The sequence below is a fragment of the Mauremys reevesii genome, linkage group 13 (assembly GCF_016161935.1).
Source record: "Mauremys reevesii isolate NIE-2019 linkage group 13, ASM1616193v1, whole genome shotgun sequence".
Lineage (NCBI taxonomy): Eukaryota > Metazoa > Chordata > Testudines > Geoemydidae > Mauremys > Mauremys reevesii.
In genome coordinates, this window is record NC_052635.1 from 19823945 (window position 1) to 20068348 (window position 244404).

Consider the following 244404-nt stretch of genomic DNA (forward strand, 5'->3'; position numbering starts at 1 on the left):
TCCAGAGCTTTGTCCAGTCTAGTTTGAAACATCCTCAGCCATGGGGCACTCCCTTCCCTCCCACAGATCAGAAATCCTGCTCTGTAAAGAAGGTTCCCCAGATGTTTGCAGGCTACATGTTGCACCCAGAGCTCAGTATGGGACAGTAGGAAAGCGGAGAAATGAATCACTGAGCAGAGGGGCAGTCACTAGCAGGGGACATGAAGGGATAGGGAGAAAAGGAAGAAGGGGCACCATCAAGGGAAGGGACATGCTCCCTGAGGTCCATTACTTTTCCTCTCACTGAATCTATGTGTTGCCTGATGGGACACTCAGACTGGGCACTTGACAATCATTTACTCCTGGGGGAATTCTGCACCACTGTGTAATGCAGAATTTGTGCAGAATTAATGTTCTATGCAGAATTTCTTTTTCCCCTGCAGAATTGGTGCTGCAGAGCTTCTGGCTGCCACTAGGGGCTACTGGACCTGGCAGAGCCCAGCTCCCCAGCTCACAAAAGAAGACACTGGAGGGGACAAGGATGGAGCTGGAGGGTTTCCAGCAACTGCAGTTCCTGGCATGCCCTGAAGGAAGGAGGCAGCATGCAGGAAACTCCATAGAAGCCTGGGACCCAGCATCAGGATGTTTCTCCCTCTGGATTCCTGTGCTCTGGAGGGAGGGAATGCAAGTGTTGGGGCTGGAGGGCATGGCTGGGCTCTGGGGGTAGGGGATGTGGATGTCTGGGCTGGGGGGCACCCCACAGCTGGGATCTGTGGTGTGGGTGTCGGTGTCTGGGCCTGAAGCTGGGCTCTGTGGGGGAGGGGCAGAGAAACAGGAACTGGGTTGTTGTAGGGGTTTCTTTAACTCTCTACTCCTGGGGTTTTTGTTGTCTGTATTATTATAGAAATAGTTGCTGACAGGTATTATTAAATACATTACCAAAACTGGTGTTATTTTGAGTTTTTTATATATATAGTGTTATTTTGGCAAATAAAATATGCAGAATTCTGCATAATGTTAAAAGATTGTGTGCAGAATTTTTAATTTTTTGGCAGATAATTTTTAATTTTTCAGTGCAGAATTCCCCGAGGAGTAACAGTCACCATCAGTGACAGTTTTCGATGGTTTTACTGTGAGTTGCATTTGGATGACTACATTTTCTGACTCTTGGCAACCCAGCAACTCTCTTCAGCGTGAGGCTGAAAAATTCTGAGTGTCTCTCTGGATGTGCTGGGTGCCCACAGCTCTTACAGAGGTCAATGGGATGGGATGGAGGGCTCTCAGCTCTTTGCAGCTCTTATATCAGCTCTAGAGCTTGATATAGTATCACCAGTCTGCCCTGGAGCACACAGGCTAACTGGGCCACACGTGTCTTCAGGTAAGATCATTTCTGGATCTCAGAGTATGTGGGAATAGTGCAGTTCGGATCCTATTTGAAGCCAACAGAGTCTTTGATATTGACTTTAATGGGAGCAGATGTAGGTAAGAACTTTGGGGCAAACCAAATTTATAGATTCTTAGAGGCCACCAGTGCTGCCTGTGTGCAATGATCAGGCAGAAATCATCTGTGTTTTCTGCAGATGGGACGCACACTGTGCTAGCCCCGTTCTGTTATGCTATCAATAACACAGTGAAATATCATCACACAAAACCTGCCTTTCCAAATCTACTTTGTGTTGGGCATGATGATCACTTTTATTGTGAGAAGTCTAACCTAGTAGCACAGTCCTGTTTAAGACTGAACTGGCAGATGACTTTCCACTACAAAGCCATCTTTTCAGGATTTATAACACAAAGATTGTTAACCAGTTTCAGGTGCATTTTTTTTAGCTCAGAGAACTAAAAAGTGATTAGTCTTTACCTGAATTGCTGTTGGTATTTTGATAATAAAAATACAAGTTACTTTTCAGAGCATTCTTCATGCAAAGAATTAGGAGTTAATGCTGAGACAGAGTACAGAAAAGGGTGAGGGAAGGCAGGACATAGGGAAATGCAGAGAGATCAGGAACACTTGGCAGAGGGAGGGAGAGGGGTTGCAGAGATAGAGGAGGAAAGGAGTTTGGGGAGAAGCACTTTGCACATTTGGATCTAGCAGATCTCATCTAGTCAGAGCGGGGAAAGTGATGCCTAGAATAGGGATGGGGTAAAGATTCCAGTGGATGTAGTAGAGACAGATCAGCTCTATGTAGAGTGGAATAGCAGGAGCCAACAAAGGGGGAAGGAGGCAAGGAGAGTTTTAGGGTTGTTTTATAGATTCAAATGCACCAGAAGTTTTCAAAGTGAGATTTGAGGAGAGAAATCATCTGTCTGGCTTGCAGGAAGGGTGGGGGATCCCAACTGCTCAGCAAGAGGTCTAGGGGGGAGTGAGTGTGCAGGGGGAGTGGATAGCCAGAGGAGCGGGATGCTAGAATACATAAAGCTCTCAGGAGGTCCAGCAGAGTGCAGCCTGGCAATGGGGGTTTTGAGAACCAATAGGTCACATTGGAATTGATTTGGAGATGGGCAAGGAAGTGAGAAGGGATGGGAGTGATCCCAGATTGGAGCCCTATTCCCCTCCCTCTGGATACAACTAGCTCCTATTGATGCCCAAGGAATTACTCGCATCCTGTGGGAGGAGATTAGGTCCCCTGCTTTCTATGGGATAGGCTCATGTTTAATAAGACTTTAATAGATTCCTAGCTTGTAAGGTCAGCAAGGACCATTATGACCATCAAGTATGACCCACATTGCACAGGCCAGAGAATAACACCTAGTGATCCCTGAATGAGTTTATAATTTGTGTTTGAACTACAGCAGATCTCTTAGAAAGACATCCAGTCTTGCTGTAAAGACTCCACCACATCCCTTGGCAATCTGTTCCAATGGTTTAACATTTCCAGTGACTGGTTCTTATGTCTTTGTCGGCTAGATTGATGAGCTCTGTTTCCAGAAATATTTTTCTTTCCGTAGGTACTAAAAGACTATAATCAAGTCACCTCTAATCCTTCTCTTTGATAAACGGAAGAGATTGAGCTCCTTAAATCACTCATTGTATGGCAGGTTTTCCAGATCTTAAGTAATTCTGGTGACTCTTCTTTAAAGCATCTTCAAATTTTCAGCATCCTCTCTAAAGTGGGGATACCAGAACTGGACACAGTAATAATCTAGCAGTGGTCTCATCAATGGTATATACAGAGATAATACTACCTCCCTAGTTCTAGTCGACATTCCTACATCAAAGGATCCAGTGGGAATTTGTGAAGATTAAGGCGCTACTCAGCATGAGTATCTGAATCTTGCTCTAAAGCAAGAGACTGCCTCGGGTATATAATTAAGAAAGGTGACTACAACTTCTCACTATGCTGTTCTAAGGACAGAGTAACTCGAAGCCAGGTGCCTCCAATGGAGCTATTCCAAAGATCAGCTCTTCAAAGGTTATCTATCTTAGCTCCCAGACAATGCGGGATCATTCCCTAAATTCTATTTTCTGGTGCTTTCCCAGCCTCATTTTGAATATCTGAGCCACTATTTTAATAATCTGTGGTAAGATTTTTAAAATATACATATTTACAAGATATCTATTGAGCAAATAAATAGTTAATATGAACGTCAGTAATAAGTGAAACAAGTGACTGGATTCCCAATGTTTGGCAATCCCAGAGCATGGGAATAGCTGGGGAAAATCAAGGCTGATAAGAGAAACTGGAACAGCACTTGTCTAATCATGCTGAAAAGAAGCAGCAAGTTGTATAGTATGATTTACCAAGGAGAGAATATCAGATTCTGCAGCACATAGAGGGAGTCAGTGAGATTTAGACATTAGGGCCAGTTGTGACACACTGGTATGAAGAGTGGCTTGTGGCAGCGCTGGACAAGGTACAGTCACATCTGTAATGTAATGATATGGGAGCTTCTCTGACACAAAGGAAAGCCAAGTGGGTGCTAGAACAGGGTGTTAAACACATCTATTGGCCTGGCTCTCAGTGGTGCTGAGCTTTCTTTGACTGAATCTGAAAATCAGGATGGTTTTTCCCTAGGGGGAAAAAAAAGATTGAAATTGATGAGTTCTGGGCACTTCACTGGGAGACATTAATCCCACTTGGAAAAGATGTCCCAGAGAGAGAGAAACCAGCAGAAGGTGGACAGTGTTGGGGGTGAGCTGGAGAACAGAGATTGTAGTGGCTCCCAGGAATTGCAGCGGCTCCCAGGAGGTGAGGGGCCAGAGGGACTAATGTGGTATTTAAGATCACAGAGTGGCTGAGTGAAAAACTGCTGCATCTCATGAGAACAAGGAGGTGAAAAGAAGGTGAAAAGACAGGAGGCCTGAAGACCCGTCTGCCGTCTCCAACCTGTTCTGTTGGGCCAGGTTATTGAAGACTCTGTCACACCCTGTTCCAAAGACCCCTGCAGTACATCTTTCGGATCACTGTAGGGGGTCAAGGGCAGAACCTAACCCTTATGTTTGTTGTAGTCACTTCTCTGTGGAAGGCAGGATATCACAGCACTCTGAATGGTGCTTGGGAAGATTTCACCACTCTGCAGCTGAGTACTTTGGACCATCCCTGCAACAAGTCTAACAAAGAGCAGTGCCCTAGTTGGAGTATGTTTGCAGAAAGAGATGGAGGCTCTGAGAGCCTTTGGCCCTCTATATCATGATTCTTATTTCTACCTTTTTTACAGCATTAATTAAGGTTCCAAGGAACCTAAGTGCTCTTTTAGTTATGTGCATTTGCCCCATAAATGACTGCCCCCCTATTAAATACCAGGGGTAAATAAATCAATTAGAAAGTAAAGGGCTCCGTTTACTTTTTATTAACTCTCATTGCAGCCACCAGGCGATAGATATTTTGTGGGGAGGCAGAACAGGTTAGAGGTGGTACCTAGCAGTTTAACATCCAAGAGCTGCAGCCCCAGGCAACTGGCATCCCTGCCTGTGCCCTGCTTTCTCCTCCTCTCCCGCGGCGAGCGAGGATGCACTGCAAAGCCTTGCACATTCCAGCTTTACACACTGTGTTTTTGTGCAGGAAATTTCACATCCGGGAAATGAAAGGCGAGCAAAGACGTGGAATGCAAAGGGAAGAGTTTTTTTTTTATTTTTCTGGTTGGAGCAAGTAAAACCCCCCTTGATTGGAGGATGCAATGGAAATTCGGGGTTGCCCCCTGCCTCAAGCCCCGGGAACTTGCAGCCGCCGTTGCCCTGCGCGGCAGAGCTGGAAGCCGAGAGGGGGCGAGAAGCAGCGCCGAGGGGGGCAGGGGCTGCAGAGCCGGGTGGCTCTAGGGGGAAGGGGGCTGCACGGCCTCGGCCCAGCCAATCCCAGCAGCGATCACATCAATGCAAATAGGAGCACAATGGAGCTAGCAATAAGCGCGCTGCAGCCAAGCTTGAGAGGGGCTGCGCGTGGCTGACGGGCAGGCCGGCCAATGGCAGGCGGCCGGGCCGGCCAGGGGCCAGTGGCGGCGGCGCGGGGGCGGGCCGGGCCAGGCTAGGCTGCGCGCGCGGGGCGGCTGGCTAAACTTCACCAAATAATAGCTGGCTGGGCTTTGGCTGCCGCAGGAGCCATTTTAGGTAAGTTCTGCGCCCAACTTCGGCTGCGGCGGCGGCCCGGGCTGGCCTGGGCGCGGGGCGCCGCCCGATGAATGAACTCGGCGGCCGGGGCCCGCGCGGCGACGGCGACGACGACGACGGCGGCGGGGGAGCCAGGCCGGCTCGGCCATGGCTGGGGGCTCCGTCCTTGGGCTGCGGCCCGGCCCGACGGGTCACACCTGTGGGGGCGGTGCGGGCCGGCGCGTTGTGTTGCGGGCGCTCCCCGGGGCCGGATTCCCCGCGGCCAGGGGCTGTTCCCCTCCCCCCGGCAGCGTTGCTGTGAGGGGGGCGGGACCGTCTGCCCCGGAGAAGTTGTGGCTCGCGGCCAGCGCTCCGCCCTCCCGCGGCCCCGGCCCGCTGCCCGGGACGATCCCTGGCCGGAGCTGGGTCGAGCCTGGTTGGTAGGTGCGGGGGGCAGCCCGCCCTCCTGCCGCGGAGCTTTGCGCGCTCACCTGCGCGCTGCCCGCGGGCCGCCAGGTGCGGGCATCCCTTGCTGGCCGTTGGGGGCGGGGAGGCTGCAATTCTCCGGCAGTATACGGGCCCGAAGTGTGCCCCTGCCACGGGGGCTTTGTGGCTGGCATAGTGCGATGTGAAACCAGCCTGATACCATGGCACTGGGCAGTCCCTCCAAAGTGAGCCCGTTTGTAGTGACACGGGGCACTGCGGGCCCGGATGGCATCATACAGAAAATCGGAGCCAGTGACGAACCATTGCCACTGTGAGCCAGTAACCCTCAAAGGAAGTATGCTACAGTTGGAGGTGAAGCCAGGTGGTGTCCAGAGTCAGTGCAGTCTTATGTAAAGTATCCGCTGTGGTTGTATGTATGGGTCTAGGGCAACTGATGTGATTTAGGATCTTTGTTTACCAACGAGTAGTTAAAAATCAGATATGCCAGCAGATGCTGGGTACCATGCTGCCTGAGTACGATGGTGAAGAGGGCTGCTTTGAACATATATATGGATTCAACACACTCCTATGGCAAAGCTATTTAATAGCTGTGTCCGAAGAGGATCTGCAGTGCAACATTTCTGGCTGTCTATTCTGTATTTTGGTTAGAATTATAGCAAAGTAAATTAATAATTAAGTCTTTAAACTGTAAGGCTAGCAGAGAAACCCCTTCAAAGGCCAGGATACCATCTTTAAGGGTTTCCTGCCAACTGACCTATGGCAAGCAAGGTCATCTTCCACCTTGTATTGATTAGGAGAAATAAATGAATGCTATTAAGGAGCAACCCTTCCTACAGAAGCATCTAATCTGTTCTGCCTCTCTTGCTGTATGCAAAGCAGACACAGATCTATTGTGACATTGCAGCCATATCACAATAGAATGGCATCACTGGCCCATTAGAGTCATATCTCATTCATGCTGCAGTCATCTCAGGGTTAGCTAGCTGTTATGTTACAAAGCTTTAATCCTGATCATTTTGATGATTACTTTGTGGAATTATCTGTATCCTTACCAGTGACTTTACTGATAATCAGAATAGATTTCTTAGTGTTGATCAGTAGGATTCTTAGGGTAAATGTTCCGAGAAGTCAGAGAGAGACCTACAAACAATATAGATATATTACTGGCTAGTGGCACACTTAACGGCTGAGGTTTTGTCTATTTATCAATTTACTTTCCTGACTATTGTGCTAAACTCACAGTAAAGTTAGTAGCTGAGGAGGATGAGTACACAGACTCTGTAGGGGCACAGGGAGCTGGTCTTGCTGGGACGGCTGCTGACCTTTGATGTAGGAAATCCTTTTACTAACTTTGGTATGAAAAGTGCTCAGTTTATGTTTTTGCAATAAGTGTCTCAACTCACTCAAGAAATAGTCTTCTCCTTCCCCTTACCCCCTCTTTAGGAAACATGGCAGATGCTTTCTGGGGCTAAAGAATGTTGGGTTCCTATTATTAGGTCAATAGAGTAGCAGAACAGATTGAATGGTGATCCATAAGGGTTAGATTATCCCATGCACCTATATAGAAGGCTCTGATTCCTTTCTCTGTAATTGCTGGCATCATTGAAGTGGTGTCTTTGGGAATGGCCTGACTGTTAAGAGTAGTACTCCCAGACTGCCTCTCATTTCAAAGCCTTTCATTTACAGGTTTACAGATGCTTGGCAGGTGGTACTGCTCATATTGCTGAATTGTCACAGTGTCAGGTTGGTTAGAATATAGCCAAATGAGAGGGTAAGTTGAGCAGTGCTCATGTGATCCCACTTCAGCATGTTAACATTGTTCCCACAATCATATCCATGTTATAGATAAGAAAGTAGCTGCTCCAGTGCTGTCTTTTGTCTCTTGTTTACTTCATTCAGGTGGCATCTCTGTCATGTTCTTCTCCAGAAAGGAATTAATTTTGGGCCACCCAGCACCATAAATGCTTCAAACTTTACGCTTTTGCACAAGAAATAAATCCCTCTTGGAGAAAATTGTCTGGTTCACTTGTAGGTGCTGCCCCCTCTGCTCTAGTTCTGTTTGGAGCTGCCGTACCCAGGTGTCCTCCTCACTGACTTGGTAGAGAAATTATTGTTCTTCCAGTACTGACTCTTAATACTGTCTTCTCTTTAGTTTTGAGATGTTGAAGGTTAAATAAATTTGAGTAAATGAGCAACCTTTTAAAATCACCTGCTAAGGAAAGGTCAGCAACTCCCTCTGGGGCCTTGGATGTGTCACTTGCATAATCTGTGCCTTAGTTTCCCCTTCTATAAGGAGTGTGTGCACATAGCAGAGATGTGTTGAAAGTTAATGAATGATGTCTCTATAACACTTTGAAGGTCTAAAGTATGATATAGTATGCAATATTATTAGGATTACATCTCAGCAAAACCTCTGTGGACACTTTATGTCAGGGGTTGGCAACCTTCGGCATGCGGCCCATCAGAGTAATCCACTGGCAGGCCGCAAGACATTTTGTGTACATTGACCGGCCGCAGGCATGGCCCCCTGCAGCTCCCATTGGCTGGGAACAGTGAACCGATGGGAGCTGCGGGGGGCCATGCCAGCGGATGGTCAACATAAACAAAATGTCTTGCAGCCTGCCAGTGGATTACTCTGATGGGCTGCATGCGAAGGTTGCCAACTCCTGCTTTATGTAGTAGCATTTAAAATGTTGCAAAATAAAAAGTAATATTTTAAACTGACTGATAATGCAAGCTTGGTTCTTCACTCATTGGGATCTGCAGACAATGTCTTGAAACTGTTGCTGTCTTTTCTTTCTTAACGTCCAAAGCATCTAAACACAGCCATGGATTGCAATATTTCTCAGAAAGTAGCTGTTTCTTTTCAGGGGTCACTGCACCTGTGTTAACAATTAACTAGCTTGACCCTCTGAAATTAGCAAACTTTTTGCACCATTTTTCTGTGGTGTGTGACTAAAGTATGTCCTTTTTGGAGGGTGTCATTAAGCTTTGTCACTATCTATTTCGGTGTGTTATATAGCAGTTTGCTTGGTGAAGAGAACTGTGCCTTATTTAACTAGTTACATTAACCCTTCTTTCCATTCTCTTATATATCAGAATTAGGAAATAGGCCCTTTCTGTGCTACACCAGTCTTTATTAGTAGTTGATTTCAGTAGTTTTCTGGGCCCTTTGTCAATGTTGCTAGATCCAGTAATGCATATCTTTTTGCGATCCGCTGATTTCTAGTGACTCAGTGAATTGTTGGTGTTCAGAAATGGCGATGTTCCTTATGTTGCACTGTTGCATCTCTGAATGAGAAACAAATGCCTAAATTTCTTTCCCTAGAATTGTGGTTTCATAATTTTTAAGATTAATATCCGTCGAGGGAGTCTTAATATTTTCTCCATAATAACTTCTCCAGGGACATAAAGTTTTACAGGTAGATGATGCAAAGTATTTTATTTAATGGTGTCTTATTTCTAAAGTCATTTGCTCATGCAAACTAACTCATTTTAAAGAGGGTAGCAGCTAAACTTCTGGCCTTGCAGAGCAGCGAGACTGTTGGCTATGGGGCTTTTGTGCTTTTGTATGAACTTGTGGTGTTCTGGCCTGAGTTCTTGGAGATAAGAGCTAGTATCTTGCACATCGATTTGCAGGAGGGATTTGCTCTTGAAAAGGAGAGAGAGAAGGATTGATCAGGCTCCTGTTCCTGGTGATCCATTAATAAAGGAATGTGGATTTGGTGTGTTGAGTACAGGGGAAGCAGGCAGGTTCCTAGGACATTCTCTGAAGTTGTCTTAAAGGAACACTGCTGAGTCCTGTGAGCCCTAAACTTAGATTCTGTCCAGAGGTCAACAGAACCTTACATGAGTAGAAGAGATTTTTAATTATTACTTTAATTAAGAGTGAAAGCTCTTTTTGCTTTCAGGGAGGTAGATTTTAACCCTCCACTGAAATGTTTGAAAGGCAGATACTGCAGCCTTGTGCTACCACGTGGAAGCTGCTGCCAGGAAGTGGAAGTGCCCAGTGTCCAAGCTGGATGAAGTGCAGAAAGCAAACTCCACAAAGGGAGTAACCTGTGGGCGTTTAGTAACAACCACACATGGATACAATGGTGGCCTATTTTGATTTAAGATACCTCAAAAAATATTCCTCTAGACACCTTGACAAATAATAGAAAATCAGAGTTACCTTTGCCCCCAAAGCGATGGTACTGTACACTAGATATTATTGCAGTCTGTTAGTATATTGGTGGTTGCCCCAAGGTCCTGATTGGCATGGGGGTCCCAGTGTGCCAAGTCTCTAAAGGCACCTGGGGATAGACAATGCCTGCCCTAAAGAGCTTGCAGTGGAATTTCTAGATGGCTAACTGAGTGAGAGAGTTGGGGACAATCTTGCTGACGTTGTTACAAAAAAATGAGTCTTCAGAGAAATACAAAAAACTTGTGTGTGTGTGTAAACTCATGATATTAAAAAAACCTCCAAAATCAAAAAATCTCAGATTCCCCTAATATTTCAGGCTGGTAGAAAGAAATATTTTCTTTCTATGTGTTAGGACAATGCATCCGACCATCACAATCTTCCCTTATATGGGATTATCTAGCATGCAGTCTAGCAATCGGACAGTATGCGGCTATTATTATTTATTTAATATTGATGTTGTGGTTGTGCCCGGAGGAACTGCTTTCAACTCTGCTCTTGGGTTTTAATGCTCAAGACAGGCACTTGATGGTCAGGTAGGAGAATGTTTCCCGAGGGCTATTCTGTGGCCTGCGATGTGCAGGAGGTCAGACTAGATGATCATAATGGTCCCTTCTGACCTTAAAGTCTATGATTCTATACAGCAGGTTTGTGAGCTCCCTGGGAAGTGAGTGAGAATTGGGGGTACTGTGCCTTTGGTAGGAGGCATACCTCACCTGTTGGGATTGAGCCCCAAAAGCTTCAAGGAGAGGTAGGCACTTGAATGACATTATTAGTTAATAGCATATAGGGATGTTCACCCCTTCACCACTGTAAGGCCCCTTTCCATGGAGGAAGTGAGGCAGTGCTTCAGCCAGAAACTGTTTCCTTACTGCTTGGGGAGTTGTATTCTCTAGGGGCAATAATACCTGGTTTGCAATGGGTGTAAACCCCACTGTGAAACCAGGAACAATGGGAGGAGCAAATCTGCCAACCGTTCTAAGCATGGAGGCAAGTGAGGGGTGAATTCAATAGCGTGTGTGGAGAAGGCTGCACGCCAATGGAGTTTGTTTTTAATCACAATGTGCTGTTTCTAAAAGTTGTGCAGAGAGGCCACTAGTTCCAGTTTATGTTCCTAGTGTGAGTACGTGCAACGTTCAGGTTGCACAGTGACAGTAAATAAAAGTCAAGACATGCCAACCGTAAGCATCTCACAGCGGCCTTATCCAGTCCCTGCTGCATGCAAATTGTATTTGCCAAAATTAGGGATCCTATAGCAACTGTAATATACTAAATATCAACAAAAATAAATTGAAGTACATAAAGAATGAGAGAGAAGAATGGCAGTCTGCCTTTCTCCCTAGCTTTGACTGCACAGTCTCATTGTTGCATTAACAGTTTTTAGCTTTTAATTTTCTTTTTTTTAATTCTGTGATGTTAAGATGTAACCCTCTCCAGCCAGTAGCTCACTGGGAGGGATGGACTCGGATGGGTCCAGAGGCTGGAACTCTCTCGGATGTCTGCCTTGAGACAGCTCTCAGCCAGGTTGGGATTACAGAACAGCAGCTTCTTGAGTCACTTTTGGGTGGCTGCATCCTTGCCATGGAAACGTCTTTTTCCAGATGGAAATGAGGAATGTGTGAGGGTATAGCAAATTTCCGAGACTCCCAAAGTCCTGAGAGTTTTGGAGCCCAGTTTGCTCAAGTTAAAAAACAACCAACCAACCCAGCCAATGATTCTTAGGACTGAGCCCTGACTGGGAAAGCTTCACCCCAAAGGAGAGTTGTTCTGAGTGTCCAAAATGGACATGTAATGGAATCTTCCATACTAGGAGCACTACCCAGCACAATGCAGACATCCCTGCTTATTCCAAAGGGTGCTAGACTCTCTTCCAGCAAAAGAGAAGAAAGTAGAGAGGGATAGTAGATTCTCAATCTGGAATGGACCATTAGATCATCTGTTCTGACCTCCTAGTTAAAAATGTGTGTCTTATTTCCAATCTGATAGATAAGTGAATGTGAGACAGCTGCCCTCGGATATGCTGTGAGGGGACATGGGGCAGGTGTGCTGGGACACCACTCTAGCTCAGGAGGAAACACTGTGACACAAACAGGGAGAGGGTGTGGGGGTGATTTGTTAAAGGGAAAAAAAACCCTAACTTTCTTGGAAATTTTGGGTGCCTTATTTTTGATGAGACACCTTGGATCACACTCTGAAGTGATGAGTGCTCCCAGCTATGGCTGAAGTTGATGGGAACCTCCCTGAATTTTAGACTCAAGGTGTCTCTAGTTGGGCACCCAAAACCAGTGGCTACTTTCAAGAATTTTGACCCATGTGTATTTATTAAAAACCTACATTTGTCGTGAGGATTTAGGAAGCAAATTGTCCTTTGTTGTATTAAACCTCTCTCTTTGCAAGCCATGGAGGAAACTGAAAAATTGGGGTTTGTCACTTACTGTCATTTACACAGGACATTCTGTGGTCTCTCCTCCACTTGCGTGTGCCCATTTGAGTGAATATACACAATGAGCTCACTTTTAATAACTATTTCTGGCATCATTATAACAATGTAACTGGTTCCAGGTGTGTTCCCCTTATTACATATTGACAGTTTTGCTCAAACAGGTAGTCTCTCTGAAATCAGAGTGAATTTCTTAAGTACAGCCACTAGGCACACACAAACCCACACAATGTACATTCCATCCCAAAATGAGGCCAGCACTAGGTTCTGGGTGAAGTTTTACCTGCCCAGAAGTCAGGAAATTCCAAGTGATGGTTCTTAGAAGAACTCTTAACTCTGCTCTTTGCACATATATAATAAGTCATTAAGGTTAACCCTATCTACAGAAATAAACATCAGTGCTTTGCTACTTATGAGGAGTTAGCACTTCTATTCCTATGGAAACCATAGCCTTGAGTTTCCTGGCTTTTGTGCATATAAACACCTGAAACATAACGCTGAATTAACATGGGTTTTAAATTTAATGTTCTTGTTTTTTTACAAAATAAAATAGTGATTAAATGCATTGTGTGTATTTGTTAAAGATCTGAGAAGAGAGAAGAATGGAGTTCTGAGATTCCCAGGTTACTGTCTGGATCCGATACTCAGTTCTTGCTTAAGCCAGGAAGGAAAATACGTTATCTGTGTGTACAGTGTGCTGCTCTTTTTTAGTTTATCTTTTAAAGGTTTGGAAAACCTACTTTTCTTATTGATCTGTCTTGGTTCCTGTGTGGTGCCCTTCATGGGGGGGGGGGGTGTTTGAGCACTTCCCAGAATACATGTATGAGCACATGAAGCCATATATGTTTCACTCTCCTTGCTCCAGCCAGTCAGGCCTGGTACTGTTTGTTCTTGGTGTGGTGTTATTGTGGGCAGGCTGACGGGAGCAGCGCTTGCAGTTAGCTGTGAAGACGCTGAGGTTTGTGGTCACCCTGATCTTTCGATAGACAGTTACTCTCTTGATGACTGGCCCACGAATCTGTATTTCCTACACACATACAAGCCTAGTTCTTGAGGGCAATGGTTACCTTGCTTCACTGGAATGTAGCTGGCTTGGCCACTCTTGGAGTTAGCTTGGGCCAGTCCCATAAAGTGTTTGGGAGATGAGGACTGAGCTCTTGAATTTGCCCTGGTATCCCACAGGAAGCCAGCATATAAAGTGGCTTTCTGCTGCCTGTGGTGCTGTGCGGATGGCTGCATGTTTAATTAAATGTAGCTTTTTCAAGGATGGTGGTTTCATACCCAGGTGTAACAGATTACAGTAATGAGTCCTGCAGGCTCTGAGTGCTATGCCTAAGTCTGACAGGAGGGAGGGTGCAGTGCTCTGGGCAGCTATCTCTGGAATGGGAGTTCTGTGGCTGTGCGTCCAGTTGCTTTATGAAATGCAGGCAGACACTGGGGCCACAAGCTCCCCTGCTGAGCTGAGGGTGATGTTAGAGAGGTGCTAAGCTCTTAGTGCTTCACTCTCCCCACCAGCCTCTCCTTGATTTTCCTGGTTTCAGCTGCCGCTCTTCATCCAGTCACTGCTCATGGAAACAGTGCTACTTGTGCCTGATATGAAGGAGGGTGGACATCCATGCTGTCCTGATGTCCCCAGTGACTTCAAGTAAATGAGAGCCACGTGGGGGAGAGGGTGGATCCCAGTGAGATGAGGGCTGGGGTAACGGAGCAACAGGTGACCATCTTGACTGGGTGAGGCCTGAGGGGAGCCGTGGAAGCCATCTTGGTGCGATCCTGCTAAGCCTGTCCCATCTCTGAGTGGGATGTGCCGAAGACTTGTGGTTGAGATGCTGGGCAAAGAGATCTGGGCAAGTCACTGTACCTCTCTAGGTGTCATTCCCCATTTGTAAAATGGGGATGACTTGTCTGCTCCATCCCCCCAGGGCTGTGGGGAGGGGGGATGCCATGGTGATGGGAACCACAGAGCATCTAAATAGAGGTTGTCAGTGACTAGTGCTGCTTGCCTGCTCCTCTTGCACTGATTAGCAGGAGCTGGTCAGATGGTTGTCTATTCACTTCTGTGAGCCTGTGGACTGGCTGCAGGTGTCTCTAATGATCAGCATTCTAGGTGGTAACTGGCATTACCTGTTTCTGCCACGTACGCTTTGGATTGGGGAGGTGAGATGTTGGGGTGAGTTGTGGGGTTCCCCATGGATCCAAAGCATGGCCAATGTGCTGTGCACCTCTTAGCTGCCAGGAGGGGCACAACAATGCTCCAGCAGAGAGGAATGTGAGGGCATAATGCTTCCTGTTGAGGGTTTCAGGGCTTGCAATGGGCTAGGTTCTGTTGGAAAGGGGATTCTGTAAAAATGGCCTCCTGGGGCTCCATGTTTATCATCCCTTCATCACTAGCTGCAGATCATATGTGCTCGGTTTTATGATTGAAAAGATGTACACACCACTGGTTCTGCATACTTCCCCAATCTGGGCTCGCTCTTTCTCCAGCAATGAAAGTACTGCAGTCTGCCTTTGTGACACCTGTGCATTCCCATTAGCCTTCCCTGGGTTTATACAGGTCTTACCAATTGGAACTTAGGCATCTTCAAGAAAATTGGTTGCCAGGGAATCTAGCTGCCTCTTCTGGAGCAGCGTTGTTGGCTCTGCAGGTCTGACAGGAGTTAAAAGCAGTACAAGTTTGCTTTAATAAAGTCATTTGACTTTGATGCACATTGGGGCAGGTCTAGAGTAAGAAGGGGCTGCTTCTCAGTAACCGCTCTTCAGAACATTTTATTTTATCTCTTCAAAGGTTTGAAGTGCTATGATAGGTGCATATCCAGAGCTCTTGGTGTGTAGCCTGTGCATTACACATTACAACCTAAACATACGCACAGGCCTGCCCATGAATGTGCGCCTCTCACCCACACCTTCCTCAACAGCCTGAACAAGCTTTACAGAGTGCTTGGAAGGATGAGAAAATGAGGGGAGTGAGGGGAGGTTCCAAAATGAAGGATTCCTGCCATCCAGACAGCAACCTGCTAGCAGTACCCTCTGTTTGGTAATGAGGGACACCAGCTCAAGTGACTCTTAAAACATGCTAGAATACATGACACACATAGGCATGAGGACAGTTGCCACAGAGCATTTCCTCGCAGCGTTTCCGGCTGGAGGGATTCTCTCCCAGTGGTTCCAGGATGTTCCAATGCTTTTAGGATGAGAATAATGAGAACTGTCTTCCCAAAGAGTAACTTCAAAAATCAGTTCAGAGCCCCTGGAAATGTGGGCTTGGCCAGGAAGTGCCTTGCCAGCGATATGGTGGGGTCCCTAGCAGGTCCACAGGGTGAAGGATTATATGGTAGGATAACATTAATGCCCGAGGGGTGGAAACATCACTTCTAAGGGGCTGCAATGGCTGCAGCTGGAGATGGGAACCATTGCTCCGTGAAGGGCACTTGTTAAACCCAGGGGACAATAGATTTTGCTTCAATGTTCTCAACTGCCCATGTTTCTATAGAGCCTCAGGGGCAGGCTGAGGTGCTAGGCACAGAGCAGCTGCTGCCATCTTGGATTAATCCTTCTGTGCTAGCTTTTCTTCGTCTCATGGTTTTGTTTTTTTTCTCTAGTACAAGGGAGGCTAAAAAGCATCGGAGAGTCAGGGAGCCCCTCAAATGTGGCACAGACTGTGGTACATCTATGTAAGATTGACTATTTCAAATCCTGGGTCTCTGCAGTGGTTGCCTGCCCGTTTTCTGCCTGCTCCTCTGCTGTCACATGGACAGTATGCCTGGTAATGAATGTCATCAGGCTGTGTGGTGTCTGTAAGCCACACCCCCAGTAGGGGGAAGCATGAAGAGCACCGCCAGAGCAGGCTCCTGGGGAAAAGCTACCCGAGTTGGACAAAGCACCTCCCTGAGTGCAGGAGACTTCTCACTTCCAGAGAGAACGAAGTGGGCTCCCTGTCCTGGGAGCCAGGTGTGCAGGCAGATGCAGAGGGGGTGGGGCCATAGTGCTGCTGCCACCTGTCTCCTTATTTGGCTAGTGCCATGGCAGGTGTCCTTGTGTTCCTGGCATCGTCATAACTTGTTCTGCCTCCTCTACCCCCCAGATCCCTGCATGTGAGTTCTGCATGTAATTCTGCTCACGGCTGAAATTTAATGTCCAGGCTATAATCTAGGCCCCTGGGAACAGGAGCTTACAGTGGCAGCATTGACCCAGCCTTGCATAAAGTGCCCTCACTTCTGAAGGCTGCTTTAACATGGCTTATAAATAACAATTCAAAATGCACAGTACACATTCTGCAGACAACATACTGTGTGTGCAAAGTACATTGCCCCGTCCTAAGAGCATGCAGCATAGAGCCCAGAGAGGTACAGGGATGGAGAATGGAGCGAGTGGTCTTAGAAAGAATTCCTCCTGCAGTTCCACTGTGCGAGTCTCTGGTGTGAGTGCCCTGGCATGTAGTGCACTCCACAAAAACAGAGCAAGGCTTGTACTTACTATGCTGTCTGTACTGCAGTGACACATCAGAGAGCAGGGTTCCTATTTTGCTAGGCGCTGTGTAAGATGGTCTCTGCCCTGCAGAGCTTACAGTCTGAAAACCAGCTAAATGGCCTTAATGTAGACCAATTTAAAGGCTGTCTGCCATGATGAGCTTGTGCAACCTGGTAAATATTTACTAGAGGAAAATCTGGTCAGTAAAATATGAAATATCTGTTTCTGTGGTTCACTTGTTAGGGGTAAGGTCATCCCTATCAAGATCTCCCAGCAGGGGTTGCACTCTGCTGCAGTGTCAGAGACAGGCAGGATACTGATGTCTATAGCCAAGAATCTCAATGCATGCTAGAAACATTAGTTCAATTCCTCAGCCTCCCATGAGGTAAGGTATTTTTGTTATCCCCATTTTACAGATGAGGGAATTGAGGCACAGAGGGTACTTTGTTGAGTCAGTTATTGTGGAAACTGGGTGCTGAGTGCAGCCACATGAGAATTTTCTCCTTTCTGGTATCTGACAGTCGCTGTACTGAGTGGATGACAGGACCTGGGAGGAGAGGGCCAACATTTTTCAAAAGTGGCCTGTGATTTTTAGGTGTCCTAGTCTGTGGGTGCTCAACTTGGGACATTAATGCTTGTTTTTTTTGTTTTTTTTTTTTCAGAGGTGCTGAGCCCTTGACTAATAACCTTCAGGGGAGCTGCAGGTGCTCAGCACCTCTGGAAAGCCTGTGTCTCAAGTGGAAAACTTTGGTCTAAGTAACTTACTTAAGACCACACACTGAATTCGTGGTGGAGATGGAAATAGAAGTCAAGACACCTAAGTCAGCTCCCTGCTTCAGCAGGAGTGTGGCATTGTTGTCCAAGCTCTCAGGTTAAGGCTCAGGGCTGTGCATCAGGCCAGCAGAAATGCAATCTTTTTCCTTTCAGACAACAACAAAATGTTGTTGTCACTTTCTTTTGTGATAAAGCTGCATCAAAAGTAGCTGAAGTTTGAAGGTTGAATCGTGGCTATAATTGTCCCTCCATAGGGTGTGGAGCCTTTGTGGAGTGTGAGGAAAATGGATTTAAGTAATAGTAATTTGAAGTAATATTCAATTGAAACTAGTAATACCGCACATGCTCAGTAAACCATCTTGAGTATGTCTGCATTGCAACAAAAAAACCTGTGGCACCGGGTGTCAGATCCTGGGTCAAATGACTCAGGTTTTGGTTTATGGGACTAAAATTTGCAGTATAGATGTTCCGGCTTTGACTGGACCCTGGGCTCCAGCCTGAATCCGAATGCCTACACTGCAATTTTTAGACCCGTGGCCTAAGCCCTGCAAGGCAGAGTCAGCTGACCTGGCCAGACAAGGCTGTGCTGTGGGTCTTATTGCAGTGTAGACGTTACCTTGTGGTTCTGTTCTGAAAAGTGACAACATGGCACTGTCGGGCTCCACATTCTTTATGACTGGTCTGCGATCCAAGCTGAGTACTGTCCTGCTTGTGCACCATTGCCAGTAATAAAGGTTCTCTGAGCGGAATGACACTGTTGGTGACACCTGGGCAAGGCCTTCAGTGGGGTTGTGCTGGTGGCCTAGAGGTTGGAGTTCATTTAACATTTCCCACGATGCATGAGCTGGAAAGTCTCTAGAGCTGTTGATGCTGCAGGGATGACAGCAGTGAAAAGCAACATAAAATTATTTATTGGGTAGCCAGCATTGTAGCTCTGCCCCAGTATATCCAGGCAGCAGATCTGTGCAGTAAGGTGTTTGTTTTTACAGACTCCTCAGAATGGAAAGGCAATTCAAACCTGGGAAGTTGTGCTTTGTGGGAGACTGCATGTGTGTGCATGCATGGGTATCCTGGCAAGAGTGCTGTCACCCTACACAGCTTGCCTTGAGTCTGCTTCCGAACCTAGCCCCTCCCAACCCTTTGTGCTTTATGAGAGCATTAGTGCCCATGCTGAATCTGGCTTCTGGCTCAGAAGCCCCTGAGCCTGGGAGCAGTGTTCCCTGTTAACAAAATTTATTCCGCGCATGTATGTAAAAAATTATGTGCATCAATATGGAGGTGATGTGTGGTGGGGGTGGGGCCGAGGGGTTCGGAGTGTGGGAGCGAGCTCAGGGCTTGGGCAGAGGGTTGGGGTTTGGGCTTTGGGGTGGGGCTGGGGATGAGGGGTGTGGGGTGTAGGCTGCACTAGAGCTGTAGTGGAGAGAGAGGACTCCCCACCCACCCCTCAGCCCCCTCTTACCACAGCAGCTCACGGTGCCTCTCCCCGGCCATGGCAAATCTGGCAGGGTCGGGGCAGGGGCTCCCCTCTCCTGCGGCTGCGCAACTTACAGGGAACTTAGCTTGGAAGGGCTCTTCCTTCTCCATGTCTGCAGCACCTGCCCCCTGCTGGCATTGGGAGGCCTCTGGGCTCTCTGGGACACAAGCCCCAGGTGTTCAAAGCAGCTGGTTGGGTTGTGGATTCCCAGGACAATGAGGAGAAGGTGGAAAATAGGGTCCAGGCTTGTCTTTGGCTGTCTTATCCTGGCAGGTGAGCTGGTCGTTCTCTGGCTCCCTATCTGAGGAGCTCCAATTTCACTTCCACCATCTCCTAGCACATTCCACAGCCCTGCTTCCTTCATGGAGGTCCTGCGTGGTCCTATAAATGCTGTGCCAGGGCATGTGTTAATGGCATGGTCACAGAAGTGGGTGTTCCCAAGATGTTCTGCCCTCCCACTGCATGCAGGAAGTTTCTATCTTTGCAAGAGTCAGCTGCAATTAAAAAAAAAAAAATTAAAGGTAGGAAATGAGATGCTAAAATCACCCATATCCAGGAATGTGGACTTACTGTCTGCAGAGGGTACATGCGCTTCTCTTCTGCTCCCCCAAGGAAAGCTCTGCAAGGTTCATCCTGAGTGCAGCTGTGGCCTTCCCTCCCACTTAGAGGCAGTGTGGATTGGGGGGCAGCAGCCTGTAACCAGGGCCGGCTCCAGGAACCAACGGAGGTGGCACATGCCTGGGGTGGCACATGCCTGGGGTGGCACATGCCTGGGGTGGCACATGCCTGGGGTGGCACATGCCTGGGGTGGCACATGCCTGGGGTGGCATTCCATTCATTCTTGGGGCAGCACAGTCTGAGCAGCTTTTTCGCTTGGGGCAGCAAAAATAGTAGAGCCGGCCCTGCCTGTAACCCTGCAGATCCAGGACGTCTCTGTCAATGGCCTGTCTCTGAGCACTGCCCTCTGTCTGGGAGCAACGTGCACTATCAAGTGTTGGATCTAGCTCAGTGATTCTGAAACTTTCTGTATTGGCCCCTTTCATGCAGCAAGCATCTCCCCCCCTTTAAAATTAAAAATAGGGGGAGGAGTAATTTAATTTAATTTTAACAGGGGCTTGGGCCCGTCAGCCCCATGCATGGCCAGGCTCCAGCCTGTCGGCCCCATGGGGCTTATAGCTTGTGACCCCCTGAGGGGTCATGACCCCCAGTTTGAGAACCCCTGGCTCCTAGAGGACTTGCTCAGTGGAAACCTCAGGGTTTCAAGGAGAGTAAGATGTGGGATTGATGGCTCCTCCCACCTTGCTGCAGAGGGCTGGGTGGGCTCCCAGAGAGGGAGGAGCAGATTTAACAGCCACTTTCCCCCACCCCTGTCACCAGTTACACATGCTTAGACTCCTCCCTGCCTGTTGTGCTGGAGGAGAGGCACGCCTCCCCTGTGTGTTTTCTGCCAACTTTTCATGGACTACGTTCAATGTAACGTTGTTCAGAAACAGAGCATATCAGAATTTGGTTGCTGAGAACATGAAGGGTTCACTCAGCCTGTCTATGTGGTGACATAGATGAACTCCCACAATGGAATGCATTCATACTTAGGGAGGAGAGCAGTCGGAGAAAATGCTACATCTGTGAACATGGCTGTGCTAATGCTGCAACAGAAAATGAATTTGTGGTGCCTCCTGACATTTGGGTGCTAGATTGCTCCTCTGGGACTTCATTTCATTGGTACCATCATGGAGAGATGTGGGTGCAGGCACACCTGCTGTAACTCTGCATTGGGAGAAGGTGGGCATTTTTATGAGCATGCACCGAATGGTGATTTCAGACAATCGTAATTTCATGATCCTGTAGCTGCTGATTGCTTCCCCTCTGACTTCTCACAAAGAAACTGCCATATGCTAGGCAGTTCTCACGTAGAAGGACTGAGATGGTGGCCTGTGGACCTCTGGGTCAAGCCTCCTCAGAGGTTCAGGGATATCTGCCATCACTTGCTGCTGGAGCCTGCCTGCTGGTGTTCTTGCCACCGTGCCATCCAGGCCTGCTTGGAATAGGTGGCTCAAAGCTGCAGTGCCCCAGCTGCAGGGCAGGGGCTGCGGTTGGCTGTCTCTCACCTGCCAGCTCCCTTTTACTGTCAGCACAGCTGCTGGGCTGCATAGAGCTGCTTTTTCAGTTTTCTCTTGCTGCTGCTGAGGATTAAAATCCACACCGGATTAAACTGTCTGGGACCCACAAGCCATTGTCTGGAGCCTGATTCTTGGCCAGCTGATTTAAAGACACTAGAGTTAGGTTCGGTTGAAGGAGAAACCTATGACATACATGGCTGCTCCCCACCACAAGGGCAGTTGAGTAGGAGATGCTGAGAATGGGCGAGGGGAGAGAGATGTAGCTGGTACTAAGCTAGGATACAGGTGGTGTGTGTGTTGCGGGGGGCAATGTTTGTGTTGGTGCAGTGTTACCATGGCCGAGGGCTCACTGTAACACAGGAGAAGAGCAGCGATTCCTTCCAAAACCCTGCTGTCATTCCCACCTCTCAGTTTGGTGACTAGCAGTGGTGTCCATCCCTGCCCTGGGAGATGCCGTGAGGTCCCCTCAGCCTGGGAAGTGCAGCAACGCAGGGCCCAAGAAGTGAACAATGGGGGATGAAGACTTTCAGGGCTGTTGCAGGACAATGTTTGCTTTCATTTGAGTAGCTTCTTAACCAAATAATAGAACTTAATTTACAGCAAGTCTACAGATCAGCTTTCTTGTCTGTTCTCAGGGTGAGGTACACTGTCTATGTCCCTTCTCCAGCTGTCAGATTATCCAGTAGGCTTGGTACTCATTGCTGCGTGCCTTATTGTGTGAAGACATAGGTCTAGCTCTCCTCCTTGTTTGGTGGTTTTCCTTTCCCTTGAGCTGAGATGTCCTGCTCAGACTCCTGGCTCCAAATTGCAGTGTTCACTGTGAGGTGAGGAGGGTTCCCAGGAAGGTTTATGTTTTGTAAGGTGTCGAATGTCCTGTGTTCTACAGGGTTTGCAGTCACCAAATTGAGAGGGGAATGTGTGGTTATTTCTTGCCTGTCCGTTGTGAGTACTGTTTCTCATCTGCATTATGCCATGCTGCTGCTTCCTTTCCCAGCAGATGCTGGTTGAGAGCTGGGTCCCAGGGATGATGTCAGTGTTGCTGCATGGATTGGCCAGCAGGGGACAGTGCATGGTGTAGCCAGGATCCTGTTTTTCTCAAACGACCTGGAATGCCAAGTCTGAATGCTCAGCCGCAGGCAGTGCTGTTAAGTATCTCCAGATTTAAGATCAGAATATTTTAGGAGACGACAACAACCCTGAAGCATTAAATGTCATTTCCCCATTTCTGTGCGCTTGCACAGCACTCTGAGGGAGCCCGGCCCAGGCTGTGCTCATGGAGCTCCGCGGGGCATTTGCTCCCCAGCAAAGGGATCCCTCTGCTTCTGAACTCAGACTCCTCCTTTGCCAGTCAATTGGGTTGCTCAAAACACATGCTGCAGTTCCCCACCCCCATCCCTGGTATAATATTGGCTGGTCCAGTGGACTTATTCCTACCAGGTTTCTGCTGGTGGCATTGATCCAGGAAGCAGAGAATATGCACTGTTAGAGCAGCTGCTGGGATGAAGAGGCCAGCAATGAAAAGAGGAGCGCTCGGCTCACTGAGAAGCTAAAGTACAGGCCTACAACTCCCAGGAATTGGGGATGTGGAGGGGGGTGTGTGTGTGTGTGTGCGTGCATCTGCCCCCAAGAGGTTCTATCTCCACATCCTGCTCATTGGAGAGGGAGATTCTTCTGCCTTGACCTTGTAGTGAGGTTACAGGCTCTCAGCCCTCTGCCTAGCAATGCTGCCCCTTCCTTTCACTGAACTGCTGGATTAATTTTCACTTGGAAAAATTGCACCCAAATAATCCCATCCGCTTCTCCACCCAAATTTAGGAATGAAGCAGGGTCTGGAGGAGGGGACTGCAGAGCCCTGGGATGGGAATTCAAGTCTTTGCTCCAGATTGACCCTTTCCAGGGAGTATGGGCCCCCTTTGATTCCTCAGGCAGTGAAATGGGAATGCAGTGGGGCTACTTCTCTGCTGCACAAGGCTGGAGTTTTAGTGTGGATTTCCACAGTGAATGCACTGAGCAGCTGCAGATACATAAACAAATTCTGCTGCAGAAAGAAACTGTGGGGAGAGGCGGGTTCTGCTGCTGCCAGGGATGCATAAATGGACAGCCTGCAAACGGAGTAACTCCTAATGGTGAACAGATGCCTCTGCCAGGTGCCTGGGAGGAGGGAGCCCCCATAATACAGCAGCCTGTAGAATGACGAGTATGCAGTAGCGCAGTGGTTCTCAAACTGGGGGTTGGGACCCCAAAATGGGTTGTGATCCTGTTTTAATGGGGTCACTGGGGCTGGCTTAGACTTGTTGGGACCTGGGGCCCAAGCCCCACTGTCCAGCGCTGAAGCTAAAGCCCGAGCCAACTGCGTGGGGCCAAAGCCCAATGGCTTCAGTCCTGGGCAGTGGGGCTCAGGTTACAGACCCCCTGCCTGGGGCTTCAGCCCTTGGGTTTTGGCTTTGCCCCTTCTTTTCCCCCTGTTCCTCCTGGGGCAGCAGGGCTCAGGCTTTGGCCCCTCCCACTCGGACAGCAGGGCTTGAGCAAGCTCAGTCCCCCCTCCTGGGGTCATGGAGTAGTTTTTGTTGTCAGAAGGTGATTGTGGTGCAGTGAAGTTTGAGAAACCCTGCAGTAGTGTAACGGCTGTGGGGGGCATTGCCTCCCCTTAAGGAGAGGCGTTGCTGGGCCCTGCTGCCCTCCTGGAGCAGCATGCTGATGTGCTGCATTGGTTAGATGGGGAGGAGTGAGGGAGGGAAATAGCCATCCATCTTAGCTGTGCCCCATTGCTATTTACAGACACTGAGCTATCTCCTCTAATGCATCTTCCTTAGCAGAGTCCCTCTCACCACTCAAACCACAGGAATGTGGTTTTTTTTTTTGAGTTCCTCCCACTGGATTGCGCCAGAGGTACCCTGGCTTCAAGCTGCAGTGGCTTTGCTGGCTGAGACGTGTCCAGCTGAGCAGCCCTGCCTGGGAACAAGAGCTGATAAGGTAGCAGGAACAAAACAGCCCAGGAGGCTGTGTGGGCCTTTCCTTTTGTTGTTCAGTGAATCAAAGAGGGTCTTGGAGAAGCCAAGCAGACTGACGAGGCAGGTACCCAGGGCCCATTGCATGTCCGCTAACACCTGGTCTATGCCAGCAGCTCTTGCTGACAGCCTTGCCAGACATGTGTGTTAGGTACAGATGGCAGTTCTTTATTATCTATGTTGTATTTGTGCCTAGGGCCCAGCCCCATTGTGTTTGGTTGCAGTTAGCCTTTCTAACTGACATCTCTGACAGAACAGCTGCCATGGCATGGAGCAGTCGATGGCAGTGGGAGCATCCCCCCCGATGGGTAGGTATTAGCGGTCTAGGAATCTCTCTGTGTTTCCCTACATGTACACTATTCTGTCACATGGGATCCAGCACAAAGCTCTGCTGATCTCTTCCCCCCCCCCCCTGCGCAAACTGTGACCTGTAGCTCCTGATGTCCCAGAGCTGGGCCCCACTGACATTACTGATTCTTAGCTGCACTCCCTGCAATTCCTGCCCTGGACCCATCCTTGAAGCAGACCACAACTGAGATGCTTCGTCCCTCACCTCACTTCCAATTACACTTATCTCCTGTATTCACTTGCTTTGTATGGGTCCAATCCCCTGCTGTCTCCTTAGATTGGGGTGAGGATCCTGGCACGCTTTGGGGTGCTATACAATGGGCACTGAAGAGTCTGGTTGAATCAGGTTTCCCAGCCCATATAATGGGGCGTCCTGAGGGCGCCAGTCCTGTGTTCCTGGTCAGTGTGGAGATAAGAGGTGCTGTTTCTCTGCCATGGCTTAGTGTAACAGCTCTGGCAGTTTCTAGGATGCTGCTGGGATGGAGAGGGGCCCAACAAAGACACTGATGTGAACATCTCCCTTGTGTAGAAGTCCTGAAACATTCATCCTGTGACCATCCACAACCAAGGTGGTGACAGCATAGGTCAGCCTGCACTCCATGTTTGTTTGTTCTCAGGGTTGGTGTTCTGGTTATGCACGACTGACAGCCCAGGTCCCATGCTGTCTCACAGTGGGCATGGTACTGAGCTTTGCTGTGACTGGGGGAGATAGCACCCACTGCCCCTGGGGTGGGGATGGCCGGAGCTATATGGGGTTTGGTTTAAGATCTGCTATCTCTTCGACTGCCAGGGTTAGAAATGATGCCTGTTCACTTGGGGGGACCCACATACCTCACTAGGGGGGACGAAGGGAAGGGATTAATGTCTTACAGGGAGGGCCAGGCTAGGAGCTGGCCAGGTTGAAGAGCAGCAAGGTGAGTGATTAAACAGGAAGGGAGTGGTTTGGAGCTCTGGGGGAAGGGACTCTTTCTCTGCTCCACCAGCCCAGGGAGCCTGCCGCAGCCAACCTGGCAGTGGCCTGAGGAGTATGCGCTGCTTGAAGAGGCTCCTATTTGAGGTTGATTTTCTCTCCTGTGTATATGTGGACTGATCAGAGCCTGTGGGTACTCAATGCAGACTCAGCTCCTCAGTCCCTTGGGCTCCTGCTGTCTAGAAACAGGCCAAAGGCTTAAATTGTCCTTCGCAGCTCCTGGCCTGCATTCACAGGGGCCATAAGCACAATTACAGACTGTACACCGGGCAGAGCAGGATGCTTTCAGCATCCCAAGCGTCTTAGGCTAGTTGCAGCACACCACTCTGCCAGCCCACCTCCGTTCTGACCTGCAGCTCCCTCGGCTATTTCAGTGCTGGGTCTCTCCTGCGTGGACACTGCTCACAGTACTCTGTTGTGTGGAGGGTCTGTTGCTACAAAATAAACTCTTCATTTCACACAAGCAATTCAGGTATGAAATGAGACTTCACTCTTTAACTCCAGCTCTTTCTGGAGTGCGAGCCAAGAGACAGCTCTTTCAAAATCAGTACCCCCATGACCTTTTTTTGTACAGTCCTTGTCCCTTCTTTATCTGCCCCTCTTGTCTGTGGAGTCTAACCCCCCTCTTTGGGGCTTGAACTAGGTCTGCTGAGTGCCTCTGAAATGCTGTGCACATCTATGTTGCTATGCCTTTACAAAATCACTTCTCTGGGGTGGAAGCTGCAGGAGGCACTTTGGAGGGGGAGGGGGTGCACAGTGTCATGACTCAGTGGGACTTTGGTTAGCACTCTTTGTCAGGAAGAAATGCCATATGATCTTTAGTGGCACTCTGAAGCTACTGTGGTGTTGCCAGCATTAGTGTATCAACTCTTCTCCTGTGTCTGGACAGGGGAGGACCTCCTACCCATCTAGCTGTGATGTCTTGGGAACATAGCAGTAGACAGACTGGCACAGACCCAGGTCCGTCTACCCCAGGGGTTCTCAAACTGGGGGTCAGGACCCCTTGGGGTCACGAGGTTATTACATGGGGGGTCATGAGCTGTCAGCCTCCATCCCAAACCCTGCTTTGCTTCCAGCATTAATAATGGTGTTAAATATGTAAAAAAGTGTTTTTAATCAATAAGGAGGGGTCGCACTCAGAGGCTTGCCATGTTAAAGGGGTCATCAGTACAAAAGTTTGAGATACACTGGTCTAGCCAGTGTCCTGTGTCTGACAGTGGCTCAGTGCCAGATGCTGCAGAGGAAAGTGTAGGAATCCCACAATGAGAAATCTGTCCCCATGTTAGGGCTCACCCTGATCTCTCAGAGACAGAGATTAGCATAAGCTTTGAAGTAAGGGCCCTCAGCCATGTCTGTAGAGCTACAGTTGGGGCTCTTCATTTTTCTTAGTCACTTGCATTGACCCATGGGGTTTGCTAGCTGTAGTTTCCATTTCGCCAGACATTTTTTTTTTTTCCCCTTGAAAAGACAAGCCAGCTGTCTCTCCCAAAGAACACAAAATGACAGTGTGGGATCCTACACTAACTAATGAGGGTGCTCATCTTAAGGCTTGAACCCATTCTGCCCCCCCGCATGCTGAATAAGGAGCATTCTTGGTCACATGCTATCAACTACTGCAGGCAGTAAGCTGTTCTAAAAAGCTTGTAGCCCTCATGGTGTGAATAAAACCTTTCCAGTTCTGAATGGAACGTAGCTGAGGCAGGCTCTATCTGAGTCTACACGCAGCTCACCCCAGTACCTATGCTGCTGCTGCTCAGAGCTTGGCCAAGCAGCTGCAGAATAAAGACTCACTGGAGTCTTGTCAGTTATTACTGCCTGGTCTGTTTCACTCTGTGGTTGCCTGGGAAAGTTCTGAGCAGTGACTGAGACAGGCCATGGAGCTCTTCGCTGGGGCCCAGGACTCCAGCACTTCCAAAGCAGCCAGAAGGTTGAAGGTGGGGTAGAGCAGTGAGAATGCACGCCCTTAGCACAATAGTTAGGGAAATGGAAGAGCGAAACAAATGCAAGAGATGATAGGTTACAGATTAAAAAGATGGATTAAATAGAAAGTTGGCTGACGATGTTGCAGTTTAATACAGCACATAATAAAGTGGATGCAATTGTTTTATTCCAGGGGTGCTTATGCTTTTCCATATGAGGTTCCCCTATAAAAAAGAATAAATGCAAAAAAGACTAATTTATTGCAGCAGGAATGGGATTGGCCAGTATTGTGCATGAACTGCTCTTGGTTTTGAGCTCCCTGCTTGGAATGTACCAAGTGAGGTTCTCCCCACATTGATTTCCAGACCCAAACATAGTATGTAGGAGCTGTGTGTACAATATGCTTGCATTTCTGCAAGACTGCATTCAGAGCAGAGTAGGGTGACCAGATGTCCCAATTTTGGGGTCTCTTCCTTATATAGGCTCCTATTACCCCCCCCACACACCCCATCCCAATTTTTCACATTAGCTGTCTGGTCACCCTAGAGCAGGGTGCCTTCTCTAAATCTCTGGCTTTCCTCCGGTGATGCTGTGTGATTTCCCTTCAGGAAATGAAACCTGCTGTTTGAGCAGAGACTGAGACTAAAACTTTCCTTCTAGACTCTATGCTGTGTTCAGTACTGTAGAGCCCACTGGTGCACCTGCTCCTGGTTATAGCATCTGGGTCAGAAAGCCTTTAAAGGGACAGCAGTGAAAATATGTAGTTGGGAGATGGTAGGCCAGGGGCCAGGCAAGTGAAATTCATAGATTCTAAGGCCAGAAGAAAGAGTAGTGTAGAAAGAATAGTAAATATGGCAGGCGACCAGCTTGGCTTAACAGTAAAATCCTTGCTGATCTTAAAACACAAAAAGAAGCTTACAAGAAGTGGAAGATTGGACAAATGACCAGGGAGGAGTATAAAAATATTTCTCAGCCATGCAGGAGTGAAATCAGAAAGGCCAAATCACACTTAGAGTTGCAGCTAGCAAGGGATGTTAAGAGTAACAAGAAGGGTTTCTTCAGGTATGTTAGCAACAAGAAGGTCAAGGCAAGTATGGGCCCCTTACTGAATGGGCCTAGTGACAGAGGATGTGGAAAAAGCTAATGTACTCAATGCTTTTTTTGCCTCTGTCTTCACGAACAAGGTCAGCTCCAGACTACTGCACTGGGCATCACAGTATGGGGAGGAGGTGACCAGCCCTCTGTGGAGAAAGAAGTGGTTCAGGACTATTTAGAAAAGCTGGATGGGCACAGGTCCATGGGGCTGGATGCACTGCATCCGAGGGTGCTAAAGGAGTTGGCGGATGTGATTGCAGAGCCATTGGCCATTATCTTTGAAAACTCATGGTGATCGGGGGAGGTCCCGGATGACTGGAAAAAGGCTAATGTAGTGTCCATCTTTAAAAAAGGGAAGGAGGAGGATCTGGGAACTACAGGCCAGTCGGCCTCACCTCAATCCCTGGAAAAATCATGGAACAGGTCCTCGAGGAATCAATTCTGAAGCACTTAAAGGAGGGGAAAGTGATCAGGAACAGTCAGCATGGATTCACCAAGGGCAAGTCATGCCTGACTAACCTAATTGCCTTCTATGACGAGATAACTGGCTCTGTGGGTGAGGGAAAAGCAGTGGATGTGTTATTCCTTGACTTTAGCAAAGCTTTTGATACGGTCTCCCACAGTATTCTTGCCAGCAAGTTAAAGATGTATGTGCTGGATGAATGGACTATAAGGTGGATAAAAAGCTGGCTAGATCATTGGGCTCAATGGCTCCATGTCTAGTTGGCAGCTGGTATCAAGCGGAGTGCCCCAAGGCTTGGTCCTGGGGCTGTTTTTGTTCAATATCTTCATTAATGATCTGGAGGATGGCATGGATTGCATCCTCAGCAAGTTTGCAGATGACACTAAACTGGGAGGCATGGTAGATACGCTGGAAGGCAGGGATAGGATATAGAGGGACCTTGACAAATTAGAGGATTGGGCCAAAAGAAATCTGATGAGGTTCAACAAGGACAAGTGCGAGTCCTGCACTTAAGATGGAAGAATCCCATGCACTGCTACAGACTAGGGACCGAGTGGCTAGGCAGCAGTTTCTGCAGAAAAGGACCTAGGGGTTACAGTGGACGAGAAGCTGGGTATGAGTCAACAGTGTGCCCTTGTCGCCAAAAAGGCTAACTGCATTTTGGGCTGTATAAGTAGGAGCATTGCCAGCAGATCGAGGGACATGATCTTTCCCCTGTATTCGGCATTGGTAAGGCCTCATCTGGAGTACTGTGTCCAGTTTTGGGCCCCACAGCACAAGAAGGATGAGGAAAAATTGGAAAGAGTTCAGAGGGCATCAAAAATGATCAGGGGACTGGAGCACATAACTTATGAGGAGAGGCTGAGGGAAGTGAGGTTATTTAGTCTGTAGAAGAGAAGAATGAGGGGGGATTTGATAGCTGCTTTCAACTACCTGAAAGGGGATTCCAAAGAGGATGGATCTAGACTGTTCTCAGTGGTAGCAGTTGACAGAACATGGAGTAATTGTCTCAGGTTGCAGTGGGGGCGGTTTAGGTTGGATATTAGGAAAAACTTTTTCCCTAGGAGAGTGGTGAAGCACTGGAATGGGTTACCTAGGGAGGTGGTGGAATTCTTAGAGGTTTTTAAGGTCAAGCTTGACAAAGCCCTGGCTGGGATGATTTAGTTGGGGATTGGCCCTGCTTTGAGCAGGGGGTTGGACTAGATGACCTCCTGAGGTCTCTTCCAACTCTCATATTCTAAGAACACAAGAATGGCCATACTGGGTCATACCAATGGTTCATCTAGCCAGTACCATTGGTTCATCCTGTCTTCTGGCAGTGGCCAGTGCCAGATGCTTCAGAGGGAATGAATAGAGCAGGGCAGTTTATCGAGTGATTTGTCCCATGTTGTCCAGTCCCAGTTTCTGGCTAACCACAAGTCATACAAGCAATTTCCTTAGACACTCCAGTCTCCCAGTATCACCACCATTGCCACTCGTCCTGGGGATGAATGGTTATGAAAACCAACACCCCAATAAAAGAAAAAGATTATCTCGATCCCAAAGAATCAAGCCCCAGACCCAGGTCAATATACACATCAGATCTTACCCACAAATCACGCTGTTGCCAATCCTTTAGAATCTAAAGCTTTATTCATAAAGGGAAAAAGGTAGAGATGAGAGCTAGAATTGGTTAAATGGAATCAATTACATACAGTAATGGCAAAGTTCTTAGTTCAGGCTTGTAGCAGTGATGGAATAAACTGCAGGTTCAAATCAAGTGTCTGGAGTACATCCCCAGCTGGGATGGGTTATCAGTCCCTTGTGTAGAGCTTCAGCTTGTAGCAGAGTTCCTCCAGAGGTAAGAAGCAGGATTGAAGACAAAATGGAGATGAGGCGTCAGCCTTATATAGGCTCTTCCAGGTGTAAGAACACTTCTTTGTTCTTACTGTGGAAAATTACAGCAAAACGAAGTCTGCAGTCACATGCATGGGCGCCAACTTATATGGGCTCGTGGAGCTAAAGTCCCAGGAATATTCAAAATCAGGGGCTCTGCTCCACCAATATTTGGAGCTAGGTTTTGCCCCTTTAAATCCCAGCCGCGGCCGGGAATCAGAGGGCTCTGGGCTGCCTGCAACCGCGGGCAGCCCAGAGCCCTTTAAATCCCAGCCGCGGCCGGGAATCAGAGGGCTCTGGGCTGCCCGCAGGGGCAGAGAGCCCAGAACCCTTTGAATCCCAGCCGCGGCGGCTGGGATTTAAAGGGCTCAGGGCTCCCCGCGGCTGCCAGCAGCTCAGAGCCCTTTGAATCCCAGCCCCTGGCTGCTGATTGCCCCCTCCCTGGACCCCCACCCCCTATCTAAGCACCACTGGTCCTTGTTCCCTGTTACCCACTCCCGAGACAACTGCCCCTTGGGACCCCAGCCCCTATCTAAGCCTCCCTTCTCCTTGTCCCCAACTGCCCCTCCTGAGACCCCACCCAACTTCCCGCCAGGACCCCACCCCCTACCTGTCCCTTGATAAACCCCCTGGACTCCCATGCCTATCCAATTGCTGCCTGTCCCCTGACTGCCCCTCCGAACCTCTGCCCCATCCAACCCCCCCTGCTCCTTGTCCCTTGACTGGCCCCTGGAACCCCCTACCCCTTCTCCAACCTTGTAATCTTGTGGCACTGACGCGTTGTAGCTTCATTTTATATCGGCTTACAGGGCAGGAGTGGGGGGGGCACCACCATTTTGGGCCCCACCAAAAATTATACAAACCTGCCGCCTATGGTCACATGGGCAAGTTCCTGCACACCCTGCTGAGTTACAGGGCGTATCTGCCTCCTCTCAATGGGTCAGTTGTGTAGCTGATGGTCCTTAATGGGCCATCAAGCAGGCTAGGCAGAGCTAACACCAACTTGTCTGGGATTTTTTCCAGAAACACAGCACAAATTTGAAATACAGACAGTATACAGCCAATACTCATAACTTCAACTACAAAATGATACAGACAGCATAATCATAACCAGCAACCCATAACCTGATCTTAGACACCTTATATGACCCCTTTTACATAACATTTGGTGCCACTACAGGACCTTGGTTGCAAACCATGTTCTATATGGTCCCAGTTTATATCAATAAAGTCACAGGGTCCCCTTGTAGGCTGCAAGCAGATTTCAGGGGATCCACCAAAATAAACCAGAGAGTAGGGTCGGCGTTAGACTTGCAGAAAGCTGAAGCCCAAGCCCTGCTGCCTGGGGCTGAAGCCAAAGGAACTTAGCTTCATGGGGCCCCTGTGGCGTGGGGCCCCAGGCAGTTGCCTGCTTGTTACCCTCTAATGCTGGCTCTGGCTTTTAATGTACTGGATATGCAGAAAAACAGTTGTTGTGGCACAGGTAGGCTGTGGAACTTGTATAGCATATTGGGGTGAGGGGGCCTCAGAAAGAGAGGTTGGGGAGGAAAAAACTGTTTTTAATCTCTCCTCATGTGGAAGCTGTTCCATATCCCTAATCATTTTCTTTGCTATTCTCTGTACACTTTGCAATTCTAATTGATATATCATCTTTGAGATGGGGTGACCAAAACTGCATGCAGTATTTAAGGTGGGCGTACCATGGCAGTATATTTACTGTCTTATCTATCCCTTTCCTAATGGTTCCTAACATTCCGTTAGCTTTTTTTGACAGCCGCTGCATATTGAGCAGATGTTTTCAGAGGACTGTCTGCCAAGATCAACTAATCTAGACCCCATCATTTTGTATGTATAGTTGGAATAACGTTTGCCAATGTGCATTACTTGGCACTTACCAACATTTGAATTTTATCTGCCATTTTATTGCTCAGTCACCCAGTTTTTTGAGATCCCTTTGTAATTCTTTGTAGTCAGCTTTTGACTTACTTATCTTCAGTCATTTAGTATTATCTGCAAATTTTCCCACCTTACTCTTCACCCCCTTTTCCTGGATCATTTATGAATAAGCACAGATCCCAGTACAAATCTTTGGGGGACCTTGCTATTTACCTTTTTCCATTTTGAAAACCGACCATTTAATCCTGTTCTTTGTTTCTTATCTTTTAATCAGTTATTGATCTATGAGATAATTTTTCCTCTTATTCTGTAACTGCTTACTTTGGTTGAGAGCTTTTGGTGAAGGACTTTGTCAAAGGCTTTCTGAAAATCCAAGTCCACTCACTCGTGTTCACATGCTTGTTGACACCCTCAAAGAAATCCAATAGATTGCTGAGGCATGAATTCCCTTTACAAAAGATGTGTTGACTTTTTTCCCTCAACAGATCCTGTTCTGTTCTGTTCTTATAGTTTCAATCAGTTTGCTTGGTACTAAAGTTAGGTTTACCAGCCTCTAATTGCCAGAGTCGCCTCAGGAGCTTTTTAAAAAAATTGGTGTCACATTAGTTATCCTCGAATCACAGGCTGATTTTAGCCATATGTTTAAATAATACAGTTAGCAGTTCTGCAATTTTGTATTTGAGTTTCTTAAAAACTCTTGGATGAATTCCATGTGGTCCTGGTGACTTACTACTGTTTAGTTTATCAATTTCTTCCAAAACCTCCTCTATTGACACCTCAATCTGGGACTAGGGTGACTGAGTGTCCAGTTTTGGACTGGAACACCCAGTTGAAAAGTGAACCTGGTGGCTCTGACCGGGCCGTTGACTGTCCAGTTTACGATGCCACACAGCGAGGCTGGCAGGCTCCCTGCTAGCCTCTGTGCTGCACGGCTCCCGGGAAGCAGCTGGCATGTCCCCTTCCAGCTTCTACGCAGAGGGGCCAGCAGGGGGCTCCGCACGTTGCCCCTGCCCCAAATGCCGCCCCGCAGCTCCCATTGGCCGGGAACCGCATAGGAGCCAGAGGGAGGACATGCAGCTGCTTCTGGGAACTGCTTGAGGTAAGTGCCACCCGGAGCCTGCACACCTGCCCCCCTCCCAGGCTCCAACCCGTTGCCCCAGCCTGATCCCCCTCCCACCCTCTGTACCCCTTGATCCCAACCCAGAGCATCTTCCTGCACCCCATACTTCTCATCCCTAGCCCCACCCCAGAGCCCACACTCCCAGCCGGAGCCCTCGCACCCTCAGTCCCAGCCCAGAGCCCCCTCCTGCACTCCGAACCCCTCAGCAACAGCCAGGAGCCCTCTCCCGCATCCTGAACCCCTCATTTCTGGCCCCACCTGGAACCTGCACCCCCAGCCCAGAGCCCATACCTCTTTCCACACCCCAACACTCTGCCTCGGCCTGCTTTTCTTTTTTGGCTTGCCTAATTATACTTTTACACTTGACTTGCCAGAGTTTATGCTGTTTTCTATTTTTCTCAGTAGGATTTGACTTCCAGTTTTTAAAGGGATGCCTTTTTGCCTCTAACTACCTCTTTTCTTTTTTCTTTTTGCCATGGTTGTGGCTTTCTTTTGGTCCTCTTAGTTTAAACACACCACAGTAGAGGTTCAAAAAGTTTCCATGCAGCTTGCAGGCATTTCACTCGTGTGACTGTTCCTTTTTAATTTTCATAGAATCATAGACTTTAAGGTCAGAAGGGACCATGATCATCTAGTCTGACCTCCTGCACAATGCAGGCCACAGAATCTCATCCACCGACTCCTGTATCAAATCTATGTCTGAGCCATTGAAGTCCTCAAATCATGGTTTAAAGACTTCAAGGTGCAGAGAACCTTCCAGCAAGTGACCCGTGCCCCACACTGCAGAGGAAGGCGAAACCCCCCCAGGGCTTCTGCTGATCTGCCCTGGAGGAAAATTCCTTCCCGACCCCAAATATGGCGATCAGCTAACCCTGAGCATATGGGCAAGACTCACCAGCCAGACACCCAGGAAAGAATTCTCTGTATTAACTCAGATCCCACCCCATCTAACATCCCATCAGGCATATTTACCGCTAGTAGTCAAAGACGAACTAATTGCCAAAATTAGGTTATCTCATTATACCATCCCCTCCATAAACTTATCAAGCTTAGTCTTGAAGCCAGATATGACTTTTGCCCCCACTACTCCCCTTGGAAGGCTGTTCCAGAACTTCACTCCTCTGATGGTTAGAAACTTTTGTCTAGAATCATAGAATCATAGAATTCAAGATCAGAAGGGACCATTATGATCATCTAGTCTGACCTCCTGCTAGATGCAGGCCACATAACCCGATCCACCCACTCCTTTAGCTAGCGACCCCTGCCCCATGCTTCGGAGGAAGGCGAAAAACCTCCAAGGCCACTGCCAATCTTCCCTGGAGGAAAATTCCTTCCCGACCCCAAATATGGCGGTCAGCTGAACCCCGAGCATGCGGGCAAGACTCTCCAGCCATACCCTCTGGAAAAAGGTTATATCATATCATTGACCCATTGTACTATTTACCAGTGTGGCACTTAATTGATCTATTGACTTAGCCCGTTATCCTATCATACCATCTCCTCCATAAACTTATCTAGCTTAATCTTAAAGTTGTGGAGGTCCTTCGCCCCCACTGTTTCCCTCGGTAGGCTGTTCCAGTATTGCACTCCCCTGATGGTTAGAAACCTTCGTCTAATTTCAAGCCTGAATTTCCTGACTGACAATTTATATCCGTTTGTCCTCGTGTCCACATTAGCACTGAGCTGAAATAATTCCTCTCCTTCCCTGGTATTTATCCCTCTGATATATTTAAAGAGTGCAATCATATCTCCTCTTATCCTTCTTTTGGTTAAGGAAAACAAACCGAGCTCCTCAAGTCTCCTTTCATACGACAGGCCTTCCATTCCTCGGATCATTCTAGTGGCCCTTCTTTGTACCCGTTCCAGTTTGAATTCATCCTTCTTAAACATGGGAGACCAAAACTGCACACAATACTCCAAATGAGGTCTCACCAACGCCTTATATAACGGGACTAGCACCTCCTTATCCCTACCAGAAATACCTCGCCTAATGCATCCCAAGACCGCATTAGCTTTTTTAACAGCCACATCACATTGCCTACTCATAGTCATCCTACGATCAACCAGGACTCCTAGGTCCTTCTCCTCTTCCGTTACTTCAAACTGGTGCGTCCCCAGCTTATAACTAAAATTCTTGTTAGTCATCCCTAAATGCATAACCTTACACTTCTCACTATTGAATTTCATCCTGTTACTAATACTCCAGTTTACAAGGTCATCCAAATCTCCCTGGAGGATATCCCGATCCTTTTCCGAATTGGCAATACCTCCCAACTTGGTGTCATCCGCAAACTTTATCAGCCCACTCCTACTCTTGGTTCCCAGGTCAGCAATAAATAGATTAAATAAAATCGGACCCAAAACCGAACCTTGAGGAACTCCACTGGTAACCCCCCTCCAACCTGACAGTTCCCCCTTCAATACTACCCTCTGAAGTCTCCCCTTTAACCAGCTCCTTATCCACCTCTGGATTTTCATTTCGATCCCCATCTTTTCCAATTTAACCAGTAATTCTTCATGCGGTACCGTATCAAACGCCTTACTGAAATCCAGATATATTAGATCCACCGCATTTCCCTTGTCTAAAAATCTGTTACTTTCTCAAAGAAGGAGATCAGGTTGGTTTGGCACGATCTACCTTCGTAAATCCATGCTGTAATCTATCCCAGTTGCCATCGCCTCATGCTCCGGAACCACTCTCTCTTTTAAGATTTTTCCATGACTTTGCATACTACAGATGTTAAACTAACAGGCCTGTAGTTACCCGGGTCACTTTTTTTCCCCTTCTTGAATATAGGAACTACATTAGCTAATCTCCAGTCAAACGGTACAACCCCCGAATTTAGAGACTTATTAAAAATTATCGCTAACGGGCTAGCAATATCACTCGCCAATTCCCTTAATATTCTAGGATGAAGATTATCCGGGCCCCCCGATTTACTTCCGTTAAGTTGTTCAAGTTTGGCTTCTACCTCAGATACCGTAATGTCTACCCCCATATCTTCATTCCCATCGGTCCCTCTATCACTATTCCTTAGCCCTTCATTAGCCTCATTAAAGACCGAGGCAAAATATTCGTTTAGATATTGTGCCATTCCAAGATTATCCCTAATCTCCACTCCGTTTAAAGTTTTAAGCGGTCCCACTTCTTCTTTCTTGGTTTTCTTCCTATTTATATGGCTAAAAAACCGTTTGCTATTGGTTTTAATCCCCTTCGCTAGGTCCATCTCCACCCGTCGCTTTGCCTTTCTCACTGCTTCCCTACACCCTCTGACCTCAATAAGGTAGGTTTCTTTGCTGATCCCTCCCATTTTCCACTCCTGGTACGCTTTCTGTTTTTTCTTAATAACCCCTCTAAGACGCTTGCTCATCCAGCTCGGTCTAAAACTGCTACCTACGAGCCGTTTTCCCCTTCTCGGGATACATGCCTCTGACAACTCTTGCAACTTCAACCTGAAGTAACCCCAGGCGTCATCTGCCTTTAGATCCCTAAATATGTTAGTCCAGTCCACTTCCCTAACTAGTCGCCTTAATTTAGTAAAGTTAGCCCTTTTGAAATCGTAAACCCTAGTCTCAGATGCACTATTGATTATCCTCCCATTTATTTTGAAACGAATTAGCTCATGATCACTCGAGCCAAGGTTGTCCCCTACAACAATTTCCTCAACAAGGTCCTCGTTACTCACCAAAATCAAATCTAAAATGGCATCCCCCCTCGTCGGTTCAGCAACCACTTGATGAAGGAATTCATTAGCTATCACGTCTAGGAAAAGCTGAGCCCTATTATTATTACTAGCATTTGTTACCCAATCTATATCCGGGAAGTTAAAGTCCCCCATGATCAAGCAGTTCCTATTAGTATTTACCTCCTTAAAAACATTAAAGAGCTCTCGATCTGTCTCCAAGCTAGATCCCGCCGGTCTATAGCACACCCCAATCACTATCCCGGGTGAGGCTCTGGTAGTTTTTCCCCAATGTGACCATTGCCCAGACAGACTCTGTATTATCCATTGCATTGCTAGTTATCTCATTACATTTCACCTCATTATTGATATACAATGCTACTCCCCCACCTTTACCTTTGCATCGGTCTTTCCTAAACAGCACATACCCTTCCATACCTGTACTCCAGTCATGGCTACCGTTCCACCATGTTTCGGTTATTCCTACGATATCCGGTTTCAATTCTCGGACCAGGAGCTCCAGTTCCTCCATTTTGTTACCTAAGCTGCTTGCATTGGTGAACAAACATCCTAATTTTTCCTGTTGGGCTCCTCTCACTCTTTTCACCCAACTCGGTAGGGACACAGTACTTCCAGTATGACTTGTAGATCTAGTATCCGTCCCCCCCCCCTCTTCCTTACACCTAACCGTCCCCCTCTGGCTATATCTGTTGTTATCTTGTTGTTCTCACTCCCAATGTATAAATTTGGCGTGGAGAGCACCAGGACCTCGCCCAACCGTCTCCCCCCTAATTTCAAGTCTAAACTTCCTGATAGCCAGTTTATATCCATTTGTTCTTGTGTCCACATTGGTACTGAGCTTAAATAATTCCTCTCCCTCCCTGGTATTTATTCCTCTGATATATTTATAGAGAGCAATCATATCTCCCCTCAGCCTTCTTTTGGTTAGGCTAAATAAGCCAAGATCTTTGAGTCTCCTTTCATATGACAGGTTTTCCATTCCTCGGATCATCCTAGTAGCCCTTCTCTGAACCTGTTCTAGTTTGAATTCATCTTTCTTAAACATGGGAGACCAGAACTGCACACAGTATTCCAGATGAGGTCTCACCAGTGCCTTGTAGAACGATACTAACTCTTCCTTATCTCCACTGGAAATATCTCGCCTGATGCATCCCAAGACCGCATTAGCTTTTCTCAAAGCCATATATCACATTGGCGGCTCATAGTCATCCTGTGATCAACCAATACTCCGAGGTCCTTCTCCTCCTCTGTTACTTCCAACTGATGCCTCCCCAGCTTATAACAATAGTTCTTGTTATTAATCCCTAAATGCATGACTTTGCACTTTTCACTATTAAATTTCATCCTATTACTATTACTCCAGTTTACAAGGTCATCCAGATCTTCCTGTATCATATCCCGGTCCTTCTCTGTATTGGCAATACCTCCCAGCTTTGTGTCATTCGCAAACTTTATTAGCATGTTCCCGCTTTTTGTGCCAAGGTCAGTAATAAAAAGATTAAATAAGATTGGTCCCAAAACTGATCCCTGGGGAACTCCACTAGCAACCTCCCTCCAGCCTGACAATTTACCTTTCAGTATGACCCGTTTGAAGTCTCCCCTTTAACCAGTTCCTTATCCACCTTTCAATTTTATACTGATCCCCATCTTTTCCAAATTAGCTAATAATTCCCCATGTGAAACTGTATCAAATGCTACTGAAATCGAGATAAATTAGATCCACTGCATTTCTTTTGTCTAAAAAATGTTAGCTTCTCAAAGAAGGAGATCAGGTTGGTTTGGCACGATCCACCTTTTGTAAAACCATGTTGTATTTTGTCCCAATTACCATTGACCTCAATGTCCTTGTCTACTTTTTCCTTCAAAATTTTTTCCAAGACCTTGCATACTACAGATGTCAAACTAACAGGCCTGTAGTTGCCCGGATCACGTTTTTTTTCCATTTCTTAAAGATTGGAACTATGTTAGCAATTCTCCAGTTATATGGTACAATCCCTGAGTTTACAGATTCATTAAAAATTCTTGCTAATGGGCTTGCAATTTCATGTGCCAGTTCCTTTAATGTTCTTGGATGATTTAACTAGCTTCCTCATTTTTTGTGTAGTTCTCCTTTTTGAAGTTAAATGCTACTCTGGTGAGCTTCTTTGATATTTTCCCACTTACAAGGATGTTACATTTAACTACATTAAGGTTGCTCTTACCAAGCAGTTCATCTGTAGTCACCTCTTGGACCAGAACCTGAGCTCCACTCAGGACTAAATCAAGAAGTAGTCATTAATGGTGTCTAGAAATTTTATGTCTGCATCCCATCCTGACATGAAATGTTCCTAGTCAACATTGGGGTATTTCAGTTATCCCCTTATTATTGAGTTTTCTGTTTTTTGTAGCCTCTCTAATCTCCCCCAGCATTTTATAGTCACTGTCCCCATCCTGGTCTAGTGGTTGGTTACCAACTCTTTGCTTATTCAAGCATAAGGGACCATTTCATTCAGAATGGACCACTGTGATCATCTAGTATCAGAGGGGTAGCCGTGTTAGTCTGGATCTGTAAAAGCAGCAAAGAGTCCTGGGGCACCTTCTAGACTAACAGACCTATTGGAGCATGAGCTTTCGTGGGTGAATACCCACTTCGTCGGATCCATGTAGTGGAAATTTCCAGAGGCAGGTATGCAAGCAAGAAGCAGGCTAGAGATAACGAGGTTAGTTCAGTCAGGGAGGATGAGGCCCTGTTCTAGCACTTGAGGTGTGAAAACCAAGGGAGGAGAAACTGCTTTTGTAGTTGGCAAGCCATTCACAGTCTTTGTTTAATCTTGAGCTGATGGTGTCAAATTTGCAGATGAACTGAAGCTCAGCAGTTTCTCTTTGAAGTCTGGTCCTGAAGTTTTTTTTTGCTGCAGGGTGGCTACCTTTAAATTTGCTATTGTGTGTCCAGGGAGATTGAAGTGTTCTCCTATAGGTTTTTGTATATTGCCATTCCTAATATCTGATTTGTGTCCATTTATCCTTTTCCGTAGGGACTGTCCAGTTTGGCCGATGTACATAGCAGAGGGGCATTGCTGACATATGATGGCGTATATTACATTGGTGAACGTGCAGGTGAATGAACTGGTGATGGTGTGGCTGATCTGGTTAGGTCCTGTGATGGTGTCGCTGGTGTAGATATGTGGGCAGAGTTGGCATCGAGGTTTGTTGCACGGATTGGTTCCTGAGCTAGAGTTACTATGGTGCGGTGTGCAGTTACTGGTGAGAATATGCTGCAGGTTGTCTGTGGGTGAGGACTGGCCTGCCACCCAAGGCCTGTGAAAGTGTGGGATCATTGTCCAGGATGGGTTGTAGATCCCTGATGATGCGCTGGAGGGGTTTTGTGATCATCTAGTCTGTTGTTGTGCGTTGTGATCATCTGGTCTGACCTCCTGTATACTACATGCCATAGAATTTCCCCACAATAATTCTAAGAGCAGATCTTTTAGAAAAACATGCAATCTTGATTTAAAAATCATCAGTGATGGAGAATCCACCACAACCCTTGCTAAATTGATCCAGGGATCGGTGAACTCTCACCATTACAAATTTATATCTTATTTCCAGTTTTAATTTGTCTAGCTTTAACTTCCAGCCATTGGGTCATGTTAGACTTTTCTCTGCTAGATTGAAGATCCCATTATTAAACATTTGTTTCCCATGTAGGTATTTGTAGGCTGTAGTTAAATCATCCCTTAACCTTCTCTTTATTTAGCTAAGTAAATTGAGCTCCTTGACTGTGTGACGATAAGATGTGTTTTCTAATCCTTTAATCATTGTCTTGGCTCTTCTCTGAACCCTCTCCAATTTATCAACATCAAGGGCTGGGCCCTATCTGCACAGACTAAAATGTCTTGAATCTGCCCTCATGACTAACTTGGAGATGTATACTATGGGGAGTTCCCAGTGGAGGCTGCTCAGAATCAAATTTGGGACTGGCTGTGTCTCCAGGTGAGCCGCATTGTGGACCTGTGGGCCCATGAGCTGCACTTTGGTCACCTTTTGTTTTAGGATGTTGTCGATGTATAAATACTTATGCAGGGCAGAGACTGGGTGAGAGATCCCAGGCTGTTATCCTCCAGGGACTCTAAAGCAGTGGGGCTTTCACTTATATGTAGGTGTGTTGTGCTGGTTTCCACTCCACTGTCATTACCTGGCAGAGGGTTCCTTCTACTGGGTATTTATTTTGGCAGCTATCCAGGCTACTCAGAGGCCTAAGGTGAGGTAGGAGTTAGCTGTGTGATGGCTATCTTGCTGAGACTGCCAGTTGTAATGGAGATTTCTGTGATACCCTCTAGGAATTAAATTTGAGAATCTACCAGATTATTTGTTCTAGACAGCCATCAGATGGGTATGACTTGGGTTGTGCTGGACTGGAGCTGGTGTGTCCCATCACCTCCTTAGCTGTCAAGCCTTCTTCAAGGACGTGTAACCCTGGGTGATTTTCCACTGCTTTTTAATGACTGATATATCTCAAGCTGGTCACCTGTAGCAGTTGGGACAGGCTAAGTCAGGGGTTCTCAAACTGGGGGTCACAAGGTTATTATATGGGGGTCGCAAGCTGTCAGCCTCCACCCTAAACCCCGCTTTGCTTCCAATGGTGTTAAATATATAAAAAGGTGTTTTAATTTATAAAGGGGGGGTCACACTCAGAGGCTTGCCATGTGAAAGGGGTCACCAGTGCAAAAGTTTGAGAACCACTGGTCTAAGTGCTGTCTCTCTTCCTACCTGTTTTTTAAATAATTTCATTATGAGTGGAGTTGGCAGCATGGCACAACCCTTCCCATTATAAACCCCTCTTTTCAGTTGTTATAGGGCTGCCAAGCAATTAAAAAAATTAATCGCGCGATTAATCATGCTGTTAAACAATAATAGAATACCATTTATTAAATATTTTGGATGTTTTCTACTTTTTTCATATATTGATTTTAATTACAACACAATACAAAATGTACAGTGCTCACTTTCGATTTTTGATTACAAATATTTGCACTGTAAAAAAACAAAATAGTATATTTCAATTCCCCCATTAAAAATACTGTAGTGAAATCTCTCTCATGAAAGTTGAACTTAATTGTACATTTGTATGTACAAAAAAGTTGCATTAAAAAATAAAACAATGCAAAAATGTAGAGCCTATAAGCCTACTCAGTCCTACTTCTTGTTCAGCCAATTGCTCAGACAAAAAAGTTTATTTACCTTTGCAGGAGATAATGCTGCCAGCTGCTTGTTTACGTCACCTGGAAGTGAGAACAGGCATTCACATGGCACTGTTGTAGCCGGCATCGCAAGATATTTACGTGCCAGATGTGCTAACAATTCATATGTCCCTTCATGCTTCAACCACCATTCCAGAGGACACGCTTCCATGCTGATGACAGGTTCTACTTGATAATGATTCAAAACAGTGCGGACTGATGCATGTTCATTTTCATCATCTGAGTCAGATGCCACAGCAAAAGGTTTATTTTCTTTTTTGGTGGTTTGGGTTCTGTAGTTTCCGCCTCAGAGTGTTGCTCTTTTAAGACATTTGAAAGCATGTGCCACACCTTGACCCTCTCAGATTTTGGAAGGCACTTCAGATTCTTAAACGTTGGGTTGAGTGGTGTATCTATCCTTGGAAATCTCACATTGGTACCTTCTTTGCGTTTTGTCAAATCTGCAGTGAAAGTGTTCTTAAAACGAACAACATGTGCTGGGTCATCATCTGAGACTGCTATAACATGAAATATATGTCAGAATGCACGTAAAAGAGCAGGAGGCATGCAATTCTCCCCTAAGGAGTTCAGTCACAAATTTAATTAACACTTTTTTTTTTTTTTTAAATTAGCGTCATCAGCATGAAAGCATGTCCTATGGAATGTTGGCTGAAGCATGAAGGGGCATATGAATGTTTAGCATATCTGGCACGTAAATACCTTGCAATGCCTGCTACAAAAGTGCCATGCGAATGCCTGTTCTCACTTTCAGGTGACATTGTAAATAAGAAGCGGGCAGCATTATCTTCCATAAATGTAAACAAACTTTTTTGTCTGAGCGATTGGCTGAACAAGAAGTAGGACTGAATGGACTTGTAGTCTCTAAATTTTTACATTGTTTTGTTTTTGAGTGCAGTTACATAACAAAAAAAATCTACATTTGTAAGTTGCACTCACAATAGAGATTGCACTACAGTACTTGTATGAGGTGAATTAAAAGATACTATTTCTTTTATCACTTTTACAATGCAAATATTTGTAATCAATAATCATATAAAGTGAGCACTGTACACTTTGTATTTTGTGTTGTAATTGAAGTCAATATATTTGAAAATGTAGAAAAATATCAAAAAATACTTAGAATCCCAGTTGAAATGTATTATTGTTTAACAGTGTGAGTAAAACTGCCATTAATTGCGATTAATTTTTTTTGAGTTAACAAGAGTTAACTGCGATTAATCGAGAGCCCTAATTATAAGCTTTAATTGTTTTTGGCTGAAAATGTCCATGTTTGCTCTTCTTCAGACTGTTGATTTTGTTTTGGTTTTTGTAAAGTTACAAGAAAAATGGTTGTCATTTCTGAGACCAAGATTAGGGAAAAACACAATATGTGGCAGAGGTGTTGTCCTGGGGTCAGGGAGGTGCCTTTTGCTGTCCTTATGAAAATTCATCCAGATTTGTCCATGCTATAAGTCTCTGAAAATCAACATTCACACATGCTCAATCAAGCTTTTAAAGAAGTTTGTTGTTTTAAAATTTGCATGTTCCCCTCAAGTAGCTGGTCCTCAAAAGGGTAACAGTCTACTACTGCTATCAGTTATTCTTTTAGCTTGATCAGTAGAGGGTTGTACTGTTGCTCTACGGGTCCTTGGTTCCCACTTCCTAATGAGCTATGTAGGAGGTCATTATGGTTCTACAGGACAATTTTTTTTCAGTTTGCTTTTTAAAAAACTTAGGAAATAACATATGTTAAAGCAATATTAATGTTGCAAAGTCAAGAACTCAAAGGTTAGGAAATGTTCTTGCAGTCCTAATCCAGCCCTCCTCTGCATGTGTAGAACAGTACAGTCTTTCCTCACATAAACACCCCTGCCTCATTCTATCCACAGGATGGACAGTGAAAAAAGCAGAGGATCGCAAGAAAAGAAGGGGTATTCTTGTGGGTAAGGCACTGGACTTAGAACCCAGATCTTGTGGGTTTATTTCTAGAACTGCTACAGGCTTTGTGTTATTGAAGGCAAGACTGTTTCATAAAACACAGGCACAGAGGGGGCAGAGTTAAGGGTGCACGGGCAACTTTAAATCTGACTTTGCCTGACTTCTGAGGGCTTGACTTTGCAACTTTCACATTCTTCTAAAATCTTGTAAAGTGAGGGGTAGCAGTAGAAATGATTGGAGCCAATCAGCACTGTAATACTTAGGTGTCCCTGAGTAGCTAAGGGAAGGGCAGGGTGCTCAGTGGTGTCTGAGAATAGATGCTCCTTGTCACTGGTTGGACACTGAAGAAATAAGGTTTCTAAATTGGCATTTAAATGTTGCCATAAAGCACATCAACAGCTTTATGGGCACAACTAATTTTGCAGCCTATAAAGTAGTTTTAAAGCTCTCATGAGGGTTTTAAAGGTGATCTGCAAAAATTTCATCAGAAATAAGCCAAGAACAAGGTTCTGTGTGGAAAGCCCAGGACAAGTAACAATGGCTACTCATGAGGGAATTCTGCACTTAAAAATGATGTGCACAATATTTTAAAATTTTGCAAAATTTGACACATTTTATTTGTCATAATAACATAATTGAAACTGGAATGATTATATTATTTTAATGTTTTTTTTTCAAAATTCTGGTCAGCAAGTATGTCTGTAACCATACAGACAACAAAAAAAAATTCAGGAAATGTCTTTGGACCAATAGATTCCTTACTAGGTATATTAATACAGATCTTTGAGTACTAATGCCTTTAAACTATAATACAGAAATGTATTTTTCGCACCCCTCAGAAGCAGTGCAAAGGCTTCAGGGAGTCATGGGTAACAGAGGAGCTGAGGGAGATGGAAATAATTGCTGGGAAGGAGTCTAGGGGTGAATCTGGGGGGTTGTTGGGTGTGGGTGGGAGAACTAGGAAACAGGTTTTTTTGGAGGTGGTGGTGGTGGTAGGGAGTTGGGGAGCTTCCCCTGTGCAGACTGTGGCTGACTCCTAGTCTCTCCCATTCAGCCAGGCCTAGCTGCCTCTGTCCCCTTGTGGCCTTGCACCTCCCCCCCCCAGCTGTGTGCCCCCCATCCCCATGTTTCCCTGCACCACCTCTCCCTCCTGTCCCATGTGGCCCTGCATCCTCGCTCCCATTCAGCCCTTGGCTCAGTGCTGTCACCTTACTAGCTCCTGTGCCCCCGCCCCAGTCTGTGCCCTCCTAGCCCTTCTGAACCCCAGCCTTGTGTGACCCACTCTGTCCATACTCCCATATATCCCATCCCTCCTCACCTGGCCCTGTGGGCAAGGTGCTGTGAGGAAGGCAGCCTTTTCCCCCTCCTTCTCTGTGGTGGCTGGCTGCTCTGGCCCATAAGCCCACTGCTCTTTCTCCTGTTACCACCTGGTGAGAGAAGGGTGTAATTGCAGACTCCCTTTGCTTCCCCCATTAGAATTGGGGGGGTGGGGGAAGTTGAGTGCCCTATAGTCTCTTTCCAGTTTGGGATGCCCAGCATGTAACTCTGTGCTTGACTGGAGCCTGAAAACCTCTGTGCTAGGGAGGGGTTGGACTTAAGAAAGCTGGGTTCAATTCAGGGCCGGGCCCACTGCCTCTTGCTTCTAGGGCTGGCAGGCTGGGGAGTTCGGGGGCAGTCAGTGTCCCTAGCTTGGTGTGAGCCTAACATTGCAACCCCTTTTGGGAAGTTAAGGAGTGTCCCAGAGGGGCTGTGAGGGTTGTCCCATCCAGGTTTTGGTGTTGAGGGCATGATTCTCAGGGCTTTGTAAGGGGTGAAAAGAATATCCTTTGGGGAGCAAGGAAGAGGTAGGTAGGGCTTGGTGTGCCTTTCTTGAAGTTGTAATAGCTTGCTGGAGACTGAGTCGGAGTGAGCGACACTCTATTTCGTACTGTTCAATCTGAAGCCAGTCTTTGTATCTGGACACACATCGTTCCAGGAGTTGATGGACAAGTTTCCGTTGGGGAGACTTTAGCCTGCACTGGTGTTTGGTGTGCTGGAAGGCTGGTTGCTCCCTGATTCTGTCATGCCTTCCCAAAGTCTCTTCCCTCTCCCTGGGCCTTCTCTTCCCTGGCTTGGTGGATGAGTTGTAGTATGTTTTCTCTCCTAAGGTTGGCAGTGTTCTGCTTCGCGCTCTCTCTCTGTCCTTCTGCTTTCTTGTTCATTGTACAGCCAGATCTGGGGAAAAGCAGCTCCTTATTGGCTGGCTGGCATGAACCTATTTGTGCCCATCAGCTGTGCCCGTTCCCCAGAGTTTGCACTGCTTGCTGTCTGGCAGCCATGCTGGCACCAAGTGAGCATCTGATATTCCTTGGAATCACAGGCTGTTTCTCATCCTAGTGCAGTTCTTGGCTGTGATTCTTGCTTGTTTTTCTCAGGATGGGGTGGATGCAAGGATAGTACTATGTTGTTTTCATACCCAGCCCTCTTTCTGGCTTCAGTCCTGCATTCATTAAACCCCAACCCCAGGCACCCCAGGAATGCTGAGTAGCTGCTGAAGCCATGCTGCACTGAGGCTGCTGAAATAGCTCTGGAATCCAACTCAGTGCAGCATTCCATCTGGTTTTGCAGAGCAGTGGGTGGTTGGCACTGGAAAGTTATTTGAGCCATGTCCAGGGCCTGTCCTCAGCCATTGTGTCACCTTCCTTTTTAAAGTGAAAAAAAAATCTGAAAAAACCTTGATATCTCTCTCTCTATATCTATATCTATATATAGAATTTTAAATATGAATGTTGGGCCTGGCCTGTGCACCAGGGTGGGGAGGATGGAGCCATAGGTGTGGAATTGCAAGAGCATGTTTTGTGACATATGGATGTCTCCAGCAGTATTTTTTATCTTGAATTCATCTATGGCCAAGTCATGGTGTCTTCCCTGTGTGTGGAGAGCAGGGTCTGTGATGGGGTAGGAGGGAGGGACCTCATGTCTGTGGGAGACAGCCCCAGTTCAATGTGTAACTTCAAAGAATTTCAAGGGCTTACAGTTTAAAAACATCTGCAGTGGGAAGTAAAGTCCTTTCTAAGTGTTAACTCTGTTGTTCTGAGATGATTTGATCCTGTTAGGATTTTGTACGCCCACATGCAGCTTTATGCCCTCTTGGGCAGCTCTCAATCAGTCCCGCTCCACTCTAGAAATTTTTCTGTTAGATTAAAAATAATTTGACCCCCCTGTAAGAACCTGTGAGCAGATGCCTTTTCCAGCCTAGTCCAAAACTGAGTCCACATGCTGGGAAGAGTTATAAATAGGGCCCTAACAAATTCATGGCCATGAAAAATGCATCACAGACTGTGAAATCTGGTCTTTGGTCCTTTGTGTGCTTTTACCCTATACCATACAGATTTCATGGGGGAGATGTGTTTCTCAAATTGGGGGTCCTGACCCAAATAGGAGTTGCAGGGGGTCATAAGGTTATTTTAGGGGGTTGTGGTGTTGCCACACATACTTTTGCACTGCCTTCAGAGCTGGGTGGCTGGAGAGTGGCGGCTGTTGGCCAGGCGCCCAGCTCTAAGGGCAGCGCAGAAGTAAGGATGGTATGGTACTGCCACCCTTACTACTTTGCTGCTGCCTTCAGAGCTGGACGGCCGGAGAGTGGTGGCTGCTGACTGAGGGCCCAGCTTTGCAGGCAGCAGTAAGGGTGGCAGTACCATACCATGCCATCCTTGCTTCTACACTGCTGCTGGGAGCAGCGCTGCTTTCAGAGCTGGGCTTTTGGCCAGCAGCCACCACTCTCCAGCTGCCCAGCTCTGAAGGCAGCACCGTCGCCAGCAGCAGCACAGAAATAAGAGTAGCAGTGCCGTAACACTCCTGCAGTAACTCTGTGACCCTCCCACAACTCCTTTTGGGGTCAAAACCGCTACAGTTACAACATGGTGAAATTTCAGATTTAAATAGCTGAAATCATGAAATTTACGTTTTTAAAAATCTTATGACCATGAAATTGACCAAAATGGACATGAATTTGGTAGGTCCCTAGTTATAAACTCACCTCCTTTCTGGAGTCTGGCTTTATTGGCCATAAGAGGACATCAGCTGAGGTGTTCTGCTGTTCTCCCACACTCAAGGCTGCGCTTCCCACACTCAAGGCTGCGCTGCCCACACCCCAGATTTTTTTCTCTCTGGAGAGCTGCTTGCACCTCCTTGGTAGCCAGCTGCTTTGCAAGCTGTGTGCACCAATGACTCAGCAGAACCCACTGCATTCTTTCCCAGAGCCTGCTGGCAAGGTGGGGTGTTGCTTTGTGTCAGGCAGACTCAGTTTGTCAGCATCAAGACTTCACCTGTGAGCATGAAGCAAGCTGCTGTACGTGTCCTCTCTAATCTTATGCCACAGCAAACTTCTTATTTGTGGGGACTTGCTTGATGAATAGCAATGGGGCTGGTTCTGGCTGGAGTCATTCCACTGGCCTATGAGAGGTCAGACTATTTTAGCCTTAACTGAATGCAATGCTAGTGAAAGGCATTGGGCTGGCAGGCCTGTCCTCTGCCCCATGCCTCTGACAGGTACAGAACGACTTCTGGGAGAGCTGAGCCAGGCCCTTGGTGTGCATGGGGGTTGGATATGACCCCTGACCCCAAATATGGCTTAGTCTCGAAGCCAGATATGTCTTTTGCCCCAACTGCTCCCCTTGGGAGGCTGTTCCAGAACTTCACTCCTCTGATGGTTAGAAACCTTTGTCTAATTTCAAGTCTAAACTTCCTGATAGCCAGTTTATATCCATTTGTTCTTGTGTCCACATTGGTACTGATCTTAAATAATTCCTCTCCCTCCCAGGTATTTATCCCTCTGATATATCCCTAAATGCGTGGTTTGCACTTTTCAGTATTAAATTTCATCCTATTAGTGTTACTCCAGTTTACAAGGTCATCCAGATTTTCCTGTATCATATCCCAGTCCTTCTCTGTATTGGCAATACCTCACAGCTTTGTGTCATCCACAAACTTTATTAGTACATTCCCACTTTTTGTGCCAAGGTCAGTAATAAGATTGGTCCCAAAACCGATCTCTAAGGAACTCCACTAGTAACCTCCCTCTAGCGTGACAGTTCACCTTTAAGTATGACCCGTTGTTGTCTCCCCCTATAACCATTTCCTTATCCACCTTTTAATTTTCATATTGATCCCCATCTTTTCCAATTTAACTAATAATTCCCCCTGTGGAACTGTACCAAATGCCTTACTGAAATCAAGGTAAATTAGGTCCACTATGTTTCCTTTGTCTAAAAAAATCTGTTACCTTCTCAAAGGAGAAGATCAGGTTGGTTTGGCATGATCCACCTTTTGTAAAATCATGTTGTATTTTGTCCCAATTACCATTGACCTCAATGTCCTTAACTACTTTCTCTTTCAAAATTTTTTCCAAGACCTTGCATACTACAGATGTCAAACTAACAGGCCTGTAGTTACCTGGATCACCTTCTCCCCCCCCCCCCCTTCTTAAAAATAGGAATTATGTTAGCCATTCTCCAGTCATACGGTAGAACCCCTGAGTTTACAGATTCATTAAAAATTATTGCTAATGGGCTTGCAATTTCATGTGCCAGTTCCTTTAATATTCTTGGATGAAGATTATCTGGGTCCCCCAATTTAGCCCCATTAAGATGTTCGAGTTTGGCTTCTACCTCGGGTGTGGTAATATCTACCTCCATATCCTCATTCCCATTTTTTCATCTGCCATTATCCCTAAGCTGCTAATTAGTCTCATTAAAGACTGAGGCAAGGTATTTGTTTAGATATTGGGCCATGCCTAGATTATCCTTAACCTCCACTCCATCCTCAGTGTTTAGCGGTCCCACTTCTTTTTTCTTTGTTTTCTTATTTATATGGCTATAGAACCTTTTACTATTAGTTTTAATTCCCTTTGCAAGGTCCAACTCTACATGGCTTTTGGCCTTCCTCACTTTATCCCTCCATGTTCTGGCCTCAATAAGGGCTAATCTACACTTACCAGTCGGGTCGACGCGGTGAGTTCGACTTCTCGGAGTTCGAACTATCGCGTCTAATGTGGACGCGATAGTTCGAACTCCGGAAGCGCCGCGGTCGACTCCGGTACTCCACCACTGCAAACGGTGGCGGAGTCAACCTTGGAGCCGCGGACTTCGATTCTGCGGCGTCTGGACGGGTGAGTAGTTCGAGCTAGGGTACTTCGAATTCAGCTACGCTATTCACATAGCTGAATTTGCGTACCCTAGTTCGACCCCGCTTCTTAGTGTGGACCAGCCCTAAGGTAGCTTTCCTTGCTGATCCCTCCCATCTTCCACTCCTTGTAAGCCTTCTGCTTTTTCTTAATCACCGGTCTGAGATGCTTGCTCTGCAACTTGTGCCTATGAATTTTTTCCCCTTTCTTGGGATGCAACTTTGACTTGAAGTAATTCCAGGCCTCCTCCGCCTTTAGATCCACAAGTTCTTCAGTCCAATCCACTTCCCTAACTAATTTCCTTAATTCTTTAAAGTTAGCCCTTTTGAAATAAAAAACCCTAGTCACAGATCTATTTTTGTTTATCCTTCCATTTAGTTTGAACTGAATTAGCTCATGATTGCTCGAACCAAGGTTGTCCCCTACAACTGTTTCTTCTGTGAGGTCTTCACTACTCACCAAAACCAAATCTAAAATGGCATCCCCTCTTGTTGATTCAGCAACTATTTGGTGAAGGAATCCATCAGCTAGCACATCTAGGAAAATCTGAGCCCTATTACTAGCACTTAATAGACAATGCCTGCCCTAAAGAGCTTGCAGTGGAATTTCTAGATGGCTAACTGAGTGAGAGAGTTGGGGACAATCTTGCTGACATCGTTACAAAAGAACGAGTCTTCAGAGAAATACAAAAAACTTGTGTGTGTGTAAACTCATGATATTAAAAAAACCTCCAAAATCAAAAAATCTCAGATTCCCCTAATATTTCAGGCTGGTAGAATATTTTCTTTCTATGTGTTAGGACAATGCATCCGACCATCACAATCTTCCCTTATATGGGATTATCTAGCATGCAGTCTAGTATGCGGCTATTATTATTTATTTAATATTGATGTTGTGGTTGTGCCCGGAGGAACTGCTTTCAACTCTGCTCTTGGGTTTTAATGCTCAAGACAGGCACTTGATGGTCAGGTAGGAGAATGTTTCCCGAGGGCTATTCTGTGGCCTGCGTTGTGCAGGAGGTCAGACTAGATGATCATAATGGTCCCTTCTGACCTTAAAGTCTATGATTCTATGATCCTCCAGTCTATATCTGGGAAGTTAGTCTCCCATGATCACACAATTCCCATTAGTATTTACTTTATTTAAAAGGTCTCTATCCATATCCAAATCAGATCCCAGTGGTCTATAGCACACCCCAAGCACTATCTCAGGGGAGGCTCTAGTAGCTTTCTTTCCCCAATGTGATTTTTTTTTTTTGCCCACACAGACTGTTTTATCCATTCCATCACTTCTTATTTCTTTACAGTCTACCTCATCATTGATATACAATGCTGCTCCACTACCTTTTGTGTAGATGTGCAGACTCACCCCTGCAGCGCCTCCTGCTGGTCTGTTCCGGGAATTGGCTCATTCCAGCTCCAGAGCGCCCTCTGCAGGCCAGTGAGCCGCCTGTCCTCTGGCCCCCATGTTCCTCCCTGGATCCGGTGCCCCTTTACTGGGGTGCTGCCCCTTGGCAGTAGCCCCTTTCTGTTAGGGTCTCCCCTCCCCAGGGGAACCCCCACCCACTATCCCCACCTTGACTCAGTATCAGGCTACTGCCAGTCATCATCTAGCCCCATGCCCTGGGGCAGACTGCAGTATCATCCTACTCATCACTGGCAAGGTTGGGTTTGGACCTGCTGCCTTGGCCTACCCCGGGCTTCCCAATGCTAGGCCGCAGCCTGGGGCTTTCCAGGCTGGAGCTCCCCAGCTCCTCTGCCTTTCCCCAGCCCATCTCCAGTCAGGTACCCTGTCTCTAGCTCCCTGCAGCCAGGCCCATCTCCCTCTACAGGCAGAGGGAGACTCTTCCTTCTGGCTTCCCTAGCCGCCTTTATAAGGCCCTGTTGCTCAGCTTGGGGCATGGCCCCCAGCTGCAGCCACTTCCCCCAATGAGCTAGAGTTTTACCTTGCCCAGTCCAGCCCTCTGCAGGGCTTTTCCAACCCCTTCCAGGCTGGAGCGGGTGGTCACCTACCCCGCTACACTTTGCCTTTATTTCTGTCTTTCCTAAACAGCACATACCCTTCAATACCTGTACTCCAGTCATGACTACTATTCCACCATGTTTCTTTTATCCTTATAATATCTGGTTTCACTTCCTGCACCAGTAACTCTAGTTCCTCCATTTTGTTACTTAGGCTCCTTGCGTTGGTGTACAAACATCTTAATTTTTGCTATTTGGCTTCGCTCACATTCTTTATCCGATTAGGCCCAGACATTCTACTGCCTGTATCACCTATTAGAATGGTATCTACACTATCCTTCCACCTTTATGTCCATTCTCCTACCCATGGCTGATTCCTTTCTTACTTCATTTTCTTCCCTCTCAATGTTAAAATCCAGTGTGGAGATTACCTGGACATCTCCCAACCCCAAATTTCTAGTTAAAAGCTCTCTTAATCAGTTGTGCCAGCCTCCATCCTAGAAGTCTATTTCCCTCCCTACTCAGGTGAAGTCCATCCCAAAAGAACAGTCCTCTGTCCATATATGCCTCCCAGTGGCCATACATCCCAGAGCTCTCCTTATAGCACAACTGCCTGAGCCATCTGTTGATCATCATAATCTTGTCACACCTTTGTTGCCCTTCTCATGGAACAGGCAGAATCCCACTGAAGGTCACCTGAGCCCTGATTTCCTTAGGTGTCTTCCCCAGCCTGGCATAGTCTCGCTTGATACGTTCCAGGGAGAATCTAGCTGTATCATTTGTTCTTCTTCGAGTGGTTGTTCATGTCCATTCCAAGCAGGTGAGTGCGCGCCGTGTGCACACCAGCCGGAAGATTTTCCCCTAGCAGTGTCTGTAAGGTCAGCCCGGGCGCCCCCTGGAGTGGCGCCATTACGGCGCCCTATAAAGGGGCCCGCTGACCCTCCACCCCCTCAGTTCCTTCTTACCGCCGGTGACGGCTAGCTGGAAGTTCTCTTCAGCGTCCTATCCTCGTGTATAGTCCGTGTATATAGTTAGTTTACTTAGGTCATTTGTATATAGTTCTTGGTAGTTGGGGGGGTTCCCCCCCACGTTTTGTTGCCTGTTGGGGCATGCCCGGGTCACCCGGGTTTAAACTCTGCAAGGACTACGGGAAACTCATGCCCAAGAGTGACCCACACTCTGCTTGTTTGAGGTGCCTCGGAGAGAGCCACCAAAAGGACCGGTGCTCTATCTGCAGGGGCTTCCGCTCGAGAACTCTTAAAGATAGAGCTCAAAGACTTATAGTCCTCCTGATGGAGGCTGCCCTGCAGCCACCCTCGGTGACTCCCGCACCGCAGAGAGGGCGGTCGAGTCTGGACCAGCCTAGATCCCCCAGACCTCAGCGGAGACTTGCGCCTCCCCTCGACACTGGAGGCATTCAAGGCGGCCTCAGATTTGATGGGACTCCTGGCGCCGGCCTACCTGCACCGTAGTAGGGAGTTACCTACCACGGGCCGTCCCCCAGTACAATCGAGGGGCAAGCCAGCCATGCTGTCGCCTCCCTCCCCGCCCCGCACCGCTAGGGTGGCACTGGACCAGATGGGAGGTTCCCCGCCGCCTCAGCATCGCTCTCCAACGGCACGGGGTGCTGCTCCCCCCAGGTCCTCTTACTCAGAAACTTCAGACTCAGAGGCAGACTCCTATCGCTCCAGCCGGTCGCGGAGCAGGAGATCGGTTTCGGGGGTGAGCCACCAGCGTTACCCACAGTGGCAGCAGCAATGGATCCACCCTCACAGTGGCTGTTTTGGACCCTCTGGGCCTACAACCAGTTGGTAGGCCAGGCGTTTGGTCCTCGATCAAGGTCGGCCTTGGTCTCCTCAGCGTCGGTGGCCCCGGCGCAGTTGCCTCCTCCATTGGCACCGTCGCCGGGCAGGGGTGTGCCATATTCAAGTTCAGCACCCCCTAGCTGGGCAGCGACTACAGTTCGGGCTCAACAGGCACCACCCAATACGCCAAGCCGCTCACTGGCGACCCTGGTACTGGTCGCGGTGCTGCATTTAGAATCGGAACTGGCCCTGCAACCACAGTACCGTGTGCCGCAGGACCCCAAAGGGCTACATGCACCTGAGGAAGGGCCGATCCAAGTTATTTCCTCGTCTTCCTCCCCTGACGACGCGGTCTCGGTAGTAGGAAACCATCAACCAGGGCCACCTACCTGGCCAAATGGAAGCGCTTCTCCATATGGTCGGGTCAGCGAGGTCACAATCCTCTGAGGGTCCCAATCCCTATTACACTGCTCTACAGCCAAAATGCTTCTGAAATAAATGTGGTCAAACTTTACTAATTCTGGGTCACTGAGAACGAAAATGATGCTTAAAATTGTTGATTGGCTCTAGTTTTCAAGTTATGCTATTGGGTCAGTATATACGACCCTTGACTTGGGAATAGCGGAGGATAAATGAGTTATAAAGGGAAGGGATCTCAATTTAAACCAGAAATGACTAAAATACATCTTTGACTGGATCTATGAATAAATCTATGACTGGGTTTGGACAGCACTTGCTTTTTAGGCAAAACAATGAATGATGCAATCTGAAGCTGGTATTGCGTCATACATGATATGAATTGCCTCATGTTATTCCTAGAAGTCATGGATGATGCAATCATAACGAAGCTTACATCACTCTGCTGAACAAATTGCCCTATATCAGCTCTAGAAATCATACAGTGTCGTGCTCTCTTATTTGTCAGTGTTTGATTTTGCAAAGGGACACATTTCTGTTTAGCCAAAGTGAGCAGAGATGCCTCGTACTTGTGTGAACAGTGCAGATAACTTCTGCTATGTTTGTGGTGAAGTGACTTTTGCATCACAAAAGCGCAGTATAACCACTATGGTTAAGAAAGCCTATCACCTTTATTTTGGCTGCAAAATTGGAGATCAGGACAAGAGGTGGGCCCCACACATATGCTGCAACACTTGTGCAACAAATCTTCGCCAGTGGTTGAACAGGAAAAGGAAATCTATGCCTTTTGCAGTGCCAATGATTTGGAGAGAGCCAACAGATCACACCAGCAATTGTTACTTCTGCATGGTGCCTCCAGTTTGGAAAGATGTGTCAAAGAAGAAAAAGTGGACTGTGCATTATCCAAACATTCCATCAGCTATACGCCCAGTACCCCACGGAGAAGGACTGCCGGTTCCTCATGCACCAGAATCATTCTCACTTGAGTCAGACGAGGAAGAGGATGAAACTTCTGGTCCTGAACCATCAGTGTCACAGGACCCACACTTTCTCCCATCCTTCTCCTCTGAACCACACCTCATAACACAAGGTGAACTGAATGACCTTGTCAGGGATTTGGAACTACCCAAGAGTAAGGCAGAGTTGTTGGGCTCCAGACTACAGCAGTGGAATCTCCTGGCAGGTGATGTTAGGGTTTCCATGTTCCGTGACCGTCAAAAGGATCTTGTCCCATTCTTCTTCATGGAAGGTGATCTTGTAGCCTGCAACAACATCGATGGTGTGATGGCAGCCCTCAACATCGTTCACGATCCAGATGAGTGGAGACTGTTCATTGATTCATCGAAGACGAGTCTTAAAGCTGTTTTACTGCATAATGGCAATGTTTTGCCATCAATTCCAGTTGGTCATGCAGTCCATATGAAGGAAACCTGTGACAACATGAAACAACTTTTGAGGTGCATAAACTATGACCAACATCAGTGGCAGCTTTGTGGTGATTTGAAGGTTGTTGCTCTCTTGCTTGGTCTGCAGACTGGATACACAAAGTACTGCTGTTTTCTCTGCGAATGGGATAGTCGTGCAAGAGATTCCCACTACATCAAGAAAGATTGGCCACTCTGACAGTCATTGGAGCCTGGGAGGAAAAGTGTTCAGCATCCACCACTTGTTGAATCAAGGAAGATTTTGTTACCACCCTTACACATCAAGCTGGGTCTGATGAAGAACTTTGTCAAGGCCATTGACAAAACACAAGCAGCTTTCAAGTACCTCCGTGGAAAATTTCCAAGGTTAAGTGAAGCTAAGATAAAGGAAGGTGTCTTTGTTGGTTCTCAGATTCGTGAACTTCTTCGAGATGATGCATTTGACCATGCACTGCGTGGCAAGGAAAAGACGGCATGGAAAGCCTTCCAGTTAGTGGCAATAAATTTTCTCGGAAACAACAAGGCAGACAACTACAGGTTGTTGGTGGAAAACCTCCTTAAGGCATACAAAAGCCTTGGTTGCAACATGTCACTAAAGATACATTTTTTGCACTCTCATCTAGATTTTTTTTTTTCCACCGAACTGCGGAGCAGTGAGCGACGAGCACGGCAAGCGATTTCACCAGGACATTGCAACAATGGAGAAACACTATCAGGGCAAATGGAGCTCCTCAATGCTTGCAGACTATTGCTGGACAGTGACAAGAGATGCTCCATTTAATGAATACAAGAGACAAGCCAAGAAGCGCCGAGTAGACACTGAATAGGACTAAACTATGTACATAATAATAGTTTTTTGCCTTCTGTTTCATAATAAATTTTATATATAGCCCTTTTGCTGATTTTTAAAGTGTTACATAAACAGGACAGGTGAAATATTATCATGTAAAGAAACCATAAACACATGAAAAGACCTAGGTTTACAATTTATGATTAAAACTCTATCTACACAATATACATAGACATAAAATGTAAAAACTTAAATATCTTAGAAACAGTAGCCAATCAGTTGTTTTAATTGTCATATTTGAATTCAGCACATCAAAATACATAATAAATAGAACATTTTATCTCTGAAGCAGACGACTTCTCAAAAATTGTAGACCAGTGTTATCCTAGACTATTTGCTCCTCCTCAGACAACTGGGCCTCTCCCTCTCCTCGATTCGCGTTCACTTGGCGGCCATCTCGGCTTTCCATCCGGGAGAGGGGGGTACCTCGGTGTTTGCGAGCCTGCTGGTAGGGCGTTTCCTCAACGGTATGGACAGGCTATTTCCGCATGTTCGTCAGCTAGCTCCTGCCTGGGACCTGAATCTGGTCCTCTCCGCCCTCTCGGGACCTCCCTTTGAGCCCCTGGCTTTGTGCTCCCTATTGTACTTGTCGTATAAGACCGCCTTCCTGGTGGCAATCACCTCGGCCAGGAGGGTGTCGGAGCTCAGGGCTTTAGCGTACGGGGGCTCGGATGTTGTCTTTTATAAGGACAAGGTCCAACTTAGACCTCACCCGGCCTTCCTGCCCAAGGTTGTCTCACAGTTCCACGTGGGACAAGATATCTTTCTCCCGGTGTTTTATCCAAAACCACACTCTTCCAGTGAGGAGTGGAGGTTACATTCCCTGGATGTCCGCAGGGCCGTAGCCTTTTACATCGAGCGTACCAAGCCGTTCAGATGCTTCATCGTGGTGGCGGATAGGATGAAAGGGCTCCCGGTCTCCTCTCAGCGAATCTCTTCATGGATTGTGACCTGCATCCGGGAATGCTACCGCATAGCTAAGACCCCTCCAGTCACGGCCCACTCCACTAGGGCGCAGGCCTCCTCTGCGGCATTCCTGGCTCAGATCCCAACTCAGGAGATTTGTAGAGCGGCCACGTGGTCCTCCATCCACACGTTCACGTCGCACTATGCCATCACGCACCAGGCTAGGGATGATGCAGCCTTTGGTCGTACAGTACTCCAGTCAGCAGTGAACTCTGACCCCACCACCTAGGTTCAGGCTTGTGAGTCACCTGCTTGGAATGGACATGAACAACCACTCGAAGAAGAAAAAACGGTTACCCACCCTCCTGCCCCTCTGTCGGAGTGCCGGCAAGAAGGAACTGAGGGGATGGAGGGTCGGCGGGCCCCTTTATAAGGTGTTGTAGTGGCGCCACTCCAGGGGGCGCCAGGGCCGACCCTACGGACGCTGCTAGGGGAAAATCTTCCGGTTGGTATGCACGCGGCGCTCACACACCTGCTTGGAATGGACATGAACAACACATCTCGAAGAACAACAGTTACTAAAAGGTGGGTAACCGTTTTTTCCCACATGAAGGACAAATCAGTGGATTCTTTCCCGCCCCCGTTAGGATCCTCTTCAGCCTCAGGTCCACATCCTGCATCTTAGCACCCATCAGACAGCACACCCTTCTGTTCTCTGGATCAGCTCTGGTTACAAGCCTGTCTGTCTGTTCTTCTCGGTAAGGAGTCCCCAATCATGTAGACTTGCCTTTTCCTGGTGATGGTGTGATTCTCCAGTCTATCCCCTGTTCCCTCTGGCTGCAAGTCCTCCCGATTCCTATTCTTCCTTGCATTCCTCTGCAAAACCCATGCCATATCCTCCTGGGGCTCATATTTGGTGTTATCTCTATTGACTCTTCTTCTCTTCCTAGAGGGCTAGCTGCTCTTCTCTTCTTCCTTGCCCTCTCACCTTCAGCGACCACCTGCTTTGCCCCTTCTTCATTTTCCAACTCCGCAAACCTGTTCCTGAGCTCTCTTTCTCCTTCACTAGCCGGTCTTTTCCTCTGCCTGGTTCTATTAGTCATATGCTTCCAACATCCACTTTCCTCACCCAGCTGTCTCCCCTCAGAGTTCTTTGGTCCCGCTTCCATCTGCAAGTCTGAGCTTTTCCAGACTCCTCATATCTTTGCTCTATCATCCACTCAAACCCTCTTCTAAACTCAACCAGAATTTCCACCTGCATCTCCAATCCTCGGATCTTTTCTTCCATCAGCTCTATCAGGCAGCACTTCATGCAGATGAAACTTTTATCAGGTACCCCCTCCAGGATCATGTACATGTCGCAGCTTCCACATCCAGTCATTTCCATTGTGTCTTCCACTGCTTGGGTCACTACCACTCCTGCCTCTGTATCTGTCATAGGCTTCCCACCCAATTTATCCTAGTTCTGTAAAAGGGGTGAGCATAGGGACAAGACAGTCACACTCAGGTTTGTGCTACAGGGCTAAAAATAACAATGCAGATGTTCAGGCTCTGAAACTTGGAGAGGAAGGTGGATCTCAAAGCCCAAACATCTATGCTGCTATTTTGAGCCTTGTAGCACAAGTCCTGTGAGACTGAGTCTGTTGACCTAAGGTCTGAGACTTGCTGCTGCGGGTCATTTTTGCAGAGCAGACATAGCTCAACAAGTCTCCAGCTTCTGCTTACTGTAGAAACTGATCTGCTTTGGTGTGAAAGGGCTGCTGCTATTCCAGTAGTTTGGATGCAGAAATGTGTGTGTATTTACATGCCCAATTCATTTGTATAGTCAACATCATTGTATGGGCGGTTGAGGTAACTGTATTTGCAAATGGACAGTTAGGCCATTTGTGCTCATAATTATGCAATTTGCACATGCAGTTATAGAAGCCACATATGAAAACTCCGAAGAAGTGGGTATTCACCCACGGAAGCTCATGCTGCAAAATGTCTGTTAGTCTATAAGGTGCCACAGGATTCTTTGTTGCTTTTATATGAAAACTGGGCACCCAACTATGCACCTTACTAGTTTGGAGAAACGAGCTAGATTTTCAAACGGTGTGTGCTGGGAGCTAGGAGCTGGATAATGGGAGGCTGCCATGCTGCATGATAGAAAGTTTTGAAAATGCATATTGCCCCTCTTGCCAGGACCCCGAGAGCAGATCTTGGAGAAAAACATCCAATCTTGTTTTAAAAATGGTTGGTGATGGAGAATCCCATCACGACTCTTGGTATGTTTTTCCAGTGGTTAATTACCCTCACAGTTTAAAAATTCATGTCTTATATCCAGTCTGAATTGTCTAGTTTCAACTTCCAATCATTGGATCATGTCAGACCTTTCTGTGCTAGATTAAAGGGTCCAATGTTAAATATTTGTTCCTCATGTAGATTCTTTAGACTGTGATCCATTCACCCCTTAACCTTCTCTTTAAACTAAGCAGATTGAGCTCTTTGAGTCTCACTGTAAGGCATGTTTTTCTAATCCTTCAGTCATTCTTGTGGCTTTTCTCTGAACCCTTTTCAATTTATCAACATCCTTCTTGAACTGTGGACACAGTATTCCAGCAGCAGTCGCATCAGTGCCAAATACAGAAGTAAAATTACCTCTCTGTTCCTACTCAAGATGCCCTTGTTTATGCATCTCATGTGTTAGCTCTTTTGGCCACAGCATCACACTGTGAGGTCATGTTCAGCTGCTTATTTGCCACGACTCCCAAATCTTTTTCCAACTCTATGCTTCCCAGGATAGTGTCCCCCATAATGTAAGTATTGCCTACATTCTTTGCCCTGGATGTATGCATTTACAGGGAATCATATTAAAACACATATATTGTTTGTTTGCTTGTGCCCAGTTTACCAAGTGATTCAGATAATTCTGAATTAGTGACTTGTCCTCTTCATTATTTACCATTCCCCCAATGTTTATATCATCTACAGACTTGATCCGTGATTTTATGTTTTCTTCCAGGTCATTGATGATCATTTTTAAATAGAAGGCAGTTTATCCTCTGCCTAATCATTCCTTTATCCGGAAGGCTCTTACAGCTGCAGTGGTGGGCTTTTATGTGTGTTAGTTTTGTTCATGGCAAACCCTAGGCGAGCAGCAGGGCCTTATCTCGCATATATGCTCTTCTCCAGTCTGTTCCATATAGCTATCAGGTGGATGTGCTTCATATAGCATTGGGAGCTATAGTCCAGTTTAGACACCACAATTCTCTTGCCGATATTTTTCCATCTCTTAAGGGTTCTCTGTGCTAGAGTTTGCCATCTCCTGAGTTGCTCCTCCGCTAGCAGAATCACTTTCTGCATTCCTTTTTCCTAGGGTTTCTGTGCTCCTATTGAGTATCTGCTGCAAAAAGGGGGTTTTTGGCCCCTAAAACTAGCTGCCTTTTTTCCATCAAATCCTATGTGCAAATCAGTCCATCTTTACCTTCTCTCATTCACAAGGGACATGAAGTGTGCATGTGCCTCTGGAATTACACATGCAAGATGGCTGTGCTTAATGGTTATTTACCAGGTATATCTCTGATTCTACGCACAAGGGTGTGTGTGTGTGTGTGTGTGTGTGTGTGTGTGTGTTTTGCATGAATAATTGTGGCAATCTGATTCACTACAGCTTCTCAATGTTAGCTCTTTGTGATGCTACAAAATTCCTAGAGCAGATGGTAGTCTGTGAGGAACATGGCAAAGGAATCCCTCAGCAGCAGAGCAGAGATGTCAGAAATGAACCTGGACATCTCCTAAGGCAGCTATGGTCTCTGGGTTTCTTAGTCACTCACTCTGGGAGCTTGGGTGACATTTTGTTCAGAAGTAGATTTAAATTGCATTTGTGTGTGTGCGTGCATGTGTATGTACATACATGTGTACAGCTCCACTCAAACTGCCATGAGGGCCTCAGTGAAAATGATGGGAAATGTGAGCTTCACCCTGGTGCAGGGATGTGCCATGTTTTCGGGACAGTAATAAACCAAAGTGGGGAGGATTCAGTGTATGCTGCACTGGCCTTGTGCATTGGTGACTGGTTGGCACTAGGGTCGTGCAGTCTGGCAGTACTAGCATGAAATACACAAATTACATTGGGTTAAAAAGACATAAAACTTGAGAATGGAGCATAAAACTCCTTATTTGCGCCAGTGGCAATAAAGCTAACTCAAACAACTCAGGTGCACTTACATGAATGCAGTAGTGAGAACATGTTGATCTCCATATGAAAACCATAAGCTCATTTAGAAAATTAGGCGGTCTCATTTGAGATTAGAGTCTCTGGTTAATCTCCACATATTTAACTAGCTATTTCCTGGCTAATTAAGTGAGGGTCTCCATATAGTTGCGTACCAGCATGGAGGTACTCTCAAGGAGGGTGCACATTCATGTTCCCTAATAAGAGATGCGTTGTTAGCAAAAGGGTACCAGCCAATGAGGCCAGCATGGGGCTGAGGCCCTGGGGCAATAGGAAACATGACATTCTCAGAACAAAGGGCAGATGTGGAGATGGTTCATGCTCCAGAGGTCCTTCTCCTCTCTTTCCCCCACCCCCACCCCCCAGGCATATTTGTAACATATCAAGTTAAACCACCGGTGACCGCAACATTGACAGAATGGGTCCCAGGGTGGATAAAAAACAGTGCTTTTTAAAAAGAATCAAATCAGATGTTTTAATTTAAATTGAACGTTTATTTTTTAAAATGTTTAAAATTACATTTGAAATTGACAACGTATGTTAAGACCTAAATTTATTATAATCTATTAAAATATCAATGAAATAATAATATTAAGCAGTACATGTTTGCTGCCAATTTTTAAACAAAGTCAACTTCCTGAACTGATGGAAGTCACTGACTAAGCATCTGGAACCAGAGTTGTTTGAAGCTTTTCACAGCGGTAGACTTTGCAGCTGCAGAGAGAATATTTTCTTCATTTCAGTTTATTCAGTTAGTTCCGTTCTCGCTGGCATTGCTCCCCTCATGATTAGATATGAAGGTAGGGCTCTGGCCCCATTACTGTGCCCAGACAGCTATCAAGAAAGTTTACTTCACAGTTCCATCTCAAAGCCACATCAAAAACGCCAGCTAAAGTCAAGATGCCCCTTTTCTGAAATAATTGAGTTCTAGGATACAGTGGCAAGAGGTGGTATGGGACTGATCAATGGCACATTTCTGGGAACATTGACAACTCAGATCTGTGTTCGCTAGTCTCCCTGGATGAGCTCTCACAGGAGCCTTAGAACAACCCTATGAACTGAAAAAGCCTTCCTTGTTACGACAGGGTATGTTGCGGTCACCGGTGGTTTAACTTACATCTTTACTGTTGGGACTTCTTGAACTCCCCGTCCTACCTCTGGAGCTCAAGAACAATCTGCATCTGGTTATGGACTGTTCTCTTTATCATCTTGATGGTGAATGGATGCACTCTGGATGAGGCTGCCGTGATAGAGTGGCTGCATCACTTACCTAACTGCTAATTTATGGTTTGGTGCTGTCACAAGTCATATGCCAGAAGAAGTTCAATGACCAGTTCATAAGTTAAGAAACCAGGTGGGAATTGAAAAAGAGGAATGCTTGTTTTTCTCTTCTAATCTATCTGAGTGTGAGAAGTTGAAATCTACTAGTTCTAACATCTCCAAGGATGTGGTGACCAGAAAGAATCTTTTAACAAAATACAAATAATACTACTGTTTAATAAATAAGTTTTAAATGTGTTAAGCTTTCTCTTGTGCACCCAACACATTTAAGGTAGTTTTATTTAATAAAAATAAAGGAAAATGCTGTTTTGTGTATTTTTAATTGAATTTGGATTTCCATTTAAATAAAGCTTGATACAAATCACAGGTAAAAAATTGATCTGTTAAACAAGAAATGCCTCATTCCCTATTTTCTACCATTATAGAAAAATTTAAAAATTAAGAATCTGGATAAATGTAAGTTGTACACATTTACTTAACCAATTATATAGTATATCTATAGTATATCCTCCTGGTTAGCACAAAGAAGCACCAAATTTAGCATAAATGCTATATTTAGTTGCAAATCACCATATTTTAATGGTTACCAACCAATGGAAATTCAACCTTTCTTGAAGAAAATAAAAAGTGCGAATATAAACATGATTTAAAATCAAGGTTTCTGCTTGTGATTCTAAGTCATGCTTCAGCTCTGATTTAAATACCTTTTGATTTTAAATCGTTCCAGCCTCGTGTGTCCCACTGATGTGTAATTAATGACATAACGTGTAATTATTACACAGTTCTGAAATGATCAGGTTAGCAAACTGATTAAGTGGCAGCACTGTAATTCTCCTTCTCCACTGGGTATTTAACATGGGCCGCCAAAACTGCATGATGGTGTGTTAATGCAAAGATCACGTAGCAACAGCTCTACCTGAGTAAGCATCTGGAGAGGCTCTTGTCTCCAGAGTACAGAATCCTGGGAGTGTGAGGGTGATTATGTCGGTGGGCGAGGCCTGGTTAGCTGTGGATTTATTCAGGAGGCCAGGAACACCCTACAGTACGATTGAGAGAGAGAGCCGTATTGTCATTGTGGTCACCTCAAGTGCAGGCTTCCCCTGAGTTGCCCTATTTAGCCCCCTGATGTTGCCCTGCCTCAGCTCTCCTTTGCTCTGGAAGGAAGAAGAGGGTCATTCAGACTACACTCACTCTTGGGCTGCTCTGCTGAGGCAGCTGGCCAGGATGGCAGTTAGTCCAGCTGTGGTGATGACTCATGTGATCCCATGTCCATTAGGGGGCTGGACTAAGCCCCATGCCTGCCCATCCCCCCACGCTGCTGTCTCATGGTGACTTTTATCTTGGTAATTAAGCCATATCTGAATGGGAATGAAGCCCCATGTCCCCCCCAAAACTCCAGCTGGTACAAAACAAGTAGGTCATATGCTTAGGAGCACAGGTGCCTGTATGTACATCATCCAGGCCCCTGCTTTGCACTGGGTCCCCCCGAACAGCGTCCACCTTAAGGCCTCTCTCAGGTTAGTCCTACATCACGGCACTCGACGTGCTCAGAGCTAAATGCAAGAACTCCTTTTTGCACTTAGATTTTCCCTTGGTAAAGACTACACATGCATTCTCAACATCTGTATAGGCATAAGAACGGCCGTACCGGGTCAGACCAAAGGTCCATCTAGCCCAGTATCCTGTTTACCGACAGTGGCCAATGCCAGGTGCCCCAGAGGACGTGAACATAAGAGGCAATGATCAAGTGATCGCTCTCCTGCCATCCATCTCTATCCTCTGACAAACAGAGGCTAGGGACACCATTCCTTAACCATCCTGTCTGTGCGCTGTGTGAAGAAGAACTTCCTTTTATTTGTTTTAAACCTGCTGTCTCTTAATTTCATTTGGTGACCCCTAGTTCTTGTATTATGGGAATAAGTAAATAACTTTTCCTTATCCACTTTCTCCACATCACTCATGATTTTATATACCTCTATCATATCCCCCTTTAGACTCCTCTTTTCCAAGCTGAAGAGTTCTAGCCTCTTTAATCTCTTTAATCCTCATTTGGGACCCTCTCCAAACCCCTAATCATTTTAGTTGCCCTTTTCTGACCCTTTTCTAGTGCTAGTGTATCTTTTTTGAGACAAGGAGACCACATCTGTACACGGTATTCGAGATGTGGGCGTAGCATGGATTTATATAAGGGCAATAATATATTCTCAGTCTTATTCTCTATCCCCTTTTTAATGATTCCTAACATCCTGTTTGCTTTTTTTTTGACTGCCTCTGCACACTGCGTGGACATCTTCAGAGAACTGTCCACAATGACTCCAAGATCTTTTTCCTGACTCGTTGTAGCTAAATTAGCCCCCATCATATTATATGTATAATTGGTGTCTGACGAAGTGGGTATTCACCCACAAAAGCTTATGCTCCAATATGTCTGTTAGTCTATAAGGTGTCACAGGACTCTTTTTGTTGCTTTTTAGAGTTGCTGCTTTCCTGCTTTCTGTCCTATAAAGTACTCCTGGGGGAATTCTGCACCACTGCGTATGTTATTAATGAGCTGTGCATATTTTAAATTATTTGCACAGAAAAAAGCTTCTGCTGGAAAGTTGCTGCAGTTCTGCCTTTTGCCCACCAGAGGGCCCTATGGTACTAGAACAGAGCAGCAGCTCCTGGCCAACTAGGGAAGAGAGAGAGCTTGCCTTCACAGCACCTGTTGAGCCAGGGCAGGGGATATGCGGACACAGCACGGGGCTGCTGGGGGGATCAGTCAGTGGCTCATAAGGGCTAGTGGGGGAGGACAGACTGGGCAGGTGCTGAATAGGAGTGGAAGTGCAGGGTTGGATGGGGGAGGGGATGGCTGAGAGGGGGCACAGACACATGGGAATGGGGTGGCTGAGTGGGGGTGGAGGGACACATGGGTACAGGGTCAGACTGTGCCTGACTGGGAGAGGCTAGGGGTCAGCCAGTGTGTGCCATGGGGAAACTCCCTAACAATCCCTCCCCCGCCCCTTAAAATCCTGTTCCATACTTTTCCCATCCATTCCCAACAATCCTCCAAGTTGACACCCAGGCTCCTTCCCAGCAATTACGTCCCTCTCCCTCAGCTCCTCTGTTACCTCTGACTCCGGCAAGCCTTTGCACTGATTCTGAGGGGTGTGGGAAACACGATTCTGTATTGTAGTTTAAATGAATTATTACTCAGAGTTCTTCGAGTGCTTGCTCATATCCATTCCACTTAGGAGTGCGCGCGCTGCGTGCATGTTCATTGGAAGATTTTTACCCTAGCAACCCCCGGTGGGTCGGCTGGGTCGCCCCCTGGAGTGGCGCCGCCATGGCGCAGGATATATACCCCTGCCGACCTGACTGCTCCTCAGTTCCTTCTTACCGCCCGTGTCGGTCGTTGGAACAGTGGAGCGCGGCTTATCTGTCCTCCACTTCCCTAGCTACTCCTTATCGCTATCTTGGTTGTATATAGTTATAATATAGTATAGTTTAGTACAGTTAACTTGATAGTTCTTTAATTGTTAGTGTATATAGTTCAGCGGGGTTTGGGCGTTAGCCCCTTCCCCGCGCCCGGTGCCGGGGCCCATGCCCGGTTCACCGGGGTTTAAACCGTGCTCGGCCTGTCACAAGCCGATGCCCACAAGCGATCCCCATGACTCTTGTCTAAAGTGCCTCGGGGAATCGTACATCACAGATAAGTGCCGGATTTGCAAAGCATTTAAACCGAGGACAAAGAAAGAAAGAGACTTTCGCCTAAAGACATCACGTTGGCATTGTCAAGGACCTTTTCCTACATTTAGGCCTAATGATCAATGTGGAAAAATCAACTCTGACTCCTACTCAGAGGATAGAATTCATTGGTGCCACCCTGGATTCCAACCTTGCCAGGGCCTGCTTACCGCTGCCCCGGTTCCATGCAATGGCGGCCATCATCCAGAATCTGCAAGTTGCTCAGTTGACTTCGGTTCGCACTTGCCTCGCTCTCCTGGGTCACATGGCGGCCTGCATGTTTGTGATGAAATACGCCAGACTATGCCTCCGTCCCCTCCAATCGTGGCCCAACTCAGTATACCGACCACGCAGGGATCCCATAGACATGATAGTCACCATTCCCCCGAGCGTCTTAGATTCCCTCAAATGGTGGCTGACCCCCTCCCGGGTGTGTGCAGGGCTGCCGTTCCATCCGCCCCAGCCCTCGGCATCCGTGACAACGGACGCATCATCTCTCGGTTGGGGTGCTCACCTTGGACATCTATGCACTCAAGGCCTTTGGTCACTTCAGGAACTGGCCTTGCACATCAATGTCCGGGAGCTGAGAGCAGTCCGCCTTGCTTGCCAGGCATTCCAACAGCATTTGCTGGGCCGTTGTATGTCATTATTCACCGACAACACAACAGCCATGTACTATATAAACAAGCAGGGTGGGACAAGGTCCTCGACCCTTTGTCAGGTGGCCTTGCAACTCTGGGACTTTTGTATAGCCCACTCTATAGACCTCATGGCGTCCTTTCTCCCGGGGGTTCGGAACACTCTGGCGGATCACCTCAGCAGATCTTTCCTTTCTCACGAGTGGTCACTTCGCCCGGACGTTACTCTTTTGATCTTCCGGAAGTGGGGATTTCCCCATGTAGACCTCTTCGCGTCCCGCGAGAACAGGAAATGCCAGATGTTCTGTTCCTTTCAAGGCCTCTCACAGGGGTCCATAGCGGACGCTTTCCTGATACTGTGGACGTCTCACCTGCTATACGCTTTTCCACCGTTCCCACTTGTCCACAAGGTCCTCCTGAAAATACGCAGGGACAGAGCCCGCTTGATCATGATCGCTCCAGCGTGGCCCAGGCAGCACTGGTACACCATGTTGCTAGACCTGTCAATAGCCGACCCTATCCCACTACCTCTTCACCTGGACCTGATAACTCAGGACCACGTGTGGTGGAGTAGGGGTGTCAGCCTGTAACATGAGCTAGGCCTGGGGGAGGGGAGGTGACACCTCTGCCCAGGGGCTAGACAAAGAAAAGGGGCGGAGGGGAAGGGTTGAGTCAGTCTTCGGTTTGGGAGCTGGGTGGTGGGTTTTCAGGGGATCCTAGGCACCCTGAACCCCCCCAGAAAGGCCAGATTGAGGGGTCCTGGCTCTGAACACAAGCTGGGCTGTATCCTGTGTTCCTGTTGTTCAATAAACCTTCTGTTTTACTGGCTGGCTGAGAGTCACTGTGAGTCCAGGAAGAGGGGTGCAGGCCTGACTCCCCCATACTCCGTGACACCACGGCAAACTGCGACACCCAGACCTACAGTCCCTCCACCTCACAGCATGGCTCCTGAGTGGTTGACCCAGTCTGAGTTGCGTTGCTCTGTCCCAGTGCAACACGTGCTCTTAGGTAGCAGAAAACCTTCCATTAGGGCGACATATCTGGCCAAGTGGAAGCGTTTCACATGCTGGTGCAGGGAGCACAACGTTCTTCCCACCAAGGCCTCCATCCCCACCATCTTGGACTACCTCTGGTCTCTTAAGCAACAGGGCCTAGCGGTATCATCTTTGAGGGTGCACTTAGCGGCCATCTCTACCTTCCACCCAGGGGAGAGTGGTCGCTCGGCGTTTTCGCATCCTATGGTATCTAGATTCCTCAAGGGCTTGGAGCGTCTATACCCCCAGGTACGCCGCCCCGCCCCAACCTGGGACCTCAACGTGGTTCTTACCAGACTTATGTTGGCCCCATTCGAGCCATTAGCAACTTGTTCCCTTCTCTACCTGTCCTGGAAAACTGCCTTCCTCGTGGCCATCACATCGGCACGACGAGTTTCCGAGCTTCGGGCTCTCATGGTGAACCCTCCATGTTTAACTTTGTTTAACTGTGGGTTAAACAAAGACTGGGAATGGTTGGGTCATTACACCAATTGAATCTATTTCCCTATGTTAAGTTCTCCTCACACCTTCTATGGGCCATCTTAATTATCACTTCAAAAAGTTTTTTTCCTCCTGCTAACGATAGCTCATCTCAATTGATTAGACTCTGCCTGTTGGTATGCATACTTCCACCTTTTCATGTTCTCTGTATGTATAAATATCCCCTGTCTGTGTGTTCCATTCTATGCATCCGAAGAAGTGAGCTGTAACTCACGAAAGCTCATGCTTAAATAAATTTGTTAGTCTTTAAGGTGCCACAAGTACTCCTGTTTTTTTTGCGGATATAGACTAACACGGCTGCTACTCTGAAACCTCCATATACGGTGTTCCACAAGGACAAGGTGCAGTTGCGACCGCACCCGGCCTTTCTCCCCAAAGTGGTATCAACCGTCCATGTTAACCAGGAGATCTTCCTTCCGGTCTTCTTCCCGAAGCCACATTCATCACGTAGAGAGCAACAACTGCACTCCCTAGAAGTCCGTAGGGCACTCGCTTTTTACATCGAGCGGCCAAAGCCCTTCCGCAGAACCCCCCCAACTCTTCGTAGCGGTGGCAGAGCGTATGAAGGGCCTACCCGTTTCCTCACAGAGGATTTCATCCTGGGTGACATCTTGCATCCGCACCTGTTACAACTTGGCTCATATTCCGTCGAGCCACCTCACTGCCCACTCTACCAGGGCTCAAGACTCTTCTGCTGCTTTCCTGGCTCACGTGCCCATCCACGAGATATGTCGCGCAGCTACCTGGTCCTCGGTCCATACCTTCGCCTCTCACTATGCCCTGGTTCAACAGTCCAGAGATGACGCAGCCTTTGGCTCCACAGTACTACACTCTGCGACATCTCACTCCGACCCCACTGCCTAGTTAAGGCTTGGGAATCACCTAAGTGGAATGGATATGAGCAAGCACTTGAAGAAGAAAAGACGGTTACTCACCTTTATAACTGTTGTTCTTCGAGATGTGTTGCTCATATCCATTCCAAACCCGCCCTCCTTCCCCGCTGTCGGAGTAACCGGCAAGAAGGAACTGAGGAGCGGTCGGGTCGGCAGGGGTATATATCCTGCGCCATGGCGGCGCCACTCCAGGGGGCGACCCAGCCGACCCACCGGGGGTTGCTAAGGTAAAAATCTTCCAACGAACTTGCATGCAGCGTGCGCACACCTAAGTGGAATGGATATGAGCAACACATCCCGAAGAACAACAGTTACAAAGGTGAGTAACCGTCTTTTCTGTGTTAATATGCCTAGTAAGGAGTCTATTTGTCAAAAAACATTTCCTGAATCTTTTTTGTTGTCTGTATTGTTACAGACATACTTGCTGACAGGTATTTTGAAATAAATGACCAAAAATAATTGAAACTGGTGTCATTATATTGTGTTATTTTGACAAATAAAATATGCAGAATTTTGCAGAATTTGAAAATATTGTGTGCAGAATTTTTAATTTTTTGGCACAGAATTCCCTCAGGAGTATGTAAAGGTGGCCTAACTGCTCTGTTCCTACAGAGCATTTGGCTGCATTAAAATGCATGCGTGTTTGCATGCAGGTTACGATCTGCAACCTGAAGACAAATGGGATATTCTCTAGTGCTGTTCATAAAGGGCTTTTCAGGGTGAATTCCGTTCTCCACATGCTCTGGGTATCCTAGTACTGATAGTCAGGAGTGACACTTTCTATTGCAGGGGTTCTCAAACTGGGGGTCGCAAAGTTATTACATGGAGAGTTGCGAGCTGTCAGCCTCCACCCCAAACCTTGCTTTCCCTCCAGCATTTATAATGGTGTTAAATATATAAAAAAGTGTTTTTAATTTATAAAGGGGGGGTCGCACTCAGAGGCTTGCTATGTGAAAGGGGTCACCAGTACAAAAGTTTGAGAACCACTGTTCTATTGGCTGACTGCAGGTGGAGAGGTGGGAAGAGCAAAGTTAGGAGAGAAGCTGCTCTTGACCCTAGTTCAGATACTCCCAGAGCCAGGGAGGCAGATCCCAGAGTGAGGTCATTTTGAAATGACTGAAGTGGGGATGCATAACTTGTGTGGCCTTCCATGGCTACAGCACTGCAAGAAGAGGGTGCATCTGTGATGGTTTAAAGAGGATAAGTTGTGGGTGGTTCTCTCTCACCTTCTCCGAGTGCCTCAGTGCCATGACCCTGAATGACACAGGTTTAAACAAGCTCTCAGCAGGCTTTGGTAAGTAGCCTCCACTCTTTCCTTTTGTAACTCAGCTTTCTGGCATAGAGCCAACATTGAAGAAAGTACCAAAATTGAAGAAATACTAGAATACAAACAGAATTATGGAAGCAGCTGACCTCGTGTACACCCCCCACCCCACTCCCCATCTTGTCATCCTCCAGCAGGCACCTTACATCTCTGGTCCCGCCTTTCTGTTTCAGTGCCAAGGCAAGCCCTGGCTGTAGTTAAAAGATGTTCATTCACTGCATAAGCAGCTTATGGTATGTTGGCAGAAACTTGTGACCTACATGTAATTTCCATCTGATCTGCCCATGCCATATAAATTGTGAGTAAATTGACATATCACCCCCTCGTCCTTGATGAGCAGAACCAGTTTTCCTTGTAGCTCATGGCAGTCAGATGTCTAGGCTGGGTCTTGCTTCAGTCAGTAGAAGTTTTGTCAGTGACTTCAGTGGACAAAGGAGCAGGCTTAGTATTTACACGCATGTGCCCAGCTTTGTTCCCTGGGGAAAGGAGGGATTTCTGCGTGGCATAGTGCACACATGCCCTGTGCTTGGAGAATCATTATCAGTGCAAGTGACACATGTATGTTACTACTAATTTACACCCATACTGTGTAAATGTCACTCTTCCTTGCATTAACCCTATCAAATGGGGTCTGCTCTATGAGTCCTCTCCCTCCAAAATGCACTGTTCAGTGCCGTACTGTCTATCACAACACATGCCAACATGTCTTCCTTTATGACATCCCATCACTTCTTCTTGGGTCAGTCTCTCTGTGTTTTTCTTTCAGAGTTGATCTGTTGGACTCTCACATAGTTGCCAGGACTGCTTTTACTGTATATGACCAAACCATTTGAACCTGCACTCCCCAAGTTTTTCATTTAGGGTGTTACTTTGAGCATGTCAGTAACATACATGTGCCTTGAACAAGTTCCAAGTACTCTGGGAGAATAAAAGGAGGGAGCCCAGATCAGTCTGGGTTGGCAGCCGCAGGGGAAGGACCTGACCGGGAAACTCCTGTGGAGGACCAGCTGCCGCCCATGGAGGCGCCAGGGACTGAAGCCTCTCCAGGCCGGCCCAAAGCCCTACTACAGGAGGAACCTGGGGAGGCGACTGACCCAGAGGCCCGCAGGGAACCTAGGGAGTTGTGGGAAATCTCCACGCTCAAGCCGGTAGGAAGCGACCCGGGGAGGGGGTGACGGACTGTACCTTGCCCCCAGCAAGTCTCAGCGTGTTTCAGTAGGAACCACCTGCTGAGCCAGCGGCAAGGTCCTATGCTGCGGTTAAAGGCCAGAGGCTGGGACCCGGTGGAGTGGGAGAGTCACTGGCCACTGGGCCGCATTGCCCCACAACCCGGAGTGACCCTAGAGACTCTGGCCACTAGGCCGTACTGCCCTGAAACCAGGGGCAGGTCTATGGACTCTGGCCACTAGGCTGCATTGCCCTGCAACCAGGGGCGCAAACCCTCACGTGGTCTTTTTTGCTTACCGCTACTCATCCTTCTCAACATCTGCATTTCTGTGAAACAGATCATTTGCTCATGTTTCTTCTTTGTTGCCCAACACTCAGTGCCATACATCAGAACTAGCAGCAAAGAATCCTGTGGCACCTTATAGACTAACAGATGTTTTGCAGCATGAGCTTTCGTGGGTGAATACCCACTTCTTCGGATGCAAGCTTTCGTATTCACCCACGAAAGCTCATGCTGCAAAACATCTGTTAGTCTATAAGGTGCCACAGGATTCTTTGCTGCTTCTACAGAACCAGACTAACACGGCTACCCCTCTGATACTTGACATCAGAACTAGATAGACCATCGTTTTATAGACTTTCCCTTTTACTATAACTGGAATCTTCCTGTCAAATATTACACTACTTATCTCTCTCCATTTGAGCCAAGCATTTATACCTCTACTTTTGATCTCTATTTCCCCATTTTCCTGGATTTGGGAATCCAGGTACTCTGCATTTTCAGTATTGTCTGTCCATCTAGTTTCATGGATAATTCTTCAGCATTCACATTTTTGAAATTATGATAATTATAATATTTTTCCTTGGCTTATTTTGAGCCTATGTCTCTCCAGCACATCTCTCTATTTATCAAGATTCTCTTCTGGACTATCGTTCTCACTGAATAGAATATAATTTGCAAACATATACAAAGGTGCCTCCTTCTGTATGTTCCTTGTGAAGGTATCCAAGATGAGGATAAACAAGAGTGCTGATCACTGACGTACTCCCACCTTTATTGATAGTTCATCTGTTTCACCACTAGAAGTTCTGACTACTAATGTTACTTCTACATATGTGCCTTGAACAAGTTCTGGTACCTGTTTTCTCCCTCATGTACCATTAGATGTTTTCCTTTGGAACTTGTGGAACCATATGAATTTTTTTTTCTTTTTCCACTAGCTGCTTCCGTGCAAAAAGAGCCTCTGTTGTTGATCTTCCTGGTGTAAAACCATACTGATCTGCACTAATACTTTGCTTCTTAGTCTCTTAGCGCTCGTAAGCTTCACAGTGCATGCAGTGTTTGTAGTTGGGAGGATATGGGCGAATCCCGCATCCATTTCTCCATATCTATGTGGGAGTTGGCTGCAAGAGAATTCTCTTCACTGGACTTGATGGTGATTTCCAGCCATTTGTGTGTAATCCATACATGTCTTTCCAGTAGTTTTGGCAGCAAGTGGAAGGCTGAGCAGCCAGATGATTCTCTTGATTCTTATAGAGATATTTCTCCCTGCAAAAGGATTTCTCATTTGAGTGTGGCTTTGGCTTACAGAATGGAGTGACGCTCATACAAAAACTCTTTAAGCAGCAAGAACCTGCATGGTGACCACATCTGAACTTGCTCCATCTTGAGTGAGCTCTGAGGAGGACTGTCAGAGGAAGAGGTGGGAATGAGAAGGGGAAATAGGAAAGATTAGACCTTGGAATTGAATTGAATACCCATTTGGGTAAATGTTTACTGTGGGGAGAGGGGCTTTTTTGTCTTCTCCTCCCTGCTGCCCCCAAACAGAGAGATGTTTTCCTTCAGGCTCATATCATTAGCTAACCTTCTCTTAGAGACATAACAGTGTAAACATCCCAGGGAGCTTATATGTTATGTGTACAGCAAATCTCAATGCAGTCGTTTTGTTAATTTAAAAAAATGGTGTTCAAAACAGCAGTAACCAGTTGTGCTTAAGAACTGCAAAACTGTAAGGGCATACCGGAGACAAGATATCTCTGTACAGAAACTGCAATCCCTCCACTCATTGCTGGACTGCTGCTACCTCTGTGGTGGAACATGGCAGCTGTTTAAAAGTGCACAGAGGTGGCACCCAGTATCTTAGAATGGGCTGTGAAGAAAAATACCATATCCAGTTGCGGCTGCAATTGTCATGATGGAATTTGGCCAGGAAACCTGGGTGAATATTGTGGCTCTTAAGTTTTAGATCTACCCTGATTGTTCAGTCTGCTCCATCTGAATGAGTTTGAGTGGGAGACACCCTGTAGTGACCGTTTTGCTGACAGATTGCAGGTAGTGCTTCCCTGAATGATTCCTTTGCAGCACTTCCCCTTAACCCAGAGGTGGGCAAACTACGGCCCGCGGGCCACATCCGGCCCACGGGACTGTCCTGCCTGGCACTTGAGCTCCCAGCTCGGCAGGCTAGCCCCCGGCCCCTCCTCTGCTGTCCCTCCTGGGCTGCGGAGCCGTGCGCTTCTGCCGAGCAGAGCAGAAGCGTGTCTAGCTCTGGCCGGGTGGCGCGCCTGCCAGACATGCTGCTCTGAGCGGCATGGTAAGGGGGCTGGGGCCGGGGGGTTGGATAAGGGGCAGGTGGTCCTGGGGAACACTGAGGGGACAGGGAGCAGGGGGTGGTTGGATGGGGCAGAGGTTGGGGGTGGTGGTCAGGGGACGGGAAACGGGGGGGGTTGGATAAGTGTGGGAGTTCCAGGGGGTGTGGCTAGGGGTCGGGGCAGTCAGGGGACTGGGAGCAGGGGGGTTGGATGGGTCGGGGTTCTGAGGGGGGCAGTCAGGGGGCAGGAAGTGGGAGGGGGGATGGGATGGGATGGGGTGGGGGCCAGGCTGTTTGGGGAGGAACAGCCTTCCGTACCCAGCCCTCCATACAATTTTGCAACCCCAATGTGACCCTCGGGCTAAAAAGTTTGCCCACCCCTGCCTTAGCCGCACAGGATCTTGATTTTGGTCCATTACCACAATTCCCAGCACCATTGGGGCCATCCTCCTCGGGTGTCCTTGTGGCTCACCAGGTAGCACTCTGAAGTCTCCTCCTGAGGCTTGGGCTCATACCTAGTGCTGGCCCAGCCCAGTAGCACTGGGGAACAGATGTGCTGTTAGGGCAGGGGTGGGCAAACTTTTTGGCCAGAGGGCCACCTCTGGATGGGGAAATTGCATGCAGGGCCATGAATGTAGGGCTGGGGCAGGGGGTTGGGGAGCGGGAGGGAGTGCGTGGTGTGGGAGGGGGTGTGGTGTGCAGGAAGGGGCTCAAGGCAAGGGGTTGGGGTGCAGGAGGGATGTGGGGTGCACAAGGGGGCTCAGGGCAGGGGATTGGGGTGCAGGGATGGGGTGCAGAGTGTGGGAGGGGGCTCAGGGCAGGGGGTTGGTGTGCAGGAGGGTGTGGGAGGGGGTTCTGGGCAGGAGGTTGGGTGCAGGAGGGTATGGGAGGGGGTTAGGGGGCTCAGAGTAGGGGGTTGGCGTGTAGGGGGCAGGAGGGGTTCTGGGTGCAGGCTCCGGCCTGGTGCCGGTTACCTTGTGTTGCTCTGGGGTGGCAGTGGTATGCAGCAGCTCAGGCAGGCTCCCTGCCTGCCCTGGCCCCGCACCGCTCCCGGAAGTGGTCAGCACCACATCCTTGTGGCCCCTGAGGGAGAGGAGGTAGAGTGCTCTGCGTGCTGCCCTTACCTGCAGGTACCTCCCCTGAAGCTCCCATTGGCTGCGGTTCCCCATTCCTGGCCAATGGGAGCTGCGGGGGGCGGTGCCTGCAGGCGAGGGCAGCATGCTGAGCCCCCGTGCACCCCCCCTTCCCCAGGGGCCACAGGAACATGGTGTTGGCCGCTTCCGGGAGTGGTGCGGGGTTTGTGGTGCCACGGCGGTGGCTATCCTGCAGGCTGGATCCAAAGCTCTGACGGGTCGGATCCGGCCTCCGGGCCGTAGTTTGCCCACCCCTGTGTTAGGGGATTTTCCTTTGCTGATGAGAGGAGCTGAAGTTCTTTCTGTTCCCTCTGGGTGTGCTGGTGTGTCTCGACGATCATGTGGTGCTTTTTCATGCAAACCCCTTCCCTAACAAGCATGCTTTTCAGAAATCTGAATGTGGTGAGGAGGGGACAGTGGAGCAGGAGGGGACATTGAGGGATTTCTGCATTGTAGTTTCAGCTCCAATCTGAAATGAGCTGGATGAAGTAGGTGAGACCCACAGAGGTAATGGCTCTGGCACCAGCAGCACCCAGCGCTTGTGGGTGACAGAGTGGAGACAGGTGCCAGATGAGTTGGTAGGGGAGCAGTGAGAAGCAAAGCCATGCCAGTATAACAGGGGTAGGCAATCTATGCCACAGGTGCCGAAGGTGGCACACAAGCTGATTTTCAGTGGCACTCACACTGCCCAGGTCCTGACCACCAGTCCAGGGGGCTATGCATTTTAATTTAATTTTAAATGAAGCTTCTTAAACATTTTAAAAACCTTATTTACTTTACATACAACAATAGTTTAGTTATATATTATAGACTTATAGAAAGAGACCTTCTAAACACGTTAAAATGTATCACTGGCATGCGGAATCTTAAATTAGAGTGAATAAATGAAAACTCGGCACACCACTTCTGAAAGGTTGCCAACCCCTGCGGTATAATGTCCCTGGCCTTGAGGGCATGTAAATGCTGCAGGGGTTGCCTTCACAGTCACTGCACTGCTGTTTGCTAGCTCCTTGCTGCACACAATACTTTGGAAACCTTTCTCCTTTAGCATCCTTGTCTTGTCTTCTAGCAACTGCTGAAGTTAAAAAGAGACTGAACAGAGGGGTAATAGAGGATGGGTGGGACCTCTGCACTGGTTGTTGAACAATGTCTGACTCAGACTGGCATCTAGCATAGTTCTAGGCCTTTTTGGTTTTGGTGCAAAACACTACCCCATTTAGTTTCTTGGTAGCCCACTGGATTTGCTGGGTACTGATATGCTCAGCCTTGACTAGTCTGGCAGCTGAGGGGCTTGTAGCAATGCATCTGTGTTTACTTGCAGGAAGCATTGCTGAAGTGCCACCTTGTAAGCAGATGCCTAGCAAAAGCCCATGGCTTCAGAGTCCTTCTGCTTCCCTGGAAGCTCCTGAGCCTGCAGCAGAACTCCCAGAGGAACCTGCTTTGTGTATTCTCGCTTCTAGGAGTCAAGCTGGGTCAGAACTTAGGGCTGGGTTACTGAAGCCCTTACAGATTTACAAGGGGGCTCTCGTACTTTGCTTTGGAGTGAGACAGTGAGAAGTTCTGCTAATGAAATGTGGAAGGTGATGCTAACCCTCTCCTCCATTCTGCACTGTGAGGGATGGGGGAGGGGAGGGAGGACCCACAGGGATTGCCAATGTCCTGTCTGTTCTTCTGTTCAAATTCATTCCATGGGTGTGAGATCTTGTAGTGAGCATCTCATCCTGTGCTCCCCCTGCAGGCTGTTCTGTGCAGACACATGCCACGTGCTGTTCCCAGAGCTGGAATTGGCTGGTGCAGCTGCACACAGATGTCTTGCTGCGATAAAGTCAGTGCACCGTTAGCTAAATGTGTCAAACTGGCAGCTGCATTCATCTCGTTTCAGCTCCATTCCAGGGATGGCAAAAACTCGTTGCCAGAGGGACGCAGGGAACTTAACAAAGGGTCAAAACACCATTCTTCAGCTTCAGAGTCAGGTGAAGGGGAGCAAATCCCAAAAATACAGTTCTGGGGCAATACAGTAAAGAGGACAGCTGTGGGTTTCGCCATGCAAAGAGTCAATGGAAGAGCTGGAGAGGGGCAATGGAAGAAGGGAGGGTCAAGGACACTGAGGAGGTGCGGGTTGTTTGGCCAGTGAGTCAGACAGAGAAGCCCAAGGGAAAAGCTGCTGGCTGTAGCTTTAGAGAAGGTGGAGTGGGACAGGACTGGATGCCCACTTCATGGTGTGGGGCCCCAGGGTGGAACCCTCTAATGAGGGTGGGCAGGAGCTGGGTTGGAGGGGCCCTGCAGGAGGAGAAGCATTGGTGGAGTGACACAGACTCTGGAAGGGGAGTATGTCTGACTGTAGGAAAAGCTCCATTTTCCAAAGATGGGAGGGGAATCATGCCACACCCACCTCACTGTGCCCTGGCCTCACGCTGCCATATGTTGGAAACAGTCATTCCTGCGAATGGAAGAAACTGGGTGCTTTGTTGCTGCTGGGTGCCTCGGCAAAGCAAGACACAGGAACACCTGCACAGTGTGTCCAGTGCTGAAAGGAGACCAGGGGATGCCATTCAATACAGTGTGTGTCATAGATAGAATGGTACTATCAGCCCTGAGCCTCTGGGTTTCACTGTCCACTGTGTGAGCTAATGGCTTGGAGAGCTAGTGATTGGTTACGTGCTGCTTTGTGGTATGGGGTGGATTGACGCTAGTGCATTTCCTACCACGCACATGGCTGTGGATCAAAGTTTTCACTTAAAAACAAACCAGAACCCAGACAGATTTCTAGCACTTCTGGTTACAAGGCTACACTCAAGATGGGATGTTCTTCTAAATGCTCTGCTCTAGGAATTATTTGGAGGGAGGTCTCTGACGTGTTAGATGGGAGGTCACACTCTGTGATCACAGTGGTCTCTTCTGGCCTTGGAATCCATGAATCTTCAAAAGCTCACCTGTGTGTGAACAGGTGCAGTGCTGTCTACAGGGAGCCTGAAAAAAACAGTTGATCAAATGACGGTTAACTCTGGAACATAACGATGGTGACATGAATGTCAATTTTGTTGCTGATTGTGTTAGCAGACACATCCAGCTGCAGTGATGTGCTCATCTTGCAGCCCAAGATCCCTCCCACTGGGGACTCACGTTCATGGGGAAGGGAGGCTTGCTTAAAAGGCAGGGAGCACAGGTTAGTAAGCTTCCTGTCCAAAAGTACACTTAAAATCCTCTTCCCCAGACGTTGCATAGGGTGCCTGGATCAGGTGTGGGCTCGCCTGGCATAGAGTTTGGCTCATGTTTGGGGTATATGCTGCCAGCTGGAAACCTGTGCTTGCTGCCCTCCATAGCCAGGGCTCGCTTTCCTGGGCTGTTTGAATAGTATGAATAGGGAATACCTGAGCCTCCAGAGCACGGTTTAGCCCCCTGGAGGGAACATGGGCCCTGGTCACTCTGAGGTTTTAGTCATGCATGGAAGTTCAGACTAGTGGAAGGGTTTGGTTGCCTGGCAGCCACATGCTGCATGGGGGCATTAGTGTTAATGCCGAGGTACGTAAGAGTTGAACTAGGCCAGTGCCCTGCAGCCAGCAGTGAAACAACTTGCAGGGCCCATTGGCTTCACATATCCTTTGTAGAGGGGGAGGAGGAGGTGAAGGCCGATGGGGTGGGGATGAGCTGCAGTGTGGGAGGAAGAGGAGGTGGTGGCCCCGTGTTCTCTTTCTGTAACTAAATCCCCGGCAGGGCAGGGGGATGGAGGAGACTGGGGATGGGCAAAAGAAAACCTAATGCAATGGAAGGAGGGTTTGCAGCAGGTGGACACAATGTGAACAGTCGGATCTGACAGCAAGATCCATGCAGGTGCTCTCTGCTACTGAGGCTAGTCTGGAGGCTGCTCTTCACAGGAGGATTCCTCCCCCGCTGGTTATCAGAGCAGGATCTGGCTTGCCAGTTTGTTTTTGATTTTCCTGTTGCCAGTTAGCACCCTACTTGTGGCCTGGCCATGGCTACTGGGGAAGTGTAGCTGTGTCTCCCCACAGAGTGTATGTGGGACATGTCTGCATTCTCCATTGTGGGAGAAGACACCTGGATGAGAAGATGCTCAGGCTTGCTCAGTGTCCCCAGCCTCAAGCACAGGAGCCTCTGCACATGGGAGAGGATGCAGGGGAAACCCGTGGAGCTAGGATGCTTCTTATATCTGGAAAGAACTATTGCCCAGCTGAGCCCCATTCCCCATCCCCCATCGAGAATGGGGGCTGGGGAGCAGGAAAACATGGGATGAGGAGATCTCCAGAATAACCAGAGGATGGGGAGAGACTGGGGAATGGAGATGGGGTGCAAAGCACCAATACAAGGGGAGGAAGAGAGCGCGAGGCAGGACAAGGACTGGCCTTTAAATAGGGGCCAAGACCACCTTCTCAACCACAGCCCAAGGAGAGTTAAGCCCTGCCACTCCCTCAAATGGCTTTATGGCACCTCCTCTGTGAGGGAGGGGGAGCCATTATCCTGGCAGCTCCCTCTCTCCAAAGCCAGCTGGCTTAGTGGTGGTGCTCTGAGGTGAGATTAACCCTGCTAGTGGTGGTGCACTGGAGTCTGGCTTCACCCACTGGATCTGGCAGACTGAATTCCCAGCTCTAACATTGGGAAGGTGGCGTTGCCCAATGAGATCTCTCAGCCTTGCAGGCAGTTATATGGAAATAGACCAGCTCAGGCCTGTCCTACCAGCACCCTTAACCCATCTCTTCACCAGCTGTGCCCAAGGCAGAGCTATTGCCACAGCTGTGTTTTCTCATTTGGATGCCAGGAAATGAGAAATAATGAGCCGCTTATCTCATATGCCTGGGGCAGGTAGCAGCAGAGAGCTCCCAGCATACTTTGCCACGTTAAGCTGCTTCTTGTCTCTGTGCTACCAGTCCATAATGCTTGCGCCTGCGCTGCTTGTCATGTGGGAAGTTCTTGATCCTGGGGCTTTGTCGGGGACAGGTACTCAGCTGAGGAATGCAGAACCAGTTTGGGCTGAGAAACCCGAGACCACGAAGGAGCTCTTAGTGACTCCTGTGAGTCTAGCAGCAAAACACCTGTGCCCAAAGCCTGTACCAAGCCCTATACATGAGTCTGGCAAAGGGCTCTTCAGAAGGTGGCGCTCCCACGTGGGCAATGGCTGGTGGATTCACATAGCACCTACTAATCCTGCTCTTTCCCAGCCTTTCCCCCTGTGTGCTAGGCTGCAGGGAGCTCCTGTCAAGGTGAGCTCTATGGTGCACAGGGCTGTAACCCTGTGTTCAGTGGGTTCCACGAATCCTGCCTCCTCCTGCAAAGTAGAACTGTGCTGGTCCCACCACATCCAGGAGGCTGGAGGGACCAGGACGTGTCCTGGAGCATGTTGCAGGAGGAGGAGTTGGCCCTGGCTAGCTCACACTGTCAAGCACTCTACATTGGTTACAGTTGCTCACTCAGAGCTTTCAGAGGCACTTTCTGAGCCTGGTTCTGGAGTGAGAACATCCTTCTGGACCCCTTCTTGCAGTCCATCAAGTTCCCTCAACTCCTCCTCCCCTGCCTAAGGAGTGACCCTGGAGGTGTATTGATCTCTGCAGGGGAGGGGGACAGAGCTGACTAGGCAGTGCCCAATAGGGAGATAACTGATTGCTTTGGGGTGGGGGTGGGGGCGGGGGCTTTGGGAACCTTGTGTGCAGCCGACAACCCCTTTTCTTCAGCCTTACGGATGTGGGGCTTCCAAGGCAACAAAATGTGTCCACCGGGGGAGGGGCCTGTCCGTATGTGTCCTTGTATCTGTGTGTCTGCCACTCGTCTTTTGTATTTTGTCTCTTGTTTTGCAGATGAATCTCTGAGACCAAAAATATTTTAGAAAGTTCTGTTTCAAGCTGTTAATAAGTTTTGTCAGTTTGTTCTATGCAGCTGTGGGAATGTCAAGGTAGGAGGGACAGGCACATTCAGGGGTGACCAGGGAGTACCTTGGCTTTTCCTGGGTGCGAATGGCCTGGGCAGGGGAGTGGCTGGTGGGATGATGGAGCCAGCATTCTGAGCTGTCACAGAAGGGGGAGCAGTAGTAACAGCTACATCAGCGCTTGCTGTCTGTGCTGGTGCTACCCTATGGTGGAGGGCATGGTGCTTAGCGGTGCTCAGAGCAAATGCAATCACTTAAAGGCATGGTGCAAACATTTGTGCACAGCTGTGGGCACTTTGTGGATGGAAGATGTGTTATTGGTGTGTTAGGAGGTTGCTTTGGGGCTGGCAATGCTAAAATGCTCTAGAATAGAGAAGGAGAGAGCTGGTAGCAACCCCTATATTCAGGTTGTCTAATATTTTCCATTACAAAGGATTCTTGCAACCTTTTCTTTGAGAAATGTTCGTCTCACTATTGTTTACAGCTGGCATTTGATGTTCAGCAGGGGAAAGGCCCTCAGGCCACAGAAGTGTCTGTTCTTTGGGCTTATCTACGTGGAGAAATTTGCCAGTATAATTAATTATACCACTCTAGTTATACTGGTATAACTCTTATTCTAGAACAAGAAGAACAATATAATTATACCAGCATAACTATACTGGTAACTTTCCCCATGTAGAACAGACCCAAATCCCATGAAATTCTGTTCAGCTTTTGCTGAGATGTGAACTGTTACAAACAGCTGTGTTGATGTTCCTTTCTGTGATGGTGTTCTTCAGGGGAGAGTTGCCAGAATCACTGAACACAGGAACCTTCTCTGGCAGGGCCCATGCTGTCACTACAGCAGCTGCAGCAAACACGGCACTGGAAATGTCTGAGAGCTGTCTGAGCAGCAGGGTGGAAGAGACCTGGGCTGGGCTGGGCTTACTCCCCTCGACCTGTCAATGGCCCTGATGGCCCAGCCCCCTCCTCTAGGGTCATCACATGGGGCTGGGCTTAATTCCCCCCTCTAGCATAATAGATTTCCGTTACCACCAGCTAGTGTGGGTCACAATTTGTGCTGCGATGCTGAAGGTTAGGGGTTTGAATATTTTTTTTCCAAAATAAATGCTTCACTGCTCCTAACTCAGCATCTGGAGTCCTGTGCCCATGATCATGGCAGCTCATTGCTAATGGGAAGCCCTTCAATGACAAACGTGTGTGTGCGCGCGCGCATGAGGGGAAGAACAGGCAAGCACTGTTCAATAAGGAAACAATTTCAAGCCCAGGTTTCCAAAGGGTGGTTACGAACACACACACCAGAAGGAAGGAGATGAAGGGCTGTCAAAACAATGAGGGGGAAGAGATTTCTCCTTGGTTTATAACTCATGCTTGCCCTCTCTGATTCTTTCCCTTTTGTTTTCCCCATTTGGCAGGGTTTTTAATTGTTCTTCCTTTCCAGTGAAGTTGGTGTGGATGACACCTCCTCTGGTTCACTCTCTGGGTAGTGCACTGGTCTCTACGGTAACTGAGAAGGTGTCTGTGTTAACTTGCCTTCTCTCTGCTGGCTTTGAGCATCTGAGCAGAAGGCCTGCTTGACACACAACACTGCCCTGCTTTCACTGGAGGTGTGATTTTAAGCTGATTTAGTTAAACGGTTGCCAGTGTGTATGTGGACATTCATGTCTTGCTTCGGTAAATTTACAGGCACAAACGGAAGTGCTGTAACCCGCATCAAACCCATAGAATTGTTTGCACCATTTAACTCACATAGGTTTTTGACTGTACGTGTGTGTGCGGACAAGGCCTAAAGCTCTGTGTTTTGTCAAGGTCTGGTAAACAGTGACTATTATGCCTGTGACAAGTTGGTGGATTCCTGTTTATCAGGAGATGTAGACCATAGATACTGTTCCCTATCCCTGCTAACAATATTCCAGCATGGCTGAGGTTTGTCCAGCCCATTTCACTAGGGTTCACACAGTCAGTCAGGGGGCATTACGCTGAAAGGCTTCCAGCACTGATGCTACACTGATCTTTACTTTGAGTGTTTGTGTTATGTTTTGCAGAAGTAACATTCATCCTCAAGTTGATAATGAAAATTCAGAAGAAAGAAAAGCAGGTTTGTGACCTCTCCTTCACCTTAATCAGTCTTTGAGGCTTCAATGCCTCGTCATGTGTGAGTGGTGGCTACAGCAAGCCGACCTACAGCATGTTTGTTGTGTAGCCAAGAGGTGTGTGTCCATTTCCAGCTTTCAGCCCCTCTTGTCAGGGCCACGGACCTGTGCTTTGAAATGTAACTGAGGGCTTGGGGCATATAAATCTCTGCTTGAGGCAAGGGCAGAGAGTGGGATTTATTTTCCATTTAATAAACAAGACACACTTAATTGTTTATGTTAGCCTGGGTAGCGAAGCTCCTACCATTCCAGTGTGTCTGGCTTCACAACCACTGTGATTTAGAAAAACCGGTAAAGTTGTTACAATAAGTGCTAATAAATAACCGTCCCAGATAAAGCTGGAAGTGGAGAGGGGGTGGGGCAAGGGGAGGGGAGGCCTGCCGTGCCAGCTCAGGAACCCTGCTCGGTTCAGAAATAATCCTGGCCACCAAGCCTCTGACCCTTGACTCTGACCTGCTACATCCGGTATTACGATACAAATTGAATGAATAAATCTGCTACTGGAGGAGATTTATGAGCTGCTGGTCATTGTCTCTGCTATTTGCACAGGGAGAAGCTGCCCCTGGGCTCTGTGATAAAGGGATAGAACCTGTTCAATGTATGGAGACTCTGCCTCTGGGGTGAAAGGTGTTTGTAGGGTGTAAAACAAGCCAGTCTGCCCTTCATGGATTTGTGTCCATGCTGCTTTTAATGGGAAACCATTAAAGTGAGCATCTAATAATGGGATAAATCTCTTAAAGGGAGTGGGAGCCTCTTTCAGCCTACTCAGAAGCAAAGCCCACAGAGCAGCAGCTAACCCCTTTCTGGGGTCTGTCCTTAATGACAAAGAAATGAATAATAACAAAGCTCAGCTCAAGCCACCTTCACTGCTTCTAGTGCTCTTCTCTCAGGACTGCTTAGCCCACATGTTAGATCCTCTCTCTCTCCAGGTAGCCACTGCCATCCCCCTTGTACTGTGCACTCCTTTTGTAAGAATCACATCTGCCCTGGATGATTTGAGTCTTACAAGTGGAGTATTTTAGTTAGTATAGGAACGATTTTGTCCCAGTGGCTTTGATCACGGTATGCGGTTGATTCTTATATTAGTGATTTTTATAAATGGAGTGCACTGTATCTGGTTTGGATAGTGAACTATCCACCCCATGGAGTCAGCAAAGCCCACTCAGCCCTTTCCCAGCAGAGTGCATGCTGCCAGCAAGATTTAATGTGTACCAAGGAAAGGGAGCCTGGTAAAAATGCTTCCTCATTGGCAGCCTTTCCCCAGGTGTGGTTATCGTGCAGATTGCTGGCAGGTGTTCCCTTGAAACAGTGGCATCAGATGGGATTCCTGTAGTGATGGGTCCTGAACCACCTGAGCAAAGGCAAAGAGACATTGGGCCAGGTTCTGACCATACTTTTCCTGGTGTAATTCCACAGCAACTTGCCTCAGAATCTTTTCATTCAGGAGCTGCCCATTGCCACTCCTGGACCTGTGCTCTCTCTACTTTGGAGTGGGCTGCTCTGCTATTGTACCAGAGAAGTGAGATGTTTCTACTGTCTGTCCTGGAAAATCACAGCAGCAGGGGGCCCTTCCCACAGCCCTACCTGCTTTCCTGCCTCCAGAAACTGCTCCCAAGTGTGCATGGAGGTAGAAGGGAGAGCAGCAGGCAGCTTCGCTTCTGTGTGGGGTAGGGGGTGTAGTGCAGACCAGGACAAACGAAAATGTTGCAGGAGCTGGTGCTGCCAGAGGGAGTGGGGGAGCCAGTGGGGCTTCCTCCAGAGTGACGTGAATCTCTTACAGCTCCCGTTCCTGTGGGTGAGGCTGGTGTAACACCCTAGTGTTGGAAAGCACCTCTTCCCCCCCCAGTGCGTCTGTGCCTTAGCCAGGAAGGAGCAGTCGAGAGAATGAGGATGGATGGCATAGTGTGGTCAGCAGCCAGAGTTTAATGCCAGAAGAGAGCACCAGATCATCTAGTCCAGCTGTTCTCAAACTGTGGGTCGGGACGCCAAAGTGGGTCGGGACCCTGTTTTAATGAGGTCGCTAGGGCTGTCGTTAGACTTGCTGGGGCCCGGGGCCAAAGCTGAAGCCCGAGCCCCACCGCTTGAGGCTAAAGCTGATACCCGAGGGCTTTAGCCTTGGGTTGCGGGGGGCACAGGTTACAGCCCCATGCCTGGGGCTGAAGCCCTTGAGCTTTGGTTTTAGTCCCCCTGCCCAGGGCAGTGGGCCTCTGGCTTTGGTCCCCCACCCAGGGCAGCGGGGCTTAGACGGGCTCATGCTTTGGTCCCTCCTCCTGGGGTCGTGTAGTAATTTTTGTTGTCTGAAATGGGTCAGGGTGCAATGAAGTTTGAGAATCCCTGATCTAGTCTGACCTTTGTATATCACGGGTCACCAACCCCAGCAGCACCCATACATGAACCGAACAACCGAAATCAGGCCAAAGTATTGCAGACTTCAGCACTTGGCTGTGTTAGAGACCCAGAGAGAACCAGAGAGCTTGTTAGTGTGAGGCAGCCTCAGTGATGGCAAGCAGGGGGGATGCGCTGCACTCTCTGGGCATACCTTGCCTGGCCTGGAGTGCTAGGCTGGTGGGCCTTCTCCTTCTGAGGTGCTTTCCCTGCTGCCCAGGCTGGCCCCAGCCCCTCCATCTTCATCTGCACAAATAATTCATTAACAGAAGCCATTTCTGCCAGTAAGTAAAGACCAAGGGTCTGCCAGGCCAGGGCCAGGTGTGGCTCTGGGTGAGCATGGCCTGGGTGGGAGACAGTCAGTTCTCTCTGCCATACAAGGGGCTGCCTGTATGTGGAACTGCCAGTCATAATGGACCTGGCCCTCTGTCTCATGGCACTGTCAGCTGGTCCAGCTGTTAGCTAGAAATGCCTTAGGGATTTCTACAGGGCTGGAAGAAACCCTGGGTAGGTAGTGAGGTGGCAGGGAAGGTCCCTGCATAGCATTTGGGGCTGGGAGTCCTGGATGAAAGGGCAGCGGCACTGGCTGTGGCGGCACTCCTCTCCTCCCCTCCCTGGGGCTGGATCCCTGAGCTGGAACACCTTCAAGCTGACTGAGCTTCCACTTTCAACGTGGACCAGACTCTTCCCAGTAGAGAGGCCTGTCAGTGTGGCATCCCAGTAGAGCTTCAGGGCCATTGTTCGTGGCAGCCTTCTGTATGTGGACTCTGGAGAGGATGTGGCACTCACAGAGTTTTAACAGGCCCTGTGTGTGGCTTGGGCTGCATTCAGTTCTGCACGGGTCCCTCATCCATATCTGTTTTCCCCTTTGTCATCTCAGGGTGTGTGTGCATGTGCACATGAAAGAGACATGTTAGGCAGAATGTCGAGGCTCAGATGTGTTGCAGGCTGTGAGGTGAGGAGATGCCGCTCTCTCCCTTTGGAGATGGATTCGCTAACTGCTTGCTTCCTTTGGAAATCCCATCCCAAATTACTTTGCTTGCCAGTGCATTTGAAAAGCCTGGTGTGCTGTTAACATTATCAGTTGTTGACTGCAAGGCCTGACATAGCATTCCAAAGTCTTCCTCGGTCATCTGGATCTCTTGGTATAGGATTCCTTTCTCCTTGGGGAGTCAGGTTTTGTCATCATGGTGTGTTTTGCCTGTTGTGGTTGGGGCTAGGAATGCCAGGTCTTGCACACAGACCTGTTCTCACTATTTATATTACTAAGTGGTCTGATATTCGTGGATTGTTTGTTAGTGCTTCTAAGTGCTGTGTTTGCATTTCCTTCCTTCCCTGTTAATGCAGGAGAAATGAGGATTTGTCAGCTGCTGTGAGTAACCTTTGAAATCTGTCACCTTTCCATGTGATTTGTGGGGCGCCCAACCTGGAGGCCCATGTCCTGGTGGGGTGGGGGTTTAGAATCTGATTTAAGCATGTTCTTCTTCGAGTGATTGCTCATATGCATTCCAGTTAGGTGTGTGCGCGCCGCGTGCACGCTCGTCGGAAGATTTTTACGCTAGCAACACTCGGTGGGTCAGCTGGGCGCCCCCTGGAGTGGCGCCGCTATAGCGCCAGATATATACCCCTGCTGACCCATCCGCCCCTCAGTTCCTTCTTACTGCCCGTGACGGTCGTTGGAACAGTGGAGTGCGGCATCGCTGTCCTCCACAGCCCTAGCTTCTCTTATTTCTAGCTTATTGTGTATATAGTTCAACTTTAGTGTAGTTATAGTTAGTTTTACTAGTTTAGTTGTAGTTAGTGTTTGTAGTCCAACGGGGGATTGGGGGACTAGCCCCTTTTTCCCCTGACCCGGTGCGGGCTCATGCCCAAGGCACCAGGGTTTAAGCCGTGCTCGGCCTGTCAGAAGCCGATGCCAGTGGGAGACCCTCATGAGTCTTGCCTGAAGTGCTTAGGAGAGTCTCACCTTCCTGATAAGTGTCGAATTTGTAAATCGTTCAAGCCAAGAACAAAGGAGGAGTGGGACTTTCGCTTAAAGCAGCTCCTAATGGAATCGGCACTTAGCCCTGCGGCGCTGGCACCGACTGCCCAGCAGTCTGCATCGGTGAGGAGTGCACCTTTGGCACCAGCTCACTCTGGTACCGAGTCCCGGCACCGACATCAGCCGGCACCGGCTCCCCGGCACTGATCCCTTTCCCCCTCGGGGAAACGTAAGGCTGCGCCGACCACATCCTCTAAAAAGGATCATACACCCAGGCCCGCAGGCCGGACCCCGGTACCTACGCCGGCACCATCAACTCTGGCACTGCAGCTCTAAGCTCCTCCTAGCGCGGCACCGTCGATTCTGGCACCGCAAGGGCCGTTGAGTCCAGTGCCACACAGCTCCCCGGTTCACGCTGCGGTTGAGCTAGCTCTCCCTTCAACTCCCGAGACTTTCTCGATGGCACGAGAGCTAATTGCGCTGACGGAGTCGACACAGCCTCAACCCCCGGCACCGCCGGTGCGGGTCGTCAAGTCAGTTGTCAAGCCGGCCATAACGAGGCCCCCTTCCCCTGACCACCAAGAGAGGCGTCACTCCAGATCCCGATCTCGGAGACATTCCCACTCACGCTGGTCCTGATCCCGGCACCGCTCGCAGTCCCGGTACCGCTCTCCATCGCGGTACCGGTCGTACTCGTGGAGACGCTCACGATCCCGGTCCCCGGACAGACACTATCGGGACCGGTCTGGCTCTCGGTACCGTTCTCAGTACCGTACGTCCCGCAGCCATTCTCGCCACAGAGACTCGAGATCCCGGTCGACCTCCCAGCACCGGCGTGGTAGATGGTCCCAATCTCAGTCCCGGCACCGACAGGACCGGTACCGTTCTTCGGTACCGCCCCGGGACCGAACGGCTGAATCGGCGGCACCGTCCCAGGGCCTCTCGGCACCTCCATGGCCTTCGAGACACCCGTCCATCTCGTCCCACACCAGCAGTGCTTCCTACCAGCAGTCCGAGCCACAAGGCCAAGAGCAAGGCCCTTCTCAATGGGCTTTCTGGACTCCGTGGGCGTACCACGAAGCGCAAGGTGCCCCATTCGCGGCTCAGCGCTCAGGTCCCTCTGACCATAGAGCCCCCGAAGCCACGGTTAGCAGGCCTCCTCCCACGGGCACTGACGAGGCGCCACTTGTTTCTGCGGAACCTGAAGTTCCTCCCGACGCAGAAGCAGCTCCGCCGCTCACTGACCCACCACAGGATCCCTTGGTACCGGGCCTCTCCTTCTCCTCCTCGCCTGATGAGGCGGTAGCGGGAACATCCTCCTCGGGTCCTCCTCCTATTGACCTTCGGGCTCATCAGGACTTGTTACGGAGGTTAGCTCAAAACATGAACCTGCTGGTCGAGGAGGTGGCAGAAGTAGAGGACCCAATGGTGGACATATTGACGGTGGATGCCCCCCTTCGAGTGGCCCTCCCCTTCATCCGTACTATTCAAAACAATGCTGATACCACATGGCAGTCCCCAGCCTCCATTCCACCGATGGCTAGGGGGAGTGGAAAGAAAATACATGGTCCCGTCAAAGGGCTATGAATATTTATATACCCACCCTCCTCCCTGCTCACTGGTAGTACAATCCGTCAATGAACGGGAACGGCATGGCCAGTAAGCGCCGGCTCCTAAGGCTAAGGAGGCGAGGCGCATGGACTTTCTAGGCCGTAAGATCTACTCGGCTGGCGGCCTTCAGCTTAGGGTGGCCAACCAGCAGGCCCTCCTGAGCCGTTATAACTTTAATACATGGGTGTCTGTAGGCAAGTTCACTGAACTCCTGCCACAAGACTCCCGTGCAGAATTTACGGCCCTTTTGGAAGAGAGTAAAAAAGTAGCCAGAACCACCCTCCAGACATCCCTGGATTCAGCGGACTCGGCGGCCAGGACTCTTGCCTCTGGGATAACGATGAGGTGCATATCCTGGCTCCAAGCTTTGATGCTCCCACCTGAATTGCAGCAGACGATTCAGGATCTACCCTTTGATGGTCAGGGTCTCTTTTCAGAGAAAACCGACCCGAGACTGCAAAGCCTCAAGGACAACCGCATTACAATGCGCTCGTTGGGCATGCGCACTCCGGTAACCCAACGTAGGTCCTTCAGGCCCCAGCCGTACCGCCCCTATAATCAACCCAGGCCGCGACAAGACACCAGACGTCGTGGCAGGGTGAACCAGCGGAGACAATCTGGCAACCAGGGAAACCAGACTCAACCGCCCCCAAAACCATCTTCGGGGTCGAAGCAAAACTTTTGATGGGACGCCCGAGGACGGCCCACCAGTTTCCCTACCGGATCCTTCACCCTCTTTTTCCAACCGTCTCTCCCATTTCCTCCCTGCGTGGTCCCAGATAACCTCCGACAGCTGGGTCCTCTGCACGGTGGAAGCGGGATACCACCTCCAATTTGTTTCTCCCCCTCCCTCCCACCCTCCCTACCCATCCCTCTTCAGGGACCCCTCTCACGAGCAATTCCTCTTGCAAGAGGTCGAGACACTCTTGAGTCTAGGTGCCATAGAGGAGGTGCCAGAGGGCATGGGGGCAGAGGTTTTTATTCCCGCTACTTTTTAATCCCCAAGGCAAAGGGAGGTCTACGACCGATCCTAGACCTGCGAGAACTCAACAGGTTTATGGTAAAGCTCAAGTTCCGCATGGTAACCCTGGGGACCATTATCCCATCCCTGGATCCGGGAGACTGGTATGCCGCCTTCGATATGAAGGACGCATACTTCCACATTGCTATTTACCCGCACACCAACGCTATCTTCGCTTTGTCATCAACAACCAGCACTACCAGTTCACGGTGCTCCCCTTCGGCCTATCTACGGCCCCGAGAGTCTTCACCAAGTGCATGGCCGTGGTCGCTGCCGCCCTCCGCCGTCGTCGAATACACGTCTACCTGTACCTCGACGATTGGCTCATTCGAGGGACTTCCCAACTGCAGGTGTCCCAACACATGCGTGTAGTCACAGACCTATTCGGGAGGCTAGGCCTTATGGTCAACGCCGAAAAGTCTACTCTGACTCCAACGCAGCGGATAGAATTTATTGGAGCAGTTCTGGACTCCAATCTGGCCAGGGCCTGCCACGGTTTCAGGCAATGTCTTCGATCATTCGAAGTTTCCAATCCTTCCCGACAACGTCAGTGCGTACCTGCCTCAGCCCCCTAGATCACATGGCGTCATGCACCTTTGTGACCCTGTATGCAAAACTCCGGCTTCGGCGTTTTCAAACATGGCTCGCGTCACTATACCGCCCACACAGGGACAATATAGACTCGGTGGTCACGATTCCCGGGACAGTCCTCGACTCCCTCAATTGGTGGCTAGACCCCGTGGTAGTTTGCGCAGGGGTACCATTCCACCCTCCCCAACCCACGGATGCATCATCTCTGGGTTGGGGTGCCTACACACTCAAGGCCTCTGGTCACCCCAGGAGCTGGCCTTACATATCAACGTGAGGGTGCTGAGGGCGGTCCGCCTAGCGTGCCAGGCGTTTCGAGTCCATCTACAAGGCCGCTGTGTATCCGTGTTCACAGACAACACAACGACAATGTTCTACATAAACAAGCAGGGCGGGGCGCGTTCCTCCCTATTTTGCCAAGAAGCCATCCACCTGTGGGACTTCTGCATAGCCCACTCTATTTATTTAGTAGCGTCCTTTCTCCCAGGAGTACAGAACACCCTGGCAGACCGCCTCAGCAGGTCATTCCTGTCTCATGAATGGTCGATCCGTCCTGATGTCATCCATACAGTTTTCCGGAGGTGGGGCTTTCCCCAAGTAGACCTCTTTGCCTCCAGAGAGAACAGGAAATGCCACGTGTTCTGCTCCTACCAGGGACGCTCCCCGGGCTCCCTCTCAGACGCGTTTCTCCTCCCGTGGACGAGACACCTGTTTTATGCCTTTCTGCCGTTTCCCCTCATTCACAGAGTGCTGCTCAAGCTCCAGAGGGACAGAGCCAACCTCATTTTCATCGCTCCACCATGGCCGAGGCAGCACTGGTACACCCTGCTGTTCGACCTATCAGTGGCGGAACCAATTCCCCTGCCAATATGGCTGGACCTCATAACGCAGGTGTCATAAATAAACAGATCAGGGTTAAAGTCTCTTTTACCTGTAAAGGGTTAACAAGCTCAGTAACCTGATGAACACCTGATCAGAGGACCAATCAAGGGACAAGATAATTTCAAATCTCTGTGGAGGGAAGTCTTTGTCTGTGTTTCTTTGTTTGGAGTTAGTCTCTTTTTGGATTTAAGAGAGGCCAGTCATATCCTTCAAGTTCTCCAAGTTTCCTGAAATAGTCTCTTCTATTCAATATAGTGAGTATTAGTTAAAAAGGCGGATTAGTCTTTTGAGTTGCTTTCTGTATTTGCAATTGTGTGTTTGCTGGAAAAATTCTTTATTTCTGTTTGCTGTTACTGATTATTCTGAGGAGGAGGGAGGGGGAAGTCTCTTCAGGTTTATAAGTCAGACCCTGTGATATTTTTCCATCCTGGTATTACAGAGATAGTGTACTTTCTTTCTTTCTTTTTAATAAAATCTTTTCTTTTTAGAACTTGATTGATTTCTTCCCTTGTTTGGATTTTCAGGGGAAGGGGAGGGGGGAAAAGTGAATCCCTCTTTGTTTTGTTTCAAGGAATTTGAATCCAGGTATCTCTCCTAAGTATTAGGAGAGGGGAGGGGGGAAATGGTTGTTTCCCTTTGTGTTGAGATTCAAGTTTGAATCTGTGTTCCCCAGGGAGAGTTTTGGGGGAACAGGGAGTTTGTCAGACACTTAAAACTTGACTGGTGGCAGCAAGAACCAGATCTAAACTAGGATTTTAGTTTAGAGGAGTCCATGCAGGTCCCCATCTTGTGAACGCTAAAGTTCAAAGTGGGGAATAAACCTATGACAGCAGGACTTCGGCAGGCTTCACCACCCGGACCTGCAGTCCCTTAACTTTACGGCATGGCTCCTGCCTGGTTGACCCAAGCGGAGCGGAGTTGTTCTGCTGCGGTACAGCAGGTGCTTTTGGGGAGCAGGAAACCTTCCACTAGGTCGACTTACCTCGCCAAGTGGAAGCGTTTCTCCCACTGGTGCAATCAGAATAACTTCGATCCTCATCTGGTGTCTATTCCAACGATATTGGATTACTTTTGGTCCCTCAAGGAGCAGGGCCTCGCGGTCTCCTCCTTAAAGGTGCACCTGGCAGCTATCTCAGCCTTCCAACCAAGCGAGGGTGGTCGTTCTATTTTTTCTAACCCGATGGTTTCCCGGTTCCTTAAGGGACTGGAACGATTGTACCCACAGGTCCGGCGCCCGGCCCCTACCTGGGACTTAAACCTGGTCTTAGCCAAACTTATGGGGCCCCCTTTTGAGCCTATGGCCACGTGTTCCCTTTTATACCTTTCCTGGAAGACGGCCTTCCTCCTTGCTATCACTTCGGCGAGGCGAGTCTCAGAACTTTGCGCCCTCACGGCTGACCCGCCTTATACGATCTTCCACAAAGACAAGGTGCTCCTCCGACCACACCCCTCCTTCCTCCCTAAGGTGGTGTCTGCTTTTCATGTAAACCAGGACATCTTTCTCCCTGTTTTCTTCCCGAAACCGCACTCTTCGCGCCGGGAACAACAGCTTCATACTTTGGACGTCCGTAGGGCTCTCGCATTTTATATAGAGCGGACGAAACCCTTTCGGCGTTCGCCCCAGCTTTTCGTAGCTGTAGCAGACCACATGAGGGGCATGCCATTCTCTTCCCAGCGGATCTCGTCTTGGGTAACATCCTGTATCAAGACATGCTACGAGCTTTCTCATATTCAGGCTAGCCATCTTACTGCTCACTCACTCACAAGAGCGCAGGCCTCTTCTGCCGCCTTCCTGGCCTATGTCCCCATCCAGGAAATCTGTCGGGCGGCTACCTGGTCATCGGTTCACACCTTTGCTTCACACTACGCATTGGTACAACAATCCAGAGACGATGCAGCCTTTGGCTCAGCAGTCCTACACTCTGCCACGTCTCACTCCGACCCCACCGCCTAGGTAAAGCTTGGGAATCACCTAACTGGAATGCATATGAGCAATCACTCGAAGAAGAAAAGACGGTTACTCACCATTGTAACTGTTGTTCTTCGAGATGTGTTGCTCATATCCATTCCAGACCCGCCCCCCTTCCCCACTGTCGGAGTAGCTGGCAAGAAGGAACTGAGGGGCGGATGGGTCGGCAGGGGTATATATCTGGCGCTATAGCAGCGCCACTCCAGGGGGCGCCCAGCCGACCCACCGAGTGTTGCTAGGGTAAAAATCTTCCGACGAGCGTGCACGCAGCGCGCACATACCTAACTGGAATGGATATGAGCAACACATCTCGAAGAACAACAGTTACAACGGTGAGTAACCGTCTTTTACTGCTCTGGGGATGGGGAACAGATTTATTTGCTGGGTTTAAGGCTCCAGCAGCTTGTTTTCCCTCCCTCTCCTCATGGTTTCTTCATGGGAAGGGCACATGGTAGTCTGTGCTCTGCTCTCTCTAGGGCATCGAGTGGCTCCCTCTACTGCTGGCTTTCTTTTTGCCCAGCCTTGACTTATTGAATAACGTGAGAACTGTAGAGATAAAGCAAATTGAGTTATTCCACAGAGCCTGCAAATTTCCTTGTCCTATAGTTATGGAAATAACTAGACTCGTCCCTTATATTAGGAGCCTGCGCTCAAGCACATCTGAATTTTCAGAGCTCTAAGCAGCATTACTTTCCCATCAGAAGGAGAGGCGATGGGAAGGGGAGAGGTTTCTTAGCTTCTGCTTTAATCTGAGGGTTTCACTCCATGTCTCAGAAATGGAGATGCTGAAGCTGTGAATTGCCTACCCCCCTGGGTGGTGCCAGCTGATGGATCTGGTGGGTGCTCTACAGTGGGTAACTTGTCCAGGACAAGCAGATATAAGGGTGCTATGATGGATGCCTTTATGCAGTGAGAACCATGAAGGGGACACAACAGGTGTCTCAGGGTGGTTCTTCAAGTGATGGTCCTGATGTGTATCCCACATGTGCATACGCATATGTACATGATGCATCTAAGTCTGGAGATTTTTAGCAAGCAGTGGTCACTGGTCTGCACCCGCACAATGGAAGGGAGCACAAAAGTCTCTTTTTAAGGGCCCCAAAAAGGTGACAGGTGGAATAATTCATCTTCTCATTATTTTTTTCCTACCAATTAGGTCTAATTTCCAAATTTTGTAATTTCCTAATTTTTGGTCCATTGATTTCCAGTCCTCTGCTACTCTTGTTTACCAGTCATAATCTTAACACAGTCCTTGAATGGTGTCAGTTTAAATTAATTCAGTCTGTCTGTCTCCTCACATCTTTTCTTAAACAGTTTTATATAACGGATTATTGTGACAATTCATGACAATATTTTTCACAGTTGAGCTCACAGTTAGGGTAAATTTGTAGGCCCAATTATTACAATAGACCTGTGTTCCCTGTAAGCTGCGCATTTGGGCGGCCTTGCAGGAGAGATTCATGTGCCACCCAGCTGATTAGGAGAGCAGGCACAGCCGGCAGCATGTGTTCAGGTGCCCCTCCTCCCACCACGTTGCTCGGTCCTGCAGTTGCCCTCTGGAGCCGGAACCCTCCTGTTGGTTGTGCAGAGTGGAAGAGGGGGGAACGGTGCTGATGTCAGGCTGTCCCCCTTCCCCGCACCCCTGTATCCCATCTCTGCAGAGCAGGGCAGAGGGGACAGCCTGGCTCAGGAGGACTCACTTGGAGCTTCTGAGGTGTGAATGGTGAGTGGCTGAGTGCCTTTCTTAGATTTCCCCAGCAGCCAGTTCACACAGTCTGTCTCTCTATCTCCCCCTCACCCTGTCCATGTGCCCCATCTGTGCAGAGCGTGGGAGGGGAGACAACAGGGCTCAGGACAGAGCAAGAGAGCGTTCAGGGAGTGTCTTAAAGAGACAGCACATGGCTTTCCCCAGCAGCCAGTCCTGGCTGGAATAATTATTCCTATGGTAACTTTTTAAAAATATATATTATACCTAGGTTTTTTGTTTCTATTGGTGGCGCACATAGGCACATACAATTTATTCCACACGTGGATGGAAAAAATTAGAGGGAACATTGCAACAGACCCCAGGGACATGGGCTAGACCCTATTGTTGAAGTTTCCCTCTGCTGAGTGCTGGTTGATTGTAACAAATCCCATAACCCAGCCTCATGGTCCATCCCAGCCTTGATACCTTGCATGGCCTGGTCCTGTTAGGGTTGTTAACTAACACATGATACCATAGGTAACCCCTAAACATTGCTAGAGTCTCTGCATTCAAAGAGGCCCTATACTTGTCTGTGGTCTTAGCTAAATACCAAGGTGATGGGCACCATTGAAATACCATTGGCAGATGGATGAGGTCTCCATTCACAGATCCTCTAGATTTGAGGGCACTGGGTCTGCCCCAGAACATGGGCATCAGCTTTTCTCTCCTCGGTTGCTCACTGATCTCTTCAGGCCCCCATCTCTGTCCTGCCAAACACATTGTAGTGGTAAAGACACAAGCACTTCATGTTCCCCTGTGCGTAGAGCTGGGTAAAGGATGCACAGCTGTGTCCTCCTAGTAGCTCCTATATGGTGAGACCAGCCCTTCTGTCTGTGAGAGCTGCCTTGTCCAGACTCCCAGTGATGAGGCCTTGATCTTGGCTGGAACCTTTAGGGGTCACTCATAAGAACCTAAGAACAGCCATACTGGGTCAGACTAATGGTCCATCTAACCTAGTGTCCTGTCTTCCAACAGTGGCCAGTGCCGGATGCTTCAGAGGGAATGAACAGAACCAGGCAATTATCTAGTGATCTGTCCCCCGTCGTCCACTCCCAGGGTCTGGCAATCAGAGGCTAGGGGACACCCAGAGCATGGGGTTGCATCCCTGACCATCTTGGCCAATAGCCATTGATGGACCTATCCTCCATGAACTCATCTCATTCTTTTTTCAACTCCCCAGGGTGCCCTTTGCTAATGACTGGTGGTGCCTGCCTGTCTCCAGACTCCCAGTCACTGGAGTTCTCCATCTCCTCATGCTGAGTTTGCAGGATATGCTGGTCCATTTTTGTGGCCGCAAGTCCCATCTGCCATTCCCTTCTGGTGTCACTTCCATGCTGCTGTCTGAACACAGGGCTTCCTTGAGTATCCAACTGTGCTCAGCCTGAGGTTAAGGAAGGAGCCTTTGTGTGAGCACTCACTGCTGAAGGAGTCCAGAGGCACAGGTCCCAGTGGCACAGTGCCGGGGCTGGGACCTGCAGGCCTCACAATGCAAGGAGCTGAGAGGAGTGAGACAAGCTGGGATTCAGTGTAATGCTTTTACATTAGTAAAGATGCTTTTGTTTCTGGAGTTAAAACCTAATGAGTCAAATTCATCCCTGGTGTAACTCTACTGGAGCAATTGCTTCATAGCTTCTTATATTGTGAAGGAACGCAGAGACCTGTACAGTGACAGAGAATATACAGGAGACTCCTCTCTGGTAACAGCAGTGTATCCATCTCTGGATGGGAAATGGTATCTGTTTCACATGGCTCAGCAATGTAAGGCTGCAGGGGTCTGGGACAGGAAGTGAAGAGGAGAGTCCAATTGTAACTGAAGAGGGAATGAAGGGAGCTGCGATGTGGTTAGTCAGGTATGACTCCTTCCAGAACGGAGCTCCTTTGGGAGATGGCTGCCTTATGATTACAGCTGGTCAGAAAACTTGTCAAAATGGGTTTCTGTCAGCAAATGCTGTTTTAACTAAGCTGAAATTTGTTTTAGAAAAAAATTTGAAATTTCATTTCAAACTGAAATTTTCACTTTTAAATTTATTTTATATTGTTTTTTAGTTTAACATTACTGTTGTTTTTATGTTATTCCATGACATGCCAGTAGTAGTAGCATATACTATGATGTCATTGTGACAGAACTTGACATGGTATGACATCATATTATCTACCGCTACTGGTATGTCATGGAATAATACAAAGATGATAGTCATTTTTAAAATGCCAGAAAAATACATGTTGAAATGATTGGGGGTGGCAGCTCTCTTTATTTTTGCAGGAAATTTTGAAAATACTTGAAATGTTGTTTTCCCTGAAATGAAAATTCTGCATTTCAACCAGCTGTAATTATAATAGTTGATAACTACATGATCACATGCTATTTTTTCACAGGAACCCTGTCTCATTCAGTGCACAGGATTGACAATACTCACTGAATGATCAGCTGTTATATATTTTGGTTTCTTCTCATTCTTCAGTGGGTAGCCCCAGGCCTCATGTACTGCACTCTATTCAAACCTTGTTCTGAAGGTAGAATTATGTATTTTCACATGGCCTTTTTTTGTGGCACTCTTCATTGTAGTACCTGAGTGTTTCAGAGTAACCCTGTGAGGTTCAGAGGTATTATCCCTGTTTTACAGATGGGAAACTGAGGCACAGCAAGATTTAAAAGTTTCCATTGATTTTGGGTGCCTAATTTGTCATGCCTTCATAACAGTCCATAGCAGGGATCAGCAACCTATGGCATGCGGCCCGTTAGGGAAAGCCACTGGCGGCTGGGATGGTTTGTTTACCTGCTGTGTCCACAGGTTCGGCTGATCGCAGCTCCCACTGGCCGCAGTTCACTGTCTCAGGCCAATGGGGGCTGCGGGAAGGGCGGTCAGCACATCCCTCGGCCTGCGCTGCTTTCCGCAGCCCCCATTGGCCTGGAACAGTGAACCGCGGCCAGTGGGAGCTGCAATCAGCAGAACCTGGGGACGCAGCAGGTAAACAAGCCGGCCTGGCCCGCCAGGGGCTTTCCCTGGCGGCCCGCGTGCTAAAGGTTGCCAATCCCTGGTCTATAGCAGTTTATACATTCAGAGCACAGCTCCCACTGACTTCTGTTGCAGCTGTGAGTGCTCAGCGCTAGACCTACTGGGAGGACAGTTACGTTTCATGGGAACTTTCAAGGTTTTAACATTTGTTTTTGTTCCTCAGTGGAACGAAAACAAAACCTTTTGAACATTTTTGCAAGAAATGTCTTCATGCTTGTCAGGACCATGGGAAAGCCATGTTCAAGTGCCTGTGCTGTCTGACTCAGCAGTAGGCCATCTCAGGCCACTCCAAATCAGACACAGCTGGGACTTTAATATGGGTCTCCCACATCCCAGACCAATACCATCCTCACCCAGCTATAGAATTTCTTTCGTACCTCACCACGGGCCCAGGAACCTTCCCAATGAATATTTTTTTGGGAACTGATATGTCTCTGCCAAATGTTTCAACTTTGACCAAATAGCGCATTTCACTGAGATGGTTGTTCTGACTATCTTTACCTCAGCACTTATAGCTCCAAGTCAGGCACCCAGAAAATGAAAATCACACAATTAATGACCCCCTATATAGAGTTGGGGTTAAGTGAATTGACTAACATCCCACAGGAACTCTGTGGCAGAGGCAGGGATAGAATCCAGTTCTCCAGGGCAGCATTTAACTCTCTTAACCATGAGACCATCCGTTCCCTTCCTGCAATCACCTGCCCATGCCGTACAGACCTTCCAACTTCTGCAACAATTGAGGCAGGGGTGCCACAGATAATAGCCTTCTTCTCTACCCAGCCCTGATTAATCCCCAGACAAGGTCCAGCTTGTGCACTGAATGAGATCGGGATACTGTGTGAAAAAAATAGTATGTGATCATGTAATTGAAGACAGTATCATAATACATATGTCCAAGGGGGCTGAATGAAAGTTGCACAGGCCACCTTAATACTGGCATTTCCTGACATTTGTGTGATTGACTTTGCAGTCTTAATAATGTTCTTTTAATGTAGTTTTCTGTATGTAATTTCCTGGGTTTTTAAAAAAGCAAACTGAAAAAACAGAAATTCCCTCACATGCTATCATATTGGCACCCCATGGGTCATCAGCAGGGTTGGGACCTTTAGATCCATCACACAGATCTGTCACTCGAGCTAAGGGAATAACAGAGCATGGCAGCCTGCTACTTCTGTGTGGACCAACACTGGAGTGGGATAAAACACACACTTTGCCAGAGGGTTTCACAGACATTTGCTGACAGTGGAATGTTGAGACTCCAGAGTCTTGGGTTCCATTCCAGCCTTTGGATGGGAGTATTCTCTAGGAGGTACAGACTTTTCTGCCCTGTCCCTGACTTGTTTCTTCCACACACCTGAGTTCTCATCCCTTTCTCCTTGCCTACAAAGTCCCAGACTTGCTTGGTCTTCTCATCCCCGTCCTTGTCTTCTTGCCTGGCAAGTCCTAATCTTACCCGTCTAGCCTCCCAGTCTCCCCCACTCTCTTTGTTTTCCCTTTGAAAGTTTTACTGCAGAATTAAAAGTTAGCCAGTGTTGGAGTTGCACCAAGTTTGTGTGTGGTTAGGGGTGCCAGGTTGTGGTGTTGCCTAGCTGTGACTTGCACAAGTTGCGTTATTCCACTGCTCAATAGACTGTGCCTCTGAGGCAGGTGGGTTATAATGGCCTGTTGTTGCCTGGGAGCATGGGCTGGAGCCTGTCTGCACCAAGCTGTCCAGTAGGTTGATGCATATTTTCTCCTTGTCACAATCACTATTCAGCTGCTCGACGGTGAAGTTGGCATGGCAGAGGGTGATCCTGCCAAGCAGCCACTCTGGGCCATCAAGGATACAGGCAAGGCCTGTCCTCTTTTTGGGTGCATGGGGCTGAGTGGAGGCTGTCTTGTGCTTTAACAGTATTTGCAAGGGGCTAGGAGTTTAAATGCAGCTTTTGGTGTTTTAGCCAATGCAGCATTGACTTGCTGTGCCATGCTGCAGGAGCTGCTGCTGACAGGTGGCCTCACACAGCATCATTAATATGGGCTTGTTCCTGTGGCTGGGGCTGATATGAAATTGTCAAACTAATTTAGTAATTGTTGGAACACACCATGTGCAACGTGAATTCAGCCGTAGTTGGCACAGTTCCCAATCTGGGCCTGGAGCAAACGACATAGCGAAGCCAGCACACTCAGCTGCAGGCCCCACCATTGCTTGTGAAACAAAGGAGCTCAAGGCTCAGTATGGTGATACCGTGGAAGCCAGAATGTCACAGCCCGAGTCAGGGGCTGGTACCGGAAGAGTCTGATTATTTTATCGTTTAAGGTTTTATGGTTTATGGTCTTGGTGTGCACCAACAGTAGCACATGCGGGTCCAGGAGTGTGTGGCAGCTTGTGTAACTCCTCTGCCATGCACCAGGATAATTTAAAGATGAGGTGTGTAGTGAGTCTGCTGGTTGGGTTATCTGCAGGGAATGAACCTGTGACATCTGGATCTAAACGTGTAAGTATCTGCTAACTGAGCAAAAGGAGGTTTATAAACCATTCCATGTAATCTGATCACTAGAGGGAGATGGAGAGCTGCTATGCCTCAGCCTCCAAGGCAGAAATGGAGGGTTCCCCTTTGGCTGCTTTGAGGTGAACAGGCCAGACATTTGTTTAAAGAAGTGTTTGTTATGTACCTTAGAAATCTCAGGAACAGCACATCTTGTTTTTTGCTGGAGGTCTCAGTGGAGGAGCCAGAGAGCTGGAGGAAGTGCTTTCTCACTCTAGTGGAGAGGAGTTGAGTCCTTAGAGACCTTTTCTTCCAACTCTTTTTGTCAGGAATTTGAGGTTTGAACCAAAGCAAAAATCTCAGTGTTTTGAACAATAGAAATCCCTTCCTTTCACAATCATACCTTGTCCTCATTGCCTGTGGGGTCATGAACCTACTAGCTCTCCAGTTGTCCAGAAGGTTTTCCAGGAAAAAACAGGGTAGACAGGATCTGATTTCTCACAGGGAGAAAGCAAGCAGGATAAGAATTTTCTGAAGAACCCATTCTGGCCTTGCTTGGAGAGGAGGAGGAAAGGGCATGACCTGATTTGTACTCCTTGGTGGTCACCTTTTAAGGAGCAGTGTTGAGCTCTGGTATGGAGGAAGGGGGAAGAGAGTCCCATGCTGTCGTCTTTGACTGAAGAGTTAGTGTCTGTGAGGCAGGATGACTTTGACATCATACCACATCCTTGCACTGTACCCCACCTCACCTCACCTCACCTCACCCAGCAGGGGAGAGGAAAAGCCCTGATTTTGAGGCAGTGGCTATAAGCTCTGGAAGAATGAAGCCTCTAGTTTGGTCTGCTTGGTTACTAGCTGCAGCTGCTGTGCAGAGGACTGGCTTTACCATGGCGCTCACAGCACAGGCAGGGGGAGGGGCACTGCTATCGTGAGGGGTCCTAAGCTTGTTGTGTTTAGGGCCTGTGGTCCAAATTTATCCTGGCTGTAACCCAATTGGCTTCCATAAGGTTTGGTCACTCTGATGTGGGAGGCCAAGGCAGCCGCTTGGATGATATCTGATGAGGCTGTTGTTTGGAAGGACTATCCTGTCTAGGGGAAGAAAGAGCAGTGGAATCTCACTGTGAGCTGCTTTTGTAATGCTACAAGTAAGTGTTGTCCATGAGGAGCTTCCCATCAGCTGTGCATCCTGTCTGCTTTGCATCCAGCTGGCATAGCTCTGCACCCTGGACCTGAGAACACTTGCCAGATATCAAGTTCTGTGGAGATGGGCTTTCACCTAGTTGCTGGCAGATCTTACTTTTATCTGTCTAGCTCTTGCTGAGGACATTGTTTCTTCCTGGTACAGAGGGATTGCAGAGAGAACACATGAATGGGAAAGCCCCATGTGCAGCAAGAAGTGGTCATCATGGTTAAGCAGGCGCTCAGGGCTGAACAAGTGGTCAGTGTGCAGTTCGGGGGTGCTGTGCTGCCAGGAAAATGAACCAGGAACCAGGAAAATGCTTCCTCTCCCTCATGGCTAATTTCTAATTTGCAAGCACTGGGGTGTTTCCACGAAGTCCTACTCAGATTCCAGGTTGCCTAGCTCCAGGCTCTGTCTTTATCCTCCTCCCCCTAGAACTGGGATTCTTCCTCGATCCTTGCTACATAACATAGCTTTGTGCTGAGAGATTGATTCTTCTTCATAGTTTGTGAAATGCTTTGGGATGAAGGTGCAAAGTAAATGTAAATTATTAATCAAATCCCACACACAACCCAGGGACCTCACTGCCACAAGAGATGCCTGAGGCTGAGAGACTGGGGGATTCAAAAAAGGAATCACCATTTGTATGGAGAATGGAAACATCTCCAGTTACATCAGTGATCCCAAATCAAAGCTATATTGAGGTGGAGATAAGGTGGAAAGCCCATGTTGGCAGTTTAGGGTAAAAATGTTACATGGATTTTGTAATTATCCCAAACCAAGTGTTATAAACTCAGAAAATTCAGAGTCAAGGTTAAACTTCAAAAACAATCCAAATAAGCTAAGGAAACGCACATTTAGGGCAACTCAGTCAGCCTCACCTCTGCCCTCTAGTGATGCCATCCAGTTACCTACAATTGATCCCTAGGAGTGTTTGTAATCCCAGATTAGAGTAATTGGATCTTTAAAGACATAATAGATTATTTTTATGCCTTGTTTCTCCCGGTGGTGCTACAGTGAAGGAGATTTTCTGCCTCAGCCTCTACTGAAGGATAATTTTTCAGTTATGAAAAATAATTACAAGAAATTACTATTAATCCTCAATTATTTCTTCACACATAACCAGTGCTCAGGATTTAAGTGAGTTTTAACTTGGTGGAATAATACAGACTCTTCAAACTTTCCATTATTAAGATAATTCTGAGAGAGGGGGGTGGAGAAGGGCTGACACCAGGGGATAAATGGGTCTTTTAAGAAATTTTCAAATCAATTTGAGCTAACAAACCAATTGATTCACTTGTAAATTCTCAGAGGATGAATTCTGTACCAAAGTGTAAGTGCTGGAATTTGGGAGGGCATGTGCATTCTTCATGCATAGTGAAGCAGTGGAAGGCTTGGTTCAAGTGTAAAACTCAGCTCAGTCTTAACCATGACATCATGGCTGGTGCCTCCATGATAAAATGAGACAGAATACCAACTCCATTGCTCAGGACACATACTAGGAAGAAGCTTCCCCCTAACTGTCCACACAAAGTATCTTTCACCTTCTCCTGCAGTAGCTGGCACTGGCTGCTCTGAGAGACATGGGCTAGAAGGACCCACTGGGCTCAATTCTTCTGTTCATGTCTGCCTTCCAGCTGAAATCCTGTGCCTCGCTTATGCTCCTAAAGCTCTCATCAGCACAGTGACAGAACAGTGTGAGCTGGGAAAGATTGACTTGGTGATCCTCTCCTGGGGGTATTGCTATGAGGGCAGGTGATGCAACTGGTGAGCTTAGACATGGGGAGGAGGCTCCAGGCAGTCATGTGCTTGGGTTTCCTTGCCAGCGTGGTAAGTGCTCAATGCAGCTGTGCCAGCAAAGCTGGGAATGTGACACCAGTCTATGCAAGATGTTCCCTGTCAGTCTCATTTCATGGGTCACTCGCTTCATTGTTACTGTGGAAGGGAGGCAGGAGTTTCCTCTAGCTGAGATGGCAGCTAATGAATCTGAGCTGTGCGCTGGGAGAGCTGCTGCAGGGTGGCCTCTGGCTCATGCACGGCTGGGGAGGGCTCTGTGGCTCATGCAGGCTGGCATGTGGAGTGACAGTAGTTAAATTGCAGATGTAATTTTTAAACTCATTTACACCAGGACAGAGGTGCCATGGATGCTCTGCTTCTGGCTAATTTCCACTGAGCTTAGGTCAGTTAGGGACTGCTTTAAATGGAAATCAGCGCTTCCATGCGGGTTTGTACTGGTTGAAATATAGGTTGGAAATCAGACTTTTAGTTAACCTGGTGTGATTCTGCATACAAAGGCCCCAGTTCCTGGGAGCTGCTTTATCACCACAAAGGCCTTTTCCATTGGAGCAAATCCAGACAGAAGATTTGGCCTTCAGGAATGTCCTGGAGCAGTGGGGAGGTAGCTCTCTGGCTTCTCGTGGTTATTGCCTAGAGGAATGCTGTTCTCCCTGGCCATCCCTTTGTGAACAGTGGGGTGATGTCTCTGGCCAGCCCAGCCCCTGGTCTCCGGTGCCTTTTCCTGTGGCTGGGCCAGGACTGGAAACAGCTCTCTGGAAATGTTCTTGCAGATGCTTCTGATGGGCACTAGTGCTGTCACAAAGCCTGTCCTGGCTGGTCAGGCCCTGCCATTTGCCCAGCTGGTAAATGTTCTAAACTCAATCTGATCCTGTTTTGCACCACAAAACCAATGCTATACCTGAGCTACATTGATATTTCCATCCTCTGGATAGATGACCTAAACTCCCTCATAGATTTCCACCACAACTTCAACAGCCACCACCCATCCATCAAACTCTCTAGAACACTCCCACACCAGCATCAACTTCCTGGACACCTGGAGTAGCTTCAACAATAGATGCCTCCAAACAGCTATATCCAAGAAAACCAGTGATCACCACATCTACCTCCACAGATCCAGCAACCACCCCATACACACCAAAAAAATCAGTTATCTATAGCCAGGCACTCAAATTTATTAGAATTTTCTCTGAAGAGAAAGTTAGGGAGACACAATTAAACACACTTAAAACTGCCTTCAGTAAACACAGACACAACAGAGAAGTACATCACATCGTGGAATGGGCCTCCCAAATACCCTAGGAGAACCTGTTTCAGTACAGAAAAAAAAACAAAAAACCACCCCACGGACTACACACCCCTAGCTGTCATCTGTCAACCCACACTGGAACCCATATGGGGGATTGTAGCGAGTGCAGGACTCACCCCTGTGGCGCCTCCTGCTGGTTTCTCAGGGAATTAGCTCAATTTCCAGCCCAGAGCACCCTCTGCAGGCCAGTGATCTGCCACAGCTTGGCCCCAGGTGTCCCTTCCAGGACCCCAGTGCCCATTTAACTGGGTGCTGCCCCCCTGGCAGTACCCCCACAGTTCCAGGTCTCCCCCTTCCAGGGGAACCCCCACCCACTATCCCCACCTCACCTCAGTTTAAGGCCACTGCCAGTCATAGTCTAGCCCCCACGACCTGGGGCAGACTGCAGTATCAGCCTACTCATCACTGGCAAGGTTGGGTTTGGACCTGCTGCCTTTGCCTACCCCTGGGCTGCCCTCTGCAACCCCCAGTACCTATTTGCCTTCTGCTAGGCCACAGCCTGGGCCTTTCCAGGCTGGAGCTCCCCAGCTCCTCTGCTTTTCCCCGGCCCTGCTTTACTCAGGTACCCTGTCTCTAGCTCCCTCAAGCCAGGCCTATCTCCCTTTACAAACAGAGAGAGGGACTGCTGAGCTCCTGGCTCCCAGCTTCTTTATACAGGCCTGATAGGGGCGTGGCCCAACTGCAGCTGTTTCCCCAGTCAGACCAGGGTTTTCTCTCTCTCAACCCCAGCCCTCTCCAAGGGCTGTCTTTAAACCCCTCAGAGCAGGAGCGGGTGACCACTCCTCTACAGGGATCATCAAACAATAATAACCCTTATTTGATTAACACCACGTCAGAAAGAAATCTTTCTCCAAACCTTTCTTCTGGCTTCAAAAAACCTCCAACTCAAAGCAGCACTAGACCCTGCCAGAGCAATAGATACAAAAGCTGGAGCCATATCTCCTCTGTTACGATAACCAGTACTCCCTACAACACAGCTTTCAAGAGTCATGGGTCCTACAGAGTCTTTATCACCACACATGTGCCTCATTCAGTGCATCACGTGCCCCAATAACTAATATGTGTATGAAATCAGACAATCACAATGTTTTTGAATGAACGAACAGTGTTTTTGTCTTATTGTTTATCTGTGTTTATGTGTGTACTCCTGTGAGTGAACACTTTTCACAAAGCCATCTCACTCCATAGCTGATCTTTCAGTACTTGTCCTCAAAGGAAACCTGCACAACACCTTCAAAAAATGTGCCTGGGAACTTAAATTCATAACTCTGCTAGATACCAAAAACCATGGACATAACAGGAATACTGGTTTTATGGCTCATTACAGTTTGTAGCACCTCACACTACCTGCTATCCTTAATTGCCCTCTTGAAACGTTCTGTGTGTAACAATCTAGATTCCAATTGCCCACTTCTTTTTAAGGGACTTCCCCCCCACATGCATTACCCCTTCTGCTTAATCCCAACTTGTATGTAGCTCAGACACTGTTTCCTTCTCCAGATCTGAGGAGGAGCTCTGTGTAGCTCGAAAGCTTGCACCTTCCACCAAAAGAAGTTGGTCCAATAAAAGATATTACCTCACCTACCTTGTCTCTCTGCTGTTTTACTAGCAGTTGTGTGAGTTAGCCCATCACAGTGGGGAAGGGACTGATTGGCTGGTTTAAACTAGTGTCTCCAGTGCCTTTTCATGCTGGGCCAGGGATTTAAACGGCTCTCTGGCAACATTCTTGCAGATGACTAGAAAGCCAGTGCTCTGCAAAGATCAGCTTGGGTAATGTGCTCCCTACAGTTAATAGGGCCAGGCAGCTGCATGCAGACTTGTGCAGTGTTTCAAGACCTGGTCTGGCTGGGTGAGGTCTGGATCTGAAGATGCAGTACAGACCCCTGCCACTTCCACAGGTGGAAAAAGGCACTTCTGGTAGAGCTCCCATCCCAGCAGCAGTTGGAGCTCCAGGAGCATCCTCACCTTATGAACCTCTTGGCTAGGTGCTGGGTCAGGTCCATCACTAGTAAGGCAGGAGCTCTTCCCCATGTAAGCGCAGGATCCTTCCACTGCCTCCTTGGCATCATTTCAGACTAGTCGAGTCACAGCCCAGCTCTGTGACTGGTTGGGCTGATGGGGAGGAAAGAAAGGCCTTGTCTGCACTTCAAAGTTTTGGCTCACTCAAAAAGGTATTTTGGGGCATAACTCCCATGGAAATGAAAGGGAGCTAGACACCTAAATACCTTTGTGCATTTGGGCTTTGCCAGCAAAGGGGCAACCCCTCCTCACTAGTGTAGCTGCAGTTACTAGTACAGGGGTCTCAAACTCAAATGACCACGAGGGCCACATGAGGACTAGTACATTGGCCCGAGGGCCGCATCACTGACACCTGCTGCTCTCAGCCCCACTGCCACTCCACCCCTTCCCTGCCCCCATTCCAACCCCTTCCTCGAAATCCCCACCCCAACTCCGCCCCCTTCCTGCCTCCAGGGGGTGCAGGAAGGATGTGGGGTGTGGCAGGGGCTCAGGGCAGGGAGTTGGAGTGTGGAGGGGTGAGGGGTGTGGCAGGGGGCTCAGGGCAGTGGGTTGGGGTGCAGGAGGAGTGCGGTGAGGGCTCAGGGCAGTGGGTTGGGGTGCAAGAGGGGTGTGGGGTGTGGCAGGGGGCTCAGGGCAGGGTGCAGGGTACGGCAGGGGGTCGGGTGCAGCAGGGGGCTCAGGGCAGTGGGTTGGGGTGCAGGAGGGGTGTGGCAGGAGCTCAGGGTGCAGCAAGGGGCTCACGGCAGGGTGTTTGACTGCAGGAGGGGTTCAGGGGGTGGGCTCTGGCCCAGCGCACACTGGGGGCAGGGCAGGATCCCTGCCTGTCTGCCCTGCCCCCGCGCCGCTCCCTGAAGCGGCTGGAACGTGGGCGAGGAGAGGCGCAGGGGTGTGTGTTGCTGTTGCTTCAGGCACCGCCCCCAGCATCTCCCATTGGCTGAGAACGGGGAACCGCGGCCAATGGGAGCTGCTGGGGGCGGTGCCTGAAGCAACATCAAAACACACCCTGCACCTTTCCTCCCCCATGTTCTTTCCGCTTCCTGGAGCAGCATGGGGGCAGGGCGGGCAGGCAGGCAGGGAGGGTCCCTTTTTATTGGAGGGTCCCTTGTGGTCATTGGGCTGCATGTGCTGGCTTGTGTTTGCAAGTGGTCACTGGAGCACCCTTTCAAACTGATCTAAGGAACGCCATGGACTCTGCAAACGCACAAAGCAAACTGCAGGAAGTAGGTCCTTTGTGAGGCCTTGAAATGTGACTCTCCTGTGTGTACGGAGGCCCTTGGTGGGTAGCGGATGTGCTGACTGGCTGCGCATGGTTAACGCCCAGCATGGGAACCCCACTCTGGAGTTCACAGGCCTCCAGAGCACAATCAGAGCCCTGCCCAGTGGCTTGTGTTGTGGTACTTTGGACCAGTAATCACAGGTCACTGAACCATTCTGACAGGCATGGGGGTGGCAGAGCTGGGGACTGAGCCACTTGTCCAATGTGTGGCCATTGTTGGAAGTACCAATTTAAATGTGGAAGTAGGAGCCAACTCTGAGTGCCCTCTTCTGACCAGTTTGGCTCACATGTACCCAGATGTGTGCAGAACTGCAATAACGATGGAAAGGCCAGAGTGTTGCCCTTGAAGGAGTTGCACATTCCTGCATGGTCCTGCAGGGTTTCTGTCTGGGGATGATTTGATGATCAGAGAGCATCTGCTTTGGGCCTTCAGTGTTGGGACTCAAGCTGCCACCAAGACACACGTGTTCTGCTCAGCTGCAGACTTCCCAGCATGTGGCTCTTGCAGAGCATCTGAGGAGTGGTGCTGTGTGGAAGCGCTGTATGATGCTGCTTGCATGAAAGGAGCCATGGGGAAGTGCATGATGTTGAAAATCTCTTCCCGTTAAGGCAGATATTGGGGGAGGTGGCTGGAAAAGCAGCAAAGGTGCCTTTAGGAAGGAGCCAACATCTTCCACGTAGCTAGAGAAATGGGCCCAGCATTTCTACACCCACCATTGTCTCAGCCTCCTGACCTGTTGGCTGAGAGACTGACCCAGTCCAGGTGGCCAGGGATGATGGTGCTGATCTTGGCCAGGCTCTGATGTAGTGTCCCATCCGCTCCCACACATACTGAGAGGGGGCTGGCATGTCCCATTATGGGAACAGCACCTGAGGTGTTGCCTGCAGGCCCCCTGGGTAGGGAGATCCCTGCAGTTGGGGAGATCAGACTGTGGTAGCATGTGGCATATCCTGAGGCCCAGAGCCATTGCCCTGCTGCTGTAGGATACTGGAGTTCTGCTTTCCATCTGGTAATTGCGCTCAGCTGCTCCTTAGCAAGGATGCGAAGGGAGATTTGGCCTCTTGAGAGGGCTGTTGGCTTTGTAGCTACTCCAGTAAATCATTCCAGTCGATCCCTGACTCAGGCATCTTGGAAGATCTAAGAAGTTCTCAGGAAGGTGGGGCAGGGGCAGATTTTAGTACTTGACAGCTGGGGTCAGAGTCGACTTCTTCAGAGCTGCTCTCTCTCTTGGTGAAGAAAGCTCCCCTTGGTCATTAATGTGGGGCTGCAGTGCCCAGGTTTCCTGTGGAGGCCAAGTTGCAGTAAGATTTTCCCTGAAGTCAGTGTGGGTAGGAACAGGGTAGCACCCTGGTTTAGTACATTATATTTAACCTAGACACAAGTGAATATTAGTTGGTTGGTCACATTCTGGTTCATCTTCATGCATATCATAAATCTCCTGCATAGGTCAGCACGGTAGCCATGGAACAGTCTGCGATGCCGTGCGCTGGGTGTGCTGCACAGCTGGGTGGAGGTCCAGGACTAGAACAGCAGGGTGTGCAGCAGTGATTGCAGGGATGCCAAAACAAGCAACATGCTCTGGCCCACGCCTGAATATCCCTGGAAATACAGAGAATCCATCTGTCCGAGTCTTTCAGGAATGTTAGGAATCGTTCCTCTTTCTGACAACATTTCACTCCCTACTTGTGTGTAAATACAAATTAGAAATCAGAATTCACAGAGCAACCTGCACTTGGACCAGAGCAAATAGGAATTCAGCCTTTCAGTACATAGGAGTATAAATGGTTACATGCTTGTCCCATGGCTATAGAATTTCCGAAGAATTCTACCTGCTTGATGATTCCTAAAACCAAAGCTTTGTTCGCAGGCAGGTCAGGTTTCCTTCAGGGCTTGCCCCAGCCCCTGCAAATCAAAGAAGTGCCAAGTGAAGGGAAAAGCCTCCAATGTCCCCTTGCACATGGACATCCCGTTGCACAGTGTCAGGGACACGCTGCACTCCTAGGGAGAGCACTTCTACTCACCCAGTGTGCGTCTGCAAGGCAAACCCTGAACTCCAGCCTCAGCAGCAGGCATTACAGAGATGCTGGCTGTGGCTCTAGAGTTGAGTTTTCCCACTAAAGCAAGGATTCAGCTTCTTTGCCAGCTTTTCAGGGGAAATTAGTGATACTTAATCACTATTGTATCATTAATACCAAGTATTCATTTAGCTATTTTGCATATTGCAAATAATTTACATATATATTCCAATGATCAAAAAGTGGAATGTGGCATTAGTGCTGGTGAAGGCATTGGCCTGAGAACCCAAGTGAAAGGAGGTCCCTTATTTATCTACAGGGCACTTCTCCAACATACCACTCTGCCTGCCTTAACCCTGGGTCATCAGAGGGCCGCCAGTTAGTGCCAAGCATGGAGAGGAGTGTGTAATGTGGGACCTGGAACTGACATCTACCAAACTCTTCACTCCCAACTGAGTGGGGCTAGATTCAATCTGGTGCCATACGGGGAAAGGCTGTGTAACCCATCAGCTATGTCCTGAGGCACTGGATCCTGCAGCAAGTGCTGACATCAGAGGGGTCTCAGAGAGAGATTATGGAGGGGCTGGTCCCTGCTCCAGAGCTATGTCTTGAGTTGGGATTTGTACTACAAAGAGGGGATTCAGCTGCTTTGGTATATATGAAAAACACACTGTATTCTCCCCAAACTACAGCCCTGTGGTTTGGGAACAGAAGGAAGCTTCTGAGAATTTCCAATTCATTAATAGATTTGAATTCCGGTTTTGTTATTAAGAATTATTTTAATAATGGAACAGTGCAGGCTCTTCAGCCCTCCGTAGAGTTGTCACTCACTGAAAACTTGTGCACAGACCTTTTTGGATTATTGATCACTTTTATTCCCCTTCCAAAAGCTTGAGCACTTGGAAAGTCCTATATGCCTGTGGATGTTCAGCAACCACGGTATCCATGTGTTGCAGGCCGTTCTGGGTGCTACAGAGCAGTGGTCTGAGCCTCCAGATCCGCCACTGAGCCCTGCTCTCAGCCAGGCCAGTCACTGGGCCAGCATTTCACTCCACAACTGGGGCCAGCACACCCCCTCTGCGACCCAGAAGCAATGAGCCCATGGTCCCTGGATTCTGAAGAGTGGGAGTCTCATGTGGCCTGTCTCCCCCAGTTGCTCACCATTCATTTCTGTGGCCTCCCAAGTCTCTGATCCTCTGATCCCATGGCGCTTGCTCTGCCTGTCTCGACATGTGCCAATGAGAGGGGCTGCAGGAGGCAGCCTGTACGCAAGTGTGGCAGGGTCAGGCAGGAGATCTGTCTAGGAAAGGAAGCATGTTCCTCATTACTTCTTGCACCACCCTCCATCTTTTGGTCTCTCTCCTGGTGAGTGTCAGCAGGCAGTGGGGGCTGTCCAGTCCCTAGCAGTGCAGGGACAGCCAGTGATCCGTATGTGCTGTGCTAGCCCTGAGATTTTTGGTCTCTTCCTTCCCTTTCACACTGGGATGGCCAGGCTGAAAGCATCCAGATCAAAAGGCAACACTGCTCCCACTTTCTCACAGGCTTGCGATACTGGGAAGCTGAAAAGGAGCCTGACCCCCCCCTTTCCCCATGCTCATTGTAATTTCATCCTGTTCATTATTTGCAAAGAAAGAGTCATGTTTCTGGCTGACTTGTGAGCAGCCCTCGGTCACTGTCTATCTCTGGTAGCTTTTCTGAGAAACATTTCCTATGATACATCCTGTCCCGGGTTGAAACACCACATGGAGCTCAGGGTCTCCCATGAGTGCTCGGCACAGCCCCAATCCCAGCGAGAGTCCAACAAAACAGTCCTCTCTTCAGGGGAAAGTAAACTCCATTACACCAGGGTGCCCTAGTCTAGCCCCGGAGCTCTCTGGTCACTTTATTGCTCCCCTTATGGCCTGTTTTGCCAGCTTTGGAGGTTGCTGTGCTGGTTTTACCCTGTCTGCCTGAGGCTGGGAGCAGTGGGAGGAGGGGATTGAATTCTTTCAGGGGTTAGTGTTGAAGAAATTGCAAAAATAAACAAACACCAGAAGCAGGGCGAAGCAGAGAGTACGCCAAACTGCTTCGGGTTTGCACAGCCCGTGGTGTCAGGAGTGGCCTGGGTGTGTCTGATCCTTTAGAAGGAAGCACCAGTGACCCTGTGATCACACTGCCCAGCACTGTATCTGGCTGGGTGGCTGCCTCCTGTCTGCATGCTGAATGAAACACACAGCACACTCCCCAGGGGTAACCAGCACCCCATTGGGGGTTTCCCTGTGCCCCCTCTAGGCCAGCGAGGCAGCTGTAAAGAGGTTGCAAGGCAGGCATAATTCCAGGGAACACCCCTGGCTTGGGAACGTCTGCCTGGCCATGGAGCCAGCTCTGCGTCACCTCCACAGCAGGTCTGAGAGCACTGGGTGTGTAGAGGTCAGGCGGGAGGTGGCAACTCCAAAACCCTGCAAAGCCCTATGAGGCCATTGAGGCAGGGGTGCTAGGCCCCCACGGTCCCTGAATAGGGGAGGTGCAAACTTCCCCCTCTCTGCCCCGGCACCACCAGGAAGTGGGTTCTGCTCCTCGGGGGCACTGAGTTGGGACCCAGAAGGCCTGCATTCAGCTCCCAGCTCTGCTGCTGACCTTGCTGGGCTCAGCTTCCCCTCTGTCAAAGGGAGGAGTGAGACTTACACCTTTGTACAGTGCTCTCCGATGGATGGTTGCAAAACTACAGAAGTGGTGATTGTTATTGTTTATTGATAGTTTTACGCCAAACATCCGTCTGCTTAGCAGCGTGCAGCGACACTGCGCTGAACGCTGTCCTGCTGGAACAGTCTGGTACCCAGTGCAGTCCTGTGCATGACACTGCACTGGGCAACCTCTGCAGAAGTCAGTCTGTGTTGTAAGCATAATGGCCTATGTGTAACACCACCCCTAGGCGTGTAAAGATCCATAGGGTCTGGAGACTGACAGGGCCCTCGCAGCCCCCACCTGCCATGTCTGTTGGGGCTGTTTGCTAATGCTCCTCCTTTCTGCTCTCTTTGCAGCTGTCTCATTCCCTGATGTCTGGCGCCTCACTCCCTTGCGAGTACAAACCCCAGGCCCCCTTTGCCAGCAGCGCCGATCGGGAGGACCTGTGTCCCCACGTGAACATTGCAGACTTGGCCAGTCACTACCAGCACCCGGAGGAGGAGCCTGGCGAGGCTGTACAGAAGAGGATGCCATCTCAGAATGGCATGCAGGACAGTGGGGGTGGGGGCACCGGGGTGAAGAAGAAACGGAAGAAAAAGGCCCCGGGGGAGTTGGAAGTGGGAGAGAAAGGAGCCTTGGAGAGAGAGATGAAACCAAAGAGGAAGAGAGAGCCCAAAGAGCCAAAGGAGCCCAAGAAACCCAGGGAGCCCAAGAAACCCAGGGAACCCAAGCAGAAGGAGGCAGCCAAGAAACCCAGGAAACCCCGGGAGGCCAAAGCTCCCAAGGAGCCTAAAGAAAAGAAGAGCAGCACTGAGCCGGCCCCCAAGGCAAAGCCTAGGAAGGCCAGGTGGGTCTTGTTGTGTGTTCAGTGCTGTGGGGTCCTGCCCCAACGACACTGCAACCAGGCCAGGGCAGGGTGGTAGCTTCTAGGAGCAGACCAGGGCCACCTTTCCCTTTAGCCCAGAAGGGCATTGTGTGGTGGGACTAGGGGGCTCCCTGTATTGGAGGCAGGATGGCCGCTGGCATACTGGAGTGAGCTGTGTGGGCAGCACCCTTTGGGCACTCCTGTCTGCAGGGCTCTCACTGAGATTGATGTACAAAGTGTGTGTACACCACTGCGATATCTAGTGGTTGGGCAACACTACACGCCAGCTCTGTTAGCACCAGGCTGTGCCAAATCCTGTGTCCTCCCCTCTCTGGCCCCTGCGCTGGGTGTATTGTCACCACATAGGGGCATCAGGTGGGAGTCGTTCCAGAATGGGGCAGATTTTTAATGAGGCACTTACTGAAATGGTAGTGACACAAGACGGGCCTTTCAGTCTGCTTGACAAGGCCCCTGCTGTTCCCATTCCAAGGCAGTTGTAGTAGTAGTCGGGGGTATAGGAGAGTAAATCTGTCCAGAGCAACAAATGGAGGAAGCAGGCCACATGCACTCCAGCCAGACTCTGGGGTTTGATAGTGCCTGGAACCCTTTGCATGAGTGTGGGGATAGCGAGGATGTTAATAACTCACACGAGTGAGCCTCTTCCTCTGGCAGGCCTGTCACACAAGGATCTCAAAGCTCTTTGTAAACCCTCCCAGCTCGATTGAGGAAGGTAAGTTTTAGCCCAGCTTTACAGACGAGAACACTGACTGAGAAAGGAGTGAGTGTTAGACGCAGAATCCACGAGTCCCGTCTGTGACTTCGCTGCTCTAACCACTAGATGCCACTATCTCCCTAGAACTGAATTTTAGGTTGCCCTAAGCTCCCAATGGAAAGCATGATACACTGCAACAGGGGGAGAGGGGAAGAGTCAGCTAAAGGCGGTGTAGCTCTAAGAGGGCCTGTGAGTTCTTTTGTGTTGCATAATGTAACACTGCTGCCTTTGCTTGTCTCTTCTCCCTTTAATTAACAAGGTGATGGGCCAGTAGAGGAGCTCCCATTCCTGGGGAAAGCCGGTTAATTGGTAATATGCACAGATAATGGATTGGGTCTCTGCAGCTCCAGCTGCATTTGATTTACTATCTGTCCGGCTGGCTAAAATAAATGTTTTTTGTGGGTTCTGTAACAACCACACTTATTGATTGGCATCTGGGTGCCATGGCATGCTATGCATAATCCATGCGCTGAGAGCATTTCCATGATGTAAGGTTCGTACCTGTGGGAGTGCAGTACTGGTAAGAGACAAACATCCCGGGCACTCCCAAACTTTGCCTATGCGAGGGCTGTGTTTGCAACTCAACAGTAACTGGAGCCACCAACTTTGCATGAAATGGGGCAGCCGGCAGCTGCCCCGGTCTGTGCAGTGGAGCCCCCTGCAGGCAAGGCTGCACCCTGCCCTCAGTGTGTGGTGTTCCTCAAGCTCAGTGCATCACAAGCACCTAGGAAAAGCTGCTCTGGCTGCATAGGTCTTCAAGCCAGGGCAGCTCTGGACAAATGAAGAGGCACAAGCAGTGCCTCTGAGCGCAGGGGCAGGGCCAAGCGAGGCTTGAGGAGGAGTTGAGTGGACAATGCGGAGAGCAGGAGGAGGGAGGGCCAGTGAAGGCGTGGGGAGGGCAGACAGAGATGGCATTGTGATGTAGGCAAGGGGGCTGGGCAGAGGCCAGTGCTGGCTAGAGAAGCGGGGAGTGGCTTAAAGGTGGGAAGTGACCTGGGCGGAACAGCCAGGAAGGCAGGGGAGTTTAGCACCAGTGTTTTGGCTGGGCCAGGGGCCACGGGTGAGGGGTGGGGGCTGCAGACAAGCGTAAGAGGAAGGGGTGGGGCAAAGAGGCAGCAGAGAGGTGGGCTGGACAGAGGTGAAGAGAGGAGTTTTTCCCTCCTGTGTCAGAGTGAACCAGCAGCCCTCTTCTCCCAGTGCTGGGCAGGGTGGGAAGCTAGCATGCCAGGCCCAGTCCAAGGGGAGGCAGGCCCCTGCCCTCAACACCTGCCTGGCCCTTCCCACTCTCAGTGTGCTGGTTCCCTCCCCTCATCTGCCCCCACCCTGCAGGCAGGCGAGAGCCTTGCTACACTGCCTGAGGCCCCAGGTGTAGCACCACGTGAGCTCCACTAGGCCGTGCTTCTTTTCGTGAACAGCTCCTGCATTCCATTTGCTGCTGGCGCTTGTCCTGGCCCCTTTCCCTGCAGGGTGAGCATCTGAGTTTGGGGCTCATGCTCTCCAGGCTGGCAGCACTGCAGAGGCAGCTTCTACCAGCCCTGCCGGGGAGGCTGAAGTGCAGGTTGTGGTCATTTCTGGTGGCCCCTCCATCATGCGCACAGCTCTGGCTAATGTGGGAATGATATGAATAATCTGCTTGGGGAAGGCAGGGTCAGCTTGGGCCTGGGATGGAATAGGTGGTTCCTTACTAGGAAAGGGAGGGTCTGGTCAGGCCAGGCAGCACTGGATGCAGATGGTAAGATTGTCACACTCTTTCTAAAGACCTGAGCATAGTGGCACAGTCTCCTGTAAACGATTTCTAACACCTGGGTTCATGAATGGAAGGTTGTTAATTGTGACACACCAGCCAATCTCTTGGGCGGAAGTTACACGGGCAGTGCATTTTCAGCCTTTAATTGTATTACGGGTGCGAGGCTAGGCCACTTTTGGCCTAAATGTCACGTTTATCTCAATCACTTTTTACAAACCCTGGCCGACCCATGAACCTGAGGGGCACAATCCAATGGATGCATCTTGTGTTCAACAACCCTTCCTCTGCAGCCTGGCACACATTGTGGCGTGAGCTAGTGCTTGAGAACCTGTGTGGAACTGACCATAGCCAAAGGGAAGCTGACTCATGTTTCATTGGCCCAGCTCAGAGCTACGCACAGCCACAGCCACAGCTGGCAGCGTGCACAGTGACACGTTCATTCACTTCCGAAAACCTTTTGACTTATCTGTGAGATTCTGTTACCTGTAAGGGGGAAGGATGCTGATGTGTGAGAAGTACATGGTCTTTGAACTGATGCTTTCCAGGTGCATGCCTGGAACCAGTGTGTGCTGTTGCCTGGTTCACTCCAGATGGGGGCGACTCACCTGTAAAGCATATGCAGCCAGTGTTTGTGCCCCATTGGTGCTGGGCAGAGGCTTGACAGGTTTGATCAAACACTGCTGCAGCCGTTGAGTATCTTTCTATTGAACTTGCTGGGGGTGGGCTGAGTCCTGCTGGACTTTGGGTTGGGGTGAAGCTCTCATAGAGCATAGGGCCGTCATCCTGTCGCACTCCTGTGTGTGAGCCTGCTGCCAGGGGAAAGCAAGGGACTGGAGAGCTGCCCAGCAGACAGGAGAGGAGCTTTGCAGACTGCCAGGAACTCCACCTCTCTTTTTGGGAGCCCAGTCCAGGAACCCTTGAAGTGTCTCCCATTCGGCACCCACAAGTAGCGGCCACTTTTCACATTGTTGCCCTGGGAGTTTGGGCTGTCTGTGTCTCTCACCCACTGTACAAAGTGTGTGTGTGTTGTAAGTTGAATTGGATCCATTCTTGGGTTGAACAAGCTGGTGCCTCCCTTCTCCGGGTCATTAACCTGTTTGTTACTCTTTGTTGTTTGTGTGCCAGTACTGCCGAGTGGCTTTAGCTGAGCTCAGGGCCCCTGTGGGCTGGGGAGAAAGAGTCTTTGCCCCAGAGAGTTTACAGTCTGAACAGCTGAGGTGGGGAGAGGCTGGCCCAGTGGTTAGGGTACTGCCCTGGGACTGTGAGCACTGGGTTCAAGTCCCTGCTCTGCCACAGACTGTCTGCAAAGCCTTGGGCCAGTCGCTGCGTGTCTCTGGGGCTCAGTTCCCTTCTGTTCAGTGGGGGAATATCTAGGAGCGGGCTAGGGGACAGAGGCCCAGAGAGAGTCAGTGACTTGCCCACGGTCACATGGAGCTTTGAGCCAGAAACTGCCCAGTCCCAGTGCAGAGCACTGAGCACAAGCCCAGAGTTGCTGTCCTGTGCCACTTTTGCCCCGCTAGCCACTGAAAAGATTGAAACAATTAGACATCAAAGTGAAATAAAATCTGACTGAGTCAGGTGTTGCCAGGACTTCTCCAAAGGCTGGTGTAGCTCAGTGAGCTCTTAGATGTGCTAGGACAGCTTACGCCTGCACCTTGGATCTGAGGACTCTTTAGCGTGGGGTGTCACCTGCGTGTGAGGCTGCTGGAGGCGCTAGTGAGACAGTTTGATGCAGGGCCATCAGTATGTAGGTGACATGCAGCCCTAGGCCTCTTCTTCATTGGACCAAGATGGGGCAGGGGTTCTGGGGCTTGAAGGAGAGGGAGCTGGCTAAAGCTCAGAGCAGATCAGCCAGGGGTGATGCAGGCGCATCGGGGGGGGGGGGGGGTCTGCTCTAGGTATGGAGGAGGGTGGCCTGTGGTTTTTCCAGCAGGTTTGCAGCTTGGTGCTCCTGGCCCCCTGTGACAGGATTCCTGAGTGGCTTCATTGACCTGAAGCCCTTTGATCCTCCAGGCCTTTCATCTCTGCTCCAGGCTTTGTAACTTGCTCTGACCTCTCCCTGTTGGGGCCACCTCTGTGCATGGCGTGGTGACAGCAGGAGAGTCCAGAACCTGCACTCCCCTCCCATTGCTTTCAGCTGCAGTTCAAGGTGTTGACGTTGGTCTGGAGAGCCCTATTGGAGTGTTGAACATGGCATTCCCAATGAGGAGTCTCTGTTGCTCACGGCTTGCCACCCTCAGACTTCGTGCTGGGGCCTTTATACATTTAAGAGAGAGAGAGATGAGACAGCCCCGGTCCCAAGGAGAAGGTGGCCAGGTCATCTCCCTACGACTGTGTGAATCCATCCAGCTCCCCTGCGTTCCCAAATCCCCCCATGTCCTGCTTACGTTGTGGCAGCACTGGAGCAGCTCAGAGCTCCCTGCTTCTGCGGTGGCAGCACTGCAGTGGCTCAGGGCTCCCTGCTCCCGTGTTGGCGGCACTGTGGTCGTGCAGGATTCCCTGCTCCCGTGTTGGTTGCGCTGTGGTGGCACAGGATTCCCCCCTGCTCCTGCATTGGTGGCACAGGGCTCCCTGCTCCCACGTTGGCAGTGCTGCAGTGGCACAGGGCTCCCTGCTCCCGCGGTGGTTGCGCTGTGGTGGTGCAGGACTCCCTGCTCCTGTGTTGGTGGCGCAGGGCTCCCTGCTCCTGCGTTGGCGGTGCTGTGGTGGTGCAGTACTCCCTGCTCTCGCGTTGCTGGCACAGGGCTTCCCACTCCTGTGGTGGTGGCGCTGTGGTGGCACAGGGCTACCAGCTCCCATGTTGGCAATGCTGCACCGGTTCCCAGCTTCTGTGTTGAGGGCGCTGCAGTGGCGCAGGACTCCCTGCTCCTGCTTGTTGCTCATGGCCTGGTTCACAATGAGGGGCAGCGCGTCTTCCCACTGCCTGTTTCAGATGCAGTATGTTCTGGCGCAGGGGTGCTGGGGAGGCTGTGCCAGCTGCATCCCTCTGTTGAAGAGAGAGCCCGACACTGACTTCCAGGGAGAGCTAGAGTTCTGGGGAGAACGCAGATGAACAGAGAGAATATCTTCTGCAGGCTTTAGGCTGTCATCCCTCACCCATTGTGTGCCCCCCGAGCCTGCCTCCCTCTCTGAAGTGGTGCCTTACTGATGGGGACCGTGGTAGCACTGCAGATAGGATTCTGCAGTTTGCCCCACAATAATGTGCTTGGAGCAATCGTTCCTGGCGAAGGATGATGTTTTGGGTAAAGCATGGGACAGGGAATCCAGAAATGTGGGTTCTACTGCTGACTCTGCCACTGATATGCTGTGCGAGACCTGGGCAGTCAGTTCAGCTCTCCTTCCCTCTGTAAGCTAGGGATACTAATGGGTGTTGTTAGGAAACGGGCAGGTCCCACACCTAGAATGGGAAGATGTGGCAAACACTGCACTGAGTGTTACCCTGCAGGCAGCGAGTGTCCCAGTGTAATGGTGTCCCTGGCATCAAGCAGGCATTTTATGAGGATCAGTTCATTAATGTGTGAAAGGAGCTTTGAGCTCTCCAGGTGGGAGGTGGGAGAGGAGGTCATGGTCCTCTCCCCTTAAACCTGGTGTCTCCTCTTGCCAGCTGACTGCAGGTCCTGGTTATATCATCATCTCTTTAGCAGGCACCAGGATAATAGACGTCTTTCCCCAATCTGTTTGCCAAGCACTTGGGTTTGATACCATTAGAAACGAGAGGGCTCTGTCTCAGACAGCCCAGTGCAAGCTAGCAGTTGTACTGGCTATGGGGAGACTCATAACTCCTTCCACTTTGCCCACACGGAGCTGACAGACTGAGGTATCAGAACCAAAGTGGAGCAAGACATGAGGTAACTGATCAGATTTCTCATGTTCATTTCCTTCTGCAGAGGACTGAACTGTTTCAAATAGAACTTCCAGGGGAGCAGTCCATAGGGCATGTGGGCCAGGAAGCCAGGGTTGCAATTTGCACTCTGAAGTCTGCAATAATAACTGTACTTCGTGGCATCTTCAGCCTGTGGATCTCAGAGGTGGGAAAGTGTCACCTCTACACTTATGGGGAAACAGGAGTGCAGAGGGTACAGCCAATGTATCATGGAGCAAGGTCTTCGTCTTCAAGTGATGCTCCCTCTTGCATTCAACTGAGGGTTCTGTGCATGTGCCTGTAGCTGGAGCTTTTAATAGTAGTGTCTGTTGGTCCATGCATGCCCCCTTGGTCCACCTCATGGTTATGACTGAGGCGATAAAGGGCAGGACAGACCGACTGCGCACTCACTTCCTTCTCACCGCTGCCTGGTCAGAATTGGAGCCTCTTTGTTTCTTGTGACGCATTTCTGCAACCTGAGAAAAAAGACTCTTATTCTTGTACATAGTTAATAGTTTTGTTATTTTTATAGTTGTTTCAGTGGTAGTTCTTAGGATTTTAAGGACTGGGGGACGCCATTTTCACCGGTCGTCCCGTACTCTCCCCTTTTCGCCCCCCCCCCCCATCTTCCCAGCACCCAGGCCTGGTACTGGATTATGCTGAAGACGCCTGGGTTCAAGATCTGCACTTCCTGCCATCGCTCATTCTCAGTCAGTGACAAGTACCAATGCTGCCCTTATTGCTTGGGGGAGGCACAAGTTGCATCCAGGTGTAGTATCTGTTTCTCCTTCCCTGCACGTACACGGAAAGACTGGGCTCTTCACTTCAAGAAGCACCTCATGGAGGTCACCTTGAGACTACAGTCGGATCCAGGCCAGGGAACCTCCCTGTACATTGGCCTGAGCAAACTAAGAACATGTCTCCTACCACAGACCTCCAGTCTAGTTCCGCCAGTACCAGTGCTGTGGACCCACATTGGGGCCTAGCCGTGAGGCAAGGAAGCCTGCACATAAGCATGGCAGTAAGTCTTACTCCACGTCCAAGAAGAACACTGCCCCATCCATGAGTTCCGGCCACAGAGAAGCATTGTGTTCCAAGGCGCACAAGCATGACAAGAAGCTACACAGACCATTGTGTCTTTTGGCCCCATCCATTGAAACTCATACTCCTTCCAGATCGGCACCGCCAAGGTCCAGGGAACCTTTGGATCCTTAGCAGTCCTCCTCTCCATTCCTGTTCCAGCTGAAGAGCGCATGCCACTGATGCTGGGGAGACTTGGGTCAACCTCCGGAGCCACACGAGCTGTTTGCTTTAACTGAGGAGAGGTCTTCTTGCCCTCTGGTGCTGTCGCCTCTTCAGAGAGTGCGCTTCCCAAGGTTGGATTTGCCTTCTTTGGGCCATGTTTCCGCCCACTCCCCAGAGCCTTCTACAGTTTCTTTAGTTCTGATGGCACCACCATTTGAACTGGCTTCTGATTTCTTGGATTTGGAAGGTTTGTTCAGGGACCGAGGCCTTCCCCTCCTGTACCGCTGGTGTGAGCACTCCAAGGCCCCATCAGGTTCATGGTAGTAGCCGCCATTTACCCAGCATTGGTGTCTTTGGTACCTTGCTCTATGGGGCCCTCCTCAACATCTGCAGTCTGCTCTGCCCGTGAGGAATGCCCTCTCCCTTCTCCGACCATCGTCCAGCAGGCATTCAGACTCGCTGTTAGGTAATGCTGAGTCCAACTCTGATGGTACTACTAGATTCGGAGCAGTTCTCCTCTACATCCCCGGATGCTGCAGTGTCTTTTACTCCTCCCTCATCCCCGGATGACTTGCACCAATTTCAGGAGCTGCTTCGTAGGGTGGCTGGTGCCCTCAGCATCCCACTGTAGGAAGTGCAAGAGAAGCAGCACAAACTGCTCAACATCTTACATCCTCAGTACCAGCAAAGGTGGCCTACCAGTCAATGAGGCCATCTGAGTTTCTCTTCTCCCATCCTCCACCCAATTCTCTTGGGATTCAGACAGCTACCAAACAGACCCACCAACAGCACCCGCGATCCATCCTGGCAGATAAGGAGGGCAAGCACCTGGACCTTTTGGGCCACAGGGTCTTTTCCTCTATCAACCTACAATTTTGCATTTTGAACTACTTGACTCTGTTTGTGAAATACAACTTCCTTACCTATGGCAAACCTATGGATTTCACTGATAAACTGCCCCTGCAGGATCAGGCCCAATTCCAAGCTATCCTAGAGAAAGGGAAACTGGTGGTGAGGACGACGCTGCCAGCCGCAGTTGATGCAGCAGACACTTCTCACATACGATGGCTATGGGGATTGTCATGCACAGAGAGTCCTGGTTACATTCTTCCGACTTCCCGAAGGAGATCCAGACCACCATAGAAGATCTTCCGTTGACAAGTCTCACCTCTTCCATCAGAAGACTGATGACTCTCTTCACTCCCTCAAGGACTCTAGAGCCACCCTCTGGTCTCTGGGCATCTACACACCAGCGCCCAAGCTCAAATTCTACTGTCCACCTCCAACCCAGCGGTTCAAAGCTCCACAACTTTTCCAACAGTCCTATGAGCCTTCTCGCAATCGGCAGAGGAACCAGCAATCCTATCCTTCCAGTTAATCATCATCACAACCTCCTGTCCTCAAACATCTCAGAAGTGCTATTTCTGAGAACACTCAGAGAGCCTCCAACCACTGTGCCTCATGGCATGCTCCCAGTCCACCCCCTTCGGCGGGTGCCTAGCTCTCTTCTTGCCAGTTTGAAGTGCAATAACAGTGGACACCTGAATCCTGGATGTCATTCGACATGGCTATAAAATTAAGTTTCAAACACTACCTCGTCCACATCCCCGACGCCTGCTTCAGGAATTGTTCTCACAACAGTATCCTCACCCTAGAAGTGGACTTCCTTCTTCAGATGGGCGCGATAGAACCTGTTCCCACAGCCCATCAGGGGGCAGGGTTCTATTCCACTTATTTCCTAGTCCCCAAGAAGACAGGCGGGTGGCGACCGATCCTAGACCTATGTCATCTCAACCATTTAGTATGAAAGCCAAAGTTTTGTATGGTCGCTCTGGCAGCCATCATTCCTTCCCTAGAAAGAAATATGTGGTTTACGGCTCTTACTTTTATGTGGCCATCCATCCTGCCCACAGACGATTCCTGAGATTCATGGCAGATCATCATCAATTTCAGTACAGGGTTCTCCTGTTCAGACTCTCCACTGCTCCTCATGTATTCAGCAAAGTTTTCTCAGTTGTGGTGGCCCACCTCTGCTGTTGAAGGATCCTTCTATTCCCTTATCTAGATGATAGGCTACTGGCAACATGATCAAGAAGGGAAGCTTGAGCTTCGATTTCCATGCTGCTCACACTCCTCTCCTCCCTGGGGGTGAGCATAAACATTGAAAAATCAACTTTGGATCTCAGGTAATTGCTAGAGTTCATTGGGGCACGCATTGACATGGTTTTGGCTTGTGCAGAACTGCTGGAGGACAGGTTCCACACCCTTCAGGACCTAATTTTCAGGGTGTTGTCCAATCCTTTTTTCCCAGCCAGAACCTGCCTTTCTCTTCTTTGCAACTTGCACTTGTGTGACTGCATTCGCTCATCTGCGGTTTCGCTGCCTACACCTATGGCTCCAGAGGGTCTATTCCCCTACGCACCTGTCATGGACTCACAGGACTCGTGCTCTCTCTTGGCTCTGTACGGTCCCTGGGAGGAACCCCCTTCAGTGTGACAGCCCTTCTTGGCGGTCCACTCTCTCTCAGCGGTTAAGCCGTAGGCCCCTCTGGCTCCTGGAACTCCACATCTCTGAGCCCTCAGCATGCCTGTCTCTCGCTGCAGGCCCACTCAGGGAATCCACTTGCTCTGGACCCCTGAGACCTCCACTCCCAGGGGAAATAATGCAACCCTGATCTCTAGACTGGAGTGACTCTCAGCCAGCATAAAACAGAAAGGTTTACTGAGCATCTGAACCTAGCACAGGAAACTCTCCAGGCCCTCAGGCCTAGCATCTCTCAGCACCATACATCTAGGTCTCTCCTGCATCCAGGTAGGCTCTGGCTGCTCCCTCTCTCCAGTCCAGCAGCCCCATCCTTCCAGCCGATTATCCGATATCATCTCCCCCAACAGCTCCTCCCTTGTCCTTTGTTTTCCATTCTAGGTAAACAAGTCACTGGGGTCCTCCCACTGGCCAGAACCGGCTGACTGCTAAGTTGGGGTGGACCTCTGTCACCAGGTCACCAGTTGTTAGGGTACCCCATCTCCAGGCCGCTGTCCAGGGGTCCCCGCTGCTAGGCGAGGTCACACCTAGTCCTCTGCACCAACAAACCCTCTCTCACCACCTTGTTAAACATGCAGCACACAGGGAAACTGAGGCGTGCACACACTGGTCATGTAAAACACTACAAAAATCCCCAACTTCATCACAGCACCTTTCTATGGACCATGTCCCCATGGGGTCCTCTTCCTTCTCCAGTGGTGACGGATCTGGCTCGTATGTGCACTGGATACTGTTCCTCCCATCCTCCCCTTCCATAACAGTTATCATGGGTGCATTGCTCGTTAGATGGGGGGCCCACATGAGCAAGTGCATGACTCAAGGCACTTGGACTGCTCGGGAGTCCTGGATGCACATCAACATCCTGGAACTTAGAGCAGTGAGGAGAGCATGTTGGGCGTTTCTCCCATCCATCCATTCCTGTCATGTCCTCCTCATGTCAGAAAATACCACTGTCTACTACATCAACAAGCAAGGGGCCACGAGCTCTCCCATACTCTGGGCGGAAGCCTTTGGGATTGGTGCATCATCCGCAAGATCCTGTTCTCGGTGGCGTACCTTCCCAGAATTCAAAACATAATCATGGATTCTCTCAGCAGAAGGTTCATGAATGGGAGCTTCACAACACTGTAGTCACCAGCATTTTCAGCTGCTGAGGAACTCCAATCAGGGACCTCTTTGCCTCCCAGGCCAACAGCAAGTTCGCCTAATACTGCTCCAGAGGCCGTCTTGGTGTCCTGTCCCGGGGCGATGCTCTAGTTTCTTTGCTGGTCTGATCAGTTCAATTACGCCTTTCCTTCCCTACTGCTCCTACCGTGAGTCCTGCACAAGGTCAGGTGGGAGAGAGTGACAGTCATTCTGATTGTCCTCTTCTGGCCTCGACAGTTCTGGTTTCTCCTGCTTCTCTGCATGTCAGTGCGCTCCCCACTACAACCTCTCCCGGAATTAGTCATGCAACAGGGCAGATGGATCCAGCACCCCAATCTCTAGACTCTTCACCTCAGAACTTTTGGATGGGCATCTTTATTAAAGTGGGAATGCTTATTGGCAGTGCAGGGCATTCTCTTGAGCAGCTGGAAGGAGTCCATGAGATGCTCCTGTGGGGCCAAGTGGAAGCATTTCACTTCTTGGTCCCAAAGCAGGAGCCTTGTCCCTGAAAATGTCTACATCTCTCTTATTCTGGACTATTTCCTCTCTCTGAAGGCATCCAGCCTCGCTCTCAGCTCCATCAAGAGCTGCTATCAATGCCTTCCACCCTCCATTTGAGGGTCTACTCATCCATTGACTTCCAGGTTTTGGAAAGGTCTCCTGTGAACCTATCCTCCTGTTCAGTCCATCGCTCCCCAGTGAGACCTCATCCTTGTCCTAATGACATTGACAAAGTCACCCTTTGAACCTATGGCCTCATGCTCTCTCTCTTCACTCCTTGAAGGTTGCCTTCCTGGTGGCTATCACTTCTGCAAGATGGGTGGGCAAACTGGGGGTCATGATGGCTGATCGCCCCTTTACCACTTTTCACAAAGACAAGGTTTCCCTACACTTGCACCCCAAGTTCCTGCCTAAGGTTGTCCCTTGTTTCCATATCAGCCAACCTATACACTTACCCACCTTCTTTCCAAAGCCTTACGCTTCAGTGGAGGAACAACACCTTCACTCCCTCGACATCCCCAGGGTCCTGGCCTTCTACCTGCAGAGGACAAAACCCTTCAGGAAGTCCCCTAGGCTGTTTATTACTGTAACTGAAGGCATTAAGGGACAAATGATTTCTGCTAAGAGGATCTCTAAGTGGGTTTTGCAGTGCATTATGCTCTGCCACCAGTTATCAGGCCTGTCTCCATTGCATGGGATACGGGCCCATTCCACGTGAGCTCAAGCATCAACTGCAGCTGTGCTTCACGATGTGCTCCTTATGGACATCTGTAGGGCAGCCACGTGGAGTTCAGTACATACCTTCTCTTCCCATTACACCTTGGTGCGGGACTCTTCTATGGATGCCTCCTTTGGTGCAGCCGTCCTCCTCTCCCTGGTTCCATCGTTGTCATCCTCACACCCTCCTCCTGCCTAAGGTACTGCTTGTTAATCACCCTCAGTGGAATACCATAGGGACTGTCACGCAAAGAAGAAGAGGAGGTGACTTACCTGTAAGTGGTGATTCTTTGAGATGTGTGGCCCCTATCAGTATTACAGTCCTGCCCTCCTTCCCTTCTGCTGCGGATTTGATTGATTTGTGGTGGAGAAGGAGCTATGGGCACGGTCAGTCTGCCCCACTCTTTATCACCTCGGAGGAAACCAAGGGCACATATGTGGAAATGGACACTCCTACTTTTAAAAGCTCCAGCTCCGGGCACATGCGCAGAACCCTCAGTGGAAAGCAGGTAGGGTATTCCATGCATCTCAAAGAGCCTTCAGTTACAAGTAGGCAACCTCCTCTTATCACTCCCAGATTCCTGCTCTGTGCAGTGGACCACACTCCCTGACAGGGCTAACCACGAGGCCAGGCACCCTGACCATGTCCGTGCAGCGCTCTGACCACGGGGCCAGGCGCCCTGACCATGTCCGTGCAGCACTCTGACCACGGGGCCAGGCGTCCTGGCCATGTCCGTGTGGCGCTTTGACCACGGGGCCAGTCCCATGGTCAGAATGCTGTGACTGTGGGGCCAGGTGCCTTGCGCACAGTCTAGAGTCACTCCCAAGGGGAGCTTTCCCCACTGGCCTCTGCATCCTGGTGACCTGATGCAGAAGCTCCCCAAAGTGGGATTAAAGAACTGAAGGCAAATGGTTTTGCTGGCCTCTCCCTGGATGCTGAGCTCTGACATCTCTGGAGAAGGGATTAACTGTCAGTCTCTCCTGGCAGCAAGGAGCAAGGACCAACCCCCGTGGAGAAGAAGAAGAAAGGGAAAAGGAAAAACGAGATCCCAGTGGAGAGTTTGGAATTGGATCAAGGCCTCCTGAGCCCATCTCTGCAGAGCCCTGAGGAGTCTGCTGAGTCAGCCGACAGCCAGGTATGTGCAGGGCCCTGGCCTCAGTGGGTTCAGCTGGCTATAGTCTGTTGTGTGTCCTGGGGTTCTAACACAGCTCTGACTTCCTACAGCTGATTTCTTACATCTGGGTGCCTGTGCGTTGAGCTCGGAGCTCAGTGCATCCAGGTAGCAGTTGGTCAGTGGATAGCCGCCTCGGCCAGGTTTGCGGCTGGTAATGTAAGGGTTAATGCCAGCACGCAGCCCTTGCACATCACTTGGCCGTGTTCCCCTCTGACCCCTTGCTCCCCAGCTCAGTGGGACTGGGAGAGCCTTGCCCCTCAGACCAGCAGGAGGGTGTGCTGAGCACAGCATGGGCAGCACCCCCCACGCTGTGGAGCCCTGCTGGTCTCTGGCGGCAGTGCTAGAGGCAGCCTCCTACATTCATGGCGGTGGGAGTGTCATATTGAGAACCTCCCTCCACAGTCCAGCAGTGGCACAGCTCTCCATTGGGGTCCCCTACGAGATGGCCCATGTGATTTGGACAGGGGATTCCCCATCCCCCAGCATCCTTTAGCCCTGGCCTGCGTTCGGTGCTCCCCCCATCCTGAGCCCTGGCCTGCGTTTGGTGCTCCCCCCATCCTGAGCCCTGGCCTGCGTTTGGTGCTCCCCCCATCCTGAGCCCTAGCCTGCGTTTGGTGCTCCCCCCAGCCTGAGCCCTGGCCTGCGTTCGGTGCTCCCCCCATCCTGAGCCCTGGCCTGTGTTCGGTGCTCCCCCCATCCTGAGCCCTGGCCTGCGTTCGGTGCTCCCCCCAGCCTGAGCCCTGGCCTGTGTTCGGTGCTCCCCCACCACCTCTGAGCCTGGCTAGAAAAGCATGTGGCATAAACCAATCCTGAGAGGTGCCAGGCTCCCTCAGTGCCCCTGGGCTTCCGAGGATTGAGGTCCCTGGGCACCTACCAGGATGGTCCCAAAATGGATGCACCTGACCCCCAGGGCTGGAATGCTGGGTGCAAACACCATGCTCCATGTTGGGGGTTCACAGGGAGTGTGTGAGCAGCTGTATGTTTTGGCCTGGGGAGGAGGGATCTGATATCTGGTAGTTCCCTGTGTGAGAGCCAAGAGACATGGAGACGGAAATCCCTGTGAGAATAGCTGTGCACCCTGGCAGTGTCTGCTGCATAAGGCACCGTTGTCCCACAGGCCTGGGTGGGGATGGGATTCTCCCAGGTGCGGCTGGGCTGTCTCCCCTCCTGCACCTTCCGCTCCCCTGTGAGTCCCCGTGGCCATGGGGAGGGAGAGGTGGTGTTGTCCACCAGCCCTCTGACTGTCTGTGTTGTCTACCGCACAGAAGCGCCGCTCAGGCCGCCAGGTGAAGCGGAGGAAGTACAACGAGGACCTGGATTTCAAAGTGGTGGATGACGATGGCGAGACGATAGCAGTGCTGGGAGCTGGGCGAGCCTCCGCGCTCTCTGCGTCCACGCTGGCATGGCAGGCAGAGGTACGGGAGGGCCCGCTAGCCTGTCTTGCACCAGCCCTCCCTGTAGAGAGGGGGTGGGGCTCTGCTGGATTGGGGGAGTGGCATGCATGAGATGCTGGCTGTGTACTGAAAGCAAGCCAGGAGCATGTGGGTCCGAGGGGGAGCCGGCTGCGTGGGGCAGTGCATGTGCCTAGGAGGGATGGGTGAGAGCTTCCCAGGGCATCGTCCAGCTGCGCTCAGCATGGCTCCTTGCAGAGCGTGCGTGGGGCTCTCAGGAAGTGAAGCGTTCAACCCCAGCACCAACTAGCGCAGAGAAATGGGAAGGACCATCCAGAGCCCCAGCATGTCGGCCTGCTAGGTCAGCGAGGGCCTGTTCTCAGCCCATGGTCTGGGGCCTGAGCTCCTCTTGTTTCTGCAGGCCCTGCCCTTCCCCTTCTCTGGGAGACTGTTCCCAGGGGAAGCTGTCTTCCTGACCCTCCCAGCTCTGCCCCTGGCACCACACTCAGTGATTCCCTCCCTCCTTGGCATTAATGCCCTTGGGGTGTCTGTGGGCTGCTGCCATGTCCCTCCTTCCGCATCCCCAGCCACACTAAGCTGTCAGGACTGAGGGCTCGGAGATTAGTGTCTCCAGCCTGCTGGTATCTTTGACCCCTCTCCAGTTTCTTGGCATCTCTGGCAATGAAGTGCCTTGCGTGGGGGATGTGATCACAGCCCTTTCATGCGGCACGGGGCAGCTGCTACCCTGCTCCAGGGTATGGGGTCTGTCTGCGGCCCAGCGCTGTGCTCACCATCTTTGTAGCCTCATCACCTTGTGTCTGGCACGCTGCCCACTCACTGTGAGTCCTGAGGCATTTCGGATGTGCCTGTCTCCACGCTGTCTCGGTGCCCATGTCTCTGCTCTCACCAGGCCCCTCTGTGTCAATGTTCTGTCCTGGCTGACGCTGACAGCTTCTCCTGGCCGGGTCTCTGCTGTGAGTGTCAAGCGCTGGCTGCTCGTTCCCTGCTCCAGCCCTTACCGAAGCTGTTCAATATTGATTACAGCCTCTCTTTGTGTACCGTTGTCAGGTGCCCCTTAGTCAGCTCTCAACCAAGCTTCCATGTGAATATTAGTCATCTCCTTTACTGAGCTATTCAAGGCGACCCTGCTCCTCTTCCCAGGGGAGATATGCGGCCCTTTCTCTCTGTTGCTGATTCGCCTTTGGCCACTGTCACAGGTCTGTGATCCTAGCCTGGCCCATGGAAATGATCTTGCAAGTGAGATTTCCTGAGAGACCCTGGCAAATCCAAATGGGAAAGGGAAGTGGCTTTGGCAGGCCCGAGCTCCCGCTGCCCATTGGTCCCACCTGGCATCTGCTTCCCTCTGAGCAGGGTAAATGTGGCCTGACCCCAGCACACCCCGGAGAAAACCCCACTCCGGGTGGGTTGCTGTGTGCAAAGGCTCAAAGCCTCCAGCTCCCCTGCGGCATTATGCCAGCAGGTCCAGCGAGCTGCGGCCACTGGGGCTGGCTGCATTCGTTGCCTCCATCTGACATCCAGCATTTTAGAGGTGACCATGGCAACTGTGGCTAGGGAAACCCACTGGCACCTTGGCCCTTCCCAGGCTAGGAACAAAACCCACGCACAAGGTTCTTATAACACCCGTGTGCAGGCAATGGGCATGGCTGCACCCTATGGTGCCCCCAGGAATGGAGATGGGGAGTTTGTGAGTGGCACAGATAGTGATGAAGCCAGCCCTGAGGTGTGGGGCTCTCCCTGGTGTGGGGCTCACCCCCATGTAGCTGGGCACGCCTGTGTGGGGCTCACCCCGGTGTAGCTGGGCATCGCTGTGTGGGGCTCACCCCGGTGTAGTTGGGTGCCCCACCTGCCCTGCTCTCAGGAGCCTGTGGCCTGTATTTCCACACCCTCCCTCAAGCCCCTCCCTTGGCTGTCTGCTTCTGTACTTGCTCCAGCCTTGCCACAGAGCACAAGCCCCTTCCCGTGGAGAGGGGGAGTCATGCCCTGCCCTTGGACACTCTGCCCCAGTGATACTGCAGGGTGGGAGAGGACACATCATGCCTGTGCAGCCTTGGTGTCCCCTGGGTGCCTCCCATTGTGCGTGTGCTGTGCGCTGCTGGCTCCCTCGTGTCCCCGGGAGAGGCTGGAGCTGGTGCACCAACAGGCAGACGATGGCCCTGAGGCTCTGTCCAGCCCTCAGTGCAGAGCACCTTCCCGTCCCCTGGCCTGCTGGCGCCATTGCCTGCGTGTGTGTGGCCGGGAGTGGATAGCGCCTTGGCGCTGGGCATTGCTGGGGCTCAGGCAGGGCCTGGGCAGCCTCAGCTGAGTGCCACCAGGAGGAGCCAGGGTGCCAGGATGATGCATCCCCTCTCCTGGTCCCAAACGCAGCCCTGGAAATAGCAGCCCCATCCAGGGGCCCCTGAAGCTGCTCCTGGCCTGGCTGAAGAGCAGTTGGTGGTACTGCTCTCGTCCCCCCTGACCTGCGACCGTGAAGAACATTTCGGGGGGTGCCCCTCCCCATTGTTTGCCAGCTCCTGGCTCCCACACTGCTGTGAGCCCAGAGAGAGGAAGGGGAGGGGGGCGGCCAGTGAGCTCTGTGTGATAGGGATGCGGGTGCTACCAGGCCAGGGTATTGACTCTGCTTTCCCTTCGGTGCCCTCAGGAGCCCCCTGAGGATGATGCCAACATCATTGAGAAGATCCTCTCCTCCAGACTGGTGCAGAAGGAGGTGAGTGTCCCTCCCGTCCTGTGTCTAGACAGGGGAGGCACCTGGGCACAGCTTTGGCATACTGACATGGCCCTATGGCTGCCTATGGCCACCTCGCCGGGGGCTGAAGCAGTGTGATGTCACACTTTTTGGGGTTGGATATCCCCAAGGAAGAGGCATAGCCCATTGACCAGGAGTCCCCCTTCCCCAGGAGTCAGCCCCTGCTGCCTCCCATGAGCATTTGCTCTGGGCTCTCTCAGGATACAGTGGGCATGATGAGAGGAGGGCTCTGACTGGCTGACTATGGCCATTGCTGGGCCTGGGTGAGGCCAGCAGAGGAGCCTCACAACAGAGCATGTCCATGAAGGACAGAGATGGGAACACTGCCCTTTCTGGAGAAGGGGGTTGGACTGTGGGGGTGGGACACGGTGCATGCAGAGGGGTCTAGCAGAGCATGCACGTCCCAAAGGGTCCCCAGTGCCAGCTGTGTGCAACTTCTACTGGATCCCACACTTCTGAGGGACGTGTGGGTGGGGCTAACGTGCCCACCCGGCCTCGGGCAGGGGAGGGCCATCATCCATCAGTCAGGCAGTGAGCCAAGCCGGGTGGGAGCCTGGGTCCGGTGAGCTATTCGCACGTGGCTGCCCTTTGCAGAAGCATATTCTGGGGCAGCGCATGGAGGAAGTTCTGTCCCTGTGTTACCTTCCTGGCCCTCTAGGGCCACTGAAACCTCGAGTTAGAGCTGGGGCAGCGCTCGTCACCTTCCTGAGCCTCATGCTGCTCAGCTCCCCTCTTTGCTGTCTCCTGTGCTCCAGTTCTGCCTACAGCTAACACACAGGCCAGAGGAGCGAAGTCGGAGCCCTGACCAGGGGAGAGGTCCCTGGCCCTGCACCCCTTCCCTGCGCTGGCTGGTGCTAACCCGCTCACTCTTGGTTTCAGGTTCACCCAGGCGGCCTGGCCTATGAGATGGAGGAATTCTACGTCAAGTACAGGAACTTGTACGTGCCACGTTTATGTTCTGTATTGGCACATGTGCTGTGTGCAGAGGTGTGTGCGTGCTTGTGTGTATGCAAGTGCTGTGTGGAGCAGTGTATGCGTGTGCATGCACATGGTGTGCACAGAGATGTGTGTGTGCACACGCTGTGTGCAGATGTGCACATGCTCTTGGTGTGTGGAGAGAGATGTGCGCATGCGCTGTGTGCAGAGGTGTGTGGACACATGTTTAGAGAGGTGAGTGTGGGTGTACCCTGGGTGCAGACTGTGTATGAGCACGTGCTGTGTGCAGAGGTGTGCACGCCCAGGCACTGTGTGTAGAGGTGTGTGTGCATGTGCGTGCCCCATGCTGCTCCCCTCGCACTAGCATCCACCTTGCTGGGATGGCTGCCAGCTTGCTGCAAACCCAGCCTGTGCTAGCTCTGGCTAGGTGCTTGGAACCTCTCCCCCTGGGCTTCCCTCTGAGCCCATGCCCCTGGCAGGGTGTTAGGAACAGGCAATCACTGCCACTGCAGCCCTGATCCTTGGCTATGGAGCTCAGTCTCAGCTGTACCAGAACTGTTTGTTTCCCCAGCCTCTGGCCTTGTGTTACAAACCAGGGGTCAGTGCAGTGGGGGGGGGTCACTGAGGGCTCCTTCCACGCTGGGAGCGGGGGCGGGATCGTGACCCACCAGGCTTTCATGTTTGGCTACCTGTTGTTCCGCAGCTCCTACCTGCACTGCAAGTGGGCTACGCTGGAAGAGCTGGAGAAGGACCCCAGGATCTCTCAGAAGATAAAGCGCTTTCGGAACAAGCAGGCCCAGATGAAGCACATCTTCACGGAGGTGAGGCCATGGCCGGGTGGCTGGCACTTCTATCTCCTCCCTGGACAGCTGGGCCAGTTGAACTGGCTGGGTGCTGCCCGTGAGCCCCGACTGGATGCTGCCGCCTGCCGTGCTCTTTGCCTAGCTGTCCCCAATTACAGTGCAGGAGCTGCAGCTTGACGGCTGGCTCAGCCCAACCTGCCCCAGCTCTGTTCTGAGTGATGCATCACCTGGAGCAGGCACAGTGGCCAGGCAGAGGCGGCCAGGCAGCATTTAGCCTAGTCCTGGGACTGGCTGCCGGCTCCAGCCCAGTGCCAGCGGGGTGAAGGGGAGACTGGATGGGCTCTGCTCCTCAGCTCAGCCTCAAAGCAGCCCAGGCACACGGGGAGCAGGCCTGGGAGAGAGGTATTCAGCAGTGCCTGTGGGGCCAGTGACAGACATGACGCAAGCTGTCAGCCCTGCTGTCCGCAACCCACCATGGCTCTGGGGGATCACACTGACAGTCCACGTTTGTCTAAGGAAAGATGTAGGGCTCAGGCCAGGGTTCGTCCACATTTGAGCTAACCCAACCCGCTGTGGCTTCTCCTTGGCATGGGCACCTCGTGCCTCAATTAGCAGGTCATGGTCACTTTGATCGGGGGTGTATGGCGCCATCTTGACAGGGCAGTGTGCAGTGGGGCAGTGTGAGCAGGGGTGTGTGGCATCATTGTGCCGGGGCAGTGTGTAGAGGGGCAGTGTGAGCAGGGGCATGCGGCACGTGCCAGGGCAGTGGTGCAGTATGAGCAGGGGTGTGTGGCACCATCGTGCCAGGGCAGTGTGCAGTGGGGCAGTGTGAGCAGGGGTGTGTAGCATCATTGTGCCAGGGCAGTGTGTAGAGGGGCAGTGTGAGCAGGGGCATACGGCACGTGCCAGGGCAGTGGGGCAGTATGAGCAGGGGTGTGTGGCACCATCGTGCCAGGGCAGTGTGCAGTGGGGCAGTACGAGCAGGGGTGTGTGGCACCATCGTGCCAGGGCAGTGTGCAGTGGGGCAGTACGAGCAGGGGTGTGTGGCACCATCGTGCCAGGGCAGTGTGCAGTGGGGCAGTATGAGCAGGGGTGTGTGGCACCATCGTGCCAGGGCAGTGTGCAGTGGGGCAGTACGAGCAGGGGTGTGTGGCACCATCGTGCCAGGGCAGTGTGCAGTGGGGCAGCATGAGCAGGGGTGTGTGGTACCATCGTGCCAGGGCAGTGTGCAGTGGGGCAGTATGAGCAGGGGTGTGTGGCACCATCGTGCCAGGGCAGTGTGCAGTGAGGCAGTATGAGCAGGGGTGTGTGGCACCATCGTGACAGGACAGTGTGTAGTGGGGCAGTGTGAGCAGGGCGTATGGCATCGTTGTGCCAGGGCAGTATGTAGTGGGGCAGGGGATGTATAACATGGGGCGGCATCTGCATCTGGACTCCTCTTGCAGCCCGTGATGTATCTCTGCTGCAGGAGTGGGGACAGTGTGGCTCCGTTGAGAGCCCTCTGGCATTACGCACTCATCTGTGCAATGTGCCTGTTCATGGCGCGGGTGAGCGAGATCTCCTGGGGCAGGGATGTTGCAGGGAGAGAGGAGCCATAAACACCCAGGCCCTGCTGGGCTGCTCCCTCCCCGTCCACGTTGTGAGCAGATTGGAAGCCGTTTTCTAGCATTCACCATTCACTCCAGAGATATTTGCCTGGCAAGTGTAAATCAGCCTCGAGGAAATGGCCATGTCTTTGTAAGCGTGGCTGTAAACCCTCAGGGGCTCCGACTCCCAGACCTTGCCCAGTGTGCAGACGCAGCACCCCTACTGGAGAGCATCGGGTACCTAACCCCAGACAGGGTGCAAGCCATGTTCTGCCTCGGCCTCTCAGCTGCGCAGCAAGGAAACTGATCTCCTTCCCCTCCCTCCCCCCAGCCTGCCAGAGTGGCGGTGACACCTCTGCAGCTTGCTCCTGCCAGGAAGGGTGGAGGGACCCAGGGGAGGTGAGGGCCCCTACAACCTGGTGTCAGGCCCAGGGCTGTTGGCTGTGTTGAGCTGGCAGAGGAGAGTCAGGAGGGGCTGTGTCTGGCAGGTGACCCAGGTTGCTGAGGTTTGCCAGGACAGGTTGGGGTGTGAAGGCCTGCTTGGGGCTGTGCCAGGCTGCTCGTCGGCGGGAGCCCTTGGATGCACTAGCACAAAGGGCCAGGCCCTGAGCTAGCTTGTGCCCTGGGTGTGAGCTCCTCACTAGCTGAGCTCAGGCAGACATTCCTTCCCATCAGCGCAGCACAGACCCAGCATCCTCATGCGTTCTAGGGCAGCAAGGGGCCTGCCCTCCCGACACCTCCCTGGGCTCCCTGGAGGCAGATGCTAGGGCCAGCTCCAATATGTGCTCCCTGCACTGCGGAGCCCTGGGACCATGTCCCTGGCACCCTCGCCTGCTCAGCCCAGGAGGCAAACTGAATGTGTCGCTCTCTCTCCTCCTGCTGCACCAGCCTGATGAGGATTTGTTCAACCCAGACTACGTGGAGGTGGATCGGATCCTGGAGGTGGCTCACACGAAGGACTCTGACACCGGGGAGGTGAGTGCCACCCCTAGCATGCAGCTGCTCCTCATCTGGATGCGGGGGGAGCAAGGCGCAGTGAGGAGGGCAGAGGCTGTGCCCAGGGGGAGCTCAATGGAAGTGCCTTGGGGAGGCAAGTTTATTTGCCTGTTTATGGGACCTGCCGGGAGCTCTGGGTTATGGGAGCTCTGGGTTACAGGAGCGCTGGTTCCAGTGTATTTATCCCCAAGTACTACTCAGCACGCCAGGCTGACTCAGCAAACCCAGAGGGGAGAAGTGTTGGGAGCAGGGGGCTAGAAATGCAGAGACTCCCTGAGGCTGGCGCTGAGTCCCTGCCTGATCCTTCAGCAACCTAGCCTGCAGAGAATGGTGTGTTGTGTTCCTTTTGGCTGGCATCTGGGGCCTGGGGAGACCTTGAACCCTGAGGGCCCCGCCCATGCAGAGGGATATTTGGGCCGGGTTTTGATTGAGCAGAGGTCTGGATCTGCACATCCCTGCATGGCCTGCGTGTGCATGTCTTCACATGTGTGTGCGCAAGCAGGCAAGCACATATGCGTGTGCATGTCTTCGTTTCTGTGCATGAATGTCTTTGTGTGTGTGCATGCAGGCAGGTGCATGTGCGTGTGTGTGCATGCATGTCTTTGTGTGTGCAGTATGTGCAGGCAGATGGGCTGGCGCGCATGCAGGTGCATGCTAATGGAATATGTGTGCTGGGGGCTTACACCCCATGGGGCAAGAGAGTGTGTGGCCCCTGGGCCTCACCTTCGAGAACCAGTCCCCCTCCCTGATCCCGAAGCACCTCTCCTTGCGCTGCAGGAGGTGACCCACTACCTGGTCAAGTGGTGCTCGCTGCCGTACGAGGAGAGCACCTGGGAGCTGGAGGAAGACGTTGACCCTGGAAAAATCAAAGAGTTCGAGTCCTTGCAGATTCCATCAGAGATCAAACATGTGGTAAAGCACCCCTCGGCTTCTCTGTGATGCAGGGAGAGGGTGGCCTGTTAGCACCAGTGCTGGTTCAGTGCTTCTGATGCCCCTTGATCCTGGCCTGCCACCCCTGCTGTTCTGATCCTGAGCCCCCTCCACAGTGCTACCGATGCCCCTCAGTCCTGACCTGCAGCCCCCTGCAATTCTGATCCTGAGCCCCCTCCACAGTGCTACCGATGCCCCTCAGTCCTGACCTGCAGCTCCCTGCAGTTCCGATCCTGAGATCCCTCCACAGTGCTACCGATGCCCCTCAGTCCTGACCTGCAGCTCCCTGCAGTTCCGATCCTGAGATCCCTCCACAGTGCTACCGATGCCCCTCAGTCCTGACCTGCAGCCCCCTGCAGTTCTGATCCTAAGACCCAGATCCCCCGCATCCCCCACATTAGGGGTGGGGAAAATCAGTTGCTGGGATCTAGGGGCTGAGGCCTTGCTGCTGATCAGCCAATAATTTTGAAACCTCTTTCCCAAGTTTTCCCTTTTCAGCCTGAGCCCAGCATTGTCCCTTGTCCCAAGTTTGTGGCTACACCTCGCTGAGCACTAGCCTGTTCCTCTCCGTGGGTCATGCTCTCTGCTCTCCCTCCTAGGAGCGCCCCGCTTCCGAGTTCTGGCAGAAACTGGAGAAGTCACGGGACTATAAGAATAGCAACCAGCTGCGGGAGTACCAGCTGGAGGGGATGAACTGGCTGCTCTTTAACTGGTACAACAGGTGAGCAGGGGCTGGAGCAGACCCCACCACATGGAGGACTGCTAGCGTTTCACACGTCCAGTGGCCGTGGGGAGTGTTGTGCCGTTGGAGGGGAAGGGTGCTTCCTGAAGCAGATGCATGAGCTATGCTTGGGGAATTCTGCGCAAAAACATTAGCAATTCTGTGCACAATATTCTAAAATTCTGCATATTTTATTTGTCAAAATAATACTATATAAGCATGCCAGTTTCAATTATTTTGATAATTTATTTTAGAATACCTGTCAGCAAGTATGTCTGTAACCATATGGACAACAAAAAAATATTCAGGAAAAGTGTTTTGATAAATAAATTCCTTACTAGGCATATTAATACAGAACTCTGAGTAATAATTCCTTTACACTACAATACAGAAACATATTTCCCGCACCCTTCAGAAACAGTGCAAAGGTTTGGGGGAGCTGGGGTAACAGAGGAGCTGAGGGAGAGGGAAGTAATTGCTGGGCAGGCACCTGGGAGTGAGCCTGGAGGATTGTTGGGTGTGGGTGGTAGGGTATGGGGACAGGAGGAGGGATTGTTAGGGAGCCTCCCCCATGCAGACCCTGGCTGACTCTTAGCCTTTCTCATTCAGTCAGGGACATCTGTCCCTCCTCCCATCCACCCCTGCACCCCCACTCAGCTACCCCTTCCCCTATCCCTGCATCTCCCTCTCCATGTGTTCTTGTACCCCCATCCAGCCACCCCACTCAGCCACCCTTCTCCTCCTGTTCCCAAGTGCCCCTGCACCCTCACTCAGCCACGCCTCCTCCGTCCCCATGTGTCTCTATATCCCAACTCAGTCACCGTTCCTCCCCCACCTCCCCATGTGGCCCTGCATCCCCACTCCCATCAGCCCCTGGCTCAATGCTATCACCCCACTAGCTCTTGTGCCCCACCCCAGTCTATGCCCCTCACTAGCCGTTCTGAACCCCAGTCTGTATGACGCCCCCAGCAGCCCCATGTGTCCTGCTGTGGCTGCCCCCCATATCCCATTCCTCCTCACCTGGCCCCGCAGGCAGGACGCTGTGAGGAAGGCAGTCCTCCCCCTCCCTCCATGGCAGCTGGCTGCTCCTGCCTTGAGTTAGCTGCCCTCTTTTCTGGTGCCACAGCAGCCCCTGGTGGGTGAAAGGTGTAATTGCAGTGCCTCCCTGATAGAATCTGTTTTCTGTGAGGAAAAAAAAATCTGCAGGGAACATAAATTCTGCATGGGCACAGTGGTACAGAATTCCCACAGGAGTAATGGGCTCACCACTCCCATGGGCTGATGAGTCACTGCTCCCCCTGCTGTCAGGGTACATGTCAGCAGCAACCAATATAGCTTTGTTCTTTGTAATTTTACCTTTATGATTGTTTAATACCAATGAAGTCGGCTCCTCCCAGATGGCATGAAGCGTGTGCTGGGTGCTGGTACGTTCCTGGGGCTGGTGAGGCCTCAGGAGAATGAAGACTCCGCTGGGTGTCCCTTGGGTAGTTGGTTGGTTGGTGCTGGCCGTGCTGGTGTGCCCCTCCCACTGGCAGGGACACAGATGCCCTTAAGAGACAGAAATGTGCACAGTGCTGTGCACTGACCCATGCACAAAGAGCTGGAGCAGATGGACATGGAGACGGTGAGGCCTTTGCATGCACAGTAGTCTGATTTGTGTGTGCACCCACAGCAATTGTGTGAGCATTTTCCCACTGACGTGGGAACTTGGGCCTATAATTTGCAGATATTTTGGTGGCCGGCCCTGGAACACCTTTAATGTGAGCATCACGTAGTGCTTTAGAGGCCCTGAGTTCCCCCTCTGAACCCCCCCGGTAAGCAAGTCTGTCTGCAGTGCTCCCAGGCTCAGAGAGGTGGCATGACCTGCCCAAGGTGACAAGGCAGGCAGTGTCAGTACCGTGGGTTTCCCAACATGCTGTGTACATGAGAACGGCTGTACTGGGTTAGACCAAAAGTCCATCTAGCCCAGTATCCTGTCTTCCGACAGTGGCCAATGCCAGGTGCTCAGAGGGAATGAACACAACAGGTAATCATCGAGTGATCCATTCTCTGTTCCCATTCCCAGCTTCTGGCCAACAGAGACTAGGGACACCATCCCTGCCCATCCTGCTAATAGCCATTGATGGATCTCTCCTCTATGAATTTATTTAGTTCTTTTTTTAACCCTGTTATAGTCTTGGTCTTCACAACATCTTCTGGCAAAGAGTTCCACAGGTTGACTGTGCCTTGTGTGAAGAAAGACTTCCTTTTGTTTGTTTTAAACCTGCTGCCCATTAAATGTGTCCCCAGGCGTAATGTGTCCCCATGTGTGTTGTGCTGCATCCACAGGAAGAACTGCATCCTAGCGGATGAGATGGGCTTGGGGAAGACGATCCAGTCAATCACCTTCCTTTCTGAGATCTTCCTGATGGACATTCATGGTCCCTTCCTCATCATTGCACCGCTCTCCACCATCACCAACTGGGAGCGGGAGTTCCGCACCTGGACGGAGATGAATGCCATCGTGTACCACGGCAGCCAGATCAGCAGGCAGATGATCCAGCAGTACGAGATGGTGTACAGGGATGCGCAGGTGCCTGCCGCTCTCAGCTCCCCATGGCCCACTGACCCTCGGGTCTCTCCATCTTGGCCACTGCTATTGTGGCTCCCGGGATGGATACTGTGATGGGTTCTCCCTGGGGTACTACCTGGAACTGGGGTACCACTGAGCCCTTTGACTCACCAGCCTGGGCTCCCTCTCACACTGTGCTGCTATGACAAGCTGTAGACTGCTCCCAGTCCTACACTCCCACCAGCATTTGCACAGGCAGGGACACACCCAGCTGCAGTTACATACAGACTGACCAGCCACTGCATGAAACAACAATAGAGAGGCTACAGCCAACCTCCAGCCCCCCAGCCTAGGGCCCCAGAGCTGTACCGTACTACCCTGATTGAAACCCCGACCAAATTGAATTTATTACTCAGTTCCCCTCTCCCTCAATGTGGAGAGGAATATGCACAATACGCTTGTGTTAAACCAAGATGAGATTTCCCCAGACACTTCAAAGACACTGGTTTAGATTAAAACATAAAAGAAAGTTTATTAGCTACAAAAACATAGATTTTAAGTGATTATAAGATCAAAGCAGATTACCTAGCAAATAAACAAAACCGCAAACTAAGCCTAAATACTAGATAGATTGGATACGAATTAGCAATCTCTCACTCTGGCTGCTGATACAAGCAGTTCACCAGGTTTCCATACACAGGCTAGAAATCCTTTTAGCCTGGGACCAACGCTTCCCCCAGTCCAGTCTTTGTTCCTTGGGTGCTTCCAGGAGTGTCCTTGTGTGGGTAGTGAGGCTCCTAGGTGATCTCACACCCCACCTTATATAGCTTTAACTTATGGCGGGAACCCTTTGTTTCAAAATCCCACTTATGGAAAAATATAGGTACCCAAAATGGAGATCAGTGTCATGTGGTCTGGTCACATGCCCTTGCTGAGCCATAGCTGCCATTACTTACAGGCTGTCTGGAGCGTTCTCAGGAAGGCTTCTCAGGTGAGGGATAAGCTTCTCCTAAGGCCTAGTGTTTCCCCTGATGGTCCATTACCTTGAATAGGCCCTTCCCAGCCAGCTGTCTAGACTGGAAGCATCTTGCCTATAGATGAGGTCCCTCAGGTGTAACTACATTTGAAATACAGATACATAGTGAACATTCATAACTTTAGATACAAAAATGAAATATGCACACAAATAAGATGATCATATTCAGCAAATCCTAACTTTTCCTTAGACACCTCACATGACTCATCTTGTACAGGATGACTATGGGGTGTAGTGTCACAGATCCCCTGGGGTCACCCTTGCAGCCTGGCTCCCTGCCTAGCTCTGCATCACGAGGAATGTTGTTCATGAAGCGACTGGCCTGGGTGTGGCCAGTGCGCAGGGCTGCCCTAGCTGCGGGGAAGGTGCTCTTGAACCAAGACATGCCCTGCTCATGCAGGAGGGTGGGAATGCCGCGGGTCCCTTCCCCTGCTGAGAATGGGCTCGCCCCCTCCATGGCAGGAGCCTGCTTTTCTGATTCCGGAAAGCGGCAGGTCAGAGGGCCCCCGTCTGTGTGGGATGTGGTGTGTTGGGAAGGCACCTGGTCTGTGGGGCGTGGAGGGCTGGGGGAAACCCAGTCTGAGGGATGTGGGGGGCACCCAGCCTGTGGGGTGCAGAGTGTTGGGAGCACCCAATTTCTATGGGGCACAGAGGCACCCAGCCCAAGGGACACGGTGGGCCAGGGGGCCCCAGCCTCAGGGATGCGGTGAGCCAGGAGGCACCCAATCGGTGAGGCGCAGAGGGCCTGGGGGGCACCCAGCCTGAGGGACGCGGTGGGCTGGGGAGCACCCAGCCTGAGGGACGCAGTGGGCCAGGGGGCACCCAGCCTGAGGGATGCGGTGGGCCAGGGAGCACCCAGCCTGAGGGATGCGGTGGACTGGGGGGCACCCAGTCTGTGAGGTGCAGAGGGCCAGGGGGGCACCCAGCCTGAGGGATGCGGTGAGCTCGGAGGGGGGGACCTACCGCTGAAGAATGAAGCGGCGGTGGTAGAGCTGCCACCGAAGTGCCGCCGATCACGGCATTTATATATTTTTTCGCCGCTTGGGGCGGCAAAAACGCTGGAGCTGGCCCTGGTGGTGAGCTGGGGGGATGCAGTGGGCTGGGGGGGGACCCAATCTTGAGGCACAGAGGGCCGGGGGGCGCCCAGCCTGCAAGTTTGGAGTGTCAAGAGCACCCAGTCTGAGGGGTAGGGAGGCACCGAGTCTGTGGGATACAGGCCATTTAGGAGCTTCCTGCACTTGCAGGGAGGGGCCCTGAGAGGCCTGGCTGGATGCGTACTGCAGCCTGCTGCGTGAGGGGAGATGGTCTCGGGGGGTCTGCAGTCAGCAAGTTTCTAAAGTGCATGTGAGGTACGGCCTGTCAGGACCCCTGTGCAGCCCTGCCCCAGTGTCCCCAAGGGCGTTTTCCCAAGGCCAGCACTTCCAGCTGCATCACCCTCTGGCTGCTGGAGCCCCTCAGCTTGCCAGTCCCCCCGCTGGCCCTGCGCAAGGCCTATGGCTGGCATTGCGAGGTCACTGTGGCCTGGGATGGCAGTGCCTTCCCCTTGCACAGATACATTAGAGCACACTCTTTGAAATGCCTCTCTGATGAAGCCCTTGGCTCTCCAGAGAGCTGCTGCAGATCAGGGCTGGGCTGCCCAATAGCTGTGTCCAGCTGGCCTGCCTGTCTGGGGTGTCCCACTGTCTGGCATGAGTAAAGCACTGCCTGGCTTGTGTCTCCTCAGGGTAACCCTCTTCCAGGGATCTTCAAATTCCATGTGGTGATCACCACCTTTGAGATGATCCTGGCCGACTGCCCCGAGCTGAAGAAGATACAGTGGCGCTGCGTGGTCATCGACGAGGCCCATCGGCTGAAGAACAGGAACTGCAAGCTGTTGGAGGGGCTGAAGCTCATGGCTCTGGTGAGAACTGGCTGCTCACGAGAGCGCAGAGCGGGCTGGACTCAGCCACATCTTAGTGCTGTTCCTGCACAGCCAGGGCTGGGCTGTGAAGGAGAACGAGCCCTCCCCGTCAACTGGCATGGCTGTCCTTGGGAAGATGCTCTCAGCCTTTGCACCCTGAGCTGTAATTTCCCCAGTTCAGGCTGTGGGGCCTGGTTGGTGCTCGGCTGGGGCCCTCCAGGGCAGTGTCAGATGCTGCTGACCCAGCGTGAGGTGTTGCCGGAAGAGCATTAGCAGAGGGGCTCTGACCACTTGTGCTCATTACAAAGCTTGTGGCTCAGTTCACTAGAGCAAGGACATCAACCTCTGTTCCTGGCCAGACCACCGTGGCTAATTACGTCCCCTGCACTCTCAGAGGGAGCTGCTGTTCTCCAGCACTCCCTGCCCCATCTGTCCTGCAGTGGTACTGTGTTCTGCACACAGGGGCGGCTCTAGGCATTTTGCCGCCCCAAGCACGACAGGCAGGCTGCGTTCGGCGGCTTGCCTGCGGGAGGTCCAGAAGCCGCAGGACCAGCGGACCTCCCGCAGGCAAGCCGCCGAAGGCACCCTGCCTGCTGCCCCCGTGGCGCTGGCAGAGCGCCCCCCGCGGCTTGCCGCCTCAAGCACGCGCTTGGCATGCTGGGGCCTGGAGCCGCCCCTGTCTGCACAGCCGCTGTGTTCCACCCTAGAGGCAGCTGCTTTCCAGCGATGGATGGCACAAAGACCGGGTATTAGCAATGGTAAGTAAAGGGCTCTGGGATAAAAGGTGCTCTAGAAACAAGCTCTTTTCTTGGTATTCAGTGACTCTGACTCTCTCGTGCCCCATGATGGGGGGCGGGAGGGGGAGTTGCCCACACAGCCGCCCTGCGGGTGTGGGCAGTACAAGGCTAATGGGACTCTGCCTGTCAAACTGGCCCCACTCCTGCACTGCTCACTGGCTCCTCGCGCTCAGCTTTTTGCATGATGCCCTTGGAAAGCTGCAGCCTCCCAGCACCCCCGGCTTTCGTCCATTGTCTCAACCGGCAGCTCTTGGAGCTGCTCCCCACGTGAGGAGCGACCCGGGGATAAATGTGAGCATTTAATGCAGTGCCCGGAGAGCAGCACGAGCTCGCCTCAAGCTCACGCTGGGTGTAATCGACTGTCCATTGCCCACCCAAAGTCAGGGGTGCCATTTCCCTCCAGAGAGGCTGGCCCCATTGGGCTCACTTAGCTCCAGGCCCCTGCTGGGCCAGTGTCTCCTATTACAGGAACAAGTACAGGCAGTGACTGCTAACAGCCCTGCTCTGCTCTGCCCCAGCCCGCCAGCAGATCGCTACTGTCAGCCCCCTTTTTGGGGGGGGGGGGCAATGCAGGCCCAGAGCAGTGCTGAGACTTGCCAGCAGTGGAGCCGGGAATAGAACCCCGGAGTTCTGCCTCCTAGGCTACTGATCTTACTGCTGGGCCATGGCCCTTCTTGTGGGGGCCCAGGGCCTGGCCCAGCAGCACTCAGGAGAGCTCCTCCCCAGAGAGAACGGGCAGCACAGCCAGGGGCAGTGTGAGCTTCCCGTGTGCTGCTGGTGCTGAGCTACCGCAGTTCTGCCCTGGCACCACTCAGGCCTTGGCATCCCTGCTGATCCTGTGACTCGGAGGCTAGTCAGAGCTGGACTGAGACCTTCCAGTGCATGGACATTGTGTCTTGACCAGGGACGGTGTGGGGGCCTGCTGACCTGGAGCAGATCGGTACCAGTGCCCTGGGCCAGCGTTGGCCCTTCAGACCCTTGGGGTTTGCAGTCAGCTGCATCGCTACCCTGGCCTCCTGCCCCAGGAGTGAAGTCATAGCAAGGGCAAGTTAGTGTCCCTGGGGTGATCCTGCCAGCCCCTTTGAACCCGTTGCTCTGGCTCTGGCTGCATGAGCACTGCCCCCCGGCACTGAAGCCCTGACCCTGCTCTACTCAGGAACACAAGGTGCTGCTGACCGGGACGCCCCTACAGAACTCAGTGGAGGAGCTTTTCAGCCTGCTGAACTTCCTGGAGCCCCAGCAGTTCCCCTCGGAGACGGCGTTCCTGGAGGAGTTCGGGGACCTGAAGACAGAGGAGCAGGTACCAGCAGGGCCCAGGGGTGAGGCTCAGGGGCTGGCAGGGCCCAGGGCTGTGGGGGTGGGGCCCAGGAGCTGCGGAGGCGGGGCCCAGCACACCTGGGCACCAATCCAGAAACACAGTTAAGCATGCACTTAACTTGAATCCCAGCAAAGGCAATAAGGCTCCTCCTCGCTGCAAGCTAAGACCCTGCCTGAGAGTGCCCTGGGCCCAGCCCTGGAGACAGGGCCGGCTCTGCCGGGGGCGAGCAAAGCTCTAGAGAAGGAAGCTGCTTGGGAGACAGAAAATGGAGATGGGCTTGAGCCATGGCCCTGGCCGGAGCGGGCTAACTTCCTCCACTGCTACTTAGGTCCCCACCTTGGGCCTGTCTACACACATTCCCAGCCCCCCCACAGCCTCCCCACGCGCCTGGCACACACACCCCCACGTGCCCGGCACTTCCACGGACCCCCCACGCACCCAGCACACCCACAGCCCCCCCACGCACCCGGCACCCCCCCCACGCGCCCGGCACCTCCACAGCCCCCCCACGCGCCCGGCACCTCTACAGTCCCTCCACGTGCCCAGCGTCCCCAGCCCCATGCGCCCAGTCAGCCCCCAGCCCCTGCGCACCCAGCACATCCACAGCCCCCATGCACCCAGCACCTCCCGCCATTCCCTGTGTGCCCCAGCATCCCCAGCCCCCACATGGCCAGCAATCCCCAGTCCCCGCGCGCCCAGCCCCTCCAGTCCCCGCGCATCCAGCACCCCTGCAGCCAGCACCCTGCATGCACCCACAGCCCCCGCATACTCAGCACCCCCACCCCCCAGATGCTCAGCAGATCTACAGTCCCCCGCACACCTGGCACCCCTACCCTGCTTGCCCAGCACCCCAGGCTCTGCATGCCCAGCCCCCCTCTGGCCCCACATGCTCAGCATATCTCCAGCCCCTGCATGTCCAGCACCCCCCCCCCCCGCATGATCTACATGCCCCCTGCACTTGCTGCATGTCCTGCCCGCACAGCTCCCCAGTCACCCACATGCACCCCACAGTCCCTATTCATGCATAGCATGCCCCTGCACGCTCACCACGACTCTTGCATGCTCAGCACATGCACAGCACACACTCTAATGCACACACCGCATCCCCCCACCTCCCTGCACTCCCCTGTACTCTCTGCACATCTCCTATATTCTCTGTGCACACTCACCACCCCCCTGCATGTTCAGCACACTCACACCCCATGCATGCTCAGCACACCCCTCTGCATCCAGTACGCACCCTGCATATTCACTTGCATGGACCCTACGCATACAGCGCACAACCTCTACATGCATGCAGATCACCCTTGTGCACACGTCCTTCCTCCTGGTCCCCATTCCCAAATGTAAAGATGCAAAGGGGGCAGTTAAATCAGTGTGTCAGTGGCTCTGCTCTGTAAAAGCTGTGCCCTTTGGGGCAGGTTCTTGTCACGCACAGTCAGCTGGTTCTGCACACCCCCTCTGGAATTCCTGGTGTTGGGTCCGTCTGGAGGACTCTGCTGCTGCTCTTTGAGAGCCTGGGTGGAGCTTGCAGATTCTGCCCCTCCTCACTGTGCAGCCCATGGAGCCATAGAACAAGCAGCATCCCTGTGGGACTGGAGCCCTGGACCTCCCTTCTGCTCACAACAGGCCCAGTTCAGAGCAGCTGCCTGCATTGTGCTAGCAACACTTTTTGTGCCCACAAGGGGAGGAATCGCACTGGGGCATACAGGGCAGGCTCACTTCAGGCAGGAGCTGGATATAAACTGGGTGCTCAGAGGGAGGCAATGAACTGTGCAGTGAGGGTTCACACGGGCCTCTGCTCAGCAGGCGTCTCTCAGACCACCTGCTCCCTGGACTGCCTGCTCCTGGGAATGAGCTCTGCTCTGGGGAGGAAGCCAGGCTCACTGGCAGAAGTGTTTATGAACTCTGGGCGCAAGGCCAGGTAGTCACACATCTGCCCAGGTGAAAGCAGTGGGGCTGCACAGGTGTAACCAAGGCTAGCCCTACCCAGCCCGGCTCTCAGACCCCAGCACAGTTTGCAGGGCTGGCAGCTGGAGAAGTCCTCTTTCGGTGTTAGCAGAACAGGCTTGCCCTGGTGTCCCTGGGAGGCGATTAGCACAGAGCCCTCACACGCATGGTGGCTGCCCCAGGAGGGCTCTGCACTTGTCTTCACTGCCTGCCATGCATGAGGCAGGGAGGGACAGTGCGTCTGCGCTTGTCCTGGGCAGGTGAAGAAGCTGCAGTCAATCCTGAAGCCCATGATGCTGCGGCGGCTGAAGGATGATGTGGAGAAGAACCTGGCGCCGAAGCAGGAGACCATCATCGAGGTGGAGCTAACCAACATCCAGAAGAAATACTACCGGGCCATCCTAGAGAAGAACTTCTCCTTCCTATCCAAGGGCGCCAACCAGCACAACATGCCCAACCTCATCAACACCATGATGGAGCTGCGCAAGTGCTGCAACCACCCCTATCTCATCAATGGTGAGCCGTGGGGCATGGGGCACCAGGGCAGGACAAACCAACATGCCCAACTCATCAGCACCATGAGCTGCGCCAGTGCTGCAGCCGCCCTGCCTCATGGTGATGAGGAGCTCCACCCAGGGCGGGTGCTTTTCAGCAGCTCCCATCCAGGGGCATTGAGTGAGGTGTAGTCATTACTCTCCGTAGTTCTGGCAACTTACCAGCTTCCTAGACCATCTGGTTCGGGTGTTGGGCCTGGCTCTGGCAGCAGCTGGGGCCTGCTACCCCATAGTATGTGACAGTGGAGAGCAGGGCTAGGGCAGCTGTGCCCAGGCAGCAAGGATGGCTGTGCCCGGGCAGCGCAGGCAGGCCACAGCTCTAGCCAGGGCTGATTTCCCCTCCTGCTTTGCAGGGGCGGAGGAGAAAATCCTGGAAGATTTCCGTAAGTCGCACAGCCCAGAGGCGCTGGACTTCCAGCTGCAGGCCATGATCCAGGCGGCTGGCAAACTGGTGCTGATTGACAAGCTGCTGCCCAAGCTGATCGCCGGTGGGCACAAGGTGCTGATCTTCTCCCAGATGGTGCGCTGCCTGGACATCCTGGAGGACTATCTCATCCAGAGGCGGTCAGTACAGCCTGCGCTGCCTGGCACTCCCCACTCCCCCCGCCCTGCTGTGTGTACCAGTCATCAGGCACGTGCCCTCTCGGCCCTCCCTGCCCACACAGAACGGGCTGGGTGACAAACTCAGGCTGTGCCCTGGTGTGCAGTGCAGGTGAGCGTGGCCAGGCCCTGCTCTCAATACAGCACTGCCATCTGGGCTTGAGGGGCCCCAGCTAGCTGCAGCCAGGTCACAGCAGCTTTCCTCCTTCAACACATGCTGCTCACTTGGCCCTCAGCAGCCTCCTCTTCCTCACTCCATTCTCTACTCACCCACCCTGGACTCTTGGCCCCTCCATGCAGCCCAATCAGTTGGGGTTCCCCCTCTGTGCTTAGCCTGGCCGGATGTGCAGGGCAGGGGTCACTGGGCAGACATGCGCTGGGCTCTGGTGTGCTCCCAGCACTGCTGAGTCAGCACTCAGTCTGGCCCAGGTCCCCCTTGGCTAGGGTGGAGAGCTCCAGGCAAGAGCTGCGTGCGAAACCGCAGAGGGTGGTGATAGATCGGGGTGATGCTCGAGTGTCAGGGCCATTCCCAGGTGCTCTGGGGGAGATTCTGGGTGTCCTGGTAGCTGCATAGACCCCTGCCTCTGGCCCCCATCTCTGCCCATCTCCAGCCCCCAACCTCCACCCCCCTCCTCCGCAGCTGCCACGGTCATATTCCTTTCAGTTACTTGCACGCTGGGCTGCGTCTGGGAGATGAGAAGTGGCCAGAGGAAGTGGCAGGAAAACGGCTTAGAGATGCTGCTCTGTTATTTACATGGATCAGCCCATCCAGCCCCTCTTGCCCTGCCCCTCACCCTCACCTGCCTTGCCCACACCCTTCACCCACCCTGCTCATACCCTGCCCTTCCCACTATAAGGGACCTAGCGGGCACAGCTGGGTTGTGATCCACACATCAGGGACGGCAGTCAGTGAGCTAGAGCTGGGTTCAATTAGCAAGAGTCAGGGTCAAAGTCAGGCCGGCGTGGGAGATCAGAGATCAAAGGTACCAGGCTGGAGGAAGGAATCAGGGTGCGACAGGCCAGGGTCAGAGGCCAAGACGAGGAGACGAGGTGAGTTCTGGAGTCGCAGCAGGACCAAAGTCCGTGTAGTGCACAGACAACTTCCTGGGGCACCCTCCAGGGTTCATAGGGCACATGGCCAGTCAGAGGGCTGTCGCTCTGGGGCCTCTGCAACGCCTGCTCCCTACACTGCCCTGTGGCTGGGGCTCTGCGTAGCCTCCCAATGCACTGTGGGAACGTCAGCCATCTCAGGCTCTGCAGACCTGGGCTCTAGTTCCTGGATCCTTACATTAGCGCTGCTTACCCACCCTGTGCCATGCTGTGTCACGCCCACTGCCAGTGAGCACTGAGGTCAGTTTGCAATGAGTGAGGGTCCCAAGCCGGGGGGGCAGCCGAGCTGTGTTCAGTGCAGGCTGTGGAGAAAGGCCCCTGCACACCCCTGTGTGCTTCCCCCAGCACATATTAGAGCAGCCTCAAGACCCTGCCTGTGCCTGCTGTGCCAGAAAGGGGGTGACTCTTTTGTTCTGTTCTTACCTTGCGGGAATATGTCTGCCTCTTGGGGCAGCTTCACATGGGCTTTGTGCCCTCAGCACGTGCGGAGTGGGGGTGGGGATGGGGGTGGATCTGGCCCCACCTATCCAATATTCCTCACTACCGTCTGCCCCAGTGGTGAGTGTGGAGGCCTGTTCTTACTGTGCAGTGTCTTGTCCGGAGAGCCCCCCTCAGTGCTGGCTCCCCCAGAGATCTTAGAGCAGGGTTTCTCAAATGGGACACCGCTTGGGTAGGGAAAGCCCTTGGCGGGCCGGTGTATTTACCTGCCCCGTCCGCAGGTCCGGCCGATCGCTGCTCCAGGCCAATGGGAGCTGCTGGAAGCGGTGGCCAGTAAGTCCCTCGGCCCACGCTGCTTCCCGCAGCTCCCATTGGCCCGGAGCAGCGATCCACGGCCAGTGGGGCTGACGCTTCCAGCAGCTCTCATTGGCCTGGAGCAGCGATCTATGGCCAGTGGGAGCCGCGATCGGCTGGACCTGTGGACGGGGCAGGTAAATACACCGGCCCGGCCCGCCAGGGGCTTTCCCTACGCAAGCGGCAACCTCTGTTTGAGAAACCCTGTCTTAGAGCATCGTTCCCTGGGCACACCCTGGCCTGTCTGTTGGCCCATCTTGGGAGTGTCGGGGTGGAGACAGGACCTTGTGAGCTAAGGCTCCCCTGTGCCTATCACTCCTTCCCCATGGCCCAAGGGAGCCTCGTGGCTGAGTGCTGAGCCCTCAGTGGCCCTGCCGCCATAGAGAGGAGAAGTCTGGTTCCTGGTGGGGAATCAACAGCTGGTGCTGGCTGGCCCCAGGGGAGCCCAGGCTGTGCGGGCTGCTTGACCCACAGGATGCCCGTCAGGCAGCACTGATACAAGAGGCCCTGTCCATCGTGACCAGCAGAGCAGAGTGTCCCCAGCCCGCAATCGCCCACTGTGTACTGGGGCTGGAGCTAGCAGGTGCAGGCTGCACTGCCTTCCTGTGGGGGAGCCTCAGGGAGGGGGAACCCTGCAGAACGCTGCCCCCAGGGTCAGGAAGGGGCAAGGCCATAGGGTCTGCTGGCCAGGACCATGGCCCACCTCTGTTGCAGTGTGGCTCCTGCTGACTTCCTGGAAATGCAGGCACAGAGCTTTGAGCGACGCAGGCTCCTACATGGGTTTCTGACAGGGAGCAGCCCCTGGCCCTGTCTCTGCTCCAGAATGGTAGAGCTTCCTGCCCTCAGGTGCTGCACAGCCCGTAGGCCCCTGTGCCATGTGGGGTTGGCTGCCCCCATCGCTCAGCCTTGCTGCCCTTGGCCCCAGGAGCAGGGGAGCCAGGGTCCTTGTGCCTGCATGGAATGGGTGTCCTGGAGCTGTCAGAGCAGTTGTGAGTCTGGCGACTGGCACCCTGCAGCCCCAGGAGCTAGGTCTGCAGAGACAAGATGCCCTATTCCACATGGTGCAGGCTGTGTGGTGACCTGGCCGTGTCCCCCGTTCCCTGTCTGAACAGATACACCTACGAGCGCATTGACGGGCGGGTGCGTGGGAACCTGCGCCAGGCTGCCATCGATCGCTTCTGCAAACCAGACTCAGACCGCTTCGTCTTCCTCTTGTGCACCAGGGCAGGAGGCCTGGGCATTAACCTCACAGCTGCCGACACCTGCATCATCTTCGATTCGGACTGGAACCCACAGAACGACCTCCAGGTATTGCAGAGCAGGGCCATGATGGTGTTGGTGGGGCACCAGGGGTTGCATGAATAATGGTGCTGATTAGAGCAGAGGAGTTGTGTGCCAGCCAATGAGACCATGGGATGGGGCCCCGCCCATTGCTGGGGGCAGCCAATGGGACCACGGGATGAGATACCACCCACCGCTGGGGCCAGTTAAAGAATGTCAGCCCAGGCAGTCAGAGCAGAGTGGTGCTGGAAGTGCTGCATAGTAAGGAGCAGCTGTGCTGGGGGGGTCGGGTGCAGGGCAGAACCTTGCCCCCTCGGGTGCCTGCTTCAGCATAGCTTGGGGCAGGAAGGGGGGGGATGCGGAGTTGATTGCGGAGAGCTCCCTGGCTTCAGCGTGGCCTGCACTGCAGTGAATGGAAGCCCCAGAGGGCAGCTCAGGTGCAGGGGGCGCTGAGTCCAGCACAGGCCTCTGCATCACATCCACATGGTGCTCACTGCCCCTTGCTGGCCAGCCAGCAGAGAGGCTCCTTAGGGTGGGTCCTTCAGGTCAGCTCTAGGACACCTTGTGGAGGCAGAGGCTGGGCTCTGCCTGTTGTGCTCTGGGCAGGGGTGGGTGCTGGGCTCTGCCCATTGGGCCCTAGAGCTCCTGTACTGGCTGAACGAGGTAGAGCCGTGCCTATGCTGCCTGCATCCTGTATTTGACACTGTGGCCTTTGCTATCCCAGGCGCAGGCGCGCTGCCACCGGATCGGGCAGAGCAAGGCCGTGAAGGTCTATCGCCTCATCACCAGGAACTCCTACGAGCGTGAGATGTTCGACAAGGCCAGCCTGAAGCTGGGCCTGGACAAGGCCGTGCTGCAGGACATCAACCGCAAGGGCAGCACCAATGGGGTAGGCTGCCTGTCTGCCCGCTTGGGGGCTGGGGCCATGGGATGGCTCTGTGCTCTGCTGCTCCTTGCAGTGTTCCCCCGAGTGGCTGTGTCTGTGTGTGCCCCCTGTGCCCATGGCTGTGCAGAGAGGTGCAGGGGTGAGCCGCCGGAGTAGGCCCGTGGTCCATAGTATAGGACAGATCCCACTTGCTTGCCCGCACAGCATGGGTGAGTGTGTGGAGCCAAGGATTCATGCAGACCATGAGGAGGATCTGTGTCCCTGACAGAGCAGATTGCAGGCACCTCTGCCATGGACATCAGTCCTGTCCTGTAACATCCAGCCCAGCCCCCCAGCACTGCCAATGCCCCTCAGGCCTGACCTGCAGCCCCCTGCTATCCCAGCTCTAGAGCCTCCACAGTTGTTCCCCATGCCATGCTTGCTTGTCTAGCCATTGGCTTGCCCTGAGCAGAGGTTTCCGACCCTGCTAGGTTTATTGTGGCTCTGGATAGATGAATGTCCGCTAAGGACTGAGTTTTGAGCCTACCCCAGGATCCCAGGGGCACTGAGATCCCACATTGATGCAGCTGAATATACCCAAAGGTGCCTTGTCCCCTGGCTGTCGAGACTAACTACCACGGATAGGAGCTGCCTCCGAGAGAGCAGAGGGCACGTGGTGGTGCTTGCTGTGCCCAGGTGGCGCTGCCAGCTGGACGAGGTGACAGCTTAGCAGGAAGCATGAAAGCACACGAACAGCTTCCAGTAACAGAGCTGGGGCCTGGGTCTTGAGGGCCGGTAGGGCTCTCCCATCTCGGACCCTGAACTTTCCTAGCACTCTGACCAGCAGGGGTGGCCAGTTCTTCTTCGAGTGATTGCTCATGTGTATTCCACAGTAGGTGTGCATGCTTGCCACATGCACCGGTGCCGGAAGTTTTTCCCTTAGCAGTACCCGTAGGGGGCAGCACCGCTGCGACCCCTGGAGTGACACCTCTATATCGCACTATAAGGGAAGCCACGCACTGCCCCCACCCTCAGTTCCTTCTTGCCGCCAGTGAAAGTAGTTGGAACGTTTGCACTCCAGCTTTGCTGTAGCTCTCCTATTAGCCTTAGTAGTACTCGTCTTCTCCATGCCCCAGGCTTCAAGTTGTGTGACTCTTGTCACAGTTCTATGCCAAGGAGGACCCGCACACTCAGTGTCTCTGCTGCTTGGGTGAGACCCACGTTACAGACCGCTGTAAAATCTGTAGATAGTTCAAGCCTCAAACTAAATGAGAGAGGAATATCTGGCTCCAGGCCTTGCTAATGGAATCTGCGTTGGCCCCAGCACCGGCACGCCGTCCGGACACAGCACCGAGCACTGCGTCCTCGGTGCGGAGTGAAAGCAACAAAGAATCCTGTGGCACCTTATAGACTAACAGACGTTCTGCAGCATGAGCTTTCGTGGGTGAATACCCCGGCACTGCTCACTTGCTAAGAAGCAGGGAAAGACTCAGCGGCAGTGACAAAAAGACAGGGGTGAGGCCGGACCCGAGGTGGGCAGCCCACGATCCCCCTCAGGACCCAGACCTCCGACTCGTGCTGTGTGGAGTAATCCAGTCCCGTCCACGCGTGCCTTTCCTGCGGTGAGAAAGCTGTCGACGCTGGAGGCTGCACAGGCTGCACATGATATCCTCTCCCTTCCGGTGCCGGGAGAAGCCGCCGTTGGGAGCACACCAGCCCTCTCAAGCAAGACACAGTCCCCGCTCTGAGGACCGTGCGCTGCCCCGTTTGATGAGGTCTTCACTTAGCTCGTGTCAGCCCTCCACTCCGCTCAGATTGGCTGACTCGCCCGCTCAGGAGTCTCGAGGGTCCTCTACACCCCACCGGGGGGGACAGGCACTGAGACAAGCGGTGTTGATGCTCCTCCTCGAATCGTGGCTACAGGAGCAGATCCCGATGCCATCGTTACAGACGCTCAGGTTCGAGTGCCTGCTCCACCAGACACCATGCCCGGAGCTCCCCTCGACAGGCACCTAGGTGTCATAGCTACGACTGCCGGGATGACTATGAGAGCAGCACCTCCGACGAGTACCGCTCCTTGTCGTCGAGGTCCTGATCTCGAGGTCGGCACCGACATGACCATAGACGCTCCCGCTGCTCTTACAACACCGTGCGGTCAACGGCGACCACGGCTTCGGCACCCAGCTGCCCATCACTGAGCCGCACCGCCCCTCAAGAGCAATTTGCACCACCTGGTACCCAAGCCGGTCAGTGGCAAGGGGCACCGTGGCAGGGGCAATGGTGTCAATGGGCACCGTGGCCACAATTGCCTGCCCAGGCAAGACCCCACCCGGTAGCCAGAGCATCCCTTGCCCATTCGGTGTCCCCCCAGCGATAGAGTCAAAAGTCGACGGGTACCGAGCAGGCAGTACTAGATCCGGATTCGGTCTTGGGGATCGAACCACCGGCACCTCCTGATGCCCTGGGAGCCGGCCCGGCCCCCTCACTGGCGCTGGGGGAGACCATAGTGGCCCCTCCGCCCATTCTACAGGAGAATTTTAAGGCTCATCAAGAGCTCCTCAAGTGGGTGGCCTCAAATCTCCAACTCCAGGCTGAGGAGCTGGAGGAGCCGTTGGACACCCTTTTCAATGTGCTGTCCTCCTCGGCACTGGGCCATGTGGCCCTGCCTCTCCACCAAGGGATAGCCAACATATCGACTGCTCTATGGCAAACCCCAGCTTCCTTGGCACCTATCTCCAAAAAAGTGGAGAGGAAGTACTTTGTCTCAGCTAAGGGACACGAGTACCTGTACTCCCACCCAGCACCCAACTCTTTGGTGGTGGAGTCAGTCAACCACCGGGAATGCCATGGTCAGCCTGTGCCCACCCCCAAGGACAAAGACACCAGGAGACTGGATTCTTTTGGCAGGAAGGTTTATTCTTCCGCGAGCTTCCAGCTCAAGGTGGCCAATGACCAAGCCCTCTTGAGCTGCTATGATTTTAACTTATGGGGGTCTCTACTGAAGTTCGAGCCTCTTCTCCCGGAGCGGGATAAAAAGGAGTTCAAGGCTCTGGTTGAGGAAAGGGCAGCAGCGGCAAAAGCAGCCCTCCAGGCCTTCTCGGACGCAGCCAACATGGCAGCCCATTCGATGGCCTCGGCTATATTTATGCATAGGGTGTCCTGGCTTCTCCTGTCCAGTCTGTCTGCAGAGTCCCAGTCCTTGATGCAGGACCTTCCCTTTGATGGGAAAGCGCTATTTGCGGACCAAACTGATGTCCGCCTGCATGGGATGAAAGACTCCCACACCACCCTGCAAACTCTGGGCCTATATGTCCCGCCAGCAAAGGACAAACCTAGGCCGCAGACCTCAGCACCTCCCGCTAGGGGCACATAGGAGCTCCCGCCCAAGAGATTGAGGGAGCAGAGACACAGGTCCCAGCGTCAGTCCTGCTCGGCCCCGCGACCAGGTCCCTTGAAGGGCAAGAAGCAGGGGAAGAGGCGTTTTTTACTCTTTGCGGGGAGCCACCGGGCCTATTGCCGCGGAAGCCCCCCAGTTAATAAAGTTCGTGTTCTGCAACCGTTTATCTGCATTCCAAGTGGAATGGTCCCATATAACATCGGACTAGTGGGTTCTCAGCACTATTTCACCCCCCCTCCACCATCCCCTGCCCCGGGAGGACCTCGGGGAACCGGAACATGTCCCCCTTCTAAGCCAGGAGGTGGTGCGCCTCCTCGACTTGGGCGCGGTAGAGAGGGTGCCAGTAGAATTCCAGGGCAAGGGGTTTTACTCCCAGTATTTCCTGATCCCAAAGGCGAAAGGTGGGCTCCGGCCCATCCTGGACCTGCAGAATCTCAACGGGTTTATGGTCCGTTACAAGTTCTTCATGGTATCCTTGACCTCCATCATTCTCTCCTTAGACCCAGGGGATTGGTTCGCATCCCTGGACCTCCAGGATGCGTATTTCCACCCTATTTTCAAGGGTCACAGGCCCTTCCTCTTTTTCCTGGTAGGGTAGGACCATTATCAGTTTGCGGTCCTCCCTTTTTGCCTTTCCATGGTCCCCAGGGTTTTTCCCAAATGCATGGTGGTGGTGGCACCCCACCTCCGGAGGAACAGGCTGCAAATTTTCTCTTACCTGGATGATTGGCTCCTCAAGGGCAACTCCTGGTCCCGAATACAGGCATAGATGCAATTCCTGCTGTCCATATGCGCAGGTCTGGGCCTAGTGGTGAATGAGGCCAAGTCCACATTGGTACCGGTCCAGCACATACACTTCATAGGGGCCCTGCTAGACTCCCTAGAGGCCACAGCCTCTCCCCCAGGACAGGTTTGAGACACTCAAAAGTCTCATTGCCTCCGTCACAACCTTCCCTGTGACCACGGCAAGAGTGTGCTTTCAAATCCTAGGTCACATGGCAGCATGCACGTCTGTAGTGCGGCATGCCAGGCTCAGAATGAGGCCCCTCCAGCTCTGGTTGGCCTCCTAGTATTCCCAGTCCAGAGACAGCCTAGACAAGGTTGTCACAATATTACCCAACGCAGCGGCCACTCTGCAGTGGTGGTCCCTCCTGAGCAACATGCTGAACGGGATTCCCTTCCGAGAAGCCCCTTCCTCACTAGACCTGGTGTCGGATGGTCGACCTTGGAATTGTCCCTCCACATAAACATCAGGGAGCTCAGGGCAGTACGCCTGGCGTGCATAGCGTTCAGTTTGCACCTTTGCGGGAAGGAGGTCAGAGTCCTCACGGCCGCGATGTATTATATCAACAGGCAGGGGGGCACGCATTCCTCGGCCCTGTGCCGGGAAGCCCTGGACCTATGGGAGTTTTGCATAGCCCACGATATCTCCCTACGGGCCTTCCACCTACCTGGCATGCGCAATGTGTGAGCCGATCACCTCAGCAGGCTGTTTTCCTGCCAATACGAGTGGTCACTCCACTGGGAGTTTGCCCGACAGCTCTTCCGAGAGTGGGGAGCTCCCCGGGTCGACCTCTTTGCTACTACTCAGAACCGACGCTGCCACCAGTTCTGCTCCAGGGCAGGGGTAGAAAGGGGGGCGATCTCAGACTCATTCCTCCTCCGGTGGTCAGGCCAACTGTTCTATGCCTTTCCATTGTTCCCACTGATAGGCAAGGTCCTGCAAAAAGTAAAGGCAGACAGGTCGAGGGTTATCCTCATAGCCCTGGATTGGGCCCGCCAACATTGGTACGGGACCCTCCTGCAACTTCTAGCGGCCCCTGCCGCGGAGGCTGCCGCTGCGCCCGGATCTCCTCTCCCAGGAGAGGGGATGCCTTCTCCACCCCAGCCTGGCCGCGCTTCACCTGACAGCGTGGTTGCTCCATGGTTAAACGAGGAGGGAAGGTGTTCAGAGGATGTCAGACGCATTCTGCTGGAGAGCAGAAAGCTGTCCACACGAAGGACGTACCTTGCCAAATGGTCTAGGTTCTCTAGGTGGGCTGGGGAGCGGGGCGCCTCCCCATCAGCCGCATCCCTCCAGCTCATTCTCGATTACCTCCTGTCCCTTAGGACCAAAGGACTAGCTCCTGCCTCCGTCAGGGTACATTTAGCGGCCATTTCAGCCTTCCACCCTCCGGTGCAAGGTCACTCAGTTTTTTCCCATCAGATGACCTCCCGCTTCTTCAAGGGCTTAATTTGTGCATTCCCATACGCCAGGGCCCCGGTCCCTCAATGGAATCTGAATCTAGTGCTATCCCGCCTAACGGGTCCTCCATTTGAACCCTTGGCCACATGTTTCTGGTCCCACCTGTCATGGAAAGTGGCATTCTTGGTGGCTTTCACCTCAGCCCATCGTGTCTCGGAGTTTTGGGCCTTGACCTCAGAACCCCCATATACGGTCTTCCACAGGGATAAAGTCCAGCTTCGCCCACACCCTGTGTTTCTTCTGAAGGTGGTCTCTGCCTTCCATATGGATCAGGACATTTTCCTACCAGTACTCTGTCTTAAGCCCCATTCCTCCAACGAGGAACGATGCCTACACACACTAGACATACGTAGAGCGCTGGCCTTTTACCTGGACCAAACCAGGCCGTTCAGGAAATCCTCGCAACTGTTCGTTGTGTCGGCAGAGCGCATGAGGGGGCAACCAGTTTCCACCCAGCGCCTTTCCCAATGGATCACCTCCTGCATACGCACGTGTTACGACTTGGCAGGGGTTCCCCTGCCGCCTATCGTAAAGGCACATTCTACGAGAGCGCAAGCCTCATCGACCGCCTATGTAGCCCATGTCCCTATCCAGGACATATGTAGGGCTGCCACGTGGTCCTCTGTCCACACCTTTTCCTCGCACTATGCGATCGTCTCAAAAGCAAGGGATGACGTCGGGTTTGGTAGGGCGGTGCTCCATCCCGGAAACCCTTAAACTCCTACCCACCTCCATCAGATATAGCTTGGAGTCACCTACTGTGGAATACACATGAGTAATCACTCGAAGAAGAAGGGACAGTTACCTGTTCATAGAATCATAGAATATCAGGGTTGGAAGGGATGGGTGTATTCCACATCCCGCCCTCCTTCCCCTCTGTCGGAGTTGTGTGGCAAGAAGGAACCGAGGGTGGGGGGAGCGCGCGGCTCCCCTTATAGTGCAATATAGAGGCGCCACTCCAGGGGTCGCAGCTGTGCTCCCCCCTACGGGTACTGCTAAGGGAAAAACTTCCGGCACCGGTGCATGTGGCGAGCACGCACACCTACTGTGGAATACACCTGAACAACACATCTCAAAGAACGCCAGTTACAGAACAGGTAACTGTCCTTTGCCATGGCATCATAAACAAGATAGCTTAAAGATCCAGCACACCCGTGTGACAGCCCTGACTCCTAGGGAGGGGTGGGGGTAGGAGAAGAGCCAGGTACCCGTGTGGAGAAGGTGAAGTCTTGCAGCTTGACTGGATTATTCCTAGGCCAGAGGGAGCTGCAGAGCCCTGCTGGGAGTGTGTGGGCAGGTCCCCTGCTGGGAAGGGCAGCTGCGTTAACAGGAGTTCTAGGGAGCAGCCCGGCAGAGGGGCTGTGGTTTTACCCAGCCCTTTGCCTCACTTTCCCTCTGAGTGTTTGTTTGATCTCACCCAGATCCCTCCTGTCCACTCTGGGGTCAGAAGCGGGCTGTGTCTGGGGGCATTCAGCTGCAGTCTAGCACAGTCATTGCAGGCACTCACAGCTCTACAGGCACCATCTGCAGGGATGGCACTGCGGTTCCAGTTAGCACCATGGCTCTGGGGCTGTTAGATGCCTCTGCCTTCAAGGGCTGGCTCGGGGAGGGAGCCTCCATCCCTCATGCCTGCGCTCCTAGGTCAGCCCCAGCTCTCGGGCGGCTGGCACAGTGCTGACATCCTGTATCTTCTGCAGGTGCAGCAGCTCTCAAAGATGGAGGTCGAGGACTTGCTACGGAAAGGAGCGTACGGGGCTTTAATGGACGAGGAAGATGAAGGCTCCAAGTTCTGTGAGGAAGATATCGATCAGATCCTGCAGCGCAGAACCCAAACGATCACTATCCAGTCGGAGGGGAAGGGCTCCACCTTTGCTAAGGTGCCGCGCGTGCTGCCTGGGGGGCTGCCTGCCTGCTTTGGGTGGGCGAGGCCGGGGTGCACTGGGCAGATGGGACACAGACTTCGTTTCCCTGCTCTTGGCTTGGCCTGTTGCTTTCTGAGCTCCTCTGTGTGTGTCAGTGCAGCCTGCGTCCCATCCCTGCTGAGCCATTGCCCTGCACGGACTCACAGGCGCTCCAAGGGCAGGCTGAGGTCATGAGCTGAGTCCAGGTGGTACAGAAAGCAGGGCAGCATGGGAGGGCGCCGGATGGGAACACCAACAGGAGTAGGAGGGAAAGCCGTGGCCAGCATGTGGCAGCGAGGGGTGGCCATGTGAGCAGCTCAGCTTGGCCTCTGTCCAGTTCACCCAGGATGGATGTCTCTTGTGAAGCCTTCCCCAGGCTCTTGTGTTCCTCACCGTGTCTGGACGATCCATGCTGGGCTGGGGAGTGTTCTCTAGCAGTTAGAGTGAGACGGGGGTTCTGTTCTCAGCTCTAGAAGAGATCCCTTCCCCCACCTCAGGAACCTCCAGGAGATGCTGCTCTGTTCTGAGGAGATCCCTTGTACTCGGCAGATTTGCTCGCTTGCACATCAGTTTATTTATTTAGCGTGTGCATAGTCGTCTAGCCACGCAATGGCATCTTCAGTGGCGTGATGCGATTCGTCTAGGCCACTGCTGAACCTAGTCAGCAGGCATTCCTCGACAGTGTGCGTCATCGTCTATGTTGCACCGCAGCTGCACAAAGGGCTGTCATGAAGGCCCCAGCGATACTGGTTGGCTGTATAGAGACCTTGCCTGGTCCAGAACCTGTTCAGCAGGGACCACTGGAGGCCCCATGGCCCTGGAGAGGGAGCTGGAGTCTGCTCCTTCTAGTGATTGCCAGCTGCATCCCAATGGCAGGGCTCCCTGTGTGTTCCTCCCGCCCCTCTGCTAGAGCCATTGTCCTGGATCCCTCAGGGCTGAGCCAGGCCTGCGCCCTCTGTTGTGGGGAGGAAGTGTGAGAAGGAAAGAGATGAGCTTCTCTTACAGATCCCAGGGGAACTTGCAGGGTTGGCCTTGTCCTGGGGGCCTGAGCACATTTATCCAAAGTCTTTCCAGCCCCTGCCCCATGGAACCCCTGCTGCCATCTGCACAACATGTGTGGGTCTGTCCACCCCATGGAACCCCTGCTGCCATGTGCGCAGCGTCTGTGGGTCTCTCCACCCCATGGAACCTGCTGCCATGTGTGCATCATCTGTGGGTCTGTCTGCCCCATGGAACCCCTGCTAGAGGAGCAGCAGCGCACTCATGCTTGATAGCAGGGGCTGCAAGCAGTCTGGGGATGCAGAGCCGTTATTCTTGCAGTACTGCTCTCCCTGTGCCTCTGGAGCAGAGACACCAGCTCAGTGTCCATTCTTGAAGCACAGGGGCAATGGCTGGCTCTGCTGTGCACTCCCATCGCTGGGCAGGGAGAGTGCAGTGCACCATACATCAGTGCTATCAGAGCTCAGCTGAGACGCCTGCTATAGAGGAGGGAGCCCATGAAAGCGGTATTGCATTGTGCTCCCAAGGCTGGCAATCTGGGCACTGCTGGATGGGGTGGGGCTGTCCCACCTCTTATCCATTGCCAGGACTGAATTTCCAGGGGGCTGGAAACAAACCTGGCTCCTGACCCCCCTTAGCAAATGAAGAGGTGGCTGGTAGTGATCCCTTCTTTGTACAGACGGGGCAGGTGGGAGCACACAGCCTCTCTTGCTGTTGCTGAGGATGGATTGCAGACTGTTAACTGACTCTTTCTTCACCCCCAGGCCAGCTTTGTCGCTTCAGGGAACAGAACTGACATTTCCTTGGATGACCCCAACTTCTGGCAGAAGTGGGCTAAGATAGCAGAGCTGGACACAGATGCGAAGAATGAAAAGGTAGAGTACGGCCTGAAAACGGGCAACCATGCTCCTCCATGGACACGCACGCTCCTCCACACGCACACATGCTCCTCTGTGCATCTGCACACTCCTCCATGCTCCTCTGGGCAGCCACACATGCACACGTCTCCATTGCTAACAAACCCAGCTGCAGGCTGTGTGGATCCCAAGCCCTCCCCCTCAGGCAGAACAGGTGTGCTGCAGTGCTGCGCTCCCAGGGCTGCGGTCGGTGCAAGTGCAGAGCCCAAGTGTCCAGTAGCTCATTGCCAGGGGACATTGTGAAGGCCAAAACTATAACAGTGTTAAAAAAAGAACGAGATAAGTTCATGGAGGACAGGTCCATCTATGGCTACTAGCCAAGATGGTCAAGGTTTCAACCCCATGCTCTGGGTGTCCCTAAGCCTCTGACTGCCCGAAGCTGGGAGTGGACAAAAGGGGGTCACTTGATAATTGCCCTGTTCTGTTCATTCCCTCTGAAGCACCTGGCATTGGCCACTATCAGAAGACAGGATACTGGGCTAGATGGACCCGTGGTCTGACCCAGTCTTATGGTCATGCCCATCCAAGAAAGCCTTGCCCTGGAGGGAGCACATGGGTCCTCAGCTGCATTTATTGCCTGGTGCTGTGTACTTGGGTTCTCCTGGCTCTGCTGCCATGTGGGTGATGGACTGCAACTGGCTGCAGCTCCCAGCACTCAGGAAGAAACGTGTTTTAGCACAGCCTGAGGCCCTGTCCATCTGCCCTGGGGCCCTTCTTGACCCAGCAACCCTGGAGGTGGATTCAGCCCCTCTAGTTCTGTGGGGAGGAGGGGTGGATGCTGTTTCATAATGGGGCTGGCCAGGTGGCTTTGCACCAGGGATCCTGGCTATTTTATTCACTTAAGCCTCAGAGTGCTAAGAGGTGCTCACTCCTCCTCAGCACCTGGCTGAGTGCTGGAACACAGGGCGACCCCCACAGGCAGCATCGCAGGCATGCCCCTCCCTCCCGCTGTCAGCTCCCATGCCAGCTCCTGCCATGGCCCCACCCCTTCACTGATTCCTGGCCCATGGGCCAGGTAGGGAGCAGTGGGTGGGCAGAGGTGGGGGTTTGCCATAACAAGGACAGGCTGCTCTGTGTACCAGCCAGTACCTAGCCAGGGTTCTCATGGGAGCAGCTGTCTCTGCCCCACTGACCTTGTTAGTAGAATCATAGAATATCAGGGTTGGAAGGGACCTGAGGAGGTCATCTAGTCCAACCCCCTGCTCAAAGCAGGACCTATCCCCAGACAGATTTTTGCCCCAGATCCCTAAATGATTGAACTCATAACCCTGGGTTTAGCAGGCCAATGCTCAAACCACTGAGCTATCCCTCGCCCAAGTACTCGGGCCGCTCACTGCCGCAACAGCAGGACTGAGCATTTACCAGGCGTCACCGACACCGCTGCCTGGCCCTGATCCCTCCGTGGCTGAGGCGCTAACCCCAGGCCTCCAGCAGTTTTTTTTCTATCATTTAGTGTATGCATTAAACCAGAAATCCAGCTGAATGGCAATTAGGTGGCTCTGTGGGGAGCGGCTCTCATCAGAGAGGGGTGCCAGGGGTCTATCGTGCCTCACGGAGCCCTGTTTAATTTCAACAGTGGACTTATCCCTTCATGCCCAGGCTGTTATTAGTGTGCTGTTTGCCCATCCCAGTGGCGACACGGAGGAATTTTAAAGAGCTGTTGCAGCATCGTGGTGATGGTAAAATGCTAACCAGGAGCTGCCACATGTGGCTTGCCGGCTGCGGGAGGCCCTGATAGCCTGGGCTGCACCCAGAGGCCATGTCCCAGGGAATCCTGTGGAAATATGGGTCGGTCTGTGAGATGCAGTATCCGTGCTCTGCTCAAGAGGCATCACTGCAAACCAGCACTGCTATTGCTGCAGGCTGAAAGTCCCCATGGCTCACCCTAGCACAGTGTCTCCAACTTTTTGCTCACAAGATCATTTTTTGAATTTAAGTACAACCCAGGATCTTCCCTGTCCCTTCCCCAAAGCCCTATCCCACTCATACCCCCCCCCCCCCCCCACAACCCTTTGTTGCTCACTCTCCCTGCCCCACACACACACTTTCACTGGGCTGGGGCAGGAGATTGAGGTTCAAGAGGGTGTGCAGGCTCTGGGCTGGGGCTCAGGGGTTCAGAGTATGGGAGGGGGCTCCGGGCTGAGTCTGGGGCAGAGGGTTGGGGTGCAGGAAGGGAGTGTGTGGTGCTGGCTCTGGGAGCAGGGTCAGGGCTGGAGCGGGGTGTTGGGGTGCAGGAGGGGGTTCAGGGTAGAGGAGGGGGTATGGGTTGCTGGCTCTGGGAAGGGGGCTTAGGGCTGGGGGTTGGGGTGTGGGCTCCCGCCGGGCAGCACTTACCTCAGGCAGCTCCCAGTCCGCCGTGCAGCAGGGCTAATTCAGGCTCCCGGCCTGCCTCAGCCCCATGCCACTCCCAGAAGGGGCCAGTGTGGGGGTGGGGGGAGCAAGTGGCTCCCCGCACTGCCCCTTCTCTGCAGGCACCGCCCACCGTAGCTCCCATTGGCCACAGTTCCCGGTTCCCGGCCCCCGGCCAATGGGAGCTGCAGGTATGGTGTTTGCAGGCAGGAACAGCAGTAGAGACCCTTCTCCCCCCACACTCTGCTTGGGGCTGTGGGGATGTGCTGGCCGCTTCCGGGAGTGGTGTGGGGCCGGGGCAGGCAGGGAGCCTGCCTTAGCGGCAGCCCTGCTGCACCACCAGACTTTTAGTGGCTAGAGATCATAATCGGCTGGGAAAGTGTCGAGGACAATCTACAGGTTACAGAGTAGCAGCCGTGTTAGTCTGTATCCGCAAAAAGAGCAGGAGTACAGGTTACTGACCACTGCCCTAGCATGTCCGTGGGGGAGGGACTGGTGATTTATACATCAGCTTTGTAAAAGGGAATGGAAGAATTGTACTTAAATTCCTTTGTTTGCATCTGTTTGGCCCAAATTCCTTCCCTTCCCTTCCCTTCCCTTCCCTTCCCTATATGTGCACATGTGTACACACGCACATGTGTTCACATGCACATGCTTACACGCACTTTGGTCTTGCAGAAGTTGGATCTGGTTAGGCTGCAGCCATTGCTGTCAGAGCGTGGTGCAGTGAGAGGAGCCCTGTGCCTTGGAGCCTATTGCATTGACAGGGCAGAATTTGGGGACACTTTCCTGCTGAAAGGAAGCTCCTGTGGGTGAGCTGGTGTCGTGCTAGGGGGTTTGCAAAGCGACAGCAGCAGCACAGCTTCTTCCTCTCCTGGTCTGTTTTTGTGAATGAAAGTGATTAATAATTCCCGTGAGGAGAGGGTTACTTAATTCACTTTAAAGTGCCTTGGGAGTGCAGTGGAGTCAGGGTGCATGACATATTGCTATGGGGGTGGGGTTTGGAATCCCCAGGCCATAGGAGTCATGCTGTTCTGATCATGCCTATGCCGCCCCGTAAAGCCTGTGTATATTAGTGCCCTCTGCCTGGCTTTGTATTGTCTGGGTTTGTTTCCAAGAGAGCATTGGTCAGGCCCAACCATTGGGCTTTGTCTGCTAAAAGAAAAACCCCTCTATTGAACCTAATATGAACAGAAACCTCATCAATAAAACAACGGGGGCATTGCTGTGAATTAAAAATGTTGGATGGAGATGTTTGCAATCCAACATCACAGCACTGGGCTAGTGCAGGGGAACAGGGAAGTGGAACTGACTAGCTTGTTGCTGTTGTCCAAGATAAGAGAAATGCAGACAGTAAATGCACAGCCAGGGAATCCTCTCAGCTGTCCTGCGCTTGGGTGGGTCACTGGGATAACTGAGTGTTTGCAGGTGGTTCTGCTGTGTCTGCTGCCATGCTGCACATATGTAAACTTCTCTTTACCCAGTAGTGATAGTGGGTAAATATGGCAGCTGAAGTATCCTGAGAGGCCAGGCTATTTCCAGACACTTGCTAGTCGGCCTTTTCTCCAGCAGCAGAGCCTCAGGAATGTTCACGGCATAGCCTCTGGGAACATCTCCTAGCCAGTACCAGCCACCCCAGCCCCAGCTCCCTGTGGCACCTGCCTGCCCCGTCCGTGGTAGAAGATGTTTCTAGAAGAGAACATTAAACGCAAAGAATGAGGGCTTTGCCTACTTGGAAGAAAGAGTGAACAGATGGAGTCTGTTTCTCTGATCCTGCTCTCGGAGCATGTTCTGCCGGGCCTGCATGCTCAGCCAAACAGCTGGGCCTCTCCCTTCCAGCTTTCTTTGGCAAGTGCAAACCTCCGTGCAGCCATCTTCAGTGCCTCCCAAGGGGTTCTGGCTTCTGAAATTCCAGCTAGGGCAGCAACAGCAGATGGGCTTAGATGGTAGCAAAGGGGAGGCTTAATGGGCAACATTTCACAGCAGCTCTTCAGATTTCACTGTTCTAACAGGAAAAGAGGTGTGTATATGTGTCTGTGTGCCTGACTGCATGCCTGTGCCTGACTGCGTGTGTCTGCGTGCCTGACTTTTTGTGTGCTTGACTATGTGTGTGTGTGTGTGTGTGTCTCTGTGTGCCTGATTCTGACATTGTGTTACTGGAGAGATGAGATTCAGCAGGACCAGCAACCAATACGGGTATGGTGTGACTCCAGTTGGTGCGGGGTGCTTTTGTGCTGTTATATCCTACACCTTTGTGCACCTTTCCATCGGCTGATTCTCTTGTCGCAGCCCTATCCCTTTACCCCCTCTACAAGTAAATTATTCCACCCTGAAGCACAGCATTTACCCCACCATTTGTGTTGCCTGGGAGTGGTGGGGCGTGAGTCAGAGATGAGTCAGCTACTAAGCGTAAGTAGTTTTGTAGCTGTTGGGCCTAATTTTCGCCTGTGGTATCTCAGGCACTATTTTGTGCTTGCAAATGATTGTCATTCCCACCCTTGCCACACATACACACACTCATTCTTCATGGAGTGCTGGTCCCAATGTGTATTCCACACATGGGTACGCATGCGTGCCATGCACCCGAGTCCAAAAATTCTTCCAAGCAGTGTCCATTGGCCTGCTCCATAGATCTCCTCGTGCTCCCAACTAAGGGTATAAGAGACACTGCAGGCCGACACCTCTCCAGTTCCTTCTTACTACCACCTGGCCTGAGTCGGAATCCTGTGTCTTCTCCTCCTCTAGCTCTTATAACACCTATAAAGGCATTTGTAAATTGCTATTTTTCTTAGCATACTAGTTAGTTAAAGTTCATAGTAAGTGTGTTTTTTTCCCCAGTTGGGGAATCCTTCCCCAGGTTTGGGACTATGCCCATGTTTCAAGAATTGCATGTCTTCCCAGTGCTCCTTCTCTATCAGCAACGAACATCAACGCTGTCCCCACTGTCCAGGTGAGGCACATATCCCTGCAAAGTGCTGTATCTGTTGCTCCTTCCCTCCCAGGAACCGAGGAGCTCGTGAGCTTCACCTGAGGAAGTACCTGATGGAGAAGGCTATGAGGCTCCTCTCCGATCCAGGCCAGGGAGACCCCCTGTACATCAGCCTCAACTTATGAGCAGTGCTCCTCCAAACACGTGCCTAGGAGCAGAGCCTCCAGTACCTAAACCCAAAGACTTCTCTACTCTCAAGGGCTTCCCTTGAGAGTAGAGGGCACTTCTGGGCATAAGGAGAGAGATGTGCTCCCTCCCTGAGCTTGTCCAGGTCAGGTGAGGCTTAACACAAACAGAACCTAAGGACCAGCTCAGCTAAAGCCCCCCCATTACCGATGGTCCAGCCACTACCAGTAGAGCAGTTTTTGGACTCGGAGGTGTTGGAGGTGGTAACTGCTCCATTTTCTCCCTGGAGACTGTCAAGCCCTGACAGACAGTCTAAGTGTCACGCTTACTGCTCCTCAGGGTATGACCTCCCCAGGCACCTCTGGTTCTGATTTCATTGAGGTCCCCCACAACCGATCGATGCCCTTATTCTGGCCTTGTTGGGGTCCGTGGAGCCGTATGCTAAGCATCTGGGCCCTTCTCAAGAATTGTACTGCTCCTCTCCCGCCTGCCAACTGCATCTGTCAGTGTACGAGGAGGAATAAGTTGACCCAGATCTGCAGGTAGTGGCAGTTCTGATGGGTGTCTCTTTATCATCCCTGGACAAAGTGATCACTTTTTCCTCTCTGTCTTTGCTGGATGACAATGGGCAGTACCAGGAGCTACTGCAAAGAGTTGCCAGCGACCTCCAGATCCCACTGGAGGAAGCCCAGGACCCTCAACACCAACTTCTGGATATTTTGAAACCTCAGGGACCAAGCAAGATGGCCCTCCTGGTTAATGAAGCCAGCCTAGAACCAGCCACAGTGTATGGCTCAATCCAGCATCCTGTGCCCCTACTCTGAAGACAGCCGAGCGGAGATATTCCCACTAAGGAATATTTTGTTCTCCCACCTTGCCCCCATCTCACTGGTGGTACAGGTAGCTACAGAAAGAGCTTGGTACACTATCAAAGGACCATCCCCACAGGCAAGTGCTCTAAAAGACTGGACCTCCTTGGAAAAAAAGGTCTTCTCCTCCGAGGCCTGCAATTTCGTGTTGCTAACTACCGAGCTCTGTTAGCGAAATATGACTTCAATAACTATTCTAGGCTTGCGAATTTCATAGATAAGCTTCCCACAGAGGATAGAGCCCAATTTCAGTCCTTTATAAATGAGGGAAAGCTAATGGCAAAAACAGCTCTCCAGGCCATAGTGGAAGTAGTGGATACAGCTGCCAGAAGTCTGGCCTCTGGCGTAGTCATCAGGAGGAATTTTTGGCTGCAATCATCAGGGTTTTCTAGGGAGATCCAAAACGCCATCTAGGACTTCCCCTTTAGTGAATCAAATATCTTCAGTGAGAAAACAGATGAGTCATAGAATCATAGAATCGTAGGACTGGAAGGGACCTCAAGAGGTCACGTAATCCAGTCCCCTGCACTTAGGGCAGGACGGAGTATTATATAGACCATCCCTGACAGGTGTTTGTCTAACTGCATTCATTAAAGGATTCAAGTCCCTGCATTCATCAAAGGACTCTCTATGTTCCCTGGAAATTTACACTCCAGCCCCCAGGAGGAAACTCTAGAGACAGCCTTTTAGGCCAAGGCCACTCCCTCCTCATGCAATTTATTATCATCACCTGGTGGAGGTCAGGTCGGCAACTGAGTTTCTCATAAAACTTCTGGTAGCTCTAGGTGTTTGCAAAAATAGAAAGAGGTCTGTTTTGTTAGCCATAAGGACGATAAACTTTATAGGAGCAACATTGGACTTGGTTTCAGTGAGAGCATTTCTCCACGCAGACAAGTTTCACATAATGAGCAAACTGGTTTCACGCATTACCTGCAAACCAAGAACTACAGTGCATGTCTCTTTCACTGTTAGGTCACATGCCCACACACATTTACATGACACTGTTCACCAGGTTTCACTTGCGATACCTACAAGCTTGGATCCTCTCGATCTATCCACCAAACAAGGACCACATCAGCTGGAGTTATTGCCCACCTCGCCTGGTGGTGGAACCCGAAAAAGGTCATGGTGGGCGTTGCCTTCAGCCTGCCCACCCTCAAAGCCACCATTGTGATTGACACCTCCCTTCTGGGGTGGGGCGTTCACCTGAATAACTACACTGCTCAGGAAACCTGGATCCCACAAGAGGCCAGGCTACGTATAAACGTAGGAGAAGTGAGGGTAGTCCACCTTGCAAGCAAGGCTTTCCTTCTGATAATTCGCTCCTTCCATATACAGGTGATGTCAGACAATATCACCACCATGATACAAACGGCAGATCCAGGTCTCGTCCCCTCTGCTTGGAAACTGGCTCTCTCTGTCTCTCTATTGCATGTATGGCATCTGCAAAGCAATATTCTATAGATGCAGTTGTAGATCTATAAGCCATTTCAAGGCCTTCTCTGTGACATGGATATCATCCAATTCACCTTTGAATCCAGATTTGGGACACTGCATTACGATGTGTTTGATGGTTTGGATGCTCTCACTGCAGTCACACAAAGGTGAGTCTTTGATTTTCCACTTGTACTTCAAGTAGCCACATCTTCTGTGGTTTATTCAAATGCAGTTCAGTGTGGTCCAAAGTATCTGGCAGGTCAAAACTGGGAGGGCATTTTGTTGTGTCAGTAATAATGTGCTTGTTTGGAATGGTAGATGAGGTCTAGACACTTCACCATTCCTTGCCCAGATCCAGAGACATGAGATGGTCACGTGTGGTCCAAAGTGGTTTTCACAATTTCAGGCATTGTGGGGTATGTTATCCATAACCTGCTAGATGGGAAGGTCTGTGTAGTCTGGTGTGTTTAAGTTCTCATGCCGTGGTTATAGCTCAACGGATAGCTGGGGATTCAGTGTTTGCTAATACAGAAAGCCACAGCAGAGGTGTTGATTTTAAAGTTCCCATGATGAATCGCATGGTCTAATTCATCTGCCTGTCCACAAGTTGGGTATGGCAGCTTTTTGTCCTCATCCGTGTACAGAACTCTGCAACTGAGTACACCAGGGCCAAGGCCGATGTTTGTAGCACTGAGGCAGTTGATCTCCAGCTTGTTCCTGCTAACTTTCTAATTATGTTGATGCAAGTCTTTGCTTTGGACGCTACTCTCTTGAGGTGGTCATGCAAGGTCAGTGTGTGGTCAAGAATGATGCCAAAATATGTTGGCTTTGGGTCTTAATGCACAGTTTCACCACAAAACTCAACAGAGTGTTTTGTGCTATTCTCTTGTCAAGGTGGAAAGTAGAGACTACCAATTTGCCCGAATTTGGTCTCAGACGCCACTTTTCGAAGTACTCCTCCGTGATCTTAAGGTCAGATGTAAGGGTCACTTCAAGTTCTTTAAAGCTATGAGCCTGAGTTGTGAGTGCCATATCATCAGCATACTCAAAATTCTGCGCTATCATTTCAGGTATATCGCTCACATGTGCATTGAAGAGGGTCAGAGCAAGTACAGAGCCTTGTGGTAGCCCATTATTTAAAGTGTGCAGCTTGCTGGTTTGCCTCTGAGGTATACGAACATCCTTTGACCACTAAGCATGGTGTTCGGTAGCCTGAGAATCCACACATGGGTTCACTTTGGCCAGTTTCAGTAGCAGACCATCCTTCTAGACTACATCACGTGCTGCTGACAGATCAATGAAAGCGTTATCAATCTTGAGTTTTCGTTGGAATTCAGCCTTAATGTTTGTAGTGAAAGCCAGGACCTGGTCACAGCAACTTCTGTGCGGTGGAAAACCAGCTTGATCTTGGGTAGGCTACTGTCCATTGGGGACCCGATTTGGTTCAGAATCATACGCTCCATCACCTTGTAGGTGGTGCTCAAGAGAGACTGGCCTAGAACTAGAAGGGTGATCCACAGGTTTCCCAGACTTTAGGACTGCAATGACCTTGGCTTCTTGCTACACACAGAGAATATCACTGGTCTCCAAAATGTGGGTGAAAAACTTCATCACCCATTTCCATGCCAGTGAATTCAGGTTATATAGGGACTCAGGACAGATACTATCTTTTCCCACTGCTTTTCCCAATTTTGTGCCTGCAATGACTGCATCAATCTCCTTACTTGTGAACAGTCCAGACCATTGAGATGATGGAATGCATGTGGACGTTACCTGCCGGAGTTAAAGCTGGAAGCCATCAAACTTTGGAACTGGTGCATCTGGAATCGCATCATGATGCAGGCCACTTACCTTCCGGGTATCCACAGCTCCAAACTGAGCAGTCACTTCTCGATGGACCATGCGTGGGAGATGCACAATTCAGTCCTAAGCGAGATATTCACGCAGTGGGCACACCACAGTGTGACTGTTGACACTCACCGATTCACCCTTCGAGACCATGGCAACATGTTCCGTGACCTACCTGCCTGTCCATGAAAGTGGTATTTTTAGTAGCTATCATTTCAGCCAGGAGGGTCAGCAAGCTGTGAGCCATCATTGCGGACCCTCCTTATTACAGTTTTTCACAAAGAAAAGGTTTCCCTTTGCCTACACCTAAGTTTCTCCCCAGGGTTGTTTCTGAATTCTACATCAACCAAAGTATTCGCTTATCTGTGCTTTTCCCAAAACCTCATGCTTCTGCTGAAGACAAGAGACTTCACTGCCTCTCTGTCTGATATGCCCTGGTGTTCTACCTGCAAAGAACGAAACCATTAAGAAATCACCAAGACTTTTTATTGCCATTTCAGGCAGATCGCGTGGGCAAACCAGAGGATTTCTAAGTGGGTTTCAGGATGCATCCTAGAGTGCTATTGGGTGTCACAGCTCATTCCACGAGAGCGCAGGCCACCTCCACAGCACCCCTACATGATGTCCCGCTACAAGACATTTGCAAAGCGGTCACCTGGAGTTCTGTCCACATGTTCACAATGCACTGTGTTTTAGTTCATGCTGCAGACGCAGCAGTGGGATCTGCAGTGCTGTAAGCATCTTTGCTACCAGCTTCCAAGCACCCACTTGCAGTCTGAGCACTGCTTGCCAATCATCCACGTGTAAAATACACACAGGGACTAGCACTCTAAGAAGAAATGGAGCTTACTTACTGTAACTGGAGGTTCTTCAAGATGTGTGGTCCCTATCTGTATTCCAGTACCCGTCCTCCCTCCCCTCTACTTCAGATCCTGTTGGATTTGCGATAAGAGGAGGAATGACGTCAGCCTGCACTGTCTCTTATATCCTCGGTTGGGAGCACAAGGAGATCTATGGCGTGTGTGCGGGCCAATGGACACTGCTTGGAAGAATTTTCAGACTCAGGGGCATGGGGTACTTGCCTACTCACATGTGGAGTCTGAAAGAGCCTCCAGTTACAGTAAGTAACCTCCATTTTTTGCACCCACAGTTAATTGTGGGTGGCAGTCCATAGTGGCTGGGCGTTGAACAGGCCATCTGGGCCTGGTACCAGATGCTGGGTGTGATGCTAGGCTTGGAGAGAGCTGGGTGGTGCTTGGAGTTGCTGAGGCCAGAAGGCGGCACAGAGGAGGGAAGCAGCCCCACACCTTGTGCTAGCGGCCAAGGGGGGCACCATGCAGAGGGAAGGGTCTGCCGGTTGGTTCTGGGCACACTAGCCTCTCACTGTCTCCCCCCTGCAGGAGAGCTTAGTGATCGACAGGCCCCGTGTCCGCAAGCAGACCAAGCACTACAACTCCTTCGAGGAGGATGAGCTGATGGAGTTCTCGGAGCTGGACAGTGACTCCGATGAGCGGCCCACTCGCTCACGGCGCCTCAATGAGAAGACGCGGCGCTACCTGCGGGCTGAGTGCTTCCGCGTTGAGAAGAACCTGCTCATATTTGGGTGAGTCTCATCTGGGCTCTGCATACCATGTGAGGCCGGGCTGACCCCTAGTGCAGCTGTGGCTCTCGGGTGGTTTGGTATCACATGTTTGCTATTGTCTGTCTGTGCCTGTCGCAGGCTGCTGCACGGGGGGGCACAAACCTGGCAGGGAGCTGCACAGCTAGTGCCCCGCCGGGGGGACCTGCTGGGTGCCCAAACCCCACGTCTATGGGAGGAAGTGTGGTTTGTGACTAGAGCATGGGCTGGGAGTCAGGACTACTGGGGTCTTTTCCTGCCTCTGCCACTGACCCAGTGTGTGATGCTGGGTGAATCCCACCGCCTTTCTGTGCCTCAGTTTCCCTACTTCCCCAGGGACTGGCCAGGCTTTGTCCATTAGTGCCCCATACAGCGTTGTGAGCTCCCCACTGGAGGGCACTAGAGAAGTGCAGTCACTTGCAGTGTTTATGGTGTGTGTTTCTGCTCCTCCAGCTGGGGGCGCTGGAAGGATATCCTGACCCACGGACGGTTCAAGTGGCACCTGAACGAGAAGGACATGGAGATGATTTGCCGGGCCCTCCTGGTCTATTGCGTCAAACACTACAAGGGAGATGAGAAGATTAAGAGTTTTATCTGGGATCTGATCACTCCGACAAAGGACGGCCAGAACCAGGCCCTGCAAAATCACTCAGGTACTCTCTCTCCCGACAGTTATTGCTCTGCTGCCAGCTGCCAGCATACCCAGCTTTCAGTGCCCAGGATTAGAGAGTTAAACTAGAGCAGATCCCAGAAGCCACGCAAACAGCCAGAGCTGGGCAACAAGGAACCACTGTGTGGGGGCCTGGGGGTCACAGGGCTGACTTGCATACAGACCCCTGCAGGCAATGGCAGAGGGGCTCTCTGATACAGGAGATGGCCAGCCCTGGCCCAGCTGAGAGGGAATCTTGGGCTAGAGAGCTCGGGCACCAGGCCAACCTGAGCTGCCTGTTCCTGAGGCCTAGATTGTTACTTAGACCAGTGAACAGGCTTGGGTCCATCAGGGATTGGGGGCAAATGTCGCCTGCAGAGTGCAGCCCATAGTGGTCTTTAGTCTCAGAACTATGGAGGTGTGGCCAGTGCTGGCTGCATGCTTGGACCTGTGGTCTCTGCAGGCAGCCACACTATGTTAAAGATGACTCCACTTCATTCTGTAGTCGCCATTCCCTGTGGGACGCTGCTTGTCTGTAGATCCCTCAGGGCTTCACAAAGGGTGGGGGGAATCCTCAGCTGGGGTACTGAGATCTAATACAAATGAGGCCCGGCGCCTGGCAAGTAGCTAGTGCAGCCCCTTGGCGGGGCACTGTGTGGGTACCCCGATCCATGGCACAATGTTCTTTAAGTTTGGCAGCCCTTTCCGGCTGGCTCGCTGTGCTGCCTTTCAGTAGTTTGTCATGGGTGAGCCATGCTGAAAGCTGAGGCAGCTGCTCCCATTTCCGCTCCACAGGGCACGCCAGAGGCTGTTTGTGAAGTGGCTGTTAGCAGTGTAAAGCTCAAGGCTCTCCCATGCGGTGCAGGAGAAAGCAGCCGGGCTCTGTGGTGGATTTGAAGTCCCAGGTCCAGTCGGGAATTCCCCCGTGCCTGGTGCTGTCGGGTTATGTTCACGGCCATCGCATCTCTCCCTGAGCGTGAATGATGCCATTGCCTACTGTTCTGAGTTAATATCGTCATTTTGTCCAGCACTTGAGCCATCTCAGTAGGATGGGCTGGGGGATCAGGCGTGTGCTGGTCAGGCCAAAGGAACCATGGCACACACCTGGGACGCCGGCAGGGCTGCATCACTGGGTGTACCCCGGTGCACTAGCATGGAATGGAGCACTAGTAAAACTGATAGGGGGGCACTTATGGGCTCACATTTTAGTAATGCAATGAGCAAGGGGCATGGTCCATTGAGGGTCATGAATGCTGCACTGCAGCTGCAGCACTGAATGTAACCCAGCTGGATCCCTAGCAAGAGGAAACCTCGGAACCTCTCAGTCAGCTCCTGGAGAGGCTTTTGCTTCCACGAGTCTGGGCGTGCAGTGGGCAATACAGGACTGAATTCCAGCCCATGCCCCGACTCTGTGCAATGGCAGCCACAGCAGGGAAAGGTCTGGAGAGCTGCTGAAGGGGAACTGGTCCTGTCCTGAGAGGAAGTGTGTGTGAGTTGGGCCTGTCCAGGGCTAGAGGGAGTCATGCAAGAAGTGAAACTGCAAGAACTGGTTGGAATAAAAACACAGGGAAACGTGGCCAGGGAACCAGTCCAGGGAATAGGCTCCAAGGACGACTCAGCCCCCACCTGCCTGGCATAAGGCTGGCTCTGCTTTGAGCAGGGGGTTGGACTAGGTGACCTCCTGAGGTCCCTTCCAACCCTGATATTCTATGATTCTATAAGAGGCGAGGACTCTGACTGGCATGTGCCGTGGGTACAGATCTGCTTGGCTGCCATCTCATCAGGAGTATCTGGCTCTGATGTCTGTGCTGGGTTCTGCTCTCACCTCCATCGGGAGAAAGCTGGAGTAGCTTTGGTGGGGCTACAGTGGAACTGAGTTTAGAGCCTGAGCTGGGTCTGCTTTGTGTGTTAGGGAAGCGCTGAGCATTGGCTGTGCGCAGCAGTGCGGAGAGATGTGGATGTGCAATGGCACTGCTGAGAGTGTGGGCCAGTGTGTATTGGGGAGAGCTGTGGCTGGTCTGGGCCTGCTGGTGTGCAGCGGGGAGGTGGGTTGTGTCAGGCAGAGTGCAGGTGTTGGAGCACCTGCTCCCTGTCCCAGCACACAACCTGACATCTTTCCATGGACCTGTATCTGACAATGTCGATGTTCAGGCTGCCAAGACCCCGGGCCAGCTTGCTTCCGTTCTGTGGGCGGGGTTGCCAGCAGCGGCATCCAGCAGCCTGTCCTGCCAAGCCACCTCCTGCGCTCAGAACTACCCCATTTATTTAGGCTGCTGGGAAGGTGTGGATGTGGCATGGCCTGACCTGGTCTAACTAGGGCACCATGTACATCTGGCTCTGCTATGGGATTGTGCCTGGACAGACACACTGGGTATGCTGGAGACCATGCCTGCCTTCTCTCTGGCTCCCCCACTCCCACCTGAGCTGTGGCATGAGGGTTTAAGAGCATTACAAGGACTGGCTTTCAGTCCTTCCAGCTGCACTGCTCCTGCCAGCCAGTGTCTGTGTCCTGTCTGATCCAGCGCATTTATCAGGTGCCTGTCAGGGTGGTGTGTGGCCTGAAGCAGTGCCGCTAATGCGCTCCCTCTTGCTGTTGCAGGGCTGTCAGCTCCAGTGCCCAGGGGCAGGAAGGGGAAGAAGACGAAGAACCAGATGCTGCTCCCTGAGATAAAGAACGCGGACTGGCTGGCCAGCTGCAACCCCGAGATAGTTCTGCATGATGACAGCTACAAAAAGCACCTGAAACAGCACTGCAACAAGTGAGTGTGAGCTCCTGCCCCGGGGGACTGCGGCGCACACTCCATGCTGTGCGTCCCGCTGTGGGCCCAGAGCGAGGCCACGTGCCCCCAGCTGGTGTTGTGCCACTGGGCTGCAGCTCAGTGTCTGGAGAGGAAGGGGCAGGACTCACCCGAGCAGTCAGTATGGAGAAGCCAGTGGGGATGTTGGGTCGGTGCACACTGGGTCGTCAGATCTTGGATAGTTTTTGCCATGCTGTAAAGTGCTGTAAAGCCGCAGCCCTATGGAATTCTCATCTCCCTGCCGGTAGGTGCAGTGCACTCACCCACAGCTCAGCTGGCATTCAGGATACTTCCTTATTGCCACAGCTGTCCGCGGTCAGGGGCTTGGGAAGCAGGGCTGGTCAGATACCTGAGCAGCCCATGGTGGCACCAGCATCGAACTGCAGACTTGTGCATTAGTGGTAGCTGGAGAGGGACAGCTCTTGGGACCCGGGAGCGGAGCCTGGAGTGGCACGGGTCTTGGGGGCCGGGGGTTGGACCCTGGAGGAGGACGACTCTTGGGACCCGGGGGTGCGGAGCCTGTAGGGGGTTGCTGTTGTGACCGGGGAGGGGGCAGAGCCTGGAGGGGGATGGCTCTTGGGACCCTGGGGGGCGGAGCCTGGAGGGGGGTGGCTCTGGGGAGCCGGGGGGCGGTGTCTGGAAGGGGACAACCCTTGGGACCCTGGGGGTGGAGCCTGGAGGGGGTGGCTCTTGGGACCCTGGGGGGCGGAGCCTGGAGGGGGGTGGCTCTTGGGACCCAGGGGGCGGAGTCTGGAAGGGGACAACCCTTGGGACCCTGGGGGTGGAGCCTGGAGGGGGATGGCCCTTCGGACCCGGTGGGGCAGAGCCTGGACGGGGGCAGCTCTTGAGACCAGAGAAGTGGAGTATGGAGGGGGATGGCTCTTGGGACAGGGGGTGGGGCTGAGCCAGGCGGGGGACAGCTCTTGTGGGCTGGGGAGGCGGAGCCTGGAGGGGGACGGCTCTTGGGGCCCTGTAGGGTGGTGGCCAGCTCTTGGGTCCTGGAGAGTGGGGCCCAGCAGATACAGCTCTTTGCAGGGAGAACTGAGAGACATTCTTTTAACAAATCAGTAACCCAGAGCTGTTTCCTCACCCACTCAGAGGATGCTGCATCCCAGCTCCCAGCAAGAGCTCTCCTAGCCATGAGCACTGTAAGTAGCGCAGCCCTCTCCCTCACTGGGTTAGGAGTGAGGTGTGTTGCTGCCATTGCTGGGGAGGCAGGTACCCAGCCTGGCACCTCCCCTCTCCAGGTGAGCTCCTTCATGCGTGTTTTAAGCCTGCTAGATTACAGGGTTAGTGAGGTGAGATCTCTGAGACCCAGGCGATGGGGATCAGGCCCACAGCCCACTGAGCTGATTAAGGAGCCTGTTCTCTGCCAGCCTGAGCCATTTTCCCATGTGGACAGGGCCTGCCCTCTAGTCCCCATGTTCCAGCTGCTTCAGGCCTCCCCTCTTGGGCCCCAGGGACTGGGTGTCCTGCCATGTCACAGTGCGAGGGGCAGCTAAGGACAGGCAAAGCTGCTGTCACACCTGCGCTCAGCCTTGGGTGGTGTTGTCTTGAGAAGGGGAGTGGCTTCCCACCATGTCTGTCCTGGTATATAGCCACACAGGCTGCAGGCCTGGGCAGCGATCCCCATGCTGCCATACAGACCAGCCAGCCCATAAACGCTGTGTCGCTGTGTGTAGGGGCTGTGCTATGCTGGATCTCAGCCCAGTGCTCTGTCTGTATTGACCTGCCCCTTTCCCTTGGCAGGGTGCTGCTGCGGGTGCGAATGCTCTACTACCTGAAAGCTGAAGTGCTGGGAGAGGTGGCTGACAAAGCCTTCGAAGGGACCCCGGCCAGGTATGATGCTCCCAGCAGCTCGGATCGGTTTGCATGCCCAGCTGCGGAGTTACAGCGACGGATATCTTTGGCTGCAGCGCCCCTGCTGCATGGGGAGCCCCCTCCCTGCTCTGGGCTGGCATGGGGGAGCTGCCCAGCAGCTGTCTATCTGAAGTCACCAGCAGCACTGTGCCAGTGTGAGAGGGGTCAGTCACCTCACAGTGTCTGAAGCCAAATCCTGCAGTTCTTGCTCAGGCAAAACTCCTGTCGCCATTGGTGATGGCTCTGCCTGAGTAGAGACTGCAGGATTGAGCCCTAGAGGCTGGCCCCTGCAGCTTAAAGAGCTCCTTCTGCAGCCGAGCTGAGCAGGGACAGCGGGCTCCTTTGGCCAGGGGACAGGACCACTGCTCCTGTGAAATAACACCATTCAGAACTGCACTGGGCTACATGCATACACACGTACACATGGATGTGCATGCCAAGGCACACGCAGTCCCCCTACGCTCATGCACTCCCTAGAGATGTGCACACGTGTGCAAGTGCATGTTAATTTGAAGCTTGATTGGCTGGAATGACTTCACCTAGTGCAGAGGCCTGCGGCTAATCCTGCCAGCCCCAGCATGCTGGGAATCAGGATTCCACACAGTGCAGCCCAACAAATTCACCTCTAATATGAAGCTGTAGCCCCAAGTCAGTCCTGAGCTAGCCTGGGCACCCAAGCCAGGTGGCTCAGACCGGAGTGGAGCATTGCCTGCTGGGGACCTGCATTCCCTCCCTCTGCTCTGCAGGGAGCATGGGAGACTGAAATGACTGCAGCCCTCTGGCTCCTGAAGTCCCCAAAGGGATGCTGGGTTGGGCAAAGCCTGGTAATTGCCCTAGTGTCACATAACGAGCATTGGCAGAGGGAGCCTGCTGCAAACGCCCAGCTCCCAGGATGGTAGAGGAGAGCAAGGTTTGCTGAACTCACTGAGCCTGATCCTTTATTGAAACCCTTTGCTTTCCTGTCTCAGCAGAGGCTGTTGCTTTCCCAGGGTGCTCCTGTGCGCAGCACAGATGCAGTCAGTCCGTGTCCCAGCAGCTCACTGAAGGGAGGCCAGGGAGGGTGCTGCCTGCCACTCTGAAGGCTCGGTGCAATCCAGCAGATTGCTGCTTTGCCTTGCTCTTGCTCTGTCGGTGACTGGTAGCTTTAGTGAAAACTTTCCCCAACCTTAAAGCAAATACCATTCAAATGAGCCCTGGGAGCTCATGGGCCAGCCAGGCTGAGTAAGATGGGTGGGGGTCGGGCCATGGCCACCATCCCTGTCATACAGGAGGGTCCTGTGGCACGTGTGTGTGCCGGGGAGGCCAACAGCAGGACTCAGCTAGTGCAGTGTCAGGCCAGATTGTGACCATGGCTGGTCCCCTTGGCGCCCAGGGAGCTTGCACACAGTGGAAGGCAGGACCTGACCCCAGTGTCTCTGGAAAAGCAATCACCAGAGCGCCATCAAGGTAGAAGGCCAGTCCCCAGCTCCCCCAGTATCGCCCAGTCTACAGAAGCAGGGGTTCCCGGGGAGTCCAGAGCAGGGTGCATTCATGGCCTGTCCCTCTCAGGGAGCTGGACGTGCTGCTGCCGGACATCGACTACGTGGAGATCCCAGTGGACTGGTGGAATGCAGAGGCCGATAAATCGCTGCTTATTGGAGTTTTCAAACACGGTATTGCCCCTGCCAAGTGCTGAGCCCCGCCCCAGTGTGCTGGGGTACTCCCGCTGCCCTAGCCAGGAGCCAGAAGTGGCTGCTTGTTCAGAGCACCATGCCAATGTTCCAGACCCCTCTCCAGGGCGGAGCTAGTGGAATGTCGCACATGGGGCCCCACCCCATTCTGGGTGCTCCAGCGAGGAGCCCCAGGAAGCCGCATATTTTTGCTGCCATGACCTGGCAGTGCTGAGCACTCATGTCCTGCACATCCCCTCCAGGCCAGCTTACCTGGGGGCTGGGCTGAGCCAAAGTGCCTGGGGCTGTAGCTCCATCAGCTCTCCCAAGTTGCGAGGAGTTGGGCCTCGCCCCATGTGACTCAGTAGAGACACTCCAACACCTGTGTTGGCCTTGACACAGGGGACAGCGTGGGGCTAGCAGGTGCTGGGCTGCTGCAGAGCGTGGCCATATCAAACCAAGCGCCTGACTCAGGGACTTGGGGGGAGCATCCACATTCCTGGCCAAATTCTATCTCAGCTCAATACATTCTGCCTCTTGAAACTCCTCTTGCAATTTCCATTGGAGACAGGAGTCTGTACTGCCTGTCCTAAACTGTTACCCTGGTGCTGTGTTCCATCCCAGAAGTGGCTACATCTCTGGGGTGGACAGGTTGATTCCTGTGTCTCTGTGTCCCAGACAGAAGGACTGCGGATTAATCAGCTGCCATATGTGAAGGGCTTTGGATGCTTTGGGTGAAATTTGCTATTGAGGGACCAGGTTATCTATGAGCCAGACAACAAGGTCCTAACTCTGGAGACAGGCGCACTCAGGCAGGCCCCACTGGCACAGCCAGAGTTTAGCCAAAACTGGTCCCGGGTGGCCTGGCCCTTGGCTAGGACAGTATCCCATTTAATGTCAGCTGTGGTGTTGGCAGGTTACGAGAGGTACAACGCCATGCGAGCAGACCCGGCACTGTGCTTCCTGGAGAAGGTGGGCATGCCAGACGAGAAGCTGCTGTCTGCGGAGCAGGGCGTCAGTGATGGGGCACAGGATGCTGCAGAAAGGTGGGTGGGGGCAGGAGGAGGGAGGGGTCTGGTTGGCTCCTCAGGGCAGAAGAAGCAGGACCAGCGTCATGCTGTTCTCTGGGGGTGGGCATCAGAACGGAGTGAGAGCAGAGAGGAGGGTAAGCTGGCAGCCCAGCAGGGTGCCTGTGCATGCAGGGTGGCAGGGGAATGCCAGTGTCTGCTGGGCATGACTGTGTATGATAGTGGGAGAGGGCAGGCAGGGTACCAAGTGTGTGGGAGCTGCTCCCCTGGGTGAATTCCCTCAGTGGGCCAGGGAGGTGCATGTGCCACTCACACTCACCTAGGTGCAGGTTCTCCCATCCAGCCAGGGCACTGACACATGCAAGCTCCTTAGATGCTGTGCTGTGTTTTGGGGAGCAGCTCATTGGCCTTCTGGGGGGGAGGGGAGAAGGGGGCTGATCAGAGAGTTCACAGCCCCCGATTGCAGGAAATGGGGAAAGGAAGTGGTGGCTGGCTGGCTGCAGCAGGCGGGTGAGGGGCGATGGGTGTCACCAGAGAATCCCAGAGCTGAGCCTGGATTCTCTGGTGACTGGGTTCTTTGCCAGCTTTGCAAACATAAAGGTTGAGAATGTCCTGAATGTCAGTTCCCTTCTGCAGGTGGAGATCAGGGAGCAGGTCCATGCTCGGGCATATGATGGGAGGGCAGCCAGCAAGGGTGCCCAGGCGGTGTAGGAGTGAGGGAGCCGGCTCTCACCCTGCAGGCGCTGGGGCATTGCTGAGGTGGGCAAAGGCTAATGCTCTGTCGGGTTGTTTTGTCTAGAGGAAATGTTGAGAAAGAAGAGAACAGCGGAGACAGAGTGGAGGGGCTGCCACAGCAGGAGGTGAGTGGGGCTCCCCACAGATGAGAACAGCTCCTCTACCCCAGCCAGGCCTGCTCCCTGCTGGCTCAGGAGACACCTGGTGTTCTGCCGTGGCTAGGGAAAGAGCAGTAGGCCAGACCCCCACCTTTCCCCCATGGCAGAGCCAGTTTGCTGGTAGTGAGGCTCAGCAGGGACAGCTGTTGGGAGGGTGCCTGGTGCCAGGCTGTCTGTGACCGCTCCCAGGAGCACCGTGGCTGCTGGGACGGAGCTTGCGAGTGAGTGACGTTGCTGCACGGGACGGGTCGCTATCCTTCGGAAATCCCCGCACTGAGGGATCCTGGGTGTTGGTCTCCAGTCAGCTGATTCATGGATGTGCCCAGGCTGGCCAGTCAGCAGAGATCTCACCATCTCACTGCCAAGCAGAGCCGTACCCTGTTTGGCTGAGGACTGTTACCATAAATGCCAAGACCGGCTCTTCCCAGGGGGCTGGGCTTGTACCAGCCCCAGGCAGGAGCCTAATGATCAGCAGGATCTCAGAGTGCTTGGGCACCTCCTCCACCACCCCCAGCCCTGCAGTACCTCCACTAGGGCCAACATGCTGGGTGCCAGGGCAGCCTGCCCATGCCCCCTTCCTCAGCCTGGCACCTAACTCGGCCCAGGGCAGCATAACCCCCCCGCCCCAGCCCGGCCCACCTCCCCGAGCCTAGCCCCGTGGCCTAGGGAACCCCAGCCTGATATCTAGCTCAGCCCCCTGCCCCCCGCCTGGTGCCTAGCCTGGCCGAGGACAGCCTAGCCCCCACACCTAGCACCAAGGGGAGGAGAGCAGAGGAGGGGAGGCACTGAGGGGAGGGTGCAGAGTGGGAGATGAGGCATGGCTCAGCAGGGAAGGATTTAGAAGGAGCGAGTCTGGAGTTGCAGGGTAGAGAGTGCAGTGATGGGGCTGGGGCCGGCCAGCAGTGAAGAGGGGCCGCACCATCAGCCCCACCCTGTGCTGTCCGGGTTCATCCTGACGGGGAGGGCAGCACAAACCCTCTGCTCAGCTGCTTATCCCCACAGCTGGGATCCCCACTCACCACCCTTAGGCTGGCAGAGGGAAGGGCCCCAGCAGAGCCCTACCCCTGCCATGTGCTGCCCCTGCAAATCACTCAGCCCTGAGCAGCAGCTGCTTCTCATCTGAGAGCCTGTGGGGCTGAGGAAAGGCCTCTGCTTCACTCTGTCTCCAGCAGCCTCTGTGCCTGGGGGGAACTGACAAGTTCTCTGTTCAAGCGCCTTCCTGGGGGCAGCAGGCTGAGCTGCGCAGGGAGAACAGGCGGCTTCTGAAGCCCAGCAGACGCTGCAGCAATGCACACGCCACTTGTTTGACTTGGCTCCACAGAGTCTGCAGCTTGTGGCACATTGAGACGCTTCCTCTTAAAAGGACCTGGGGCAGCAGCCCTCCACTCTCCCCAGTATCTGCATTAGCCGTGCTGTGCTCTCCCTCTGTAGCTTTAGATCCATGCTGCTGGGTCTGCCTTTCTCCAGGTAACTCCACCCCCTGCACCCCCAACTCCCTGGGAAATGGGACTCTTGCCGAGAGGGATTGTCCAGAATTTCCGCACAGGACCCTTCCCACAGCCCCTTTTCCCTGTCCAGTGCAGACTGGTCATAAAAGGCCCGAGTGATGTCACTGCCCGCTGCCCTGGTCGATAATCCCCCAGCCTGGTACAGTTTACACCCAGCCAGCTTTCCCTGAGACCTCTTCTCTTCCGAGCTACCCCCTTACTCCCAGCTGTGGCCCACTGCTGTCGTCTTCGGCATCACTGAGCCAGGCAGGAGTGAGCCGTCCATCTCTCCAGGAAACAGCCCTTGCAGGCTCTGAGCATCTTCATTGCTCACATCTGAGCCCCCAGTTTGCACCTGTTGTCCTGGCGTCACAGTGCCCAGAATGGAGCGTGGGATTGCCAGGGCCCCGAGAGATGGCTCTCCCCCTGCCCATGGGGTGGTGCTTGCTCTTTCTCTAGAAGGCCCTAGCCTGGCTAGGGCAGGTGCAGCTCCCGCAGGGGCAGCCTGCAGGCAGACAGTGTGACAGAGTTTGAGCTGTCCTGCCGGTCAGGGCCTGGCCAGACAACCCTGGATAACACGCCTGTCCCACTATCGCTTCCTCCACTGCTTCCTCCAGGAGAGCTCAGCCACAGGCTAGTGGCCCTTCTGCCTTGTTTGCCCCACTCCTGCCTCTGCCCCAGCAAGTCCGAAACCTCCTTCCCTGCACCATGGATCCGTCCATCTGCAGGATCCGCCTTCTTTCAGAGGGCTCTGAGACAGCATCTAAGTCACCCTGGCTCCATGCCTCTTCCCAGGGCCTGCAGGGACACCTGATCTTGCCAGATGTCAAGAGTTCTATGGGCTGTCCCCCACCTTAGTGCAGGGTAGCTAGGCCCCAGAGCAAGGTACAGGCCCAGCACAGTGTCCTGGGCCCGGCTCTGCCCTCTCTGTGCTGGCAGGGGCTAGGGCCACACCCTCTCTTTCCAGTGGCTCCCTGGGAGCACTGGGCCCTTCAGCAGCAGCTGAGCTCTGCACTCTTCTGGGCTGCTTTCCATCTAGGGCAGAGCACATGTTGCGGGGTCAGTGGTTCTCCCTGACCAGGGAGTCCACTGTAATGCCCCAGAGTGACACAAGAGCGTTAGTGTTTGTGTGGCCCTCCCAAGCTGGGGCCAGCATGGGGGAGTGTCTGGGCTGTGACGTGAGAGCGGCTCCCTCCAGCCAGAGAGTGAGGAGCTCCCATTGCTTGATGGGGGCTGCCTGCAAACCCTGCAGCTAGCGAGACAGGTGGGAGATGAGCACGGACAGTGCCAGGCCCACCGCACTCGGAGATCGGCTGGCAGGTGGGATCCAGGCATTGGGAGCGAATGGGCATGTGTGGCTGTGATGGCATGATCCTTTCAACACCTGCTCCTGGCCGGGTGGGCAGATGCTCTCCTCTCAAGGTGGATTTTGATGGCCTGGGTCTTACTTTTCCTGCAGGACTCTGGGAATTTGTGTGGAGAAGCTGCCGAGAAGCAGGATGACAATGTGGCAGGTGAGGCTGTGCCTTCTGGACGGCTTGCTCTGTGTGTGTGGCACCTCACGTGGGGGTCCCTGCCCATAGCTGGGGTTGCTAGGTGCTGCAGTAACAGAAGGCATCAGGAAGGCAGCACTATGCAAGGCATCAGTGCTATTAACGTGAAACTGTCCAACAATGACAGTGTGTTCTTAAGCAGCCAGCAGGTGCCTCTGTGTGGCGCAGAGGACAGCTGTGGAGCCCTGGGTAACAACAGTGGGGAGCTGAGCTGTGCCTTCTGGAAACACTGATCAAACCCAGCCCCAGGGAAGGAATTACCCCGTTACAGAAGGCAGCAAGCAGGGCCAGTGCTAGCAGCCCCCTTGCAGAATGGAGACAGGCCGAATGAGCCATTGGCCACGCCGCCCTCTCGCATGAGAGCTGGGCACGCTCCAGGGTGACGTGGAGCCGGCTCTCGTTCCAGCCCCTTTCCCCAAAACTAGGCTCAGTTTGAAAGGAGCACAAGCCAAGCTGAGCTGTGATGCAGGGGTCCAGAAGGAAGGGCTCGCGGATGGTCAGCCAGCCAGCTGGCACCCTCTCTTGCTGCCCTGGGGAATGGAGGCAGCCGTGGTCTGGCCCTGATCCTCTGGCCCCTCTGTGAGGGGTAGGGAGCTGTTTAATGAGCCCACCTGCCTCTGGCTGTGTGTGTTAAATATTAATGTCCTTGCTGATGTTTGAAGCCCAGGATGGCTCCGACTCAGATAGATCCTGCTGGCCTGTCTCGTCCGCCCTCACAGCGAGACTGCGGCGGCTCGTCACCGTCTACCAGCGCTGCAACCGCAAGGAGCTGCCCCCCCGAGCCGAGATGCTGGTGCCCAGTAACCATGGCTACTGGCTGCAGGAGGAGATGTTCAGGAGAGCTGCTGAGATGGACCCGGTGAACAAGGAAATGCAGAAAAGGTAACAGAGGGGACTGGCCGACAGAGCAGCTGTGCAGGCCCTTTCCGAGAGTCACTGGCCCCTGCGTTTACCCAGTGAAACCCCCAAGAACAGCCTCTGTCTTCCCAAGGCGGCTGAGACAAGCTGGCTCGACATCTCCTCTCAGGCACACACCCTGCCCCTATGTCCAGAAAGTGCCTGCACTCTCCCCAGCCGGGAATCAGGTGCCTGGGGTAACATCCACCAAGCAGGTCCCTGTGTCCGGAAAGTGCCTTCACTCTCCCAGCTGGAAATCAGGTGCCTGGGGTAACACCTGCAGGGCAGGTCCCAGACCCCCAGGCAGGCACCAGTATGGGCCAGAGCTGGACCTCATTCCATGTCGGCAGGACCAAGACTCAGCCTCCTTCAGGAGCTGTTCCAGCTAACAGCTGTTTGAAAGGAGGAATGAGGGGGATTTCTGGTGGCCTGGGTCACGTTGCTGGGCCAGACTGGGCCATCTAGTCTGGCTTCCTACCTCCTGCAGGGGCTACTGCCCCATGCTGCCAGGACACAATAGCTTGGGCCATGCCACATGTGAGGGGCTGGGGATCCTTCCTGCCTCTCCACCTGGACCCAGAAGCATGAGGTTGGATTACCATCCTCACAGCCTGAGCCTGTGTCACTAATGTGCCCAATGCCCAGGCTCACTGCTTTTGAAATCCAGCTACATTGTCTGCCCTCTGTGGCACTGGCTGGCACAGCAGGAGGCACAGGGTCACTGGGTAGAGGAGCATTTCCTTGCACTGGGTCTAAGTATGCTGCTGTTTAATTTCATCAGGCAAGCCTCTTGTTCCCCTATGACAGGAAAGCAGAGACTGGGGCACAGTGACAAACCATCATGCTGTAAAATTAAATGCCACAATCAAATGAGTTTGCTCAGACAGAAACCCAGGGTGAAATTGCAAATCATTGAATGAGGCACTCACCCAAACTCCAGCCCTTTGTCTGGCAGAGGGCTGCTGTCATTCTCAGCAAGGCAGTGCTGCCCTTGCAAACGTGCCCATACTTGAGACTCCCTCGTGGACAGGCTGATCAGGATTTCTACCTGCAGGGCCTTCTACCCTTCCTTCTTTATCTCCTGCCAGGGAAACTGAGCCTAAGTGGAGTTTAATGAGACCCACTTGGTCTAGCTCCAAGGGTGAGTCAGGAGAAGAGCTCTGCACCTGCAGGTGCTACAGCCTGATACCCAGTTGTACAGTATGTCTAAGAAGTTGCAGATTGGGGAAGTTCTTTGAGAAGCTTTGCAGATCAGGAGAGCTCTACCGAACTCTTCATCCAGCTGTCTGTACCTGACAACTACAGACTGTATGGCTGTCTGGGACTGGGGCTGGCTGCTCTACATCACTGGGGTGAGATTGTCCCAGACTTAAGCCACTACCTCTGGTGGTGGTTCTGCAGCCTGAGTCAGCCCAGTTCCTGTTGGCCAAGTGTCCACATCACAAAAGCCACTATTGCCACAATGGTACCAAGTGGGCCCCTTATTCATGTCTGAGCCAAGAGGGCAACAACTGGCTGGCCCCGAGGAAGTCCCTGAGGCCACTGTAGGGAAGTGTGTGCGGAGCCTGTTCTGGGGGTGGGGGGAGCACTCTGCTCCCCGGGGCTCTCCAACTAGTGCCTCTCACTGGCACCAGACACAGTGGGAAAGCACAAGACTATAAAGAAATGCGTCTCATGAATGTGCGCGTCTCTCCCTGCCGTGCAGATGGACGAGAAGGGAGCAGGCAGATTTCTACCGCACTGTCTCCTCCTTCGGGGTCATCTATGACCAGGAGAAGCAGGCCTTTGACTGGACCCAGTTCCGAGCCATTTCCCGCTTGGAGAAGAAGACAGATGAGAGCCTGGAGAAATACTTCTACAGCTTTGTGGCCATGTGCAGGAACGTCTGCCGTCTCCCCCTCTGGAAAGAGGATGGTGAGTGGAGGGGATGCTGCCAGCATGTGGGGCAGTGGTGGCCGGGCCCTCTTGGACCAGGAATGCCCTGGGAAGGGCTGGAACTGGTGCCATTGGGGGGGAAAGGAAAGTGGGGATGACTGGAATTCTAGCGACCTGCCCATCTCTTCGCTGATTGGCTGCCTGTCATGTGACCCTTTACACCTGCTCAAGCAGTAGGCTCTTTCCAGTGCCATAGGCTGGAGATCTTCCCTTCCTGATAGCCTTGGCGGACCTTGCACAGTGCTTACCTCACCATGGCCAGCATGACCCTGGCATTTCGCCAGCCCTCCCTGGACACTCTGGAAAAAGAAGTAAGAATAAAACGAGTCCTGACCTGAGATGGGAACCTCCAGCAGCAATGGAGGGAACCAGACAGCCCCAAACAGACGTCCTCCAAACTGAACATGGCCACTGTCTGATACAGGTGCCCCGTCCTGCTCATAGTGTAGCTGTGTAGCCCACCTTCCCTTCCTGTCACTCGTGCTGATACAGGCCAAGTGCAATCCAGAGCACAGCCATGTCCCAGTCACTGCAGGACTTTCTGTTAGGGATGAGTTATCACAGGCTGAGCCATCCTGGAAGTCTACAGCAGGCGTGGGGAGGACGTGGCCAGCTAACACACGTGGCACCAGCCCTCTAGACGCTCCCTGTGTTGCCAGACTACCCGCCACATAGCACTGAAAAATCAGAGATAGAAAAACCACCCACAGGGGATTATTGAACATACAATGATTTGCTTTCAAGAATAGCAGCAGCAGTCTCATCCCTGAGCAGTTCCTGGAGTGCCCACCTCCAGCACAATTCCTCGCAGTCATTGATCCTCAGGAAATGCCCTGCGTAAACCGATGTGTCAGCAGGAGTGTTGTAAGCAAGACACAAGAAGTAATTCTTCCTCTACTCCATGCTGGTAAGGCCTCACCTAGAGCACTGAGTCCAGTTCTGGGCACCACACTTTGGGAAAGATGTGGACAAATTGGAGAAGGTCCAGAGAAGAGCACCAAAAATGATTAAAGGTCTAGAAAACATGACCTCTGAGGAAAGATTGAAAAAGTTGGGTTTGTTCTGTCTGGAGAAGTGAAGACTGAGGGGGGAGATGAGAACAGTCTCCAAGTATGTAAAAGGTTTTTATAAAGAGGAAGGTGATAAATTTTTCTCCTTATCCACTGAGGACAGAACAAGTGGCAATGGGCTTAAATTGCAGCAAGGGAGATTTAGGTTAGAAAAACTTCCAAACTGTCAGGGTGGTTAAGCACTGGAACAAATTGCCCAGGGAGGTTGTGGAATCTCCGTCGCTGGAGGTTTTTAAGAACAGGCTAGACAAACACCTGTCTGTGATGGTCTAAGGAACTGGACTCTTGAGGTCCCTCCAGTCCTACATTTCTATGATTCTGTGTGTGGTGGGATCCCTGTTCAGAAGGAACCATACATGTTTGAGAAACTCCCATGGTGCATCAGTTACCATGGACCTCCCAAGGTGCCACAAGAGCCTGCTCTGGTACTGCTTGCCAAGTCAAGGCAGCACAGACTGGAGTTGATGGGAGGGCTCTGAAATACCCACTGGTGAATTGCTACCCTTGGGGCAGTTGGTGAAGGTGAGAAACTCTTCTTCAATCTGGCTGTTTAGAGAGAAAATTTAGATACCAAACCCTGGCCAGTTTAGTTACATGTGATTCCAGGGTCAATACCCAAGAATCAGGAACTTCTCATTGTTCCCGGCTCTTCTCCAAATGACTCTTGAATTATGGAGACACAAACTAGACAAGCAGCCCCACCAATTCATAACTTGTTGCTTCTCCATGGTGCAATTTGCAGCGGAGACCACACTGACTGGTAATCACTAGATGGCGGTGATAAATTTCCCAAGCTGCTGTTGCTGTCACCCGACAGTTCTTCTCCCACCTGTGAACCTCAGCCAAACAGTAACCCCCAATGTACAGCGTAGTAGTAAGGTTTGGCCATATACCCTTCTGTGCTCTGTCTAATTAGTAATGCGGTCTCTGCCTCTCTCTTCCTGCTGCAGGTCCACTTGATCCCAGTATCTACGTTGAGCCAATCACTGAGGAACGTGCTGCAAGAACGCTGTACCGGATTGAACTTCTAAGGAAGGTCCGGGAGCAAGTGCTCAAGTACCCGCAGCTCCATGAGCGGCTCACGCTGTGCAGGCCCAGCCTGTACCTTCCTGTCTGGTGGGAGTGTGGCAAACATGACCGGGACCTGCTGCTTGGCACAGCCAAGCACGGACTGAACCGCACTGACTACTACATCATGAATGATCCTGAACTGTCATTTTTGGATGCATATAGAAACTATGCTCAGCACAAAAGAGCAGGTGTCCCAGGTCCAGAGAACCTGTGCTGCCTCCATCAGATGAACTCCAAACTCTACAGCTCCCCTTCGTACTGCCAGATGGAAAGGACCTGTGAGTCCCTGGAGAACGACACTGAGAGCCAGATCAAGCTCGAAAACCTGGAGGATGCGCTCTCCCGGGTGGAGGGCAGCCCTCAGGACACGAGCTGCGACCCATTCCTGTCGACAGTGCGGGACATCATTTCCATGAACTGTGATGAGAGCTCCTTGCCGGACTCTCTGATGTGCATGATGTACGAGGAGAAGGCATGCCCCAGTGAGCACAGCTCTCTCGCCCGTGACAGCCCCAGCTGCACACATGTCAGCAACAGTGCTGCTAAATTTGCTGAGGGCAAACTAGATGGGGATGAGGACCCATCCAGCTGTGAGGCTGAGGCCATCAGAGAGACCTCTTTCCTGGAGAGCTTGCAGATAGGCTGTGACCAAATGGATAGTCCCAATGAAGGAAGGGAGCCTTGGCCCTCAGCCCCAGCCAGTCAGCCCTCCAGGAGTGTCCCCACCGAGATCGGTGATGCCTTGCACCGGGCCAGCCCAGGGCCTGGGTCTCCTGAGCTCACCAGTGCGGAGGGGGTGATCAGCCTAGGCCTGTATGGGTCCAGTCTCCATAACTTGGAGATAAAGATCCCGCCGGAGCAGAGGTTCATGAGCCTGTTACACGAGAAAGGCTTGGAGGATAAATCAGTGCCAAGTCAGAGCCACAGCGAGGAGGAGGAGGAGGAGGAGGAGGAGGAGGAGGAGGAGAATTCTGAGATGGCAGCAGATGCTGTAGAAGGATTGAGGGGCATCCCAGAGGCCAGGACTGATGGGGACCCCAAAGCTAATGTGCTAGCGGGGGAGGAACCTGGTTCTAGCCTTCCTGCTCCCAAGAACACTTGCCCAGAAGTGAATGGTGAGGCAGAGCTTTCAGGACAGGTGGCATCGCAGTGTAACAGTGGGGAAGGGGATGGGGAGGCCGACCACAAGAGCGCTGCAGAACACTTGTCAGACTGGCCCAAGAGCCTCCCCCCAGCACCCAGCCCAGCTGCAGCTGCTCAGCCGAAGTTCCCGAACGCTGGGCTCGCCAGCATGGGAGGGGAGCGCTGGGAAGCTGGCTGTGCTGCGCAGATTGGGGGCGGTGTGGCCTGGCACCTGGAAGGGCACAAGCCGAAGCAGGAAGACAATGAATGTGAGAACAAAGATGAGGAAGAGAAAGAGGGCACTGGCCAGAGCCGAGGTACGGCAGTGTCCGGCTGGCAGGCATGCCCATGCACCCTGGGCAGTGAGCCTGTGTGTGTGCCAGCCTGCAGTATCAAGTGGCGGCTGCACCTGCCTTGTGGGTGGGGTCATGTGGCTTTCTGAACAATAATATTCTCGCTGTGGTGAGAGGAGCAAACACAGACTGCACTGGGGCTTCCAGGAGGCCTTTGATGTGTGTGTGTCATTCTGTGCCCTCTCTGCCCCCGTCAGCATTGGACACTGCCCTGTGACGGAGGGCTCACTCGCCCTCCCTGCCCCCTCCCAGGACTGGGCACTGCCTTGTGGCTGCGGGGCTTGCCCTTCCCTCCTTGCCCCCACCCAGGACTGGGCACTGCCCTGTGGCATGGGCTGTGTCTGTTATTGCCAACATGGCTGGCCTTGGCCTTCGGCTGGTTCATTGTTCAGTGGTTTTGGGCCAAGCCCTGCTCCCTTGAGGTCAGTAACAGAATTCCCGCTGGCCTCACTGGCCCCAGGTCTTGGCCATCCAAAGCCCTCATGGGTCCAGGGCTCCCCCAGCCGCTGCTGACAGCCGCTCAGCCCACTCACAGCCAATGGGTTCACTTTTTGAAAAGAAAAATGGTCCCAAATGATGGCTGGGGGGTGGGGTGCTGGTGGCGCCAACTATGCGGTGGGGGCTCCAGGGTTACGATGGCCCCTTCTGTTTGTCACTTTACCTAGATTGTCCAGAGAAGTATTTGGAAGAGGAGAGCAAGAGCTCTCCCTGTGCCCAGCCTGGAGAGATGGACGAGCTGCAGGATGCCCGTGCGCCCACCATCGCCCAGCTGCTGCAGGAGAAGACGCTCTACTCCTTCTCGGAGTGGCCCAAGGTGGTTTCCGAATCAGTTCTGCACCTGTCTGAATCATTCACAAATTGGGGCTGCTCCGGCCCAGCTTCTCTGCCTTGCCACCCTTCACTAAGCTTATTCCTGGGCAAAACCCCCAGCCACCCACCTCTGTGGCCCTGGTCCATGTTAGTGAGCAGGCAAGGGACTGAATGCACAGAAATCCCACTGCTGCGAGCAGGATTTGGGGGTACCACAGGGAGGCCGAGCAGGGGGCCCAGTGGGATGGAAGTGAAGCACAGACTTAGCGCAGGCCCTCTGCCTGGGCTGAATTTCCCCTTCCATACTCAGTATCCCATGGCACATATGTCCATGTGCATGGGTGTGCACCCAGACACGAGTTCATATGTGCATCTGGGGCCTTCAGAAAGCATCAGTCCCTGTAACATTTGTGAAAAGAGAGGGGGTTCCATTTTCACTCCCACGGGCTCTCTGCATTTCCCTCAGGGCTCAAGGGCCTGTGCGTCCACACTGCCCTTTGCATGCCATGGGCCTGGGTTTGCCATGCTACTAAGCTGTCTGCTTCTGCTTGCAGGACCGAGTGATCATTAACCGCATAGATAATATCTGTCACGCCGTCTTAAAGGGCAAGTGGCCCTCTTCTAGCCAGCAGTTTGAAACACAAACCCTGATGCCCACATCAATGTTAGCCAGCAATGCAGGCACTAGGAACAGCTTTGCCGAGCCAGAAGCCCCGGACCGCAGCTTCAACAATGGAGTGTTAGTTGCACAGATACAAAAGGTGAGGGGTCAGGGAACGTGGCCAGACCACCTACCCCATAGGAACTCCATCTCCCTGGTGTTCAGGGCTTCCCAGCCCGGGGAACTCTGCAGCTTTCCCTCCTCTCTGGCTCTCGCTGTTCTGCAATTTGAAGTGTATTATACAGTGCCAGGGGCAGGTTGGAGACCCTTCCCCCGAACCCGGTGCTGGCATTCACCCAGGTGCCAACCGGGTGGTTAGAGTTAGGTCACTGTGGCAACATGTATAATCTCAACCCAGGGGTGCCCCTTTATTTACTGATATTATGAGAACGGCAGCTAGAGGTCCCAGCCGAACGACTTGATGCATTTCTCTGCTCGCCTTCCTTTGGAGGGAGAGGTGCTTCCAAAATCCCTCCTCCCACACTCATCTTAGCTGAGAACACAGTGCTCACCCTACACCCCAGCAGGGGTGTAACAGAGACACTGCCCTGGGGCCGGCACTCTGAGTAGAGTGCTCTGTCTCCCCAGCACAGAGACCCCTGCTTATGCGCTGTCCTGCTGAAGGAGAGGTGGCTGGGCTCTGGTTCTGAGGCCAACAGCTGCTGGCAGGGTGTGGGAACCAGGGGCATGCTTGCTGCTGGGAGGAGCCCCTCCTACAGCTCACTGAGCTGCAGCACACCTGCTGCAGTATGGGGCTCTGCAGGAAGCCCCACTCTATCCATCCCTTTAGCAGGGAAGTGGTGGCTGTCTGCTGGGCCAGGGGTAAAGGGTTGTGGAGGGCTCCAGCAGAGATACTGAGGAGCTCTATCCAGTCTTGTTAGCCACCCATCTCCATACACTCCCCTCCCCTCCCCTAGCTCCAGGAAACCTCTCTTGTGCCAGTTTTTTAGCCTTTGCGATCCCTTCTCATCCTATAGTTCTATGATTCTAGTGTGTGCTGGATTTAAAAGGTGCTTCTGAGTGTTGTAAGGGCTGTGCGATGTAGGCCATAGCTGTGACCATTTCTCTGGCTTTGCTGCACACAGGAAAGCTTCCTGGCTCCTGCCTTTACGAAGGATGAACAAAAGCACAGGCAGACCTATGAGTTTGAGCTGGAGAGAGACGCCAAACCTAGAAGTCTCGAACAGTTAGCTGCATCGCACTCCCGTCCGCCTGTAGTGCTGAACGGCTGGCGGGACTCGGCAGGGAACCTGGCCAGAGCATCCGATGGATCCGCAGGAAACACCTCTCCTTTCCCCTTGAACAGCAACCTGCCCAAGTTAGGGACGGTGCACTCCCTGCAGGGGTCCCTGGGCATGGACTTGTCCGGCATCCTCCAGGCAGGGCTAATCCATCCTGTCACAGGGCAGATAGTCAATGGAAGCCTCCGGAGAGATGATGCTGCCTTGAGGAGACGACGGGGCAGGAGAAAAAATGTGGAAGGGGTGGACCTTATCTTCTTGAAGGAGAGGAGCCTTCAAACTGGGCTGCAGGTGGGTAAATGATTCCCCCTCCCAAAGCAGGGGGAATCACTCAATGACTGCTGAGCTCTGCTGTCCATCCCAGGGCAGGGCAGGGCAGGGCTGGACGACTGCCCTCTCATTGACAGCCTGAGGCAAACCTGTAGCAGGAGAAGCAGACTCAACCCCAGAGAGGCAGGCCCTGCCTCTTGGTGAGGAGGGAGGTGGGGGCTTGCAGAGCTTCCCCCACCCCCTAATCAGGCTGAGTGCTTCCCCGAATGCTTGAGTACTGCTAAGCATTAACACCTGACCTCCCACGTGGGGGCTACTGTATTTATGTAGATGGAATGAAGGGGCTCAGAAAATAAAAGCTGTTAGTGTGACTCAGTCACTGTCCAAGAGGAGACAGCGGTAAACAAGGTTCAGGGTTTGGTATATAGAGACCTCAGCCTGCATAGTCCCACGGCAAACATGCAATTAAACATCCTTTTAACCTTCTAGTGAAGGTACAGAAAAGAAGGGAAATTTGAAAGTTGAAGCATTTGAAATGCAGAGTGTCATGTCAGACTTCCACTGTACCAGCTCCCTTTCCCTTGAGCTGGAGAGGCTTTAGAAGACAAACCCCTTGTTCAACAGTCTCTTACATGGCATGAAAGATGGTAAGAACTCCTGTGGGGAAAAGAGAAGTGAGTGGAGATGGGGGGGAGCTGTTGTCAGTGCTGCTGCTAAAGTCCAATCCCATTTCCTAGAGACCAGATAGGACAAAAGGGGGAGAGAAAAGACCAGCAAAAGTAGAAAATGCAGCTTCAGATTAATCCCTCCTTGCAGTCTCACTGCTGGCCCCACACATGGTCTGAGACCTGGCAAATTCATACCCACATCGGACTGCTGAGGGTCCTGCTTTTAGCTGCCTCTTGGATCACAAGCTCACAGCAGTGTTGCAAAATATACTATCTTGGCTGGCTAATCCAGACTCCTGTTCAACAGAAGGCAAAAGGAGAGAGGAAAAACAAGAAATATGGTGGGAAGGAACAGAGTATATTGGGGGCATGGGAGGGAGACCGGGTGTGGAGGGGCATATTCAGCACTTAGCTGGAGCCAGTGGAGGTGGTGATGACTGACCTGGTCTGGACAGGACATCTCTCATGATCCGGGTGAAGAAGGAGACGATAGGGGTGGCAGCCATGATGGTGAAGCACCCTCCTTCCCCTTCTCTCAGTGCTGCGGTAGCCAGCTCACGCCACCGTCAGTCAGTCAGAGTTCGCCTCTGTTCATCAGCAATTGTTCCCTTTCACTTTCTCTCAGCCAGTCTGTCTCTTGGTCCCTCCGAAGGGGGCGATGGGCACAATAGCCCATCCTCTCAATATTTTGTCCACCAACAGGCCTAATTTCCACCACACCAATTCTGGTTCATTGAGTTCCAGGCTCACACTGCTCTCGGTTACCACATGATCTTCACACAATCCTTGAGATCTGTCAGGAGGCCTTTGGGTTGGACTAAGTCAGCCTGTCTCTTTTTTCCCACTCACCATTTGCTATTATAGGTTATTGTGACAATTCATGAACTCTCATTCACTTCACAGCTGGACTCCCAGTGAGGGTAAATTCATAGGCCCGGTTATCACAACAGGGCTTCACAGGGATGGGTATTGGGCTGAATTCAGCCCAGGGAAGGTATTGGGCTGAATTCCCCCACCCCAGCACAAGGTGGGGCCCTGCCACCTCTTCATGCCCCAGGAGATTCACCCCGGAAAGGGCAGCAGGCTCTTGGAACAAAGAAGCTTTAGGTTCCTTCTGGGACTCCAGAGGAGGCTGGCTGGGTGAGGAATGTATCACACTCGCTCTGGATGGAGCCAGCCAGCTCCAGGCCACCGGGCAGAGCAGAGTTTGTGGGTGACTTGCACCACTGCAAACCCTGCTCAGGGTGGATTTCCCACAGCCTGGGTGCTGTCAGCAAACCAGGGGTGCAGAGAGCCTGTTGCCTGAGGTAGTGCCATGCCCTCTCTAGATGCAGCTGGTGGGGGCCTCTTCTCCCCAGAGAGGATGTGGGGCGAAGCCTCTCCACAAGAACCAGGATCTGGGCTGCGTTTGCTGGTAGCACATTGTGCCTTGTGGCAATTAGGGCATTTTCCAGGTCACACCCACAAAGCACAGACTGGTCCCACATCTCCCAGCTCTCTCACCCCTAGTGCAAACAGGGTGCCTGTGAGGCTAAATGTTTTTCCTGGTGGCTCTTGGTGATCCAAGTGAAGGACACCAGGAACTCCTGGGCTCCGGCTTGCCAAGCCCTGCCTGGGTGTCTGCAGGGGCGGGTTCTGCCTGGGTGACATTGAGGTGAGAAAACTAGCAGTATGACGGTGTTCCCCACATGAGCTCTCCCTTCTCCCTTCACTTCAGGATGTTCAGGAAGATCAGACCCAGCCTGCACAGAGCAGCCCGCACCCGGACGGGCCGGTCACCGCTACCTCAACTCCGCATACGGTCACAGCCACAAGCATCCGGACAGAGAAGGCTGTTCCAAACAAGAGTCTCCTGGACTGGTTAAGACAGCAGTCGGACTACACACTCGATGTCCCTGGCTTCAGCACAGTAAGAGTGACCCTCTGGGGGGTCTCAGGCTTCAGTACATCAGGTCTAGATGCTGCCTCCTTCCTGACTGCCTTAGATCCAGATGCAAGGGGTGGGGCTGGTCTCCAGAGCTGCAGGTATCTCTTTTTTTGTAGAGCTAATGTACTTCTTTGCACACCCAGGGCAAAGACACTTGAATAGCTGCACATTCCTGGTGGATGGCATTGACACCTGCGGTCTGTTTGCTGGCTCCTGCCACAAGGATTTGCTGCCCAGTGATGTTGAGGGACTAGGTTGGCACCTCAAAAAATGGGTGGGGAATGGGCAGAGCTGTGAATCTAGGTGCCCCCGAAATTGTGCCTGCATCTCCCATCTCATCTGGGTAACTGTGGATGACAAAGCACAGCTAAGTCAAAGGAGACTTTCTATAACAGAGCAGAAGGCAGCAGGCATGGCCCTACTCAGCCCTGTGAGCTGCTAATGAACCTCAAGGGCATTGGAGTAGGAGGAATTTGCAAGTTTCAAGCCACACAGCCCATGAGGGCAAATCACACTGCAGTATCCAAGGTTTGGGTGTGTAACTTTCCCAGGGAACTGTGCCTAGATTAGCAGACAGCACCAACACCAGGTACAGTTGCTCCTGGACCCGACCAGCACGAACCTCCACAGGCTTAATCTTTCAGATCCTAGGCTGAGCACAGCTTGAGTTCGTCCCAGTATCCGATCCTTACCCATTGTTCAGAAGCCAGGCCTGGTGTCCAGCTCTGATAGCTTCTCTCTGTTCTCTGCACTAGCACATGAGCTCATATAGATAATTATATGGAGAGAAAAGAGGTTATTTTACCTTCATATTTGGCATTGGTGTGACCCCTGCTGGAATACTGTGTCCAGTTCTGGTGCCCACAATTTAAGGATATTGATAAATTGAAGAGGGTTCAGAAAAGAGCCACCAGAATGATTAAAGGAGTAGAAAAGCAGCCTTATAGTGATAGACTCCAAGAGCTCTATCGATTTAGCTTAACAAAGAGGTTAAGGGGTGAGTTGATCACAGTCTGCAAGTACCTAAATGGGAACAAATATTTAATATTGGGCTCTTCTGTCTAGCAAAGAAAAGTCTAAACCTGAGCCAGTGGCTGGAAGTTGAAGCTAGACACATTCAGACTGGAAATAAGGTGTTAATTTTTTTAACAGTGAGAACAGTTTGCCAAGGGTTGTGGTGGATTCTCCATCAGTGACAGCTTTTAAATCAAAATGGGCTCTTTTCCTAACAGATCTGCTCCAGGAATTATTGTTTGGCAGGTCTCTGGCTTCTGTTGTGGAGGTCAAACTAGATGATCATGATGGTCCCTTCTGGCCTTGGAATCTATGAATTGGGCTAGCCACAAAACCACAAGCAAAAATCAAGAGGGGAGAGAACATAATTTCTTGCCTTTCGAAGTGAAATGAAGATGAAATTTGAAACTGTCGTGCTCTGAGTGTCTGAGGAAAGTTCCTCTGATCACCCATCCCCACTTGTGTGTCTATTTCTGTTATCCAGGATCTATGGGAGGACAGACAGGAGAGGAGCATGTGTTCAGAACACGCCAGACCTGTTCTCAGAAGCTCATAAACACCCACCTCTTCTTCCAACAGGCTGGTTATTCATATTTTGGCTCATTTAGCCTATAAAATAGCTCACTAATCTGAACGCAGACCATGAAACATTATGGAAAGGGAATCAAGAGAGATACTGATGATGTCTATAAAAAAGCCGTGTCTTAGTGCCGAGGGATTGTGCACCTGGAACTGCAGCCTGAGGTGTGTAAAGATTCCCTTAGAACTCAGAGCACAGGCAGTGAGTGGCTCCTGAGGCGTATGGGTACATTAGCATGACCAGCTGCTTAGAACTGAGAAACCCAGAATTTGCAGGCAGAGCAGTGAGGCTCTAGTCATAGCCCAAAGAAAACTCACCAGGGGCATGCACAAGGCCAGATTCTCAGGAGTTCTGAAGCAGTGGCACTCAATACACATGAGTGTGGGGGGCCTTCTGCTACCTTGCCACTCTCCCTGTCCTGTCTTGGAGGCAGCCAGAAGCTCTAAACTGCACCCTAAGGGGCTGTTCTGCCAGTGAGTACTACTGGAGCACTGTGCATCCCAGTCATCCCTGTGCCTGCGCTGGTGTAACGCCAGCTCTGTGGGATTCGCCATGTGGGGGCAATCCTCACTGGTCTGGAAAGGGCAGCTTTAATGTGCTTTGTGCTCCTTTGACAGTACAGACTGGCTTCACTGAAAGCCAGGACTGGGCCTAGAGCCTTTTCTTTGCAGAAAAACCCTGGTTTCTGACTCTGATTTAGGCAGCTGCATGTTTTTCCTCTTCCTTCCATACATGTGCATTGGCTTACTGCAGCTGTGCAGCTTGCACTCCTGAACAGCAGTGATCTAGAGTTCACATAGAGCAGGTAAAGCTGGAATATCAGCAAGCAAGAGAATGGGATGAAATTAAGCAGAGGAAAATGTAGGCTGATAACCGGAAAACCTTCCGGGCAGCAAATTCTGGAATCAACTTGCAAGGGAAGGGGTGGAGGCACCTCTCATGGGACATTTAAAACAAGGCTGGTGACTAGTCTGTGAAGAGTGGTCCTGGCTCTGGGGGGAGCTCCCTAAAAGGGACCAAGTAGGGCATTTCCCTCTCTGAGTGTCTGAGGTGGGATCAGCTGATGGGCAGATAGTAAACAAGAGTCCATGGACACTGACGCCTGTATTAATGTCCCTGATCCACTCCTCTATGATTAGGGGTCTGAGACTGGTGCCCTGTTAGCCCAAAAGCCATAATGCAGAGAAGAGATTGGTCACAATCAAACTGACTTGCGAAATGGGGAAACTGCAAAACTTACAAGTCTTATCCACCTGCTAGATGTGGAAACAGATGCACAAAGAGATTAAGGGACTTTACGACGGTCACTCAGGAAGTTGGGGCAGAGTCCGACTAGAATCCTGGAATCTTGACTCCCAGTCCTATGCACTAACCACGGGTCCACACTTGCTCCCTTAGACTTGCACTCTGAGAGTAGGAGATCAGGGTTAGGGTTTGTATCTGGTAGGACAAGCATGACTATTAATTACTTGTATTACCATAGTGGTGAGGTGTCCTAGTTTTTTGGACCAGGACACCATTGCACAAGGTGCTGTGCAAGCACAGAACCAAAAGAAGATCTGTGGCCCAAAGAGCTTCCAATCTAAGTATAAGTAAGACAAGAGACTCCAGCTGGTCACAGCCAGATGGGCAGGCATGTGAGATGCTGCCACACGGTGGCACATACTGCTGTGCTCTTCCTTTCTGAATTATGGCTGGGACTTTTTAAGGAGATCCAGCATAGTCTCTCTGCTGTGAATTTAGTGACAGGCAGCACTTTTAGGTGTGCAGAGACATCAGCCAGAGATGGAGTAGTTAGTCTAGGCTGAGGCACAGCAAAAGCATCTTCAGACTGATCAAAATAGATTTGCACTCATCCAAAAAGCAGAGCTGTGCAGTGGGGCCTGCACGGATGCCCCTCCCTCACACCATCAGCTTGGCTTGGCCATTCTCCCTCCAAGTTTCTAGCCACCCATTCTCATTAATGTTCTCTTATTTGCCTTCTAGAGTTTTTCAGACAAGCCCAAGCAGAGGAGGCAGCGCTGCAAGGACCCCAGCAAACTGGACATAAACTCACTCACGGGAGAGGAGCGGGTGCCTGTGGTCCATAAGGGTACAGGACGGAGGGTAAGCAAAGACATTTGCTGTGCTTGGTCCTTGGTCTGCATAGAAATAGTTAGCAGAGACCCAGCTGTCCCACCTGGATTTTAAATCCTGAGAAGTAGGTAGGATGGTAACTAAAGTCTGTAATACATACATGGATCTATACCACTCTCAGAGCCACAAGTGTGCCGGGGGGATACCAACCTACTGACAATAATTAACTGACTCAGCAGAGTAGATATAGAGTGCTTCCTCATGTCCATTCCAGTATAGGTGTGTGTATGTCACATGCACTGTCGCTGGAAGACTTTTTCCCCCCACAGTGATATCTGTCAGGTCGACTCTGGTGCCCCCTGGAGTGGTGCCTTCATGGCATGGTATATAGGCACCTACCGACCTCCCTCTTGCTCAGTTCCTTTTTTCTGTCCGTGGTGGTCGCTGGAATGCTCTTATCTCTTGCTCAGCAAGTGATCCCCGTAGTGGTCTTCTTTCTGTAACTAAATTGTAAAATAGTTAGTTAGAATAAGCATAGTAAGTAATTAATAGTTAGTTTACTTGTAAGCATTCACCCTGCAAGGCTATCCCGCCTGGGCCACGGGGCATGCCTAGATCCAAGGGCTTCAAACAGTGTGCGGCATGCTGCAAACACATGCCAATAAGTGACCCTCATGACAGCTGTTTGAAATACCTAGGAGGGTCACATCCAAGGAAAGTGCCGGATTTGTAGGAATTTCAAACCAAGAAAAAAAAAAGAAACAATCCATTGAAATTCCTCCTCTTGGAGGGGGCACTTCACCCCACTTCAGAGCTGCAGCCTGACCTGGCACCAAGCGCTTCCTTGACCAGGAGTGTCTTGGCATCCATTAGGGAAACCCAGCTGACCTCCTCCCGGCACACTGCTTTGGCACCCAAGAGGTCAGCACCAACAGCGCGACACTGTTCTCCATCACCAGTGCCAAAGAAGAGGACAGAAAAGTCGGAATGGTGGTGTTCCCCTGTGAGAAAGACCATAGAGTGAGATCTGTGGTGGGCCACTCTCAATCAGCTGCAATCCAACCGGCTCTGTTGACTCTGGCCCCAGGGGAGGAACCCGTCGAGTTGAGTACCAATGGACTCCTCACAAAGGATGAGCCAAGAAGGGGACACAACCCTGGCAGCACCATCGATGCCAGAGGCATATGAGGCAGCATGGAACCTTCTAACTCTCACAGCACTGCCATCCCCCCCAAGCTGAGGTCCGCAAGGGACAATGCAGGCACCGCAAGGCCCAGTTCCAAGAGAGCAAGCACCAGTCCTGGGCAAGCCTGCAATGATGGTGAGGCACCGTCGTCTCTCCCACTCATCATCAAGAGACTCGACACCACAGACACGCTTGCCACAGTGACACTGCACCTTGCCTCAACATCAGTCGTCTTGTTCCTGGCACCAGTCACAGTCTCAGTGGCGCTCCAAATCACAGCACCACTCTCCACTGCGGCACCGTTCTCTACCATGATGCCACTCTCAATCATGGTACAGTTATTCGGCGCTAAGGAGGAACGGGTCCTTGGGCTCCGAATTGCAGGCAGAATCGTATGTCTGACGAGGGAGCAGCCTCTGGGCGGACCATAGATGCCCAGCTGACATGGCCCAGGGACTCGCTCTGCCAGCATGGGCCCCTGGCAGATGCCACCTCAGTGGCTGATGTTGACCCCTTGGCCGCACATGGTTCAGGGCTCCCACAGGGGACACTCACTCTCGGCACCCTCTGAGATGAGGGTGCTCCTTGCATCCCTGTTGTAAAGGGGTTCCATTCCCAGGGCTGAAGTCCAGGACTCTCAGATCACAGCTGTGCGAGACCCATCAGCACCGGATGACATATAAGGGAGTCCAGGCCTCTTAGAATCATAGAATCTCAGGGTTGGAAGGGACCTCAGGAGGTCATCTAGTCCAACCCCCTGTTCAAAGCAGGACCAATCCCCAGACAGATTTTTGCTCCAAATCCCTAAATGGCCCCCTCAAGGATTGAACTCACAACCCTGGGTTTAGCAGGCCAATGCTCAAACTACTGAGCTATCCCTCCCCCCCAGCCAGCTTCTGTTTGCCAAAAGCTGGGAATGGGCGACAGGGGATGGATCACTTGGTGATTACCTGTTCTTCATCATCCTCCCCTGACAAGGCAGTGGCGGATATGGCCATAGCCCCAATGCAAGATGACTACAAAGTTCACAGGAGCTCCTGCGTCAGATGGCTCAGAATCTCAACCTCCAAGTGGAGGAGATTGGAGAATCAGCCCCAGCCTTGGTAGACATTCTGACTCCCTCGGGTCTGGCAAGAGTAGCCTTGCCCTTGAATGAAGCCATCCTACAGCCTATAAGGGCATTGTGGCAGACCCTGGCCTCTCTCCAGCCCATGGCTAAATGGGTGAAGAGGAAGTATTTCGTCCCCCATAAGGGCTATAAATATTTGCACACTCATTCCTCACTGGGCTCCCTGGTTGTTGTTGTGGCCAACGAGAGGGAAAGCCAAGGACAGCGCGGACTATTGCCCAAGGCAAAAGAGGCCAGGAAACTGGACCTCTTAGGGAGAAAAGTTTACTCCATGGGAGATCTTCAGTTAAGGATTGCAAATCACCAGGCCCTATTTAATCAGTATGACTTTAATTCCTGGTCAGCCATGCAGAAATTCTAAGAGCTCCTGCCGTCGGATTCTAGGTCAGAGTTTGTGGCCATGGCAGAAGAAGGCAAGGCCATAGCCAAGGCATCCCTCCAGGCAGCCTTGGATGCCGCGGACGCAGCAACCCGAGCGATGGTCACAGGAAGTGCTGAGGCGAAGCTCCTGGCTTCAGTTGTTGGCCTACCTTATGAGGGTAGGGATGGTGTCCCTAGCCTCTGTTTGCCAAAAGCTGGGAATGGGCGACAGGGGATGGATCACTTGGTGATTACCTGTTCTGTTCATTCCATCTAGGGCCCCTGGCATTGGCCACTGTCGGAAGACAGGATACTGGGCTAGATGGACCTTTGGTCTGACTCAGTATGGATGTTTTTATGTTATTATGACCTCCCGTTCAAGGGACATTCCCTCTTCTCAGAGCAAATGGACACCCAGCTTCATAGCCTTAAAGAGTCGAGGGCGACGCTGAAGTCATTGGGCCTCCACACTCTGCCCCATCCCAGAAGCATTGTAAGCCTCAGCCCATGGGCCATTTTTACCTGCCACATCTCCAGCAGAGGCAAGACTTCAGGTGAAAGAGGAATAAGGGGCTCTGGAAAAGAGTGGCCCTTCACTCCCCATCAGTCTCGACGTCTGCGCCCGCAAAACAACTGTCGGGCAATAAACAAAACTTTTGACGGTTCACCCGAGGACGGTGCACCAGATCAGAACCTGAATCTTACCCCTATGTTTGTGAATCATTTGTCCCACTTTTACTGGGCACAGGCCAACATCACATCCAACTGATGGGTGCTCTGCATGGCAGAAGTGGGATATACCATGCAGTTTATTTCTTCCCCTCCTTCCCACATTGCCTCCCCATCCCTCTTCAGGGACCCTTCTCAGGAAGATCTTCTGGCCGAGGATGTGCAGTCACTCTTAAGGGCGGGGGCAGTGGAGGAGGTTCCCATGGAGCTAAGAAGCAAGGGGTTTTACTCCCACTACTTCCTGATCCCAAAGTCCAACGGGGTTCTCAGGCGTGTCCTAGACCTCAGGAACCTAAAAAAGTTCTTGAAGAAGCTGAAGTTCCACATGGTCTCTCTGGCCTTGAGTATTCCTTCCCTAGATCCAGGGGACTGGTATGCCACCCTCGACTTGAAAGACACATACTTTCATATTGCTATCATCTGAGACCAGAGAAAATATCTTTGATTCATGGTAAACCAGAACCACTATCAGTTCACAGTGCTGCCTTTTGGCCTGTCGGCAACTCCAAGAGTATTTACGAAATGCCTGGTGGTGGTGGTGGCCTCCCTTGGGAGACGAGGGTTGCAGGTCTATCCATACTTGGAGGACTGGCTGGTCAGGGCCTGGTCCGGGGTACTTGTGGAACAACATGTGGGCCTCGTACTGTTCACTTTCAGGAACCTGGGATTCCTGGTCAGTTAACACAAGTCTAACTTCATGCCCGTCCAGAGGATAGAATATATAGGAGCAATTCTCGATGCGAATCAGGTGAGGGCCTTCCTGCCAGAGAACCATTTCAGGGCCATTGTAGCTCTTATACAAAGCCTGAAAGCATGCCCAACCACCATGGCAAGGAGCTGTTAGAAGCTCCTGGTGCACATGGCCTCTTGCACCGTGCAGCATACACATCTCAGACTGCACCCTCTCCAACTGTGGCTGGTATCAGTGTACATATCAGGTTGTCACCCACTAGACAGAGTGGTCTCACTTCCACCAGTGACACTCAAAGCCCTTCAGTAGTGGCTGAAGCGAGACACAGTGTGTGCCGGCGTTCCCTTCACAAGGCCCACACCTTTGATGAGCTAGTCACAGATGTCTTGGACATGGGGCCTCGTCCCACACCCCTCATCCACAAAGTTCTGCTCAAGGTCAGAAAGGACAAGGCTCACATAATTCTCATAGCGCCAGCATGGCGGCAACATTGGTTCAACACATTGTTGGACCTCTCGATAGACACGCCAGTCAGCCTTCCAATGTGGCCAGATCTGATCTCCCAGGAGCACGGCTGCATGCTCCACCCAAATCTAGAGTCCCTGCACCTGAGGGCTTGGAACCTTCGTGGCTGAGTGAGATGGAACAGTACTGCTCGGTGCCAGTACAAGTCATCCTTACAGGTAGTAGAAAGCAGTCAACCAGAATGGCCTACCTAGCAAAGTGGAAAAGGTTCTCACCGTGGTCACTTCAGAAAGGGGTCTCCCCCATGGAGACCACACTGCCCTTTATCCTGGATTACCTGCTTTACCTGAAGAAGGTCTTGCAGTATCTTCCATCAAAATCCACTTAGCTGCAATCTTGGCATTTCACCCATCAGTGAATGGCAGATCGGTTTTCTTCAACCCGATTTGTGCTCAGTTCCTGAAGGGTTTAGATCGCCTGTATCTGCAGGTGCTTCTGGCCCCCTGGGATCTCAACCTGGTGCTATCTTGGTTGATAGGGCCCCCATTCAAGCCATTGGCAAAGTGTCCCTTGATTTACTTATCCTGGAAGACTGCCTTCTTGGTGTCCATCACCTCAGCCAGGAGGGTTTCAGAGATCCGGGCACTCACCGCCTAACCACCGTACACGGTCTTCTTCAAGGACAAAGTTAGGCTTTGCCCACACTCGTCCTTCCTTCCGAAGGTGGTCTCCCATTCCCACAGTAGTCAGGACATTTTTCTCCCAGTCTTCTATCCCAAGCCCCATAAAAATAGACAGGAGCAGAAGCTGCACTCTGGATATTAGATGTGCCCTGGCTTTTTACATAGAAAGGACTAAACCCTTTTGGAAGTCCACCCAACTTTTCATTGCTGTCACAGAAAGGATGAAGGGGAACCTAGTCTCAGGAGGGATAGCTCAGTGGTTTGAGCATTGGCCTGCTAAACCCAGGGTTGTTAGTTCAGTCCTTGAGGGGGCCATTAAGAGATGGGGGGGGGAACTGTCAGGGACAGTACTTGGTCCTGCTAGTGAAGGCAGGAGACTGGACTCCATGACCTTTCAAGGTCCCTTCCAGTTCTGTGAGATAGGTATATCGCCATATAACATCCTGCATTTGCAAGTGCTATGACCTGACAAAGGTGGCTCCCTGTAACAGAGCCTCCTTGGTCCTTCTTCTGTCTCAGTTGACAAACTAAGCAGAGACTCTCGTGCTGGTCCAACACCTTGTGCAGTTTATTTATAAAGGAGGCCCACCACCTTCACAACATACATAGGGGGAGAGCAGTCTCTCTCTCCCCCTCTTACTGCCTGCTTCCCCCCTTTTTACTTCCTTCCTGTGCCTATTTGTGGGCTCTGGCTAATGGCTTAATAAGCTTTTGTGCCCTGCTCCACCCACAAATTAGGCACTGCTCCATTTAGTCAGCTCCAGTCTGCTATGCCTGATTGGAGCTGCTGTGAACAGAGTGCTGACTCAGGCTTTCATACCTAGCACTCTGTCACACACCTTTCCCCCTTATCTAACGCAAGGTTCTTCTTTCCCTGTGCTCTGACTCCCTTACCGGAGGGACCATCCTCTCTATCGGCAGGGCAATCATCTGGGTTTCCCTTGTGGGGTTTGTTCATCCCCCACCCACAGACTCTCACCATGTGAGGGGCGAATACTCCCCATAGCTCTGGAGCAGCCCATTGGTCTTCACACTAGGGGCATCCCAGGGGGTTACTCCTCTCATTCTCTCTCTCTTTGCATCTGGCAGGGGATCACGGTTACTCCCCTCATCTCCTGGATCACCCAGGGCACCAGGTTCCCTCAAGTCTCCAGACTGTGCCTGTGTTTCTTCTCCTGGGGGTTGTGTCGCAGGGACCTCTACTAAGGAGTTTGGGCTGTCTGTCCCCCTGTACCTCCTTCCTTACTTCCCTGGGGACATCTCTTGTCTCCAGATTCAGGCTTTGTTGTCTAGGGGTCGCTCCTGCTTCTTTTTGGGGGGTTCCTCCTCTTTCCCCCCCCCCGGTTCTCCTTTTCCTAACGTGGGATTCCTCCCACCAGCTCGCTTCCCAATGGGGAAGGGACTCTAATCCATGCCCAAGACAACCAGATAAGGCAGCCTCTCCATTACCCCAACTTGTGCCCTCTGGACAAGAACACAAGCTGAGGCCATATCCACAAGGCCCTTCTGGAATTTCCTCCCCACCATCACAGAAATGGTGAACAGTTTTTGCCCTTTTTTCTTTCCTCCCACCCTGGCCCAGCCACAACAGTTGGCAAAATCCATGTACAGGCAGGCCCCTTTCATCTGTCCAGATCGTCCACATTGCAAATAATGGGTTGAGTCCCAGCTGGAACTCTGGGGTTCTTCCTGTCCATGCCCCTTTCTGCTGTGGGTTCTTCAGTCTTCCTCCCCAGCTCTGGATCCTTATATGGCTGACCATCTTTCCTAGGAAAGTCTGTCTCTGCATACTTCTCTGTCAGTTTCATATCGCCTGACCCACACTCATATGTTCTTGGGGAGTCCCGGCAGGCAGCAGCGTGCCATTAAAAATCCTGCCCGGCCCGCTCTTCTACCCCCTCTGCCCCCCCTGCCGCGGGGGCAGGAGGCAAGGGGAAGGGGGCAGAAGCTTGGTCCTGCTGGCTCCCCTGCCTCTTCCCGCAGTGTGCTGGGTTCCTGCCCCTCCTCCTCTCCGTCCCTCCCTCCCTGCCGGCCAATCGGCTGATGGCCCTTGCGAGGGAGGGAGTCCAGGAGGAGTGGAGTCAGCGTGCTCGCTGCTCCCGGCGGAGGCAGAGAAGAAGCAGGGGCAGGCTCTTGGGGAAGGGGGAGTGGAATAGGGGCATATCCTCTCCAGCCCCCTGCCGTGAGCACCCCATGTCCACAGCCCCAGCCCTCTGCCCTGACCCCCCTCACACACACCTAGCCCTCTGTCCTGCAGCACTGCACCCCCCCAAGGCCCCTGCCCTCTGCCCTGACCTCCCCTCACACACACCAAGCCCTCTGCCCTGCACCCCGCACACACCCCAGGTTCCTGCCCTGAGCCCTGTACCCCCCTCACACACACCCAGCCCTCTGCTTGACTCCACCCCCCCACACCCCATGCTCTGACACCTGCACCTCCCTCACATGCCCCCAGCCCTCTGCCCTGACTCTTGCACACCCCACATACCCAGCCCCCACACTCCATGCACCCACCACATCCTGACTCTTGCACCCCCCACATCCACACCCCCACCCTGAGCACCAATCGAGAGCTCCTGCACCCCACCCCTCCCCAACATTCCCACCTGCACCCCTTGCACCAAATGGGAGCTGCCCAGGTAAGCGCTCCACACCCAAACCTTCTGCCCGAACCCTGAGCCCCCTCCCTCATTCTAGCTCCTGGCCGGACCCTACACCCCAATCCCCACCCTGCTCCTTCACCCCCAGCCCTGTGCTCAGTGCACTCCCACCCTCAGCTCAGTACAGAGATTGAGGAAGAGAATGGGCCAGAACCAGGGAGAAGGTAGGTACCCACTGTATGTGGGCAGGGCCGGGACCCCTTAGCGGCAGTGGGCTGAGCTGCTCAGCCCACTGCCGGTCTGGGGTCCTGGCCGCAGGCCCCGCTCAGCCCGCTGCCGGCCTAGGTGAACAGAACCCCAGACTGGCAGCGGGCTGAGCAGGCCGGTGGCGTAAGATCAACATTTTAATTTAATTTTAAATGAAGCTTATTAAGCATTTTGAAAACCTTGTTTATTTTACAATACAATAATAGTTTAGTTATATAATATATAAGACATAGAGCGAGACCTTCTAAAAAACATTAAAATATATTATCGGCACGTGAAACCTTAAAGTGAATAAATGAAGACTCAGCACACCACTTCTGAAAGGTTGCCGACCCCTGCACTACACCATCACTCAATAGGCAAGAAGCGATGCAGCCTTCAGTACAGTGGTCCTCCAGTCCATGCCTTGCAGAAACTGCAATCCCACCACCTGACTGATTACTTGGGAATCACCTATATTGTAACGGACATGAGCAAGCACTCGAAGAAGAAAAGACAGTTACTAACCTTCCCATAACTGTTCTTGCTCATGTCTATTCAACAGCCCATCCTCCTGTCCTTCTGTCAGAGTTACTGGCAAGAAGGAACTGAGGAGGAAGCAGGTTGGTAGGTACCTATATACCGTGCCATGATGGCGCTACTCCAGGGGGCACCAGAGTTGACCTGACAGATACCACTAGGGGGAAAAAAGTCTATATTGGAATGGACATGAGCAACACTTCTTGAAGAACAACGGTTACAGAAAGGTTAGTGACCATCTTTTCTAGATACACACTCACCAAGGCATGTGGGTCCCACAACAGGAAAGCAATTCAGCTTAAAGCTCCAGGATCACAGTAATGCCTGCTGTTGGCTGCAGGGGCTAATTTAATCCTTACCTGTCAATTTCCTGGGATTATTTCAAAAACTGTAATTTTTTGATGTGGTGCAAATGTCTTTGTTTTGTCCCTGATTGAGAAGTGCAGGAACAGCATGTAAATCCTCTTCCAAGCCCTGGGCAGAGCCATGCTGCGTGCAGGCAGTGGGCAAGTTCTCAAGTGCATTCTCTCACTTGTTGCAAAAATGTTGAGAAAGTAGCACAAAGTCTGAGTCAAGATCATGGTTTTTTCCCTGCAGTGCAAACCCCAGTGTGACAGGAGAAGGCGAGTCTCAGGCAGCTGAGTTCTTGTATCTTCTCCTTACAGTGAGGAAGGACCTTAACTTGCCCTCAAAATTCCATTTAAAACAAACCCATGTGATTGGGGCAGGTGACTTCAAAAATAATCATTTAATTAAAAATCAAACAAACTGGTGAGTTGGAAAGACATTGGCTGAGCTCCCCTTGTGCTTCCCTGTGCTGCAGCAGTGAGACCACCATCGGACAGAGCTGATGAGTTTCAGGCCAGCTCCTGAGCATCCCCCTCACAAAAGCCACCATCACCACAACTTGTCCTCTCGTTGGCAGGCTTAGCAGGGAGGCCAGAGATGGAACAGGCCCTTGAGACTGAACTTCCCTCTCTCCACAGGTCAGGGCTGAGCCACAGTGGCTGGGAGCAGCACAGGGGAAGTTTGCAGTAAGCACCAATACACACATTCACTGCACTGGGCACCACAAACACAGTCAGACAGGCCCTGCCCCAAAGAGCTGACAGTCCAGATAAATAGAAGAAGCAAATGCTCTTATCCCTGTTTGCCAGATGGGGGACAAAGACACAGAGAAAAAGTGACTTGTGCCAGGTCTCAGTGAGTCGCTGGCAGAGGAGCACTGGCTTCTGTTCCTGGCTGAGTGCTAGTACAGAGCCTTCGGCATGAGAGCCTTCCTCCCAGTGACAAAATTCTCAGTGACGTAGATGGGAGTAGGCCCAGGCTGTGCACCTCACTGGACACCACGCACTGTCTGCGGGTGAAACTTGGGTTGCTGATGCCACATAAGGAATCAAAACTCCAGGCTGTTTGGTTTTAATAAATGATCATAGCTGCTGAGTATTGGGGAGCAGTGGTAATGCCCCCAAACAAGGAGGCCAGCTGCACTTCACCTATGTGTACACCTAGAAGGTTAACCATATTTCTTATGTAACTTTGCATAACTCTTTCTGGAACAGAGGTCATCCTTTTACTGTGTTTTATAGTTAGGGGGAGCCATGGCACCAGGCTTGAAGGAATTGCCAAGGTGGCTTGATGCAAACTTGGAGTATGCTGTTGCAGCAGACTGGGCTGACATTGTTAAGCTTTCAGTAAGTTAGAGCTTTTGGAGAAATCTGTATCATGTCATCTTTTCTTTCTCCTCTCCATCCCCACCCCCTTTTTTCCAAGGAGGGTCCCTGAATTGGAAGGCAGGGCCTCAGATACACACATGGGAGGGAATATCTACAGGACCAACTCTGCCTGGTGTGGCCAAGTGACAACTCATGGAGGAGCTGAGCACCCTGCAGATTGGTGACAGGTGGATAGGAAAAGTGGAAGAGGAAATATTTAGCAGTGATGAGAATGGGAGGAGGCAAGTTTAGACTAAATATCAAGAAAATCTACTGGACAGAGAGATTTAAGACTTGGGATGTTTAGAAATGACCAGACAAGGCACTAGAAATGTTGTAGAGGGAACACTCGTGCACGGGGCTGGACTGGGATAGGAAACAGAAAAAATGTGACCAAATGGGTCAGATTTTCAAAGTGGCCTCAGCTCAGCTTCTGTATCAACTCCTGCAAATCCCACATTTGCTAAGGAACATGCAAGTCTCATGGCCTTACAGGCCTTATGTGCAGGGAGGCACTTTTCAAAATTTGCCCCACTATTTTTTCTGTTCCTAATCTCTGAGTCACTGCCTCAGTGAGCAACAAGCTGCCATGGGTGGGAGCTCTTACTTCCCTTGGACAGGGATCGCAAGGAGATTCAGCTGGTGTTTGGGTGGGGTTACTCCATTTTCATGTGGCCCTGTTCTCTCCCCTCCCCCTGCCCCTTCTTGGTTGTGGAGTTGTGTGTGGCACTCATGCTGGGTTGGGAGGTGGGAGGAGAGCATGGGAAGTTTGAAGGTTTATGCTGCTCTACAATTGGCACTAGAGAGTGACAGAATGACCATTCCCTGAAGAAACAAAGAGCTGCCAGGCAAGGATGGTGCCAGCTCCACCAGCGCAGAGAGCAAGCCTCCAGTGCAACTTCTGCCTCACACTGAGTCATTAGGCTTCCTTCATGGGCTGGGTTTGGCATTTATTGTATACATTTTCAAGAGGCAACCTCCACTTGTGCCCACACTTTGCTGATTTCAAGGCCTTCATGCCTGCTAACTGTTGTGTGCATCCTTTCAATTAGCTTAACACTTGCATGTCTGTTAGCATCTGCACTCCCACAAGCAAGCGTTAGCATGGGGCGATGTTTGCACCTCCCAAGTCCAGGCACACACTTGTGCACACACAGTTTGCCACAAGCACAGGTGGAGGCTGAGTAGAAAATTTACCCTTTTATGTGCAGTAGTTTTGCCATGTGAACCTCCAGTATATTTAGGACACACCCTTTTCAAGTCTAAATGCAAAATGTTTCCATTTAAATATGCATCATTTGCAACCCATTTGCTATCCTGAAACCCCAAGAATTAGGTGTAAGAGGAAAGATACTAAAATGTTTGTGCTAAGAATGCTGGATAACAGGTTTTAATTCTATTCTGTAGATGCTCCTAGGTTATTTTGTAATTTAAACAGACAGTCACACCAGGCTGTGTGTGGAGGTTAGCCCTATGTCTGGGGGTCCAGAAGACCCTTCCTTATTGTTTAATATCTATACAAAACGGTTTGAGCCGTACATTAAAACTCTAAGTAATGGGTGAGCTCCAGAAAATAAGCATGCCCTGTTTGCATGTGCATTTTTTGCAGCTCTGCGGTTGTGCAGGGCTTTGAAAATTTGGCCCTTAAAGTCTAAAAAGTAACATTTTTCACCTGGTAATGCAGCCAGAATTCAAGCTGGGATGGGAACTGATTTAGCGTCACTAATACTGGACTGCCCCTGTGCTTTTGATGTCATTAAAGATGTCAGTTCTCAGGAACAGAACTCACCCACCCAGGAAGCTCAGGAAAAGCAGAAATTGTACTGTCTAGACAGAGCAAAAAGTGCTTTCTCCTCTTCTCCCCATGAGCTTTTGGACTTGTCTGCAGCATCATGCCAGGGGCAGGGCGGGAAGTGTTTTGCACTGACAGCATCCCTTTGGTGAAAGTTCTCTATCCCTCTCAAATCCCATCTTCAGAACCATATACCAACAGGGGCTTGTGTGTTGCTACCTTTGGGAACACAGGTGTAAGCACATGACGACAAGCTGAGTTTTCTTTGGGGCTACAATAACCTTTGGGCTTTTTCTGTTTTGTTTGTCACTTTCAGGGATTCCTCCCAGAAAGCAAGTTCAATCGTATCCTAACTGAGCCCGTGCTCCGAGACAACGGGCCCCGTCGAAGAGGGAGGAGGCCAAGAAGCGAACTTATTAAAGCCCCTGGTGTTGTATCTGATTCTTCTTCTGGAATGGGACCGTTATTCATGAATGGACTTATTGCTGGAATGGATCTAGTGGGACTTCAGAACATGAGAAACATGCAAGGCATCCCTTTAACTGGGCTGGTTGGGTTTCCTGCTGGATTTGCAGCAGTGCCTGCTGGTGAGGATGTCAAAAGCACCCTAAGTATGTTGCCTATGATGCTGCCAGGCATGGCTACTGTACCGCAGATGTTTGGTGTTGGAGGTCTTCTCAACCCACCAATGACAACTACTTGTACTTCAACTGCTCCAGCTTCATTAACAAGCACAACTAAAAGTGGTACATCAAATATGGAAAAAGCTACTGAGGACAAACAAAGTAGCCAGGATGTGAAAAATGAACCTCTGTCTGAAGACAAACCTGGTCCTAGTTCATTTTCTGATCAGACAGAATCTGCAATAACTACCAGTAGTCCTGTAGCTTTTAATCCATTTCTTATCCCAGGAATGTCCCCTGGACTGCTCTATCCATCTATGTTTCTTTCCCCTGGTATTGGCATGACATTGCCAGGCATACAACAAACCAGACACTCTGAGGCAACAAATCTAGAAAGCCAGAAGCGGAAGAGAAAGAAAGCTAAAGGGGAACCAACAAATCCAGAACCAGAAACTGTCTCGCTGTCTGAAAAAGAAGCTGCAAACAGTCAAAACTGTACAGAGCAAACCCAATCTTTGTCATCAGAGAAAGAACATGACATACAAGCAGAAGAGAAGGAGTTAAAAGAAATTAACAATACCAATTAGAATTTTTGTTTCATTAAGAAAAAAAGATTGTGGCTTGTAAGTTTCTTATCCCATAAATATTTGTTACCCTCCTGCCCCCTCTTCACCTTCATAAAACCTGTGTTTCCATGAGTAATATTATCTACCTAATTCCCTGTAAGAAAACTATGGTGACATATTATATGTTAATAGTTGCAGGGTCTTGCCACTTTATTAGATTAACAGTGTTGTCTAGTTAGTATGGGAGGCACAGAATTCTTCTTCTGTTATCCAGTTGTTCATCCCAACCAACAATAGTAAATCCAGCACTTGGTCACCCCCAAAATTGCTCATTTATCTGGGGAAGAAGAAAAAAGCAGAACCAGAGCAAAAGAAAGTACTTTCATCTCTTGAGCTCAATGCAGACAAGGGTATTTCTTTTTACAGTGACACTGAATGAATAAAACTGTATTTTGGGGGTAAAAAGCACAGCTATAGTAAGTGCTAATGTGTATTTTTGATTTAAAGTATTTCCCTATTTTATCATGGTTACTAGAATAGTAGTATAGACAGAAGTATATAAGTAATGATTGAAAATGCATATATTAATTTTTTTAAAAAAAAGCATAACTGGTAGTGATATAATTTCCTCCCCTTTCACTCCTCGGAGTTTTGGAGACAAACTGCAGTAAGTGAAAAGATTACGTAGACTTTATTTTATATTTTTTTTAAACCAAAGTTTTGTTTTACGTTTAGTGGACTTTCAGTTGCCCTTTCCTTGTTAGTTACAAGAACTTTTCCAGCTTGTGCTGAAAAGGTTTTGCAAATCCTGCATGTCTTTCATTGAGGTTCTTGTACCTAAAGCTACCAGTTACTTCACCAGTCTGCTAGTATTCTGTTCTCATCTATGGCATCAGAAGTCCTGTAAAGTGTTGTTTTTCCAACAATGAACAGGCCACTCATATAATGCTCTAATATGAATACTGAGGCTTTTGAGTTTTTTAATTTTTTTTTTACAGTTCTCCTCCTCCTCCCCCCATAAGTGACATCTTTTCTGAAAACAAAAACAAAATAAACAAACAGAAAGCTATTGGGCTGGCTTTACAATTGTGAGTCCTTTGAGAAGGATTGTTGAGGTTTTCAAAGCTTGTGTTTATCTTCCTTTTCTAGGGTTAGACTGTGAAGAGATTATTTTTGCTTCTTCTTTCCATTCCTCTTTGTTCTATTTGCTGTTGAACAGTGTTTCCCAGCAGTCCCGTTGGCAAATAATTCTACAGTATGCGTTTTAAATTAACGGGTTTTTAATGTGATCAGTCCCCCAAACTCTGTATCTTGACACACCTCCACAGGTAAACTCCATGTAGTCCTCTCTCCTCACTGCTCCTGTTTAGTTTTTCTTTTACTTGGGCTTGTTCTTATTTGCAGCTCATGGTTTGAGACTTGAAATAAACACTTAGTGGTGCAGCAGTGAAATGGCAGACTGTTTGAGGGAGCTGAAGTGTGCTAGTAATCAGTTTTGCTGATTGTCACCATTTACTGTATTTTTTACTTATTTTCTGTTACAGTTTTCCTAATTTATCAGACGGTCCAAATGTTTTGACATAACTATTTCAGTTTGCATTATTTATTTATGATGCTTTGTGTCATTGTCTTTTATACATTTGGGATTATAAATTATGTACGTTACAATTAGCATCTCAAAGAAGTCTGTTACCCATGACCTAAAAATTTATATTTTCAAGGAATTTATTCCCACTTTATTGAATTGGATGCGATTTAAAAAAAAAATATGTAACTGATCATAATGCAAAAAAATCGGATCATTAAATGTGTTCTATTTAATAACACCCTTGTAGCATAGATACTGTATCATTATCGACAGATTTCTTAGAAATGCTGCTATCTCTATTTAACTAACAGTTTGTTCAGTTTTGCCTCCAGTGGAAGCAGAAAGGGTTTTTTCAGCTGTTAAATCCAAAATCAATATAATTTATTTATGTAAAAAAATCACTTGATTGATATATTTTTGAACCTTTTAAGTACTAACTTTCTTTTTACTCAGTAGAACATGTACTTGCCCTAAATCCTTAAAATACAAATGCTATAAAACTTCATATATCTTCAAAGCCTTACTGTGAATGGGTATAGAAATCTCTGCAGAGTCCATTTCTTATATGGGATGGTTGTTTTTCCAGGGTTGCACTCATAAGGAACAGGGTTCAAAGTGAAATGTATTTAACTAGCCAGCATGTTCTTACTTATCAAACATGTATGTTAAGTCTCTGGGTGTTTAGGCTTCTCTTTGGCTGCTATTGTGTGACCCTTTTTGAAATCTGATAGAGAAACTCTGTGGATTATTTACATTGTAAGGCATAAGTGGCTTCTTATTACTTTCCATCATCATATCCTAGAACAAATACCCAGTTTTCACCACTTTCATGGACACACACACAAACATACATTTTCCACCAAATGTGCTAACAAAATAAACTGTCTGTGCTCTTGAACATGGATAAAAAGAAAGATTTAAAAGTCAAATTTTTATTTTTTTAATTTAGTGACTAGATGATGCTTATCTTTCAAACTTGGCAGAGCCTTTCCACAGATGTATATAATTTTTTCAGCAAATATATGCGAATGTTTGATTCACTTGACTCAGTGCTAAACGTTACTTGCTTTTTTCTCAGCATGAACAATATCCACGGCTGTTATATACAGCACACCTTCTTTGTCAGATCGTCCCTCATGTGAACTGAGGAGCTTACTGTGGGGGGTTGACTAATTGCTGTTGAGTCACAGACTTTTCAAGAAAATGAGCTAGCTTACCAACTACGTCCTCAGCTGTGTCAGTGAGTGTTTGCTGCCTCCCCTTCAATTTTGCACACAACCTACCATGCTGCTTGAACAACTAGTGCAATGGAGCAGCCCAAGTTACATAGCAGGCTTAAATGCACCCAGCTGAATGGCAGACAGGCAGTTTATGGTACACAGAGTATCTACACTGAGGGCCTTCATTAAGATAATCAGTGGGAGCCAAGCGAACTCTTCATCAAATCCAAAGAATCAGTAATAAATCCTTTGCACTTGCACAAGACCACCTTTCCGCAGAAGAGGAGCAGAGTGTTTAGTTTCTCCTATTGAGATCTTAAGTGTCTCCATTTAAACCTTGTACCATGTTAGTAGGTGCCAAATAAATGCTTGTAATAATGAATCAAAAGATCTCATTATGCTTTAGAAAGATAGTGGAATTTCCATTTTACAGTTAGGTAAATAGATGCACCGAAAAACTAAGGTGATTTATCAACAGTCACAAACAAGTCCAGCAACAGCACTGGCAACAAGTAGAGGAGTCCTGGTTCCCAGGCTCTGCTCTAACCATTGGACACACTCCATTCTTTGGAATCTTGAAATTTTAAAGCTGTTTTCTGATCATGGTTCCCTGGAATATGAACATACCTTGGGGTGGCGTAATAGAACTGCTCTCCAGGACTCAGTTTCAGCCATTGTTTTGAGGTAGGTTTATTTTGGGAAGCACAGGGACAAAATATCAAAGTGGTAGAAGACAAAGAGCCTACCTCCAAAGACTGGCATGAAGTTTGAACATGGCCTTAAGAAAAAAAATCAAGATACATCACATTTTACAGCTGTTCTTGAAAGTCCCTTTAAGTTTGGGGTGGCTAAATACAGCAAATGGAAATCGACAGTACAGCCTGCAGCTGTATTAATTTTTCATACAGAATTTTTACCACAACAGCTACAGGTATCTAATGCCAGATTGTTACTAGACATAAGATGAAGCTCTGTGTGCTGGAACCTATACTCACTACGGCCTGAACCTTCATATTAAAGCTGAGGATGGGTGCAATCTGCCCTATTTTATGCAGATTAGGAGTAAGCTAACACTCAGGTTTGCCTGAGCTAACGCATACAGCTATTGAACAAAGTTTGGCCATTGGCATTAGTGTTGCTTTTTTAAATTTTATTTTACAGTGTGTAAGCACCAGGGCTTCCCAGGTTAAAGGGTGTATTCTCTCCACACAGCAGCTGGAAATTTTCACAAATGACTCTCACAGATGCTAACAGGATTTATACATATAAATTCCCCCATTGCATTGAAGTAGGGCATGACAGCTGTATAACAGCAGCACAAAAGAAGGAAAAGCAGTGAATAAGATTTTTGTGTCCGGCTGTGATGGGGCATCCACCTCACACTGGCTTGTAAGGGGTTAATGGAGCTCTAGGGAGGCGGCACAGAAAGCAGCCAATAGGAGAGGGGCTGTGAGGAGCAGCCAATGAGGGCTAGGCAGACCCATATAAGAAGGGCTGCATGGCTGAGGAACTTCAGTAGCAGCCTGGAGCTTGAGGAGGCAAAATCAGGCTCCTAGCAGGAGGTGGAAGTGCTAGCACCCTGGACAGAACAGTGCTGGTAGCAGGGATGGGGGAAGCTAAAGACCTCCTGGTTAGCTGCTAAGATGGGCAGGCTGAAGCCCTGAGGTAAGGGCAAAGAAGGTGCTGGGGGCCAAGGGGAAGTGACCTAGGGAAATTAACTGAGGAGTTGGAGGGGACATAGCAAGTGGTGGCTATCTACAGGGTCCCTGGGCTGGGATTGGAATAGAGGGCAGCCATGCCCCATCCCCTGGCTACTGAGGAAGTGGCCACTGAAGGAAGTTGCTGGACAGTGGACTGCAGTTTCTCCAGAAGGGGGAGAACAGAGTGTGGTACAGCCAGAGGGCTGTGTCATGGGGTGGATGCCATGGTCTTGGCATTGATGGGGTCCTGGAGCAGAAGTGATGGTAGCAAGACACCACTAGAAGAGGGCACATGGGCTAGTAGAGCTAATCCCTGGGACATCCAGCAGGAGGTGCTGCACTGGTGAGTTGCACTCCATCACACCAGTTCAAATTGCAGGGGGCAGAGTGTAATTTCCTGAAATGAAATTTGACCAGGTCATCTGGGCTAACACCCTCATTGACAAAAGTTCTGTGAAATCTTCACATGTGTCTTATGTCTCTTCAGAAAGAAGGCACCTCCTTGTTCCTCAATATTATCCTGGGGCATTTGATCCATACCAAGTCAGAGAGAAGAGCACTAGTTACAACATACCACCCCCACTTCCTGCAGAAAACTAGGTATTTTCTAGGCATCCTACACCCAAATACTGACTCAGCCTTACCTAGATCTATTGGGGTCACAGTGCTGGATGGTCTGATGGAAAAAAACTCCCACTGTGAGGAAAAGCAAAAGGTTACAAAGCACAAATCTTTGGAACTGGAGGAATAACTAAAACCCTTTGTGGGATTGTTGTTTTTTACTTGATTAGGTGTGTCCTATTTATGAACCAATAAACACATTTCTTACTTATCCCTGAGCTTCATGTCCCCCACCTCCACTTTTCCCTTCTCTAGACAAGTTCAAATCACTTTACAAACACCCCTAGCAGGGAGGTGATAGTTACAATTTGCAGGTGGGAAAACTGAGATGCAGAAAAGAGCCCCAAAATTAAATATAGAGGCCCAATGCCACCTAGAGCTGTCTCTAGGCAGTGTACATTCTTCAAAATCCCCAAGTCCAATTGACTTACAAAAATTGTCTTGGGGCAAGCTCCACAAAGGGATGTAGGCAGCACAACAACTTTTATGTGCCCTTCTGCCCAGTGGAATCCTCCAAGCCTTGAGTTAGGTACCCAGTTCCCTATACAAGACATAGGGAAGATTATTCAATATCTTCATTAACGATCTGGAGGATGGTGTGGACTGCACCCTTAACAAGTTTGCAGATGACACTGAACTGGGAGGAGTGGTTGATACGCTGGAGGGTAGGGATAGGATACAGAGGGACCTAGACAAATTAGAGGATTGGGCCAAAAGAAATATTATGAGGTTCAACAAGGACAAGTGCAGAGTCCTGCATTTAGGACGGAAGAATCCCATGCACTGCTATAGACTAGGGACCGAATGGCTGGGCAGCAGTTCTGCAGAAAGGGACCTAGGGGTTACAGTGGACGAAAAGCTGAATATGAGTCAACAGTGTGCCCTTGTTGCCAAGAAGGCTAATGGCATTTTGGGTTGTATAAGTAGGGGCATTTCCAGCAGATCGAGGGATGTGATCATTCCCCTCTATTCAGCACTGGTGAGGCCTCATTTGAAGTACTGTGTCCAGTTTTGGGCCCCACACTACAAGAAGGATGTGGATAAATTGGAGAGAGTCCAGCGGAGGGCAACAAAAATGATTAGGGGGCTGGAGCACATGACTTACGAGGAGAGGCTGAGGGAACTGAGATTGTTTAGCCTGCAGAAGAGAAGAATGAGGGGGGATTTGATAGCTGCTTTCAACTACCTGAAAGGGGGTTCCAAAGAGGATGGATCTAGACTGTTCTCAGTGGTGGTAGATGACAGAACAAGGAGGAATGGTCTCAAGTTGCAGAGGGGGAGGTTTAGGTTGGACATCAGGAAAAACTTTTTCACTAGTAGAGTGGTGAAGCACTGGAATGGGTTACCTAGGGAGGTGGTGGAATCTCCTTCCTTAGAGGTTTTTAAGGTCAGGCTTGACAAAGCCCTGGCTGGGATGATTTAGTTGGGTTTGATCCTGCTTTGAGCAGGGGGTTGGACTAGATGACCTCCTGAGGTCCCTTCCAACCCTGAGATTCTATGATTCTTCTTTGAGTGCTGTCCCTGTGGGTGCTCCACTCTAGGTGACGGTGCGTCCCGGCGCTGTCGATCGGAGATTTTCGGTAGCAGTGCCTGGTTGGGGTGCATGCACCCAGATGGTATCTCCCGTCTAGTTGGAATCTTCCTGAGTGCGTGCGCCCCACTCCCTCCTCAGTTCCTTCTCAACCGTCCTCGGCTGAAGACGGGACTCGGAGCAGTGCTGCCTTCTCTTCCCTGATCTCTGTAGGAAACATAGAAATAATTATTAATTACTTCCCAGTTGTTTCCCTTCCTTTAGTATAGTTACATAGTTAGTTACTTAGTTTAAAAAAAAAAAACCTCAGGCTTGTCTCCCATTGAGACACTTTCCTCGCCCATCTCTAATTCACAATGCCAGGAGCTTCGGGTTTCAAAAGATGCATCTCCTGTCAGGACTCCATGCCACGGTCAGATGGTCACTCCCAGTGTGTGAAGTGCCTCGGGGACACCCACATCCCCGCAAAGTGCCAACACTGTGCGAGCCTCAAATCAAGAGCTCATCGTGACAGGGATCTGCGCCTCAAGATCATCATGATGGAGAAATCCCTGCAGCCACTGTCGGAGATGGGAAAAGTGGAACCCGCTCCCACACGCTCCCCAGACAGATCAGAACCGGTGGGGAGTGTCGCTTCACCCTCCCTGGAGCGGAGGCACGAAGCGGAAAAGTCTCACAAATGAGACTTTAACAAGGGTTAAGGGGTCTCCGGTGAGATCCCTACCCCCTGTGCTGACAGCAGGAAAGACAGCTGCCTCAGCCTCTTCGAATGCCTCAGCTACTGCTCTGACAGAGCTGAAAGGCAGGGACCAGACTTCCCGCGCTGGGAAGGCACTTACCCGTTCGGTCCCCTCAGCGCCGCAAACGGCTGTGGCACGGACACCTCGCTCCTCTGCGGCACCCAGGCACGCTGCAACACCGGCACCACGTACCTCGGCACCAGCAACAGCAGCGGTGCCGACAGCGCATTCAGCACCGACACCAAGAACAGCCGCGCTGCTTTCAGCCTGGTCAATTTCAGCGCTGAAAGCAGCCGCGATCCCGCCAGCGCGCTCTGCCTCAGCAACAAAAATAGCTGCGGTGCCGACAGCGCGATCAGCCTCGGCACCGAGAACAGGGTCGGCACCCAGCCACTCTGCTACCCGTGCACTAGCAGCAGACCCCCTGCAGGGGGCGTCCAAGCACAATACAACAGGAAACTCTGTCACTCTCTCCTAGTAAACAGCTACTTAGCTCAGCCTAGAGAGCCTCACTCTCCACTCCTGGAAGCAGAGGACTCCTTCCTTGACCTGCCACTTTCTCCACCTGAAATGGCTTTCACCGACGGTGACCTTGAACTGCAACAGCAGGCAGAGTTCTCCCCTCCTGCTTCTCCTCCACGGGCACCTTTACCACCTCAGGTCACGGCTCAAGTTCAGCAGCCTCAGTTTCCCTATGCTGCCCCTCCGTGGGTGATGCCTGGGTTCTCCTACCCCAGGCCTTGGCCGCAGTGGTACCCGTGGCAGAATCCTCCTATCAATCACCTTCCTTCGGTACCTCAGTCTCCTGCTCCATCCACTTCCAGGGTGCCTGAACCCCCTCCTGAACCGCGGAGCTATGCACCATATCCTGATTCGCCTAATCCTAATTCTCCATCAACCTCAGATGAAGCCATCCTCCCTCCACCTCCACAGACCGTGGATGACTGCAAACAGTTCCAAGAACTTTTTCGGAGGGTTGCGATCAGCCAGGATATTCCCTTAGAAGAGGTTCAGGAGAAGCAACACAAACTCCTTAAAATCCTTCAACCGTCTGCGCCCTCAAAAATCGCGCTCCCTATAAATGAAGCACTCATGGAGCCAGCTGACACTCTCTGGCAAACCCCAGCTTCTCTGGTACCAACTTGCAAGAAGGCTGAGCGTAAATATTACGTTCCTGCAAAGGACGCAGACTTCCTATTCTCTCATCCACCACCGAACTCCCTTGTCATCGATGCAGTGACACAGAGGACCAAACAGTCACAATATCGACCCACCCCTCAAGACAAAGACCTTAGACGCCTTGATGTCCTGGGACGCAAGGTTTATACATCCTCTACACTACAGTTCAGGATTGCTAACTACTCTGCCCTCCTCGCCAGTTATGATTTCGATAATTACAATAAGCTTTTCGAATTTGCCTCCTACATACCAGAGGACAGAAGAGCAGACTTCAAATCAATCCTGTCTGAGGGACAATTAATCTCCAGAACAGCCCTACAGGCGTCTTTAGACACGGCGGACACAGCAGCCCGTACTACCGCAACTGCTGTGGTTATGCGCAGAACCTCATGGCTCTCTGCGTCCGGCATTCCTAAAGACCTCCAGACTAAAGTGGAGGATCTCCCATTTGACAAGGACAAACTCTTCTCCCAAAAAACTGATGAACTCCTCCATACCATGAAGGATTCCAGAGCGATACTGCGCACCCTGGGCATTCAACCATCTCTCCCCAGGAGACAGCGATACCAACCCTACCAAAGACCACGCACACGTCAGTACTATCGCCCTCAATCCAGACCGTACGACACAACTCGGAATCGTAATAGACCTCCCAAACGCAGACAAAATCAAAACCAAGCCACCAGCTTCCGTCCACAGGGCAATAAACAACAGTTTTGAAGCTTTGGTCGAGGGTCTGCACGACCACCCCTTGATTCCACCACTTACTTTCCCATTTGGCCACCGCCTCCAGTATTTCCAACATGCCTGGCAGCGGATCACACAGGACCGCTGGGTCCTCAAAATAGTTCAGACCGGTTACTCCATCCCTTTTATTTCCTACCCTCCTACCCATCCCCCTTCCCTCTTCAGGGACCCTGCTCAGGAGCAATTACTTCGCACAGAAGTGGCTCACCTTCAGCAACTAGGCGCAGCCTCTGCAACACCAGGGGACAGGTTTCTACTCCCATTACTTTCTAACGCAGAAAAAGACCGGGGGATGGAGGCCTATATTAGACCTACGCCGACTGAACAAATTCGTGAGGACACAAAGATTCAAGATGGTCACACTGGGCACAATAATACCTGCATTGGATCATGGGGACTGGTTCACAGCCCTCGACCTACAAGACACTTACTTCCACATATCAATTCATACAGCTCACAGACGCTTCCTACGATTCACAATCGGTCACGATCACTTCCAATACCGAGTTCTTCCTTTCGGACTCTCCACGGCTCCAAGAGTTTTTTCCAAGACCTTAGCCGTTGTTGTGGCTCACCTCCGCAAACACGGAGTCACACTTTTCCCCATCTAGACGATTGCCTCATCAAGGGCGACTCCTGTGGCGACACACTTCAAGCCACACGTCTCACCATCTCCCTCTTTCACAGCCTAGGTCTCCAAATAAACACCCAAAAATCCACCCTGATACCCATGCAACAGATAGAGTTCATTGGAGCTCATCTCGACTCAACCCAGAGCAGGGCCTCGCTCCCATACAACAGATTCCTCGCTATCACACAGCTCATACGCACACTCTCTACTCGTCCCAGGACACAAGCAAGAATCTGCCTACAGCTCCTTGGTCACATGGCAGCTACCACCTTCGTGGTTCAACACGCCAGGCTACATATGAGATGCCTCCAGGGCTGGCTCAACTCCAATTTCAAACCCAGCAGACATCCCTTAGGGATGCTGCTAACTCCTCCTCCCAATGTTATAACTTCCCTACAATGGTGGACAAGTCCAGAAAACCTCTGTGCAGGGGTTCCCTTCCAGCAACGATTCCCAACGCTCATGCTCACCACGGATGCTTCCCTGATAGGTTGGGGAGCGCATCTAGGAGAACACAGAGCACAAGGTCGATGGTCTCCATCAGAGACGCATCTACATATAAATCTCCTAGAACTCAGAGCAGTGAGGAAAGCATGCCTTCACTTTCTTCCCCTTATAAAGAACAAATATCTGCGAGTTTTAACAGACAACATAGCATGTATGTATTACATAAACAGACAGGGGGGTGCCAGATCACATTCCTTCTGCATGGAAGCCATTCGACTCTGGAATTGGTGCATACAACATCGAATACAGATCATCGCCTCCTATCTACCAGGCTGCCACAACACTACTGCCGATGCACTCAGCAGGCACTTCTCCACAGAACACGAGTGGGAACTGCACCCCACAGTACTCCATCACCTTTTCTCCCACTGGGGCACTCCATCAATAGATCTCTTCGCCACGACCCGAAATCGAAAATGCCCCCTGTTTTGCTCCAGGGCGGGACTCGGGACTGCATCCCTAAGGGATGCATTCCTCATTTCATGGAACAGTTACCTCCTGTACGCCTTCCCGCCTATCCCTCTACTACACAGGGTTATTCGGAAGATCGCGGACGACAAGGCCCAGGTCATCCTTATTGCCCCGGTTTGGCCAAGACAGACGTGGTACCCTTACCTTCTCCGCATGTCCTCCCGTCACCCATGGGCTCTCCCCAACAGGCCAGACCTCCTTTACCAGGACAACGGGCGGGTCCTTCATCCCCAACTCCAGAAGCTCCACCTCACGGCCTGGTTCCTTCATGGTTCCAAACCCATGAACTAGCTTGTTCCGAGCAAGTCCTACATGTCCTCCTGCACAGTAGGAGAGACTCCACCCGCAAAACCTACTTTCAGAAGTGTAAGCGCTTCGCTCTTTGGTGCTCACATAAACATTTAGCACCCAACAATGTGACCCTTCCTAACATTCTAGATTACCTCCTTGAACTAAAACAGGACGGACTTTCGCTTAGCTCCATCAAAGTGCACCTGGCGGCGCTTACCACCTTCCACGAACTATTGGATGGGTACTCACTCTTTACACACCCCACCATTAAACACTTTCTCTCTGGCCTGCAAAATCTCTACCCTGAAATTCACGCAACAGTGGCTACATGGAATCTTAACCTCGTTCTTCATGCTCTCATGAAACCTCCATTTGAGCCGTTGGCTACCTCCTCTGATCTCCATATGTCCATGAAGGTGGCTTTCCTAGTTGCCATAACATCAGCAAGGAGAGTTGGAGAAATAAGTGCCTTGATGGCCCACCCTCCATACACAATCTTCTCCAAAGACAAAGTCACTTTGAGACCGCATCCTCAATTTCTTCCTAAGGTGGTATCGACCTTCCTCCTCAACCAACCTATATATTTACCAACTTTCTACCCCAAACCTCAAAAACGCCACAGGACGCAACCCTGCATAATCTCGACGTCAGGCGAGCAATTGCCTTTTATTTAGACAGGACTAAACCATTTCGCAAGTCTCCACGACTCTTTCTTTCAATTGCCGAAAGATCAAAAGGCACGGCTATTTCTAAAAAATGCCTATTGTCAAAGTTAGACTCAGGACTCACCGTTTGTCAGACCACGCTGTTTTATTAGCACAGCGCTCTGCTAATAACACCCAGATAATGTGAGCACCATGCAAGACACAAACTACATTATTTATACAGATAAAGGGTGAGAACTTAACAAGATAACAAAGGAAGCAGAATCAGATAAGTTTACCTGGGCTAGGCATGCGTATCTTATTTCCTTACTAACTATTACCCATCTTCTGTTAATGTTTCGCCATTAGCACCATTGTTTATGCCTAATGTTTCTTTTCCTGGCACCTGTATTTCAACATTTCTTATTTCTGCTTAAAGGTACATACAACATTTCTTTAATCCATTCTTATTTTTACAATATAACTCAACCTTATTGAGGTTGCAGGAACAAACCATCCCGATGTGTAGGAAGAAAAGTAAATATGGCAGGCGACCAGCTTGGCTTAACAGTGAAATCCTTGCTCGTCTTAAACACAAAAGAACAGCTTACAAGAAGTGGAAGATTGGACAAATAACCAGGGAGGAATATAAAAGTATTGTTCAGGCATGCAGGTGTGAAATCAGGAAGGCCAAATCACACTTGGAGTTGCAGCTAGCCGGAGATGTTAGGAGTAACAAGAAGGGTTTCTTTAGGTATGTTAGCAACAGGAAGAAAGTCAAGGTAAGTGTGGGCCCCTTGCTGAATGAGGGAGGGAACCTAGTGACAGAGGATGTGGAGAAAGCTAGTGTACTCAATGCTTTTTTTGCCTCTGTCTTCACAGACAAGGTCAGCTCCCAGACAGCTGCACTCTGCAGCACGGTATGGGGAGGAGGTGACCAGCTCTCTGTGGAGAAAGAAGTAGTTCGGGGCTATTTAGGAAAGCTGGACGAGCACAAGTCCATGGGGCCGGATGCACTGCATCCGAGGGTGCTAAAGGAGTTGGCCGATGAGACTGCAGAGCCATTGGCCATTATCTTTGAAAAATCATGGCGATTGGGGGAGGTCCCGGATGACTGGAAAAAAGCTAATGTAGTGCCCATCTTTAAAAAAAGGAAGAAGGAAGATCCAGGGAACTACAGGCCAGTCAGTCTCACCTCAGTCCCTGGAAAAATCATGGAACAGGTCCTCAAGGAATCAATCCTGAACCACTTAAAGGAGGGGAAAGTGATCAGGAACAGTCAGCATGGATTCACCAAGGGCAAGTCATGCCTGACTAACCTAATTGCCTTCTATGACGAGATAACCGGCTCTGTGGATGAGGGGAAAGCAGTGGATGTACTATTTCTGGACTCTAGCAAAGCTTTTGATACAGTCTCCCACAGTATTCTTGCCAGCAAGTTAAAGAAGTATGGGCTGGATGAATGGATGGTAAGGTGGATAGAAAACTGGCTAGATGGTCGGGCTCAACGGGTAGTGATCAATGGTTCCATGTCTAGTTGGCAGCCGGTATCAAGTGGAGTGCCCCAAGGGTCGGTTTTATTCAATATCTTCATTAACGATCTGGAGGATGGTGTGGACTGCACCCTTAGCAAGTTTGCAGATGACACTAAACTGGGAGGAGTGGTTGATACGCTGGAGGGTAGGGATAGGATACAGAGGGACCTAGACAAATTAGAGGATTGGGCCAAAAGAAATATGATGAGGTTCAACATGGACAAGTGCAGAGTCCTGCACTTAGGACGGAAGAATCCCATGCACTGTTACAGACTAGGGACCGAATGGCTGGGCAGCAGTTCTGCAGAAAAGGTGGACGAAAAGCTGAATATGAGTCAACAGTGTGCCCTTGTTGCCAAGAAGGCTAATGGCATTTTGGGTTGTATAAGTAGGGGCATTTCCAGCAGATCGAGGGATGTGATCATTCCCCTCTACTCAGCACTGGTGAGGCCTCATTTGGAGTACTGTGTCCAGTTTTGGGCCCCACACTACAAGAAGGATGTGGATAAATTGGAGAGAGTCCAGCGGAGGGCAACAAAAATGATTAGGGGGCTGGAGCACATGACTTCTTCTTTGAGTGATTTCTCCTATGCATTCCAGTTAGGTGTGCGCGCCGCGCGTGCACGGCATCTCGGAACTTTTTTACCCTAGCAATACCGGCGGGCCGGCTGGCGCCCCCTGGAGTGGCGCCGCTATGGCGCGTGTTATATACCCCAGCCGGCCCGTCCGCTCCTCAGTTCCTTCTTACCGCCCGTGACGGCCAGTTGGAACTGTGGAGTGCTCTCTGTCCTCCACTACCCTAGCTCTCGCTAAAGGTTTTTTGTATATAGTTATCTTAGTACATATAGTTAGTTGTTATAGTTATAGTTAGTTTGTTAAGTTTAGTGTTAGGGTTAGGGGGGTTTCCCTCCCTTTCCTTCCCCGGTGCGGGCTCATGCCCAAGGCACCGGGCTTTAAGCCCTGCGCAATTTGCCAGAGGCCTATGCCGATCAGGGACCCGCACGACGCCTGTCTTCGCTGCCTCGGCGAGGGTCATCGCACGGACAAGTGCCAAATTTGTTCCGCCTTCAAGCCGAGAACGCGTAAGGAGCGGGACAATAGACTAAAGCAGCTCCTTATGGAGGCGTCGCTACAGCCCCCGGCACCGGCCGCGCTGGCCCCGAGAGCCTCATCGGTGCAGAGCGCACAGGCTGCTCCGAGCCGCTCCGGCACCGCGGCACCGCAGCCTCAGTCAGGGACTGAGAAGACCCGGCACCGCTCTCTTTCGCCTGCCAGAAAGCGCAGACTGGCAAAGGCTATCGCTAAGTCCCGCGCGCAGGACTCAGCCATGACTATTGCGCCATCGGCGCCTCCCGCGGTGGCCGTGCGCCAAGCAGGCACTGGGTCGTTGACTCCGGCGCCGCAAGGCCCGTCGAGTCCAGCACCGCCACGCTCCCCGGCACCGTCCGCGGTTGAGCCACGACTGCCGTCGACGCCGGAGACATTCTCTGCGGCGCGAGAGCTGATACAGCTCGTAGAGGCACCGAGCCTCCGGCCCCCGGCACCGCCGGTGCGGGCTGTCGCGTCCGTCGGGAAGCCGGCGATGATGCTCCGACCGCCCTCCGCGGACCACAGGCACAAGCGACACTCCCAGTCCCGATCACGCTCCCGACGGAGGTCGCCTTCTCGATCTCGGCACCGTTCGCCGTCCCGGTACCGGTCGCCATCCCGCCGCCGGTCAGAGTCCCGGTACCGTTCGTCATCTCGGTACCGGTCGCACTCCCGGCACAGATCCAGGTCCCGATCGCCATCGCGTCGGCACCACCGGAGGTCTCCATCCCGGCGTCGTTCCCGACATCGCGATTCCCGCAGCCTCTCCCGGCACTGCAGATCCCGCTCCCAGTCGAGCTCCCGGCACCGGTCGAGCTCCCGGCACCGCGGTGGCCGACGGTCTCGATCACCGTCCCGGTACCGGAGGTACTCACGCCATCCCTCGGTACCGTCTGCGGAGAGGCTACCGCCTTCAGCGGTGCAGTCTGTCAGCGCCTCAGCGCCTCCTTGGCCATCCCGCCCGGCATCCGTGGCCTCTGGCGTGGACAGCACCGCGCATCTGCCACCGACCCCACATGGCGATCCTCAGGGGTCTCAACAGTGGGGCTTCTGGGTTCCATGGGCCCAGCATGAGGCGCAGGGGGTACCGTTTCCCCTGAGAGACTTGGCCGCCGAGCGCAAGGTCCCCGAGGCGACGGTTAGCCGGCCAGCTCCTTCTCCTCGTCGTGAGTCCCCCATTCCACCGGACCACAAGTCCTCCACGCTGCGCGATCCAACCGAGGCACAGTCAACAGCCACTGCGGCGGAGGCCGTAGTGCAGGGCTTGTCCTCTTCATCCTCCCCGGACGAGGCGGTGGCCGGCGCTTCAGCCAAGGATCCGCCGCCTATTGACCTGAAGGCCCATCAGGACCTGCTTCGGCGACGGCCATGGATCTCCCAGTGGCGGAGGTCCAGGAGGACGAGGACCCCATCACCAATGTGGTGGGCGCGGACGCTCCCGTGCGCGTGGCGTTACCCTTCGTCAGAACAATCCAAAAGAACGCCACTACGCTCTGGCAAACTCCTGCATCCATTCCTCCCACGGCCCGCGGGGTTGAGCGTAAATACTCGGTTCCCCCGACGGGATACGAGTACCTTTATACCCACCCGACCCTGGACTCGCTGGTGGTGCAGTCGGTTAACGACCGCGAGAGACACGGTCAACCTGCCCCTGCGCCTAAATCCAAGGATGCTCGGCGCATGGACCTGCTAGGCCACAAGGTCTACTCGGCAGGCAGTTTGCAGATGCGAATTGCTAACCAGATGGTCCTCCTCGCCAGGTACGTCTACGACATCTTGACGTCCCTGGCGAAGTTCACAGAGCTCCTGCCTTCAGCCTCCCGCCAGGAGTTCACGGCGCTGTTGGAGGAGGGCAGAAGGTCATCTAGGTCTTCCATCACGGCCGCCCTCGACGCTGCGGACTCCGGAGCTCGGACCTTAGCCTCCGGCGTGTCAATGCGGCGCATCGCCTGGCTGCAGTCCTCTACCCTGCCTCCAGAGGTGCAATATACTCTGCAGGACCTGCCCTTTGACACACAGGGTCTCTTTTCCGAAAAGACGGATTCTCGGATCCAGACCCTGAAAGACGGCCGTATTGCAATCCGTACTCTCGGCATGCACACGCCGGCGACGCAGCGCAGGTCCTTCCGGCAGCAGCCCTCCCGGCCCTTCTATCAGCAACGATATCGGCCATACAATCGCCGTCGTCCTTCCGGCAACCGCTGTAACCAGGGCCAGGCCGCTTCCAAGGCCCCTCAGGGGGCCAAGCAGGCCTTTTGATGGGACGCTCGAGGACGGCCCATCTCTCTCCCTACCGGATCCTTCCCCGTTATTTTACAACCGCCTTTCCCATTTCTTTTCGGCGTGGTCCCAATTAACAACAGACAACTGGGTGCTTCAAACGGTCCAGTCGGGATACCGCCTACAATTTGTTTCGCCCCCACCTTCCCACCCACCCTCCCTGTCCCTCTTCAGGGACCCCTCTCACGAGCAAGTCCTCTTACAAGAGGTTCAGACTCTGTTGAGCGTGGGTGCCATAGAAGCAGTGCCCCAAGACAGGCGGGGCAGGGGATTCTATTCCCGTTATTTTCTCATCCCCAAAGCGAAAGGGGGGCTACGTCCTATCCTGGACCTTCGCGAGCTGAACAAGTACCTGCTCAAGCCCAAGTTTCGCATGGTCACCTTGGGGACCATCATTCCCTCTCTGGATCCGGGAGATTGGTTTGCCGCCCTCGACATGAAGGATGCCTACTTCCATGTCGCGATCTATCCTCCCCATCGTCGTTATCTCCGGTTTGTGGTCAACAACACCCACTACCCCAGTTCGCCATGTTGCCGTTCGGACTCGCCACCGCCCCGAGGGTGTTTACCAAATGCATGGCGGTGGTTGCCGCAGCCCTCCGACGTCATCAGATACACGTCTACCCGTATCTCGACAACTGGCTGTTTCGGGGACAGTCTCGACAACTCGTGATGGGCCAGATGACAGAAATCCTGTCTCTCTTTCAACGGCTCGGTCTTCTCATCAACGCCGAGAAGTCCACTTTGATTCCGTCACAGCGAGTGGAGTTCATCGGAGCGGTTCTTGACTCCACGGTGGCCAGGGCCTGTCTCCCTCGCGCTCGACACCAGATGATGGTCTCCATCATCCGGGACCTCGTCACCTTTCCGACCACGACGGTGCGCTCCTGCCTCCGTCTCCTGGGCCACATGGCTTCATGCACGTATGTCACCGCGTACGCGCGGCTCTGCCTCCGTCCGTTCCAGTCTTGGCTTGCGTCGGTGTACTGACCGCATCGGGATCCCATCGACATGGTGGTCACGGTCACCAGGCCGACCCTCGAGTCCCTCAACTGGTGGCTCGACCCGGAGGTCGTGTGTGCTGGAGTCCCGTTCCGCCCTCCTCGCCCGTCGGCCACTCTGACCACGGATGCCTCAGCACTCGGTTGGGGAGCTCACCTGGGCGACCTTCACACCCAAGGCCTGTGGTCGCCCCAGGAGCTCGCCCTGCACATCAATGTCCGCGAGCTGCGCGCGATCCGCCTGGCCTGTCGCACCTTCTGCACCCACCTGCAACGCCGCTGTGTGACAGTATTCACGGACAACACCACCGCAATGTTCTATGTGAACAAGCAGGGCGGAGCCCGCTCCTCCCCGCTCTGCAAGGAAGCGATGCTCCTGTGGGACTTCTGCGTAACCCACTCAATTCACCTGGAAGCGTCCTTTCTTCCGGGAGTGCAGAACACGCTGGCCGACCATCTCAGCAGGTCGTTCCTTTCCCACAAGTGGTCCAGATGTCGTCCACACAATCTTCCGGAGGTGGGGGTTTCCCCAAATAGACCTATTTGCCTCCAGGGAGAACAGGAAGTGCCACCAGTTTTGCTCATACCAGGGTCGCTCGCCAGGCTCCCTGTCGGACGCCTTCCTTTACCCCTGGACGGATCGCCTCCTCTACGCCTTCCCTCCGTTCCCACTCGTGCACGGAGTGCTCCTGAAGCGTCGGAGGGACAGAGCCCATGTCATACTCGTAGCGCCGGCCTGGCCGAGGCAGCACTGGTACACCCTGCTGCTCGAGCTCTCCGTTCGGGAACCCATCCCCCTTCCGTTGTGGCCGGACCTCATCACCCAGGACTTCGGCAGACTCCGCCATCCGAACCTGCAGTCCCTCCATCTTACAGCTTGGTACCTGAGTGGTTGACCCACGCGGAGAGGGGCTGTTCTGCAGCCGTTCAGCAAGTCCTGCTTGAGAGCAGAAAGCCTTCCACTCGCTCCACTTACCTAGCGAAATGGAAGAGATTCGCACTCTGGTGTGATCATCGAGGTCTCAATCCATTCGTAGTCCCGGTCCCTACCATCCTGGACCTTAAGGAGCAAGGTCTTGCGGTCTCCTCCTTGAGAGTTCACCTGGCAGCAGTGTCCGCCTTTCGTCCATCCGTGGAAGGTCGGTCCATCTTCTCGAACCAGATGGTTTCCCGCTTCCTCAAAGGCCTGGACCGCTTGTACCCGCCGGTGCGGCGTCCTACCCCGACATGGGATTTGAACCTCGTGCTGGCTAAGCTGATGGGTCCTCCGTTCGAGCCCTTAGCCACGTGCTCCCTGCTCTACCTCTCCTGGAAGACGGCTTTCCTCGTCGCCATTACATCAGCGAGACGAGTTTCTGAGCTCCGCGCTCTGACGGTTAGCCCGCCATACACCGTCTTCCATGGAGACAAGGTGCAGCTTCGCCCTCATCCGGCCTTCCTCCCGAAGGTAGTGTCAGCCTTCCACCTCAACCAGGAGATCTTCCTCCCGGTGTTCTTCCCGAAGCCACATGCCTCGCCTCGGGAGCAACAGCTGCATACCCTCGACGTCCGCAGGGCGCTCGCTTTCTACATCGAGCGGAATAAGCCCTTCCGGCATTCGCCCCAGCTGTTCGTGGCGGTTGCTGACCGCATGAAGGGCGAGCCGATATCCTCCCAGCGGATTTCCTCCTGGGTCACTGCGTGTATCCGGACCTGCTATGAGCTTGCTCGTGAGCCGCCACGCCGCCTCACTGCACACTCGACGAGGGCGCACGCCTCGTCTGCCGCCTTCCTGGCCAATGTCCCGATCCAGGACATCTGTCGAGCGGCCACCTGGTCTTCGGTCTACACCTTCGCCTCTCACTACGTGTTGGTGCAGCAGTCTCGAGACGACGCAGCCTTTGGCTCCGCAGTACTACACTCCGCCATGTCTCACTCCGACCCCACCGCCTAGGTAAGGCTTGGGATTCACCTAACTGGAATGCATAGGAGCAATCACTCGAAGAAGAAAAGACGGTTACTCACCGTAGTAACTGTTGTTCTTCGAGATGTGTTGCTCCTATCCATTCCAGACCCGCCCTCCTTCCCCACTGTCGGAGTAGCCGGCAAGAAGGAACTGAGGAGCGGACGGGCCGGCTGGGGTATATAACACGCGCCATAGCGGCGCCACTCCAGGGGGCGCCAGCCGGCCCGCCGGTGTTGCTAGGGTAAAAAAGTTCCGAGATGCCGTGCACGCACGGCGCGCACACCTAACTGGAATGGATAGGAGCAACACATCTCGAAGAACAACAGTTACTACGGTGAGTAACCGTCTTTTATGAGGAGAGGCTGAGGGAACTGGGATTGTTTAGTCTGCAGAAGAGAAGAATTAGGGGGGATTTGATAGCTGCTTTCAACTACCTGAAAGGAGGTTCCAAAGAGGATGGATCTAGACTGTTCTCAGTGGTAGAAGATGACAGAACAAGGAGTAATGGTCTCAAGTTGCAGAGGGGGAGGTTTAGGTTGGATATTAGGAAAAACTTTTTCACTAGTAGGGTGGTGAAGAACTGGAATGGGTTACCTAGGGAGGTAGTGGAATCTCCTTCCTTAGAGGTTTTTAAGGTCAGGCTTGACAAAGCCCTGGCTGGGATGATTTAGTTGGGTTTGGTCCTGCTTTGAGCAGGGGATTGGACTAGATGACCTCCTGAGGTCCCTTCCAACCCTGAGATTCTATTATTCTACTTTCACAATCCCTCCTTTTGGTCAAGCTCACGCCATGACCAAAATTTTACTGGGTTCCACGTATTAACCATTCTTTATCTCTTTGTTCATCAGCAATATTTAAAATCATCATATTAGCACTCTGTTCTGGGGCAGTCACCTGAGTGGCATGCCTTACACAATTTTGGGTACAACAGGAGACTAACTGAAAACATACAAAAATTATTAGGATTCCAAACAGGATAGTCAGGGCTCCCTGAAACAACCAGTTTCCTATGCCAGAGAATACTTAGCCACTTCCATAAAGAACTTGGCTCTTCATGGGGAAGATATGCGATTTGTTCTAAGTGGCTAGCGTGATCTATTACCTCATTGGTATCGTCAGGTATAAACACACAACATTGTTTTCCAATGAGAGCACAGGTCCCTCCTTTTGGCGGCCAGCACTATGTACAATGCCTGACGGTTTTGGAGGGACACCTGTTGGATCGCCCCTGTTTCTTTGGCCAGGGCTCAAACTTTCTTCAGTTTTATTTGCCATTATTTTAACTACTTCTTTTAACCTCAGGAGCCTTTTTGCCTGGTGTATTACTCCCCCAAGTGGGTTAAAGGAACTGCCAATAATCTCTTCCCAGGTGTCATTACTGTTCCATATTGTGTTAAACGGACAAGGTCCTCCAGTGAGGTCTGGGGAATTGAGCCAGGACAGGAACATCAGTTTGAGAGTGGGCTGGGATGTGGCTGCAGACCCAGCATTTAGAAATATTAAGGGTCTGAGCTATCCACACTTGCTGCTGGATAAAAGAATTGTCATTGTGGACTCCCCAAACCTACAGACACCAACAGCCGAGGAACAGGCACCACCAGAGGCGCATGTTGGAGGCAGGGCCCTTCTGGTTCTGACAACCTCAACTGAGGGAACTGTAGTCACAGTTTTATGTCCACCAGACAGCAGGCGCTAGGCTCACTACTGCTTTTTCTTGGGCTTTGCTTTAGGTAGTCGTCTGCTTCTGGCAAACCTTACGAGAACGTAGATTGTAAGGTATTGCAGGCTGTTCCTCTATGTCATCTTCTGGAGTCAAAATTGACTCTGCGTGGTCCTGAGGTGATGATTGGTTCGCTGGGGGTGGTGCATTCTTACATGGCAAAGCATGTATTCATGCTGCGGATGCCAGACAGTTTAACAGCCGTCTGGGTAGTAAGCAGTGCCTGATGATTCTTTGATACTCTTTAAGTCTTTTTGCTTCTTTCCTTGACTCTGGCTATAACAATGGCCTTCACACCTTATCTTTTCCTGATGCATTCATTCCTCATTCACACAAACAGATTGAGAATACAAACAGTAGTATTTTATATCGAGCAAAAAGGCATTGCAAATTAAACCTTGCTAAGTTTTACAATAACCAAGACAATTTACATTGAGACCCAGGCCTTCAATGTTTCTCTAATTTACTTAACATAGACACAATAGAGAATCCTGTCTCTTACTACCTAAATCTTAAAACAAAGAGTTAGAGAGGGCCCAATTTGTAATGCATATGGGAAAACAGAATCTTATAGTCCCAGAGGGTCATTTCTTTCTGCTATTCAAAAAGGGTGGCTGGCAGGATGAAATAAAATTACACATTATAAAGTCCAGCTCCTACATATCCCCCCTTTTGACACTAAGATTATCAATCGCCAATGTCACTTCTTATGTAGTAAAATACTGGGAGGTGATTTGGGCCTGTGGCTCTAGCTTTGCATACATTTGTTTTATCCACCAGCATATTTTAAACATTTCAATTAAACACATACAATTTAAAACCAAAAACAATTAGGGGTAGTAACATTAGTATGCCAGTAGTTGTGGGAGACCATCCAGATAATATGAATGGTTCTGTTTCCCACATTGTTTTGTTTGTTTGTTTTTAGGAACTATGTTACCTTTTTACCTTTTTAAACAGATAATTGGTAACTGTTTGCCATTCAATGCTAAGACTGATAGAGAACTCAGCTAAATGAGTGCTTACAGTAAGCGGAGACTTTTTGGTTGTGGCAAATAGTAAATGTGATTATTGGTAAACACAGTACTTATATTACATGTACATTTGTCTACTGGTGGGTTGCTAACACTTTTATCCTTTTAAAACACTTCTTTCCAAGAATTAACACACACATTACCCGTTATACAATACTTTGGTCTAATTATTAATTTTATCCCACATGTAGGATCCTAGTGAGATGTCTTTACTACAGGGCTTTGGAGCAACAGGCATGGATAAGCATACCCACTTTTGAGGAGTCCACTTGGTACAACCTCTAGTGTCCAATAGTTTCCCTTCCTCCCCAGCCCACTGGCTTGAGGTTTGAGGTAGCCAGAAGGATCCCAGGTGCAATCTGTGGAGTGGGCTAACTTTCCATATCTTTGCTTCCAGAGCCTGTTGGTGTGCAATTTTAACAACAATTTCTTCACTTAACAAATTTTGTCTTACCGTACTGGAGACATACTGCATCCAGTTATATTGATAGGTATTAAACAATTATCTTTTTCTTTGCTTTAACATATGTATTAAAACCTTAATATTCTCTGATATTACCCAAAACATCTTATGTTCTAAATATCTGCATTTTAGTACATTCCATAGCTATTGCAGTATGTTTTTTTTTTTAACTTTTATTTGTTTTTGTAATAGGTTGTTCTGTAGCTGGTATTAGCTTTTTCTGATTTTCTGAAAGACAAAAATAACATTTTTCTACCCCTTTCAGGGTGGCATTGATTGTTGCTTAAAAGATTCCTTTCTTTTACAAATACCCTTGCTGATTGCAGGCAAAACAGAGGAATTACCCCCATATTTTCCTGTGTGTGTGGTTTGTTGTTTTTTGTTTGTTTGTTTGTTTTTTATATAGGCAGGCCAGGTTTTAATGGCTTCTACTTTTTAAGGGTTATGGGGAAATTATTCCACTGTTTAGTTATTAAATTCATGAGATGGTGTACCTCAAGTTTTTCTTCTTATATAGCAGACCAAGTTTGTAATGTTTTTCCTGCTGTGTTAAGCTTTAAGTTTATTCACAGGTAATAGCTGAGAAGCATCATTACCATATTACCTTCAAGGATTTTTCCAAAAATCATACACACTATACGTTGTTACAGGGGTACTTACTAACATTAAATTTATTTCAATGTTTAATATTAACAATAACATTTAGCATCAAATCTCTTAAAGGGATCTTGTTATACCATGTCTTTTATTTAGGCAATTTCTTTTGTGCTGGCAGTTTTCACCTTCCTTTATCAGTTAGGTAATTTGCATCAACACATGCTTGGCTTTTGGATTCAAAGCCATCAGCAGAGCTCAGAGACTCTGTCTTAAAAAGGGACACAATCAACTTCCACCAGAGTTTTGATTTCTTTCCACTTTCAACTCCTGCTTACAAAACACACAGAGATCTGAAAAAGAAAACAGTCTATTGCGGCTCTTTTTGGAGCCCTAATAGGATTTTAATTCAGTAGCATATTTCATTTGTATTTCTTTTACCCCTTTTTACAATATACACTGCACATGTCCTAGGGAAAAAGCACATTCCTTCTATACTACAACTTTTTTTTTTAAAACATTAGCCATATCAATTTTTACATACGATGTAACTGTTTCTTTTTTCTTACAGAGTTTTCATGTAGCCTTATCAAAAGTGACAGTCTGATTACACAGAGCCATTTTAAGGCTCAGTGTTTTTAACATTGCTTCTTTTTGTTTTGTGCACCTCACCTCTGCTGTTGCTTCAGAGGGGCACTGTTGATTTTTTTTTTCTTTCACTACAGCTCTTATCTGCTATTGTTACAAAAAAAAAAAAAAAAAACCAAACAAAAAGACTCCAGAATCTCTCCCTATTCTCCTGATTTTGACTGCCCTATTGCAGCCATGACTTGGTTTTTATTTAAAAAACATTTTAAATTTTATAAAGAATCAAGTTACCCCTTAAGGGTTAAATGCTAAATCCCAAAGCCAAACAACACTAATTACCTGTGTCTTGCAAAAAGGTCTGTCAGTTTTGCAACTTTGAATTAAGAGTCAAATGAATTTTTATTGCATTAAAAACAAAAACAAAACCAATTTATCTTACACCTACAAAACAGGAGTTTTACAAACCAGATGTGCTGGTTTAGCTTCTTAGAACTTTACATATTTTCACAGACAAATAGATACATACACATTTTCTATTCCTTTACACTGCTTTGTTTTTACATAGCTCTCTATATATATTTGGATTATTTACAGGCATTCTTTTGGAAAAGGGCCCATTTTCCCTTCAGAATGGCTGCAAAGAAACCAAGAATTCTCTCTCTTTAACATGGTCCTTTTTAACATTTTCACAAAGTTTAACTGCTTAATTCTCTCCAGCCTTTGTAGAGTTAACTTTTCACTCTCTTTCCTTAAATCACTCGTTTATCTCCCAAAATAACACCTTTATCACCTCAGATTTCACCATTTTAAGTATTGTTCCAGGGGTTCATGCCTGCACTTACTGCTTTTCTTACTCCTTACACTATGCCCTTAGGGCTTCCAACCTGTTTTTCAGTTTCTTTATCTGTTGCTTGCCTGCTTTTCTGGGCCTGATCCTGCTTCCCCCCCCCCCCCAATGAACCGTTTGTGAGTGATATTCTGGTCACTTCACAATTTTGAAATAAATGTTCAAGGAAAGGGACCAGGAAGGGTGGGGGCTAGTTGAGGAGCCGACCTTCTTTGCTGAATTGGTAGTGGAACACTAAAGAATCAGTTTTTGAGGCAGACAACAAAGGGGAACAGAACAAGGGGCTTTTTGTCCTTTTTACAATGAGATGGGAGAATTAAGAGGGTTGGATCGATCCGGGGTGGGTTTTTGAGAACGGGGTAAAGGGGAGCACTCGGTCTGGTGGTGGGAGAGGAGGCTTTTAATAAAGCTTTCAACTTATTATTTGAATATTTGAGAGAGGCAAGTTTTTTATTTTGTCCAGCTACGATTTGCCTCTTCCCACCACTGAATGAAACAATTAACCTCTTCTTTAGCCAATTTAGTTTTAGGTTGGCCGAGTTTGTCCTTTAAGACGTCCACTCGGTCTTGTTCCAAGATTTTAACAGTGGCCACTGAGTTTTGGAATCCCCCTGAGTTAGCCTAGACCATTTTTCCAGAAATTTACAGGAGTCCAGACCCTTCTTACAGGAGTCTGGACCCATCCTAAATACATACATGAGCCGGCGTTCGTTTAAGGAACTGTCCCAACTTAGACGTCTGGTTACCCATACAGGAGGACTTCACACACCAATCGCACAAGAAGGAAATTCGGGTTCGTCAGAGCAATGCCCGGTGCAACACACAAAAGAAGCCCACAGGCTACTGCCTCAATTGCCCTTGCTTTCACACTCAGGGTTTTACCCAAAGTGTGGTGCGGCTGCAATTGTGCAGATTCCACTCACTCAGACTGCAGGGACAGGAACCCCTTGGTCGGCCGATCCCCGGACGGAGATGGCACCCAGACTCAAACACTCCACAGTTAGACAGATAGACACAGAGACAGAACAGTCCTCAGTCCGGACAAAACACAGAAATAATTACCTGACCAGATTCCTGATGTCAGATCCCGAGATCCCTACCAGAACAGAGTGGGAACCAACAGGTTCAATGGCGCAGACTTCACTGTGGTCGTGCACCTTTTCGTTATGGTGGAGGACCGCTCGGGCCAAATGCCCAGGTGCCGGCTGCCACGGTCGTCCTACAAAAACAGTCAGGAATCACACAGCCCCAGTGAAGACGGTTGCCATCTCGGTGGAACCTCCAAATTGTCAAAGTTAGACTCAGGACTCACAGTTTGTCAGACCACTCTGTTTTATTAGCACAGCGCTCTGCTAATAACACCCAGATAATGTGAGCACCATGCAAGACACAAACTATCTTATTTATACAGATAAAGGGTGAGAACTTAACAAGATAACAAAGGAAGCAGAATCAGATAAGTTTACAATATAATTCATTCTACTTTCACACTATCCAAGTGGATCTCTGACTGCATCAGATCCTGTTACCGTGCGAAGAATCTTCAACCGCCTGAAGGCGTTAGAACTCATTCCACTAGAGCCATGTCGGCATCCATTGCCTTCCTACACAACGTTCCCATTCCCGATATCTGCAAAGCAGCTACACGGTCATCTGAACACACGTTTGCAAAACACTATGCTTTAACGCAAGACACCACGGCAGACACAATAGTAGGTCATACAGTACTATCTTCAGTACTCCCTGCCGTATCTCCAAAGTCCCACCAACCGTAGTGGGTACTGCTACACATTCACCTAGAGTGGAGCACCCACAGGGACAGCACTCGAAGAAGAAGAGAAAGTTACTCACCTTGCAGTAACTGAGGTTCTTCAAGATGTGTGTTCCTGTGGGTGCTCCACTCCCCACCCTCCTCCCCTCTACTTTGGAGTACTGAGATGACTCTCCACGGTAGAGAAGGAACTGAGGAGGGTGTGGGGCGCACGCATTCAGGAAGATTCCAACTAGACGGGAGATACCATCTGGGTGCATGCGCCCCAACCAGGCACTGCTACCGAAAATCTCCGATCGACAGCGCCGGGACGCACCGTCACCTAGAGTGGAGCACCCACAGGGACACACATCTCGAAGAACCTCAGTTACTGCAAGGTGAGTAACTTTCTCTTCTATGACATGGGGAGAGTTAGGTGCTTATGAATGGGATCCACAGGTGCCAGTCTGCTGAGCTGCCTAAGCTAGCCAGTAAGAAATGCTAAGGAGAGAAGAGGGGTCTAAGCCCTGCCCCTCAAAGCTTAAGTAATTAACTCCAGGACTGAGAGCCGCAACTCTCTCTGCAAAAAAATTCGGGGGGAGGCATGGTGAATAATCTGGTGAATCTGAGCTAGCATGACACTATGGCCAAAAAGATCCTAGGATCCATAAACAGGGGAATCAGGAGTAGGAGCAGAGAGGTTATTTTACCTCTGTATTCGGCACTGATGCGACTGCTGCCCGAATATTGTGTCCAGTTCTGGTGCCTACAATTCAAGAAGGATGTTGATAAATTGGAGACAGTTCAGAGAAGTGCCACGAGAATGACTAAAGGATTAGAAAACATGCCTTAGAGTGCCTAACAGCATCCCAGTGCCAGAGGGCAAGGGGCTCAATGGTATCTGGTAATGAGTTTCAGCTGGTGTAAGCAGTTCACTGTGCCCCAATCATAAACTATCTGATGTGTCATGTAAGGTATCATTGGAAAACTAATAACACACTGATCATTAATATTCTTGTGGTATGTATGTAGGGTAAACATCCAAGGGACCATACAGGTATGAAGGAAATGTGGAACTAAAATGTGTTTACCAGACAAATCTGGGGAATGGGTAAACAGATTTCCCCCAGAAAACAGACAGGCAAACATCTCCAGGCAGGTATCATCACAGTTGAAAAGCAATTACATCAAGTGACCATAGTATATTAGCTAACACCAGCAGTGGAAGAAACCAGCATGGAAATGCCTTCACCAAGAAATGCCATGTCTCCTTGCTCACAGCATGAATGAACTTTACTTTGGGGGTTACCTTCAGAAGAATCCATTTCAAAGATTCGCTGGGCTATAAAAGAGAGGCAAAGAATCTCAAGTTATCTTTCACCTATGAAGACAAAGGAACAGAGCACTTTGGACTTTGTGGGAGATCCTGAGAAGAGGGGTGGTCAGCCATCTTGCTGGAAGGTAATGTGATAAGAATCTTACCTTGAACCAAGACTGTAGTTTTGTTAAAGTCTGAGTCTCTAGAAAGCATTTTTCACTTTTATTTGCTTGGAACCATTTCTAACTCTACCCTCTGTACCTGAACTTACTTAAAATCTTATCTCCTTTTATTAATAACCCTGTTTGACTTTTAATCTAAAACAACCCAGTGCTGT

At 51.3% G+C, this 244404-nt stretch overlaps 2 protein-coding genes across 22 annotated transcripts; both read left to right on the top strand.

Moving 5' to 3' along the window:
* Window positions 1-5404: 5404 nt before the first annotated feature.
* Window positions 5405-218550, top strand: CHD6 (chromodomain helicase DNA binding protein 6). Of its 21 annotated transcripts, none has more exons than XM_039499177.1 (40): window positions 5405-5524; window positions 44916-44969; window positions 84912-84964; window positions 88285-88359; window positions 115306-115796; window positions 129334-129481; window positions 130786-130935; window positions 133571-133636; window positions 134555-134613; window positions 135315-135432; window positions 137889-137975; window positions 138774-138908; window positions 139526-139647; window positions 141976-142219; window positions 144958-145134; window positions 147088-147231; window positions 149460-149715; window positions 150107-150317; window positions 153368-153563; window positions 154261-154425; window positions 161741-161920; window positions 163708-163818; window positions 174879-175081; window positions 175550-175749; window positions 178345-178504; window positions 180293-180382; window positions 181952-182055; window positions 182969-183098; window positions 183880-183940; window positions 186920-186974; window positions 187676-187895; window positions 189616-189824; window positions 191866-193425; window positions 194127-194275; window positions 194826-195032; window positions 196018-196464; window positions 198829-199020; window positions 202619-202738; window positions 212927-213031; window positions 215161-218550. In XM_039499177.1, exons 3-40 carry the CDS (start codon window positions 84938-84940, stop codon window positions 216052-216054), a joined length of 8268 nt encoding a protein of 2755 aa, XP_039355111.1. In that variant the 5' UTR covers window positions 5405-5524; window positions 44916-44969; window positions 84912-84937; the 3' UTR covers window positions 216055-218550. The 21 variants fall into 21 exon arrangements, with proteins under 21 accessions (XP_039355111.1, XP_039355115.1, XP_039355118.1 ...); XM_039499171.1 differs by lacking the exon at window positions 5405-5524 and adding an exon at window positions 24670-24724; XM_039499172.1 differs by lacking the exon at window positions 5405-5524 and adding an exon at window positions 24670-24724 and having other exon boundaries at window positions 191866-193377.
* A 12470-nt stretch (window positions 218551-231020) lies between these two features.
* Window positions 231021-233480, top strand: LOC120380165 (serine/arginine repetitive matrix protein 1-like). Its single transcript, XM_039497654.1, has 3 exons — window positions 231021-231916; window positions 231994-232287; window positions 233465-233480. Exons 1-3 carry the CDS (start codon window positions 231021-231023, stop codon window positions 233478-233480), a joined length of 1206 nt encoding a protein of 401 aa, XP_039353588.1.
* Window positions 233481-244404: the final 10924 nt, after the last annotated feature.

Coding starts and splice junctions, on each gene's coding strand:
- LOC120380165 (XM_039497654.1), top strand. CDS start 231,021: ATGATGCTCCGACCGCCCTCCGCGGACCACAGGCACAAGCGACACTCC. Junction 231,917..231,993: donor TGGATCTCCCAGTGGCGGAG/GTCCAGGAGGAC, acceptor ACCCTTCGTCAG/AACAATCCAAAAGAACGCCA.
- CHD6 (XM_039499171.1), top strand. CDS start 24,685: ATGGAGCAGTCGATGGCAGTGGGAGCATCCCCCCCGATGG. Junction 84,965..88,284: donor TTCAGAAGAAAGAAAAGCAG/GTTTGTGACCTC, acceptor TTGTCATCTCAG/GGTGTGTGTGCATGTGCACA. Junction 137,976..138,773: donor AGGACTCTGACACCGGGGAG/GTGAGTGCCACC, acceptor CTTGCGCTGCAG/GAGGTGACCCACTACCTGGT.